Source organism: Chionomys nivalis, chromosome 4 (genome assembly GCF_950005125.1).
Source record: "Chionomys nivalis chromosome 4, mChiNiv1.1, whole genome shotgun sequence".
Classification (NCBI taxonomy): domain Eukaryota; kingdom Metazoa; phylum Chordata; class Mammalia; order Rodentia; family Cricetidae; genus Chionomys; species Chionomys nivalis.
Window position 1 is genome coordinate 7,957,174 of NC_080089.1, and position 288,358 is coordinate 8,245,531.

General features: G+C 39.9%; 4 protein-coding genes across 17 annotated transcripts; 1 reads left to right on the forward strand and 3 right to left on the reverse strand.

Moving 5' to 3' along the window:
• Positions 1 to 3,194: 3,194 nt before the first annotated feature.
• Dync2h1 (dynein cytoplasmic 2 heavy chain 1) lies at positions 3,195 to 221,772 on the reverse strand. 13 transcript variants are annotated; one of them, XM_057766374.1, is made up of 90 exons: positions 221,520 to 221,772; positions 220,866 to 221,036; positions 220,382 to 220,517; positions 218,247 to 218,365; positions 216,552 to 216,696; positions 214,878 to 215,110; positions 212,327 to 212,461; positions 212,111 to 212,224; positions 211,899 to 212,010; positions 210,797 to 210,921; positions 206,885 to 207,060; positions 201,252 to 201,447; positions 197,106 to 197,201; positions 196,247 to 196,399; positions 195,737 to 195,835; positions 194,702 to 194,841; positions 194,356 to 194,584; positions 193,405 to 193,532; positions 190,092 to 190,207; positions 189,185 to 189,312; positions 187,431 to 187,580; positions 186,355 to 186,560; positions 185,191 to 185,346; positions 184,986 to 185,100; positions 184,076 to 184,246; positions 181,813 to 182,195; positions 180,527 to 180,659; positions 180,312 to 180,429; positions 175,035 to 175,147; positions 173,265 to 173,384; positions 171,606 to 171,756; positions 169,120 to 169,325; positions 167,968 to 168,150; positions 165,029 to 165,211; positions 164,238 to 164,461; positions 163,289 to 163,404; positions 160,191 to 160,390; positions 158,909 to 159,173; positions 157,158 to 157,365; positions 155,268 to 155,397; positions 153,273 to 153,428; positions 151,801 to 152,060; positions 149,960 to 150,206; positions 145,740 to 145,891; positions 144,153 to 144,297; positions 143,177 to 143,279; positions 142,534 to 142,680; positions 134,258 to 134,388; positions 133,004 to 133,252; positions 132,170 to 132,278; positions 131,028 to 131,141; positions 129,559 to 129,701; positions 127,854 to 127,935; positions 122,418 to 122,572; positions 114,932 to 115,069; positions 113,859 to 113,972; positions 113,251 to 113,411; positions 110,175 to 110,298; positions 109,489 to 109,610; positions 106,452 to 106,538; positions 105,247 to 105,373; positions 104,550 to 104,691; positions 103,854 to 103,963; positions 100,543 to 100,563; positions 99,286 to 99,384; positions 97,365 to 97,488; positions 96,181 to 96,344; positions 94,372 to 94,491; positions 92,640 to 92,774; positions 89,618 to 89,761; positions 85,475 to 85,564; positions 79,556 to 79,621; positions 77,726 to 77,776; positions 76,308 to 76,385; positions 72,883 to 73,014; positions 71,882 to 71,954; positions 66,980 to 67,140; positions 65,763 to 65,888; positions 61,465 to 61,575; positions 60,278 to 60,433; positions 58,740 to 58,815; positions 55,444 to 55,652; positions 53,012 to 53,116; positions 42,285 to 42,401; positions 32,176 to 32,385; positions 25,745 to 25,834; positions 23,005 to 23,114; positions 22,006 to 22,087; positions 19,055 to 19,171; positions 3,195 to 6,574 (listed from the first exon to the last, which is right to left on the reverse strand). In XM_057766374.1, the coding sequence occupies exons 1-90, from the start codon at positions 221,712 to 221,714 to the stop codon at positions 6,416 to 6,418; spliced, it is 12,921 nt and encodes a 4,306-aa protein (XP_057622357.1). In that variant the 5' UTR covers positions 221,715 to 221,772; the 3' UTR covers positions 3,195 to 6,415. The 13 variants fall into 13 exon arrangements, 8 of the variants coding, with proteins under 8 accessions (XP_057622357.1, XP_057622355.1, XP_057622358.1 ...); XM_057766372.1 differs by having other exon boundaries at positions 142,534 to 142,701; XM_057766375.1 differs by lacking the exon at positions 212,327 to 212,461 and having other exon boundaries at positions 142,534 to 142,701.
• A 7,910-nt stretch (positions 221,773 to 229,682) lies between these two features.
• Positions 229,683 to 259,313, forward strand: Dcun1d5 (defective in cullin neddylation 1 domain containing 5). Of its 2 annotated transcripts, XM_057766613.1 has the most exons (8): positions 229,683 to 230,045; positions 231,695 to 231,786; positions 236,700 to 236,770; positions 237,111 to 237,202; positions 255,648 to 255,756; positions 255,863 to 255,967; positions 257,526 to 257,628; positions 258,997 to 259,313. In XM_057766613.1, exons 1-8 carry the CDS (start codon positions 229,960 to 229,962, stop codon positions 259,050 to 259,052), a joined length of 714 nt encoding a protein of 237 aa, XP_057622596.1. In that variant the 5' UTR covers positions 229,683 to 229,959; the 3' UTR covers positions 259,053 to 259,313. The 2 variants fall into 2 exon arrangements, with proteins under 2 accessions (XP_057622596.1, XP_057622597.1); XM_057766614.1 differs by lacking the exons at positions 229,683 to 230,045; positions 231,695 to 231,786; positions 237,111 to 237,202 and having other exon boundaries at positions 236,707 to 236,770.
• Positions 259,314 to 273,737: 14,424 nt separating this feature from the next.
• LOC130872629 (26S proteasome regulatory subunit 4-like) lies at positions 273,738 to 276,926 on the reverse strand. The gene is made up of 2 exons (XM_057766794.1): positions 276,922 to 276,926; positions 273,738 to 274,687 (listed from the first exon to the last, which is right to left on the reverse strand). Exons 1-2 carry the CDS (start codon positions 276,924 to 276,926, stop codon positions 273,946 to 273,948), a joined length of 747 nt encoding a protein of 248 aa, XP_057622777.1. The 3' UTR covers positions 273,738 to 273,945.
• A 6,211-nt stretch (positions 276,927 to 283,137) lies between these two features.
• LOC130873644 (60S ribosomal protein L27-like) lies at positions 283,138 to 283,548 on the reverse strand. Its single transcript, XM_057768506.1, has one exon. It carries the CDS (start codon positions 283,546 to 283,548, stop codon positions 283,138 to 283,140), a length of 411 nt encoding a protein of 136 aa, XP_057624489.1.
• Between the last annotated feature and the right edge of the window lie 4,810 nt (positions 283,549 to 288,358).

A 288,358-nucleotide genomic window follows, 5' to 3' on the forward strand; every position in this document is an offset into this window, starting at 1 on the left:
TAAAATCTGAGGCAAGTAATGACTTACAACCCAAAGACTTGTGCTTCTTAAATGCACGCCTCCAACCTTGAGAACTGTAAGACAATCTTGTAAGAATTCTACTGGGAGCAGAATTATCTATGGTTAAATAATAAGCTAACTTCTAAAATATGTGTCAATGACTTTAAAATAAAAATTTGCGCCAGGCGGTGGTGGCACACGCCTTTAATCCCAGCACTTGGGAGGCAGAGGCAGGCGGATCTCTGTGAGTTCGAGACCAGCCTGGTCTACAAGAGCTAGTTCCAGGACAGGCTCCAAAACCACAGAGAAACCCTGTCTCGAAAAACCAAAAAAAAAAAAAAAAAAATTTGCATTAGGCGATAATTGGATTCCATTATTATTTCCAGATGGTTTATGCTGATATTTTCATTGCCTTCTGATCTTTTATTAGAACTCCCAAATTTTCCTGTGTCTGTGAACATGTATATGTGGATATGTATGTGCAGGTATGGCACATGTATGTGTATATGCAGGTCTGTGAACAAGTGTATGTGGACATGTATGTGCAGGTATGGCACATGTATGTGTATGTGCGGGTCTGTGAACATGTGTATGTGGACATGTATGTGCAGGTATGGGACATGTATATGTGCGGGTCTGTGAACATGTATATGTGGATATGTATGTGCAGGTATGGCACATGTATGTGTATGTGCAGGTCTGTGAACATGTGTATGTGGATATGTATGTGCAGGTATGGCACATGTATGTGTATGTGCAGGTCTGTGAACATGTGTATGTGGATATGTATGTGCAGGTATGGCACATGTATGTGTATATGCAGGTCTGTGAACATGTGTATGTGGACATGTATGTGCAGGTATGGCACATGTATGTGTATGTGCGGGTCTGTGAACATGTCTATGTGGATATGTATGTGCAGGTATGGCACATGTATGTGTATATGCAGGTCTGTGAACATGTGTATGTGGACATGTATGTGCAGGTATGGCACATGTATGTGTATGTGCGGGTCTGTGAACATGTCTATGTGGATATGTATGTGCAGGTATGGCACATGTATGTGTATTGCAGGTCTGTGAACATGTATGTGGATATGTATGTGCAGGTATGGCACATGTATGTGTATGTACAGGCCAGGGTTGATCTCTAAGTCTTCTGTAATCTCTCTCTACCTTAACTTTAATAAACATTTCTTTTTATTTTTCCCAACACAGTACTTTTATTAATTTGGGAATTTTGTATAATGCACCCCATCACACTCCCTTTACTTCCTCAGGTTCACCCCCCACCATTGCTCCCCACCCAAACCAAAAAAAAAAAAAAATCACCAAGTTCCATTGTGTTTCCCATATACTCACTGGAACATGGTCAAACTCCCAAAGGACATTCCCTTAAAGAAAACTGAGTCCTACCCCCAACCCCACCAGAAGCCATCAACTGTGAAGAGCTACTCTTCAGCATCTTTATCTCAGTTTTTAAGGACTCTCTCAATGATCTCTTGTGTGGACTTTGTCTTTAGGGGAGGGGGTTGTGACAGAAGCCTCCCATGTCTCTCCCTCTCAGGATGAGCCTGACATCATCACGGCAAAGCAGGGTCCCTGCCCACAGCAGTTGAAGCAGCAGAGATCATAGACTTCAACACAGTTTTGCAACAGGGTCTCAGACTTTTGTAGGCCCTGAGACCGTAATACAACTGACTCCATGAAGGAAGTGCCATTCAGGCTGCAAAATTCAGCACATAGGCAGCACCATCTGCAAAAAATAAACAAAGGCCTCATCCATCAAAATCCATAGAGTTCTAGGAAAGTCTCTAAATGTCTTACCCTTGCTTTGTGGCTTCTGTAGTTCCACTGCTGGGTAACTGTTCTTGTTCATTGATGTATGTCAACCCAGGCATGGTTTTTGTGCTTAAAAGCTTACCCTGAGAAAGTCTCAGGGCTACTCTGGGATCCCGGATACCCCATGTAATTGCTGAGCAGCTAATAAAAATTTCTATTGGCTTAAACTGTCCAGCAGTCTTCTCTGGTGAATAGCCCACAACAGTTTCTAGTGCTATCTTAGATCACAGAAATCATCCTGGTCCCCGGCAGCATCATGGGACCTTAAACATAGACACGGTTGCCAGTGGCAGCAGCAGTGGCTATGGTCATCAAAATGGGAGCAGCACAGATCGTGGACACCAACATGGCCTCCAGCAATAACAAGGAAGTCTTTTGGGGGAGACAATCCAGAAAATAAACCATTCCTCATCTCAGATCTCTTGTTCAGCCATGGCAATCCTGTGCTTGGGCAGCGTGTGTGTGTGTGTGTGTGTGTGTGTGTGTGTGTGTGTGCCTACATGAGCTCCAGGCCACTGTGTATCACTCAGCCCTTGGCACTGGTCCTTCTTGCAGCCTGCCAACTGCACTGCAGCCTTGCACTCTCCTCTCCCTGGCAGGGCAAACAGTGCAATAGCAGCAGCAGCAGGAGCAGCAGCAGCAGCAGCAGCGGCGGCAGCAGGAGGAGGAGCAGCAGGAGTAGTCACGGCTGCTGCAGCAGGTGGAGTGCTAACACGGGCCTAGCAGGCAGAGACAGGGCCAGTGTGCGAGTACATGCACCATGTCTGTTAGCTGCGGCTGCACTCCCACACGGTCACCGCGTCACTAGCTTTGCTCACTGCTCCATTCCATCGTCTTTTTTCCCCAATTCTCTGAAACTACTTTTTAAAGCATCTTCCCACAAAACTCGGATTTTTCTGTTGTTTCACAGATATTGTGTGCTCTGCAGGCTCATCGCCTGCTGCCGATCACCCCTTGAAGCCTCCATGGATCTCTCAGACTCCTTGGGCTCCCAAGAATTCTCTCTCCACTTTATTGAGATGAAGGACTGTCATTGAACCGGAGCTCCCTGATTGAGATAGACTGGGCGGCCAGTACGCCCCAGGGGTCCTCCTGCCTCTGAAGTCCCAGGCTGGAATTACAGGCAAACCTGGCTGTTCCTGAATTTTACACGGGTGCTGCGGATTGGATTTATTTCCTACTACTTGTGAGGCGCTGTTCTGACAAGGCCATCTCCCCAGTTCCCAGCTTGTATTCTTTTTTCTAACCATTAAGAGATCCACTTCTAAGAAAAGAGACACATTAAAGATTAGTCTGAAACTTATCACCCTTTTATTTAATTTACTTTTGGTAAAGTTGCACTGTGGAGCCCATGTTAGTCTTGAATCTGGAATCTTATTCTTAACCTCTAAATGCTGTGACTGTGTGTGCCACCACCTGGCTCACAGTGCTGGACTTTGACATATTTAGTACATTTAGACATCACATAACCAGAACTAATAAATGATCGGAGAATAACATTTGGGCCAGTGGTTGGTTTTCTGTTAAATATATAGCCTGACAATTATATCTGTGTGCAAAGAAGTACCAGTGTAGGTCCAGATAGTTCTCAATAGGCTTCCTTGGCTTCCCGCCCCCCTACTTGGGTTTACTTTTTGTCCTTCTACCAAATAATTATTGGAATACATTTAGCTCTCAGTAAGAAAATTTCAGTTTCAACGTCTGTATGAACTTTAGATGTCCCTGAGCGTTTGAAGCCTAATTGGGCTCCTTCTATTTAATGCCATAGAGGTCCCAACTGCTTGTAAGGAAATTCACCTCTTCACAATGCTTTTTTTTAAAGCTGACATGTTAGAGAACCCAGCTTCATAATACACAACAGAGCAGTTAGAAAGCAGCAAAAGGTTTTAACTCCAGAAGTACACACAACTGTTCCCTTCTTGAAAATGTGCCCCAGGATGCTCTCTGCCTTTGCTGTGGCCCCAGGATGCTCTCCAGGGACTCTCTCTGCCTTTGCTGGAGTATTTTTGGAGTTCTTTGTCTGACTAGTCATCTCAACTACCTTACTCAATAAACTCAACATTTTGAGGCTGAGGTTGATTTAGGAGAGCTGTCTAAAATTATTTTGAAACAAATTTGGTGATTGAGTTGTCTAAAAACAGTAGCCATTGAGTCCACAAATGCATAAACTCCAAGATAGGACAGTGATACAAACACATATGTAATTAAAACTAAGGTGAGGCAGACAACCTGTTGATACGGGTTCTCCCCTTGTAGCCTAGGCTAGCCTTGAAACTGATCCTCCCAACTCAGCCTTAATGATTAATGGCATGTTGTACTACACCCAGTGATCTTCTTAAAAAACACAAACCACATGTTGCAAAGTGCTGCTGCAGTCTTGTCTCTCTTGTGCTCTCTTTCCCGAAGGGACTCCATGTGTTCATGCCTTCTCAAATGCGCAGCAAATAATCTACTCACGTTTCACCTTTGTGAAATGGAAATGACTGCGTGGACACAAAACGGAAGTGCCTGGTGCAGGTAAGCGCAATGAGCTCTGTGTTTCTCGGATGAGTCTCCATCTCTCTTGGGAGTTAGAAAAGAAAGTCTCAAAATGAAATCCAAGCAATTCTTAACATTTAACTTACAGTCAAACTTCAATTTCTGCCCACAACTCCTACGTGTGTGTGCATGTGTAAGCATTCCAAACAAAATGTATTTTGAATCTTTATTCTTCAAAACTCAGATCTAACATCGCAGTGGAGGCGCTGGAGGTGGCTACAACAGGATTGTGGCGTGAGGTGCTTCTCAGACTCTTAAGAGAGATGTGGGGACACAAAGTGATCCCCACAGAATGGAAGCAAATTACAGGAGCATTACTTGTTGTGCCATAGCAGCAAGTCTCCTCCATTATCCTGCAAAGGAGCAAGGGCTGAACCGAGGAAACCTAGCAAAGGCGCAGTGCAGATTCAGGGCTAACAGGAGCCCAATTGACCAGAGCTTCACTTTGAGGCAACTGGGAGAAAATATGAAGAATTTGGACAAGATTTACATGTTTGTTACATTTACTTCAAGAAGGCATTTGATAGCATCTGGCAGAAAGGAATTTGGGAAACAATGAGGTTCTGCAGGCACCCATAGAAACTCCTAAGAATACTAGATAATGTCTATCAAGACACCTTTGCATCAGTCAAAACTGAACTAAGTGATGAGTTTAAGACAGTCATAGGAGAGTTGCAGGGATGTGTCCTCTCACCGCTGCTCTTTAATATATTTCTGGAATTAACAAGAGCAACAGCCCTGGAGGATAAGCAGATAGGCGTGCAGGTAGGTGTGCGTGAATCAATAACTTGTGCTTCACCGACAATACAGTACTACTTGCTGAAAGTCCAAATGAGCTGCAGGCCATGGTAAAAAGAGTGGTGGAAGACAGTGAGAACCTTCTATGAAAGCAAACATCAAGCAGACTGAGATACAACACATGGGAAGGGCGCACAAGGATTCTAACATTGTAATAAAGAATCAGAACCTCAAGCAAGCAGTCAGCTTTGTCTATCTGGGAGGAAACCTCAGTTCAAAGGAGGGAACTATTTCAGATGTCAAGAGTGGATAGGGATAATGAGGGCTGTGTTCCAGGCACTAGGAAAGGTTTGGTCAGCAAGAGACATAACAACAACAAAATTACAGTATATAAGACGCTTGTCTTGAGCTGCCTTCTTTACAACTCTGAAACCTGGACAATGAAATGCTCCTCAGAACAGAGGCTGATTGTGTTTGAGGTGGCATGTCTCAGGAGGATTCTAGGTGTCACAAGAAGAGACAGGCAACGATGACATTAAGAAACATCTCCATCTACAGAAGGAAGTAAACTACAGGATATGGCAATAAGCACTTGAGATACTTTGGTCATGTTATGAGAATGAATGACAGCAGACACCCAAAGATAGCACTGCGTGGAGGAGTGCATGGGATAAGGTGAAGAGGAAGGCACGAAGAACACTGGACAGACAGACAGCATAGAGGAAGACTGGAACCTCGGGTCTGACAGTAATACAAGCATCGGAACAACTGGAGAACTGCCATAAACAGGCTGTCCATGCCTGCTTAGCATTGCCAGGGAATAAATGATGATGATATCATGTAATATATACAATGAAGTGACATGTTTAATTGTTAAGATAATTCATTCATTATGCCTTTGCACAGTGTTAAATGCTTAAAAGGAAAGTGGCACACATATTTAAAACCACAGAAAACTAAAATAAGCAGATGCAATTATACAAAATACCCAAAATATTATTGATTTCTTAAATATAGTACTTTAAACCTTAAATAATTGAATTCCTGAAAAAGCAAATTTTTCATAAAAACAGCTAAAGCCACCAAATTCCCTGCTCTTAAGGTACACAGTGCTGGTATTACACATTTATTAAAATAAGAACCCAAGGAGATCAACAACAAGAAAAACTAACTACAGATATTCTGAACTAACATTTCCAACTGACTACATGTTCCCTGTAAAACTTTGTCATAAATGTCACTTTGCTAAATTGTCCTGTGTTGCCTCAGATTTACTTAATTTTTTTTTTTTTAAAGATTTACTGATTTTTAAGAAACAGCGCTGCCCCACACTGGATCCACTGGTCCTGGTTGCCTCCACAGGGAACATCGATGTTGGTCACCACACGATCCCTCTCGGCACTTGTATAAACAGGTAAAGAGATGCATTCGTCAGGGGAGTATGGACCATATGCACCCTGTTCAAAAGAAAAAAAATGGTCTAAAAATGTATCTTCGAGTATAGCCCTTCCAATCACTATGTGTGTTAGCTATTAGGTTCTTTGAGTACAGATCACTAGAATACACTGGATCTCACAGCAGTCACTAGAATACATTGTATCTCACAGCAATTCACTCACAGCCAGTCACGGATCCTTTAAAAACTTGCCCAAGGCCAGGCAGTATGGCCCACGCCTTTGATCCCAGCACTCAGGAGGAAGAGGCAGGTGGATCTCTGTGAGTTCAAGGTCAGCCTGGTCTACAAGGGCTAGTGCCAGGACAGCCAAGGTTGTTACACAGAGAAACCCTGTCTGGGGAAAAAAAAAACACCAAAAAAAAAAAAAAGAACCATAACAAACAAACAAAACTTTGTCTAGGAACTGGGACTTCAGAAGCCATCAAAAGAATCCAAGTTCAAGTCCTTAACAGTCACATAGGAGCTAGACACTAGTACAAGTCACTATAATCCTAGTGCTCCTAGGGAGGCAGGCAGCTGAGACAGGAGGATCCCAGGAAGCCCACTGGCCCCCTGGCCTGTGTGCAGTGGTGTACAACAAAGACCATCTCAATGGTGAAGGACATTTGAGGTTGTCTTCTGACCTCTACAATGCACCTAACGACATTTGTGTTCTTTTTCTTTCTCACGGGTGTGTCCGCATATACATGTGCATAAACACACACACACACTAAAACTTTAGCCTTAAATACTGGAATAGGTTGAAAATTCAACTTATACAATTTTATCTATAAATCTCTATAACATTTTATAATGCATAACATTATACATCTTAAAATGTATAAGGTATAAAGTATAACATTTCTCAGCAATTTATGTCTACCAAGAACTTCCACTTCTTATCTAGTATAACCACAAAGTTCAATTTAAAATAGGTTGAATAAGTAGATCTAATTTCCCTTTATGTTTAACACAATATACTTCACTAGCACTCTCCTGGGGCATCAGTGAGTGCTGCTGCTTTACTAAGTTAGCTGGCAGACATAGGCATTTTTCTGTGGTTCAGTGCAGTTATCTTACTGGTGCTCAAGATGTCCTTCCTTACCCAGTTTAAGTTGGCTACGGAGTTTGGGGCCTGTGCTGCCATAGCTTTACTCTGTCTCCAGTATGTCAGTATGTTGCAAGTTTGCATGCAACTTTCCCCATAGAAGTTAATGATTACCGTGATGATCCCTGGTCTCTTTCAAGAGAAGTGATACCAGTGCCAGGAGTGGCTACTCACTCAGTCTAGAACTTTCCAGTGACAGGATCTCAGAAATAGGCATATTTTTCAAAGAAGGATTTTCAAACAAGTTCATAGAGGTGCTTCCAATTCAAAGCTAACACTAGTGTGTGGACTGAACTTCTGATCTCATTAACCAGTGAATTACTAGTGTTTTAGGGTTGGCATAGAATTCAAGTGCTAAAATGGACTGTTCTAGAATGAGGGAGTGGATTATCAGAGAGAGAGAGAGAGAGAGAGAGATTACCCATGTTAAGCATGCCCATGAATATCAGCACATAATTATCTTTCAAAACAAACATCATCATTTACATATGCACAGCTTTAGGATATGGGATACTTGTCTAGACGCTAAGCATTTTGTTCCCTGGGTCAGGGAGCATGTAACCCTTGTATATGTCATAGGAAGTTTAACTTTATTCATGTACACAACTTATTCTTTAAACTGTTTTTTCTACCAATTCTGAAATCATCTGGACAAATTCATCCTTTCAGCACCTACTGCCTATAGTGGAAGATGCTATGACGGAGATAAATAAAATAATGGAAATATTTTAAATCCCATTTTTAACTCTAAAGTAGGCATTATATAAACTTTAAAAAAAACTTTTTTCTAATACAAGGATTTTGCTGAGATTCTACAGTCTTTGATGTGAGCTGCTTCAGGCTCTTTGACATTTCTGAATTTTAACATATAAAATAAAACTTGTGCTTTATGCAGGTCATTCCCACAAAGAATGCAAGTGACCTGCCCTGAGTCTCCCTGATCATCTCCAGTGTGTGACTGCAGTCAGCCACTCAGCCTTCCATGGGGCGGTGCTTCGTGCGCTCGGTGCACCTATGTCATGAAGGCTGAGTGTGCACATGCAGAAAACTGCCCTTCGGTGTTTAGGAAGGATGCACATCAAATTCCAAGGACATAACTTTTAGGTAAGAGTCTTCTGGGATGTCAACCTAACAAAGGCTTATGAGAGAGTGAATTCTTAATTGGATTGCTTGAATATGTAGAGACTGGAGTAGGAGAATTTCAGATGCCTGTTGCTGACTCACTTCTCCAATTCTGCTTAAATGCAGAATTAAAAGCGCCAGGATTCAGAACATCAATTACTTCTTGCAAGCTTTTTTCTGCTATTTCCTCTCAGTCTTTACATGGACAGACATGACATAGCCGATGGACCGAGGTGATCTGAAGCTAACTGCTGGGGAAGGTCAGTTCTTTCTTAAGCACCTGCTTTTGGCAGCACAGTGAGACTTCCAGCACTGTTTTTGTTGCCTAGAGACAACAGCAACAGGATGCAGGGGGTGCTGTGTCCTCATTTATGGTTCACTGTCTCTAAGTCCCTACACGCCTGCTCCTGGCTGTGGGCTCCCATGCTGTGCGGGGAGGTCACACAGTTTTCTCCCCAGTCCCCTACAACCTTGTAAAACAAAGTACCACTGTGGCTTCCGGACATTCTGCTTAGCATTTATCAGTCTCCTGACTTTTTGAAAGCTCAGTGGACTTGCTTTAAGGCCCTAATCATAAATGATCCATGTGGAAGGAGAGTTAGAGATCTAGCCAACCTAAAAATGACTCTGGTTCCCTGGCCATGCCATGTAACTTAATTAAATTCTGATGATCCACTTCCTTCTTTAATATCTATTTTACTAAAGAATCAGACTAGCTAGTTTAAGATGCTTGGATAAAATTAAAATTTTATTATATCTATTAACAATTACACTGTTCAATTAACGTAAATGAGATGTGAAGTCTGAAAACAGCTCATGACAGTACATAGAAAGTATTATGCAACTAAAGTTCAATAATTAAAAAAATCTATATATTGTAATTAATTGCATTACTTACAGTAAACAGAAACTCGTCAGTTGGTTGAGCTCAATACTGAAGCTGATGTCTGAGATCGATACTAATTTGGCGCAGTTATCTTTCATACACGCCATCTTATGTGCACAGCACACTGCAGGGTTGTCCTACTATGCGCACAGCACACTGCAGAGTTGTCCTACTATGCGCACAGCACACTGCAGGGTTGTCCTACTATGCGCACAGCACACTGCAGGGTTGTCCTACTATGCGCACAGCACACTGCAGGGTTGTCCTACTATGCGCACAGCACACTGCAGGGTTGTCCTACTATGCGCACAGCACACTGTAGAGTTGTCCTACTATGCGCACAGTACACGCAGAGTTGTCCTACTTCTCCAGTGTATCTGGTAATGGAATGCAGCTCTGGCGCTTTCAGTCCTGGCTACAGTGAGCAATATGCTAACGACAGGACATCTCAGGAAGGAGACTGGCTCCCGCTGCTTTTCTCTCCTCTTAGTTTTCACTACAGAGCTAGTTGTTGGGATTTGGGATTTTTCAGGAGCCCATTGAAGGCTTTTGAACAGAGAAATAAAGTAATTGTCGACATTTGAAAGAGATGCTTTGAACACTGATGGTGGCAGGGACTAAAGAACAGAGGCAGGGGCATTGATCAAGAGGTCTTTTCAAAACCCACTAGCATATGTTAATCTATTCCATTTCACATTGATGATTATAATCAAGACCTTTGTCCTCTGTGTATTTTAATACCATTTTTTGCACATTTTATAGTGCTTAAGCACTCTGTAGTAGCCTGCGCATGTTTCTTCTTGTCTCTACTAAGTTGATATAAATTTCACATCTTAAAAGAAATGAGTTAGAGGTAGAGTCCTGGCACAGGTGCTGTCAGACCCTGCTCCTGGTGGCTTCCTGAGAGGATGTCTGTCTTGCTCCCCAGCTTGTAAAAACCTTCCTCATTCTGCCTTCCAAGCTCCCCTCTCTGCCCTCCCAACTTCTGCAGCAGTCTTCAGGGTTCTCTTGTCCTCCACAAGAGCCCCCATGAGGATGTTGGCCCGACCTGGGGAATCCAGGATGGATCTCTTCATGAGAAGAACTAGACCTTACCCACCTGCAGAGTGCCATGTGCTAGATAAGGACACACTCACAGGTGCATGCTGGGGATTAGGTTGTCTGTATCTCTGAAAAGAATATTCAATAACAGAACAAAGAAGGCAAGACCATAAAACAAAAGGAAAAGTAACACCACCCTCTGCAAAAAATAAGACTCATCAAAAGTTGGGTGGTGGTGGTACACGCCTTTAATCCCAGCACTCAGGAGGCAGAGGCAGGCAGATCTCTGTGAGTTCCGTCACTGCTACACAGAGAAATCACGTCTCAAAAAAACAAACAAATAAACAAAAACCCCATTGGATTACATTCCTAAAGCTAGTCATCAAGATCTATTCCCTTATCAAGCCACTTCCTCCTCCTGAGGCTGACTACCAAGGTCCAGCTATCAAAATATTAAAGTCAAGCAATCAAAAGTGCCCTTTGGTTCACCTAATTAACAGTCCCAAACAAAATACACCACTACATTGTAGCCCATTCTAACACAGACCTCCCTTTTTCCTCCTCTTAAAAATTATACCTGCAAGGTCATTTGCTGCTGTTTCCTGCCTGAGTCAGAAAGCAGCCACTTTGACTCTTCTTCCCCACTTAATAAAATATGTCTCTGTGAAAACAGGGATTTTGGGGGTGCTATGTGCCAATCTGGAGTCTGGGAGGAAGTCCCCATTTGGTGTGGGGTCTCCTTCAGTATATATGAATTCAAACCAAAATATTTTCATCAGTGCATGCTTATCCAAGTTATCTGCACCATGCATGTTTCCTGGATCAAATGTACCAACAGTGCTGCTTTCTTATTTTATAAAGAACATCAGAAAGCAGGAGTTTTACCATGTGTGTCTAAATGGCACAGTTCAGTGTGAATCTAGGGAAAGAACTCGACACTGAGTGCTCAGAAACATTGTTCTGTGAGAAGTTACAGCAGATTTGAAAGAGAGCAGGGGAGATCCTTAACTTGTGTTTTCAACAATGTGACCAGGACTGTTTACAGACTTGAAGAAAAATGTAAGTCAGAAAAGAAACTGAGTTTTGTTACTTTACACTGGTGTATACAAGACAAAGAACCCAGCGATAGCCTCTAATAAGTATATTTGAATCTATACAAGTAATATAAAATGACTACTTTGAGAATGGCTCTTGAATTTGTTTTATAGATGTATTGTTCAGTAGTCAAATTTGGTACCTCCTAGAGTTTGAGGCCCTTGGCTGGAGTCCAGGCTACTAAGTTACATTTGCTGGTAAGCTGTATGCGGCACTGTTCCTAGAGAAACACAAGGATGGACAGCAAGCTGACTTCCTGTGCAGGGCCAGAAGGGGAGTCGTCTGACGCTGAGACACAGCAGGTGGCTACGTCCACATGTATTCTACGGAATATGAGATCCCGACAAAGTGCTGCGTATAGGTTCGGGAAAACTTTGTGCAGCAACCTCTTGGGCTTTTGTACCTCCTTTTCTGTGCGGGTGAGAGGTTGAAAGTGTCAGTTGCTCTCCATCTTATTCTCGAATAATCTCTCACTAAGCCTGAAGCTCAGACACTGGGCTCCATCAGCTGGCCAGCAAGCCCCAGTCACTCTGCCTCCTCAGTGCTGGGATTACAGGTGTGCACTGCTGTGCGTGCCTTTTTATGTGGGGCAGGGGATCCATACCTAGGTCCTCACGCTTGCAGAGAAAGCACTTCACTTATTGAGCCATCTTCTACCCCCTGCCAGTACTTTTAATGCAAAAAATTTCCAGAGGGGAAAGAACATTGTGTTTATTAAATGTGCCTATGGAACAGTTTGCTGCTGTAGAATATTATTTTAAGGTGTGTTACATTTGTTTATACTCTGGAACATTTGTTTAATGATTAATAATGCATTGTTTTTATTTATGCTGCATTTCTTTAACTCTGTGAAGCTGTGATTCTTTGCCTGTCTAAAACACCAAATAGTTTAATAAAGAGCTGAACAGCCATAGCCAGGCAGAAGAAAGGATAAGCGTGGCTAGCAGGCAGAGAGAATAAATAAGAGGAGAACTCTGAGGAGGCGGGAGCAAGAAGGAACAAGGAGGATGCTAGGAGCCAGCGAGCCAGCCACCCAGCCACCCAGCCAGTGGTCTATAGAAACAACATTCACATTCCAAAGAGTTGGGTTATTTGGTGGGTCATGGATGCTTGTTATATTTAGGGGAATATAGAAATACATGAATGATAAAAGGGTAGATTATTGAATATATTTTAAACTAAAAAACAGCTATTAATCTCAAATATTTTGTATTGGTATGGACTTTTGTAAACTGAGTAAATTTAAGGCCATTTTTGCACACTGCATATATGCTTCTACTCTTGTTTAAAGGAATTTTGTATACTGATACGAGTTTAAAGTTATTTTTGTTACAACATATTATATATTTATATATTGTATATATGCTTATGCTGTTGTTTCGGGTATTGTACCTATGCAGTTCATTTTAAAATGCTTTCTTAACCTAAGGCTTTTAGTGACAGTGAGACACATCTGCTCCAATTTGCTTCAGAGATGATGGGTGTTGAAGAAACTCTTTATGAAGTTTGCTTTCATTGTGGTAAGGTTAGCCACTGGGCAAAGAAACTGCTCTTCCCTTTGACTGCTGACAATGTGCTGTGTAGGCTGGACATGCAGGACACATAGGAAAAAGACTGGTGAACTTTGCCAAAACAAGGTAGGACAATCCTTCAAAAGTCTTACTTCATTGAAAAATCTGCCAGACATTCTGCAGGACATAGAGGATAGAATGGTGTGCCAATGTGGGGCTGGCCAAATCTACTTAAAAGCCTGAGAGAGCTTAGGAAGTTATTCTAGACAGAAAAGATTAGAGTTAAGCATGGCTTATTGATAGCAGCATTTTCTCGGGTGGGCTCTGCTTGCTAGAGACAAGCACTCTCATTTAAGAGAGGCTTCCTGACTCAGCTTTAGCGATAAAAGCTTGCAGCTCTTTTAAGAGATCCCGCCAAGAAACAAATAATGTTGATGAAAAGCTGACTGGATGTTTTTTGGTTATCAGCTGTAGGAGGAAAAAAGCTGCGCCATTTTAAAATGCCAGTTTTCTAGGCCGCCCTGCCAGGGCAAACCCTGAACATTTGAGTGGGGTTTGTAAGCAAACTGCTGCAGCTTGCTTGCTGGCAGGGACCTTGAAATGCCACAGAGTTGTGGCAATAAACATGGCTACAGCTGGTACCTCCACCATGAGGCTGGAATCTCAGAAAGCTAAGAAATGGGCTGGATCCAGCTGTCAAAGACATGGCTTTAATCCCCTCCATATTACTTAGCAAATTAAAGACTCACATGGTTAGAAAAAGAGAGACATACAGTAAAGAGAAATTCAAAGATAAAGAAAATCTCTAAATGTTTTACAGTGTGATAAAAAAATATGTGCAGGCTTGCGAGAGAAAAAAAGGTTAGTCCTTAAAAAGAGAGAGAGAGAGAGTAGTTGGGTGTGGTGATACACACCTTTAATCCCAACACTAGGAAGACAGAAGCAGGCAGACCTCTGTGAGTTCAAGGACAGGCTGGTCTACAGAGGGAGTCCCAGGATGGCCAATGACACACAGAGAACCTGTCTCAAAAAGCCAAAAATTAAATTAAAAATAAAAGAGGTGGAGGTTAAAATAAAGCCACATAAAGATGAAAAATACACAGAGTCTGGATACTGTATGTTATTATGCTCTCTTTGAATTGTTTGAATGCTGAGGAAGGAGCAACAGCTGCTAAAAAATATTTGCTTATAAATGCTGCTGATTTAATCCAAGATAGGTATTTTGAGAATACCTTGACTTTAAAATTGAAGTCAAAAGGTATGTTACTTTGGAGAACAGGTTTTTGTTTCCACAGAAAATGAGAGGCTATGGATTTAGTCTGAGTTAAGAAAAATCAGGTTTGATCAAGGAAGACCACCTGAGAAATCTCCGGCAGGAATAGATGGCCCAGATGTCTGAGTTCTACATCCAGAACAAATTCAAGACTACTGCCTGAGATGATCAAGCCTCACCGGATACTCCAGTCATGACTTGATCATAATTCTAAATTTTCTATAGGTCCCCATAAGATTATCAGTGCCCCCAACCATCAGGAAGTAGCCTGAAAAACTATGCCCACATTCCCAAAAAATGGACTATGTATATCTTCCTTTAAAATGTTGGTTACAAGTTGTTATGGCCAATAGTCAAGAAAAAGCTAAACAAAGGATATTAGATTCAGAGTTCTTGGGTTTTTTTGTTTTGTTTTGTTTTGTTTTGTTTTTTAAAGAGGGTGAAGTGCTGTGGACAGTGGTCTGTATTCTGTCAATTATATTTTAAATAAATGCTGACTGGCCAGTAGCCAGGCAGGAAGTATAGGCAGGACGACCAGGCAGGAAGTAGAGGTGGGGCAATGAGAACAGGAGAATTCTGGGAAGAGGATTCAGATTTCAGCAGTCCTGGCCCAGCCACAGAAGCAGCAAGATGTGACTTCCCCGCCTAATAAAGTGCCGAGCCATGTGGCTAACACAGATAAGAATAATGGGCTAATATAAGTTGTAACAGTTAATAAGAAGCCCAGTATCTACTGGGCCAATCAGTTTATAACTAATATAGACTTCTGTGTGATTTCTTTTTTTTTTTGTTTTTTTTTTGTTTTTTTTTTGTTTTTCGAGACAGGGTTTCTCTGTGGCTTTGGAGCCTGTCCTGGAACTAGCTCTGTAGACCAGGCTGGTCTCGAACTCACAGAGATCCGCCTGCCTCTGCCTCCCGAGGGCTGGGATTAAAGGCGTGCGCCACCATCGCCCGGCTGTGTGATTTCTTTGGGACTTAATGACTGTGGGGACCAGGCAGGACAGAAACCTTAGTCAACAGGACAGAGATGGACAAACTTTGCCAATAGAAGGCAGAACAGCCTTTCAGCTTTACTGCTTCATTAAAGTCTTCCTGACACTCTAGGACTGTAGGCTGAAGATGGATGTCTCAACATCAAGGAGGAACTTTGGGTGACTGTTCAGGCAGTCAGATGTCTCTGTCATTTCTAGACTTTTGGAATTTGCTTACAATTTACTTCCTGTTTACTCAGGTAATATTATATCCTTCTTGGTTTCTTGGAGTTAAGACTAGATAATTATAGTTGAAGTTTTCCTTAGTTATGATAGAAAGTCAATGCATTTACTTTTCCCCTGTCCTTCAGAACTGTAATTCCATGACATGCTTGGGCAGCAGTGATCACACAGCAAGCCTGACGCTGATTGGCTGTTCCTCCATCACACACAACTGGCAGACTTGCCTTTAACAGTGAACTGCTGGGGACCCGAGATGCTACACAGTGACTAGATTAGCAGCCATGATACATCCATTAGAATGAAGTCTCAGGGTGTTTGGTTGTCAGACACTGTGGGATTCATGACAAACAAACAAACAAAAACTCTCCTATCTAGTTTAAAATGTTTGTCTCCAATGTTGAGCTTGTTTAAAGAATTCTGAATGTTCTGCAACAAAGTAGCTGTAGAGCAGACACAGTGGTTTTTCTCCAAGATTTCTACTGGCTGTGTTCCTCAAACTAAAATGCAGGAAAATATTGATGTTCTTTTCCACATGGTGTAGAAACAGGCACAGAAAATGTAGAAAGAACTTTATTGAACAAAATTATACCTAAATGAAGAAGTTGATGAGCACCCTAGACTGTCCCATTCTTCTATACCATGCCTGAGGTGGGTAAGTGCCCCTATCTCTGTAACATCACCTACTTTTCCTTCTTGTCCATTCATGGTAGAGCTGAAGTTGTTGTCTTTGTAGACCTAGTGGTCTGCATCTCTGGAATCTCTAAATACAGTGAGCAGTTAAAGACTATATACATTAGCAATTATGTGGAGTAAGAAATTATTATTCAATCTGACTAACCATATGTGAAGCATACTGTGGGCATTTGATTTCAGATACACAGGAGTGTGTCTAAGCCTCACTGACTAAACAATGTGAGGCACTGTTAGATACAGTCGCATAAGCATGGGACTGTATCTAAGCTTCCACACCGCCTCACAGTATACCACCTTCCATTAATAAACAGGCAATTGGTTCAATGAGGTTACTGTGTCTAAATTCTAATTTTTGGAGCTGGAACTTGAATTGTGTTGGTCTCTAAAATTTTTTGTGCAGAAACTGTTAACAGTACATTTGATATTCATCACGGAATGAAGATCTATGGAAAAACAGGGGAAAGTGAGCAGACCCAGGAAGTCCTTCCAGCACATGTCATGGAGCACACAGAAGCCTGGGGGCAACTTACACTACTCAAGAAACTGCCACTACCTTGAGCTCTATGCAGGATGGATACCAGGTCCATTGACCTTTCCTGACATGTGCAAGTTCTCAAAATGATTTCCGGCTCTTATCTCAAAGGCGATTGTTACAGTATAACAATACATGGAATAGTACGTGAACTAGGGTATTTGAGAAGTTTCAGTTCTTGGTTGGATGCAGTCTGCAGGCTGTTTTTTTCCCTGCCACTGGAGTGGCAGTCCTGACTGGGACTGGCAGTGCTGAGGTCAGGTGACTGCCCTCCCTTCCTTCGAGCCTTTACTCTCCATGTTTTGATCTGGCTGCAGGCGTTGCTCCTTCAGTGAGCCTTCATGATCATTACATGGATTTCTGATTTGCTTCCCAGAAAAGGAGAACTCGACATGACTTAGACTCATAGAATTCATCAGGCTCATACACAACTTTAAACGGTACAGCTAAAACCCTCGGCAAAGTGCATGCAACTTTGAACATTCACAAACAAAGATAAAAAAAAAACCATGGAACACACAATTACCACCTTTTGATACAAATTTCTGAAAACAGACAAGTATTCTCTGATCTCGATTCTTTCTCTGAAAGTCATCCTGACACTGGGGAAAGAAATATCCATGGGTGGGAAGCTTCACAGATAGCTTGCTCTTTTGGCTCTCTGAACAGTGGTGGCTAATTACTGTTACAGTTTCAAATTTTATGTTCAAACACCCAGATGCTTTTGAACTCTGTAAAAAGTAGAATTGAAACTTCATTGTGGAATTTCCTAATGAGAAAACACATCTTTCCTGTAGTGAACAAAGTTTGGCAGTTCACTGGATGGAGAATTACAGTCTATTTATGCATACATTTTCAGTTTTAGGCTTCAGACATGCCTCATCCAGAACCACATCCTACTGCAACTATCTAGGTTTCACCACTGAAGAATAAAATGCCCAATCACAAAAAAAATAAATAAATAAAAAAAAATTATCTGGCTACCAGGAGCATGATGTCATGGTGTGAGGCCAGGCCTCTGAGACGCATTATCACCTGACCCAGGGCAGTGTAGGAGTTACTTTCCGGTTGCTGGGACAAAACACCCAGGAAATTTATAGAAGGAAGGGTATATTTGGGCTGATGGTTCCACAACAAAAGCCCATGGTGGAAGAATGGAGACATGGTGACGTAAGACATGGAAGCCGAGAAGTTAACATTTGGAACTATCATAGGAAGAGGGAATGCAAACTGAGACTGACATATCACGTTTAAACCTCCAATCCACCCCAGTGACTGCTTCCTCCACCAAGGCCACATCTCCTGAGCCTCCCCTAGCACCACCACCAACTGGCAGCCTATTGTTTTTATCTAAGTTGTTCTATTTACCAATAAATACTTGAGAGTCAGATATTGGGGTGAAAACCTGCTAGATCAGAGAAGCCAAGAAGCAACCAGCTGACCTTTCTTTTTGGCTGACCCAGCAAGAGAAGCGTCTTTCCACTCGTCCCAAGCCAAAAGAACCATGAATCTCCAAGTCCCTCCTACTCCTTCCTGTGCACCTCTCTATCGGTATTCCTGACTCCTCTGCCCTCTCTATGGCGCCATCCCGTGATCCAAGTTTCACAGTGTGTTCAAATATCCACAACAGCAGCAGCCACCATCCATATTCTAACCGCACACCTGGCTACTTACAGTGCTGGACAGCAGGAAGGCCTTGACCTGTGTGGCTCACATTACTTACCTGGAACCATGTAACCTTGAAACCATGCCCTGGTCTAAGGGGCCTGCAGAGGGGACTCATGCCACACTGTGACCCTATTCTTAAGCTCAAGAGTTTGCTCTAATTACATACACTTTTTAGAAAACTGTTTCCAAAACAAAATGGTTTAAAAATCTTTACCTCTTCAAAATGTATTAACTACAAATTTTTTAAGTACAGGTAAAATGGGAAAGCAAATCAAAACCACAAGCTATGACTATCTTATGGAAAGGTAAAATCCAAGAGTGAACGGATGGTATTAGAAGCTGTCTATCCAGACGCTCACCTGTGGAGTCCAGCCCATAAAGCAAGGGAGAACTGTTGACACACTGGGAGAATCGTGCTGGTTTTCTGAAAGGTGATTGCCATCAAAGCTGCATCCTTCCAGTAACAAACCACTGATCTGCCACAGACAAGTAAAAAGTGTTACAGAATATTAAATTCTGAAGTGCCAGGCATACACAGTTGGATTGTAAGATCAAAGGCCCAGTATTCCAAATGCTGTGAAAATAGATTGGGACCTTTTATTTGGAGAACACAGGAAATCTGAATCAGTGTTCACTGTGAACTCTCTTTGAGACAAAGTTCTTACTTTTTAGCTAATATTCTAGAAAACACAAATGTCATACACTAAATAACTGCAGGTGTCCTGGCATTAGGTTAATAGAAATATAAAGACATAGGTCAAATCAAGTCTCTTCCAGGAAGTAGGGGAGAGAAGCCTAACGAGAAAATGAACAGGTGGTCCCTACATGCCTTTTTATTTGCCCTGCTGTGTGGAGTTGAGAGAGTAAAGGAGAAAGTTTTATACCGTGTAAGGTAGCTTTAGTGTAAACTGAGGACATCTGAAGTACAAACATGGCTCTTGGAGTAACGTTAGCTACAGTTGCTTGGAGGCCATCTTCTCCCTTCTGCAGTGCTAACTGCTAAGCTGACGGCAGCAGGCTGAGCAGTAGCTAACGTCCACAGCTGTCAACAGTTTGCTTTCTCACGACATATTCATGATGCCACCACAACTTACACAATGGTTTCAAGTTTTAACAACTGACCAGTAGCTTCACTTGAGAGGACTGAACTTCAAATTCCTTTACAATAGTGCAAAAGTGATACACACTCAGTAGAAGACACAGGCTAGCACATGTGGTAGGGCACACTCCTGCATGGTGGACACTGGTGGCAGGAGTGAGCACCTGGTCACACTGAGAGTCACTAACTGCTAGGCCATCCTGACGGTATGAGGTGGCGTGTCTTGTGCTTGAGGTCTTCTCCTCCTCCATAACTGAAGATGGAGGTCACCCCTTAAATTGATGGCTACTTGTACAATTTTTTTTTGAAAATGTTTATTTAGGTGTTTTTGCCCGTGTTTTATTTTCTCTTTAAAATGTACGAAGAATAGCGACCTGAAATGACTGCTGTGAAAGCTCCTGCACACCAAGGAGTAGAGGGTTGGCAATAAAATCTCCCCTTGGACACCAAGGAGTAGAGGGTTACCAATAAAATCTCCCCTTGGATACCAAGGAGTAGAGGGTTACCAATAAAATCTTCCCTTGGATACCAAGGAGTAGAGGGTTGCCAATAAAATCTCCCCTTGAGCCAGCTGCATCCAGAGTTCAACACTTAGACCCAAACATTACCCTATGGCTGAGGAACTGCTATGGGTCACATGACAGTTCTCCAGACAAATGGCCCAACTTCCAGTCACACCTTACTGGGACAATGAGCCAGACTCCATAGGACAGAGACTCAGTCCTGAAGTATCAAAGCAAAATTTCTACAAGCCAGGGAAAAACACAAGAAGAGGCAGTATCAAATCTGGGTTGTTTTTGCCTGAAAAATGGCTACACAAATGTGCTACCAAAGGAAGGTAGGAATGATGACAGACCCTTGGGTGCCAACCTGGCATTAATGTGTGAAACTGTCTGATACTCAGGAAATGTTCAGCAAGTTTTAGCCAATGTCACTCATCTGGGAATGTAAATTATAACACGCCACTGATGTGAGACAAAGTAAGCAGAACTTCTATGGATAATTTTGATCAGAGGACTTTACAATGCTTTCTAGATAACTGAATCCATTCTATTATCTCATTTATGTATGCGGGAAACAAGAGAAGTTAAAACCTTTTATTGAGCACATTGGGCAGCCCCCATGTGACTTACATGTCTGTACACACTTAGGGAATAGTTTTACTGTTTATGGATGCAATCAGCAATTGTGTAATTTATTGATTTTGTTTCCCACCTGCATACAGAAAGGGAATGTGCTGTACGTACTGCTGCACAAACTATTTAAGCATTGATTTCAAGGGGTTTCTAGTCTGCTCTTTTGTCTACTTCTGCTGATGAGTTTCAAGTCCTAACTGTTCCTTTAAAGCTTTTATTATTTTTCTTTGGAAATCCTAAATATATTTTCCTGTAATTTTATTTCTAGACATCACCTTTTATGCTTCCAGAATCAACTTATTAATTTTATCATCATATCCAATCTGTGGCCAAGGATGCAGTCTAACGCCAAATCATAAAGTTACTTTTAAAATATATTTTTAATATTCTCCGACTTGATTAAGCAGTTCTTGGGATGAAGTTTGAAGGTGACAATGTTGTGTACTGTGTTTCTCTTCAGGAACAGGTCTGTTTCAGGTATGAGATATTATTTCACTATATTCCATCCGTCTGCCTTTCCTTACAGCAACAGCCTACTGTCTCAGCTGCCACAGTTTAATAAACAGCGGTCCTAAAGCTGTTTCCATTATGAATAGATTTCTTCTCTAACACATGACCTTAGGCTCAGCTTGTTACCTGCTTTCGTCTGTCATTGGTTCTCTCTCTAGGAATGCTATACAGAGACCACGTGGTAAAGAAAGTCTCAGCTACAGGAGCATGAGATGCTGCACAGAGGACTGCAGTGCTTTAGGGCACAGCCAACGGGAGCTGCTTCACATGGAGCTCACCTAGCTGGCGCTATCTGCTCACTCAATGAGTATTCTCATTACCTCTGTGTGGTTATGACTGAGAAGTACACTTTTAAACAAAAACTGGAGTTTGCTTTTTAAAAATATAGCATAATTAAAGTTTTATATTACATCACATACATCTTATTGTAAGGTCTTTCATGTTAAAGCTTACATAATTAGACTGTAATCTATGGCTGAACTCTGCTGATCTTATTATATCATAAGCATAGATGCTCATTTCAGCTCAGTGATGCATTTTAAAGTTAAACATCCCAAATCAGTACCTTAATCTGAAGCTTTGCTTCTTGAAGTCGGCCTTTCCAGGATGCTACAAATTTAAGGCTATCTACAGAGCAGCCCATCACCCTGTAAAAGTAGAGCAGATTCAAATGTCATGAGCCCTGACTCACACATACAGTGTGAATAGCAAGCATAAGGCTGAAGGGTGGGGCCGGAGGAGGGTGTTCGATCCCTAGCACCAAACCCCAAACACACAGCAGTGTTCTTAGGAAATGAAGTAACAATATAGCTATTTTCAAAGACTTTTTTTTATAACCAAATACAAAAAAAGAGCCACAAAATTAAGTATAATACCTACAATTTTAACATTAATTGCTTAAATGGAGGACCTTTGACTTTTTTTTTACATTCTCCATTTTGATCATGGTCCTCAACTCTTAACACATAAAAGATATTAAGTTTTTATTGAGTGAACAAAATATCCTGAGTAAAAATAAATACCAGTCCCCAGAACTAAACTTCTACGTCTTCCTCAGAATATTCTAGCAATCTTCTTTCGTTACACTCTATCTTATTACTAACAAGGTCTAGATACACAGACAAACTTGACCTTAACCATCAGCTCTGTTCACCATGAAAGCTAGCCAGAGCAGCCTCCTGAGGGATCCTGCAAAACCATGTTTTCATGTAGTCAAAGGAGGTAACCACCAGCCACTTGTGGTTAGCGAACACTGTGAGTCTGGCTACTATGCCCAAGAAAGTAAATAGCTTATGTTTAAATAGACCATTGGCTACTACTGTGGACAGTGCAAGTCTGGATTAAAAAAATGACCAAAGTTAGGAATTTTAAAAATTTCCGATTCTAATAAAGCAATGATAATGAAATTAAAAACTGACTGTTTTTAAAGACAAGCTATTAGGAGAAATAATAAAAAAGTTACAGAGAATTTAAGAATAAATTTATTCTTGACAATCAGGACACTAGAGGTGAATAGGTAAAACATAACTACCCCCAGGGAAAATAAGGTATTCACTCTGACTACCTCGCGGTTTCTTGGCGAAGTGCGTTAAGGAATGTGTCTGGATGGAAAAGTTCAGACAGGTCGAGGGTGTCAGAGAGAAGAACTTGCTTTTCAGCTTTATCGACCCAATTCTAGAGGAAGAAGGGGAAATAAATACATAAACATATAGTTACACATAAGCCATTTTCAACGAGAACGTTACATGGTCATTTTCCAATTGCTCTGAAATAATGTCTAGAAAAAATTTGAGACTCTCACTCTGCCTTGCAAAAGCCTGATGGAGTAACTGCTGTCTCTAACCAGCATAAGTAAGCCTCCAGGTGCAAGCTCTTTATTGTAAAACACCTGTTCACAATGAAACTGAAAATGGGATATTTTTGGTTATGTATAGCAGGTGGGGCTGGGCCCTCACCAGCAAGCAGTGAAGCATGCTCAGAGTACACGGATACAGAGTTGCAAATCCTGAGTCCTGAGCACCCTCCCTTCTCAGCAACACAGAGGCCAATGGCTGAGAAGAAATGAGTCTGTCAACAAGTTGTAATGGAGTCTCGTCATACCTGCTACATCAGGTTGGTTCCACCTGGAGTCACACATGTCAACATAATATGCTGGATAAGAATTTAAAAGCTGCCATTTAGAACAAATACAACAGCAGTTCTGAGCAACAGCAAGGATGAGATAACGATGATGATGATTATTATTATAACAATCAGACACTTGGGTCTCCATGTATGCATAGTTGTCCCAATGTACTTGACCAGTACTAAGTCAGTCCTGTGACAAAGATATCTCTATATCCTTGTATTGGACATGTGTTGATTTTTTAACAAAAGATTTAAAGAGATTCTTATAAACAATTGCAAATCTCCCTCTAGATATTATGCTTTATAATAATGCTGTGTTTAATTTATCTAATTTGTCTTTTATTATTAGCTAAATATCCAAAAAGTTACTCTTTTAAATGAGTCATTTAATATAAATTTACAATTATACTATTAATTCTTTAAAATCAATTTTGAATCCTAACACCCTAAAAGGTTGTTGCCAGAAGTGAATTTATATATGCTCAAACTAATTAAGAATTAGAGAATAGCTGATAATCAGATTTTTACTTCATTAAAGTTTAGATGAAGATAATTAGTCAAGGAAGGAAAGTTTCTTTGGTAAAAATGTTATTAGTCCATAGTAAAAAAATAAAAACGTGTTAAAGCTAGATTAATTAAGATGCTGTTTGAAAGCTAGGACATCTAATGAGCCTCTTTTAATTGTAATAACTGGTTAGAGAACCTCACAGGAACGGAAGAATTGTTTTCTCTTGATATCTAAACTATACTCATACTGATTTATGAGCATGCAGCTAAAGAATTAGGCACCAGTGCTTTTAATATGAAATGTATATAGACAAACTGGGGTCAAAACAAAACTGTAGAGACCAGAATCACACGGAACAACTTCTTGGTCAATGACTCTCCTTCACTCATGTCATGGTGACAGCCACTGACGGGTGAGCTTCAGATAAGACCTGGTACCTCTAGTTTCATCTACAATTATTAACCTTCATGTCTGCAATTCCTTAAATGATATGCAATAAATATAGTTACAGAGATAGGTGAAGTGCGCAGCCAACAGGATAGCCTGACAAATGGGCCAGGCAATTTCTTAAACATCACACAAGCACCTAACCTCAGAATAGTAGGCAGGGCAACTCCTGGCTTAGGCCACAATGAATCCTGGAGACAGGCAAGCATAGTTTCTTACTATACCATAAAAGAAATGGCTTTCCCAGTGAGTATGGGAACTTTTTAAATACTGCAGTGTCAGAACATTGTCCAAGAATGGAGACCTGTGAAGAGAATTCTGAGTGCCTGCCTCCAAGAAGACAAGAGTCTAGTGACATTTATTTAGACAAAAAACACACTTGTTCTTGGGATGTGCTGCCCTGCCCCTTCCAGGTGTAGCAGACAGGAGTGACTTCACTTCAGATTATTTATTACAACTGGCTATTATTTGTTTTTAATTCCTCTATGAAAAAGGTTTTGTTTTTGCTTTGTTTTTGCAATACGTGGCTTGCCCTGGTGATTGTACATTTTACTCATGTGACTCCTCTTATCCCTCGAATAAAGTTGGTGATTGCAGGAGACTTTAGTCTGCCACATTTTTAGGCTCCATTCTCCCAGATCCAACCGTCAACTGCAGTGCAGTACTGAGCGCTCGCTGGTCATAAGATAGTTTAGAAGCATTTACTCTACGACAAAAGCTCACAAGATAGGAGATGAGATGCCACAAACAACGGACAAAAGGTAGAAAGGAGAAAATGGTGTTAAAACGTAGTATTTTATCAAAGTTCTACTTCTTTATGAATTCTATATATAGAACTGAATAATAAAGCTGTTTCCTCATTAACATTAGTTAGGTCAGCTATAACACAACCAAATATCATTTTTATACAGGCTGGACATACTACATCTGTGTAACTTTGTCAAATTCTGTAGATATTGTCTGCAACTCTTTTACATATTAAAATGAGACTGTATGCTGTTGTAGGAGGCTGCTTGTTCGTTTCGCAGTCACCCAAACTACTGAAATAACCACACAGAAACTGTATTAATTAAATCACTGCTTTAAAATTTAAAACTGACATAAAAATGAGTGGATGTTTTATATAAAATGCTGCCTCTGTCACTACTAAGGTTATTTCATCGGCAAGTGTACACATGGTAGTCAGAGCCACACGTTCAGCTACTCGAGAATCCATTCTCACCTGAATTGCAAGGGCACGGGCTACGAGGCCTCGCAGGTACTGGAGGGGGTCCTCGGGGCCTTCCCACTTGCTCTGCCATGGGAGAGGACACTGCAGCGTAAAAGAGGGAAAATCAGCTTACAGGGACGACAATGTGCGTAGACTTCCACGACAGTTAGGAATGTCTGAAGCTAAGATGGGATTCGGTAGGTGTAAAACCTCTAAAGGAATGCTCACATCCACTACTCACTGGGAAACTAGTCAACAGCATTTTTTTGGAGTAGTATTTATTTGGTAGAGTACAAATCAAAGTAAAATTTAAAACTGCTAAAGATAAAAAGGGTCTTGGTCCACCCACAGAGGTGCTGGGTAGACAACAAGGAGACGCTAACTCAAGTGTGCACCCCAGATTAAAACCAACAAGAAGAATAACAGAGCAGCTCTTTTTAAAAACTGCCTTTCTAATAGCTGACCATGTCAGTCTCCACTAATACACACTCTGTACTTGAGAAGTACTCGGTAAGGACACATGTACTAATAATACACATTCTGTACTTGAGAAGTACTCGGTAAGGACACACGTACTATAACACACTCTGTACTAGAGAAGTACTCGGTAAGGACACACGTACTATAACACACTCTGTACTTGAGAAGTACTCAGTAAGGACACACGTACTATAACACACTCTGTACTTGAGAAGTACTCGGTAAGGACACACGTACTATAACACACTCTGTACTAGAGAAGTACTCGGTAAGGACACACGTACTATAACACACTTCTGTGCTAAATTTCTGGAGTTTCAATATATTTAAAAAATATCAACAAATTTTATATTATTTTAAGTATAGTAGCAGCACAATAATTTTATGCCCACTCACCCTCTGACCATGTAAGTGAGAAAACACTACAGTCTAGCCTGCATCCATCATCAATAATGTAGAGAAAACCAGAAAGATGTAATAGCAAATCTAAGAGTAGAAAGGGAACTTAGAAGACAACACATACTTTAGGTGCATCTAACCATTCTTAGAGATCAGTGCCGGAGTCAGGACTGAAACTGATGTGGGTTCAAAACATAAGTTTAAATAAACAACCTGAAGATGTAACTCAAGGATTGAGAAGACAAACCAAGTCCAAAATGAGGAAAAATTAAATAACAATTGCCACAGTAGAAATTAGTAAAACAGAAAATAAAATATTAATGATCAACAAACAGCCGATATTTTGAAAAGCAAACTAATAAATGTCTTATTAGTTTAAGCAACAAAAGACACAAAGTCAAAGGTGATAAAGGAGTCTGCTGATATCACAAAAAATTGAAAATCATTCAGAACTGTTCATGTGAACAATTATGTAACAACAAACAAAAAAATCCTAGAAAAAAATGGCTCCATTCTTGGCTTCTGAACCTGGGACTAGTGAGATGTTTCTGTGGGTGAAACTGCTAGAAGCCCAAGGACCCGAGTCTCACATTCTGGAAGCAAAGAGTCTACTTCTGCAGGTGACCTCTGACCTCCATAAAGACACGCGATCACACACACAAGTTAATGTAATAAAGCCTCGCAAAGTTAAATGATGACAGAAAACATTAACAAACCAGGAACAAGGATGAATTGGTAGCAGTAGTAGTAGTAGTAGTAATAATACAACTCTCAGTAAAGGACAGGTCAGCTGCACTGCTGAGTTATACAGAACTTCAAAGGAGGATTAATACTGTGGGGGACATAGCCCCAATAGGACAGACAAAGCTTGTTAGCATGGAGAAGGCTTTGTGTTCAATCCCAAGCCCTAAAAATAGAAAAGAGAAAAAAAGAAAGAACCCACAAAAGTCTGCTGGGCTGCATACTAGGCACACACACTCCCGATACTGGAGAGTCAAGGCTGGAGGACAAAGCCAGCTACACAGTGTGCTGGAGGCCAGCCTGAGCTACCTGGGCTGTCAGACATGAACAAGCCACACATATAACAACTTCCTTTAAACTACAGAAAAATTTTCAAAGGAAGGGGAGCCATCAAACTCATTTCACAAGGCCAAGCCAAAAACACAAATAAAATAAAGCATGCTATCTCTGATAAACCAAAGCCCTCCGAGTCCTATATCCATTACTAGAATATTAGGTCGTGCTCCTTGGATATAAAGCTGTGTAACAGTCCCCGTAATCTAACTCCCAGTGCCCCCTTTAATTACCACTCTGCTCTATCCTTGCATGTAGGTTATAAAGACTTGTATAAAGAACCTATTGAAAGTTCCCATCATAAAGATATGTCATGTACGGAGACAGATACTAGCTACACTGATTTAGCCACTAAACATTGTACCTCTGTGTTCAACGATTACACTGTACCCCCACAATATGTACAAACGATTTATCAATAAAGCTCACTGGGGAAATGTGAGCAGGAAAGGCGAGCCCCCTTCTGTAAGATTCTATGCTGCTAGCACTGTGCTGCCCAACTCTGCTGTCCCAACTGACTTCTCACCCCCGACCTGAGAAAGTCCCAGATCACAGACGTTTCTGCATGTTTGCTCGTCCCAGTTTTAAACAATTCAAAAAGGCATTTAGTGGTTTCAACAAGTATGTTAGGATAATCTGAAAAACTGATTCTATAAAGGGCTCAATTAAAATGATTTTTTAAAAAAGCAATGCAATCTATTAATTCTTGACTTTATTATGTCTTTAAAGTTATGATTCAAAATATGTTCTAACATGTTAGAGAGAACTGCAGTATTAGTGATGTGTCCATCATTGTGGTTTTTACAGAATAAAAGCAGTAAAGCCTTAGGTATTACTGTCAAGTGAACTTACAAATCCTAATCCTAGGCAGGAAAATTCCTGCTGCAATCATCTCACATACACTGCTGAAAATATCAACTGATATTCTAAATAATATTAAGCAATATCAAATATCATACAGAATGCAACATTTAAATGTAATAAAAATTAACTTTTACTTTGAAATGCATGAGATAGTAAATTTTTTAATTTTATTAAAACTCAATGGTTTTGTCTTGGTCAAAATTGGCCTACTCTCACTTGAATTTCAAACACTCCAAAGCTGTCTCCAAAAATCTGCAACATATAATTTAAGTGTGCTTAGTAAAACAAAGTTTTGATTCTCCAAAAGGATTTTATCAAATCCATTCTCACATAAATAATGAAAATAAAGGTAGTGGTGCATACTGAGGCTCTAGTCGAGTGTGTGGCGTGTGTGTGTGCAAATCTGTCAGCGGTTGACTCTGGGTGTCCCCTCAGTTGGTCTCTACTGAACACAAAGCTTATCCCCTGGCTGAAGTGGCCGCTGGCGAGCTGCAGTCCACCTGTCTCTGCCTGCACTTAGTCCTGGAGTTATAGATGTGTGCGCTGCTTCTGCCTTTTCCATAGAGAAAACTTGAGTTTTCATGCTTCTATGTGAACCACTTTATCAAAAGACCTTTCAAATTCTAATACAGAATACTCAACATTATATATGACACCTATGTCCCAGTTAAGAATTTAGCCATCTGGTTCATTTGCTGTGACTGTTGCTATGTCCATGAAGAAACACTCAGCAGACATTAAGAGCTGAGGGAAAATGAAATATAAAAATTAAACATTTAAGTCCCATTTATATAATAGTTATTAAGAGAAGGATTTCATATAATTAAGTTTTTAGCAGCCTTTGGTCCTTTATCTTCAAAGTTATCCAAAAGAAGAGTGAGAGATTTCTATCGCAGAAAATGACTTAGTTACTGATTTTATTTCAATTGATTATCTCATATGTCTCCAAAATGAGTAATAGAAGCAAAAGCAGTCAGGTTGTGCACATGTGAATGTGGCACATGTCTGGATGTGCATGTGCAGGTTATCAGCATCCAGAACTCTCGTGCATCTCCAGGAATCTGAAAGCAGATATCAGAAGTGTGGCTACAGGGAGAGATGATATACCAAGATCCTGTAGTGGAAAAGCAGAGAATACACAGATCATGTGAAATCTAGATAGTGAAAGACAGTGCAGTCTAACATGGTACTAGAAAAAAATCATCTGGAGAGGTTCCAGAAAAGACTTAGAATGAAAGAGAAGTGACAGTCCCAGCAACCTGCACAGGCACAACATCTGCCTCACTTCAAAAGTAGTTTCAGAAGAAATTCCGGAAGCTGCAGAGCATGTCCTAGGCAGAGCATGCAGAGAACCACATTTATAGTCAGACCATTTAGCTGGGCAGAAGAGAAAGAATTGTTTCTTCTCAATGTCCCAAAGGCCCCTGTATCAGCTGGTTAAACTAGTGACTACTTCGAAAATCAGTGTAGGCTCGGGAAATTGGTGGGACTTAGATTTGTGGATATTATAAGTCTACTTGGTGGGAAGGGAAGAACCCGAGCTGAGGGAAGCAAAGGGCGTTTCCAGATGAGAACGGCAGCCCCGCCTCTGAGGACTGAGAAGTTATGCAGGAGAGGGGTGAGCTGGCCAGAGTCCAACCTGACCAGGACATGCAGCACTCCCAGAGGGACTTGTTAGAAGTCCTCTTTCCTAGGCTCTGAGTACTGCCAGAGTAGTCTCCAGACAAGCAGCAGCCTCAGGTGGAACATTTCCAGGGAGGCCCTTTCCTTACTGCCAACCCTGGTTCCAGAAAACACGCAGTGATCAGCCCTGCAGCACACAGCATGCATTCTAGTACGGAAAGCAGGCCAGGGATGAGCCTGCAATCAGCTCTTCCTGCTCTAACGGGATGGGGTTCAGAGAGAAAATGAAGGAAACCCTCCTTCCTCACCCCAAAGCAGCACAGATCAGTGAAGCGTTTCTACCCCTTTCCTCCGTGATGTGCACTCCTCCGCCCTTTGCTTTTCCTGACTGTCCTTCCTCCATCTATTTTACTGGATTATCTTTCTCTGCTAACTCTTAAGACTTTGTATTCCCACGCTTGTTTTCTTCTTCTGTCCACCCCTTTCTCTGTGATGCCTACTCTTCCTTATCCTCTAAGCATCCTGCTCTCCTCTACCCTCACTAAGGTTAGAATTGATAGTGGCTTTCCTCAGTGTGCTTAAATATATGGTCTGTTTTTGAATTCTTACTATTTCTGCAGTGTGTTTTCTCTCCTCCAAGTGCCAGAGAAGGCTGCCTACTGATAAGATCCTCACATAAGACAGAAAGACAAACCAAACACAACAGAGAGGCAAACTGCAACACAGAAACAAGGTCCATATACATACACATATGTGTAAGCCAAGATGGAGCTTCCCAAGCCTCACACAGCTCCTCAATACCTGGATCCAAAGAAAGTGAAAGGATTCAAATGGCACCAGACTAGGAATGTAAAGGCTTAATTTTAAAAATATGTGGTGACCTCAAAGAGGGTTTACACAGAGAAAGGGGGAAGGAAGTCCATTTGAGATTTGGTCTAGAAAGCTAGAAACTTAAATGAGATATTTGGAAAAAAAAGATTGAAATTCTGAAGGAAAATAAAAAGAATAGCAATCTTGGAAGTGAAAAGCTCAATAAAGCAAATAAACTGTGGAAAGAATTACTGAGACAAGATCTAGCCAGCTTCCCGGAAAGAATGTCAGGAACAGAAGACAAGGTTGAGACACTATTACATTGAAACATAAATAAAGATCAATTATTTCAACAATTCTTGGGAACTCTAGGAGTACAAGAGATAAAAACCAAATGAACAGAAAAACCTATCTAACGATCTCATAGCAGGAAAATCCCCAAGTGTAGGGAAAGACATGGACATCCATATATGAGAAGCACTTCAGACCTTCCATAGACATGGCAGCCCACTGAAGACACCTCTCCCTCCTCTCTGTATATCCTGTATAAAGTATATATATAGTTTCTGTACAACTTATGTCAACTACCTGGATTTTCTTATTTTCTAAAATGGTCCAGTTATTTAGGAAGAGGAGCAACGATTTCTCTTCTTCTGGTGAACATATCCTGATGTTCACTAGAGTCGTCCTTCATTTGACTTATCACTTGTTCATCTTCAGCTCCTTCACAGGCATTTGGCTGAAGTTTTAGCCTCTGTGAGCAGCACTATCTGCCTGCAAAGGACTTGGACACAGGCACGCTCACAACCCAACTGATTTGGAACAAAGCAGATTCTAGGATTTTGCTTAAGTTGCTAGGAAACAGTTTAGAACTTACAAGGTTTAAGATTTAAGGTTACCAACACATAAACTTGTCCCAAAGTGAAATAGAAATGGATTCCATTACATATACAATGAAAAGATGGCCACAGAAGGGATCATAGGCTGATGTACACTTGCATGAAAGAGATTTAATGTTTCCACTAGCCTCACTGCTAGCTTTCCAACCAATGCATTCTATCTACATAGCTTCTTCCATGTCAGCTTTCAGTTTTCTGCTACTATTAACTATAGGATTCCTGGTAGATTTAGTTCATGAAAGGAAAGTCACACAGGTAGCAGAATAACAATTGAGAGACTTTGGATCGTCTTACCTTTTGGTTTAATAAGGCACTTGCCAGTTTTTGTACTTCTGAACTCAGTAAAGTAGTTCCTCTGATGACTTTGCTGAGGGCAGCAAGAGACTGATGGACACTCTGTACTAAGCGGATGGCATTGAACTGCTCAAGAATGATGAACGATAATATTGGAGATCCTTGTCGGTCATTGGGAGGAGATACTTTCTGGTGGATTAGGTTTGAATTCTAAAAGAACAAGGTCATGTCACAATTAGAGTAACGTCAATGACACACCAAAGTATGTACAAGGTCAAAAACTGCTCGTGAGTTCCTACTTCTGAACAGTCCATTTTACGGATGAGTGAAATGAGCCTGCAAATAGGGATTTCTGGACTGTTGCTGATGTTTAGGGGTATGTGGGGTGGAAACACCAGCAAAACAAGTCACTGAAGAACAAGGTCAGTGCATGAGGAAGGCACAGTAGAAGGGGATCCTCTAACTCAAGGCTGCCTGCTGTCCCATTCCACTGTGTCCAGACTTGGGGACAAACACACTTACAAAGCTAGCCCTTTACACCTGCAGCAACTATTCCTTTCACGCCAGTGTATCGGCTTTTACCAAATTACTGAAGACATAATTATTCAAAACCCAAAGCATTTCATGCTCGCTCCCTCTAATTTAGTTGAAAAATCAAGCTATATTACTTGAGTAAGGAGTACTTGGACAATATAAGTATGTGGTAATTAATAATTTAAGTTGTAACTGCTGAAGAATGCAAACAGAAGGCAAACCTGTGGGCTGGAATGGGGGTTTCCTGAGAGCCCAGCAGCTGAGCTGGAAATTGATACACATCATGTTTGTTAGGAGATTCCTCTCTCACACATTTTTAAATATATAAGGTATGCACAAATAATGCATAAAAGAGTCTCCCTTATACTGGCATCACACAGCATGGTATTTCTCACCAAGGGAACCTACTCTTCTGAGTGTTTGCTGGCTCCTGCTGCTGAACATCTGAGCTTACCTAGGACCTTGAGCATCTGCTAAGACAACCATCACCTTAGACTACAGCCTCTCCTGAGGGGGCAGGGTCTGAACAACTCTATAGTTTTCCTCCAAGTCTATGTTCCAATTCCCCCAGACGCTCCCTCTTCCACTAGCTCAGGTAGGGAGTGGGGTGGGGGTGGTATTTCCTGCAGGGTTTGAACTCCTACTGTTACTTTTTTGGCTGTTTCAGCTCTCCACCACTCACATGACAAATTGCTTATATTCAATGTCTTAGTTATGTCTCTATTGCTGTGATAAGAGATACCAGTACCTAGACAACTTAAGAGAAGAAAGATGTTATTTGGGGATTACAGTTTCAGAGGTTTAGAGTCTATGACCATCATGGTGGGGAACAAGGCAGCAGGCAGGCAAGCATGGTGCTGGGGCAGTATCTGAGAGCTTGTATCCTGAGACACACACACACACACACAGAGAGAGAGAGAGAGAGAGAGAGAGAGAGAGAGAGAGAGAGAGAGAGAGAGAGAGAGAGAGAGAGAGAGAGAGAGAGAGAGAGAGAGAGAGAGAATGGCCCAAGTCTTTTTGAAACCTCAAATCTATGGAAGTTGTGTTCTTTCAAACCACCACATTTAACCATGTGGTTAAAATGCCTGCTCCATTTTCTGCTTTGCTGAATGGAATCCTACAAACAGAAAGCAAGTCACTGGAATCATTTAGTTCCCTGCGGTAGGCAGTGGATAGACCCCCACTGAGATCTACTCCTGAAGGACTTGCTGGAACCACAGCAATGCTGACTGAGCTCGAGAAGTTGTGCCACGCACACTGGACACTACTAGGACAATAGCAGAGGCTTCTGTCCAGCCGAGGACAGATCCTAGTATGTTCTCAGTCATCATAGGCTATGGTTTACTATAATCTAAAAGAAACTAGACAAGCCTCAGAAATAAAGAAATGATCAATTTAAAAGAAAATTTAAAATCCAAGAATTTAAGAAAGCACTGTTTCTTTTAATTATTTTAGCACTGCAGATTGTTAGTCTATTTAACACAATTCATTCTTCTGAAATTAAGCTACTGAGTCAAAATTTTAATTGGATACACAAATCCATTTGTCAGAATAGACAAAATATCATTTCTGGATTAACTCATGTTCAGAAAAAAGCTCATCATGTGTTTCTTACAATAGACTCTAAGAGTCAACAGAAGATGTTTCATGTATACCTTGTGTCGCTTAAGTAATTTAAATGAGAATTAGTGAAAGCGCTGGAACTATAGAAATAGATGTAAACTGGCCAGGAAGTCAGGAAGTCTCAATAATTGTTGCCAAGTACTAAACTGTCAGCCAGGTACTAAAGTTACTAGGGCAAAGCTCTCTATAATAAACATTGAAAACAATATCCGACCTTCTGATGCACACACACGGAGTGCCAGATGAGAACACAGTCTCATGTGCTGTGCTTGTCAGCATTTTTTTTTAAAATCACTGTTTTACAAGTTTACTATTAGCAATTTTCTTTAAGGAAATATTAGAGAAGATTTTAAAAGTAAGGTAAGCTGTGCATCTGACAATGCAAAAGCTGGTAGAATAATATATAAGTAACAGTTAATAAAATGTAGTGTTAAAATATATAACTATATATTTGTATGTTATATATTTTCCTTTTAAAAAGCTATAGTCACAAACAGGCATGCATGCCAACCTAAAATTTCACAAAGTTGTAAATATACATATATATATATATATAATGTTCAAAATAAGTTTGAGCTTACAATCCAATTGTTATTAGATGCCAGTAGCCTGTGAAGATAATTCTACTGAGTATCTATCATACGAGCACGACACCTGCACAGCCAAGCACTGACAAAGGCCCAGTGTTTGTTCCCACAGCATAACTTAATTCAGTTCCATGCCCTAACTGAGCTTCTTAATTGAATCTATTCTTTACAATGTATCGATTTTGCCTCTATAAAACATAAACCACTTTCTATTAGCTCTCCATCTCCTTAATTTGATGAATTCCTCTTGCACAAGAATAACATGGAACTACTGCAGTATATTAGACCCCTTTAAGGCTGGCCTTAGCAAGAAAAGATGGCAGACTGGCCCTTCTCCCACAGATGCCATCTGCTGACACCTACACAGCAACACAGAATCTCCAGAGAGCACCTTACCTTGGCTTTCCTCTGGACAGTCACTTAGTCACTTAACTGTGAATAAAGAGCATGAAAGTGGCTTGGCTGTGTGTCCAAGCTGATTGTCTTGTCTGTCATAGTCACTAGCCCTCAATACCACTTTTACCATACAACAGACCTCAATCCATTCTGATGAGTTCCTCGGTCGCTAGGTAAAATATCACTAAAGCATTCTGAAGTGAATGATGAGGCACGATGAACACTGGGGTAGCCCCTACTACACAAATGCACTGATTCTCACTGTTTAACAAGTGAATTCCTGCGGATGCAAGAGGCAGAGTAAACCTGTCTAGTTTAAAACATGGTTTCATATTTTGCAGGAAGGACACCATTATGAATCAAAGGGTTTATGGCTGGGTTAGTGTATACATTTCTCCTTTGGGAGCAAACAGAATTTCTTCCAGTACCAAAGATGCTGGTACATAAGGGTTTAGACTCTATGTAGGCACCAGTCTGACTTCTTCATGTTCAATAAGTTATGTAGGTGCTGTCTTAAACAATGGGATCTTGTCATAAGTTTTTGGGGAGTAACCCAATCCTATAGTCTTGGCAATAGCCTGGTTGCTTGGGGGTTCTCCTGGGACCTTTTTGGCCAACAACTTAGATAGATGTAACCTGATATAGGTACTGGATGTTCATGTGGTGACAAGAAACATCCCTCATTATTTGGCAATTTCATTTTAATCACCTACCTTCATATATGTATATATTTAGGAAGCGTCTACTGTATTAGGTTTCCATACTACCCTTCAAATGGTTCCTTAGTTTTAGCTGTCTCTCCCCATATTCCCTGCCTTGTCCCCCATTCCAGCCCCCTAACCATCCATAACTATTCTATTTGCCTTTCGTAGGGAGATCTATCTATCCCTTTATTCCCTCACTTTAAACCTAAGATCTGCGGTTCTACAAATCGTAGCTTGGTTATCATTCAAAGTTTGTGGGAATAACTTGACTTAACTTGGGTAATCAAGACCCTGACTAGATAGCCAGGGTACCTAGGGTAAAACCAAATGTTCTAAAAAAAAAAAAAAAAAAAAAAAAAAAAGTAGCAATAATATAACTCCTATTGACATTTACTACACTCATAAATCAATTTCTTGCTTAGTCATCATCAGAGAAGCTTCCTCTTGCAGAAGATGGGAACAAATACAGAGACACACAGCCAGACATTGTGCAGAGACCTTGGAACAATCAGCCCTAAATGAACTATCTCCATCAAAACCCTCCCTTAGGACTCAGAGAATCCCGTGGAAGAGGAGGGAGAAAAAGTATAAGAACCAGGGGTAATGGAAAACACCAAGAAACAAGGCCTCTAATTCAACACGATTCAAGCACATGAACTCTCAGGCAGCATGCACAGTCGTCAGCAAGTCCTCTGTGTATACATAATAGCTTCCAGTTTATTGTTTTTCTGTTGTTTGTTTTGCCCAATTCTAATGTGTTAATTTTTTCTTTATAATATTGCATTATATTACTATTCTTAGAAATTGGTTTGTGTTCTAATGAGACACAGAAAGGGAGTGGGAAAAAACTGAGTAGGAACTGATTGAAGCAGATGGAGGGGAAACCATAATCAAGATATATTATGTGATGAGAAAAAAATTTCAATTTTCAATAAATGGAAAAGTATTAACTAAAAATATAACTTAAATGAAAAAATATGAAGTTATAAAACTCAAAGGACTGGGGCTTCCAGGGCTTTACTGAGCATTTACAGGGTCTGCGCAGGTAGGGACTGGGAAGACATAATGTCTGCAAAGTTCCGGAGACAGACTCTACCATGAAGGGCTCATCTGTGTTGGGCTTGCTTTACTCAGGTAGAGGATATAAAGCCACTCAGAGGGTTTCTTACAGAAAATTAATTTACAAAGGATGAACTGAAAACAGGTGCGTAGTACAAACAAATTTGGAACTTCCTGCAGTAATTCATAATAAAAAGAATAAAACTTAAATCATGGTAATGGTTTTCAGAAGGAAATGGGGGAGAAAAACAAATATGAAAGATGAACAGATGTGACAGATTTGAGGTCTGGCTACAAGGAAGTTACCATGAAAGCGATGGGCACGTTGGCACATGCCTGCAACCCAAGTGCTCAGGAAGTGGAGGCAGGGAATTCAGGAATCCAGGGCCACTCTCGAATACATAGTAAATTCAAGGCCAACCTACACTACATGGGATCCTGTCCCAGTTAAAATTTAAATAATAAATAATGAACATTTATTTTGTTTTACAAATAACAAAACTAAATTTTAAAAAAGGCACATTGGTTTCTAGACAAAATGTCAAATTAACTGCTAAACTTCTGAATCCTCAGTTTGACACGACAAAAAAACATGGAGCCCAGAAGATGGTCTAAGAATGGAAGTCTCGGGGCTGGAGAGATGGCTCAGAGGTTAAGAGCACTGCCTGCTCTTCCAAAGGTCCTGAGTTCAATTCCCAGCAACCACATGGTGGCTCACAACCATCTGTAATGGGGTCTGGTGCCCTCTTCTGGCCTGCAGGCATACACACAGACAGAATATTGTATACATAAAAAAAAAAAAAAAAAAAAAAAAAAAAAAAAAAAAAAAAAAAAAGGAAGTCTGAAGGAAACAGGTGGTATCTGAGCATCCTTCTGTGGGAAAGGAGGACAATATAACTGCATGGCTGGAGCTAGAAAGAAAAGGAAAAGTACCAGCTCCAGACCCCCAGACCAAGTTCTCAGCACAAAGGAGATTTATTTGCCCCAAAGGGATAGAAGGCAGAGATAAGGACAAAGACAGGAGATAGAGGAAGAGGGAGAAGGGAAGAGAACCTGGGAAAGAGAGCAGGGGTACTGTCCCTGAAGGACAAAGGGCTGCCTCTTGATAGAGAGGAGACAGGCGTGCACAAAGAAACATGGTGGTCTAAAAAGATACAAGGGAAACCTACGTTAGCATTCGTGTTTAATTTTAATTGGGCATGTTAATTAGGTGAACCGAAGGGGCTTCTGATTGCTGGGCTTTAATAGTTTAAAAGCTAGACCTTGGCAGTCAGTCTCAGGAGGAGGGATTGGCCAAATAAAGGAACAGACCTTGGTGGCTAGCTTTTGAAACGTAATCTAATGGTTTTTAACAAAGCAGAGGGAATGGGATAGAAGGGCAAGGCCTGCCTGCCAGAGCCAAGTAGGCTAGTGTACATTTCAGGATATACCAGAGAAAGAAAGGTTTGTGATTTTTTTAAAAAATTATTCATCTATTTTTATTTTATGTGTACGAGTGTTTTGCCCATGTGTGTCTGTGCACCATGTATGTGCACTGTCCATAAAGGCCAAAGGGACATCAAAGGTCCTGGACCTAAAGTTAAGAACAGTTAACTCTAAGCCACCATGTCAGTGTTGAGAACCAAGTCCAGGTTCTCTGTATGAGCAGCCAGCACTTTAACAGTTGAGCCATCTCTCCAGTGCTCAGGGGGAAGTTTTAGCACTACAACTTTATTTTTATAAGACTTTAAATGGATTGTGGAGCTTTAAAAAAGCAATTATTAAGCAGCTAGTTAGCAGGGTGCCTGGTGTCTCACAGTGTTTGGTTAATTGGATGTGAGATCAGGCACACATGGAAACAAAGCTTTTGAGTACCAGATAGATTAAAATAAAATAAATCGCAATACACATGCCAGTGGAGATGAGGAGCAGAGGTAGAGCATAAGAGGAGAAAGTCCAATCACCCACAAACGGTTGACAATCCGACTAGCAAGCTCCAATACAAAAGAATGATAACAATGCTACAAATGGCGGTGCAGATAGACCTTTTGTCATTCGTCGTATGTGATGAGGAAATGAAGATCTTCTTGGAAGCAAAGATCTATGGGAAGTGCTTTAACATGAGAGGTTGCTCCCTCTCAGCCAAACGCCACCACATCCGTTCTTTTCATTTCGATGCTGAAGCTTTCAAAAGGTGGTGAAAATAGTAAGAGACCCACATGGTTCATTTCTGCATTGTAGCCGTGCCTGGAATGTATTTATTTGGCTTTTATTCCTCTGTTTAGAACCGCCACACGAGCACTCACAGCAGTCGGGAAAATAGGCTCAAGTCAGAGGGCACTGAGGTGCAAGGGAAGCAGGGCAGGGGGCACGGACAAGAAGCCCCGCCCGAGCTCGGGAGCAGACATCCCAGCATGACCTGAGGGGGCATAAACAGGAAGTCCTGCCCTAGCTCAGGGGCTACTACTGTCAAGCCACTCAGCATAGAGGGCAGGGGACATGGACACAAAGTCCCTGTCTAAGCTCAGGAGCTATTGTTAGCTAATGGCCCCTGAAGGCAGACCATTCTCTAGTGACAGCCACACACCACAGCATATATGTGCAAACAAACCAGACTATAGGATTTTAAAAAATGACACAAAGCTGGGTGGGTATGGAAGAGGGGTTACATCTGGGAGGAAATGTGAGGTGGTCAATATGCTCAAAATTCAGTGAATAAAGTTCTCAAAAAATTAATAAAAATCTTTTAAAGAGTTCAACCTGAGGTAGTTAAGAGTCCTAGCCATACTAATGGCCTAAGTACTACTATTAACTCTGCTAAACTCATTTCTTGACGGTAGTCAGACCTCACTATTAGCTATTCATTGAAAAGTCATGGTCATCATTACTCCCAGAAGAAGCTCTCCTAAAATAATTTTATTCATATGGACTGAAAACTTCCTTAATATGCAATGTAATGTGCATTTTGAAATGACTGGCCATGCCAAACTAGATGCATTTCTCTATAGACCCATGTCCATTTCGTTTTTAAGATAAGCTCCTTTGTTAATTACATCTACAAAATAAATACTAAAAAATGCTAATTTTCTACATTATTTAATTAGCAAGGAATGACCAGTGGGTCCAGAACACAGACACCAATGTCATCCTAATGTTGTTAAGGTCTGAACTAGTGACAGGGTATTTACCAAGTACTTCTCAAGCTGTAGGCTTCATAATCATTAATTAGTCTAGGTGTGAGAGCGGTTTATGACTGCCTCCATTTCACCAAGCAGGCAAATAGGCAAAAGGAAATGAGGTAAGATGGGCAGAACCAATCTAGAACTACACAAAGTCAACAATGTCCTTCTATGTTCCATGCTCCAATACCATATTACATTGAAAGTCGGTGAGAAAATGCCTGCTTTTTGTCCTCTTAGCTACTTGGTTAGTATGGCTTTGTAATACACAATGGTAATCTATGTTAAACTAAAAGTACATGAAAAACATTGTTACAGCAGAAAAGGTAGAAAAGCATTCTTTTCCACCCCTGGGGCCATCCATATTCCCACATTAGAGTTTTCATTTGTAAACAGACTTCGTCAGGGTCCTCCTCCTCCCTATTGCTGGTGTTCACCTTTGACCCACACCATCATGCCTAACCTGCCTCTCTGATTCTGGTTCTGCTCTCTCAGACAGTCTAGACCCAGGAATGTGCACCCCAGCTGGTAAGGTATTGATTTGATTCTGCCCTAATAATGAAAAATAATTCCTTTGTTCATTAAAAACAAAAACGAGTGAGACCAAAAGTCCCAAAAGTGAGATCAAAACTATGGCACGTCACCAGAGTCCACCTCCGTGTGGCCCTGAGGTGACAGCTACCTTGTCCTGTCGTTAGATTTCATACAGACTAAACATGTTTGTTGGTTTGGAGGAACCTGGACAGAGCCCAGGGCCTTGCCATGCTGGACAGTCACTGTCCACTGAGCTCCAGCCCCCGTGTTAGCCAACAAGGACGCATTGCTTTCACTTACTTGTTCAAGAGAGAGCTGGTTATTAAAGCTATGACCCACACATAAGTATCAGCCTAAAGCTTATAACCCTGTTTCTTTTTAAATTCCCTTTCACCCAATCTGAAAATAGTTTAAATAAAGACGTTCAAATATTAAATGTTATTTTAAAAATTATATAATTTATTTTTGAAGGGAAAGGTAATAAACATTGCTCACAGTGAAGGGAAGGTTGTGGTATAAATCTACTCAGCTTTGCTAATTCAGTTCCCTGGACAAGGACATTTTCCTCCTTGAATTTAATCAGTGAATGTAGTTTTGTCTTTTCCTGACTATACATAGTTACTCTGGTTTTATGGTTGCCTTCATAAGACAAACAGGTATGAGAATTGTGGTTTCTTGGATTGATATAGGATAGTTTTAGGAAACTCTTCATTGTCCTGTTTCTAATTTCACTTAACTGCAAATGTTGATACATGTTTTAAAATTACCAACCTAGCCGGGCGGTGGTGGCGCACGCCTTTAATCCCAGCACTTGGGAGGCAGAGGCAGGCGGATCTCTGTGAGTTCGAGACCAGCCTGGTCTACAAGAGCTAGTTCCAGGACAGGCTCCAAAACCACAGAGAAACCCTGTCTGGAAAAAGAAAAAAACAAACAAACAAACAAAAACAAACAAACAAACAAAAAAACTGTACATAAAATTACCAACCTAAAGAACTGATGAAGCAGCTCAGTCATCATCATTAGAAGTCACCTCTGGGCTGCAGGGGGTTCACACCAGTGCTGAGCAGCACAGAGCTCTCTGCCCGACAACGGCACTGCTGCTGTCTGCACTCATAGTGATTGCCATGCTGGCTTCTGGTTCCTTCCCTAGCTGGCTTTGCGGTGATATAGTGTGATCTCGACATGAAAAACCTACCAAGTAAGGTAGGCCACAAGAATACAGTGGGGACTTTACAGACTAAAGTGATGCCAGAACCACAGTCCACAAAAGGGAACATAAATGAACTTTGAACATAAACAGGTTAATCTACTAATGAAAAGATCTAATAGCCAGAAGCTAATAAACACTTTAAATGTACAGGCAACAGGCCAGTGTGATTCACTGTCCTAACACCAGTAAACTTTGGATAAGATGGCTGCAGTGGACACGAGTCAGGCAGCACAGCACAGCTCCAGGGGCTGGAGAAAGGGCACAGGGAAAAGAGGTAAAAAATTTCAATCCTTCCGTGACTAACCTGGTTGAGTTTCTTCCAGAGATTGAGGATGGGGGAAAGTTCATTAGACCAGATTTCTCTGTCAAATTTGCAGCCAGCTGTGACAGATCTTCCCAGGATCCTGAGCTGGGAGATAACCTGAGTGAAGAGAGCACATCCCGTGAGTCACTCAGGCAGGGAGAGCATGGCAGCGTGACAGCTGCAGAGTGCACACACGCGTGCCATCCTTGGGTCGCTATCGTTTTATTTGAACAAGACTTACGGTTGAGGATAAGCATTCTAAAATTAAACATTGCAACAGTTGTTAGAAAAGCGGCTTTTTATGCAGGAAGTACACACTGTGCCACTACGGATGCCCCCAGCCTCTCTTCTTGTTCATTTCAAACTCTACAATGCTTTTCATTTCCATTGATCTAAATCTTACCGTTTCAAAATACTATCAATGTATTTAAAAATGCAGCACAGAGCAGATACAAAGCAAGTGGCTCCTAATGGCTCAAGAGTTGTTTAGATTTTTAATGCTTAATTTTCAGTTTCCATTTCAATATTCCCTCTAGACACAAAGCCCCAAAGAAATACATACAGATCAATTAATTAAAGTGAAGCTAAGTAAACATTACTCCCCGTTGGGACCTTTACTGCTTTAGCTTCATTATTGTTAGAGTCTTCGTTGTGCTCATCAAAATCATTCACTTGCATTTTCTGTTCTAAATGAAATCATGCCCACAAAGGCCTTATGTTAGAAGTGTTTGCTAAAGATGATCTAGAACTGACCAGCACTGGACCTTGGACATGATGGTGGCTGTAAATACTAAGCTAGTCAGGGACTGTTCCTACTAATATTCCAACTAACCAGTAAAACCCTGTTACCACGTGGCTTATCTAATATAGACAAAATGAGCCAAGAAACCCAGGCCATGTCTCCCAGGGCAGCATTTCCATTTGAACCCTCACAGCACATTTTGAGAGATATAAGCTGTCTATCTTTGCAGCACATTTAGATTTCATACTTAGTTTCACTCTTACATTAACAGGCCTTGTAATAAACTAAGGACTATAAATCTTTTAGAATGAATGTGCTAAATATACACCATCACACTGTTGGATTCAATTCCTGGAGCTTTTGATTAATTTCCCAGTCTAAAAACATTGTGGAGATTCAGTGTCTGACTTCCTTTGTTTCCTGACAAATCGTCTTCATTTGCTGTAGCTGAACTCTACATAGCACCTAATATATCAGCATCCCTTCGCTACACAATGTCCCCGGTTGACAGTCAGGAGGTGTGCCATTCTAACTGTGCTAAGACTTGCTATCACTTACTGTGTTTTAAATTTATTAAACATAACAGAAAACAAGAACATAAAGAAAAAACAAAAGGAATTAAGTACAAATATATTTTTAACTATTTAAAAGAAATGCTGACTAGATGACAGAAAGCAAGAATGCAAAGAAGAAACAGAAGGAATAAGTACAAATGCATATCTTTTTAATTATTTCAAAGAAATATTGACTATCCTGCCAAACGGCCATGCTTCTGTTCTAGAAAGATGGCGCGACACACACACATAATGCAATGATGATTCTGTTACAAAAGAGGGTGCTCCAACACTCAAAGACACTCCTGTTAGAGAGCGAGCGCGGCTGACTATGCCGCATCTGCTAGTTCTACAAATCCTAATGCACTTATTGCTTATAAAGTTGGGGGAAATATCTGATAACACATTTCAATCCAGTTAGAGTATTTTCTTCAATGGTTTCCTCAAGGTGATGGCAAAGCACGTTCATCTTACTATATATACAGAAGTTAACGCATATGCCAACATGTCATACACAAAAATACCTAGAGGTTTATAGTTTGAATGTTAGGAAGCACAGAACCAAGGGTAAATTTTACTTTGCCCATGTCTATAAAAGTGTCAGTCACATGCAAGCCCAAAACACAATGGGCAATGATGGGTATTGGATATTTTTGAGATGATGTTTCAGCCAAGACCCAAAGTGAAACAAGCTGCTACACTAAGAACTCACAGGATCATGTTTCAAGTCAATGTGCTATCAAAGGCCAGAAACTATGCCAAGAGAGATACAGCCAACGTGATTTTAACACAAGCAAATGTAAAGACGGAACCTCTTTTCAAAAGGTGTCTAATAAGCCCTGAACTGCATTACCTAAGTAATAGGGACTACTCGTTATACATCATGTGTGCAAATATTTTGGACTTCATTCTGGCTAATGCTAAGTAACTAAAACCAGATGTAGGTCACTTAACTATACAAATACTTCCTGGGCCACAAGGAGATGTCATCATGATGTTCTGTTCCCTTTGGACAACTGGTGGGCTTCCCAGTCATCCTGCTCAGATCATACCTCTGTAACTAATGACTGTACTGAGATGAGTTCTCTAGATTAGTCTTTTGGGTGTACAGCCCATGTGATGGCTAATCTTGGTTGTTAACTTGACTACATCAGGAATCAACTAAAACACTTGTGAAGGATTTTCTTAATTAGATCATTTGAGGTACAAAGGTATCCCCCCTTAAATCTGGGCTACACCTTCTAGTGGCATCCCACATAAAAAGATAAGGAGGAAGGGAGCTTTAGTTCTTTGCTTGCTTGTTCTCACTCTTGCTGGTAAGTTCACCTGTCCTGCCACTGTGGCAATCCTTTGCTGGTGGCAGAACCAACTTAGCCAGGATTCCAGTGTAGAATAAAGACTAACTGGGGCAGCAAGCCTCATGGACTGAACAAGCACCAGATTCTCAGCCTTTCCATATGAAGACAGCCATAGTTGAAGCTGCATCCCACAGCCTATAAGCTAATAATTTGCTCTGTATTTACCCTACTAGTTCTGTCCATTTACACAATTCCGACCAAGACACTTCTAGAATACCTCATCTTTCCTAATACTTTGCCAATTTTTTTAAAAGAATCATATTCAAAAACACTTTAGCAGCGAATTAGGAAATATGTTTGTTATTTTATTTAGCCATTTCTCAATTAGGTATATGTTGAAAGGAAATGGGGTATATGTGTATACCAAAGTCTACTTAAAATTGTGTGGCAGATAATTTTAGGGGCCCCAGAATAGAAACACTCTAAACTCCCTTCACTGATCTATTGGGAGCTCTCCAAGGCCAGCTGGACTGGGACTGAATAAGCATGGGTTGAAACTGGACTCTCTGAACAAGGCGGACAATGAAGGCTGATGAGAAGCCAAGGACAATGACACTAGGTTTCGATCCTAATACATGAACTGGCTTTGTGGGAGCGTAGCCTGTTTGGATGCTCACCTTCCTGGACCTAGATAGAAGTGGGAGGACCTTGGTCTTCATGTAGAGCAGGGAATTTGGACTGCTCTTCAGTATCGAGAGGGAGGGGGAGTGGACTAGGGGGAGGGGAGCGGGGGGAGGGGGCAATATGTGGGAGGAGGGGGAGGGAAATGGGAAACGGGGAGCAGTTGGAAATTTTAAGTAAAAAAGAATAAAAAAAAATCAAAAAAAAGTATACCATTATATTTTATAATATGTCATATATTATATGTATTAAATAAGCAAGAAATTAAATAAATAATAAATTAAATTACTGACCATAAAAAAAAAATAAAAAAAATAAAAAAATAAAAAAAATAAATAAAAAAAAAAGAAACACTCTAAACTCCCTTCGTGACTGAGGACTAAACAAATTGTAGTGTGATCAACCAAAGGAGTGATATTCAGCACTTAGCAGGAAGCGACTTCAGATATGCATAAGAACACTGATGAATTTCACAGCTATTCTTAGAAAAACTAGTAAGAAGCTATACAGAGTTGTAACTGTATTATATTTTTTATAAAAAAATTCTAGAAAATATAAACTAACTTAGAATGATCAAAACGAAACCAAGTGTTAATCGGGGAGAGGGAATATAACTTGACAAAGGAAATTGGGGGCAACGGAAACGTGTCCACTCTCTAGACACGGTGATGGTCTGACACGTGTAAACCAGGGGCAATGGAAATATGTCCACTCTCTAGACATGGTGATGGTCTCACACGTGTAAACCAGGGGCAATGGAAACGTGTCCACTCTCTAGACACTGTGATGGTCTCACACATGTAAACAGGCCAAAGCTTGTAAGCTATACAGATTAAAACATCTGTCTTTAGTACATGTCAAAAAAAAATGAGAAAAGTGGTTACTTGGGTAAGGTAGCTTTTAGAACATCTGTCTGGAAAAGCTAAAACATGGAGGTGGTGCCAGTTTAAAGTATTTGTTACTTTGGTGGAAAAAATGAGAAAGTTACTACTGTATCCTCAGAAAGGCCAATGTACTAAAAGCTTGGTGCGAGCTCATGAACAATCACTGAGCTGCAAGAGAGGAGCAGGAGGGCCCTAGCTTCATCAGTGGATGAACTCACAATGAATGGACTATTGGGCAGGGTTGGAGGTGCATCGTGAGAGACAGGACACAATGTCCTTGGTCTTCCATCTCAATTTCCTGGTGCATGTTCTCACCACAGCAAGGGGGTTAGCCAAACTCACACTGGACCTCTGAGGTCAATCTGTCCCCAATGTACTGTGACACGCAGATATGGTGGCTTTGTCACCATGGGCTTTGGGTCTGGACCTTATGAAGGGAATACAAAGTTCTAACTCGCACTAAACTTTCTAATTATTTCCGAGTTCCTCAAATGTAATCCCTGCCTCTTTATTGCCCTCATCCCATTTATCAGGGTACATTTATTGGCAAATGCCTTCCAAAGAGGCATAGAAGCTGCTTCTGTCTCACTCTGGGGCTGGGGCTGGCGCTGTCATATACAACCTCCAATTGTGAAGATGCATGCCATCGCTCATGGAGTAAGACAGGCACTCAACTCTAGGTGTGTATCACTGGGAGACACAGATATTCGTTACATGTTTTTAAATTTAAAAATTAGATTCACCATCAAAATTTTCAAAGACATAGGGAGCCATCACTGACATCTAACAGCTGTCAATGTCTTGTACTTGCCTCGCCATCTGCTAGATCCCAGCCCTCAGAGCATGAGCACAACGTGACTATTCCTCTTAACAAACATAAAAATTAATTATTTTGATATAACACCCGCTACATAGTAAATATCTTTACTGGTGGTTGCTTCAAAACTTTTCAGCCAGATTGTTGAAACATTAATTTCTAGAAAAGTTATGTGGATATGTGGTTTCTTAGTATGTCTTTTAAATGTCATCGGTATGGGTCATCAATCACATGTTAATTGAATCACTCAACAATCTGGCAAGATGCCCTGCAATTTGTACCCTGCGTTGTCATTTAATTTGTTCATTTACCCCATATTTCCAGTCACTGGTTAATAAGTTGTAATGTGTGATAAAATTCAGGTCCATCTGTATTTTTGAACAAATCCTTTGGGAAAGTATACTTAGTGCTGACTCCAGAAGTCACAGTGTCTGAATGGCTGCAAAGACTCACAGTGCACACTTCTCTTGTGGAAGTCTCTGCTGGCTCCCACCCGATGGGGGGACCTTCAGTATCAGCTGTCTTCACTGATACTGCCATTCCCTCTGTTTTTAATTATGCTCTTTGATGGGAAAGTTTTCTTCTTTCCACCTTCTTTTTATTACCATCAAGTCAAATTCATAAAAGAGATTAAGCAGCACTTCCCTTAGTTCCTACTTGATAAAATGATTTTATTCCTTATCATGTGATAACCTATAAAAAAGGTTAAAAATCTGGTTTACAAGTGAATTATCTCTACATAGCTTTTAAATGTAGTAAGTATCAAATTAAATACACTGAAAATGTCTACTCACTTTTCTTAGTCTTAGAACTCACAACAGATAAAGTACTCAAAATCAGAGCAGCTACAAAAGGATCAGGAATGCACATTATGAGGCATGAGCTGTCCACTCACGGTTCTGTGCGGCCTGTGCAGTGCTCCTGAAGTGGAGTTCATATACTCCAACAGTGTGTACCCAAAGCTGACATACTTCAGGAATATGTTTATTAGACTTTTCTAGTATCTGACGGAACCCGGATGAGTCATGCTCACCGCAGTCACTGAATGCAAGTGATTTACTGCAAAAAGTACGCAATCTTATAAGAAAGCCATGTAAAACCTTTGACTACAATTTCTCATAGATTAGACAGATGAGAATTACGTCTCAAAACCTGCTGCCAATTTAAGCAACAGTCTCCTGCAAATAAACACTTGTTAACGTGCTTAAAACTTACTCTGTACCCCATTCTCTGAACACCACCACAGTGATCTAGTCACATCCTCTGACTTCATACTGTGTTCTACCCCTCCCTCGCTACAAAAGCAGAACTGTCCTGTCACTCAAGGGAAGAAATGCACTCTCACAGTATTCAAGAGTGCTCATCAAGGAAAGGATGTCATTAATATGCCAGATGGCAAGAAACAGACATCTAAAAATGACAGGGTGATGCAATACAGAGGGTGACGACTTTCCTGCCTGTGAGTCTAATAATACTGCCTCCCTAAAAACATACATATTAATTCAGGTCCCTGGTAAAAACTTTACTACATGTGTGTACGTGTATACATCAGGAGATGTACTCACAAATGTTCTCAGAAACCCTGTTCTAATACTAAAAAAATCTAGAGTAGTCCACATGCTCATCAATAAGGAAAACAATCAATTGTTTAACATTTGTGTGAGGCAATATTGTACAGTAATAGTAAACAATAAAACTCCACATAACAACAATGCAGATGAATCTTAGGGGAAAGGCCAAAAGAAAAAATTTCTATCATATGTGTTGTGTGTGTGCATGAGTATGTGTGTATATATACATGCATATATGTGTGTATATGTGTGCATGTGTGTGTATAACCAAGAGATAAAACATTGCATGCATAAAATGCAACACTTTTAGAAAAGTATAAAATTATAGAAATGTTTTAAATAGAGATAGCTTGACGAGTCCTATAGCACAGAGGCAGAGGGACAGAAGAGACTCACGTGAATTCTACAATGTCACTACAATGTCTTTTTCTTGGACATTGATTCATTGGGTTTCATTATGTTGTAATGCTTTTCATGTTTAATTATATGTAGTTAAATATTCAAGAAAGTGCAGGGTCCCATTTAAGGGTATTCTCATTACATTAGCAGATTACCTGGCAGAAACCCTACTCCATAAAATGGCAAATGCTAAAGGAAAATAGCTGCTAAGCAAGATTGTAACAGTGATCAGGCTGCCTTTTGGACAAAAAGGAATGGGATGGTCTAGCAGGTATACAGTTTGCCATGTAAGTCTAGCGACTTGGGCTTGATGTCCAGTAACTATGTAAAGGTGGAAGGAGAGAACCAATCCCACAAAGTCTTCCTCTGTCTTCCTTAAACATGCTATGGCATGTACAATTCCCTTAACACCTCCACATATACGCATACACATATGCATGCATGAACGCATGAATGTATGAAAGCAAACACATGTACACACTTCAATTTTTTTTAAAAAAAATGAAAGATACACAAGAATGACTTTCAAAGGCAATCAAAACCTGAAATGATTCAAGACCATCTGAGAAAACTGAGAAGACATGCTTAAGCTCAGTGCCACAAACAAAGACCACAACAACAAAAAGAAGAGGAAAAGGATGCTGCTAAGGGATCCCATGGGAAGAGCGGAAGAGCACTAGGCTATCATGACAGCATGAGGCAGGACAAGTCCCACCAGAAGAACACAAACACAAATGACAGATAAAGAACCACACATCAATATAGTAAGTCGTTAAGCTAACAGGTGAACAAGAGCAGAGGAAAAGGGCACACAATACACCAAACTAGAAAAAGAAACTTTCTAATTATCTAATTTTATAGCATTATATAAAAATAAACTTCTTCAATTAAGATCAGAATGGATTTTTAAAAATATTAACAAACAAGCAAACATACAAACAAAGCTCAAGAATATAGGGCTTCCCACAAGAAACTCCCTTTCCGATGGACGCACAGAAACTCGGGGTGAAACTGTGAAATAAGATACGCCAAGGAAAAGAAGAGAACTATTCTTACGGCTGACAAAATGGACTTTGACACAAAATCTGTAACGAAGCTAGGAAGGTCAATATACAGTGATCAACTGATCAACAAAATGATATAATGGCAATAAATATATGCATCTAATTTCAAAGCAGTCAGTTTTATAGAACACAGAGTACAACACTTAAAGAAGGAGATCCCAACATAAAACTGGTAAATATACATAAAACATACCAAGATACAAGGTCCTACAAGTTACTTTATGTGATGCTAAAGATAAGTAGGTCAGCTAAAAATCATGGCTGGAAACAAGGAGGGCATAGACATATATGATGGAGACCTGAGGAAGAGGCACATTCTCGAACTCAAGGGACACTTTAAATGAGAAAACAAAAAGAAACTGGAGATTGTCTTCATTGGCAGAGATGGAAAGCTCATTTGTTCTAAGGAACAATATTTTTATAAATATATGTTCAAATTGTTTTGCAATGATTGGAGAATGAGCACTGAAATTTCAAAACAGTTAATATACTTAATGACAAAGCAAGAGGAAACAACAACTTAAGAAGTGTTGGATAAGCAACAGTATAACCACGTAGACTTAGCTAAGGAAACACCTCCTAATCAGAATGCCTGCAAAGAATGAACGTGACTGTTTAAAGGCTGCTGAAGCCTCCATCTACAAACTATGCAAAGAACCTCTGAAATGGCTCATTCCACAGCATTTGCACCTGCAAAGGTACATGTTACTAAGCACATGCATGCGTGAGGGCCAGTTGCTATAGGAAATGGTAAAGAAGAATAACTCAAGATAAATTCAAAAGACTTTATATTACATGGCTAGTGAGATAGCTCAGCAGCTAGGAGTATACTACTCTTGCAGAGGATCCAAGTTTGGTTACCAGTACTCAAGTCAGGCAGCTCACAAGCACCTGCATGTAACTGCAGCCCCACGGCATCTGATACCCTCCTCTGGCCTCCACAAGCACTGCGCTACGCTCCTCTACAAGCCCGCACTCACAGATGCGCATACACACGAGGGGCTATGCTCCTATCGAAGAGAGACGGAGGAGGAGCAACAACAAGGAGGAGTAGATGGCAGGGGCAAAAGGAACTGGGAGGAGAGGAGGGAGTGGAACCTTTGCAGAAAGAAAGAAAGAAAGAAAGAAAGAAAGAAAGAAAGAGAGAGAGAGAGAGAGAGAGAGAGAGAGAGAGAGAGAGAGAGAGAGAGAGAGAGAGAGAGAGGTGGGGAATGAGAGGCTGGAGAGACAGTTCATCAGCTAAGAGTCCTTGTTCTTCCAGAGGACCTAGCTGAGCCCTCAGTCCCCAAATCATGTATCACAACCATCTGCAACTCCAGTCTAAGGAATCCAATGTCTCTGTGGGCACAAGACATTCACATGGTGGACAGACAGACATGCACGCAGGTAAAACACATATTTAAAACAAATAATCTTAAAAGCAAAAACAAAACACTGGTGTGCAAAGTACTTCTGTAGATGTGTTGCTTTTATTGGTTAATGAATAAAGCTATTTCAGTCAGTGGCTTAGAAGAATAGAGCAAGGTGGGAATTCCAAGCAGAGACAGAGGAGAAAAGAAGGCAGAGTCAGAGAAACACCATGTAGCCACCAAAGGAGAAAGACACCTGTTGGAGCTTGTTGGCACCCTGCCGGTAGGCCACAACCTCATGGTGATGCACAGATTAATAGAGATGGGCTGATTTAAGATATAAAAGTTAGCTAGACATATGCATAAACTAATAGGCCAAGCAGTGTTGTAATTATATAGTTTCTGTGTGATTATTTCAGGTCTGGGTGGCCAGGAAATGAACGAGCAGTTTCCACCTACAAAACACTAAAAAAAAATTTCTAAAGAAGAATAAATCAGAAAGCCCGAGTTAAAAGTCCAGCCCTGCCCTAGATCTTGGGCATCTTAAAATAAACAATCTCTGCGTCTCTTTCCTCAATCGTTAAAAGGTAAAGGTAGCGGCTCCTATTTGAAAGAGTCAGTGAACAGTGAATAAGCCCCTGAACACAGCACTGGGAAGGGCTTTAGACTTGGTGAGGTCGGTAAACAGGAGCTGTTCAAGTCACCAAGCGGCAACAACACAGGCCCTATAGACAAGTTGTTCCTGTGTACTGTGCTTCAGAGTAAGTGCTTGTCTCAACGCTAACGGCTTATTGAGAAGTCAGTGGACCATGAGGAGTCACATCACATGGGAGTTTTGTCATACACTTCTCTGTTCCCCTTTCTTTCTGCCTGCTTCCTCTGGCTCCCGTGATGTCAGCAGTCTTCTCCACCAGACTTTGTCAGAGGCCTAAAAGCAATGCTCTGAAGCCTGGGAAGACATTTGCTCTTTAGGCTGTCCTCAGGCATTTGGTCACAGTGATGGAATGCTAACTATGTGATTTCAGAAACCAAAGTTATGTAATATCCAGTAATGAATTCATATCAAACAATATCTTCTATAAGACAATGCAGAAAGAAAGAATAGGTATTTAATTCTGCATGCTAGAACAGTATTAAATTTGATGGCAAGTTCACTCATACAAGTTACATTTAAAGTAATCATATTAAAATCTTTCACAGGAATAAATCAAATGTTTAAATGAAATTGAGGTATTCAGTGTTATTTAGGAAATATACCAGGGTAAAATCACTTGACACCTTTAAAACTGAAAGTAAAAATGGAGTGTCCTCTGTTAAATGAAATAAAGTTGTAAGGAGTGATTGTGCTCAGCAGCAGCGTGTTCTCACCTGAGAACTGGTCATGCGCTGAGATGAGCGAGCGATGTTGGCGGGCAGACCAAAGAAGCTGGGTTTATCATCTTCAGGAAGCTTCTCAATGACAGCACGATAGTCCTACAGGTAACGAAGGAAAAGCTAGTCACTAAAGACGGACTTACAACCACAAAAATCACACGGTGGACAATGGACAAACTTACTAAATAAGTGCTCACATCTCATATTTGCTGGATAAATACTTCTACAGTGTTCTGATCCTCTATAGCAAGTGCTGTCACTGACACTCTGTGCATTAACTGCTCGATGCCGTACTTTCTTGTTTCAGTTCCTTACATGCAGAATCTCCGAGTGGATTCAAACCAACATACATAAGTGGATCTGCTGACCATGTGTAAGATGCTGGGCTAGATGTATTTAAGGAGTCTTAATTTCTTACAGCACACGAAAGCCCACCTGCAGAGTTCAGCTCCTACACATCTGAACAATCACTGGTTGTCTTATTCTAAAACAACCTGTAATCACAGCCTGGTGCTCCACTGCTGTCACCAGGCAGTCCCACCTGCACACCTGTTTTCTGTCACTGGGGAAGTGGGTGTTGACACACAATAATAACCCATTGATAATCTCATGCTAAGGATCACTCTGAGGACTGCGTACACTTCCTTCGCACCAGCCTACCACTTACTTATTCCTAATTTTAGATGAAAACTCAAGGGGAGACCAAGAAAATACTCATTCACTTTGGTCCAAAGCAGAGAGTTATTCTCATAGGGGTAAACTATGCTAAGGTATTATATGCACACACACATGCAACTACACAGCATCTGCTGAGCAAGGGCGATTTCTTTTCCTTCTGTCTCATCCTTGGCAGCTGCCCTTGAAGAAAACAGTAAAATTCCAGGAAGCCCAGGACTAGGATGTCCTCTGACAGTCTGCCCTTCAGCTCCGTGATTGTCCACTTCCTCCCAGCACCAGTGCCATACACAGAGCATGTGAGCATCTGCAGTCTCAAGGGCGCATTCCCGGCCTCGGGGACGTGGCAGTTAATGGAATGGGGCAGAAAGCTGAACAGAGACTGTCATGAATCTGATGAAATTAAAACTATTGCCTGTGAAAAGTCAGACACTTGATTCATTCCAAACTGTGCTCTAGACTGGTTGGAGGTGTTTGTCTTCTGAGACTGACTTGCTAACTAGCAGCATGGTAGTGACAAATCCCAAGAATAGATCCTCACAGAGACACAAGAAGATGTCTACCGTACGCCATCATTTACACAAAGATTAGGCGATTGGAAATCAGTGCAAAGCCTCCTCTGTGAAACGAGCAGCAGCTAGAAGAAGCAGGACCAGGGCGTGTGGCTGGCTGAGGATATTGCAAGCTGCTTACACTCATATGTCTAAGATATAAAAGTAATTACTGTGTACACCTACTGTGTGCACATTTCTGCATGAACTTTATTATTGGAAATAAGTTTCAAGTGATGCAAACCTACAACCTGCTGGGAGAGATCACCTGAAAACACAGACATTCGTTCATCTGCTCTGCTGCTCTGGCACCTGAAACTAGCATCACGCCGTGCCCTTCCACAGTGCTCGGAACGGTACTGGCTCTGAGCAGTACACTGTTGAGTGCTTAGGTAAATAAAAGACACACAACTCAAGCAGAATTGTTATTAACAACAGAAATTATATTCAATAAGTACCAATTTTAACAGTGCTTCTTAGGCTTTTGGGTTTTTTTTCAAATCAAGAATATTTTTGAAAAATTATTTGAGTAAAGAAAAAAAATCACAAAATAAGAATAATATATAAATCAAGCACATATGCTTTTCTTTGCAATTCATGAAAAATGTCACAGTACCTTCTTTAGTAAAAAGTCATGTAGCATATATACAAACACAGGCTTATGGGAAAGTAGACACAGTTGGATTCTATGGGCTATATTTAGCACATGCCACAGAGAAGGTGAGTGGCATCCAGAGCTTGCATATCAGGACTTGAGGCAAGAACTCCTGCTTGCTAAAATAAACACACATGTAAGCCACAGCGGCTGGCCACAGATAAATGAACAGCCTTATATATTTTTTTTTAACTGTTTAGGTCTGTTCCACGTATCTATGCCATTCGCAGACTGAAGCTAGGCAGGCTTTACAGTAAGATATGTTTTGTATTCCTTGCCATTCCGGAAGTGTTACGGCTCCCATTATAGCTCTTCACAGAAGCCGAGCATCAAGTGAGTTTCCTTGGCGCCATACTCCCAGTTTGTGTGCATACTATCTTACAATCACAATGAGCAATCATTTAAACCAAGTTTTTATTGATGCAAGTTCTAAAAATCAGACTTGTATTGCCAAAACAAACAATCTGTACTGCAAACATATTCATCATACAATTCATGAATGTGCATGTCCAGAAAATGCATGGGAAATTATTATTTCTACCTACCAAAATGCTGCAGGAGTTTGGGAGAGATATGGAATATGGAAAAATGCTTTTCTTGTTCCTTTGGTTTGGTACATCAATTACAGAAGAATTAAAAAACTGCTTCAAGTATGACTGAAGAACCCTGAGGTCAAAACAGTTATCTACGCGTCCTCCATAGATAGCATTTTCAAGTAAGCCATGTACAAATTCCCACTGGACATCTTTGGTACCTATGAAAAAAAAGACACGTTTATTAATTTTACTTTTAAAAAGATTCTCTTTTTTCTTCAGAATTTCATCCAGGCATACAATGCCTCCTTCCCAACGTAATTCCTTTCTTTCGCTTTGGAAGCCCGCTAAGTCCAGTCTGTGCTGCCTGTACATGCATGGACACGGGGCGTTCACTGGCATGGCGCTCCTACAAGTGGCCGGTCCTCCAAGAAAGAATGAGTCTTTTCCTTCCCAAGCAAGTGCCAGTGGCTCCCCAGGAAGGCATGAGGCCTGCACATCATCCACTCTGTAGATGCTAAGATTCCTTCTGCTTTCTTGTGGAGAAAGCAAAAGCTCTGTGAGCTCACAGGAACCAGGCCAGCTCCTGCCTTCCTTTTATTCACTATTTATTTATTTATCTATCTATTTATTTACTATGCATACATATTCTGTCTACATGTATCTCTGCAGGCCAGAAGAGGGCACCAGACCTCATTACAGATGGTTGTGAGCCACAATGTGGTTGCTGGGAATTGAACTCAGGACCTTTGGAAGAGTAGACAATGCTCTTAACCACTGAGCCATCTCTCCAGCCCCCCTTTTATTCACTTTTAAAATGTAAAAAAAAAAAAAAATCAAAAAACAAAAAATAAAAAAAACATTTAAATCACTAGGATATGGCAATATTCTTAATATAACTTAATGATTTCTTTAAATGGCCATTAAATATTAGTAAAGATTTTCTTTCCAATGATTTTACACCTATCAACTTGATCAAGCTATGAAGATGACAGCTGAGATCTAGGAGGCTGAGTTACACTGTGAGGAAATCACAGGATTCTACAGCTCTAAAACATAAACCGCACATTCTGAATACAAGGCCATCCTGCTTTCTAACCACATAGTAATGGTGAATTAATTTGGAGACACCTTGGAAAAACCTGTTCCAAATATAACACTATCTGGAATGGCTGTCCCATGCAAATTAGTCAGCAAATATGTAGACGCACCTACACAATCACTCGTGCTTGGTGAAACAAGCAGCTCCCAAGACAGCCTGACTGAACAAGGAGCTGCAGCAGGTCCTCACACAGGGTCTGCGCCATGCTACAGTCTACAGTCAGCTCTGCTATTCTAGGAAGATAAACGGAGCATGGGCGGGAGTGCAGATGACGGGCAGAGCCCTTGGGCATCGTGTCTATTCCTCAGAGCACAAAAAAAGACACATACCCGGGGAAGCTGCCTGTTCCAGTACTGAGTACTCAGTACTCAGAACAGTACTGAGTTCTGCATTAGAGACGTATGCAATCCAGTAAGTAGAATAAACATGTCGTCATATTCAGATAGCCAGTTAGCTTCACTGGCATTACTGGTTTGCTACTGCTGCTCATTTAATATACTTATATTTTCCTATTTACTATTGCTATTTCACTGCTATAAAATTCAGAGACAGGCAAAGCAAAGGAACAAAAGCAATGCTACTCTAAGCCTTGAGACACAAGTGATTTATGTTGCATTCTGCGGAATTAGCAGAGGAATGAGAAATTGTCCCCAACTGAAACCTTACTATCAATAGCAAATATCAATATCAATAATGCAGGGTTCCCATTCTACCTTCATATTCACTAACTGAGACAGTCATAATGGCAGGCAATGCTAAATAGTTCACCAAGGAATGCAGAAACAAGTTTATAAAGTAAAAATGCCAGCATATGAAACAGACTTGAGGAAATTTTATATTTAAAAAAATCTTGTTTTTTTTTTTTTTTTAGACATGCTCTCCAAACAACATTTGTTGCTTAAAAGAACTTAAATCATGAAAAGACAGCCAACAATTTTAACCCAGTAGGTTAAAGGGTAGCTGCTCCATGTGGTTTTCTCAACCCAGGCATTCATCCTTAACCCTTTGATAAAAACAGACTACAGAATTATGTCTAATGCCTGTGACGGACGCCATGGTAGAGTTAACATGCAGGTGAGAAATGATGGACAGATGTTCCCTCACGCCGCCAGCCTCACACGTCAGAGTGCAGTAGACAGAAACAAGGCAGCACACAAACACGCAGTGTTCTGTTCACTTCACAGTCTGAACATGTTTTCACCCTCACAAATGTGTAAATAAGCAGATGGGTATTAGGCAGTTCTGAGTTATTATAACAATAAACCAAGAAGGAGGGTAACAAAAAGATCCTCTGAACATACTATCAAGAAAATGCTTTGATGGAGAAGAAACTTCTAAGCTGAGATGCAAATGACAGAAGTAAGACTTAATAACTTCAGAGAGGAGCCTTTCGGGAAAGAGACCCCCATGAAAACCTGTCTCAAATGGGAAGCCCAAGTGGCTGCATGGTTAAGGAAGGAAGCCAAGTCTTACCTTTCCAGATGGATGGCTTCACAGTGTGGAGCATGTTCAAATGGGGCAGGAGCATGGGAGACCAGGAAAGAAGCTGCACACATACATACTGCTAAGGCTTTAGTGCAGGCAAACAGAACCATAATGTGACATGGAAGAAGGAAGGAAGGAATGAAGGGAGGGAGGGAGGGAGGGAGGGAGGGAGGGAGGGAGGGAGGGAGGGAGGGAGGGAGGGAGGGAGGGAGGGAGGGATACTGTCACAGCATAGGGCTGCTAGAACACAGGAGAGCAGAGAGAGTTACAGGCTTGAAACAGAGAAGGAAAGGTGATGCCATTACTAAAAGGGGTGGGGCTTGATGAAGAGCAGCTGGACAGGACAGCAAGGCTGACAGGGAATGTGGGGACAGGATTTCTGGATGTGGTGGTAGTACTTAAATTCGGATTTCTGTCAGTCTAATCTGTTCTATGATCCACTGTGTGTCTCAGCTTTAACGGCTCTTGTCTCAACAATGGACAACTGGATCTATGGATTCGAGTGCTACTGGCTTCAAGGAATTCTAAGTCGGAATTCTAATGCATTATATCAAAATCAATGACCCAACCCAAGAACCTTCAGATAATATAGGCATAGAAATCAGGGCATTAAAATACCAAACACAACGCAAAACCCCAGGTGTGTGATGGGAATTAGCCACTTAGATAGAACATGTGCAGCAGTACAAGTCTAGGCTTGGCTTTGTTTCTTAAAGCTTACCATCGAAGAGCCTGTCAATGATGTTGTACCCAGCCCGAAGATCTGATAACGAAAACTCATAAAACTTGGTCCAACCCTATTAAAGAAAATTTAAGACACAGTAAAATCAAAGACATGCATCATACATCACCATCCTCAAAAATTTAAGAAAAAACATTCACTATACACTAAAAAATAAAATCTTTAAAGATCAATGCAGCATATGTTTAAAATCATATTTTTAAAAATCTACTGACTTCAGAAGCACGAAAATGAGTTTGTAATTCCACTCCAGTTTTTGTCACTATGCACACAGCATAGAGTCAGAGCACAAACTGATGTAGTACCTTTCTTAATCTATATACGACATGCACAGTAATGTGTTTCCTATACCTTCATGCTCCAGAACTAAACATTTTGTCTACAAACACAAAACAACTGCCAAAATAAGTCCTAAAAGTACACGTTGTTTCTGTACATTAATTTATACAAACAACTACCTAACAGCTATGATGTTTATGTAAAAACACACCTAAAACATGATACTACAGAACAATAATGTGAGATACAAAAGTAATTTCTATGGGATTTCCATTAACTACACTAATTATATAATTGATTAAGTTCAAACTAAAATTTTTAAAACTTGCATAGTGTTAGTATTTAGGAATGTATCGGTATTGACTAACCATTCAAAATACCTCTTAAATGTTCATTAAAGATGAGATTCCAAGTATGTAAGAATAAACCCAAACATGAATTTATTTCCTTGTAGCTTTTCCAGGCAAGTGCAGAGACAACTTAAATACATGTAAAACATAGCTATATAAGGTTTGATGGTAAGAAACATATGTGCTACCTATATGAGAAAGATCTGACCCAATCTAGGAGATAAGAGGAAAGAACATAATGTATAGAAAAGTGATATTTTGAAAACAGGAAGAGATTAACAGTTTTGAACTGGAACCAATGGAAGTTGAAAGAGACTGGCTTTGATCTGCAGGATATGTAGATCCCTGAAAGAACTCAGGCTGGGAAAAGGTTACCATGTAACTAAGAAGCAAAAATCGTAACACTTAAATCATGCTCCCTACTAGCTTATGGCTACACACACTAGAGTTATGTTTTGAGATAGACTAGTACCTGATAATGGACTGAGGAGAAAAGTGAACAGATGATGCACCAAGAACAATTCCTGGGATGCTAACTTGAGAAAGCAATGAGGTGCGAAGGCATTTAACTAAGGCTATCCTGGAGGAAACAGGTATGGGAGGTTTAGTTTTTGAAATCTGAGATATCTGCTAAGATATCCACCACAGGAGTAGTACTTGATGCTCACTGGCTACCTCCACTGGGTCACAGGCTGGCTTTTGGTCATCAAATCAATGGTACATTAAGCATATAACCAGACATTTTACAGTGTAGTGAGCTAACAGAAAAACACTAAACTAGAAAACCAGACTATGACTATACATATACTATAAACCCCATCTTTACACACTAAGTTATAAAAATCCTAATAAATGTATTAAGTTCCATCAAAACATACTTCTAATTACCTGTGGAATATAATTTCTTCTTTCTTGACAGGCAGCGTGAAACCATGCTAAACTAAAAAGAGCATGAGCCCGGTGCAGGTTATCTTTTTTGCTAATTTGCTCAGGAGTCCAAGACTCATAAGTACGCATCAAATTCTTCTTCAAACCTGGAGGTGACTAAAAGAATAAGATATGAACATACATCCTACCGCTTAAAACATTACACACACAGGAGACCTGTTTCAATACACAAAAGCCAAATTTAATTTTCTGTTACTGCAGAGTATACAAATATAAAAGTAGCCTTAAACCTTGCACCAAATAGTTCATATTATTTGCTGATTCAAAGTATTTTCAAAATAAAATAAATCTTGATCACCAAAGGTATTCAAAATAACAAAGTAAATTTCATGTGATCATTAAGAATTTCTGTTTACCAAACCAAAATTGCCATTTCTAATACAAGTGTGATGCTGAATGCTAACAGGAGAAAGGAGGGGCACAGTTTTTAAACCTTTGAGTCAACCTATTATGATGACTGAGAAGTTACAGACTATATCTTGAAAATACAATAATTCACATAACAAGTAAGATGGATCTGCCTGTAACTCAAGTTTGGGGATATATAGATAGGCAGATGTGTCTACAACAAAATAAAATAATAAAGTTAAAAAGGGGGAAAGGAAATGCAATATACATTTCTTCAGAGAAGATGCACATTCAACAAGCATGAAAAGACTAAATACCACTAGTCGTCATGGAAACACGTCAAAATCTCAAGGATTTATCACCTAGCATCCATCAGGATGACCACCAGGGGGGTTATTAAAAACAGATGTTGGCAAATATGCAGAGAACGTGAGCGTTCTTAGTGGGAACATAACCACTATGGAAGCACTGTGGGGAAAGTACAAAGGGACTTCAGAAAGTTAAAAGTCAAATTGTCAGGTGATCCAGGAAATTAAAATGATAAATTTTGCATTGTGGAGTCTGTTTTTTTTCTATAAACAGCAATAACAAAATGACAAATAAAATTTGGAAATAACTTTAAAGCCTTTTTCTACCATCTTATGCTATTTATGTAATTTATACCTCATGAAATATTTTAAAAATATAGTTTTGAATAATAGATGTTTGCATAACTTTAAAGGCAATGTATAGATTATTGCTCTTCTATACTTCAGGATAGGACTTGGGAATCATTTTACCTCATATGTTATCTTCAAGCTTGACTGGAGTAAAATGGGGGTGAAGTTAGGGTGAACCTCCGCAGTGAGCCACAGACGAAAGGTATCTTTAGGTTGAAGAGTATTCAATTCCTTTTTAAAAACCAATAAATATTTGTCATACTTTGATGTTTCTTAATATTTGGATTTACTTAACAACAGATAAACAATAAATAATAAATAGGAACATGAGTCTGGTCAGTTATTCTGAGCTGACATCCGATCTTTGCCGTTTACTTGCTGTGTGACCTTGGGATCTACAACGTATACCACCTCTAAGCACGTAGCTACTCCTCGGATTATGGCAACCTGGTCATAAAGTGCCTGGAGTACAAAGTCAACCTCAGCTATAGGTACAAAGTCGCAGCTGCCAGCTAGACACTATCCTCATTGTTCCATTCCCATTTTCAGTTATGCAGTGTTAGCAATGCCCTACAAAGTCAGTTTTAAAGGGTAACACACAGTTCACCTGTCCTCACCCCTCATATATGTAAGTCATTTACTCAAAGCATTCTTCTTTCTGGGTATACCCCTTTTGATAACTTGATAACTTCTTTTTTTAAATGTTTGTAGAACTGTTTTATTACGATAAATCCAGGAAAACTTTGTGCATACACATATAATCAAAACTGCCCTCCTGAAACAAACATTCAAATTTCTCCAAAAACAAAATTAAGATGTTATATTCTTTCCAAGCTACTAATACAGTTATATTTGGTAATGGCAATTCTAACTCTTAACATTACCTGAAAAGAGTTGACCTTCTTTATAAAAGCAACCTAGAGAGCTACAGTAAAGTTGTACAAACATTTTCTTTTGGAATTCTCCTAGTCTGCAAAATTATCACGTATAAGAATGAAATTGAAATGCTAAGATTTAGTATATAACTTACACACAGTGAAATGCACAAAGTCGCAAGTGTACATTTTATATTTTGCACTACTCTAACCACAAAATGTATAAAGGTGTCATGTTAGGTATTTCACAACTAATAACCTGTATGATGATGTTCCAAGATTGAATGATGCTAAAAGAAAAGCACTGCTTATAAAATATCTGATAAAAGTTTTATCTCTATTAACATTACAACAGGAAGGTAAATGTTACCAAATTATGATATCACATAGGGCAGTTTTAGACAATACTCAGAGACGCCTCTTTTTCTCCATCTTGTTTCAAGTCTTTGTTTTCAGCTTCTTGTTCAGCCTCCACCTTGCTTTCATCATTTCCTTCACCTGCAGCCTCTTTATCTTTGCCTTCTTCCTCCTGTCTCTCCCATCATGTCTCTCCTTTCCGTCTTCCCCTCTCTGGCCTTCCTGTTCATCCTCCTTATTTTCCTTTTTGCATTTTCCTCTCTCTCTTCTTTAACTTCTTCCTTGGCTTCAGCTTCCTCTTCTTTGTCATCTTCCTCTTCTTCCGTCTTCCCATCTCCTTTGCCTCCATCATCTTGGTCCTCTTTTGCATCCTCACTTCCTGCTGCCTCTGGTTTCTCTCCCAGGACTCCTTCTCACCATCTTTTCCTTCTGCCGCCACTGCTTCTTTCTTTTCTCCTCCATCTTCTTCAGCATCTTCATTCATCTCTTTGACTTCCCCTGCTTCCATCTTTAGAATGGGTGCCTCCACAACTTTGGCTTCTCCGTTTTCAGCCTTGTCCATGTTGCACGCCTCCTGAACATCTTCAGGCTTGCTTTCAGGAACTGTTACAGCACCTGCATCCTTGTTTTCTTCCGCTACAACATTCGTGTTCTTCATTTTCCTTTGAGTTGATGTTCTTTTAGGTTTCAACTCTGGTGTAAAGGGCACAGGCACAGCAGATAGTCGGGCTGATCTCTTTGGCTCCTGACTCGCATCACTTGCAGCCTTTCTTTTGGGCATTGTTGCAGCTCTCCAGGAGATCCTTAGGTGGGAAAAATGCCTAGACCAGTTTCCATAAAGGCATGCGGCACTACCTGGCTATAAGAATATGCCTCAATGGCCCCGTATGCAGTTGAAAATCTGATTGTACAGCTCCCAGCAACTAAAGTTGCAGCTCAGTGGGACAGAGCAGATAGTTAGCATGTGCAGAGCCCTGCACAGTCTGCAGTCAGTTTGGAGGTTTAGTCCGTCATCATGGTGGGATATGGAGACTTGCAGGCAGATGTGGTGCTGGAGGAGAATTGAGAGCTCTAAGTCACTTGATAACTTCTTTTTGTTGCCATATAACCTAAGCACCATGTTTCGGTGGAACATCCTTTCCAGTCTTCACTACCACAGCTTTAAGTTTGGTGCTAATGAAGGTACACACTCATCAGCAGCAGTTATGTGTTGTTAGTGTGGTCTGTCTCCAGGGGGCTTCCCTTCATATACTCAACAAGTATCTACTGCTCGAGTGAATGAGTTACAGCGCAGTCTGGGTTAGAGTAAGACCCTGTCAAAAATAAAGCAAACTACAACACCCTGATTGCTCTAAAAGACAATGAAAACTACAAAAAATATATATATATAATCTTCATTAAACTCTAATATTCATTATCAGTGTCATGTAAAGTGTAGCTAGGAGCAAAAATAATAGCAAAATCATGGCCATTGTGCTGGCTAAGAATTAAAAATGATAAAATGTATTCACATCTCATACTTTTAAAATATAAAGTTTATATAGAATTTTGTACATCTACAAAAATTAAAGAAAAATGGTACATTTGTTGTTTGGCTATATTTCCAGTATGCTTGTATATTTTGAGCTGAACCTCTTAAGAGAAAAAAAGAAATAAAAACATTGTTTTTCAAGATTTGGAATATCATCTACTCTCTATGTTTCAGAGAGTTCTAGCTAAGATTTGATTATTATGTTGACTCAGTGTCTCTCAACCGTTTCGAAGAGAAAGCAGGATTACTGGTCTTTAGGCCCTAAAATCCATGTGAGTTGTTCTATACATATTATATAGTAGTGGTTTCCATGGAAAGCATTACGTGAATATTCAGATAACTTTGGTTTCAAATCTACTTCTATTGATTACAAGTAGCTCATCAGCTTAGTTGTTGTCTCAATTATAGATGTATCAATTACCTATTCTTCACAAAGTGCTGTAATTGCCAATTTATTAGACTGTATACTTCTTTTTTCTAAGACTGTATACTTCTAAACATTTCACAAGGATATGAGGCCAGGCCTCATCTATTGTTCTGTTTGATTCTATTTAAGATACTACCCAGCTGGTTTAATTCAATATTAATTACTAACCCCTCTGGTAAGAACTTTTCTCTGGCTCCTTAAATCCTAAGCCTTTCTAAGTCATTGAACTCTACCTCCCTATACTCCCTACATAGCCCTCTTTGTACTGTCAAAGGCACTCCACACCCTCTAGCCATGCATACCTCCACAACCGCGTCTACTGTGCTGCTAAATTACCCAGGATGCCTTTCCTCTGCTCAGGCTTCAGGAGCATCTCTTTTTTAAAGTTATGTCTCCCAAGATCAGTAAGACCTTTCTTAACTGGGTAACAGACTTAATACAGGTCTCCCTTTCCAATATATCAACCACCTTGTTCTGTCTTAAGATGATTTTCCTCCTGGTCAATTGAGTTAAATGAGATCATTGCTTCAGTTTACACTAGCTCTCATAAGTGCCTAAGAACCTCTGTGATTTCAGAGACAGACAACAAAACAGGAGCATATGCGATGGTATAAAGAGATCTTCGGCAATCCATCAAAGCATCTCCTACTTTCTTTCTGTAAAAATTTGCCATGCTTCTGTCAATCTTAATCAGTAATTTCTTGGATTCCCTTATCCATTCTTTAAAAGGACAGGACTTTGCAACTTACTACTAAAAGATCAATTTTGTTTGGCACACATATAGTTTTCAAAAATGAATAGGCCTACAATTATCAAGTACTACCTTCCTTAAATGCGACACACATCACTCAATACTGATGTGGCTTGGAGACTATGCACTGAGATGCTTCGTGCTCCTGTGCCACATCCATCTCAAGCTACCTGTGGTGGTTTGAATAAAAATGGCCCCCATAGGCCCATAGGGAGTAGCACTATTAGGTGGTGTGGCCTTGTGTCATGAGGGAGGAAAGCTTTGAGGTCTCAAATGTTCAAGCCAGGTCCAATGTCTTCCTGCCTTCCTGCTGCCTGTGGGACCAGATGTAGAAATCTCGGTTCCTTCTTCAGCACCATGTCTGACTGTGCACTGCCATACTTCCTGCCGTGATAAGTCAGCCCCCAATTAAATGTTTTCCTTTATAAGAGTTGGTCTTGGTGTCTCTTAACAGCAATAGAAACCCTAAGACACTACCTTCTCCAGAACTGGAAGCCAAGACACCACGAGATGTAAGTTCTTCAAACAGAGCCAGTCTCCATTCCGGGCACATTCTTTTAGCATTTGTATTGCTAAATCAGCTTGACCTTGACCCATTGCAACCTACACAAACAAAAACCCCAGTGGAAAGTATCAGCTAAAACATTCTAAAATAACATTTTCAGAGAAGAATAATAAATTCTAAACCTCCACAACTGGCTTTAAGAAAATTCAAAAGCAAATACCAAGAATTAATCATCTTTTCTAAGAGCAAGAAACAACTCATAGTTTAGAGAATAGTTTTTATCTTCCCGTCAAAGTCACTGATGACAAGTAGAGTCTGTGGCGCACTCCTGGCTCCATAGCACACACACATGCATACTGTACTAACAAATATGCCATCCCTTCACCAGTGACTGCATGGAGAGCCCAGGGCTTGTCAGTGCTACCCTACAACCAACCAGAGCTGCCCTCATAGATTTATTCTTTTTAAATTTTAATGGGTATGAAGTATTTGAATTTTCAAATCATAGTGTTTTAAATCATAAATCTTAATGAAAGAGATAAAGTAACTTTCCAAAAACTGACAATAAACTAATAAATTCCTCTTCAAACCTGCATGCACATTGACTTGAAAGATGATAGGAATGAACAAAGCTCACTCTTTAAGAAAAACAGTATGGTACTCAGTAGATTTTGTTCAAAATATTTATGCATTTCTTTGCTTTTAAGTCACGGAACTTCCAAGTAAACACTACTGCATTTGCTATGAAAGCAATCTAACAATTCTAAAGTCATTTTCAAACTTCCATCAGATGTATCCATTCCCTACTGTGCTCTGACAAGCAAACACAATGTTTAGTGTCTTACCTCAAGTGTCTTGGAGCTTTTGGAAGCCTGAAGTTGTGCTGATCTACCATCAAGGTAATGAATCTTTTCTCCCCTCCTGCCTTTCCCCTCCCCTTCACAGTCTGTACCTTCACACCCAATCACCTGCTTCCCTTTAAAAACATACTGGTGATGTCACTGGGCTAATCTGGATGAATCAGAAGGATTTTCCCATCTCAGGGTCCTTAAGGACATTCACTTCACAAGTCTCTTCTTGCTGGTCTTGAGTTCTGGATATGGACACCTTTCAACACTGTTCTTTAACTGCCCATTCACTGCTAAAACCTAGGGTCTGGGGTGGGCAGAACAGGGAAGTCCCTACCCACCTGGTGGTAACACTCGCTGCTTCTTTCAGCATTAGCAAGTTCTTGAAGTTCCTGAGAAGGGTCGGCTCCTGGGGAAATGATTATCAAGATGGGCTCGATGTTCAGCGTCTCTTTGTATAAACGTTTGAGATTCAGGGGAAGAGGGGATAACTCCTTCAGTCCTAAAACAGGCATTACAGAAGTTAAAGAAAGAAAGCAACATTCATTCTAAAATATATTGAAAATAATTACACGTGGTACATGAGCCACCTCTCTGTAAAGCAAAAGGAGACCATCCCAGAACACCACAACTGCACACAATGTAGGATGATGGATTGTTAGGGAATGTACTGGGGGGGGTTGTGTCAACTTTACACAAGCTATCAAGTCATGAGAGGAAGGAGCCTCAGCTGAGGAAATACCTCCTTGAGATACAACTGTAGGGTATTTTCTCATTTAGTCATTAATGGGGGAGGAGGGTCCACCCGATGGTGGGTGATACCATTCCTGGGATGCTGGTCCTGGGATATATAAGAACATGAGCTGAGCAAGCCAAGGGAAGCAAGTCAGTAAGCAGCTCCCCTCCATGGCCTCTGCATCAGCTTCTGCTTCCAGGATCCTGCCCTGTTTTGAGGCCCTGCCCCGATTTCCATCAGTGGTGAACAGCAATGCTGAAGCGTAAGCCACATCAACCCTTTTCTCTCCAACCTGCTCTTTGGTCATGGTGTTCCATCGCCGTAATATAAGCCCTAATTGAGACGAGGGGCCTGTCCCAACAGTTATATTACATGACAGAGCCTGTGTCAGTGGTTCAGCAGAGAGATGATAAAAGCTGCTATCAGACTCTCCTAGCTGAATAAAAAGACCAGAAAATGGCACTTTTAATGGCCATGCTAATGTGGAAGGGAGGGAATCCCAATGTGCCCGACTCCTACTCAAAGAACTACAATGCAACTAACAAATGCTGGAAGAAGAAAATTAGCTTCTACCAGGGATGAGCCCTGTTATTGGTTGTCCAATAACAGTAGTCAACCCTGAAACCAAATATGTACAAACAACAAATAGAAACTCAGCAGGTCATGTGTATGTATGTGTGTGTGTTTGTGTGTGTGTGTGCGTGCGCGGCACGCGCACACTCGCAAGTACATGTACAACCTGCTGAGTTTATATGTATACACATACACATATCTGTGAAAACACACACGATAATAATAAAAGAGAAAGAGGCTGTGAACTTGAGAGTGGAGGGGAAACAGGTAGGGTTTGAGAAAGAATATCTGGGAGTGGCTGGAGATAAGAAAATGAGTAGGGAAAGTGGTATAATTCTATTTCAATTAAAAAACTCTAAAAATAAGTATATGACATAGAGACTATGGCTAATTTTTAATCTCATATTACATTTTTTCTCTAAAACTCACTCAACTATTAATACTACTACTTATGAATGCTTCCAGGAATGTGTTTTTGTAACACTTTTCCTATGAGGTACCCTCTGCTTGCCACACGGCTGTCAGTGGATCCTGACTACCTCACTGACCCCCTGAAGAAATGAGGAGGTAGAATTAGCATCTCCAGACTGTAATCATCCAAGCAAACACTTCTGTCCTGAGACAGGATGAAGAATGTCTCCTGGTACCATGAGAGGGAGTCCAGTGGAGACACAGAGCACCCCTCCCACCCTCACCGACAGGCACTGCGCTCTGCTTTCCTCCTTTGGAGCCCAACAATCTAATGTCACTATAGATTCCATTTGTTCACCACCTGCTGCGCTAAACATTACACCAGTCTACTTATCCGCTGTCTAAATCACATAAGCACTTTGAATAACAAGCAATTTTCTGTGAAGGAAAATACTCAGAAGAAGCTAAACGTCTTGCCCCAGCATGACCTGCCACCAAGAGCCAAGTGCACTCAAACAGCTCCCCTGCACTTCCTCCTCTCCACAGGCTCTCACAACTCTGAAGTCTATTCAGATAGGCAATAACAAACTTCCGATTATATGTAGATTTCTTTTGTCAACATGATTATCTAATAAAAAGTTGAAAATGCCCACTTCAATTAAGAGCTTAAAATATACTTGTTTAAGCTAATGTGTAAAAGAAAATGACAAAGAAACATAAACATGAGAGAGGTTGGGAAGCCGTAATGTCCATGGAATGACCATACAAACAAGCGGGGCTTCCACAAGTCTCCAAAGGAGAAATGACTACAAACAGCCAGTAAGACTTTTGTGGTAAACACTTGAAAAGATGAATTCAGTGCCATCAATAAGGCCAAGAGGCACTTGTAGGTATGCAAAGATGCATGCTGCACCCTGATTCCCCTCCTACTCCTCACAGCAGCTACCCATAACGATGAAAGCAGTTTCAGAGGCAGCTACTCCAGCTACAGGGAAATTTGCCCTAACAGCCACTTAAGAGTAATGAACTGAATCTAGAGGCATATTTTACAAACTTTATGTTTAACCAGGTTTTTTTTTGCTTTTTGTTTTTGCTTATTTATTTTTTAGTTTTTACATCCCAACTAAAGTTTCCCCTCCCTCCTCTCCTCTTTTCTACCCCAACCATCTCCCATCTACTCCTCTACCTCTGTTTCCAGGCCTCCCAGGGATATCATCAGCCATAGTATATCAAGTAGCAGTGAAACTAAGCACCTCCTCTTCTATTAAGGCTGGATGAGGCAATCCAGCAGGAGCGACAGGTCCGAGAAGCAGAGACAGCCCTGCTCACACCGCTAGGAGTCTTACAAGAAGACCAAGTTACAGGCTCCCTGGTTGTCAGTTCAGTCTCTGTGAGCCCCTGTGACCCCAGGTTCTGTGGGTTTTCTTGACCTCACTGTCTCCTACAATCCTTTCTCCCCTCTTCCACAGGATTCACTGAGCTCCATCTAGCATTTGGCTGTGGGTCTCTGTATCTGTTCCTATCAGTTGCTGGGTGAGGCCTCTCTAATGACAGCTGGGCTGGGCAGTAATCTATGAGTATAACAGAATATTATTAGGAATAATTTCATTGATTGCACTCATCTGCACCCCAGCACATCTTGTAAGCAGGACATATTGTAGACTGAAGGGTCTGTGGCTGTGCTGGTGCCGATGCTATGGAATACTTGCCTAGTTACAGAAGAAAGTCAGTTCAGGCTCTGTCCTCATTGCTAGGAGTCTTAGCTAGGGTCCCGCTCACAAATTCCTAGGTGTTTCCACTGCTCAAGGTTTAGCTCATCCCAGAAATGCTCCCAGATTCCAGCTATCTCTCGCAGTACTCTCTCCCTCCCTCCATCCATTTATCTTCCTCCAACCTGAGCCCTCCTGTTCCCATCTCCCCTTCCACAGCCGCCCCCCCACCATCCACCGGCATTGTCTATTCTATTCCCCCTTCAGACTGAGATTCAGGAACACCACCCCCATTCCACCCCCAGGCCTCCTTGCTACTTAGCTTTTCTGGGTCTGTGGGCTGTAGTGTATAAGATGGAATTTCAGTGTCATTTTGATTTGTATTTCCCTGATGGTTAAGGATGTTGAACATTTTTTTTAAGTGATTCTCAGACATTTGAGATTCTTGTGTTGAAAATTCTCTGTTTAACTCTGTCACCCATTTTTAAATTGGATTTTTTAATATCTGTTTTCTTGAGTTCTTTATATATTTTGAAGCACAACTATCTTAGTTGGTAGAGCATGAGAATCTTAATCTCAGGGTCATGGGTTTGAGCCCCATATTGGGTGCCAAAATGAAGAATGATTAATAAAACCAAGAGACAGATATTTGGGTTTAACCTGAACACCTGAAAAGCAAAGAACCGCTGGCTTTTACCTCAACCTCAATCTAAAATGACAATCCTGCCTCCAGGAATCTCAGAATAAAACTGTGTCTGAAAGCTGTCTCTTCCCACTTTATAATCTTCTCTAGTTCCGGAGTTAAAGATGTGCATCTCATGGACTGCCCAGTTTCTATGGCAGTGTGGCTAGTGTGGCTATTGGAATTAAAGGTGTGTGTTACCATTACCTGCTCGGTAAGACTGACCAAGGGGTCTGTTTTACTCTCTGATCCTCAGGCAAGCTTTATTTATTAAAATAAAAATTAAATGCCACTACATTACTACAATCTACTTAAATTGTACTAGTAAACCAAACAAACTCAGAATAAATTTTGGAGTTAAAACCTAAAATATTGCAAGTAGACTGTAAGGGAGATAGGGTGACAGAAGTGATTCTGGAAATTTTTATCTGAGCAGTTAATTAGATGCTATGAAAGAAAATAAAAATGTCTATGCCAGTTGCATTAGCCTTGTGCATCTATTACACATGCAGAGACAACAACAAACAAGCATGTGGTAACAGGAGCCCAGAATTCCAGCTCTAAGCTCAGGGATTTCAGGTGTACATCATGACACCAAGCTGTTTTCATACATTCCTTAAGTTTTTTATTAAATTTTTCTTATAGAAATGGAATTATTTCTTTGGAAAATACTCTTTGAAAGGCTAAAAACCAACTATAGTCTGAAAGATAAATAAATTGTCAATATTTTGTTTTAGATATGCTAAAATTACTAATTTTGAAAATTATATTTCTGAGGGCTACAGAGTATTTTATTGTAACTGTAATTTTTTTCATTTTTGCCACTAACATTTGAATGTCTTCTTTGTAACCCTTTTAACAATAAAAATAAAAAATATTTCCATAAGAAAATAATTTTTAAAAATTCAGTATTTTTACCTTGTTAAATATAGGATGTCAATTGTGTAATCTAATTAAACACTGAGTACAATTATGTACAACAGGGAGATGTGTATTTCTAGCTAAGTGAGATTAAAAGTTGTATGAAAATAAAAACAAATAATAAAAGACCTTAAAACATTTTTACTAGAGTTAGCACAAAATGAACTCTAAGTTCCAAAGGAGTCACCCCGGGTCAGAGGTGCAGTCTTACCCAGGGTCTTACAGGCAAACAGAGCCATGGCGCTCTGCAGTCTGTCCGGTCGTAGAGCCTGAACAACAAGAACCTAAAACAAATGGAGAATTTTGTACATAGATGTTTCTCAGCAGGATTAACTAAACAACAGTCAATTATTACTAATTAATGTTTACAGAAATACAAGGGTAACCAATCTTGCACACTATTTACTATATTTGGAACTGTCACAACAGTTATGAACCAAGACTTCCCTTCTATGTCAAAAACTCCTTAAAGTTGTTATGTGAAGTAAGCATAGGATGAGTGAGATATGTCTTCAAGATCCTATAAAGGGCCAGTGGCCAGTTAGATGGCAGGGTAAACGTTCCGCATCTGGCAGCTGCCTGCCTGGCATCTGAATTACAAGTCCTGTGTATGTATAGCACTCCTTTGATGTGTAAATTCTCATTTTCAGATGGTTTGCTGTTTGTTTTAAGCACATCCGCTGAGATAGCATTCACTGCACAAGAAAATGGAATGAATTGGCTTTCATAATAGACAACTCAGACACAAGGCAAGTGGATGACCATTTCCTAGATGCGGATTTCCAGAGCCACTTGCCAAGTTGAAATTAAAGACACCCAGTGAGAGATCTCAGAGTTCCCCTTTGAAATGGAGTTTTAGAAGCTCCCTTTCCTTCACATTAAATCCTTTTCTTAGCTACGACTTTAAAATAAGTGAATGGAGAATCTATATGATTTATGCTTAGCTGCTTTTTTAAAGAGCTTTTTTCCTATCACAGGGTCCTGGGACCAGAGGCAGAGGGACTAACAAGAGGTACAGGGAGACACCTACCCAGAAATGTTGCCAGGGCTCTGTCTGGGTAAGGTGGCCAAAGCAGAAGGCCCTTCCTCCTGCATGTATATGAAGTTACATAATACATTAAAGGCAAAGCTTTTACTAAAATGGCACCTCAAGGACAAGAGAAACATCACACATTTGATTTTGTTCTACACTTGGATGACATTAAATTTTACCTGCTGAAATAAGGAAACTTTCTTTGCAAGAATTGATGGAAACTCCTGTTCACACATTGAGTGATGATAGTAAGTCCGCCAAAGTGCCATGTCTTCAAAGCAGAGGGTCTGGTAGAGACTGGGGAGCGCGATCTAAAATGGAAACTAGCACATGTAAGAAGCTGCAGCCATGTGCACTTGAGCATACCTTATAAAAACTACAAAAGTCAAAGGAAACTAATTATTATAGATGTTTATTACTTGTCTTCTATGTGGCAATAGTTTGTCTCACATTTCATGGTTAGAAACACACACATTAAAGCCAACAAATTACTTCCAAGATAGTATTCTATCAGTCAACAATCATAAGAGATGCTTTCTGTTCAGGAAGACATTGGTACCTAGCTGTTTCCACTATCATCAAAACCAAGTGCAAGTCCTAGGGACAGCACAGCTGAGCTCATGTCCAAGTAAAAGTGCAGCTCTAGCAACAAGCATGCTCTTTCTGACCCAACTTTGCTATGGTGCTATGGGGCATCTCACCTGGGTTTCAGATTCAGCCTTTCTCTGTGCAAGACTTTGTCTGTGGAAGTCTTACCAAGACACTTCTACATGAGCTCAGTAATAATCCCCACCCTCAGTCTCTCATCTAGTCCCTCCCTCCTACTTTGGATCACCTTCAGCAAGAATCATGCATAGTGAGTTGAGCCAGTTTTTTACTGCGTTAGATGCGGTTGGCTCTTGGGAACACTAACAGCCAACAACTCCTCCTTGTTCACTGCCTGCATTCTTACCTGTTCATGTCTTCCGAACTGAAATCAGTACTATACTGAACTCCTAGCGCACAGTATGTGTGTGTGCGTGTGTATGCGTGAGAATGTGTGCGCGTGTGTGTGTGTGTGTGTGAGAGAGAGAGAGACAGACAGACAGAGACAGAGACACAGAGACAGAGACACACAGAGAGAGAGACAGAGAGGGAAAGAGAGAGGGAGAGAGAGAGAGAATGTAAATTTTGAAATAATTCCCCTTTACAGGTTTACCTTCTGTCTACCTCTGGTCTTTTGTAACACCAGCAAATCCTTCAGAAAGCATGACTTCTGTAAGCCATATTTGTTTATGTCTCTATATGTGACCACATTATTTCTTTTGCCTCTAAATGTTCAAACCCACATTGCTAGTTCCTAGGTGTCTGTTCAACACGAGTTTTTGCTTTAAACAAAGATTTACCCAAATATCCACTACTTCTATCTCAACGTTCCCCTTTCTCCAACTTTTTCCAAGAATGGACAATATGAACAGCAGTACACATCTGTACAGATGGGTGTTTTCTTTTAAAACAATGGAAGACCTGTATCTGTAGTATGGAACTTCATGCATAGACACATACATCAAGACTGTTAGGATACTATACCTATCATCTGTACCCATATCTAAATAATTCTTTGCACTGGTACCATATATCTATATCTATAGATATAGATATAATTATATAAACCAACTAAACTTTAAACAACAAAACTTAACTCACATTTAACTTAATCAGTTTTAATGATTCTAAGACTCTGGATAATATCTATTAGTTGTCTGTTAGCTTTATAAGAACTGGCATTTAAGTCTGACCACGAATAACACCAGTGAACTATGCATTACATAATCGTCCCATTATCAGTCAGTGCTCTGAGATGGGTGATTCAGCAGTTAGTGTGTCCTCTGCCATGTATTAGGCATCCAATCAGCATTCAGGACTGCGGATCTTGTGTAGAACCAGCCTTATCAAATGGCAATTTTGGGGGTACTTGGCAATGAGTTTTTTAGTGGAAGAGTTTCGTAGTATATAAAATAAACATTTGCCATCCCACCGCTGCATAACAGTTAAGAGGTAAGAGCAGACCTGACTCAAGGTTATTACAATGGGAAGATATCAATACACAACAGGTTTAATTCTTAACACAACTCAGAAAATACATATGTATATAACCAAGAAGTAGAACTGAAGTCAGTTACTGAGAAAACTTCAGGGTAAGAGAAATTCTGGCTAAATGAACTAAATAGAATTCTCTCTCAAGCAGGCCAAGGTGAGATGGCAAAAGATTTCATGGCTCATTCTATGTAGAAGACGGAAGAATTCTGAGCAAACAGACTACTGAGTTCTTGGCAAAATGCCATTTCACAGCGAAAGGAAAGGTCAGCAGGTTGATTTAAGCTAGGTGAACTAAAGAAAACTCTGGTCATTGACACTAAAATGGCTAATAATAAGCATGAAGTGAATAATCAATGAAGAGAATAAAATAGGATATGAGGAGAAGCCCGCTCACTTTATCAACAAAAATTATGGGGAAAAGGGCATACAGTGTAGGGATAAAAGACTCCAGACTGAAGCACAGACTTCAGCTTTGCCTCGTCCCCCTTCACTGTTAAAGCAATGCAATCAAAGCAGCTGCCTTAGATGCTATTGGAACTATGAAACAAGAGAGCCATTTTCAACCTTGCAGAACAGCTCAGAGGGAGTCACCAATAATTGCTGGACATATTTATTGTTTTCTCTGTGGGCTACTGTAGTACTATACAGTTGTAAGGAAAACAGGCCAGGGACAGGAAGGGGGAACAAAGTTAGTAGGATGCATTTGTCTTTCATCTCTACAAACACAACGCTTTGGGCTGAGCAATTAAAAATAAGTGGGAGGAGAGAGATACCATACTAATTCTTTGGCATTTTAAACGAAGAAATTTTATGTTTTTACTATAGAATTATCAACACTGATATAAATAAGTTGCACGTACAAAATGTCAACGCAAGTAAAACACACAAAAAAAATAAAATATCCCTCAAAAAAAAAGTTTCAATAGAAATTGGGCTAGGGCTCACCACTATGCAAACATGAGTTCAGAACCCCAGAACATGCATGGAGAGCCAAGCATGGTTGCCTGAGTCTGTAATTCTAGATCTGAGTATCACAAACACCAGGACCCCCATGTATTTGCTGGTCATTCCACCTAACTCAGTCTACCCAATTGGTAGGCTCTGGGCTCAGTAAGTACCCTGTCTCAGCAGGAAAAAAAAAGGAATGCAATAAAGTATGTAGTTGTATCAAAGAGTTCCTAGCCCAGAATGGAGTATAACAAAGGCTCATTTATTTGGGGATAAACTCCCAGTAAGGGTAGCGATCCGAAGTCTCTACAAGCCCTGGGAACTGGAACTGAGTCTAGCAGAAAAAAGGAGCTGTGCACACACACTTTCCGTCTGCACTTATACTACATGAGAGCACGTCCAAAATGGGCTGGCTTCTTAAAGCTATCAGCTGAAGGAGCTCCCACAGCAAAAGTAAGATCCTCAGCCCTGACTTCTGACCTCCATATGCACCAGCACAATTGTGCGCAGACAGACCATACATAAACACATACACATAATCTTTTAACAAAAGTATTAGTTAAAAAAAAGAAAATACCTTCAGTGTTGCCACTGCCCAGCTTCTTTCCTGATCTATCCAAGATGGAAGTTGATCACGAATTCTCTGTTGAGAGTCCTTCAGTAAAAGCAACTTTCCTTAATGCATTTGGTAAAACTCAATTTTTTTTTAAAAAAAAAAAGCATTTGAATAGCTATTTTTGTCAACACAAGTTTGAAAACAAAACTTTTTTTTTTTTTTTTTTTTTTTTTTTTTGGTTTTTCGAGACAGGGTTTCTCTGTGGTTTTGGAGCCTGTCCTGGAACTAGCTCTTGTAGACCAGGCTGGTCTCGAACTCACAGAGATCCGCCTGCCTCTGCCTCCCAAGTGCTGGGATTAAAGGCGTGCGCCACCACCGCCCGGCAGTGAAAACAAAACATTCTATATACTATATTTATTAAGTCACAATGGTAAAATTCCATGTAACACTGTTAGAGAGAAGAAGCCCACTGATATATAAACATGGCATTCATTGTGTGTGTGTGTGCTTAACCATCTAGGGGGGCCTGGAAAGTAGGTGCACAGAGCTGCCCCTTCACAGGAAGGAGTGCATAGCTGTTGTCTGCCTGGAAAGCTGCATTCCTGCCTTGTGCCATCTGTGCCGCCAGACCCTCCCTCAAACCCTTAACATACGCTTATTTTTATCAGTCAGTCTATAAAAGCCATCTTTATGGAAGCTGCCACGTGTACTCTACAGAGATTCAATATAGTCATGTCCGGTCTTCATATTGTTACTTTGTTCCTCAAGGAGATTTATTCATGCTTTATTATGCACATGGGATTGAGTTCATTATCACTGGAAAAGTTTTCACCAAATTGTGTTGTGCTTAAATATGCCTAAAATAAACTCAGGGTCAGACTCCCAGAGTTTGAAGCAACACCGGCTACTTAGCTGTGCTGAACTGAACTGCTTTCTTACCTCCCGTGGATGCTACCCGGCTGCTTGTGGTGATTATGGAGAGCTCCCCCCCCCCGCGTGCCCTGTACAGCCCAGAATGATGTAGATTATGTTGGACTTTCAGTGTATCAATTTCACAATAATTATCTATTATTTATTTAAATTCTGTATGTTCCAAACAGACTTATTAAAGTAATAAAAAGTAATTTTAAAGCTTCAGTTAAAAGAGAAAGCATTAATTTTGCTAAAGATTATGACATTTTTCTTAACACAACATACAAGTTCTGTGAAAAATAAGCAGTGTTCAAATCTTAGTATTTAATATTTTTCTCTAAAAATGTAACTTTTCAAGGCCTAAAAATATATTAAGCCCATTTTACAGTAAGTGAGCACAGGCCAGGACACACTCTTCTAATAAAAGTATAACTCAACAACAGTTTTAAACTCCTATGATGCAATTGTATTTCATAAACCCCAAGGCAAGAATGTTTTTCCCAGAGGGAAATGACATTTTTACTTACAGCTTTCCGCAGCATGTCTCCAACAACCACACCTGTAAACGTGTCCCATTCCTAGTGAATAAAACATGAGGGACACAAAGAATATCAGAACACAACCAGCCAACATTAGCTTAAATTTCTTATAGGACATCTTTCAATACAGCTTCCTCAGAACAAGAAGAAAGCACCTCCCACTTCTGCAAGCAGGTCAGCATTAGGGAGTCATGTGTACTATACATGAAAGCCACCAGAGGGAACAGTACTAAGACACAAACACGTGTGTACCTTGTGTGGAACACTCACCATCCAGACCAGAGGGAACTGTACTAAGACACAAATGCGTGTGTACCTCGTGTGGAACACTCACCATCCAGACATTTAACTGTTGTTTTTCCATGCACCACTGCTCACTCATACACACACAGTGAAGTCTACCAAGGTTAAAACTTGTTTGTGCTGCGGAAATTAAGAAAAGTATTCCAGGAAGGCACAATAGGACATAGAAGGCCTGAAAACATACTAATTATAGTTTTCAAAATTATATGAAGGCTAGCTAAGTTGATAAAATTATTAGAGCCCAGTTAATCAATTCAGGAAAAAGTGAGCAAACGAGCAACAACATGTGGAATTAGAAATGACAAGAGAAGACAGGTAGAGCTGTGAACATGAAAATTCAGAAGACAGTTACAATCTGACCAGGTAGAGCTGGGAATGACCTGTGCTCTTTAACTATCTGATATGAAAATCCAGAAGACAATTACAATCTACCAGGTAGAGCTGGGAGGCAACAGATTGGACTCTCTTAGCTCCCCTTCTACTCAATTCTCCATCTATGGTATTCATACAGCAATAAAAAGAACATTAACACAATTCTCTTTGGCGGTGGTGGCACACGCCTTTAATCCCAGCACTCGGGAGGCAGAGGCAGGCGGATCTCTGTGAGTTTGAGACCAGCCTGGTCTACAAGAGCTAGTTCCAGGACAGGCTCCAAAGCCACAGAGAAACCCTGTCTTGAAAAAAAAATAAATAAAAAACTTAGTTCTAGCTCCAGTGAGTATCATATTAGATGTGGTTATATGGCAGACCAGAAAAAAGATGCTGGACAAAGAACACGACATGACCCTATGGGCTCATGTGATAACTGTGTACCCCACCCCCATTTATCTGCTGACTCCTGATAGGTGAGCGGTGGTGACAAATGACACAACTGTGCGCCCATATTACCACTTCCCCTTTCTCAGTTGCTCTACTTCTGGTACCCAGCCCGAGTAAGTGCACCGGGTTCACAGTAACCCAAGCACCCTGGGAAATTACTTAGACTCCTTCCTTTCTGTAACCTGCAATCCTAAGTGTAGATCAAAGAAAAGACCTTCAAACAGCACTGTTGAGGGAGCTGCGGGGCTGCGTTCCTGCCACCCAGCTCCCAGCCACCTGGCTAGCTTATGCCACAAAATAACGACACACAAACTGTATTCATATAAACACTACTTGGCCCATTTCTATTAATGGGTGTAGCACCACAAGGTGCGTCCATCCTGGGTCAGAGCTTCATCGCGTCTGCCCTGGAGAGCAGCGGCCTGGCATCTATCTGAGGCGTCTTACCTCACTTCCTCTTCCTCACAACATTTTGTTCTGTTTACTCCACCCACCTATGTTCTAACCTATCGGGGCCAAGCAGTTTCTTTATTAATTAACCAATGACCTTCCTCCATCACAGCACCTCACACCCATCACTCAGAAAAGACCAGCTAATGTGCAGACAACTCCAGTCTAAGTCATCTCTAGCTTAAGAAAACCCTGTTAGCGGATTTCTCTGTAGTTCCAAGATTTCCTTCATTCAATAATACTTACATTTTCTTGAAAAAGTTCAGGATGCATACCTCTAACAAAATGCAAAGCAAACATCAACTGGTCAGCCTGCAAAAAAGAACAGGGTTACACTTTGCTATTTCTTAAGTGTCTTTAAATTTTGGATGATATTGTTCTATAATTGGGTTTTTTTTTCACCAGTAATAACAAGTGACTTCAGGTTCTACACACAGAAAAAACAAATATTCAAACTGTCTCTTTATTAAGAGAATAAACATAAACAGAATATTAACAAGATGATTAAACACATGACTTTGGTGTCTCTGTCACTGGGTTACCCCTTACGACACACATGCACACACACACAACTCACAGCATTTATTGTATTTGTCCACTCAGAACACTACAGTGACATCACGATACAGAAAGCAGGAAACCTTCTGCCACTCTACAAGCCTCCAATCACTCCCTGGGATCTGAAAGCTAAAGCTAATAACCACAGAGCAAACGTCACCAAACACTGGTGAAAATGTGTGGTCAGCAACAGTAAGGTGCTTAGTCTCCTCCTTGCTTTCTGGTTACAGGTGCTATTTTCACTTTAGGGGACAACATGGAATTATAGTGTCATATATCCTAATGCAAGGTTGATACATGTTCTACAACCAGACCAGCCACAATCTTCTTCCATCATTTTTAAAGGTGGAAATGGCAGAATAAATCATTGTTTGATGTCCTTCTGGTTGTCTAGTTTTAATGATGAATCCCTTAGTCACAACAGTTAACAAGGATGTCATAAGGAAGAATCAAGAGTCAAAAATGAAACAAAAGCCACAACATAAAGAGGGGGAGAGAAAGCCGGGCGGTGGTGGTGCACGCCTTTAATCCCAGCACTCGGGAGGCAGAGGCAGGTGGATCTCTGTGAGTTACAGGCCAGCCTGGTCTACAAGAGCTAGTTCCAGGACCGTAACCAAAAAAAGCTACGGAGAAACCCTGTCTCGAAAATAAAAAAGAGGGGGAGAGAAGTGTAAGTGGAGCACATTATTTCCAATCAAGTTAAGTAAGATTACAGATGGATGAATCAAACTAAGAAGTTTTCAGTCGTTTTTTAAAAAGAAATTTTGTCGTCATCCACAATTGAGCAAATATTTTAGATTCATAAAATCCCTCATTGCCTTTGCTCAATCTTAGTTCAGTGTCAATTTATCTCAATATGTTTATGTTCTGTTAGAATCTATTCCAAAAAGCCCAATGAACCCTACTGACTGAAGGAAGGAAGATAAACAAAAGATGACCAGGACACTGGGTGTCCACCACATTCCATTCAATTACATACAACACTCCAGGAAATAACTAAAGGAATCCACTGGATGAGGGTTAGCATAGTGTGAGTCTTCATAGAATGTAATAGAACAAGTTCATGTTTGTACTCAGTGTTTCACTGGTCATCCATCCGCTATCAAGAAATCTCAAGCATCAGCATTAAGTAGAATGCTTTTTAATCGCAACTTCAGCACCCTCTACATCCAAGTAAAGAGAAGTTAATTCAAAATCTCTTAGAACTATATAGTCCTATTGCAGGAATTAAATACACATATGGTTCTTACTTACCACATCAATCTGGTAATAACACTCAGACAATGTCAGACTTATGGCAAACTGCATAATATTGAAAAGGAAACACACATCAAAACTATTCTTCTAATCCTATAATTCTCAAGAACAGTAAAAACTGGAAGCTACCAAATCTAAGGCTATTCTACAGTAGTCAACCCTTTCAAATCTATTCACTGAGAAGTGCCAAACTCCTGGCACCCAAGGGAGAAAGCCCTAAGCCACGGCAAAGGAGATGAGACAGCACAGAACTCAAGCCTTTGCTCGGGACTGCCCCTAACTTGGACATTTTAATGGGTGACTCTATGCACATTTATGATACAATGAGGAAGAGAGGGCAGACATGAAAAGACCAGAGTTATCTAAGTTGAAGAAAACTGCCTAAATTATTAAGACCCACTTCAATAGATTATAAAGTTTTTAAGAGTATAAGTTATTAGTTAATAATCATGAGGTATTAGTAATTGTTTAAAAACAATATCCACCTGAATGATACTCAAATGAGCAAATTCATTTAGAAAGGAAGGCAAGGTAATCTACACAGAAAATACAAAAGGAAGAATGATTTGGGAAGGTCATTGGTTAATTAATAAAGAAACTGCTTGGCCTGATAGGTTAGAACATAAGTGGATGGAGTAAACAGAACAGAATGCTGGGAGGAAGAGGAAGTGAGGCAGATGCCATGCCTTCCCTCTCCGGGGCAGATGCGATGAAGCAAGCCGCCAGGTCAGACATGCCAAATCTTTCCCGGTAAGACTGGTGCTACACAGATTACTAAATATGGGTTAGGCAAGATAAGTCACCACCTCATGGTGCTACACACATTAATAGAAATGGGCCAAGCAGTGCTTATATGAATACAGTTTGTGTGTTGTTATTTTGAGGCATAAGCTAGCCAGGCAGCTGGGAGCTGGGCAGAGGGACACAGCCCACAGCTCCTACTACAGAAGAAAAATTTTTCTTTCTCACCCACAGTTCTCTCTACATGTGAGATTTTTGAAAGCAGTATTGTACAAGGAAGAGGTAACTTAGGGACATCTCTCCCAGAGCTCCCCTCAGCGCTTCCCTCAGAGCACTCTTGAGTGCTCCATCCACAGCTCCTCCCAGTGCCTCTCTCTAGTACTCCCTCCTGCTCCTCCCAGAGCTCCCTCTAATGCTCCCCAGTGCTCCTGCCAGTTTCCCCTAAATCTCCTCCCAAAGTTACTTCTCAATGCTCACCCTATAACTCCCCCTAAAGCCCCATACTCCCTAATGCTCCTCCCTACTGCTCCACAACAACACTCTCCAAGTGTTCCTGCCAGCACCGTCCCTCAGCCTTCCTGCCCCAAAGTGCTCTGAAATGCTGTTCCCCTGCCCTCTTTCCCATATCCTCTCATCACAGAGGAAACCTATACACACAGTTTCCTTTATCCCAAAAGATTAACTGGGGGTGGGGGGGATACTAAAAGCATGAGTTACTTCCATGTAGTTTTATTAATATGACAAGTTTGGGGAAAACAAATATATAATTTACACATTTCATTAAGTAAGTACTGAAATAAGTGTCCTGACCTGAAGAAAGTGAAATGGCACAGCCAGTCACCTAAGTAGAAATAGCCAGGCAGCTTTCTCTATTTGGCTCAGTTTAGTAAAAGTCCACATTACCTGCTACAAAACAGATCAGTCATTTTCTGTTCCCAGTCAACTTGCACTCAGTTTGATGGACCTGAACACTTGTCCACTGGAGCCCACTGCTGTCACCAACATGAGGGCAGAGCTGCGTGAGTGACGCTGTGGCAGGCAGGGTAGCATCAGGCAGGCTGACTGCTACAAACCAGAAGGCTTTCACAAGGACATGAAACCACTTCTGCCCTTATTAATGCTACAGTATAAATTCTGAGGAGTATATCTCATTGTTTATGACTGATGCAGCTTCTCAACTTTCACTATTATTACTCAGACACTATGGAATCCTGAAATCATACTCCATAGTAACAAAAAGGAATTTTACAAAACAGACATTTTATTTATTAAAAAGTATCTTACAAATTGTATTTTTAGGACTTGCCAATTGTTCCCGACAGATTAAGAAAGCTCAGAGTAGACAAGAAGAGACTCTGAGTGTACACTGAAGGACTGAGCCAGCTTCCTAGCCTCTCTCCTACTGTGACCTTCTAGAAGCTGCTTAGCGTGACCTCAAGGTATTTTTAAAGGATAAAGTGACTTCAAAGAAGCCTCCATAGAGTGCACTGAAACATTAAATTATATTGGTGCTAAAACTATCCCTTTGCCAATTACATTATACAATATATGGCATGGGCTTAACAGCAAAGAGCCTTAATTATCACAAATAAGAATAATAATAAGTGAAATACAAAAATACAAGCCGAACAGAATGATAAAAGTGGAGTTAAAAAGGAGAATGTTTATGGTATTTTTAGTTTTACAACGTTTTTCCTTGAAAATTTCAAAACATCTACCTTGATTCTATTTACCCCCAACTCCCTCCCACCAATTCCTCTCAGCCGCTCTGCAACATATCTATCCCAAATTCATGTCCTCTGCTGTGTGTGTGTCCCCCAGTTTGTTAAGCATCCAAAGAAAGAGGTGCTTTCAGCTTCCTGTGGGTAAGAGTACCAACTAGTTCAGATGTAAACACACAATAACAAGAAGCAAGTATATCCCTTAGACAAACAAATAAACTTTTATCCAGAAATCTACTGAATCAAAATACTTAAATCTGCACACAAGACAAAGGTACTATGCACAGTGCAGCCATTCGTAATGGTGAAAAATGCAAGGGAATCTTACTGTCCTGTACCAGAGATGTCTACAAGGACAGAGTCCGCTCACAATTCAATCTTCCACAATGTAAAATCGAGGTCTAAGGGGGCAAGTTTCAGAACCTTAGTGAGCCATAAGGCCTTTGGAAAAAAGGTACACTTCCCACTGAAAGAGGACTTCTGTACACATGTGCAGAAGTTCTGCACTGAGGGTCGGCTCTGCCTCAACTAACACAACACAGCATTCAGGACTTCCTGAGTCTGCAGCACTGAACTATGCTAACAGCTCCTTAAACTCGGGTGCCGGACTTTGTGGGATCTCTTTATGTTGTGAGCTGATCCCAAGGACTGGCTCTAAAGGCCTAAACTTGGTTCTTAAGTCTCCGGAGTCTCACACTGAACACTGTTCTAGATCCTTCCTCAGAGGAAGACATCTTCAGAAAGTCGCTCTTCATAACTCAGAAGCCAGCAACTCTCTGCCCTGTGACTCTAGCAGCAAGGTAACAAATGCACCACACAATGCAGGCTGGAGGTTTAAAGGAGAATGCCCTACAGGCTGATAAGTTTGAATACTTGGTTCCGCAGTTGGTAGAACTGTTTGAGAAGGTGAGGCCTTATTGGCGGTGTGTCCCTAGGAATGGTGGGCTTTGAGGTTTTAGCTCTCTCTGCCCCCTGCTGGTGGATTGCTGTAGCACAGTGCCTGTCTGTCTGCTGTCACACTCCCCATCCATGATGGTCATGGACTCTCACCCACTGGAAATGCTTCCTTTTATAAATTGTCTTGGTCATGGTTTTTCTTTACTGAAAAGTCACTAAGACACCAGAGGACACTAGGCAATGCCTAGAAACACTAGGTGTTCACAAATGAGAGAAAGAGGAGGGCATGTTATTAGCAACTGACAGCCGCTGGAATGGTGAATATCTCACGGTCACAGAACATGCCACTTCACACAGACATGTCCCCAGATGATACTAGACCTGAGGATGAGGAACCTGGGCTGGGAAATGACACGTTACCCATGGTTAGCCTCCTTTTTAGTAAGCACAAGACCACCGAGGACATGTGGTGTAGGAGTTCCTTCTGTTTGTGTGTTGCTTTCATTGGTTAATGAAAAAGAAACTGCTTTGGGCCTGACAGGGCAGAACTTAGGTAGGCGGAGAAGACAGAAGTAAATTCTGGGAGGAAGAAAGCAGAGTCAGAGGAGAAGCCATGGATCCTGTGCCTGAGATGGATGCCGGTTAGAATCTCTGGTAAGCCACTGCCATGTGGCAATACACAGATTAATAGAGATGGGTTAAACTAATATGTAAGAGTTAGCCAATAGAAGTTAGAGCTAATGGACAAGCAGTGTTTTAATTAATACAGTTTCTGTGTGGTTATTTCGGGTGTAAGCTAGCTGAGCAGATGGGACGAACAAGCAGGCCCTTCCACCTTACAACAGACATGCAACTAGCCTAGTGTCCTCACCTTGTCTTTTTTCCTTCTGGCTACATTTTGGTATGTAGTGAGAAGTTAGAGTCTGTCAACACAACTGCCCATTTCAATGACAGAGGAGTGAGGAGCAGTTTATATTTGATGAATCGTTACCTTAAACAGGCACCGGCATATATATTCATACACCATATGCTTCAGTGAGCTGACAAGAGACTGGATTCTCTGTTCTGTATTTTCAGAGTCCTGTAAATTAGAATTTGAAAATCCATTAAGAAATTTAGAAACATTTACATATATTTTATAGCTGAATAACTTTTAAAAATTATTCTTCAGACTCAAAGTTGGTTCTGAAATAAACATCCTTGTGCACAAACCCAAGAAATTAACTAAATAAATAAGTACATTATATTGTACACTAATGCAGTATTTTATACTATGTAATTTCTTTAAATTTATAAAATCAAAGGTTTAATAAATGAAGATTATAATCAATTTCAAAATAGAATAAAAATAATAATAAAAAAACTCCCAATAGTACTAGTTCAACTACCACACATCACTCTGATAACAATAGCATTAAAAACACAACCTATTTCAACATGAGGTGAGGATAATTAAAAGACTTGAATCTGATTTACCAATTCAGCTCCGGTGGGATAAGCTTTAATATGAACTCAGAAAGTTGTACAAAGAAACCCACACCTCCAGTGCTCAGACTGACTCTGGAATTGTGTTCTAGATAGCTGTCACAACGTTATTGTACTTATTATTATCTCCACTGATTTAGAAAAATTAGGACCATCGAGATGAGTGGGTGAAGGAGCCTGCTGCTGAGGCTTCCACACTGGATAAGGAGAAAACAACTCCTTAGTGTAACCTACAAACGTACGCGCACACACACATGTATACATACATGCACACACACACAAATGCACACATACACTCAAAATAAACAGATGTGAACTAGACAAAGAAGACAGGGTTGACCAGCTGGAAATGGGGATAGAGCACAAGAGTTCTACAGACCACAACACTTCAGAAGTCATTTACAGAATACATGGATTGTAAACTTCAACTCTGGCATTAAATTAGACTAAGCAGCTTATATTTTTGTGTTTATAACTACAGAAAAAAAAGACTGGTAAAATAATTGTAATGGTTGAGAGAAATGGAGCTAGGTTTCCAGTGAAAGGTGTGGAACTGGCACACATTAACTGTTTACCACGCAACCTCACATGGGAAATGAAGAATTAAACTGTTAACGACTGTTTACTACATAACATCACACGGGAAATGAAGAATTAAAATGGACTTTATTCTAAAACACTTATAAGCTAGAGCTTTTTACTCTATATTTATAAAATTATATAAAAATAAATTTAAATGTGCATATAACTATACACATGTACACATACATGGGTCAGTACTATCCAATCAAATATTATCTAACACAGAACAACTGTTACTGAGAAGTATACATATTTACTTCTTTACCAAAATGTTTCAACCAACACAGTATTATAACACCCTGTTTGATTACATACTGAATAGCTTTCAATTTTTAAATACCTGTCAAAACTAAAGACCATGCTAATAACATTTCAGAGTTCCTTATCTTCTTGAAATCTACTATTTGTCTTATGGGAACTATATACTCTCGTGCAGTAGGGCTCTAAAACAAGGAAAAGAGAATTTTCAGAATCCAAAAGGCTGAATGAAGAGCATGTGTGGGGCTGGAGAGATGGCTCAGTGGTTAAGAGCACTGCCTGCTCTTCCAAAGGTCCTGAGTTCAATTCCCAGCAACCACATGATGGCTCACAACCATCTGTAGTGAGGTCTGGTGCCCTCTTCTGGCCTGCAGGAATACACGCAGACAGAATATGGTATACATAATAAAAAGATAAATAAAAAAAATGTCAATATCTGCCAATTTAAAAAAAAATAAAAATAAAACATTTTAAAAAAAGAGCATGTGTGAAGAATCATGTGACATGCTTTATTGGCTAGCACACAGATCACTATGGCGACACTGGCAGATGCACACACACTAAGACACATACCAGAGAAAGGCAAAAACTACACAAAGACACTCACGGCTGACCTCAAGGGTGTGTCTACACAAAATCGGCACAAAAATGGCATACTGCAGGAAATGGCCACATAACCCACCACAGCACTGCTTACTCCCAGTCTCCTGGACACCCAATGTCTACCAGTTTCCTGGGTCACTTTGGAGATCCTCATCAGAGTCATGGTGTGTAAACCTTAAATGTCCTTATGACCTTCAGTTGTGCAAATACATTCTTTTCACAATGACAGAGCAGGCTAATTTTTGCTGGCAAAATCTTACCCCAAAGCATAAGCTCTTTATTACATAAAACTTTACTTCAAATTTGAGTATATAAACAATATCAAAATAATATATATCAGTGGGATAGGTATTGGGAAAAATAAGATCATCGTTTACAATCAAAGGACTATATAGCATCCTTGGTGAAAATACTAAGCAGTCAACGCCAATGAAGATTCTCTTCCAAAACAATAAAGAAAGGACAGCATTCTATCAAATGCAAAAAACATGAGTCACAAATTTGATGGTCTTGGTTTTGCAAAATTATTTTTTTAATTAAGTAAAAAGGCAGAAAATAAAGTAAAAATAGGTACAACACATTACAAAAGTGTAAGGTTCTTAACATGTAAGGAAGTCTGAAAATGTGTGTGTTTGTTTGCTTGCTTTTGTTTTTCAAGACAGGGTTTTTCTGTAACTTTGGGACCTGTCCTGGAACTAGCTCTTGTAGACCAGGTTGGTCTCGAACTCACAGAGATCCGCCTGCCTCTGCCTCCCAAGTGTTGGGATTAAAGGCGTGTGCCACCACTGCCCAGAGAAAGTCTGAAAATACTAATAACCTAAAAAAAAAAAAAAAGATGTAGAAACTGTGTTCAGCAAGAGAAAAGTACAAATATCAAACACAACTACATTTATTTTCTCACAAGTGATTTGTGACAGCAATTCAGAGTCCATACATGCCCAGGAGCACGAGCATGGGCAGGAAAGCAGCTGTGCTGGCTCCTGTACAGACTGGAAAGGCTTCATAAGCACAGCCATCTACCAATGGGACACATTTCTGAAGAGTATGTAGTCAGTAGTCATCAAAGAGCTTAGTAACATGCATTTTCCCCTCAGCTACCCAACTCTAAGAATTTAAGGAAAAATTAAAGATACAAATTAGGGTGGGTTACTTACACGTGTCCACAGCTGTTTTTAAGTGTGACACTCCAATTCCTGAACAATCCCATCACTAAGAGGTGGTGTCTACTTACTTGTTTTGAATATAAACAGACTTTTAGTTGTTTGGCACAATACAAGTCTGCAAAAATGTTACAAAATGTGATTCCACTTCTGTCTTATTCACCGGAATATATTATTTGGTTCCCGAAGTATCATATAAGAAGTCCATCTACTCTGTGCTGAAATATCAACCCTGCCATAGTGGTTCTGTGGTGAAGAAACTATTCATCAAGTCTTCTCCCTTGGTACCCAACAGAGAACTGAAGAATCTACACCTGAGCCACACCCTCAAGTCTCAGCTGAACTCCCAGACCCACAGAACACATCCCTGCTGTGTCATAGCCAAATCCCTACTTAGTGAGACAGTTTGTCAAGCTTCCCCAAGGAGAGCAAGCCTGCTAAAGCAGTGTATATTTTGCCTCTGTTGTGGAAAACAATGCTTTGTGTATATTAGAGTCTCAAATGGCAAGGAGACAGCTCAGATGACATGACTAAGTAGACAATTTATTTCCTTTACAAACACTTGTGAATTATTGGTGTTTGAGGGGTCACTTACTATTAACTTTTTTTAGACCATAAACTGTACTTTTGTTTCCAAACACTATAATAGTTTGTCAAGAATATAAAACAGAGGGGCTGGAGAGATGGCTCAGTGGTTAAGAGCACTGGCTGCTCTTCCAGAGGTCCTGAGTTCAATTCCCAGCAACCACATGGTGGCTCACAACCATCTGTAATGAGATCTGGCGCCCTCTTCTGGCGTGTGGGCATACATGGAGGCAGAATGTTGTATACATAATAAGTAAAAAAAAAATAAAAATAAAATAAAATAAATTAAAAAAAAGAATATAAAACAGAATTAAAGAAATGGCCTCTTTTAAAGGAAGTTTAAAACTGTTACATGTGGTCCTCTGAAATATATAATAAAACCTTTCTGAAAAATGTACTAGTATAAGTTCAACATTTAAGTGGCCTCCAGCACATCTCTAGCTGCTGGGTCAACAACTTACCTGCTTGTTCTGCAGAGCTCGTTGGAAAAGTCGGAGAAAGGAAGCCAAACTGAAGCGGTACATGTTATTAATCTTAGACAAATCAGAGATGATAAAGTACATCTTGCTGGCACTCTCAGCCAAAGGCAGATAGGCATCCCGCTCCTGTGGATGGTTAGTGGAGACAGAAGAGGGATCATCTCATCCAGTGCTTTACTGCCACCTGCAGGCCACTGTACATACCTAGCCCTAGACTCTGTTCTTACCCAACAAATCAAGATGAAGAATTTCTGTAACTTAAGGTAATAGCATCTTTATTTATACAAATCTGAGGACAAAATGTCTTCACTCACTCAGAGTGCTTTGAGAAAGCACACAGAATGGATTCTGGAGGCAGGAAGTCCAAGGCTAAGGCACCAGCAGATCTGATGTCTACTGAAGGCTCATTTCCTGATCCCTGGGGTCCGGCGATTCTTTTTGTGCCTTCCAGAGTGGAAAGCAAGCACGTCTCCTTTGCCCTCTTTTATGAGGCATGGTAACTCTTCTCCCCCCTCTTAATCCTACCTCAGCAGAGAAGAAGTGCCTACATACGAATTTAAGAGTGAGGCTCAAACATTCACATTATAGCAAGACGTCTGAAATATTTTTCTAGCCCTAACATGGTAGAATCACAAATGGTTCATGGATTGGTCCTAGTCAAAACCAAGAGTATTGGAGACGAAGAAAGAATGAACAGTGGGTGGGGGCAGGTCGTTTAAGTGATGAAAGACCATGGCATGCCATCCTGCAAGAACACTTAAAGCAAGAACAGGTTGTTGGGGCAGAGGCAGGGAATGTGACTGTTAGGGGTGGTCATGACATCTGTACTTATTAAACGGGGGCCGCCTTTCTGACAAACAGCATGGGAGAGTAGGATAAATGGCTGCAAGGCTCTGAATGCAGGTGGGGTCTCATGTTCTTGTTACCGTGCTGCAAATACAAATATGACTTTGGTGGGTCCCATCTACAGACCATCAATGCTTACTGCATAAGAGAAAGCACAGTGCTCACAACGCTGTGGGAATGACTGCAGTCAATGCCGGTCAAGGTTAGCTTTGCAATGGCAGGTGGGATTGACTGGACTCGAGTCGGGCTTTGGTTTTTGGTCTTATTCTGGTTTCAACAGAGCTCTATTCGAAGCATACAATGTAGCAATAGACGAGAGTAAAATGTGAACAAGAGTACGGAAGTATTGGAAAGGAAGTATTGGAAAGGAGAAACAGAAAAGTCATCAAGGGGAACAGAAACAACTCAAGAACGTCAGCACGGCCAATAACTCTAGAATGTCAGTGTGCTAAAGGTCAGGTTGCTGCTTGAAAATCCACAGCGATATGAGTTTCCAGCAAAGCTCAATCACACTGTGCAGGAGAGAAAGAGATGAAGGCTGGAGCTTCACTAATGGAATCATCAAAGCGTAAGAAGGATTCCAAGGCAGCTGTAAGAGAGTGGTTCAGATGCTCACATTGACTGTCTACTCTGACCAGGGAAGAAAATGTTTGAAAAGAAATAGTATATGACCCAATTAGTACACTTAATCTGTCTTAAGATAAAAATCTGCTGAGCACAGTGACCCACCCTTGTCATCCTAGCACTCAGAAGGCTGAAGGGGGAGATCACTGCATGTCTTAAGCCAGCTGGGAGCAAAGCCAGTTAGGACTTGTGACAGCCATGGTGTCAACTTGACTATATCTGGAATGAGCTACAACCTAGAAATAGGGGGCACACCTGTAACAGATTTTCTGCTTGGTTTGAAGTGGGTGAATTCACTTCTAGTTTGGACCTTTGAGGTGAGAAAAAACATCTTTGAAGACACACATCTTTACTTCAAATCTTGAGGTGGAAAAAAATACCTTTATCATGGGCCATAGCTTCTGCTTGAATTCTATATAAGGACACAGAAGAAAGAAGCTTTTGCTCTTTGCCTACTTGGTCTTGTGTTGCTAGAAAGTCCATTTCTTCACTCTTTGGGATTCGGCATGTACAGAAGACCAGCTGAGGCACCCACTTTGTAGGACTGAGCAACTACTAGATTCTTAACTTTCTGTTCACAGCTAGCCACCATTGGATTCAATCTGACTACACACATTCTACCAAATTAACACAAATATTTAAGATTTATTGTAATGACTTATAGGTTAAAGTCCTGTAAATCATTCCAATAAATCCCATTTATATACAGAGATAGATTCATTCCATAATTTCGTGACTCTAGAGAACCCTGACTAATACAGACTATATAGCCTAAGACCCTGCCAAAAATACAAAAGAAAGGGAGGGAGGGAGGAACCAAGACAGAAAAATGTCTAAGAATGTTGCCACAGTTCAGATGTCTAGATTTAAACTCTTCCCTGAGAGTCTGTATGTTAACAGCTTACCTGAAGCCTATGGTGTTGTCAGAGAGGGAAGGACATTTTAAGAGGTAGCACGGGGGAGCTCTCAGTATAGTAAGCGCAGTGCCTTCAAAGAGGACCCACTGTGGGACCCTAGTTTCCCACACTCACTCCCCATATTCTCCCAGGCTCTCTCTCACACATACAAGAGATAGAGTTTCACCAAATCTTCCTACTAAGATATGCTGCCTGTCTTGCACAGCCCCGAAGAAACAAGTAAATGACCAATGAACCCTTTATTACAAGTTGATTTCCAAGGCATTCACTAAAGTAATGGAAGCCAACTGACACAGACGGCAAAGACGTTCTCTCACACCCTTTTCAAAACACTCGCTGTTAACTTCATCTTAAGGAACATCTCTATCATAAGTAACAAGGTGGCAGATGATGTCGAAGCAACCAGGGTGGACAGGAGCTGACCATACATACTCAGTGTGAGAGGCATCTTACCTGCCTCCCTAAAACAGGAATCACACCCCAGGCTCTGGTATTTTTGAATGGCTTTCATTTTTTACAAAATCATTCCCCTGAAGATCTGGCTGTACATGTTCTATCAAGTTAACACACATATTTAAGAAAAGCTGACATAAAAACACAGCAAAAGAAATAGTTACTTGGTCAAGGAAAATCTGGAGTTTATAAGATTCTTTAAGTGAGTCTTGTATAAGCGCACTGCTTGCTTTTGTCTGATTCAAAGATTCAATCAAATCCTTATTTTCCAAAATATTGCCTTGAGATGTAGCAAGTGTCTGCAGAATAAATTAATAATAAAAGAAATTAATAATAAATAATAAATTATATTAAGAAAATCAATTCAATGAAGCATGTAAACATGTTAACTATTAATGTGATAAAAATATTTTTTAAATTTCAACATTACTTAGCCTTCCTACATCAAATTAACTGCATATTTTATATTTACAAATATAACATTAGATACATTAGTATCTAATATTATATATTATACTAACATATAATAACCAAAAGTAAACACAGTTACATATTTAGTCATAATTTCATGCTAATTTTAATGTCATTTGAAATCCCAAGCATATAATGAATAATGAAACAACACGATAAAAAGGAATTATTAATTTAGAACAGTTTATTTTAATTATAACTTACTGTCAGGTAATGCTATTGTACACTGTAAAGATTTGTCACTCGTATTGATTTAATAAAACACTGAAATAGCCAGGCAGGAAGTATAGATGGGGCAACCAAACTAGGAGAATTCTGGGAAGAGAAAAGGCAGAGACGCAGTAACAAGCCAGACGCAGAGGAAGCAAGATAAGAATGCCTTACTGATGTCCAGGGAGATGTCCCCAGCTGGTACCTTGGGCAACTGAGGAGAGGGAACCTGAAATGATCCTATCCTATACTGATGAATATCTTACATATCACCTTAGAACCTGCATCTGGCGATGGATCGAGAGAGAGACAGAGACTCAATTTGGAGCAACGGTCTGAGCTCTTAAGGTCCAAATGAGGAGCAGAAGGAGGGAGAACACGAGCAAGGAAATCAGGACCACGAGGGATGCACCCACCCACTGTGACATTGGAACTGATTTATTGGGAGCCCACCAAGGCCAGCTGGACTGGGACTGAATAAGCATGGGTTGAAACTGGACTCTCTGAACATGGCGGACAATGAAGGCTGATGAGAAGCCAAGGACAATGGCACTAGGTTTCGATCCTAATACATGAACTGGCTTTGTGGGAGCTTAGCCCGTTTGGACGATCACCTTCCTGGACCTAGATAGAAGTGGGAGGACCTTGGTCTTCCCGCAGGGCAGGGAATTTGTACTGCTCTTCAGTATCGAGAGGGAGGGGGAATGGAGTGGGGGGAGTAGAAGAGGAGTGGGGATAGGGAAAGGGGAGTGGGGGGAGGGGCAATATTTGGGAGGAGGGGGGGGAATGGGGAATGGGGACAGGTGGAAATTTTAATTAAAAAAGAATAAAAATAATTTAAAAAAAAAAAGAATGCCTTACTGAAAAACGGTACAAGCCACGTGGCAAAACAAGAATTATGGGTTAATTTAAGTTGTAAGAGCTAGTTAATAATAAGCCTGAGCTAATTGGCCAAACAGTTTATAATTAATGTAGGCCTCTATGTGTTTCTTTGGGACTGAACGGCCGTGGAACTAGGCAGGACAGAAGCTTCCATCCACAATAACTCCTTCTGATATTCATTCTGAGAGAGAGATCCTTGTTTTCTGTTAGAATTGTGACTTTAAGATAACTTGTACTACTCTGGAAACATCATACACCTTATGGGTCACAGACACTTGTGGCTTGTATTTGATAAAGAAGCAGCAATAGGAAACTAGGCTGAAAGCTCATCACCTCCAACAGAGACTCCTCGAGTCTGGCTAGCTGTATCTTCTTATCTTCCTCCTGCTGCAACAGTTTCGTTTTCTGTTCTTCTAGATCAGGCTTTTCATGCTGAATAGTTAAGGCTAAAAGCTTAAAAAAGAAAAACAAAAGAAGAAATTCCAACAATGATCTTTAAAAGAGAATAAAGCTTTTGACCAGGCCTTAGAAATGAGCAAATACAACAAATACTGTGATAAATGTGACATTATTTGATTCTTTCTAATTAAGTACAAGATACTTCCACATTTGTACCTGACAAGAAACAGAAAATAGATGTCAAAAGCAATCACTGCAATGACAAATATGTAAAAATCACAGTATTTGTTAAGTATGAAAAATTTCATTCTAAAGTTAGATTAAAATATGAAAACTATGTAACTCGTATTAGCTACTAACAAACATTTACTTATGATATAAGACATATTAAAACATTACATTATCAGGGCCAGTGAGATGGCTTAGTGGGTGAAGGCACCTGCCACAGTTTAATTACCTGAGTCTGATCCTCAGAATGTATGTGGGGAAATGACTTCAAGTTGTCCTCCGACCCTAACATACACATCATAGACCACGGATACCCATAGATATATACATGTAGACACACAGATAAATAATTCAAAAATTAAATATCGCATCATCAAAACAACATTGAAATAACATTTTGTACCAACAAATATTATTACAATTAAAAAGACAAACAAAAAAACACATTTTCCTCAAAAATGCCATAATAAGGGCTGGAGAGATGGCTCAGTGGTTAAGAGCATTGCCTGCTCTTCCAAAGGTTCTGAGTTCAATTCCCAGCAACCACATGGTGGCTCACAACCATCTGTAATGATGTCTGATGCCCTCTTCTGGCCTGCAGACATACACACAGACAGAATATTGTATACATAATAAAGAAATAAATGTTTTTTTAAAATGCCATAGTAATATCTACTATTTTGTATGCTAATTTGAAAATAAAGCAATTTCAAAAACAACTCAATGAAAATAAAAATAGTATCAATTTTTTTAAAAGAGAACTTTCCTATACTTCCTATACTGTTCTTAGGGAAATCCAACATTCCAGTCATGTTGGAAAAAAATTTATTTTTTGTGATAAAAGTATTTTTTAATTGTCTCTATGAAGCTGTATGTTTTTCCGGCTCCCTTCCCCTGAAACTGTCTGTACCTTGTGCTCTTGCCATAGGAAGACCTGCAGTGCTCCTCACACCCGTTACTAAGGGAAGCTTGCAGAGCAAAGAAGCAATTTTTCAATAAGCTCTGAGTGACTGTTCAAATATTGATATGTGCCAGGTGGTGGTGGCGCATGCCTTTAATCCCAGCACTTGGGAGGCAGAGGCAGGCGGATCTCTGGGAGTTCGAGGCCAGCCTGGTCTACAAGAGCTAGTTCCAGGACAGGAACCAAAAAGCTACGAAAATCAAAAAAAAAAAAAATTGATATGTAAGAATTATAACTCAAAGTATAAATACTTGGAGAGCCGTATGGCATAAGAAAAGAATATTTTGAAGTAGCAGCTTTGAACTTCAATAGTGAAAATTACACAGATGTACATGTTATTATAGAGAGTGAAAGAAGAAGATAATACTGTTAAATGAATGAAAAAAGTGAAGGTACTAAAAATCAACACACATTTCTTTGCAGAGGAAAAGCAAAGAATGTACAAATAAAAGTATGTACACTTAAAAAAACCATCTTTAATCTCAAACATTAATTCTATCCTAACAAATCCATTCCTAGCAAACACGGCTCTGTAAGTGTCCATGCCCACACACCTGCCCTCGAAGTCCACTTCTGGTCGTGGTGAAGTTCACCTCAGTCACAATGGACGCGGCATCAGGTGGGATGAAGGGATTTGGATTTCTTGTTGACAAGAAAAGGCGGAAATCTTCATTGTAGTCAATGATTTTGTCACCTATTTGTACCACATACCGTGGACCTATCAAAAACACACATACAAACACAATTAGTTGTCCTGAAACTTCTGTATAGTCAATGAACCTCCCGTGAAAGTTTTTAAAAACTGCAAGAATTTCTGCATATAGACTAAAAAAAAAAAACTATATGGCAGTGAGTTTCCCTGACATTCAAAGACAACTATGACAAATTCATTAACATTCAGAAACTACATTTTACTGAAAAACAGGCCACAGACAACACATGCTCTTTCCTTGCGGATTTCACTCTTCCTTGAGTTCCTGCTAACTGTCCAACTTTAGTATTTACATAGGTCGAATAAGATCAAGATAATCCTGGGGTAAGGAAGTAACAATAGGATACCACCTATAATGGGTATTGTCTTAATACTGACCTATGTTCATATTCCAATTTTTTCTAAAAGAGTTGTTTATATATGTCTAAAGTCATCACATATTGCTTGCAGGGGCTGGAGAGATGGTTCAGTGGTTAAGAGTACTGACTGCTCTTCCAGATGGAACTAGGTGATTCCCAGCACCCACATGGCAGCTCACAACTGTCTGAAGATCCAGTTGCAGGGGATCTGACACCTTCACACCAATGCACATAAAATAAAGTTAAACAAACCATAAAAAAATATTTTTTTAAAAAAAAATTTGCTTGCAAAAATAGTCTATAAGCAGCATCTGGGACAAGGGCTTCAGAAAAATTCTCACAGTTCTCAGAACTGGTAAGAGTGGCTAGCTGTGCTCAAACTGTTTGCACATGTCACAGGTGTGCTAAGCACGTGCTTTCTTTTTAGGAAGTGCATGCTTAAACAGCTACCCTGAGTGAAAAGTCCTGAGTCTCTAATGAGCATCCCCAAGGACAACAATTACATACACTGTCACAACTTGCAATGACAACGGATAATCAGTGTGAACTTTGCCCCACACTGCGTTGTGGGACAATTAAGCATTTCTTATGTGGCTGCACCAGAAGAGACTCTTGTAAGCTTGTTTCTGGTTTTAAAAATTGGTACTCAAGAAACTCAAACATTTACCTTGAGCAACCAGATCTCGTCTCAACAGTGGATAAAGAACAGGCTCCACCCCATCCATCTCTTGTATAATGAGGGTTTTCCCAAAACGCACTGCCAACTCGAGAGCTGTGATAAAGTTACTGTCCTGTGGTAATAAAGGAAAGCACATACTAATTCCTTCTCTTAATGCTTACAAAGGATCTTATAAACAATGGATGAAGATACCAACAGAAGTACACATAAGAAAAATAAAGCTTTAAAATTATTGTGACAAAATAAATCCAACTAACACAAGCTCTTCCTTCCCTATTAAATTCTAAGTGTCTGCTATATTACTGCTAATCATAAAAATGATTTGGGGAGCAGATCTTTAGAGCATTCTCACCCTGCATACCTGTAAGCAAGTGTGTGCCAACTGAATGGCAAACGTTCATGTCCGCCACAATACAAAAGCTCCCATCAAGTTTACACTATACTTACAAGTTGTTACAAAAATAAAATTCCAATCTCTACCTGCAATAAATGGCCATGTATTAAAAGAAACTACTTCACTGTGTTCCAAGTTTAAAAAAACAAGATGAAAAATTCCTATAAATTTGTCTTTATAAGCAAGGATTAATATTGTGAAAGGAATATTAGGTAAGATTTTATAATTGATCAGGAATTTTTAGGCTTTCTGTCTATCAAAAGCCAAGTTTTAAATATTATTCCAAGCCTCCACGTGGAAGGAAAACAAATGCAAAATCTCCTAAGTGAAAGCAGAGGAGGATACACTGCCCACGACTCAGTCAACAGCAGACCCCACAAGATGACCAGACTCACACTTCCCCTTGACCGGTGATATCATGGGTGTTCAGAACACAAGTTGTGGTAACTCTGGAGTGTATCCGTATCGTATGATTGCTAGCTGCCTGTAAGTACACCACACTGATGGTGTACAGTCCTGATGCTTGAAGATGCACCTGTGCACCTGGCTGTATTTTATCAATATTTAGCCAATGTTTTCTTTCTACTTATTTTTTTTTTAAAAAAAAGCTAGCTGCAAGTTGGGCATGCCTGGAAGTTCCTGGACTGTTACAACATCCAGGCATGTACTACCTCCCCCATGATGCCCTCCAGTGCTACTGGTTTCTGCCTCCACACAACCTGCCCTTATATATATATTTTATAATTTATGTTTTTCTGTACCCAGTCTTTGTTTAGATGAGTTAAATAACATCATGCACTGCTACTATCCCTGGTATAGTGGTTGATACAATAACCTGTTGCACAGGCCTGTGGCCTGAAAGCCAGAGGTTATAATAAGCAGCCAGGCGTATGGCAGGCTACAATGTCAGATATGGGGATGTATTCAATGTTCATACTGGAGAATTTCCCAAGAATGCATTTCTCAAGAATTATCCCAACTGGTACATAACAAATGTCTATATATTATACATCACTTAATTTCTAGCTATTATTAGCACATACAAATGAGATAGAAACTTTTATAGGGAATGTGAAATTTGGAAATAATTTTTCAAATACCTTAAGAGTATCTATAAAAACTAATCAAATGTTGATCCTTACAAACTCGATTAAGACCACAATAATTTCCTTAGTAAGGCAAATTAGGCAGGGAGGGTCACTGCCAAAGCACTACACTACAGTTCATTTGACACTAACTGGGGCACAGTGTAAACGTTTGTCTCCTTAACTCCTCTTATGAGGAGGAGGAGCTGTGCCTCCGCCACTCACTGTTGGAAATCCCAGGGCTCAGATGAGTCACTAGCACCAAAAACAATGTGCTTTGGGCTTTGCTGGAAGTGCCAGACCTACAGCCCAGATTCCCAGAGGAACACTGCGAGCAGCTCATTCTGCACGTGTCTTCTTGTTACAGCCCTGAGCTGGATTCACTGTTGGTTCACCTGCAGTCAGGACCTAGGTTATAAGTGGTGCATACCTGTTGGTTAATAACTTCCAAGCGTGAGTCTTGCAGATGTGTCTTTAACCACTCTGTCGCCTGAGAAGACGGATCTATCAGGAATGGGCACACACGACTCTGGGGGGGAAAACCTTTTTAAATAATGGTGAAGTTTTATTTAAATAAAAACAAATTCCTAAAACTTGTCAATCCATTGCAAAATTAGCTTTTCTGTGTCTTTGTAGAACACAACTCTATCAAGCACAAAGTGGAAGAGACGGTGTGGCTTGTAGCTGCACCGAAAAGCACTTAGATAAATTACTAGGATCGAGTGATAAACAATTAAATCTAACTACTATAAAGTGAGCGTACTCTGCAGACTTCCTTAGAGGGACACTGAATAGGCAATCCATCCATCAGGGTCGAGAGAAGTAGGAACTCCTTTCCGCAGGCTGTCTCATACTGCTAGAGCTCTACGCACTGACGCTGCCCTCCATCAGCGCTGAGCAGATTGGAGGGACGCAACATACAAACAGAAAATGCACATCACCTAGGTGATATTTTTATTTGTTTATTTTATGTTATGTACATTAATGTTTTGCCTCATGTATGCCTGGGTGAGGGTGCCAGGTCCCCTGGAACTGAAGTTAGAGAGAGCTGTGAGCTACCTTGTAGGTGCTGGGAATTGAACCAGGTTCTCTGGAAAAGCAGTCAGTGCTATAACCACTGAGTCATCTCTTCAGCCCTATCTATATGATAGTTTTAAATAAACATTATCTAGTAAATGGTTTTAAACAACAAATCAATTTTTCTGAAATTTTCTCACTTAAAGAACAACACACTTGCTATACTGATAAGAGAACACACATGACAGTAGGTGTAATGCAGAGACTTCGGCTGTGCCCCCCAGAACACTTCGGGAACTTCCGTGGTACGTCAGAGGAAGGCGGTAGCAGGAACGGACAACTCGCCCAAACAGTTTCCATCAGCAACAGTGTTTGGACTTTCCAACAGCTGTTCTGAGTCTTGGTTCTCCAGACAAGAAGCTCCTCCCACTGCGCCTCCTCACACAAGCCCACCCACTGCGTGCTCCTCACCAGGAATACAGTGGCCTCTATGCTCCACTGTATGAAGGCATGACCCCTGGCAAAAGGACTTGGCTAGCAAATGGCCTCTTCAGTGTTACTGTGTGTTTGAATCTGGCTTTCTGCTAACATTCAGTAATAAACATTTCAGTTCTAGAAGATTTTGTCACACCCTCAACATCATTACTTTTAAAATTAAAAGATTTCTTACCCATGATTTTAAACCAATGATCTGATGCAGTCAGAAAAAAAAAAAGAGGTTTATTTTTAAGTGTCTCATTTTAGCAAAGTATGTGTAACAAATCTATACCAACTTACAAGTCGGTTTTCATCTTATATATACTTCTTCACAGAACTTTAGACAAACTCTCTAAGGTACATTTTATCTCTGTGTTCCATGATAAAAATTCAGTTAAAATTACACTGAGCACATTGTTACAAATAAAAAATCATGAGCTTCCATTCCTTCATTTTCTCACCTATAGTGCTAGGTGACAACCAATACAGACAAAGATTCCAGAAATGAGGAAAACGAATTTCCTTACCTTCAATGACTTCACGTCCAGTTAAGAAGCAAAAATGAAAACTGCATGATGAGGAAGTACACAAGATACACAGGACACATGGACTTGGAGTAGGAAAAGCCAGGTCAAACTAAGCCAAGAAAGTTTATCCAGGTAAAGGAGCTAATCCCACGATTAGCTACAGAGGCTACAGAGGTTGGAGCCCTGGGACATTTCCAGCACACTCGTTACATGACGAGTAAAGGAAAGTCCCTGGCATACACTGAGGGACACTGTGATGAGCAGACTAACACTTCAGGAACATCACTCCAAGGAAAGGAAATAAGCAACACAGGGGGGAATGTGCTGATGGCACAGCCATTTTTCTCTTGGTACAAAATGAAGCCACAGAAGTGAATGTCAGTAAACATGATGGTTCTGGAGAAATCTGAGAAATGCATTTAGCAACAACAAGTCACAGGTCTGGGCCTAAATTACTGAGCTAAGATCATGCTACCTCCCAGAGAAAAGTAAGAGAAACAGGCCATGAGCATGCAGAGGGCAAGAGAGGGCTTATAATGGAGAGTAGCCTGTTCTACCCTGCACGGCGCACTTAGGGTATCTGATGCATCACATTCAGAGAGTGGCCACCTGCCACTGCACAGAAATGCGAAACAAGAGGCTCATCTGAATCCTTTTAGAAGAGTAACAGGCTGGTGAGTGGGCAGAGGAGAGAGGAATACATTTTTAACATGGAAACAAACTGAAATTGGTCAACATGAAATTAGTAAAAGCCAATGTTCCTGAAAGATAGAGGCAAGCTGTCTGTGATCAAATCTATCCACTCCTTAAGACAGAGGGAGCTGGTGTGCTGACATGAGCCTATACATACTGGGCTTTGTGAAGTGGACTCAGAAACATCAGGAGTTCAAGGTCAGCCTCAGCTGCGTAGCAAGTTTACTCCTTAGCAAATTCATTTTACAAATGTTACCTAGTATGTTCATACATGTTATTAAGCATGTGCTTCCCAATCACACATTTAACTACAACATATTTCAGGCCTAATATATCTTAGATTTGGGATACAACGTAGACCATAATTGCAAATTAATCTATTTTCCAAGTAATTTTTTGGGGTGGACAGTGAGGATGCATTAGGAGTGTGCATAAGTATTCAAAAAACTTGTCAATATTAAATGAAATTTAATATAAGGTTATTATTAAAGTTAAATTCGCAGGCAAGTTCCCATATTGATTATGAAACCCAATTCTGAAGACAAAGTTGTCTTTTTGTTATTATCAATATATACATATATTTTCTCATAAACATATTTTCGAAAGGCTTACCTTCCCCATCATTCATTCTTAGGAAATAATTCTTAAAACATCATAGCTCTTGGGGGAATTACTTGTGGTTCGTTTTGCTCTGAGGTTTTGTGATATCATCTCACTATGTATATACAACCTATGATGACCTTGAACTCCTCAAAATCCTCCTGCATTAGCCTCTCAGGCTAGGATAGCATGAGTGTGCCACTATGTCAGACTTATCAACACTTGCAAATTATGACTTTCTTTGATAACTGAAGTGAGCAGAAGGAATATGAGTCCAAAACATTGAAGGAAGAATCAATAAGTATGACAAGCATGATAGAAATACACAGAGTGTAAATACACAGAACACAGGTAACACCCTCACACAGCATGTTATCTGCAAAAGCATGATAGAAATGCACAGAGTGTAAATACACAGAACACAGGTAACACCCCCCACAGCATGTTATCTGCAAAAGCAATTGAGACTCCAGATGTCTATGTCAGTGCAGAAGAAGATAAAAAACTGTTCAGAAAACAAATCAAAAAACAGTAAAATCAATTTAAACTAATAAACCATTCAATTTGTAGTCAATTTGTGACTTCTTCCAGGCAAAGTATGGACAGTTAATTAATAGATATAATAAGACAAAACAAACTAGAGAAATAAATAGGACACAAGCCAAGAATCATATAAAATATTTTCATGCTACCTAAGGAGGAACATTTAATGTACACAGGCACACACACACAAACTTGAGGGTGGTAAGATAATAAAGAAAAAAATGTTCAGAAAAAAAAGGTTAGAGAGAGGAAAGAGAGAGAGAATAATGGTGTGTAAAGTGTTATCTGTTGAGACAGGACAGTAATCCTATCACTTAAGAAGAAAATTAGCACACACTTCACAGAGGCCACAAGGACAGTTCAGATGATGGCACTGGCCCCAAGCCTGACCACACAGAAGACCTACACGTCTTCAAGCTTCATGCATGAATGCGCACACATGCAATAAACAAATGTAGAAAATGTGAAAGGTTCACCAACTTAATGATAAAACCAAACTTCATTTAAAGTTTGTGATTGAGTCATGAAGCAAAACAAAAGGGCATAACTGTGAGAAGGAGACAGTGAGGCCATGACGGTGATGGCGGTGAGAGAAAGACACTGAGGGGAGGAGAAAGCAGAACAGAGTGAGTGCAGAGCGTGGAAGCCACCACTGAACAATGTACTAAGTTGCTAGTCTATGATGTTTGTAACCATGGCTCTCAGTGGGTTATCATATTCACTGCTAAGAAAGTATTTTCAACTGTAGGAAAACACACGACATGAAGAATTTTTCAAAATGTACAGAAAACCCAAAACTGTTTTCCTCATTGAAGAATTTTGTTTGGTAAATTAAATTAAATTGAAATACAAAATTTATGAAAGAAAATAGAGTATGAGATAATTCAGGGTACTCTACAATATAACTATGATTACTGCAAAGTTCAATTTTAAGTATTTTATCATCATAAAATGCCATCTTAGCTTACACTTTTGTATTTAATTGAAAATAAATTTCATTGAACACTAGATAATCAACTTTAATTGTCAATTTTTTGTCATTTTATTGAACTAAAGAAAGAATAGCTTCAGAGTTACAGCGTGTTTACACTACAGGGTAGACAGTTTTCAACATAATACCTGAGACTATCTTATCAGTTACCTGTAGAATCACAATGGCATTCTCTACAGAGAGGTCATCAGATGGAAGGCCTTCACTTTTCCAGATCAACTGCTCACTTTCAGTACAAAGAAATCTCCTTAGATCAAATTCTGAAAATCAAAAGCATCAAGCAGTCACTACAGCAACCAGTGCCTGACAGACAGACTGACACCATAACGACCAACACCAGACAGACAGACTGGCACCATAGCAACCAGCACCTGACAGACAGACCAGTACAGGAGGCTGTAGCATGCACTGGCTTCATGCCCATTCCTGTGCATTAAAACATAAACCCAGGAAAAAGCCTTGCAGAAAGTGAAAATGAACAGCGTTCATGAATGAACAAATGAATGTTTCAGTCACAATAAGCTGTAAAAACTACAAAATTCACAAGAAAAGTTAGAGCCTCCCATTTTACCTTGGCATGTGATATTAATGCTAATAAATAACACACTTGACTATCTTTGTGCAAAATTAAAGATAATTCAGAGGAAGGCCTGTGTCTCATATGGATGTGGGAGTAGAAAACTTATAGTAATTTAAATAATTTACAAATACAAATCTGAATTAGTCATATCATCCCTGGTGACATACAGGTTAAAAAAAAAAAAAAAGAGAGAAGTAAAGGGAACAGAAGTGGAGGGCCATTTTGGTCACACTGAAATTTAAAGCTCATAAAAATTCAATACAAACTCTCTAAACCAGCTGCCTTAGTCCATTCTTCCAGACAGTTCTTCCTGAGGCCTTCCGGAGCAGCAGAGAGGTAGGTTATGAACGCTGCTGCCAGCTGAGCTCTTTTGGGAAGGGTAGCTAACTCCTCCGATATCTCAGAAACCTGGAAGACAGTACATGTGGGGCACTCCCTCAGAAGACAGCTCCAGTTAGGAAATAACCCAGCACTCATTTAAATAGTAACACCTTAACAACTCCAAAATTTCAAAGGATCAGTAAGAACTCAAAGTTTTTAAAAGTTTGAGACGCAAGATATTTTTATAAACATGTTTTCTTAGATACATGTACTCCACCACACACAATTAAATTAAAAATAATTTTAAACAGAAAGTTGCCAAAGTTGAAATCATGGAACATATCAATAAAAACAACTGGTGATCAGTGCTGAATATTAACCTTATTGTCGTGGCAAAGTTCCCTCAGATCATTGCCCTCCCTGCCCTTCTCATCAACAAGGTGGGCAAGCCAAAGCCAACAGTGATTTTCCTAAAGTATGTTCACAGAAAGACACTTTGACTCATCATTCACTTCAGGGTTATTTGTCAAAGACCAGCTATAAACTAATGGATATTTGTCCTAGTCTCCTTATTTAGAAAAAAAGAAAATACATTCATTACACCCAGGTTTCCTGTGTTTGTGGCTCTTCTCCTAGACAAACCTGTGCGTTCCATCTCCTGTGTTCTCTGTCCAGCTGACTAATCAGGACTTCCGCAGCTCTGATGGTCTCCTGTGCCTTGCTGACTTCAGCTTCAAGTTTGGCAGCTTCTGAAGTCCTGCTCTGAAATCTAAGAAAACATTAACATACAATTAGGAACAAAAAAAGTTATCCTTTGAACATACTGATTATATGTGTGTCTGAAATACCATTAATAAGACAAGTATACAAACATACACACTTGAAGTCTTTCATTCTTGCTAGAGTAGCACTCAGTAGCAGAATATACCCAAAGAAAGCCCTAGGGACACTTCTTTGCACCGATCAGTACATCAGTCTGTACTCAAGGACTGGGACACAGGCCCTGCAGGCAACATTCCGTACACATTTCTCCCAGTGTTGACTCAAGGTCTTGATCCTAAGCTTTTCTTCCTATTCTAGCTGCACAAACCCATCAGCTACCATGTGAACTTTTTACACGATGATAAAATATTCTATCTTTAAATTTTCCTTGAGCACATTCTACCTACTCTCTTCCTCTCATCTTACTTCCTGGCCTAATCCTCTCAAATATCTAACTACTGAAACAAAATATCTGGTCCATTGTATATCATCTCTCACGCAGTGTCTACCTGCCAGATTTTGACAGTGTTTTGTGTATTCTGTATATGCAAGTGTGTGTGATATGTGCATGTGTGCACTGTGCAGGTATATTCATCTGTGCAGGAACATGTGGAGGCCAGAGGTCCATGCTGGGATGTCTTCTACAACCGCATCCCCACATTCCCCACATTCCCTCGACAAAAAGGAAATTTCTAAGACAAATTTTTATGATTTTTCTAAACTTAGCAGTTTTCCTTAGCATGCACAAGGCCCTGATTTTGACCCCAAGTACCACAAGGAGAAACACATAACCTGTAGAAAAGTATTACTAGTATTTATTTGGGCTGCTCATTTTTTTTCAGAGTCTTGTGTAGTCCAGGTTGCCCTATAACTAGCCATGTAGCCAAGAATGCTCTTTGTTCATGCCCCAAGTACTGGGACCACAGACATGAGCAATCACGTAGTTAAGTAAGAACACTTTGTCAACTATTCTCTCCCTGTTGCAACTGGAGAGTGACTCAAGAGGAGGAAAAAACAGTGGGTACAACCAGATGTGAAACCTTCCAAATGAGCTGAGACATGCTACATTTCCAAACTGCACTTACTTTTCTTTGAGTTCTGACACTTTTTGACCAACAGAGTTAAGAAGATCTTCTAGCTTTCTTTTTCTGTCTTCAGTTTTCTTCAAATTCCTAAAGTAGGATTCAACGTTAGACATCATTCTGTTTTAGATTTCAGTGTAGTAGTTTAAGGAGTGATATCCTAGCAAATGCGACAGAACTGTCACAGTTCTGTGTTATGACACTTATGCATAGATAAATAAAACAATGCTAAAATTAAAAGTGAATCCTTTGATGTAACTCGTATTGCTTCTTGAAACAGAAGAAGAAGAAGAAGAAGAAGAAGAAGAAGAAGAAGAAGAAGAAGAAGAAGAAGAAGAAGAAGAAGAAGAAGAAGAAGAAGAAGAAGAAGAAAAACAGTAAACATGTTCATCTACCATCTTTTAGAACTATATATAATGATACCAATGAAAAACATCCACACACCCTGATCTATAATAAAGAGAATTCAAATGTGTGGCACAGCCAAACTTTCAATAAAATTTGGAAAATAAAACTGATAGGTCAGAATAAAAAGCAAGATTGAGATGCCTGCAAGAAGTAACGATAAAATAAGCAGAACTCCAAACTGCTCAGAGAAGGTAAGCAGCAACTGTCTCAAAGGGAACCGAAAAGCTGGAGACACAAATGTGTCCAAAAGCTGTAAGATGCACGGGAGGCTGGATCTCAATTGCATCCCTCCACGAAAAGCAGACTTTTAAGCCAACCCAAAAGTCAACACATCTAGCTGACAATCCACCCAACTCTACCTAGCCCCACTGACACCATATATTTATAAGACAAGACACTTGTTTACAGGAAAAGTGAATATTACTCTCACTCTAAAAGGCACCCCATGCTGAAGAGTGGTCATTGCCCAGCCAAGCTACACCTGAACACTTAATCCTCACACCAGGAGTGGGGGAACACAAACTACACACTCTAGTGTCTATGACTGTACATTCATTACTCAAAGTCAAGGACTGGGCATGCCAAGAATGCTTCCTAACCAGAACCAAACAAAGCAAATGAACACATGATTACAGGAGGAAGGACTGAAGGCTAGGGAGAAAAGAAAAAGAAAAAGAACATCCTTAAGTGGATAGAGAGAATGTTAGAGGAAAAAATGGAAAGTTGGAAGAGACTAACTGGGCACTGGAGGTACAAACAGAACAGTGGAGCGTGGGAAGCACTGCGAGAAACTAGAACCCAGGAGCACAGGTGTGCACCGACTGCCCAATCCCTGGACCAAGGCTCCCACAGAAGACGTTTCTCTATTTTGTACAAAGTGTCATAATTATTACCAGAACCCAAAATTATCAAGACCAGATATAAGAAAATACTAAATTAGTTCCAGCATCTTAACAACAGACTAGGAGAGTTTCCTGATCACAAAAATGAAGGAGGCTGGCAGAGCCTCGGGTCTGCCCTGGTGTGTACCACATGCCATGGGTGGGGAGATCATCCATTCACCTAAACATGTCAGGAAAAGGAAAGCAGAGGGGGACAGCATATCTAAGGGTCCTCATAAAAGGATCTCCTTGTCCTTAAAATAAGCACAACTTAAAAATTTATAATTCCAAAAACATCATCCTGTCATGAACTGAAGCAAGAATTGAAATCTGTACCTGTGAAATGGGCAGTTCATTTGCAAATATGAACAGAAGCAAGAACTTCCTGAAAAAAACATAACAACCCCCAGAACCAAGGGGACTTGGGACTTGCTGATAGTAAGTGTACTGCAGTTTCCTGACTGATGGTTTCACAGACCTGCAGCCCCGTATGCCCCACTGTGCGGTGACAGGGACAGAAGGAACTATTGAAGGAATGACAAACACCTCAGGACTAACAGGTGCACTAGCTATATATCTACCAGAAACAGGGCCCTAAAAACTTTCAAAGAGGGAAAATACAGGGTAACATACAAAGGATGGGGAACATCCTTTTTCAAGAGCAAAGCTGCACCCTGGAAGCCAGCAGAAATGGGGTTCCACTCAGGAAATCGGGTTCTGCACCATCAGAAGTGCGGTTGCACTGAGATCAGTTCAAACAGACTACCAGGTTTTGTTCGCCATAAGCATAACTCACTTTTCACGTTTAACAGAAACCAAGGCAATGCTGAAGCTCTGCCACAAGTCACATGAAGAAACGAGCCCATCAAAATCACTATATACAAACACTCTGATGCAGTACATATATGATAAAAGAATAAACGTGAAGAGCTCTAAATACTTCTGTCTCGTGTACATTTTCATAGGAAATGAAAGATATATTCTAGGAAAACAAGAAACTAAAAAAATTTTATAGTAATAAACATAAATTTATTTATAATAAAATATAAACAAAAGATACAAAGGAATTGCCCAGAACAATGATGACAAGAAGTTCCAAGATACAAGCTTTAAGCGGGAGTCTAGAGGACTAATCCAAGAAGAAGAAGAACACTAAGGGAAACGAAAACCAGATCACCGACTATGCTTTCAGGTTTGTGCTGACAGGTGGCAGATAAACCCACAGCAAGGGAACGGAAAGGATGGGGACAATCGCACAACGAGGATGAGAGCAGCTCAGAGAGGGATGAAGCACATCTTGGTCTGCATTTAGAATTAATAATATAATAGCATTCCAGTCTCTAAAGTTAAGTAGTTAAATATTCTTCCTACCTGCTCAGATGCAGTTTGGGGAAATATATTTTAAATATTTCCCAGAACTTCAATGTCAAAGTGACATTACACAAGTTCTACATGTTCAGCCATTCCTTTCCTACTTTGATTCTTTGGAAGAAACTCCCACCTCTTCACAGACACAGCAACATGGACAGAGGAGAAGCTAGGGGCTTCTGCTGCCCATCCTCAAGTTGGCTGCTCTTTGGATCTGCTCAATTCTGTCTTACCTTGGGATTTCACCCACTCATCTGAAAGCTTACTCTGTCAGCTATCATTTCAAAGTAAAGGCAAAACAAACACCAAAACCAAAATAAATACAAACAATATAATACATGCATCAAACTGATGGCAAAGCAGGCCAGACCATCCATACTTACGATTCTAATCCTGACTGCTCTGTCTCCAGGGGCTGGATCCGTTCCAAGACATGGGAGTACTGTACATTGGCCTTAACCCAGGCAGCCAGAGGTGCAGCTGCAGTGCTGGCTCGCTTAGCGTTCTGAAAGAGTCATCGCAAGTTACCCCACACCCAACTCAACATCAGACAAATGTGAAGCTAATGCCAGCATTTTGTCTACAAAATCATTGAGAGCTCAGTCAGTCTCCTTAAACACACCTGATCTTTTAGCACACACATGCACCAACATGACTGCTGTCTCCTTTCGAAAGAGTGCACATGGCCTTTTCCTTTGTGTGTGATAAGTTTTTATTAAATTAGAGAAATTTTGAAAGCATTATTACTGGTGTCAAAGAAGAGTTAACATTTAAATAAAGAATTTAAAAAGTATCAGAATCATTGAAGTTAGTTAAACTTCGTAGAAATTTGATACACGTATGAGGAAACAGATGCTCATTACTGCAGATGCATCCAGCAGAGGAAAAAAGTGACTCTGGGAATGATGTGGGAAAAAGAGAGAGAAAGGGGTGAGCTAAGAGCAAACTCTAGATTCAAAGCCCATATAGAACAGCAAAGCTGAAGCTTTGTTTCTCCTTGATTTTAGCTCTTGGGCTATCTAGACAATGGTAATAGCAGTAAAAGGCCACAGCATAAAAATTAAGCTACCTTTGGATCAAAAGATGCTTTGTTTCTGAAGAGAAGCTCCTCCACACTCTCTCGTATCTCCTTCGGGATGTTCCGTGCATCAAAAGTTGCAATGTCTTCTCTCACACCCCTTTTTGCAAGGAAGCTAGGAAGAAGGTACAATAATTCAACTATGGACAACTAAAAATTGTTCTTTCTAAATAAATGTGTTGTGGATGGTACTTAAAACCAATGAGCTGACAGGAATAGGATAAGAAGATTTAACAGAGCTGATAACTATCATGCTTTAATAAACAAGAAACCCAAGTTTTCAGTGTGAAATGGTCTATCCACCATCCAGTGAATAAACCAGAGCCAGACATGGAGTGTGAGAACCACAATGTACAGCAGGAGACTCCCCCCGCATGTCAACCTCTATAGACCCCTCAGGAGTCTTCAAGGACGTTCCTAGAGTATCCCCACCCTGACCTCGAGGTCCTCATCAACAGTGTAGATCTCAACAGCACAAACCCCAGCACCAATATGCTGGGAAAACGTGAAGTCATGTGGCTCTGTGCCTCATTAACTCTCAGCCCTCTCTAGTTTCTGTCTGTATTACTCTAACTTCTCGCTCCTCCTGAGTCTCTCCCTTACCTTCCTCTCTCCTCACCATCCTCTCCTCTGTTTTCTCTCTTCCCTCTCTCATTCTAAACCATCCCCAAAGTATTAAACTCTCAGAACAGTGATTACATCATCTTCATCAGTAACTATAGTGAGTCACAATGCTTTTCTATGTAAGGGTTAAATAAATTATTAAAAGCAATGGCCATTCTTCAAGATTCTTGGGCATTCCTCTCTTCCATTGAATAATCACTTGCGGAAGATTTTTAGATTTTGAGATAATCACACCTATCCTGGTATTTATTAATAAGTGGTTTCATGTCCTTCTTTTTGAAGAACAGTGTTCACATGTCCATCCTGTTCTTGACACACTCATGCTAGGTTTCTGTCTTAGTTATTCTCCAGGAGCTGGGATAAAATACTCTGTCAAAAGCCAATTAAGAGAGAAAGGACTTATGTGGTGCCAGGATACCACCCATCACAGGGCGGTGCCAGGCTTCAGGAGAGACAGAGTGAGACCTGGGAAAATGATGGGACCACGTAACACTGTCGGAATCTGTCTCTTTTTTAAAAGATGAAGTCTTGGGAAAGAGATGTCCTGACTCAGGGAATAAAGATCCAAAAGATCATACCAAGTTTGGATTTTAGATAAAGCAAGTCAATTCTAACAGGGATCAGTAGCTTTAAGATCATGAAATATGGAGCCAGACAGACCTGAGCTTAAAATTTTACAGCAGTGAATAGACACAAGCTACTAAATTTGTTCAGAGTAAATTCCTTAAAAATAGTGGGATCAGAACATTCACTTCACACAGTCATTATAGTTTGTCAAAAATGGAAAAATGAGCACAAAAATTGACAGTGAGGGTGGAAGTGTTGCTGGAAACACTCCTTATGATGTGGTGCGGAGCCTCTAAGACAGTGCTCTGAGGAAATTTAGACAAGTGTGCTGAGATGGGCTCGTGAAGCCTGAGGTTGATGGAGGAGCTTAGGAGAAAGGAAGACAGCTGGTAAGAAAGATGGCTCGGGACACTGCAAACAGTAACAATGGCCAGGAGGTGCTGTGTGAGGGAACATTTAAGTCAGAGTTTAGTCAAAATGGCACACACAATTTCAAGATAACCCAGCATTCAGATAATCATGGACTGTTTTGTTTTGGGCTTAAGGAGAAAATTGTAAGTAAAAAGTAGAACAAGAAGATTTTAAAATCCTGCAGTTTCTCCAAAAAAAAACCAGAATAAGGCTGGAGCCAATAAATGCATAAATAATAATGATATAATTAGTAATCTAATAAATTAATAATCAATAGTCAGCTGAAGGGATTTGGGCTATTAGAAAACAACAACAAACAAAACATCACAATACCATGGGACAAGGCATAAAAAAGTTTGGTAGGATCTCAAGCATCAGCAGACCCAAGACTGTAGAGGCTTGATCTCATCTCAAAGACTCTGCTGTGGGCACCCACTCTCACACAGCTCCCTGTGACAAGTGATTCCCTGGGATCAGTAATTGAGGCGTTCAGAGGCAGCAGCCGACATCATCTGAGCAGGTCCAGCTAATGCTTAAGCTAGTAGAAACCTGGCATTATTCATGTGACTGCAGGGTTTGATGGCATCCAGCATGCAAGAATTATGGGGCAGTAAAAAGATTTCAAAGGAAAGTGTTGGAAGCCATGGAATGTATAGTAGGCCTTAAGAGGGTGATGAGTGCAGCTAAAGATAAAGTGGATTACTAAGGAAGTTAGAGGTAGCAGAAACATGGGAAATTGAAAGCAAGAAGTTATCCCAAGAAAGGCCATGTGGGCTGAATGAGGACTCGGAGATTTAAATGACTAAGCTATGAGTTCCAGATATGGACATGAAGCCAGAGAATTTAATGCTTGCCAAACTGGCTTGCAGATCTGCTTTGGCCCCAATTCCTTCCTTGTAGAATGGTTATAGTGTGTCACTATTTGTTTAAAGTATACAGCCTGCTCCTTAATTCTACAGGAGCTATTAGAGGCTAAGAGGGGATAAGAGGTTGCCTAGAGTCTCAGAAGAAACTTTGGACTTCTGAGCAATGCTAGAACCATGAAGACTCGGAGCTCACGAAGATGGACAGAATGTACTTAGTGATGGATGCCTTTCAGGGACAAGGGGGTAGAATGCTATGGTTTAAGGAGATGTGTTTGGGGTGTTTGGGTACCAAGCTGACAGCAGGTGCTGAAACTTGAGGTAGTTAATCTTGACTGTCAGTTTGAGAGGAAATTAGTAAGGCCCTGACACCTCTCCAGAGGGTTCATGTGCAGCAGTTCTACAGGCTGGAGCATCAGATAGAATAAAAAAACACATAAGCTACAGCAAATGTTTAGTTTGCTTACTGGCTCTGGTGACGTGAGCTGGTCCACCCCTCTCGGCCATGATAAATACCTCTATAACTGTGATCCATGCATGCAGGTGAGTAAAGTTCACTGGTGGAAAAAAATTTCATATAAATTAAAAAAAAAACAACTTACCTTTTCATGCTTACCCACGATGTGTCAAAGATACCCATTAGCCTCAAAACTCCTTCAAGAATGTCTCGAATTACATCTGGTGGCATGCGTAGGGAGCGGATTTCTGAAAGAGATTCTGGTCTAATGTTTCCAACGGCTAGCTTAGCTTCATTGACTAGAGGCTAAGAGACAAACATCAGGAAGTGTCAATGGATGTGCTGTTAAAAACCGGAACAATTTAGACATCATGTAGACGACAACTGGCATTTCAGTCCAATGACTATAAATACTAACTGCCTTCCTTTATTAAACACACCAAGAAAAGAAGGTTCACAATAATCAAGTAAAATATCTTGCCACCATGAGTGCACCATTTTAATTTAGCGAGTCTAATTTGTTTTGAGGTACTTTTCCTTTTTCCGGACGAATTTGTACTGTAGGAAAAGCTGTGGTGTTTCACCCCTGGCAGGCTCTCCGGCCACTTCTATGTCTAATACTCGGGGCACAGACCACACTGACAACAATGTTGGGAAAGAAATGAGCCACAGTGATATTTAAGCTCAAATACACTGTTAGGCAAGTATGTGAAAGGAAAATATTCACATTTAATTGGAACCATTAGAACTTACTTGTACTTCTTTTAATTCATCATCAATTTTACTTTTTCTTTCTTCAATTTTAACAACTTCTTCTGCTATTTTCTGTTTTAGTCTTTCAAGTTCTGTCTTTTGCTCACTCGCATCCTGCAGGAATAGTTAAATGATATTACAATCACTTATAACACACTCAGTGTTTAAAAGCATGACAACAAAAACATTAATCTTTTTAAAGAAGAATTTTTAGTCAGTAGCATGATGAAGGAATTTTCTCAGTTGAAGGCCCTCTCCCCAGATAACTCTAGCTTGTGTCAAGCTGACGAAACAAAGAACAACCAGGACAATTAAACACTATATCTGAGGAACAGATGAGACAGAATGATAGCAAAGATCTAGTGTGATTCATAAGTTGTCCACAAATATTAGCTCTATTTTACTACCATCAACAAAACAGAAACACGGAATAGGAAAATCATGAGTCTGTTCTCAAGTCTGCCTTATTCTACAAAAGCAAAACCAGGCTGAAAGGGTAACTTGATAGTTACACGCAAAGGAGATTCTGCTGCAGAACACAGAGGGGACAGACAGCTTCACAGCCCTCTGATGCCGGAGCTAAAGTGATAATAATGGACAAAGCATACAGGGCACAAACTCACAAAAGTTTCCTTGGAATAAGTTCAACAGAAGAAAGGTGATGCTTAGGAAATATAATTAAAATTGAACAAACCATCAAAGTATAAATATGACTTTTAAAAGGTATTTTATTAATCTTGAAAGTTTTAAAAGGGGGAAATGTCAAAGTTTGAAGGAGAGAGTAAGCTAAAGGACATACCTGTTTGGCAAGGAGAATGCAAACAACGCTGGCTGCACACAGGTCTACACTGATTGGCTAATATACATGAGCATTAGGTACTTAAAGGCTTGGCACCATCAGGATAAACAATGTGGAAAATGACATGCATGTTCTCTAAAGCTCAATGTCAGCCAGTATGGACGAACAATCCCTTTTAATTCAAGTTAAAAGTCTTATTTTTCATACTGATTGACAAGCAGCCCCAGATGTCCTCTACCTGCTTATCTACTGGCACCTGACCCTCCCCAAGCACCTGCATGGACACGGTGATCTCTTGAAGGGCAGCATCAGCTTCATCCTGCTTCATCCGAAGCAATACACTCTGCTCGCCGGCCTTTCTGTTCAGCTCATCCACAAGAGCTTTGGCTTCATTTAGTTTAGACACACCAGCCTAAATCAATACAACATTGATTGGAGCTAGAAAAAAAGAAATTCTATATACACATAGGAAAGCCCTTCATAAAACAATCAAACAAATGGAGAAGGGGACCATTTTTTCCCTTATTGCTAATTAGAATGTTTTGTAAGTGTCATATCCATTAAGATGCAATAAAATACTTATCAGAGATTTAAGGAAAAACACTTTAATTTGGTGGTTCTCAACCTGTGGGTTGTAATCCCTTTAAAGGTCACATATTATATATTTACATTATGATTCATAACAGTAGCAAAATTACAGTTATGAAGTAACAATAAAATTTTATGGTTGGGAGTCATAACATGAGGAACTGTATGTAGGGATCAAAGCATTAGAAAAGCTGAGAACTATTGTTTTAAAGCACGACAGTGATGTTGAACAGAACATAATATTCAATAACCTAACTAGTGGGCTGACTCTTCTTTACTCATTGTATGGGACAGAAGGCAAAGGAAGATTCGGTGAATCTTTCAGTCTGTAACAGATGAGTCTTGCTTACAGCAGACTTGGCTTGGTTTACTCACACACAGAGCTGGTGGAATGCCCTGCTCTCTGAGTAGGCATTTGACCTGACATGACCATTATGGTTCCTTACCCTACTTCCCAATCACTAATCTAAGAAATGGTCATAGAAATAAATTCCTACTCTTCTATTAACTAAGGTTTCTGTCCCCTATGAGGACCTATACAGTATATAGGTAACACACAGAATTTAATCACACACACGCACACACACACACACGCACACACACACACACACTTGTATATATATCACAATGAAGGGACAATTCTGTAAGTTTATATAATTTACCCAAAGCACCATTAAGAACTAACCTTAAAATCAACCCTCACCAAAACCAAAATCATACTTAGTTACTGGTTTCACATCCTCTTAGTTCCCCACCATAACTAAGACACTATTGTACCAACACCATACACTTTGGTTACAGGATAGTGACACACCAATCTTAAACCAACTATGTCCGACTAGCTGCCTTTGATGTTACAAGAAGGTGCTATGCAGTCTGTTTGGGGAGACGTCAATGGTCTTATTCAGTATTGGACCCTAGATGCAACACTATTGACCTGCCAGGTAAGATGAGCTCCCTGGTGCAATAGTGCAAGACTGGACTTGAGGCCTACTCCAAAGGATCAAATTCACACCAAGTACTGTGACATAGTCAAGCTCATGGCTATGGAAGTCATGGAGTCCTGGTTAAGAGCCTAATGATGTTGTTTTCCTACCAAAGGTCATGTTGTCAAATTCCCTTCTTGTGTTTGTAAGGGTAAAAAGGGCCAAGGAAAAACACCTAACCCTGGCTGTAGAAGGAGCAGCGGCTGCTTCCCGCCCCCCAGGAGGGCTCCCGACCACCAACTAGCTTTACCCAAAATAATTACATGGAAACTGTATTCTTTTTTTTTTTTTTTTTTTTTTTTTTTTTTGGTTTTTTGAGACAGGGTTTCTCTGTGGTTTTGGAGTCTGTCCTGGAACTAGCTCTTGTAGACCAGGCTGGTCTCGAACTCACAGAGATCCGCCTGTCTCTGCCTCCCGAGTGCTGGGATTAAAGGCATGCGCCACCACCGCCCGGCTGGAAACTGTATTCTTTTAAACACTGCCTAGCCCATTAGCTCTAGCCTCTTACGGGCTAACTCTCACCTCTTGATTAACCCATTTCTATTAATGTGTGTAGCACAAGGTGGTGTCTTATTAGGAAGGATCTTAACCTGCGTCCATCTTGGAGAGGAGAGCTATAGTGTCTCTGCCTCACTTCCCTTCTTCCCAGCATTCTTTTTTTTTTTTTTTTTTTTGGTTTTTTGAGACAGGGTTTCTCTGTGGTTTTGGAGCCTGTCCTGGAACTAGCTTGTAGACCAGGCTGGTCTCGAACTCACAGAGATCCACCTGCCTCTTCCCAGCATTCTGTTCAGTCTACTCCACCTATCTAAGCTGCTGTCCTATCAAAGGGCCAAGGCAGTTTCTTTATTAACCAATGAAAGTAACACATTGACAGATGACCCACCTACATCACCTGGCTTGACCATAAGACCAGTGTTTAAAATCCCACCAATCCATGATCTTGCCCCAGAGTCAGGCTGCAGAATCCCACTAATGCCTGGGCACAAAATCCCACCAATCCCTGAGGACCTTGTGCATAAAATCCCACCAATCCCTAAGCACAAAATTCCACCAATCTCTAAGCACAAAATTCCACCAATCCCCGAACTTGCCCCAGAATCAGACTACAAAAAAAAAACAAACAAACAACAACAACAACAACAAAAAAAAAAAACACCAATACCAAGCTACCCTGGAAAGCTCCGCCCCCACAGTAAGAAGCCCTATGTATGTTCTGTACCCTATTCAGTTGCTGTAGCCTCACTTTCCTGGATTTTCCTCCTCAATAAATCTGAAGTGAGGTTAGTTGTGAGGGGAGACACTTTCACAGCAGTGGAGTGAGCTGTAGCAGAATCACAACACTTTGCTGGGGAAACCTTCCCCTGCCAGGACAGAGCTGTTACCCTTCCCTGGGGAAACATTTCCCTGGAGCAGAGCTTTAACACTTCTGCTGGAGCAGAGCTGCAATGCTGACAATGATTTTGTGGTATTCTTTGGCTCCCAACTGCCAGGATACCTTTCCATCCAAGCTCCAATGCTTACAGTGTTAGTGCCCATCTTGTGGTACTAGGTAATGGTTAATGCAGATAGTCATGCATTTCAAAAAGCAGAATGTAAGAGCCTGTCAGTGTTCAGTCATAGCTGGATGATTATATCAAGCCCTGCGCTAAGACTCAGAACACAAAAAAGAGGAAGAGGAAAGAAAGTAAGGACCAGAGGCTGTGGAGGAGTACCATGAAGTGCTTTCCTCCAGACATGACACAGCTATTTCACATATGAAATCAGAATAGTTCTGGTTACCTGACAAAGATTTCTACAAGATAAACCCAGTTAAAAATTCTAGCATGGTAGGGGAGGGGACCCTAAAAAGTTCTATTCCTTATTGAAGAGCTATTGGTAATTGATGGCTGCAGACAGCCACTCTCTTAGGTTCCCCATGACCCCACAGCCATGTATACACAGGCAGCACCAAATGGACTCAATGGGTTAAAAAACAAAGAAAAGAAATTTTAAAAGAAGATTTAGACAATTGAGTCTTAAATTAAGTTGGCAAGAAATAACTTTGGAAAAAAATAGTCTCTGACAAGTTTAAAAGCTGGCATTCTAATGTGTGGATGAGAGGGGTGCATATAGTGTCGTGGACTGAACCCAACACCTTGTATGTGACAGGCAAATGTTCTACCCCAGAAGCCAGCATTTTAAAACCACGTGTAAGCTGAATCTCTACACTTAGAATAATACACAAAGAAATCTGTTCATAATATGAAGTTGCAGTGGAATAGTCGTTTAAACTATCTGAAGATACATCACTCAGATTGGTTTAATAAAAAGCTGGATGATTTTCAGAGCGGACAGGAGAGTGGAAAGAAGGAGTGAAGAGAAACCAGGAGAGGTAGAGAAAGCAGGCCATGTAGGAGCTGACATAACAAGCCAAATGGCAGTGTGTAAATTAATAGAAATAGGTTAATTTAAGTTACAGGAGCTAGCTAGAAACAAGCGTAAGCTATCAGTAGAGCTTTCATGATTACTAAGAAGGCTCTGTGTGATTATTTGCGAGCTGGCTGATGGAACAGAGAAAGACTCACTACAAATGGTGTCCAATGTGGGAGCACATATTTCCACATAAGACCTGAAAGCATTAAAAAAAAAAAAAAAAAAAAAAAAAGGTTCCAAACACACAAAAAGAAGAGCCAAACAAACATGGCTTCCTAGTCCCCCGTCTCTCATGCAGGTCACAATAAAGAGACGCAACTTCTGACCACTGCATGCAGGCTTGAGCCACAGCGTACCATGAGCTAAGCTATGCTGTGATTTAAATTTCTGTTCATGCAGACAGAAAAGGTTACAGATATGCAGTAAAGCAGGATCAGACAGAAAAAAAACCTTAACAATGTATGGAGGCTCAAGAGGAAACAAAAGAATATACACAGTTATAAAAATAGTTTTAAAAGGGCTGGAGAGATGGCTCAGAGGTTAAGAGCATTGCCTGCTCTTCCAAAGGTCCTGAGTTCAATTCCCAGCAACCACATGGTGGCTCACAACCATCTGTAATGGTGTCTGGTGCCCTCTTCTGGCCTGCAGGCATACACACAGACAGAATATTGTATACATAATAAATAAATAAATATTAAAAAAAATAGTTTTAAAATAAAGTCTTAAAAATAGTAACTAAAAATAAGAATAAGTCATGTAGATGGGTAATACACAGGGAGTCTGGACACAGTATGGTATTGTACTGACTTTAAATGTTTTGATTGCTAATGAGAAAACAACAGCTGCTGAGAGACACTGAAATAGAAAAACTACTAAATTAAGCCATTCTATATATTTTTTAAATGTCTTAACATCAAAATGGAAGTCAAAAATGTTATGCTGGGAAAGAAGTTTTGCTTTTATTTCCACAAAAATAGAAAGGCTGTGGATTCAAGGTTGACAGAGACCAGATTTGATTGATAAAGACCCCCTGAAAATTCACAGGCATAAAGAAATAAAATAAATAAATAAATAAATAAAAATTTAAAAAATTAAAAAAAAACTCAAGATAGGTGACATACATTTTACTTGCTGAAACATAAAACAAAATATCATCTTTGGCTGGCTCATATACAATACACAATCCATACTTGTGTTATGTATGTTACCTTTGAAAGTTTATGCATTTTCAGAGCAAGGGGACAAGATACCAATGAAAACTGATGGCTTAGGTGAACCAACCAGAAAGAATGTCTCCATTACAGTTTCCTTAGAATTCTACAGCCACAACAGCTTCAAGGATACTGGCTAAGATGCTCTAGCCTGATAGATTATTTTAGCCAGGACTTGACCATTAACCTAATTTTCTACGGGTTTCCTCCAAATATTTTAGCACCCCCAAACAACAAGCAGTCTAGAGAATGCAATTCCCACATTCCCAAGAAGTGGGATGGGTGGGGGTTTTTTGTTGTTGTTTGGTTGGTTTTCTTTTTTTTTTTTTTTCGGTCATTCAATGTGTTATGGATGTTAGTCAATATTTAGGGGGTTAGTTACAAATTCTTACTGATCATGGTCAGGAAGAAAGCTAAACAAAGGACATTAGATTCAGGATCTTTTCTGGAGGGAAGACAGGGATATAATACGGAAATGATGACATAAAAGGGTGGATTTTTTAGTCTACTTTTGAATACTCACTAGTCTCAAATAGTTTACATTGGTATGGATTTTGGTATGTTGATACAAATTTAAGGTTACTTTTGCTATACTGTATTATATGTTTCCATTTCTTGCTTAAGGTATAGCACCTATGCAGCTCATTTATGAATGTAATGTAAAGCTCAAGTCCATGAAAGATATTTAGGATAATAAAGAAATATGGATTGGTAGTTTTATCTATAATAATTAAACTTGGGTATATTTTCAAGGTCAATCAGAGACATTTTAAATAGATGGTTTTTAAACATTTCAGAGACCTACAGAATATAGCATTTTAATGTTTTAATAACAAGGTTTTTCATGACAGTAAGACATGTTTGCTCCTGGCAGTACCAATCTACTTCATAAAAGAATGATGGGCATCAAAGAATCTCCATATGGAGCTTGCTTTCTTTGTGGCAAAAGCTAGCCATTTGGGCAAGAAACTACCCTTGCCTTTACTGTTGACAGTATGTTATACAAACTGGACAGGCAGGAGACAAAAGAAAGTGATTGCCAAACTTTGCCAAGACATTAGGACAGTCCTTCAAAAATTCCTGCTTCACAGAAAAGTCTGTCAGATATTCTAGGCCTATAAGCCCAATGTTACAGAGGAACTGTGATGTGACTGTCCAGACACCCAGATACCTCTGTTGTTTTGGAAGTGGTTTGCACCACACTTCCTGTTTACTCAGGGAATATTATATCCTTCTGGGATCCTTGATGGAGTTGAAGACTAGACAGTTACAGTTTTCCTTAAGTTATGATAGAAGGTAAATTAAAATACAGAGCTTTGAACTTATCAAGTTAGAATAAATAAGGGGCTATTTTCTCCAAATGTGCCAAATACAAATGGACTGGACATTGTAAATGTAATTCTTGCCTGATAATTGTTCTAATTACTTATAGTTTTATTATGTTAGAATTAAAACCTTTCCTTTTTGTTTAGACAAAAGGAGGAAATGTGGAATACTTTTTTATACTGTGTGAATATATGTCACTTGAACTGGTTTAACAAAAAGCTGAACAGTCAATAGCCAGACAGGATTTTCAGAGCAGAGAGGAGGCTGGGAAGGACTGCATTGCCAGGAAAAGCAGAGGAAGCAGGTCATGTAGCATATTAGGTAATAAGCCATGAGCCATGCAGCAGTATGTAGATTAATAGAAATGGGTTAATTTAAGTTATAAAAGCTAGTTAGAGACAAGCATCATCTATCAGCTGACCTTTCATAATTAATAACCATATGGTTATAAGGGAGCTGGCTGGTGGGACAGGGAAAGACTCACTACAGAAGTGGCATGGGTAAGAACATTATTTTACTTTAACTGAAAAGATCAGATTTTTTTTTTTAAAGATTTATTTATTAAGCATACAATGTACTGTTGGCAAGGAAGGCACCAGGTCTTATTACAGATGATTGTGAGCCACCATGTGGTTGCCGGGAATTGAACTCAGGACCTTTGGAAGAGCAGGCAATGCTCTTAACCACTGAGCCATCTCTCCAGCCCCCCAGATTTTTTTTTTAAACTATTTAAAATTTCAGTTTCACGATGTCAAATATTAACCTTTCCAATAATATCTACAAAAGCACTTCTTACATTTCCATTATTTTCTTTCTTTCTTCTAGTCTCTTGATTAGTCCAAGCTAGCTCAAACTTCTGATCCTCCTGCCTCAGATTAACAAATACTTACATTACAAACATGGATCATACCCAGTTAAATAATGATTTCTCAATTTCTAAATTGTTCGCATATAAAAAAGGCCCTTAAGGGCAGCATTACACTGTCAAAACAGCAAATATTATCCCTCAAAAGTGAAATAACTACTAATGAAAAATACCTTATTACAACTAGTGGGAGACACTATATGGAAGTATAATGGTTTCTTGGGGATTTATTATACATTAATTACCCACACTAAATATATTTCACATGCACCATAGCATTGTGATCTGCAAAATCATTCCCTATAAGCAGTAACTCAAAACATATTAACTGAAAACTAAAAATGAAATCTTTCAACACTACCAATACTATACCTGTAAATGACTTTGTCTTTTCAGTAACTCCTTTTTCTTGCTGCTGCTGATGGCAGAATACACATGAAGAAAGGTCATGTACCTGCTTGGGGTGGCCCCATATGCTTTACAAGACTCATGGATTAATAAGAATGATTTTAGAAAGTCAGGATCAACTAGAAAAAGACAGGAAGTAAAAGTTATTTAAATGCCTAAGATATTAAAAATTATATTAAATAATCTTACTTATATCGCAGATGCCCTACTCTATGTAGTTATTAAACACAACACCTTTCTTCTTTAGGGGAGGGAGTGGATTGAGACAGGGTTTTCCTGTAGGTTTGGAGTCTATCTTGGAACTCACTCTGTAGACCAGACTGGCCTCAAACTTAGAGATCCGCCTGTCTGTTCCCCGAGTGCTAGGATTAAAGGCATGCACCATCACCACCCTGCCTACAAGACCTTTCTTAAAAGCATAAAAGCATCCACGGCTTTTATGCTCTTTAGGAAATCTAAACTCTATGGTTATAGTGATCTCTATCTTTCCACTGTTATTGAATTCCCCCTAGGTAGTGTTATTGCTGTAAAATCAATCATTCTATGGGTTATTATAACACTATAAATTAATTAGAACTAGATTATACATATAATCAAAGTCAACACAGTAAGATCTACTTGAAGTAGAAAAGATTATAAACCAAATAAAATATACTCATTTAATAGAGAAGGGGAGAATATTTCAAAGGTTATATTTTTCAGAAAGTTAGGAGTAAGTTCAAATGGAATTCAATGTATCTGTGATCAAAAACACACTTCTGTCTCACTGGCCATCTGCATCCCCTCCTGAAGTGAATAAAGCAAACTTTTAATTACTTCTTAAGCCAGAAGCCAGTAAAGCACCCTTGATCCATCCTTTCTTATATGTCACAACCATCATACATTCAACCCTCATGAAAACTAATTACCAATACCCTCCAAGTCCATTCTTTTCTGTTCCCTTAACTTTTCCTTGGCTTAGTTCTTATCTTTCCCAAGTCATAGAAGTGCACATCTAAAGTGGTCTAGCTCCCTGCCATTTCCCCCAAGTAACCACTGATGTGGGATTCCCCTCTGCATGCTTTGAATACTACCATGAATAATAAAGATGGCCTATAGCAGGGCAGAATATAGCCAGGCTAGAAGAGTTATAGAGACAGAGTAGGCAGACTCAAGGAGATACCATGTTTCTGCTGAAGGAGACAGTCGCCAGAACCTTACCAGTAGGCCACAACCTAGTAGTGATACATAGATTAATAGAAATGGGTTAATTCAAGATGTAAGAGCTAGTTAGGAATATGCTTAAGCTATTGGCCAAAGAGTCTTGTAATTAATATAGTTTCTGTATGATGATTTGGGTCTGGGTGCTGGGAAACAAATGAGCAATCTCTGACTACATATGGTGCCCAGTGTGGGGCAACTACATACACATAAAACCGGCAAGAACTTGGGAAGGAATTCTAGACTCAAAAGAACAGAGTTAAGCACAGCCTCTTGACAGCAGTATTTTCTCAGGTGGGCTCTGTTTGTTAGAGGGAAGCAGAGGCAAAGGCTTCCTGACTCAGTGATAACAGCAAAAACTGTGCAACTCCTATAAGAGTGTGATTCCAAGTTCATGCTAGCATCATGAAATCTGGCTTTTTCAGGAGGTCCTGCACTTAAATGGGGTTTGTGAGCAGAATGCTAAAAGTTGATTAATGAAGACATAGACCCATTGCATCTCTGGAGCTGGGGTGGTGAGCATGGCTAGCAAAGGCAGTAAAAATACCTCTGCCATGATGGATGGGGCAGAGCCAACAGGCAGGGCCATGGAATTGGTCCTAGCCACAACCAATTAGCATTTAAAAGAATAAAAGGTGCTTCTGGTCAAAAAATGATTACAGATAAGTAATACAGACAGACTCAGACAAAAATAAACCTCTGGACAGGTCACAGTATGGGTAAAAAAATGTACACAGGCTTGGAAGAGAGAGAGAAAAAGGTATAGACAAGAATACAGACAATTATAGATTAAAGGAGCAAACATAATAAATATTTAAAATAATAGAGTAAAAAAATAAGTTACATAAAGATGAAATATATACAGAGAATCTGGATTACGTATATTATTGTGTTTTCTTTGCATTTTTGGACTGCAGAGAGCCCTTTGTTTCTGGGAGCTACTAAGCTAAACCAACCTAAAGATATCTTAACTTCAAATTTTGAATCTAAAGCTTTGTTAATTTGGAAAACAGTTTCTGCTTTTGGTTCTACAGATGAGAACCTGTGCATTCCTTCCAGGCTACTGTGATTTGATGAAACAAGACCCACTGGAAGGTCTCCGTGAACCCTAAAAACACTTTACCCAACAAACAGCAGGAAGAAGTTTAGAGAAAACTAGTCCAAATTCCCAAAATGATTGTTTATAAATGTTTGTTTTCATTTAAAGGGGGTTGATTATAAATGGTTAAATGGTCACAGTCAACCTCTTTCTTAAAAAAACAGGGGGATATGATATAAAGATGAATATTTTACATTGGTATGGATCTTGGTCTAACTGATACAAATTTAAGGTCAATTTTACTATATGTATATTTCTACTCTTGTTTAAGATATTATGTATATATAGCTCACTTAAAATATAATATAATTAAAATTATGAATTAATAGATAATCAATGATAATAGTTAAATTTGTAGTCATGTTACTTAGGTTTTCTAGATATACAGAGGTATATTTCAGTTAGATAGACAACATTCAAAGACTTCAAAGACCTACAGAATATGGCATTTAAAATGTTTTAATAACTTAGACTTTTCTCAACAGTGAGACATGTCTGCTTCTGGCAGCAACAATTACTACAAAGAGGTTGATGGACATTGAAGAAACTCATTATGGAATTTGCCTTCAATGTGACAAGGCTAGCCATTTTGGCACAAAACTGTCCTTGCCTGGACTGCTTGATGGTATGCTGTATGAACTGGACATGCAGGACCCATAGAAAAGTGACTATAGAACTTTCCAAAAGATGGAATGATCCTTCAGGGTTCCTGCTTCACAGAGGAAACTACCACACATTCTGCAAGACACACAAGAAATTGACTAACAAACTGCCAATATAGGCAAAATAGCTTTTCAAATTTCCTACCTCATGAAAAAAAAATTGCCAGATACTACGGGCCTGTATACTGAAGACAGATGCCCCAATGTTACAGAAGAACTCAGGGTGACTGTCCAGGCAGAAAGCTGTCTCTGTCAATTCTAGAGTTTTGGAAGTTGCTTACAATACACTTGCTGTTTACTTAGGTAATATTATATCCTTCTGAAGTCTTTGATGGAGTTGAAAACTAGATAGTTACAGTTTTCCTTAGTTATGATAAAAGATATATTAGATATGAAATTTTAGACTCACAAAGAAATATTGTAACTATAATTCTTGCTTGATACCTGTTTTGTTATATGCAATTTTAATATGTTAAAGTTAAAACCTTCCTTTTTATTTAGACAGAAAAGGGGAGATGATGTGGGATTCCCCTCTGTATGCTGTGAATATGTTTTATTCCCATTGGTTAATAAATAAGCTGCTTTGGCCTATAGCAGGGCAGAATACAGTCAGGCTGGAAGAAATATGTAGAAAGAGAGTAGGTAGAGACAAGGAGACACCATGTAGCTGCTGAAGGAAATAGATGTCGTAACCTTACCAGTAGGCCATAGCCTAGTGGTGATACACAGATTAATAAAAATGGGTTAATTTAAAGTGTAAGAGCAAGCTAAGAATACACTATTGGCCAAACAGCGTTGTGATTAATATAGTGTCTGTATGATTATTTGGGTCTGGGTGACCAGAAAACAAACGAGCAGTCTCCGACTATCATAACCACTTCACAATAAATGAAGGAAAAAATGAGGTAGGTTGGAGGTGGGGAAAGAGACCTAGAGATTCTAGTGTAAAAGGAAATCCTAATCACATTGCTACCAAAATCTCCCAAGATCCCCAGGACACCCACAAAGTGATTGCAAACTCAGTACAATATGCTAAGCTGCTGATTAGTGACTCCGCCCACCCTTTTCTCTTCACTGAAATCGACCCCATCGCTGTTTCAGACCTTTCTACCACTTCTTCATAGTTCTACAGCAATATACAAAAAAGGATGCTATTTCAGACTGGTTGTTTAAGCGCTTCTACCTGGCTTCTACCTGCTACGATACTTGCTATACTAAAACCCACTTTTCTACACATGTTAGATGAACTTCTATCACCACTTTTCTTGCTACATCAGAACTGAATGTCTATAGCACGGCATAAGTCTTGTTTTCACTAGGCTATTAGCTCTTTCAGTAAACAGCCCTGCATCTAGCACAAAGTAAACTTAATAAAACATTTCATGATTAGATGCTTGTGTTAAAGAATATATATGACTATGGTGTAAAAATTACTTATTCAAAATTAATGTGGAATAATACTAAAATTGAGAAACTATACTACCTGTACTCATAAAATACCACTTTTCTGGACGTAAATGAAGTTACATGGTGCATCTACTGATTAGAGTCAAAACAACATAATCAGGACTTCAACTCACTAGGCCAGAAAAATAATTCTGTTTGTGAAAGAGTTGGAAATGGAGATACAGGAGTGTATGTAGAAGGTCATGTGGGGTATACATGTGTATCAAAATGCACATGGAGGTCAAAGACCAACCTCTAGCGTTGTGTCAGCCATTAGGCCTGAGTGGTGAGTGCAGGGCTCCTCCTGCCTCTGCCCTCCTAGCAGGGGTTACAACAAGTGCTACACTATCACTTATGTGGGACTCATGCATGCGAGCAAACAGTTTACTGCAGTATCTCCCCTGCCCCTAGGAAAAATAATTTCTTTAATATCTCACATATACATACTCTATTGGTTCCTATATAACCCAAATTGAATTTAAAAATGAAGAGAGCTTCAAATTTTAACATACACAAAGAAACCTGACTGCTAACAGTTCACTGCTGTGGGATATTCCTTTACACTAGGAGAAGATCTATCACTGTGATTGGCTTAATGAAACGCTGAATGGTCAATAGTTAGGCTGGAAAGGGTTACGGGGGACTTCTGAGGTCAAAGAGGAAGAAAGGCAGGGCTGTCAGCCAGGTGCCGAGAAAGCAACATGAGCAGTATGGAGAGATGAGGTGAAGAGTCCCATGAAGGTACATGGATTAAAGCCATGGGTTGATTTAAGTTGTAAGAGCTACTAGGACAAGCCGAAGGTAAGGCAGAGCTTTCATAGTTAATAATAAGTCTCCATGTCACTATTTAGAAGCTGGCGGAACAGAAAAAGGTGTGCTATAGTTCACATTATTTAAATTTATAATCATCGCCCATGAATCTCTAACATGAGAAAAAGTAGTATCTCATAAATACAAAAGTAAATAAATAAATATATTACACCAAAATACTACCTGAATTTTTCTTCTTTTCTTCCTTTCTTTTTTTGTCAAGTTTTTCTTCACCATCTGTTTCACTGAACAACATCTCTGGTATCTAAAATACAGAGCATTCTTTACCACTGGATGAAATGTAACCCACTACACATCCTTTAACTAATGCTCACCTTCCTTTCACTGATTCACGACAAAGCAGAAAAGCCTCTAAGAGGCCTTACGTGAACATTTGTCAGGTACAGGGTTTTTGAGAGAGCACTTGTGAGGGATGGAAGTATGTATAGAGACTAGATGGCAGCCCCAAGTGTCTCCCCTCATCCTTCATCTCAGGTAATCAAATCACTTCTGAATTCAAGGAGAAAACAGAGAAGCATATCCAGAACTTCACAGTTGCTCACTTTCTATTCACACAGGCTAAAAAGCCTTGCCTGCCCTCCATCTGTTTAAAGCTTTGTCTGAGATGCAACATCACACTAGTCTGAAACATACCAGACACGGTGTGTTCCTCTAGTATACAAAAATAAGTAAGCGATTGGGAGCATGAATATTGGTCAAAGCCTAATGTCGAAGGTTATTACTGATTCAGATAAAGTAATAAGTGGATTGCAGTTAGAACGGCGCTATGAACGCACACAGTAAGCTCAATTTCAGTCTCCCATCCTCCTCCTCTGCCAGCCCCCATCCACCCCTCCTCTGTATTTGCTCAGAAAAGGACAGGCCTCCCATGGCTATCAGCAGAGCATGCCTTGACAAGCTGCCTTAAGATCACAAACCTCCCCCTCTCTAAAGGTTGGGCAAGGCAACCCAGCATAAGGAATCAATTCCCAAGAACCTGTCAAAGCACGGGGACAGCCCTGCTCCTACCTCCTGGGGTACCCCAAATAGACCCAGCTACACAACCCTGACACAGATGCAAAGGGCCCAGGTCAGTCCCATGCAGGCTCCCTGGTTGTTGCTTCAGACTCTCTGAGTTCCCAGGAGCCAGGCTAGCCATTTCTGAGTTTTTCTGCAAATCCCTGATCCTCCAGGCTCCCCCAATCCCTTCTCCTTCTCTTCAGCAGGACTCCCCAAGCTCTGCCCAATGTTTGGCCACGGGTCTCTGAATCTACCTCCATCTGCCACCGGATGAAGGCTCTCCGATGACAACTGCAGTAGTCACCAATCTGATCACAGGGATGGCCGTGATCACTGTGCATCCACTACTGCCAAGAGTCTTAGCTGGGGCCATCCTTGTAGATTCGGAGGGAATTTCCCTTGCATCAGGCTTCTACCTGACCCATAAAGCCCCCATTCCAGTCATCCCTTTCAACACACCCGCCTCTGCCCACCCCCTCCTATCTAACCCCTCAAGTTCCCATGCTTATGTGCCCCCAGTCCACCCAGGAGATCTCCTCTATCCAACCCCTCAATGTGCTTTTTAAAATAACTTAAATTTTTAAATTTTCACTTTTTAAATTTCTTACTATGCATTTAAAAAAAAAATCTAGGCTAGTGCCTGTTAAGATAATAAATCCAAGTCATACAATTTTTATTTTTATACTTGAAGTTGCCACCTAAAATTCTATTTTCAATTAAACTATCCTAAGAACAGAAAGAAAACAGACATGCTGTCAGACATAGTAGAAATGCCCAGGGCCTTAGTTAAGCTAAGGTTCAACCTGCAGCAGGCACAACCTGGGAGAGGGCACGAGCAGAGTGAGCTCAGCGTCAGAGCAGAGCATACCTTCTTCATGCTGCTGTCTGACCAGCCCTCCATCCACAGCACCTGGCACTTCTTATGCAGAGCTGGATTACTCTCACAGTTTATTATGAAATTCATATTTGCAGAATCCATAATCAAGACAATATGCAAGTTTTGTTGAATTCCTTAAAAAAATGTGAGAAACTGTAATCATGGAAAAATTATGAGAACAACCATAAATCAAGGAACTTATATATGGACTGGTTTTATGGTAAACATATTTTTAATGAAACAATAGGAGCTGCTTATGGAAAAAAAAAGCAAACTACAACATAATATTAAGGCAAGATTTTTATACTGGTTAAAAAATGACTCTCTTCTTCAAGGAAGTAGCCCCTGGTAGATGGTCCAAGATCCAGTATCCGGCCCCACACCCACTGAAACACAGACAGCATAACTCAGCTCAGTGGGCTACAGAAAGAAGGCAGCAAGTTGGGAGTTAGGTGAGGTAGGAGAGCCTAGGAGTTAGACGGGAAGCAAAGGGTTGATATCAAGATCCATAGTATATGTGTATGAATTCTCAAAGAATGAATAAAAATATTTCTTCGCGTGTTTTGTGAGTCACACATACTCAGAAAAAGATTCATAAAGATATCTATACAGGAATGGATGGGTGCTGGGATCTATGCTTTTAAAAAATTCTATTTTATTTCCATAGTGCACAAGAAAATGCTTCTGTATAAATAATTAGCTACTTAGCATTTAAAAACACTATAAAGCCTGTCTTATTTAAGATAAGATCTACTAATATAGTAAATTAATACAATCAAATGAAAATGCAAACAGCAAGGTATTCCAAAACCATCACTGCAATTCCAACACTGCCCTCTGATAAAATTTCCTAAGATATTGTTATCATAGGCTTCTTCTGTGTTACTTTCTAAAATCGCAAGAAAAAATAACAAAAAAGTCATTAATTATCAAAGAACCCTAAATTTAAGATACCTTCACAATCTAATGAAAAATTATGGCAAATGAAATTGTGGAGAGCCAAGGAAGTCCTGAGTGAGCGTTACTGCTTAACAAGTACACAGCCATGTCAAGGACCAAGGCCTCAGGCCCATGAGAAGTTTGCAAAACCTTACCCCTAACTGGGTCAAGCTTAGGAAGATGGCAAAATCCTTCTGAAGTCTAAGTGCAAATGTTGGCAGTGTGCAAAAGTACGACTGTTTATGAACGACTGAGCAGTGTGTGTGTACTAAACTAGTAACTGCACACCTAGCTAGGCGAGGTCCGCCTCCTCTGCTCTACATAATCATCGCACTGAGGTTCTGGGAGCCCCAACTTCTCCGTGCAGCTATTTGTCATTTATTAAGTTTACTATGTTTTCTTCATTCCCTCTCCACCCCTAATCAGGCCAAGGTGCCAAGCTGTGCAGAGCTCCACATTAAATCCTATTTATTTCACACCAAGCAGAATATAAACTTAGCAGTGAACTCTCTGCCTCTTACTATATGTGAAGTAATTGAAGACTGGTCCAAAGAAACCATCCTGGGAAGCTTGATCTTTCAGAGGCGACAGCAAAGGCTCTAGCTCTTCCAGAGTGTACAGGCCAGGGACCTCGCCTGTGGAAGAACAGTAAACATCTTTTCTACTCTGACTAGCATACACCAATTCAAGACAAATTTTACATACGAAATGCTTTTCATGAATGAGCATGCAATCAAACTGGACTCTCTGTGTCTGAAAATGGGGGTTAGCTGAGAAGCCATTGATAAAGGCACTGAGACTTGTTTCTACTCCATGTACTGGCTTTTTGGGACCCTAGTCTATTTGGATGCACACCTTCCTAGGCCTGATGTAGGGGGGGAGGGCCTTGGACTTCCCACAGGGCAGGGTTCCCTGCCCTCTCTTAAGAAGGGAGGGGGAGGGAGGAGAATGAGTGGGGGAGCAGGAGGGGAGTGGGAGGAGGGGAGGAAGTGTAAATTTTTTAATAAAAAATAAAACAAAAAAAGAAATGTTTTTCAATTTTTACTTTAAATTTTTTTGTTTAGTCACTACCAGAGGTATTAACAATAACTTTTACATAATTCTTGGCTTTATAAAGTTTGAAATCTCAATCCTTTTTTTTTTTTTTGATTTTCGAGACAGGGTTTCTCTGTGGTTTTGGAGCCTGTCCTGGAACTAGCTCTTGTAGACCAAGGCTGGCCTCGAACTCACAGAGATCCGCCTGCCTCTGCCTCCTGAGTGGTGGGATTAAAGGCGTGCGCCACCACCACCCGGCTTGAAATCTCAATTCTTTTATTTATTTATTTATTTATTTATTTATTTATTTATTTATTTACTTCTTTGGTTTTTCGAGACAGGGTTTCTCTGTGGTTTTGGAGCCTGTCCTGGAACTAGCTCTTGTAGACCAGGCTGGTCTCGAACTCACAGAGATCCGCCTGCCTCTGCCTCCCGAGTGCTGGGATTAAAGGCGTGGCCACCACCGCCCAGCTCTCAATTCTTTAGTTATAACCATGTGTGCACTGTCATGACCTCAGTAACAACTATGTTCAAGGTCCAGTAACACAGGTAAGCTTTATGCAGTGACTTCAATGGAATAATCTTTACAGTAATACTTATATTTGCTTCACAGAAACCATTCACTTGCCTGAAGACAAAAGGCTATTGATCATCTCCAAAAATGTAGGATGTACAAACTGGTAATCCTCCAGAAGTAAGACTACCTGCTGAGCCTCTATCCCTGCGAGATGCAGCACCTGTGGAACAGAGGGAAGACCAGACCTCTCAGGGACTTTGGGAGAAGTTAAAGACGACAACCCATGGCTGGCAGGACAACATGACAGCATACCCTTCAATAGTCTGAAGAGTGAAAAGGACAGTGTGTATGTGGAGCTGGCCACAGCACACCACAGGCTCCAGAGCAGAGCGCTCTCCACACAAGGAAGGGCCTATAAGTCACTTGTCCACTTGCTGCTTGGTGTGCTCTTACAGCTAGCATTGTTTATGAGACACAGCATCTTGCTATGTGACTAAGGCTGGCTTGAACTTGCCAGAATCCTGCTGCCTTTTCCTCCCAAGTGTCCATACCTAGCTTACTCAGTGCCTACTTACCAACTTATTTAGAACTGAGAAACAGAAAGGAAATCATATTTTACCTGTACCATTTGGAAAGTAAATTAGAGTCATCAATAACTATTACTTGAAGGAAAACTGATTTTAGAAGTAAGTCACTGAAGCAAAACTGGATATTTTTAAAGTATATTCTTCCTACACAAATATGTAGTCCTGTTTATCACACAATGTGACATCCCATAATCTCAGATTCCTAACAGGAACCTCCTGTGTACAGATGAAACTTTGGTAATCATGGAGAAAATAAAACTAAAACAAAATTAAAAGGAAAACTGTGTTACATGTAGAAATCTTACAAGTTCTAATAATAACTAACAAACAAAGGAAGCCGCCGTCCACGCTGACTCACATGCTTGAGGTCACTGCAGAAGTGCTTGGGCTCGTAGCCTCTGGAGATCCTGGGCGAGAAGAGCACCGCGCCGTGCATGTGGCTCACTACAGACGTGACAGTTCGCCGCCCTACACCACTGCGTCCTGCCAAGAGAAGTGAGCCTCCAGGGAAACTTAGCACTCTGTCTATCCTAGACATATATTCCAGAACTTCTTGGAAAAGTAAAATATCTAAATTCTGGTTATCCCGTCCATAATGAATAAGACCCTTTGAAAAACAAAAACAGATTTTATAATTAATGAAATTTCTAGTTAATACAACGAAAATATTATTTTTCTGGGACTGGACAGATGGCTCAGAAGTCTTGCTGGATTTTGTTCCCAGCATCCTCATGGCCTACTCTGACCTTCTCAGCTCCTGCATGCACATGGTGCATGTACTCTCTTGTAGTACACACACACACACACAATAAATAAATGTATCTTTTCAAAATTTACTTATTTAGACTAGAATGTTATATTTTTGACACTTTCAAGAAAAGGGTGAAGTGACTATATTTTATTTCGCATCTAAAACTTTACTTTGTAATAACCTAACTTTGTAGGCATATGAAAAACTCACATCAATCAAGTTCAAGGGTGTACAAAACTCAACTAGCTGTGAACAGCACTACAGCATACATGTAGGATGGCACACAAGATCCACTCCAGCTCTGGTGGATCTGACCTTTCCTGTGGCCTCCACGGGTACCCACAAGCATATGTTACACACAATAAAAAAGAATACACATGCCACACTGTTCCCTCTTCTCACAACTAAGCTGAAGGCAAATGGAGGGGGAGAAGAAAGGAAAGTGGAGAAAAGGCAAGGAGGGGAAAGGGCAAAAGAGAGGTCACGAAGAAGAAACTGCACAGGAGATGGAGATTCAGAATCCAGTCCTCACCTGGTAACCTGACTCTGATGATGCCAACTTGGACCCCACCTATTTTCTTTTTCACCAGGTGACGCTGATAGTGGGGTATGACACTCACCTCTCCAGAAATACTTCCCAATCACTATTCTCATTGCTATCCCAATGGCAATACCATCTTTAAAAAGTTATCTTAGTAATTCTACATGCATCTGTGCATCTGGTAATGTCTGCCAGAGTGAACTAAGAGCAGGTCAGGTTCTGTCTATTGTGTGATATTTCATTTCACGTACTCAAATGTTTCTAACCAGACTTTAACATACTACCATAGCCATACCTGACTCCCAGGCATGATTCCATACCTTCTTAATGACATCCTTCAGGTCTGCAGAGGTCAGTTTGCCAAGTGGTTTCCCATGTGGAGGTAATGGCTGTCCTGGAACTGTATTTGCTCCTGAGCTATGCCGGGCTCCCCATGTGACATAGTAGCTATCTGCAGAAAAGATGTGTTGATTCATATCACCAGTGATGAGAGAACCAGCTGCCTCATTTACTAAATTATTTTTTTAGTCCAAATAAAATTGTCTCCAGAAATACAAAGGTAGATTACACTAAATGAATTGACATTAACTACTTAGAAGATCCATAAAATCAGTAGATACTAAAATCACAAATTAAAATAGCAAAACCAGTCTGAGGACTAGCTGGATTAAATATTTTCATTATATTTCTTAACCACTTTTTAAACATTTTTAATATATTCATGATTTGAAAATTTTATCAATTTACTAATGTGTTTTGTTGATACTGATCCCCACACTTTCCCCCAACCCCCAACTTTACATCCTCTTTCTGTTGTTCTGTTACTAATAACTCGGACACCAAGCAGTGCTGCCCAGTGTGCATGGGGACGGAGTTATCCACTGGAGCACGGGCAACCATGGCACATCCGCACATCCTCAATGGGAGAGACTTTCCTTCAGTCTCCAAAACTCCACAAGGGTCCCTCTCCAACTCATGGTGGAACTCTGCCAGTAAACCAGATCACCACTTTTCTCTCTTCATACAGAGTGGCTGCCTTCCAACTTCTCTGCTACTCCCCAATCTACTATTCGTTTCTCTCACTTGCTTCCCTAGGATTGTGATAATTAATACTGTCAACTTGAAATGATCTGGAATCACCTTGGAGACTATCCTTTATGAATGTTTATGTGGAATTTGCCAGACTGGATTATCAGAGGTGGGAAGAACCGCCCTAACTTTTAAGGTCTTTGATAATGTTAAAAAGGGAGTGAGCCATAGCTCTCTGCACCCTGACTACGGCTGCACTGTGACCAGCTGCCACCGACTTCCTTGCCTTGATGGTACCTAAAATGCTGAGCCAGAACAAACCCTTGCATACATTGCTATTACCAGGCATTTTGTCACAGCAAAAAGAAAAGTAATAAAGAAAATCGCCACATAATATTTGTAAAATGAAAATGGCTTACATAAAATTGATAAAACAAATACAAAACACTCCCTACGAAAGAATAGGGATTTACTGATATCACCAAGGGCCTTAATTTCTAAAATAAAAAAAAATCAATAAGGAAAGTTTAATTAGAAATCAAAAATCCCCCAAATTTATCTTAGAATTACAGTATTAATTTACAATACTTTAAAAGGAAATTGTATTCCGCATTTGACTGAACTTGTCCTTTTCTTCCTCTTCACAAGCTTAGTTCTCCTGGGCCCAACACCATAGTCACTTTCCTGCTGAGACCTAAGCAACCAAGTTCCTCTGACCTTCATCAACTCTTTTCTGTGTGCAGTGTGCACAAACAAGGAAGCTCTATCTGCAGATGCACACCATGTTGGTTTGAATAAAAATGGCCTCATGGGTGATGTGAGAAGGTCATTTGTCTATCTGTTGCTTTCATTGGTTAATTAATAAAGAAACTGCTTGGCCTGATAGGTCAGAACATAGGTGGGTAGAGTAGACAGAACAGAATGCTGGGAAGAAGGGAAGTGAGGACAGACGCGATGGAGCCAGTCGCCAGGTCAGACATGCTGAATCTTTCCCGGTAAGACACCACCTCGTGGTGCTACACAGATTATTAGAAATAGGTTAATCAAGATGTGAGAACTAGCCAATAAGAGGCTAGAACTAATGGGACAAGCAGTGTTTAAATGAATACAATTTGTGTGTTGTTATTTCGGGGGCAAAGCTAGCCGTGCGGGAGCCAGGCTGGACGAAAAGCAGGCCTGCTCACCTCCTCACTACACATGGGTTCATAAGGAGTAGCACTTTTAGGAGGTGTGGCCTAAAGGAGTAGGTGTAGCATTGCTGGAAGAAGTATGTCACTGAGGTATAGCATTGTTGGAGGAAGTGTGTCCCTGGAGGCAGTCTTTGCAGCTGCAGATGCCCAAGCCAGGCCCAAAGTGGCAGTCTATTCCTGCTGCCTGCAGATCAAAAACTCTAAGCTCCTTCTCCAGCACCATGTTTGCCCCAGCACCATCATGCTTCCCACCATGGTGATAATGGACTGAATCTCTGAAGCTGTAAGCCAGACCCAATTAAATGTTATCCTTTATTAGAGTTGCCACGGTCATAGTGTGTCTTCATAGCAATAGAACCGTAAGACAGAAGTTAGCACCAGGAACCAGGGTACTGCTGTGATAGGCCTGCCTATGCTTTTGTTTGGAGGAGTGTAGACTTTGGAACTCTGGATGAGAAAAGCTGTTAAGTGCTTTGAGTGGGGTTTAATGGCCATCTTAGTAGATGCATGGGAGACAGTAGCACTGAGGGCGATTTGAACAGTGGGGCCCAGTTCAAGAGGTTTCAGAGGAGAAGAACATTTGCATGTGGCCTAGAAACGGTTCTTAAAATATTTTAGTGAGGAATGTGGGTGTCTTTTGCCCTTGTTCAAAAAGTCTGTCTGGAGTTAAGTTGAAAAGGGTTTTGTTGTTGTTGTTATATTTTTGAGAGTTTTTTGTTTTGTTTTGTTTTGTTTTTCTTTTTGATTTTCGAGACAGGATTTCTCTGTAGCTTTAGAACCTGTCCTAGAACTAGCTCTTGTAGACCAGGCTGGCCTCGAACTCACAGAGATTCACCTGTCTCTGCCTCCCAAGTGCTGGGATTAAAGGTATGTGCCACCACCACCTGGCCATAAACTGAAGAGTTCTTATTGAGTTAGCAGAGAAAAATCTCAAAACAGGCTAGTCACTCTGTCACGTGGTTAACAGAATTCACTTGCATGAAGATTTGTCATGCAAAGGAGCATGCCTGAGCAAGAAAAAAGTAAAAAATGTACAGCTCACGGAGAAAAGGCACACCAAAAAGGATGCTGCTAAACCCTGTGTTCAAGGAGATAAACAATTAAAGAAAAGCCTGATGTTAATAGGAACAAAGGGAGTGGAGACCTTAGGACAAGATTCCACCCAGCTAAGTTTTCAACTTGTTTAAAAGAATTAAAGAAAAGCTTAGAACTGAGTGTAGTGGCACATGCCTTTAACCTCAACACTCCAGAGGCAGAGGCATGCAGATCTCTGAGTTCTAAGACAGCCTGGTCTACAGAGCAAATTTCAGAACTGCCAAACTTAGGCAGTGAAGGAAACCATCAAAAACAGAAAGCTGGTGAAGATATAACTGAACAAGGGGCTATGTTCTAGCACCAGCAATTAGCAGAACTTGGCTCCAGCCATGTGTTTCTGGTTTAAAGTCAAGGATAAAAGACAGGGGTTATAAAATCTCTGCAACTAAGAAAAGCTGCTGAAGCCAGGCCAGGTCAAGAGCGAGTGGAGGCCCAGAGAGGCCATTGTGTGAACCTATGAAGGTGAAGCCTGGATTGCCTTGGAGACCCCAAGATGCTGGAGATCCCAGAGTCGTGGGATACCTGCCAAGGAGAGCTGCCAACAGAGAGTGGAACCAGCACAAGAGAAAGAAGTGTGCTGCAGTCAGCAAGGCTGAAAAGGCTGGAGATATAAAGAGCAAAATGCAATTAGACTTGGAGATGTAGATTGTGGACTTCACCCCGCTGGTTTCAGTCTCGCTTTGGTCCACTATTTCCTCACTATGCTCCCTTTCCTCCAATTTGCATTGGTAATGTATATCCTGTGCCATTGTATGCTGGCGGTATGTGATCTGAGTTTGCGTTTTGATTTTATAGGGGATTATAGTTAAGAGATTGCATGAATCTCAGAAGAAGAGACTTTGAACTTTGGACTTTTAAACAATATTGAGATTATAGAGTGTGAGAGAGAACTTTTGAAGTTTTACTAAATACATTTTGCATTATGATATAGCTATGAGCCCACGGGGGCCAAGTAGTAGAATGTGGCAGATTGAACAGAAATAGCCCCATAGGCTCAGAGTGAGTGACACTATTGGAAAGTGTGGCCTTGTTGGAGGAAGTGTGTCTCTCGTGGTGGACTTTGAGGAATCAGGTGCTCAAGTCAGGCCAGTGTGACAGTCTCTTCCTAACAGAATAAGCCAAGCATGATTCCTACTAATAACAAACTCTATGCAGCTTTCAAAAGGCTCCCAGAAAAAACTCTCAAATAGCCGGGCGATGGTGGCACACGCCTTTAATCCCAGCACTCGGGAGGCAGAGGCAGGTGGATCTCTGTGAGTTCGAGACCAGCCTGGTCTACAAGAGCTAGTTCCAGGACAGGCTCCAAAGCCACAGAGAAACCCTGTCTCGAAAAACCAAAAAAAAGAAAAAAGAAAAAACTCTCAAATATTCAACACACTATAATCAACATTTTAAAGTAATTTTAAACAATTAAAATTATTAAAAACCACTGTGATATAATTACACATTGTGATTATTGTGGTATGGTTATTACAATGACTAATAATTTTATATGGACTATTGCAGTGCATACCCTCACTGTTACTAAAAGAATACATATAAAACTATCATCTAATTGCACAACATCAATCCTTTATCATAGTTTCACATGCCCTGAAATGAAGTGCCAAAGTCTAAGCACCCTCTACAGTCTAGTACACCCATCACTCTGCATTATAAACTTAATTTCTCAGCTTTCAACTTCTTCCATCCTCACTGCTCTTGTCTGGAAAATCCTGCAGCTCTTCTTCACTCAACATATTCATCTTTGAAAACCTGCTTTGGCAGTACAGGCACTTAGTCCCAGGTACTTGTAAGGTAAAAGTAGAATTTCGAATTCAAGGATAGCCTGAGCTACATAGCAACTTTAGGGCCAACATGGAAACTAAATGTGACCCTATCTCATAAAGTAACAACCAAAACCAACTTGGACACATAACTGCCAACGAAAAACTTGAAACTTACATATAAATCTAAAATCATATACCAAAGACCCAAATGCTCTCATGACATACTGTGTGTCTGAGTCAGAGGACACCAAGTTCAGACACCAATTCATTCCAGGTCAAAACAAAGACTCAATGTAAGGTCTATCACAGTCTTGTCATACTGAGACATGATTACACAGACAGAGACATGATCATCCCATGAGAAATAAGGCTACCTAATTTCAACACGTATCATGCCGTGGCTATAGGAATCTAGACAGTGTGGTTTAGGAAAAGATGGGTCATCACTGGAACAGGTAAGATAAACAAAAGTAGACCAACAATACTAATTGGTTTTGTTTCTTGTAGCTTTTTTTCTCTTGACAAATGTGCCAATAATACACACTGAAGAAAGAACTGTCTCTTTAAGAGGCAGTGGTGAGAAAGCTTGGCATCCACATATAAACAAATGAAATCAGATGCTTTTCCCTCACAAAAGAAAACTCAAAATGGATTAAAGACTTTCAGACCTACAACTATGAAAACACTAGTAGAAACCCAACAGAAACTCTTAAAAGCCTAGGACTAGGCAAGGACTTTCTGAATAGGAATCTATGAGTCCAGCAAATAGCAAGCAAAAATCAATAGAGATTACAGTACAGTGTGAGGCAAAGAGCCTCTCCACAGCCAAGGGTCACAGCAGGGAGAAGAGATAACCTACAGACTGGGATAAAAATCTTTACGAGTTAAACATCTGACAAAGGATTACTATCTAACATAACATCTAAAAGAAATTCAACACCAAAAATATCCCGTCAATACATGGATAAAGTAATTGAACAGACAGTCCTCAAAATATATACAACTTAGCCACTAAGTGTATGCGATAAAATTCAACATCCTTAGTCAGCAGGGAAAGGCAGGGAAACTCTATTTTGCCTGAGTCAGGATGGCTCCAACTAAGAAAACAAACAATAAATTCTGTCGAAGACATAGGAAAACAACAACCCATGTATCCTGTTGATGGAATGTAAAATCTGCAAAGCACAGAAATCAGTGTGGAATGTCAAAGACAAAATTCAAAATAGAACTACCCCATGAGTCAGCTGTACCACACATTCTTTTTTTTTTTTTTTTTTGGTTTTTCGAGACAGGGTTTCTCTGTGGCTTTGGAGCCTGTCCTGGAACTAGCTCTTGTAGACCAGGCTGGTCTCGAACTCACAGAGATCCGCCTACCTCTGCCTCCCAAGTGCTGGGATTAAAGGCGTGCGCCACCACCGCCCGGCCACACATTCTTATATGTAGTTAAAGGACTTTAAGTCTACATACACATCACAAAGACACATGGACCTGTACACAACAGTCAAGACAGAGAATCAGCCTAGATGGTCATCAACAGATGAGTGAGTGTGTGTGTGTTTGTGTGTGTGTGTGTGTGTGAGAGAGAGAGAGAGAGAGAGAGAGAGAGAGAGAGAGAGAGAGAGAGAGAGAGATTGATTATATATTCATGGATGAATGGAGGGAGGCAGGGAGGGATGAAAGTAGAGAGGAGACTGTGTGGAGAAGAAGACTAAAATGGGGGAAAGAAAGAACAAGTTAGGCTGATGGAATATAAATATAAGCAAAGTACATGTTATAAATATGTGAAGATGTCATAATAAACCTATTATGTTATTATATACTAATTTTAAGAACCCTATAGTTATAAAATTTTTAATACATGTATTTTACACAACTTCCCTAAACAAGAATTATTCTCTACCTCTTCTACCACCCTAAAAACTAGTATTTATCAAATACACTTGGAAAAGTTACAACATTCTATGCTCCATTGTAATTACAAGTTGAACCACATGTCTTCATGTCATATAGGCATACCACTAATTGTCACCACTGAAAGCAGAGATTGTCACATTTCTGGCGTTCAACTGTAAGCCTCTTGAGAATAAAAGACTTTTATGGGCTCTGAAAACCACCAAATCCTAGAGAACTGGGACACGAAAAAAAAAAATGATAGCATCCAAAGCACAAAAGACCTTTACAGGAAGAGGCACTGCTGACTCAAGTTTGCAGGCTACAGTGTGGCCTGACTCCAAGAACAGAGCCTTGCCAGAGAGCCTGGCCAATGCTCGGGTGGATGAGGCAGACCTTATTAAAATGATGCTCAACTGTCAGCAGCCTCCTCACAACACTTTCCCTTGCGTTGCTGTCTTTAGATTGTTCTCCCAACTTCCAAATCTCTGGAAATATCTAGAGAGTCTTTCAGTCAACCCCAAGAGCCTTCCCACTTTCAGTATTTCCTTGGACTTGGGTGATGATACCCTGCTGTGGGAGCACACTCTGCTCCTTCAGCCAATAGCCTTTAAGACACCAGCCCACTTAGCATGGTCTCAGAGTTTAAAAAGCAGAGGGAATCATGTGCCCTGCTCTCTTGCTTCTGGCTCCCGTTCCAGCTGCCAGACTCTGTTCCTGTTTGTACTCAGAGGTGTCTGTTGTTTAGGATGGTGATAAGTTTTCCCCTTAAATAAATAACCCTTTTATTATCAGTAATTCTGACTGGTGTGGGATTGTTTTACAGAATCAATATACAGTACATAAGAGTACTCATGAATACTTGTTAGCACGGTGTGTAGCTGTATAATTGTTGCATTATGAAACATTTCCATGTCTTTATCATAGGCCCTCACTGGAGTGCTCTCTCTACCATATGCATGCTTCCACAGCAGTTTCTAATGCGCAAATTGGTTATGAAGTAGACACAGCCCTGAACGCAACATGTCCACTCACATGAAGCCAAGGAAACTAGGAGTAAGCACAAACTAGATGTCTGTTCTGGTGATTTTATGGGTAACATCAGGGAAAACAAAGCCTTTTTTGTTAAACAAGAGGCATTATAATCAAGTGAGGAATTTCACAATGACTTATGTTTCATATTTAATCAGATACTAAAATTTCATTTTATGTTTTTAATTTTTTAAATAGGGTCTTACTACATAGCCCTAACTGGACGGGACCTGCTCTGTGGACTGGGCTGGCCTCAAAACTTGTCATACAGCTGTGTCTGTCTCTCAAGTGCTGGGTTACAGGTGTGCCACCACAGCCAACTCCATCGTTAGTGAAAATTCTACTGGGAAAACAACTTTGTATTACAAATATACAACAACAAGTTTGAACATCCTTTTCAAGAAAGTACTTATTATATTTTGTTTGTATTATAATTATATAAGTCTAGCAAAAATGGCTGGGCATCTTCCCTTTTGGGAAAATTAAAATTGTAATCATCCAAAGTTTTATTTATTGAAACATGAAATCATGCATCAGGTTGGACACAACAATTTAAAACACCTATAACTTCTGTATATTGATCTTTATTACCTGCCATGTTGTCTAGTATATCTGAGCCCCAGTCTCCTTGGAACACTGCAGTTAGAATATTATCAAACAGATGAATCTCCTTCACCCCAACGATTTTGTCCCGAAACAAGCGTCGGGCCTCATAGGCTACAATCTCCAGAACATAATCTAATGGATGGTTGGAAGATCCTAAAAAGGCAAAGCTTTTCTTTAATCACAGTGAGTCTTAAATTATTTTCAAGATGTCTGTTTAACAAAATGTTTTGAAATAAATATACAGGGAGAATTTACATACCATAATTGTGGCAGCAGGTAAATAGAAGAAATTGGAAAAAGTTAAAATTCATTCCTTTAATAAAGTGGTATATTTTAAACACTACAGCTGTTCAATAAAGTTATCATTTCCAAATTGCATAATAAAATTGGTTTGGCTATGAAAGAAAATATTTTATCTTTTCTAAAATCAAATTTGTACAGTGATAAACAGGTTGGAAAACAAATATAATAAATTATTATCCTCTTAATAGTAATAAACATAATAGAGCTATTTAAATTTAATGCACTAATATTCATTTTTAAATATTATAATCAGACACAATATTTAATGTTCCTACTATGAGTACAACTTAGAGCATAGTTAGACACAGGGACAACCAAAACTCACCTCCTTCTAAATCATATCTGAACAAGCCAAGAACCCACTGAGTCAGGATGCAGGGGGTAAAGAAATAGTGACTGTGATCATCCACTGTGAACTTGGCCCGCACCTGAAAGAGGAAGCACCGAGAGCTATTTCACCATCCTACACGTTTTATGCCACCTAATCTTATTTCAGGAGAACTGATTTTTTTAAATTCTCCTCCTTAATCCGTCTTACACATTTTATTTATGTACTTATCTTTGTGGTAGGGCCTCCACTCTGAGCCACGCTGGCCTAGAACTCACTTTGTAACTCACGGCAATCTTCTTGCCTAAAGCAGACAAAGTGTGACTTCAGGTGCACCCCACTGTGCACAGCTACTTACACACTTGAAAGTGTTACTCCCAGCCAGGCTAGGAGGCTTCAGCAGACTGCCAGAGTCTGCTATGCAGCAAGGGTGCAGCCACAGACTGCACATAAGCTGACTGACATCACAGAATCACAGTTGAATTCTACAGACCCCACAAAACTGAAACAAAATGCTCCAAAGGTTTTCAGGTGTTGAGACCCAGACTGCTGCTGTAGCTTCAGGAAGACAGTGAAGAAATCGAAGAGCTTGAAGGCCGCCCTGCCCACAGCTAGAGCCGTTACTCTGTGTGACCTGGGCATTTTTCACACGCCTGTCTTAACATAACCCCTGCTCCAACCCAGCCTTTTAAGAGCCTCTTCCACAAGCACTACAAATACTATTGCTTTACCTAACAAAATTTTGTCTTCAAATACTTTGTGATTTTCTATTTTTTTTCTAATACAGATCAAATTTTACTACACCTCCTTAACTCCCATACACATGAAGTTACTCAGCCTGTGCCCCTGCAGGCTATAACTGGATACATTGTTACTGTGCCATCAATCACACTGCAGCAACTATCACAAATCATCAGCACAAAGACCAGGATGAGGCCAACAGAACTGGAAACTACAGTGCAAACATACTTACCTGTTCATACACCTGCACCATAGAGCCTGCTAAGAGGTAAATTTTTGATGAAGAACCCCAAATAGAATGATTCTTCAGATTTTTGTGCAAAACTGCTTCCAAATATGCTCCATAGATTGTCTGTAACTGCTCTCTCTCTGGGTAACTGAGGGGAAGACAGAAATAAGAAGGCTGAAATAAATCAATATCATAAATCAATATTTCCACATAAAGATACAACCCTGTAACCTTCCAAATGGCACTTCTCTAAGACCCAGACACCCAGGGTTGCCTGTGCGTCAGAACAGACTCAGTTCCTGAACTCTATGGAGAACCCAACCAGATCCCACAGTGTCTCTTCTCCAACAGAGCAAGGCTTTATCCAAGACTGTAATCAACTATTTAAATATAAAAATTGAAAAGCCACTCAACTTCAGAAAAAAACATATTTACTTAAGGAAAGTATTTGGAGTTAAGTAAAACCTACACACAGAGCAGTAATCCAGGTCAGAAGTCTAAGAAAAGAAATAACACAACAAAAATGAGCCTGTTTCTCCCAAGCCCAAATTTATTTCCATGTCAATTAACTGGCAATGATAACACCTTAGAAATAATAATGTGCATAGATAGAATGTAGTGAGTGGGAACTTGTAAACTGACCAGGGTGAGTGAGGTGAGAAGCCACAGAGGGACGGTGCGCGAACATAGAACTCAGAAGTCCCATTCACATCCATGAGCACAAGGAAGGACAGACGAATCCCAACCTAAGCCACATGACCCAACTCCCCTTTCATCAGATTCAACTCTTTTTCATTATCTCCATAAAATTAAATAATATTAGTTTTGTGATTTCTGTCACATGGTCTAAAAGCACTGCTCCCAGGCAAGTGTCGAGCAGGACAGTGGCTCCCAGAATCAGTAGGGAGGAAGGCAGGGAAGGGCTGGGGGTGGGACAGACGAAGCTGCATCTGAATAGCAGCAATAAGGTCTGGTGTGCCACTGGAGGTGGTAACTGTGTCTCCAGGACTGCAAGAAGAACCCTGAGTGTTTTCATCACAGTGATAAATATGCTTAAGTGAACTCAAGCACCATGCATTAAGTAACGTGTCAAAACATTCCACAGCACATCAATAAGCACTATATTAATGTCAGATCTTTTTTTTTGGCATGGGATTATATTGTTGAAACAGTGAAAAATTCTAATATTTGGGATGGAATTTTCAAACAACATAAGACATAGATTGGCTCAATCCTTTCTTTCAAAGTGATGCCTAGTCTTCTTATGTGAGGCTGTACTTTAGATTTTAGTACATCTATATCAACTTTAGGATTTTTTTTTTTACTGTTCCGTTAAGTTTCTTCATCTTTATTTTTTTTTTTTAGATCTTAAGTGAAATACACAGACCTAAAGCTGCTAGGCAGCTCTGACTCTTGACGTTTGGAGCCAACATACAGAGTTCTATAAAAGACCTTACATACTCTAAACCACTGCCAAAGGTTTGGAAATGAATCAGCTTAATCATTTTACTTTCCATATTTTGAAGTATTCTTAATGAGTATCTTGAATAAAATGTAAACAAACAAAAAAACTGTTACTAAGATACATACTCTACGGCACAAAGACGAACAATAGACGTAAACCTGGTGGTCAGCTTGTGTCTTCCCAGCCTTCCTCCAGCTGACATGGAAGCTACAATTTGAATATTCTCCAGACCAACCCATTCTAAATTTTCATCATAAAATCCTTGGTATGTCAACACCTAAATGAAAACACATGTGTACAAGTGGTTTATACTTTAGATTTCTCAAATTATATTACAAATGCATTGGTTACTTGTCTCCTTGTCCTGACAAATTGCCTGACAAAAGCCACATTGGGAAAGTCTGTCCTACAGTTTAAGGACACATCCTTAATCCACCCAGCATGTCAGGCAGAGAAGCAGGAATCAGGAAATACTGACAAACTCTGCTGCCCAGATCCCTGATCCATTTGACTTGGTCAGGTTCCAACAAAATGAAAGGCCCCACCTTCATTAACAACACTAGAAAATCCTCGCACACATACAAAGAAGTTTTAATTATGGGGATTACAAACCTTGTCTATTTGACCAGACAGCAACTGCAAGGATTGAACCAAGAGGCAAAGACACTGCCTGCACCAACTGAAGAAAAAGATGGATAGGCACCAATGCAAGAATACATTCAACAACCTAAAGAGGAATATGACAACACCAGAACCTAGTTGTCCTGCAAAAGGACGACCTGAACATCCTAACCCAGAAGAAGCAGAAGAAAACAACTTAAATGTAACTTTCTCAAGAACCTGAAGAGGAAATGAAAACTCCCTTAAAGAAATGAAAGGCAAACAAAAAATTGGAAGAAATCAATAAACCTCTTAAAGAAAATCAAGAAAAAACAATCAAACAGTTGAAGCAAACAGTTCAAACAACTCAAGATGTGAAGACTGAAAAAGACACAATAAAAAAAACCACAAACCATGGAAAATCTGGGTAAATGAACAAGAACTATAGATGCAAGCATAACCAACAGAATACAAGAGATGGAAGAGAGAATCTCAGGAGTTGAAGATACGACAGAAAAAATAAATTCATTGGTCAAAGAAAATGTTAAATCCAACAAATTCTTTACATAAAGCATCCAGGAAATCTGGGACACCATGAAAAAAAAAACTAAAAACAATAGGGAAAGAAAGTGAAGGCAAAATCCAACACCCCTTCATGATGAAAGTCTTGGAGATATCAGGGATACGAGAAACATATATAAACATAGTAAAAGCAATATACAATACAGCAAGTTGATAGCCAATATCAAATTAAATGGAGAGAAACTCAAAGAGATTCCACTAAAATCATGAAAAAGACAAGGCTGTCCACTCTCTTCATATCTATTCAACGTAGTACTCAATGCTCTAGTTAGAGCAATAAGACATCAAAATGACATTAAGGGAAACTGGAAAGGAAGAAGTCAAACTTTCGCTATTTGCAGATGATATGATAGTATAAATAAATGACCCCAAAAATTCTACCAGGGAATTCCTATAGCTGATAAACATCTTCAGTAATGTTCAGCAAGATACAAAATCAACTCAAAAAATCAGTAGCCTTTCTATATATAAATGATAAAGGGGTTGAGAAAGAAATCAAAGAAACATTACCATTTACAATAGCCACAAATACATAAAATATCTTGGGGTAACACTAACCAAAGAAGTGAAAGACTTGTGTGTGAGAACTTTAAGTCTTTGAAGAAAGAAATTGAAGAATATATCAAAAAATGGAAAGATCATTCATGCTCTTGGATAGGTAGGATCAACATAATAAAAATGACAATCCTACCAAAAGCAATCTGCAGATTCAATACAATCCCCATGAAAACCCCAACACAATTCTTCACAGACCTCAAAAGAACAACACTCCACTTCATATGGGAAAACAAAAAACCTAGGAAGCTCAAAACAATCCTATACAATAAAAGAATTTCCAAAGGCATCACCATCCCTGACATCAAACTCTAGTATAGAACTACAGCAATGACGCTGGGCGATGGTGGCGCACGCCTTTAATCCCAGCACTCGGGAGGCAGAGGCAGGCGGATCTCTGTGAGTTCGAGATCAGCCTGGTCTACAGAACTAGTTCCAGGACAGGCTCCAAAGCCACAGAGAAATTCAGTCTCGAAAAACCAAAAAAAAAAAAAAAAAAAAAAAAAAATGGAACTGAATCGAAGACTCTGATTTCATACACTATGAACACCTGATTTTTGACAAAGTAACTAAAATTATACAATGGAAAAAAGAAAGCATCTTCAAATGATGGTGACATAACTGGATGTCAACATGTAGAAAAATGCAAATAGATCCATATCTATCCCCATGCACAAAACTTAAATCCAAATGAATCAAAGACCTCAATATAAATCCAGCCACACTGAACTACATAGAAGAGAAAGTGGTAAGTAGCCTTCAATGCATGGGCACAGTAGACCACTTCCAAAATATAACACCGGTAGTACAGACACTGAGAGCAACAATAAATAAATGGTACCTTCTTAAACTGAGAAGCTTCTGTAAGGCAAAGGACACAGTCAATAAGATAAAAAAGGCAGCATACTGATTGGGAAAAGATCTTCACTAAGTCCATATCAGACAGAGGACAGATCTACAAAATATACAAAGAACTCAAGAAACTAGACATTAAAATACCAAATAAACCAATTTAAAAATATGATTCAGATCTAAACAGAGAATTCTCCACAGAAGAATCTCAAATGGCTGAAAGACACTTAACCATTCAACATCCTTAGTCATCAGGGAAATACAAATCAAAACAACTCTGAAATATCATCTTACACCTGTCAGAATGGCTAAGCTCAAAAACACCGATGACAGTTTATGCTGGAGAGGATGCAGAGTAGGGGGAACACTCATCTATCGCTGGTGGGAGTGTCAACTTGCACAGACACTTTGAAAATCAGTATGGCAGTTTCTCAGCAAATTGGGAATCAATCTACATCAAGACCCAGCAGTACCACTCTCGGGCACACAACCAATCATACTACATGCTCAACTATGTTCATAGCAACATTATTCATAATAGCCAGAACCTGGAAACAACCTAGATTCCCCTCAACCAAAGAATGGATAAAGAAAATGTGGTACATTTACACAATAGAGTATGACTCAGTAGTGAAAAGACAATGACATCTTGAAATTTGCATGCAAATGGATAGAAGTAAAATAAAATAAAATCCTGAGTGAGGTAACCCAGACCCAGAAAGACAAACATGGTATGTACTCACTCTTAAGTTAATATCAGATGTAAAGCAAAGGATAACTGGCCTATAGGCCATGATCCCAGAGAAGCTAGGTAACAAGAACCCTAAGAGAAACACACATGGAGCCTCCTGGGAAAGGGAAATAGACAACAAGAACTCCTGAGAAAAGTGGGAGCTTTGCGGGGAAGGGGTGTGGAAAAGAAGAGCAGAGGAGAACAGGAGGGAACAGATGGTCAGTATGGGAGAAGAACAAAGAGGGAGAGCAAGGAAAGAGATGCATTGATTGAGCGAGCCATTGTGGGGCTTGCGTGAAACTGGCACTAGGGAAATTCCCAGAAGTCCACAAGGATGACCCCAGCTAAGCAATAGTGGAGAGGGTGCCTGAACTGCCCTTCCCCTGTAATCAGGCTGATGACTACCATAATTGTCATCATAGAACCTTCATCCAGCAACTGATGAAAGCAGATGCAGAGATCCACAGTGAAGCACCGCACCGGTCTGAGCTCCCAAAGTCCAGTCAGAGAAAGGAGTGATAATATGAGCAACAGGTCAAGACCATGACGTGAGCTAATTGGAGCACACTAACAGTCCCCCGGACTGACAGCAGGGGAACAAGCATAGGACCAAACTAGACCCTCTGAATGTGGGAGACAGTTTAATGACTGGGCAAACTGTGGGGACACTGGCAGTCATACAAGGATTTATCTCTACTGCTTGAATTGGCTTTTTGGAACCCATTCTCTTTGGAGGGATACTTTGCTCAGCCTAGACATAGTGGGGAAGGCCTTGATCCTGCCTCAAAACAATGTACTAGACTTCGTTGACTCTCCATGGGAAGCCTTCCCCTCTCTGAGAAGTGGATGGAGGTGAGGTGGGAGGGAAGGCAGAAGGACAGAGAGGAGAGGAGGGAATGGGACCTGGGATTGGTATGTAAAATGAGAAAAGATTATTTTTTAAAAAATTAATCAATTTTAAAAAGGAAAAAAGAAGAGCCAACAGACAAATTACAGGCAAAAGCATCAGTTGCTGAGACTTACCTGCTGGAGGAAAGCCACCAAAGTGCTGGTCCCCCACTTGTCAAGCTTGGGCAGGTTGATATCCTTTAGGTACAAAACAAGTCTTTCACAATCTTTTGGTCTGTACACTCGGCCAGTGTTTGTACTGATTACCATGCAAGTCTGGCTCAGCTTCTGCAGAAGATGCCGGGAAGTAGTCTGAGCGCTGCAGTGGACCGTGGCAATTTCCGTGGAGCGAAGCTGAGAGAAGGCGTACCTGAGCAGCATCCTACGAGAGACAGGTGACATCTCAGGAGAGATGGGTGACACTGGGTGAAGTCTCAGGGGAAAATGTGTACAACAAAACACTCCTTACACTCAATATGGAATTGATATCTTTTTCTGAATTATTTCAGATTATGTTGAGAAGGAAAATAATGAATATGTGTACAATAAAACACTCCTTACACTTAATATGGAATTGATATCTTTTTCTAAATTACTTCAGATTATGTTGAGAAGGAAAATAATGAATATGATACGGTTTCCATCATCACTAAAAAACTTTCTAATTTTTAAAGTGGGGGGTGTATTTTAAAATATTACTAGAATTCTTGAAGACCTCATAAGTTCAGTTTTACAAGGTATGTAGAATATATTAGTTTTGTTCCCCCATAGTTCACGGAAGGACTTTAAGTTCCCCAAGAGTTTTGTTTCATTAACTACCCTGATTGTATATATGTAAAACTAATAATTCAGGTTTACTCCTAAAACATAAATGAAGCAGGCACTAAACACAAGTGAACTGCATTGAGCTAGACACTATTTTTAATAAGAGAGCAGACTCACCTGGTAAATTCATGGCTTACACACACAGTAAGGTGTAAATATGTATACAGAATTTAATTTTTGTGACTCTATGTACAAAATCTTTTAGAAAGTTTCTTTTTGAAAAACATATAGGCATCCTCCTGAATATTAACCTTCATCAGGCAATGAAAGGAGACAGAGACAGAGACCCACATTGGAGCACCGGACTGAAATCTCAAGGTCCAAATCAGGAGCAGAAGGAGAGAGAGCACGAGCAAGGAACTCAGGACCGCGAGGGGTGCACCCACACACTGAGACAATGGCGATGATCTATCGGGAACTCACCAAGGCCAGCTGGCCTGGGTCTGAAAAAGCATGGGATAAAACCGGACTCGCTGAACATAGCGGACAATGAAGACTACTGAGAACTCAAGAACAATGGCAATGGGTTTTTGATCCTACTGCACGTACTGGCTTTGAGGAGCCTAGGCAGTTTGGATGCTCACCTTACTAGACCTAAATGGAGGTGGGTGGTCCTTGGACTTCCCACAGGGCAGGGAACCCTGATTGCTCTTAGGGCTGACGAAGGAGGGGGTCTTGATTGGGGGAGGGGGAGGGAAATGGGAGGCGGTGGTGGGTAGGAGGCAGAAATCGTTAATAAATAAATTAATTTAAAAAAAAGTTTCTTTTTTTCTTTTTTTGTTCTTTTGTTTTGTTTTGTTTTTTGAGACTAGGTTTCTCTGTAGCTTTGGAGCCTGTCCTAGAACTAGCTCTTGGAGACCTGGCTGGCCTCGAACTCACAGAGATCCGCCTGCCTCTACCTCCCAAGTGCTGGACTTAAAGGCGTGAGCCACCACCACCCAGCTAGACAGTATTTTCTAAGCCCACACAAACTGGCAGAGAAAATGACACTTCTCTGTAGTGATTTTTCTTTTAAATAGGAGGTAACAGTAAGTACCCTCTATAAAAATGTAAGTGCTTTGTAACCAAAAGAAACATAATGTGCTTTTTTTTAATCCTTGAGGAGAAGGAGGCAAATTCACAATATGTATTTTTGAAGACATTTTTCTTACCCTTTGCCACATCCCTCTGGTCCTACGAGAATAAATGGCTGTTTAGTATCAGAACTCAGCCAAGGCTTGAAATAATCTAGACCTCGCTGCATGTCAGGGGTCTGGATGACAGGGAGGGAATGACCACTGCTGAAGTCATCAGCTGTCAGGCTCTCTGGCTTCTTAAGCACGTAGGATGCTAACTGTCCTCGATCCATGTCATAGTAGGTGTCCATTGGTCTGTGAGGGTCTGGAGGGGACTCCCGGGCCCAGTTAAAGACCTTAAGAGAGAAACATTGTAGCAAGGAGTTTTTACATTTTTCTAACAGTGGTTAACTGTTTGATACATCAAAGTGAATATCTCCACAGTAAATCACCTCATTAAGTAAGTTTATATACATGCCACTTCTAAGGAAATTTTAAAATTAAAATAGTATTTTTACCTCAATATGATTTGAAGTAAAATAAATATATATATAAAGATATCAATTTGATAGAAATTTATAGACCAAGTTATAAAACATATCCAAGTTTTAATAGCATTCTTACAAATTGCAGACTTTAGGAATGCTAACGCCCTTTATTTCCAATATTTCCCAGAACTGACTTCAGCTACACCCACAGCATTCAATGGGTTATTCTGCTCCATGATACTGAAAGCTGTTGTCTGTTCCTAAGAGTATTTCAGAGCAGCGGACAGGAGGGTGCTGGACAGTACGTGAGAGGGAAGGGGACACATGCAACTACAGAAAAGCTAAGGGGTCAGAGAGAGCAGCTAATGACGGTACTAAGCAACAGTGAACGGAACACTGTGTTGGTCTCATTTAATCATTCCAAGGGGGAAAAGTCCCTTGTGGGTCACAAGAGATGGGTAAGAGCACGAGCTGCTCTTCCAGAAGACCCAACTTTAATTCTCAGCACCCACAATCATCGTAACTCCACTTCCAGTTTCTGAGGATCCAACACTGTATTCTGGCCTCCACAGGCCCAGGTATGCACATGGTGCACAGACATACAGTCAGGAAAACATCCACACAAAAAAAGAAAACAAAAAAGAAAACAAAAGACCCTTATGATATAAAGAAAAATGCCTTTCTAACCAACTGGCTCAAATATAATCTAACATTATTAGAGAATTAGAAATATTCCAGCACTTCTAAGTGCTAACACTAAATAAAAATTTGAAAAGATTATTTAAAACTAAATGAAATACTGGAATATATTCATAATTCTAAGTAGATTCAAGCCTAACTTATACTTTTACAAAATACCATAAGATTTTAAGACTATCAGAAACCCTCAGTTTGATACACAGAACCATGTTTACATATACAAACATGCATGTAGACCCATATAGATACATATGTCCTGTTAGTCTACCAAATGCATAAATTCATAACTAGAAAGTTTTCGCATCTTTGAATTGTATCACTGTGTGTGGAGACTTAAGGGTCAAGAGGAGCTGAAGACTATGACTGGAAAATGCTCCTTACCTCCTTGGTGAATTCCAAACGCGATTTCATGTTTAGATTTCCACCCAGGCCTCGTATGAGATTAATAATAAACTGGTCATGATCTCTGCATCCATTGAGGTGGGACAAACCATTCATCACAGTACCAACCAAACTTGTTTCTACCACATAGTCATTCTGTAAGTTAAAATTCACAGAACCAAGGCAGGAAAAACAGATTATTAACCAGCAAACGCAAAACCATACAAATCGACACGGACCACTGCCAAACAACCTTTGAATTCATCTCTCTCATTTCTAAAAAAGTATGGATGTTATTCAGATTACATATATACTTTGAAAATACAAAAATAAATTTAAAGGTAATTATGTACTTTGAACTATAAACGCTAAAATTCTCAAATAATTATATAACATATATCCTCCGCCTGAAGAATATACATATACATTTTTAAAACTTCAGAGAACAGCTAAGGTGTGGTTCACCTCTGAGATGCCCACCAGTTTCATGTTTTGAGGCCTGTCTCTGAACTCTAACACTGCTGTATAGGTACAATCTTAACAGGCGACATCCAGTTGGTGGGAGTCGGTCCTAGGTGACCGTTTATTCACATTTACAGCCACCCTGGCTCTGGCCTGTTTTCTCTGCTTCCTTTTGCCACCAACATGAGAAGTGATGCAAGAAGTCCCAGGTCCAGCAGGCAGTCTGCCTCTGGCATCTTTTCCCCAGACAGTTTATGTCATTAAAGTGAGAACTGCAGAGCCTAGCAGTGCTGATGCCATGAGATCTGTTACCTGACTGAGTCAATGCTTGTGTGAACGCTTGAATTAGGGTGTGCTACTAGACAGAACAGACTTCAGGCATCTCAGCACCAGACCACTGCCTGCTCACTCTTCTCAACAAGCTTGTTCTGGGAACTCACTAAGGGGCATAACAGGTTTGGTCCCTGCCCTTGAGGAACTTGCAGGTGAGTGCAGACAGAGACTAAAATGGTGGGTGAGTGTTAGGATGAAAGCAAGGAAGGGAGACACCTTCCTCAGACTGCAGGAGCACGAAACCCTTCCTTCTCTAATGACTGGGGAAACTAAATAATATGCAATATTTTAATACTCATTTCAATTTCTCCCACTTTCATCTGTACAAAAGAAGAAAAACAAACATAAAACGATTAAAAACAATAGCAAATTTTCAATTTTTATGTATTTTGATCAATATGAAAAAACTAAAACTCTGGATCCAGCTAAGATTAATAGTCATGTGACTTTAAAGAAACTGCTGCTTTTTAATTTCTGTTTAATAAATATGTTTGTTTTCACAAAATTAATAATATTAAAGGAAAACAATATACTTTTTAAAATTCATGTATGTGTGGAAGCCCCCTGCAATCTTCTACTCACGCTTCATGGTAAAGCACTCCAACAGAGCAGTATCCCACCATGCTGCTGGATGGTGACAATGTGTTTATGTGGCATTTGTGGCCCAGAGACACCCTTCTCTAGGAAGGTATGATCTTACTAGCTTTCATCTCAATCCTCAAGTATTAGACTTCACAAATTTAGATGTCCATTTTTATTGTATAAATTTCAAATATTACTGTAAGTAACTCACTGTCTCTTCTGTGTTTTAGTATTAGCTTAATGACGCCTTTAACATATTAAACATATTTAACATATCATACATGTGATACAATGCGATTCTCACAGTTTCAGAGCCATTAGTTATCCACATCAGGGAAGCAAAGCAGAGCAATTATGAATATAAAATGAGACAAGATGGTTTCCCACCAAGAAAAAGACAGTCTAGTACTCAAGCTCTTTAGGTAAGTTAGACAAGATTCTATAGACACAGAAGACTAGCTAATATATGTAATGTAAGAGGACAGGAAAGGGACAGCAGTGATGGCGTCCATTTTACACTCCGGTCCCAGCAGAGCTCTACAGAAGGCAGGACACACAAGCACAATTCCCAACTATCCATCCCATCTCATTGCTCATCTAATACCTTGGCCAGCTCACCTGCTTTAAAACCCACTGCAAAGCTTTTGAAAAATAATCTCCAATCCAGTTCTCAAGGTTACTTCTGTATTCAGCAGGCTGATTCCTCAACCAAGATTTTATCAGAGAATTTAGATCTGTCTCTTCATCACTACAAGGGTTAACACAAACATGCTGGTTATTCAGGAAGAAATTGCCAACTGACTTCAAACTAACTCCTGTCTATCAAGCACCCATCTGTCAGCACAGAAAGCCAGCACTGGTGACTTTTGTGTGTGTGAGTGTGTGTGTGTGTGTGTGTGTGTGCGTGTGTGTACGCAGATCTGTGTGTGCTGGAGAATACTAGCAGTACTCTAGTCCCTACTTAAAAGCTCTATTGGCCTCTCCATGGATAAATGCTTAGCAACATCAGGAGACACAGCAACCTAAGAGTTAAAGTATATTTAATGAAATCACACATATTCATTGTGCCTCATACAACCAATATCCAGGCCACCAACAGCTCACAACCCTCTGCAGCAGTATGTGATCTCCTGCTAAATAGACACGGCACCCCTCACAAGGTCTGTACCTTTGATGCTCCATAAATGGCAGGCTCACTCTTGTACAGTCTTTCTACTATGTTTAAATCAATGTAAAATATACAATAAATATTCAATAAGAATTTTTAAATTTACCTGTAAACTTACCTTTTATTACAATATTGTTATAAGATTGCAACACTGAATAAATGATAAATTTACACATATATTACAATGAAACTATATACCTAAAGTAATATTATTTTAATAATTTACTCTAATATCAACTGAAGTTTATAATTAGTTAAATATAAATGTCTCTTAGAATACTTAGTGAAATAAGCAGTTAAATAATTTGAAGACATGCCGGGCGGTGGTGGCGCACGCCTTTAATCCCAGCACTCGGGAGGCAGAGGTAGGCGGATCTCTGTGAGTTCGAGACCAGCCTGGTCTACAGAGCTAGTTCCAGGACAGGCTCCAAAACCACAGAGAAACCCTGTCTCGAAAAACCAAAAAAAAAAAAAAAAAAAAAAAAAATTTGAAGACATAATCTCAACCCAAGTGATTACAGCAATGTGCCATTCACAACATATGAAATATAGGCATAATAAATAAGAAATTCTAAACATTTTCTTTTGAAGCCCAGTTCTTTCTTTTTTGATTTATTTACTTTTATTTTATATGTCTGCAGGTACGCCTATGTGAGAATGTATCTTGGAGTTACAGAGCTGAGTTGTAGGTGGGTGCTAAGAATTGAACCCTAGTCCTCTGGAAGTGCCCATAACCACTGAGTCATCTCTCCAGCCCGGAATTACAAATATTTTTGCCAAACTATTACTCATTTGGGAAAATGAAACTGGTCCAGATGTCCACGTTCTGGTCCTTGACCGACTGAATATGTGATACCTAGAACCATTTAGTACATCTGTGCTTCTCATGCCTCTTCTCAGTCCACTGGAAAAGTAAGAAATTACGCAGGAAAGAGGTTGTCATGCTGGAAAATACAAAGGCTTTGCTACAGGACCTATTATACCTGAATTAGTCCTAACCTCTTTTGAATTTATAACTCAGTAACTAAGATGTGCTATTGGGATTTAAATGCTATGTACTAATACTTATTTAGTATGCTTACATCAGTGAATTCAATCATAGTATTGAAAAATTTTTAAAGGAAATTAAGTACTTTCTATTCTCTTAAAGAAAATAATGCTTGACCGAATTACTAAAAGAATTCATATATAATAAAAAAAACTATAAATTAAAATCTAAGCAAAAACAATCATAGATGCAATCAACATGTATACATTATTCATTATATTCTTAACTTAGTTATGAAATCAAAATGGTAATTAAAAAATAATCTGGTATATAGAAATGATCTGTGACTTACCTAAGAAATATCATTCCCATTCTAGATATTGTGGCTGGTGAAGCACAGCTTAAATCATGAGTTTCAAATACAAAGTTAACATTTGGGCCAAACTGAATCCTTTCTCCACTTGGCATGGTGAGTAGCCGATTATCATCCAGAACAGAATTCAGAGATTCTATCCACTCAGGGTCAATGTCACCATCACAAATTATCCACGAGCTGACTTCTATTTCCAAGTCACAAGAATGAAGACTTTAAAAAAAATACACACACACACACACACACTGCCGTGCACTGCACGCACAGATATGCCAACAGCTACATAAGGAATAAAGTAACTGTCATTACTCACGACTAATTTCCATCTTAATATAAAAAGCAGAGTTGAGCAAGCTGCAGTGTCATGGAGACAACGCTACATGTGTGCTAGAAAAACTGTGGGTAATCTCATCTCCACTGCCCAAAACTCACCTACAACCCCTAAGATACTATTTTGGCCTCTAGCCATACAGATTGAATTCACAATATTCCTTAAAACATAGTGTGTAAGGTGGATATTCCTATTCCAAAAAGATACCTCTAAAATAATCTCCCAAACTATATGTTTGGTCATACCAGGAGAATACATGAATGTTTGCTACATAATGTCTCTTTGAGAAATACAGGAAACTTAACTTTCATGAGAAAAACCCTGACTACTGCCACGGTTTCAGTGTTTTCAAGGACGACCCAAGACAGGAAGAGCAGCACCCAGGCCGCACACACATAGTGCCTGCAGTCTTTCTAAGAGCAGACACATTTTACCCATCCTTTCTAAAATCAGAGTGCTTCATACTGTCTGTCCTTGGACCTTTGAAACAAAGAAGGAAACGTCATCAACAGTGTGAGAAAGGGTAGTATGTGTCTTAATTTAAAGTAGTATTACAAGAAAAATGAAGAAACTACATTGGAAAGCCCTCCACTGGCATCAAGTTCTGAATAATTTACCAACTGCCTTACTTGAAAAACTACTAATTAAGGCTTGGCAAAAGTAGTCTATGGAGATTCGGATCAAAAATTGTCTTTAAAGTCATGTCAAGTCAAGCCAAGAGGCACAAGCCAGTACTCTGGAGGCAAAGGCAAGCAGACTTCATGAATTCTAGGCCAGTCTGGATTACAGAGCGAGTTCCAGGCCAAGGCTACAATAGTGAGATTCTGTCGCAAAAACAAAAAATGAAAATGAAAAACAAAACAAACAACTAAGCTGAAAAAATTTAGACCAAGAAGTAACTAAACCTTTTCACCATTTCAAATTGCAAAATAACTCAGAATGATTCATTCACACTAACAACTTAATGATGTTCAAATACATTAATTACATTAACAAGGCATATGTCAACTAATTCATCAAAGATTTTATATGCATTTAGCAAATTAGTTATGAATTATATTCTAATCAAGTTACTCTGAATTTTGATAATATTAAAAGTTGCTATCAAGTAGTAAGTCAAAAGACAGCATGACCCAAGCATGGCTGGTGGCGGGCACCTGTAATCCTAGCACTTGTAAGGCTAAACTATCAGAAGGACCATGGGTTCCAGACCAGCCTGGGCTGCGGAGTGAGACTCTATCTCAACAAAACAACAATAAAAAAGAGTAAAGCTGCTAAAATATCAAAAGAACAACATTACAAAGTGTATTAAATCACACACATGTTTTAATAAGAACATTATAAACATATTACATTATTCTCTAGGTGTTATTAGGTAAAGAATTAGACAGTGACCAACCTTGAGGCTCACGAACTACTTGGCGAGCGCTATTTGTCAAAACACCATCTGACCACTCTCTTGTGTCCATGTCAATATGTCCTAGTAACTGGTGTCTGGGCATAGCTTTGGGATTCATAGTGTACTGTTTTACTACTTTGCCAGTTTTACAAAGTGCAGCCCTTAACATTCTCCACAGGGTAGACTTGCCAGCACCACTTGGGCCAACAATAACAACTCCTGTCCTCTGGCGCAGCTGTTCATACAACTCCAGAGCCTTCTTCATCTGAAAAGAGAAATGGGTTCACGTGTAATCCACGTTCAGTCACACTCAGCTCGACTGTTACTCCACAAACACCTTTCTACTGTAAATGTAAATTAAGTCTGACTTCTCCACTGGAAAAGAAAACCTCAAGTAGACCACTAGCTAAATAAATTGGAACACATTTCCAATGTGATCTTTAAGCTCAACATCTGTCTTTTAAAGAGGGTGGTTGGGATGAAGTTGAAAACATACACTTTTTATTTTGTTTAGTCATTTATTCATTCAAATACACGATTTCCCTCAGTTACAATTCATATTCTACTCAACAAAAATTGAAGGGAAATGTTCATTTTAATAACAATTTGTGCCACATAAAGAAGCTCTATTAGGAGCTGGAGAAATGGCTCAGTGTTTAAGAGCATTGGCTATTCTTCCAGAGGTCCTGAGTTCAATTTCCAGAAACTACATGGTGGCTCACAACCATCTGTAATGAGATCTGGTTCCCTCTTTTGGTGTGCGGTCATACATGGAGGCAGAATGTTGTATACACAATAAATAAATAAATAAATAAATAAATAAATAAATAAATAAATAAATAAATAAATAAATAAATCTTTACAAAAAGAAGCTATGTTAGAAGAATTCCTACTAATAAATTATCAAAGTGCAAATAAATCACATGTAATCAATAAGCAAAAGTTCATATGACCCTTCTACGACATCTATCACATACAACTCGCTGGGATGGGCAGGAACCTGGAATAAAACGTTGAGCAAAAACATACACAGATGCTGTCTTTCCTGAAGATTCCCATCTGGTGGAGAGTTAATACATACTTAACATTAAACATGCATTGAGGACAGAAGCAATGATAAACACAGCAAGGGTCCCTAATCAGAACTTGAAGACCTAAGAAGCATCCTGGAGTGAGATTAAAGTTGAAAGACAAAAAGTAACTGAAAGATGGCTGATAATGACTGTAAATCAGAATAAACTAGGAAAGGACAATAATCTATGACAAATATCCTTGATGTTACCTGATTGGGTATGACTTCATAATTGGCCTCCTCGAAGACTTGCTTTAACGCAGCACTCAGTTCGCTGTATTCCACTTCTTTAAAGTCAATTCCAGGGAAGACATCCTTGATCAGTGCATCAAACCGGGTGCAATCAGCAAATGTGAATTTTGACATTGTATTAAGCCTCAATGCTTGTACCACAATATGATTTTCATTAACTATAGAAAAAGTTTTATTTTAAAATTATTTTTATTATCAATTCAATGATGATAAAACATTTTAAATAAGATAGAGTCCTGATATCATTACTAATTATTAAACAGCATGTTAGACACATTTAAAAACAGTAAATCATAACTACTACACTTCCTTTTCTATGTTTTAACTGCCGAGAAATAAATTCTGATATACTGGGATTTGAATTATACCAGACATTCATACTAAAAACCGTAATTTTCATGTACATGATTTCCATTTGGATAATACTTTCCCTTTTATGTAATAGAATCCTCTTATGGTCAAGTAGTTTAAAAATAATTACTTTTATTTTTAGTTTTACATACAATAATATTAAGTATCTAAGACAATGACGTGAGAATAAATACTACAATTAGCATTCCACTTTAGCTAGCAGTTCTCAACGTATAGGTCACAACTCCTTTGTGGTAGTCAAACAACCCTTTAACAGGAGTTAGCTAAGACCATCAGAAAACACAGATATTTATATTACAATTTATAATAGTAGCAAAATTACAGTTATGAAGTGGTAACAAAAAATTTTTTTATGGTTGAGGCTCACCACAACGTGAGGAATTGCATTAAAGGTCACAGTATTAAGGAGGTTGAGAGCCACTGCTCTAAGCAGTAATCTTTAATTAACCTTTACTAACTGGCTCAAAAAATATTTTTTAGCTAAGTGCAAATGCTCACATTATTAGCAGATTCTTAGTTTTAAGGCTATTCTAGACTAAGCAATAAAATACTTGAAGGCAAAGATACTGCTGTGTTTCCTGGCATCTCCCCTACCCTGGCTGACTATCAGTAAGTAGACAGAAAGAAGAGTGGCAGTCCCTGAGTTTATTTCAAGTACTGAACTCATAGCCACTTATATTTATTACATATGAATTTTGAGTATTTCTTCAAAACCATCAAAAAAAGAAGCTATTTAAGATCTTCACAAAACAACTGTCTACCTTTAATAAGTCAATCTAGTGACAGAGCTCAAGTAACTGCTTTTTTGAAGACATGAACCTTCAGCACAAACAAGTAATTTTATGTCATCCTTTTTCTATGCTCGTACTGGAAGTCTTTCTTCAAGCTGAAGTTTTTCATCTAGCACTTTCTGTGGAGCTGGATTAGGACAGAAATTGCTTAAATTTGGTTTTATTGTAAATACTTTTCTTTCTCCTTCAACTATGATTGATAGTTTTGTAACTTAATTTTTTGTTGTTGTTGTTTTTTGTTTTGGTTTTTTTTTGTTTTTCGAGACAGGGTTTCTCTGTGGTTTTGGAGCCTGTCCTGGAACTAGCTCTTGTTGACCAGGCTGGTCTCGAACTCAGAGAGATTCGCCTGCCTCTGCCTCCCAAGTGCTGGGATTAAAGGCGTGCACCACCACCGCCCGGCTGTAACTTAATTTTTAATAGCAACCTGGAAAACATGAAAACTCAGCCTCTCTGGAAGGCAAATATCCATGGACACACAGTCATTCATCCTGCGCGGATGGAGAAGAGCAAGAGCTTTCCATGAGCCAAGTGTGGTCTGAGTTCATGCTGATGTGCAGAGCTCAGCTACCCAGGAACAGGAAAGGAAAAAACCTTTAAAGAAGCCGCAGTGGTGCAGCTACTGCCCAGGGTTGAGATACAGAAATCAATCTCCGCACCTCACTTTGAGGGTGACATAGACTTAGTGACAAGACTTACAGCCAAAAAGCAGAGAACAGGGGAAAATATCAATTTTACAGTATAGAAGGCTAGCCAGCATCACCTTCACCAAGGGAAGAAAGCCAGCATCCCACACCACGCACCTCATGACAATACACGACAAACAGCACTGCTTCTTCCTCCTTCGTCCCACTCAGAGCCTCATCCAATCGCATACACTCCTTTGTCTATTGGCCAGAAAAAGACCATGGTGTGTTTCCAACATCTCTGCTAAAAGAGGCTCATGCTCCACAAACACTGAACCCTCCTAGAAATTTTGACGGTGGTTTTTTACAGTCTGGGAATGAACAAGCCACTCGGAGATGCTCTCTTTGACGTTGGGGTTGGGTTTGCTTTATTTTGATGCAGGATCTCATCATGTTTCCCAGGCTGGCCTAGTACCGAGTCTTCCTGCCTAAGCTTCCTCAATTCTGAGACTATAGCATATGTCAGAGCCTCTGATTCTATGAACATCAATTTTTTTTTTTTTTGGTTTTTTTTTTTTTTTTTTTTGGTTTTTCGAGACAGGGTTTCTCTGTGGTTTTGGAGCCTGTCCTGGAACTAGCTCTTGTAGACCAGGCTGGTCTCGAACTCACAGAGATCCGCCTGCCTCTGCCTCCAGAGTGCTGGGATTAAAGGCGTGCGCCACCACCGCCCGGCACTGAACATCAATTTTGAAAGCAAGGGTATTTGATTATTCTTTTACACATTACTATTATTTTATATAAATCAACCCCTGAATTTTCTTGTAGGACATTAGGTTAAAATTAGAAAAAAAAAATCAGAATAATTTATAAACTTTAAGTTAAAAAGAATACAGCAAGCCGGGTGATGGTGGCGCACACCTTTAATCCCAGCACTCGGGAGGCAGAGGTAGGCGGATCTCTGTGAGTTCGAGACCAGCCTGGTCTACAGAGCTAGTTCCAGGACAGGCTCCAAAGCCACAGAGAAACCCTGTCTCGAAAAACAAAACAAAACAAACAAACAAACAAACAAAAAAAAAAAGAATACAGCAAAACTGCTCAATTAATTGATATAAGTACAACACACTACTGTAAGATGTTAGAAATAGAGAAATCTAGGCAAGGTTTAAAAAAATTTTCTAACATGGTATCTGCAACCTATCTGTAATACAAACTATTCTAAATCAAAGCATATTTTTAAAATTCAGTACTTTAACTAGATAATTAGTCATACCATCTTGATTTGTGCCATTTTTCTTCAGCTGTCTCAGAAGATTCCCACTTCCTCTGAGAACGGTCTTCAGAGCTCTCAAGCCCCAATCATAATGCTGCTGGGGTGTCAAAAGTTCCCTGAAGCAAAGATGGCCAAAAGGTTAACTCTGCAAGAAATTACTTTCAGCACCACTCCAAAGAAATGTAGACTGAGCTGTAGAAATTAATACTAGAATTTCATTAATTGACACAAGAAAATCAATCACACAATCACACAAAATAATCACTCCAGGAAGCAGATGAAGGAAGAATCACAAGGAACAAGGTAAACCTGTCATGAAGAGTCAAGGGCAAGCAGCTATTCCTGTCCTCACAAAAGCTTCCATTGCCCAGCCTACTCCCCCTCTTTAATACAATCCTGGTTCTCTATGATCCACTAAACGATGTGCACTAGAATTCTGGGTTGTCTAGGAAAATAAAAATTAACCTCTACAACTAGAAATAAAACATGGAAACATTTTTTAGAGAGCGGCAGCTTCTGAGTGGTCAGCTGGGAAACTAGGGAGATAAGAACTATCTAGGCAGAATCCACATAAACATCATGAAGAGAAACCTCAAGTTAGTGACAATTAGGAAAAAAAAATTGTCAGGTGTGGTGGCGCACACCTGCAATCCCAGCACTAGGGAGGCAGAAGCAGGCGGATCTCTGCGAGTTTGAGAGCAGTCTAGTCTACAGACTTCCAGGACAGCCAGTGCTACACTTAGAAACCCCGTCTCCGAAATAAATAAATATATAATGCAGAAAAGAACTGTTTTAATGAAGATGTCTTCTTATGACTTGGAATAAAATATATCATATCTATATTATTTACTATAGTGACCAACAAACTCACCATATAAGCTGGAAAAATATGAAAATACAAACCAATCACTGGAAATACAAAATGTGAATATTAAATGGGAAAACCCACCTAGATAGGTTGAAAATAGCAACCAATTTTCTGCCCAACTCTTTAGCATCTTTGAAGCCCTCTGAATAGAGAATCACTTCTGCAATAAGATCATTGTCTGGACGTGACATTGCCACTGGCCTGAAAAGCTGCTTAAGATTGTCTGGAAGCTTTTGTCTTCCTCCATAACCTTTTCCAGCAGGATTCATGGTGATAAAAATTCCAGAGTTAGAATTTATTTCTACCTGAAATATTAATTTAGAATATAGGCATTAAAGATTTTAAAGAGAGAAATTTTATCATAATATAATTTCTATGCATAAATTCAACATCTTAGCAAAAGTAACCTCCAATATACTAAGCACATCCTTATGTAATACATAATGAGCAGCTCATGAACCCACTGCATTATAGTGGATTTACTTCATAATACATTTTCAAAGAACATAAGTTTAAGAGTGGATAACTGATTTCAATGGCTATTTACTCACAGTATGTCTTTGGAACTCATGTCAAATAGTGATTAAAATATAGCTTTCAGAATTAGACAACCTTTGATTCAAATCAAAGATCGCTACACTTGTTATCAAATCTCGGTTTCTTCATCCATAAAGTAGAGTATTTGCATTCGAAGGCTGTACTACTGAGTATTAAATGAGATATTACATTAAAGCACTATATACACTATGATAGTTCAGAAACCTGAGAGCCATTTTAAAGATAAAAACTAGAAACACAGGTCACAGAGTAGAGGCAGCAATGCCCAGAGACCAGCACAGGAGGGAAGCCAAGTCACAGGAGGTGTCCCTTACCTCTTTGCCAAGCAGCTCACAGGCAGTTCTGTGGTTCTTCAGAGCATCCTGAATGGTCTGGATCTGCATGGAAACAGCTGACAGTACAGCTTCTTCCAGTCTGTTGAACTCATCAAAGCAACCCCAGGCCCCACACTTCACCAAACCAACAAATATTCGCCCCATTGACTTCACATCAATGCCCTGAAAAGATAAAAATAATTTTCATTTTAAAATGATGAAATTCTCTAGTGCTAGTAATAAGTTGATATTTTGTGCAGATAAACAGATTAACTAATAATTTTACCCATCAACATCTCCTTTCTTGAGAGGTTTCAAGAGAAACCCTGTCTTGAAAAACAAAAACAAAAAACAAAAAAGACTGAAATGAATTCTTTTGTTTAGCTGTATATTCTTTAGAGAACACTGTCCTTGAAACTGCTCTGAAGTTGAAGGAGTAGTTTCTTAATCTTCTTCCACTTCCAGACTTTCTTTGACATAGGGCCTCTCTATGTAGCCCAGGTTGGACTAGCACTCACTGTTACTCTGTCCCTTTCTCCAAGAGCTAGGGTTACAGGCATGCACCACTATTCTCGGCTCATTTCAATCATTTTTAAGTCAAAGTAAACCAACACACACACACAATGTTGTGAAAACACTAAGATGTATTTAGTGATTTTTTGTTTTGTTTTTCTAATTGAGAATTATCGCCGGGCGGTGGTGGCGCACACCTTTAATCCCAGGACTCGGGAGGCAGAGGCAGGCGGATCTCTGGGAGTTCGAGGCCAGCCTGGACTACAAGAGCTAGTTCCAGGATAGGCATCAAAGCTACAGAGAAACCCTGTCTCAAAAAAAAACAAAAAAAACAAAACAAAACAAAAAAGAAGTCTAATTGAGAATTATCCTTACTAAACAATATTTTTCTTCAGTGTAGTACAAACTTTGGAGGTTTATGTTGGGGTGCCAGTCTCCTTAAACCTCTCAGGATTCAGAAGAACCGCTATAGCAGGTGAAAACTGGCTAAAAAGAACTGAGAGCAAATGAAATAAATTAGCTCACATGAATCTTTTCATTATGTTCCATTTATTCTTCCTGCTCTCTCGATGTTCCTCACTGTTCTCTCATCCCACAAGGCTTTTAGTTTACACAGAGACATAATTAACAATTCTCTGGTAACTAAAAATGATACCAAGCATGCATGTCTTAGGGCTAACAAGATGGATAAAGTAGGCGCCAGTTGTCTTACTGCTGTCTGGGGTGTGAGGCGGGACTGTGACTCTCCTGGAGATACCAGGATTAGTGAAGGATGGGGCTAGAAATCAGTTTAGAATCTAAGAAGAGAAAAGGGGAATTTGTGCATTAACTACATTTGTGTGGTTAGTTAAGATAAACACTACAGTGTTGTGCACTCTCTCAGGCTTCCACAGCAGCTGGGAACACAGCCTTTGTGGTAACCATGGCAACCAGCATACCCTATGGAAGGAAAACAGACGGTACTTGTGCCACACCCAACCAGGGCCAACAGTGCTGTGAGAACGCTGTCCCCTCTGGCACCCAGGTGAGAAGGAATTCCTTTTTCTGGGGCTGGTTTAGCGACCCAAGCTTCTCTTCCTGTATTTCTATAAGTAAAGGCACAAACAACTAATTTTCTAAACTAAGATCTTGTTTCATGAAACCAAGGTGGAGGTAAATACAGAACAGTAATTAATAACTTGTTAGAGTAGAGCAAAGGTCAGTAGATTACGCTTTCCTGAGTCTGCTGCTGGAGAGTTCAGGGTTGCCCAGACCTGTTTATCAACAAGGGCAACCATGCAGTCTTTTCCACTCAGTGCCTGTCTTTTGAGGTTCTTATGTGGTAATTTGCAAAACTCTTTTTCTTGTCCAATGTCCTGTCATAAAGGACAATTGGGGGGAGGGACTAGTTTTATGTGGATCTGACTATAAGAAAAAAGGTTTCTTTGAGTGAATATTTTCACACCAGAGCCCCACAGTGTGGGGAGGGTCATCTAGCTTATTGCTCAATGATTTATGCACCACTGAGGTATTTTGGGATGAATCCCACTATGAAAAGGAGGAAGACTATGGCTTCACAAGATTTTTACAGAATTGACAGGACTATTCAAAAGACAGTGTTCCCAAAGCTCTGCAAATCAAGGCTCTCCACAAGAATATACTCCTGCGGGAATATATAGCTCATGTGGAATTCTCCTCTGTATGCTGTGATGACCATTAATGAATAAAGAAAACTGTCTTAGGTCTGTGATAGGGTAGAGCAGAGCTAGGTGAGGAAAGCTAAACTGAATGCTGAGAGGAAAAAGGTGGAATCAGAGAGAAGCCATGGAGCCACCGCCAGAGACAGACATAGTGAAATCTTGCTGGTAGGCCACAAGCCTCATGGTAAAATATACAACAATGGAGATGGGTTAAATTAATATGTAAGAGTTAGCCAATAAGAAACTAGAGCTAATGGGCCAAGCAGTGATTTAATTAATACAGTTTCTGTGTGGTTATTTCGGGTCTGAGCTAATGAGCAGTCAGAATGGCCAAGCGGTCTCCCTGCAACAGTCAGCTGTACTTTTACTGTATAATGCTTGTGGTCTCCAACAACAAACATTCATTATACATTTTAAAATGTTTCTTCACAGTAAAGTTTTCCTTAGTAAAGTTTGAGAAATGTACTATGTACAATCTTGCAACACTTTGTCAATTCAAACCAAATTTTTTGTTTAATTGATTTAAAACTAGGATGATTTTAAATTGAATGTGGTAATGTATGCTTATAAAGCTGACAACTGAGATAATGGAACTACACAGGCCCAGGAGTTCGTGGTCTTCATAGACAATAAAGCAAGACATCACCTTTAGTCAGTCAGTGATTTGAAAACAAAATCTTCCATATGAATCCACAAGAAAAATAATCCAAACATTTAGCAGTATGTTTTCACACTTATTATTTGTACCTCGTCACAATTAAAAACTAAAACTTGTCTCCCAAGAAGTCCGCCTAATGCCTTCACTGATTCAGTTTTCCCAGTTCCAGCAGGTCCATAGGGATTCCCTCCAAGTCCCATCTTCATGGCTTGAGTCAGAGTTAGGTAGCATTTGTCTGTCAATGGCGTATAAACAAGCTTGGGAGCGTTACCCTGCATAAGGAAAGCATGGTGTTAGCCCACTCATGTTCTGCTCCATCCAAGCTAAAAAGCCTCAGATGCAACAAACAGGTTTAACTGTTTAACACAGAAGACATTCAAAACTTTTCTTAGTTAAATAAATTCAGAAGGCAGAACCTGGAATAAAACAAGTATTACGTCTCATCGTGGCCTGAAAGACTTGACCACGGTCAAGTTTCCAAATAGTCTCTTTCATTCTTAATGAGGGCACAAAGACAATGCTAAGGACAAACATCCAAATATGTATTATGCAGCTAACATGCCACTTCATACTTGTTAACTCACATAACCTACTTTCTGGGGCCCCAAAGTAAAAATAATCTTTAAAATTATAATGATTAATTTAGAAAGTGATTCTCAAGTTTTCTATGCTATAGGAAGAAGACACTCAAGCGCCTCCAGTCACTTGTAGGATGTGTCACCATTTCCTTACAGAAGGCCAACTAGCTGCTGCCCAACACGATTACACCAATGACTGCGTCATTTTGATAGAAAACAGGAGAAATGATACAAATGGATTTTTTAGAACAAATTATATGCATTAGATCATTTATCTGAAAAAGTCTTTTCCTTGCAAACTGAAAAGTCAGGTAACACACCCTGTCCCATTCACAGTCCCAGCACTGACAAGACACACAAGCTCTGTTGCTTTGCTGGAGCTGGCTATACAACTCTCCCGAGTTCCCAGCTTCAACATGAGTGCTCCTCCTAGGAAAGAATCATTTTAGAGAATTTGATAACAAAGGCAATGTGAGAATTTTTGAAAGTAGAATAATGTTTTACTTTTTCTTTTACAGAACCTTGCAAATTCTGAAACAAAAGATAGTCAAAAAATACTGAAATAGAAGTAATTATGTTGTCCAATAGCAATCACCTTTAAATAGTTTCTGCTCCCTGCCCTCCCCGCCCCTGAAAATCAAATGCTTCTACCAAGAGTCCTACCTGGTACTCATATGTATACTGAAGTTCAGAATCCACCATTTGAACATAACATGTATGGTCACTTTTCATATAGAATCTAACTTGTTTCTTCCAAGCCCAGTCATCAGTTGTATGAACTTGAACTTGGTTTAATTGCTTCACAATATCAATATTATGAATAATATCAAGAATTAGAGCTTTAAGCTTAAGCTCCAGAATGCCTGATTCTACACATTAAAAAAAAAAAAAAGACACAATGTTAGTGAGAGTTGCATCCTGTGCACACATGTGCTATGTCAAAGACTCTAAGTGGTGATTTCAAGATTCACTGCAATACTGTGATAACATGAGTCATATAAAACCGACAGTCAACAAGAAATAGCAAAACTGCAAAAGGCATAAAATTCAGTAAGACGGGGGAACCCAAGAAAGGAAGCACACCCCGTCCTCTTCCCCTTTAAATAAAAGCAAAAACCCAGCATTCAGTGGCTCTCATGGCTCAAAACTAAAGAGCAGGTAAACTGGGGGTGAGAGCCAGAGTCACAACTGCTGGAATGCCCACAGGAAAGCTACAGTCTTTCTTTCGTTGTTGCTCCTTTGTTATCCTAAGTCCGAGGCCATACAGTCAGAAGCTGAGCCAAAACAGAGCTCTCACGGGCCTCTAGCTAAAGTCTGGAAGGCAGGAAATGTCTCAGGACACCCTAAAACACTTGACATGAAGGACTCAGAAAAACCTAAAGCTCCAGCAAGAAGGTATCAGCCCTCAAAATTTGAGGAGAAATCCTTGAGAAAAGGATGTATTTTCTCAAAAAGAAAACCAAGAGAAAAAGGCAAGCCCCACTAGTTCACTGTCTGCTGTTCTCCCATGAGTAGCACAGCCAACAGATGCATTCAGAACACACAAGAGCATAAACAAACAGAAATGCAACTTCCAGGCCACAGAACCCAAAGGAACGCAGAGAATGCCTAGTGTACAACAGAGGATGAGGAGGACTCAGATTTGCTCATAAGCTCCACGCTGCCAAGAGGCAACAGACACTTCAGGAACTGCCACTGGCTGTCACACACATACCACACATGGGCTGGAGTCAAACAGCAGAGTCTGGAGAGACACTGGCACTGCAGGAGCCACAGCCCAAGCATTGTGACTCATGTCACTCAATCAAAAATGTCCACTTGCACCTGAGTCAAGCAAGATGCAGACACTCATAACAGACGACCAGGACACACTTCACAACTATTTAACACTCACAGAAGCCAACCATTTGAGTCTACATAGAAACAGACAACTGCCTGGCACTGGTGCCACAACGCAGCAATCAGAAACAGCTATGTAAGACTTTAACCACAGTTTAAACAGTGCCCCACCAAGCTGGGGGTGAGGACGCACTGTATGATCCAGCACTCAGCGGGCTCATCTGCTTACATGAGACCTTGCCTCAAACAACAACACACTCCAAAAGATATCCGGCACTTCAGAAATGAATGGGAACGATGTCAACAAAGAAAACAACACATGAAGAAATAGAATTTTTATAGATGAAAACTATAAACCAGATTTTTTTTCTAACTGCAATTCAAATGTATATAATACTTTTATTAAATCTTTGAGAATTTACTATAATGTTTTGATTATATCTATCCCCGTTGCTCCTTCATCTCCTTCCAATTCACTCTCCATCTCTCCAACCCCATCTCCCAACACATTCCCCTTCTTTTAAAAATATTTGCGTTAACATATGTAATGTACATCACCCATCAGAAAACACGAAGTGAGACTACAGTGAAATGATGGTATTTCAGGATGCTGGAAGAAATGAAGTGCTAACCCATAACAACCAATGAGATACCCTCATAAACAAAGGTGGAAGACGGCATTCTGAGGAGGATGCACACTAACAGCCGGCAAACCTACTCTAAGTCAACAGTTAACAGTTACTGAGATGGGAGAAACAGCACCAGAAGGAAGCCTGGAGCAAGCACTGAGCTATATCTTTTGAGTCCATTAGTATTTTCCTCTCAACTCTTTAAACTACATCTTAGAGTTAAAATCAAAAACTATAATGTCATGGAGTGTCAGTGTATATAAAAGTAACCTGAGAGAAGGATAAAGAAACTTATGCGGGCAAAGCTTCGACTTTCCACCTCAAGTAGTACATACTGATTTTGAGTACAAGATAAAAAGTATAAGCCAGACTCTGTGGCACACCTTTAATCCCGGCACTTGAGAGGCCAAAGCAAGCAGATGTCTGAGTTTGAGGACAGACTGGTCTACAGAGCAATTCCTAGAAAAGCCAAGGCTGTATAGAGAAACCCTATCTCAAAAGAGCAAGAAAGGGAGAGAGAAAGACAGAGAAAAAGGAAAGGAAAGGAGAGGGGAGGGGGGAGGGGAGGAAGGGAGGGGAGGGGAGGGGAGGAAGGGAGGGGAGGGGAACCTTGGAGGACAGATTGGTGAGTGATAACAAAGCACTCAGGACAGACACCAAGAGAAAGTTCAGTCTCCATACCTGAGTTCCCTGGGTCCTCGGAACTTGTGTCAACACTGGTATAGCGCTCTAGTTTAGCTACCAGTTGTGTTTCAATCTGGTGGAGGCTGTGGTCTTTAATGGCATTTTCTACATCTTCAGTAAACTTGATCTGCTCTGCCAAGCACAGTATCTGTTGCAGAACAAGAAAAATTACTCTTCGTGTGTATAAAGTTCCGCCAATGCATCTTTGTCCTATATTACACATACCAATATTACTAAACAAAACACAAGATTATTAAAAGTCAACATGAGCTGGCTATCATCTTCCATCTTCATATTATAAAGAATGACAGAAATAGTATAATACATATATATACATACATACATACATATATATATACATACATACATACATACATACATACATACATATATATATATATATATATATATATATATATATATATATATATCCCAGCTAAAATTTACCAAAGGAAAAGGTTTTCCACATGAAATGGTATCCTAGTTTCACTGAAATTTTACGTAAGTTCAGGCAGTTCAGGACTTAAAAGCGAGCTAAGTCATTTTGTATTCTGGGCTTCCATGTGACTTCTAGTGCACACGTATTACCGGTATTGGCCCTTATAACACATACATCCTCGTTTTTCTTTAAACTATTACTAAAAACCTTAAAACTTCCTAGTTTTCAAACTCTACCTCAGCACCAGTTCCAGAATTCTGAAAAATGAAGACAAAGACTAGATTTGAACAATATTAAAAGATTTTAGGAAGAATGATTTCAGTTACACATGAAATGGTATCCCATTATCACTGTTTTCACCTTCTCAGGGGAAACCCGAGAGTTGTTTGGATTGGGAGGGGCTAGAATCAGATCCTCTACCACAACTTCCATTCCGTTTAATAATAAAAAAGTACTGCGCATACCCTTTCATACATGTGCATCACAGCACACACAGCACATGTGTGGAGTTCAGAAGACAGCTCCACAAGTTAGTGCTTTCCCTCCACCCTGAGGGCTGCAGGAATCAAATTCAAAACATCAAACTTGGTGGCAAAATGTTGAATACGTTGTTCTGTGAGAACTTACATATCAATGCTTAACTAAGAGCTAAACCACTAAGGGCCTACACCTGTTAACATTGATCTGGCCAAATCCTAAACAAAGCAGCACCCTGAACCCAATCATTATTAGTGTTCCATCACTCCACAGCCAAGAACAAGGAATATAAGAATTGTATCTAGAATCCAGTGTTACAGGCATGCACTGTTGTTAACGTTGATTTGCACCATGAGGCCTGGCTTTGAGGCTCCTAGCCAGTACTCTAGGTCACTATTACTGGATTTCATCTAAGTTCCTCCCAGCTCCAGCATCTGAGATGACCCCATGAGAAGGGCAGAGAGATGGGACAGCCATGGTACAAACCCTCCTCTTCAGTGACCAGGAGGCAGGACAACAGCTTCTGCCCAGTTCCCTCCCCCTAAACTTCCCCCAGGGAACTGATGGAGCCTGCAAATAGCCTGCTGTAGTACGCTTCATCCTCCCTTCAGGGCTGAGGGAAGACAGCATGGGTTTGTGAAGGAATATATATCGTTGGTAAGTACTAGACAAAGGATATAAATTCAAGTTATCTGAAGCAGCTGGCCCGTGCCTACCATACCCCAGCAGAGTCCCCTCACCTGGGAAGGGAACAGAGCCGGGTCGATGGCACCCTGTGAACTCCTCCCAGCAGTAACACATTCTTTCAACAACTGTTTCAAAGTTTGCTTCATTTCCAAAGCCAAATCATTCAACCATGCCTGATAATGAACAGAAAAAACAGTAAGTATGAGTCATGAAATAAATACAATCTCTGCCTAGCCACACTCCTTCAGCAAAGACAGGATGTGAATTCTTAGCGACCACACTTCGCAGATGCACTGTGTGCATCATTATTATTTAAATAGTTTGAGAAAAACAGTTTTGTTGTTGTTTCTTTTTACCTCTTGAGACAATGTTGAGTGTGAACACTCACACTGGGGTGTCAGTACTGAGTACCACTGACTGGTCTGATATAAAAACTTATGCCCAAAGGAACCCCGTCAATTCATTATTATGACAAACCTATAAAGTCCTGGGCAAACAGCTAGCTGAGTCTCCTGGTGTTCTAGAGATCAGGAAAGTTCAGCCACAGAACGGGCTCCTCATTAGAAAAATATACTAAAGGAGGGATTTATTTACTACAGGAGGGGGGATCAGACTGCCTTTTAAGCTGATTTTGCTTCAATGTCCCAATAGTACGTTTATCTGCTCACTTGATTATAGGTAACATGATGAACTGCAAGCTAGCAAGTGTGTAACTGGGTGACAGAAGCATGCCTGGCATGCACAAAGCCCTAGGTTTGTTTCTGAGCACTGCCCACTACATTCTCTCTCTCTCTCTCTCTCTCTCTCTCTCTCTCTCTCTCTCTCTCTCACACACACACACACAGCTAAATAACGATAGCTATGAAAAATAACAGTTTGCATATACAAAATATACGCACAAGAACTACAGCTGTAGCTCTTCATCCTTTCCTAAGTTTGCTCTAAGCTCCAGTTTTTACTCATCTGTAAGCATTTGCCAGTACTGAACACAGTTCAAAGCCACCAAAGCTAAAAGCTGAAAACCTGAAGCTTGGTGCTGTAGTTTGCTCAAGAGTGTGAGGCAGAGGGACGACATGAATCCAACCTGGTGCACATGAGGACCAGGCAAACTAAAGCTTCATAAGACCCTGTATGCAAAACGGGAATCTCTCACTGTAGGCCACAGAGAAGTTCTTCTGCTAATCACAAAAGTTCCCAGAACCTCGACTTCCACTGTTGCCTTACTGATCTAGTCCCTATCTTAGATCCTAAGCTCCTCCCTCCCTCCACTCCGCCAACTGAGGGAAAGAAAGACACAAAACTCATAACCAACAATGTCAGCTACTTGGCAAATGTCAGTGCTTTCAGTCACCTGACTGAAATGCTTGAAATCCAATAGGATGTTGAGGCCTAACCAGGAGTGAGTCTGACCTGAAGATTACAAATCAAAGTGATACAACCTACTGCTCCTGTTAACTTGTTTACCCAATCATCTCACAAAACTCACAAGAAATAAAAATAAAAAGCCCTAAGACTTAATAAATGTTTCACAAACTGACTAGTGCATTTAAAGCCATGTATTCCACTTAACTTTCAAAAGAATGTCTTTGCAACAAGAGTTAAGATTCCCATTTCCTTTGTGTCACAGAACTGACACAAAGGTTCAGATGCAAGTACTTTTAGAACTAAAGTTCTTTATAGAATTAAATGCTGTATTTCAAAAACTAAATATCCATTCTTTTTAATACCATAACGTTTGGGAGCTTATAAGGGGAAACATTTTGAAGACTCAATTAATAGATATAAATTTCATATGGCTCACTTCATGAACTAGGGCTGCTCACCTCCACATTATTTGACAGGAGAACTTTGTTTTTAAAAGGCACAACTTCTCCCTCTAGCGACTTCATTGCAGTTATATGTTTGGACTCCTCATCAAAGCACACACTGTTAATGCCTACAACACAAAAGCAACACTTGGGCTCAGGGCGCAGTTGGGCACACGGCGCTATCCCATCAAGCACAGGGCTCTGGATTACACCCCCAGCACTGCACACACAAGAACTTAATTGAAAGCAGCAATGTACAGACAAAGAATTAAAGGGTAATGATGCATTGCTATATACGCCCACACCCCACATATACTCTATACTCAGATACAAGAGGATTATAATGTACGTGACATAACATATATAGTAGTAGCCCTTGGATTAAATGTGTTAATGAAGAAGAGTAAGGAAAAATACTTTCATTGGGTATTCTCATTACTAATTTTAAATATTGTATTAACATCTAACCATAACAACATTTACTGATGGTATCTTGTATGTATGTTTAACCATTAAATTTCATCATTTTCCAGGAAGAACAGGCATTCTAATCAACAAGCACATAGTAATCCATCAGGACACTTAACTCTCATACATTCTTGGCAGTGGACTAGAACATCACAATCTCTTTGGACTATGACAAGAAAGTTTCACACAAAGCCTAAATAAACATTTACCTTAACTAAATGTTTAGATACCTTTTAAAATATATATCATATTAAAAAATATATGAAAGTTCGCAATAGTTTTATTTATCTTAACCCAAAACTGAAATAATCCAAAAGTGCAAACAGTAAATAGATAAATTCATTATCAGGAAATAGCTTTAGTTATGTCAATTAATGGGACATAACCAACAGGTCATGAGGTGACCAGACAAAATAGAAACAACTCCAAAGCCACTGAGAAAGTAGATAAAGACATCACCATGACAGAGGCTAACCTGTGGCATCAGCCCAAATATACTGTGTTCAGCAGCCCTAGGTATGGTATAATCATTATTCTAAACCAAAAATTCTACCTATTAATGAGCACCTAAGGTACACATCACCAACTGTGTAGCAAGGTTCCAGGACCTGAACCTTTTTCTGGCTTTTATCTAATGCGTCACACATATGAATATCATCCTAAAGGTTGGGGGGAAGACAGAGAGATGATTTTACTATACAAAGTCCTTGAAATGTCAGAAACTGGTCTGTACAAATGAGATAAGTAACTGTCTGGGCAGTGGAATGGGAAGAAGACTGATAACATGAGAGAATTCTCTGGGCTTACGGAAAGGTTGTGTATTTAAAGTGGTAGTTACACAAGTATAGTGAGTACACAGAGATATGCCTACAGTTTCAGGTTCACAAGCAATGGAAACTGTATCATAAAAAAGAATGTAGAGTATTTGAGTTTCCACGGGCCAGGTTCTCTATCAATGACAAGTCAAAATTCAGAACACAAAAGCAACTATAACCAATATGGAAAGCTAACAGGGATGACTATGTTTCAATAAAACCTTATTTTTTTTTTTGGTTTGGATTTTATTTATTGATTTTCATTGAGCTCTACATTTTTCTCTGCTCCCCTCTCTTCCTCTCCCCTCCCCCACTTCAACCCTCTCCTCCCATGGTCCCCATGCTCCCAATTTACTCAGGAGATCTTGTCTTTTTCTATTTCCCATGTAGATTATATTCATGTATATCTCTCTTACGGTCCTCATTGTTGTCTAGGTTCTCTGGGATTGTGATTTGTGGGCTGATCTTTCTGGGTCTGGGTTACCTCACTCAGTATGATGTTTTCTAGCTCCATCCATTTAATTTACCTGCAAATTTTAAGATGTGATTTTTTTTCTACTGTGTAGTACTCTATTGTGTAAATATACCACATTTTCCTTATTCATTTTTCAGTCAAGGGGCATTTAGGCTGTTTCCAGGTTCTGGCTATGACAAACAAAGCTGCTATGAACATAGTTGAGCACATGTTCTGGTGGAACAGTTGAGCATCCTTTGGATATATACCCAAAAGTGTATTGCTGGGTCTTGAGGAAGGTTGTTTCCTAATTTTCTGAGAAATTGCCATACTGATACCAGCTTGCACTCCCACCAGCAATGCAGGAATGTTCTCTTTACCCCACAACCTCTCCAACATAAGTTGTCATCAGTGTTTTTGATCTTGGTCATTCTTACAGGTGTAAGATGGAATCTCAGAGTTGTTTTGATTTGTATTTCTCTGATGACTAAGGATGTTGAACATTTCCTTAAGTGTCTTTCAGCCATTTTAGATTCCTCTGATAAGAGTTCTCCGTTTAGGTCTGTATTCCATTTTTATTGGATTATTTGTTCTTTAGATGACCAACTTCTTGTTTGTAAATTTTGGAGATCAGACCTCTGTCTGATGTGGGGTTGGTGAAGATCTTTTCCCATTCTGTGGGCTGTGGTTTTGTCTTGTTGACAGTGTCCTTTGCTTTACAGAAGCTTTTCAGTTTCAGGAGGTCCCATTTATTAATTGTTTCTCTCAGTGTCTGTGCTACTGGGGTTATATTTAGGAAGTGGTCTCCTATGACAAAGCGTTCAAGTGTACTTCCCACTTTCTCTTCTATGAGGTTCAGTGCGGCTGGCTTTATGTTGAGGTCTTTGATCCATTTAGACTTGCGTTTTGTGCATGGTGATAGATATGGATCTATTTTCATTCTTTTACACGTTGATATCCAGTTATGCCAGCACCATTTGTTAAATAAGCTTTCTTTTCTCCATTTGATATTTTTTGTTCCTTTGTCAAAAATCAGGTGTTCGAAGGTGTGTGGATTAATACCCGGGTCTTCGATTTGGTTCCATTGGTCTTCTTGTCTGTTTTTATGCCAATACTAGGTTGTTTTCAGTACTGTAGCTCTCTCTGTAGTAGAGTTTGAAGTCAGGGATTGTGATGCCTCCAGAAGTTATTTTATTGTACAGGATTGTTTTGGTTATTCTGGGGTTTTTACTTTTCCATATGAAGTTGAGTACTGTTCTTTCAAGGTCTGTGAAGAATTTTGTTGGGAATCTGTAGATTGCTTCTGGTAAGATTGCCATTTTTTATCCGGGCCAGCAGGATACAAACAGTGGTCCCTGATAAACCTAGGGCAGAGGAATGGAGGGGCAAGGGACACGAAGAATGACAGCAAGACAGTTTTTCTGATCAAGCTGCCTCAGAGGCTGTTATATAGCAATAGGACAAGGCGGGGAGGGAAGGGCTGTCAGGTCTGCTGGAATTCAGGCCTGGAGGCGTCCCTAGCTGATAAGAAAATACTGAGGGTCTGTGACTGTTGACTAACAAAGGAAATGCTAATGTTACCTAAAAGCCTGGGGCCTGCAGGTCTCAATAGGCTAAGGTCCTAGGTCTGGAAAAGCCCTGCAAAGGTGAATATCTTACTTGTGAACTTAATATGGCTGTAAACAAAATAAAGATCTCAAAATCCAGCAATTTTTACTATGTTAATTCTACCTACCCAAGAACATGGGAGATCTTTCCACTTTCTGATGTCTTCTTCAATTTCTTTCTTCAAAGATTTAAAGCTTTTGTCATACAAGCTTTCCACTTGTTTGGTTATAATTACTCCTAGATATTTTGTGCTATTTGTGGCTATTGTGAAGGGTGATGTTTCTCTGATTTCTTTCTCAGCCCTTTTATCGTCTGTGTAAAGGAGGGATACCAACTTTTTTTGAACTCAATAAAAAAGTCTCTTGTATCTTGCCCCATTACTGAAAGGTGTTTATGAATTGTAAAAGTTCCTTGGTAGAATTTTTGGGGTTGCTTATGTAAACTATCATATCTTCAGCAAATAGTGAGAGTTTGACTTCTTTTCTGATTTGTAGCCTGTTGATATCTTTTTGGTGTCTTGGCTAGGACCTCAAGAACTATATTGGATAGATATAGAGAGAGTCGACAACCTTGTATTGTTCCTGATTTCAGTGGAATCGCTGGGAGTTTCTCTCCATTTAGTTTGATGTTGGCTGTTGGCTTGCTGTATATTGTCTTTATTATGTTTACATGTGTTCCTTGTATCCCTGCTCTCTCCAAGACCTTTATCATGAAGGGATGCTGTATTCTGTTGAAAGTTTTTTTGGCATCTAATGAGATGATCATGTGGGGTTTTTTTTCCAGTTTGTTTATATGGTGGATTAAGTTGACAGATTTTCATATTTTGAACCATCCCTGCATCTCTGGGATGAAGTCAACTTGATCATGGTGGATGATGGTTCTGATACGTTCTTGGATTCGATTTGCCAGTATTTTACTTAGTAGTTTTGCATCAATGTTCATGAGTGAGATTGGTCTGTAATCCTCTTTCTTAGAAATGTCTTTATGTGGTTTGTTATCAGGATATTTGTACCCTCATAAAAAGAGTTTGGCAATGTTCCTTCTGTTTCAATTGTGTGGAACAATTTGAGGCATATTTGGTATAAATCTTCTTTGAAACTCTTGTAGAATTTTGAGCTGAAACCATCTGGTCCTGGGCTTTTTTGGTCGGGAGACTTTTGATGACTGTTTCTATTTCTTTAGCAGTTATAAGTCTGATAAAAAAAACTTTAAAAAAAAAATGATAGTAAGATAGCCTAGGCACATAGGCTGTAGTTTGCAGATCTGACTATAAATGAAAATGGTAAATCTGGTTTTTTTTAAAAAAAAAAAAGCAATTACTTTTTAAAGTTAATTTGAAAATACAGCTCTATTCCAAATAGTATACCTGAAAAAAGTCAGCTATTACTCCCTAAAGAAGCTTATTGATTTCCAAAGGTACCATTGGAGCCAAAGTGATTCAAATTCAGGAAAACAAAACGCATTAAGTTTTCATCATGTTCGTTCCAATTCCTATTATACAAAGATTGTATAACTGCCACTGTACAAATCACTCCCAGCTTTAAATGCCTTTCTAGTCTCTCTGTGGACAACAGCAGTTCACTGAGAATTTCAGCTCCATGGTCTTTCATCCCCAGCACCTCAGCCTCCACCTTCTCTACTTTCAGGCTTTGCACAGCCTCTGCCCTCTGCCTAGTGACCTTTCTTCTAATTAACACACGTAACTTTCAATTTCATCATTTTGTTCATGACATCCCCAAGTGAGGTGCATGCCCTCACAGACATGGTTATTGCACTGCACTTACGTTCATGACAGAACCATCACACAGCACATACTGTACTTACTAACTTACTAGCTTCACTGATTGCTGAAAGGTGGGGGTATGAACTGTGCTTAGTGAAGGGCATAATATTATGCCTGAAAAACAGTTACAACTCAGTATTTGTTGACAGAATGTTGGTCCCTACCAGCAAACAGCTTCTTCAGATGGGACTGAATCACTGACGGGTTAGTGGACTGGCCCAGGATTTCTAACAAGTCATCATCTCCAATAAAATAAAATCTTGGGAATGCTGACCGTTTTTCCTAATGAAAAAGAAAAGAAAAAAAGGTTTTTCTCTTTTCAATGATTAAGATATTGAATATGTCACGGTTTATTAAAGCTTAAAATAAGCAGACATGCCTCCAAAAATTCATTTAAGGATTTCTGACATCTTTGAAGCTGATCAAGTATTGTTAGCAGAGCATTTCGGATTCCTGCATGAGTAGTCAATGTGGTAACTCTATTGTCTTTTTTGATGTCCATCATTATTGATCTACAAGATAAAAATTATTTTCACATTTATGTTAAGATTTCTGCCTTAAATGAAAGAATTTTCATATTTCAAATTAAGAACAGCATTTATAATTAATAATAACTTATCATGCTTCTAATAAACCATGTGAAAATTAATGTCATTGCAATTTTTCATCAAATATTACAAATCTTCATTCATTCATTCAGTCATTCATTCAATAAATATTAGGTTCTATGTCCTAGAACTAATGGTCCAGTAACACAGAAGGGCATTAAGTAATGCCTTAAAATACTTAGATATAATAAACACCACAAAGAAAAGGTGCAAAGTGTTGGCACAGTGACTAGTAGGAAACCTTTGACTTAAGCCTTCTTTGGGGAAGTGACCCAAGCTGAGATATGCATGATGAAACAAAGGAAGAGTTTATGACTGAAGTCCTGGGAAACAACTACATGGACCTAAGACCCTGGAGTAGAGGCCAGAGAGATGGCAAGGGACACATATGCTTTCTCCTTAGTGCAATGTTACAGAAGTTTAATTACATTTAAAAAAATTTAAAACAAGGAAACTTCATTTTAAATGATTATTCTTGCTACCATATGAAAAACTTCAAGAACAAGTTGGAAGGCTAATGCAGCACCTATGTGAGAGACAGAGATGAGAGCACAGACTTAATAACTAACTTGGGATGAGGAAAATGAAGGACAACAATCTGCCTGTGTGTCTTGCAGGCAACAGCAGGTGGCAGAACTTGCTGAGGCAGGGTGAACACTGGTGAAGAGTGCCGGGGGTAAGGTGGAGGACCAGGGTCACCTGAGGCCTGAGGATGGTGACGAGTTTTAAAGCTCAGAAGAGAAGCATCAGCTGTCCCTATACACAAGATCTCAGCAAACAAAAGAAATGATTCTACCCCTTGAGAAGATGACAGAGGCCTTCCTCAGCCCTCAGGGAGGCTTCCTATCACGCAGGAAATAAGGGAGCACCACTGAGTACATAAATGAAGGATGGCAAAGTCACAGAGCAGGCCGAAGTGCTTCAGAAGAGGAAACAGCACTGCAGAAGGCTGACTGCAGGGCAGACGGAGTGCACACCCGGGACCCGTGGATGTGAGCACTTCACAGCGTGAGGAATGCCGCCACATGCCTACCTACGTCTACGTAGCTGTACTGACCTAAAATCTTCATCAACTTTGTTGAAGCGTGACTGTTCTTTAGGCAAAGCTCCACGGCCAAAAATGGGCTCCAAGTACACCCATTTCCTCTGAATATGATTTAAATTCTGCAGGTACTCATCTAACTGTGCAAGTTTTCGTTCCCAAATTGATACTTTATCTTCAAATCCTTTGTAATATGGAGAATCTTTTAAGGACTGAAGAAGGCATCTGTTATCTCCAACCTGGTTCACGATGTCTTTCCAGTCTTTAATCAGCTTGATAGTTCGATTCTGGCTGTCTTCATAATCAGTCAAGGAGAACACTGCTCCCACTCCCCACAGATCAAGTTCACGCAAAGCTTCTCTGATGGTAACTTCCCCTTGTGCCCGACTATTTAAATCCTATTAACAAGAAAGATAAATACTTGTTATTTTAAAATTAATTATCCCATAAATAAATCATGAGAAATATACTATAGTGGAGTATAGTGGTCCACGCCTGTAATCCTAGCCCTCGGGAGATGGAGGCAAGAGTATCAAGGAATTCCATGTCCTCTTCAGCAGCACAGTTTAAGGCCAGCTAAGATTGCATTATACGTCTCAGTCTGTGCTCCAACAAAAACAAGCATATACACATATATGTATACACACACATATACAGTCTTATAAAAAAATATTATATGGATTTTCACCATCAGGAAAAAGTTAGATACATTTTACATACAATCATAGAAAATAACTGAATACTGTATCACACATATTAGATGTTAAGCATTCATGCTCACATGATCAAATATATACAAACTCCTGCCTTTTGCTGTTCAAGTCTGAAGAGGGGGACTAGGGCTTAGCAGATAAAATGCCAAGTCTGGATGCCCAGCATCCACATAAAGGTCAGGCACAGCTGCACACATCTGTAACACCAGCACCAGTTTGTAGAGACAGGAGGATCCAGCCGACCCACTGGTAAGCTCCACATTCAACAAGTGACCCTGACTCACAGTATAAGGTGGAAAGACACCTGGCACCAGCTTCTTGCCTCCACATGCATGTGCATGGGCACACACACACAACACACACTTAGAACACAACAAGAAACATGCAACTAAAAAATAAAACAAGTAAAAAAATCATGCATCCACAACTGAAAGGTGACAGAAGAAATGGCCAAAATTTGGTAACCTAGAACAATCAGAATATTATGGAAAATTTCCTGTAAACTCTTTGCATCAGATATGGCTCCCCTGTGCACAGATTAACGGCATGATCTAGGATTAGTAACAAACATAAAGACTTAAATTTTTATAGGAGATAAAATAATAAAGCATCAAAAGCACCCTATTTTATCACTAGTGGACAAAACACAGCATGCAGCTCCTGACAATCTATGTGTCGTTTATCTTAGGCACAGGGCTGCACCCTAATCTACTGCTATCCCAGACAGCAATTGCAACTCCAGTTACCAGCCTGCTTCTTCTGCAGCAGCCTGGCTGCTCAGGCCACAAACTGGTGGAAATTCCGTACCTACAGGCATAGTTTTAACTAAATCTCTACCACTCTATTTATAAATAAGACTCAAGATTCAAAGGTTGGGGTGAAAACCTGTGAGCTCAGAGAGACTGAGTAGCAACTAACTAATCTTCTCTCCTTGCTGGCATTTCCCAAAACACACACACACACACACACACACACATGCCCTTCTGCTCCACCAAAACAAAAAAATCGTCACCATTCAAAACCCCTCCCTCCAGTGTGTCTCTCTATCTCTCCGGATGCCCTCTGAAGCTCTATGATTACTTTCTGTCCACTAGTTGCTAAGTCACCCTCCTGACCCAAGGTTAATTTTATTTAATTAATGCAAATGCAAACTCAGGGTTCACAGTGTGATAGAATATTTCCCAACAACTGCAGTCTAGTTTTCCTCGAGACATTTTCCTGCCAGGTTGGTAACCAGCAGGTTACTAGTTAACCTGCAGAGCCTCCTGTCCTCTAGCTTCTGCCCACAGTACGTCACGTGACGTGAGCACACTGAATGTCAAATGACTCTTCTCTGCTAGCATTTTTCATGCGGCTGACTTCCTTCGCTAACGAAATATTAATAGTGCGCATTTTCCCTTCTGTAAGCAGGGGCCACTACCAGGGTTTCTATAACCTCACCTAACAAGGTCCCAACAGTGCAATGCACTACCAACCATGAATAATGGAACAACACACAGTTACTGCTTTGTAGGAAGAACAGATGAGATGCTAAATAAAAAGGACTAGCAGAGTCCAAGCCTCACTTTAAGGTCTGAGGCTTTCTCCACAATTGTATCAGCAACTCGGAGCAGATCACCAAACAGTAATTTCTCCAGACTGGTCCCTCGAGGAAGGCCAAGCAGACGGAAAAGGTCAAGCCAGTGGTCTGGAGAAAGGTGCTCCCCTCTCACATATTTCAAGATAGGAATTATAATCTATCAGAAAAGAGAAAGAGAAGACTCACACATATGCTCATGTGCAAAATCCACAAAATTCAAGTTATTTACACATATTAATGCAATTTCATAAGTAATTTTAATAATTATTTAATAATCTTGCAATCAAAGTCTTAAATAGAATTATATAGAGTTTGTTATTAAATATTACTGTAAACAAATGCACATTACATTTGTAGTTTAATAAATTTTAAAACATGAGAGAATATACCCCTGCTTTCTGAGACACATAAATGCTCTGATAGCAAATACAAATCCTACAGGGATATAGCTCAGTTGGTACAGCATTTGTCTGACCCTAGTCTTAATCCCCACTACTGCAAAAAAGCCCTATGTATAATTCCTACTGATGCAAAAACAAAAAACAGCTGGGCGGTGGTGTCACACACCTTTAATTCCAGCACTTAGCACACAGAGGCAGGCTGATCTGCAAGTTTGAAGCCAGTCTGGTCTACAGAATAAGTTCCAGGACAGCTAGGACTACACAGAGAAACCCTACCTCTATATAAATAAGTAAATAAATATTACATAGTTACATTGCTTTCCAGCTATTAGCAGAGCTATATCTATAATTTTTATAATTTATGTATTTTTCCCTTTGTTCATATAATGGAAAAATTTAATTGAAAAATAAATTATGGTTCAAACAGTAAATAATAAAGATAAACAATGGCTCCAAATATCATTTTCAAGTATCAAGTAAAGAAAACAATCTTACTTTATATCTGTCAACTTCTGACTGCAATTTCACTGTCATGACTGAATGTTCTGCAACTTTCCTCAATCTGTCATGCCAGTTCATTAAAAATTCCTCAAACAGATAGGTCTTAGTCCTGTAAAAGAGCATGAATACATACTAAAATTCACACTACCTCCAAAAATGAGCAAATTATAAGAACATAAATATTGCTTAGGAATCAAACCGGTAAGAAATCCAATCTTCATTGGCCATTTCCTGGAGACCTTGCTGGAACTCCTCATAAAGAGCCCAGATTTGTGCACAGCTCTCAATATCCTTAGAGATGCTATACGCCAGAGAGAAGTTGGGCTCCTCTAGTCCAAAATGATGGCAGTCATCACTACAGAAATAAATATCAAAATACTGAATTTATACAAAAAAAAAACTGTCAGATAGTAATTTAGTTAGCCACATTCTGCGGTTGAAATACACAAGGACAAGTGCCTACTTCACGTGAGAATTTCACTTCACTCATGCTATGGGTCCTTTGTCAACGCTATCATGTAAAAAGAATACATGTGGAGATTTTTTATGTTTATAATTGTATGTAAATGTTTGCTTTATACATTTATAGACTCATCTTATAAAATATCTTCTCAGTTGAATATAAGACCCCCTTAATCTAGTAAGTATACTACCATGTGTGGTTAAAGTCTACTCACTCATCCCAGGGCTGCATTTACCAACATAGGCATATGGAAGACACTGCACAAATCAGCACTTGCTGTGACCATTAAGATAAGTCAGCAACATATTTCCTACTTGTCTTATGAATTGTTTGACTGGATCGTGTGTGTTTGCTGGCCAGTCGGTCAGCCCAAGCAGGTCGCTGTCTATGAATTGTTTGACCGGATCGTGTGTGTTTGCTGGCCAGTCAGTCAGCCCAAGCAGGTCGCTGTCTATGCTTCGAGCACTGGAGCTGCAGCTACACAGGCCACGCCCAGCTCCGCAGGAGGCTGAAGGTGCAATCCCCATGCTCGTAAAAGGGCTCCTCTCCCCAACACCCAGGTTCACTTTGGAAATTAGCAGTATTCCTAAAATTAAATATTCCATTTTTAAATAGAATGGTATCAAAACAATATTAGAGCCTCTGAATTTAATATGTAAGCTAATTTAATGTTCTAACCTCTCATGAGTCCTTTTTTGAATTTATCTTAATTCCTTATACAGTTCAATCACAGCTTCTAAGAATGCAACGGTTTAACAGGTTGTTTGTAGTCTTAAACTTTCTGAAGTTTATGAAGAAAGGTACTAAAGAGCTGTAATTACAGCTAGGAAGCCAAGTACAAAGGCATAAAATGTTTTTCAAAATAAGCATCGTGAACAAAACGAAATAAAAATAACTTACACTAGCTTCTTTCTTATGGCTTCGAGATCATCGAACTCCAGCTTTTTCTCCTTTATGGCTTTCGCACTCTGCCCCAGGGTGCTGGGCCGGCCAGCTTCAATGAGCTCATCCCCAGGTTTCAGCTGGTCCCAGCGCGCTCGGAACTTCTCCAGCTCTTGGTGATAGGTCTGCAGGCGGGACTTCACATTTCCTTTCATGACTTCAATCTGGAAGCAGATCCAAGGACTCAGCACAGAATACCTCAGTTTCCACATTTCACGTTCAGCATTTTTTTTTAAATGAGAGAAATGTCAACACTGAATGACTGTTTTTTTATCTTGTCAAGTCCATTATAATAAAATAATCTAGTAACAAAAATCAGAATATAAATTTACAATAATGATAAATAAGTGTCAACCATAAACACTAAACAATTCTAGGAGTTCACAGTATGCCTACAATTATCAAAAAAAAAGTGATCCCATATTAAAAACAGTTCGGGGTTGGCTGGAGGGATGGCTGCTCTTCCTGAGAACCTGGAATTCCCTACACTCACACGGTGGCTCACAATCATCTGTAACTTCAGTTCCGGTGGAGCAAGCATCCTCTTTGGCCCCCCAGGAGCACCAGGCACACAGACACACACAAGCTGCTGTTCTGCCTGTGTGCGCACTCTTAACTACGGAGGCTGTTTCTGGGTCGTTTGCAGCTATGAGCGAAGACTACTCAGCCAACAAGATACGGAGCAGACAGGTGTGTGCAGCCTTGGCTGTGCCTACAAGTCAGATGGCGCTGTCTCCTCCCTCTTCCCACTAAAGAGCAAGTGGACAGTAAAATACCCTAGACAACACGGGGAGATGGCCAAAATTTAATTCAGCTAGTGTGGGCCTCGGACAAAAGGCCAGACAAAGAGGCATCGTTTTAGCTTGTAGAGAAATGCTACCAAAAAGACACTCCTGTGAAATTGTCATTTAGAGAAATCTTGGAAACATTATAATAAGAACTGACGGAGCTCAGTCCCAGCAGCAACACTGAACTCCTGAAGCCAGACGACACTCAGTATATGCAGGCACACTCTGAGAACAGCCAGCTCTCACCTGATCTTTAATCATAAGTTGGTGGCTTTCCATCATCAGCTCGAATTTGTCCCACTTGGCTCTCAGACTGCTAACTGTTTCCACCCCACCGCCTGCCACAGTTCGCAAAAGCCTGTTTTTGTCTTCAGCTTCTTGAAACAAGGGCAAAATCTGAGAGTCAAGAGAAGCAATGGATCATTTTATCAGTCCCTCAAGATGTCATTACTTTGATTCTTATTTTACAATTTTTTATTTTAAAATGAAATAAAATTTTAAAAGGTTTGCTTTTAAATAATTTGTTAAAGTCCCAGCTATAAGGATTCTGATGCTTATTACTAAGTTAACAAACACACTATAATGCCAGAGGTCAAAAGGAATGAAAAATAATAATTGGGAGGCAAAGACAAAAGAACCAGAAATTCAAGGTCATATACTCCACTACATAGTGAACTCAAGTCTACTGTGGACAATAAGAAAATATCTACGCCTAATAAACAAACAAACAAATAAATAAGCAAACAAATAAATAACTAAAGGTTTGCCTGTGACCAAAACCAGATAAAGACATAAGAGAAAAAGAAACATACAGACTAATTTTATGAACATAAACATAAAAATTCTCAGGAAAATACTTGCCAACTGAATTCAAGAGCATTACTGTTAATTACACTCCATAATTAAGCTAGGTTTCATTCCAAAGTTGCAGACAGTTTAGCAAATGCGAACCTGTAAAGGTCATACAGTGTTGTCTTTGTTTGCTTTCCCTTGCGTGGCTAAACACGATGACCAAAACAACTTGGGGAGGAAAGAGTTTATTTCATCTAACATTTCCAATAGACAGTCCATCACCTAGGGAAGTCAAGCCAGGCACTTAAGGCAGAAATCTAAGCCAAGCCCACAGAGAAGGCTGCTTACTGATTCACTTGTCCAAAACTGCCCAGGCCACCTGCCTAGGGATGTACCTTCCACAGTGGGCTGGGCCTTCCTGCTCAATTAGCAATCAGGACAATGACCCATAAGTCCATGGGACAATCTTATGGAAGTGGTTCTTGAGGTTCCCTCCTCCCAAGTGTGGTACGCTGACAACCAAGATCAGCCAAGCAAGCACATAAATAGACTCAGGAACAGAAACAATATGATCATTTCCACAGAGGTAAAAGAAGCCGTTGGCCAAGTTCAATGTCCTTCACGATCAGAGCCCAGGACTAGACAGGACAAAGACCTGCGTACTAGTGGCTGCATGGACATGGGAAATAAGGTACAGGATACTGAAGAAAGACTGACAGCATTCACCAAGGTGACCTCTTCACCTTTTTTTTCTCAAGTTTCTAAACAATTTAGAGTCGTCTTCTTGTTCCGAACAAAACTTTAATCATTTAACTGCCCTGCAAATGCTGCCTTGCTCCTGCTGGATTCTGCTTTTACCAATCTCGCCTCCCATCTTTAACTGCGAGCTCTCTCTGTGTGTCTCTTCAATCTCTGTTCTAACATCACATTCTGCACAATAAGATTCCAATTCTGAAGACAAGATTGCTTACTCTACTATTATTCTAATCCATGAGATCACAAAAGGCTGTAAATACCTCTGAGATTAATGCAAAGGCTACCGATACCACGTCATTTCACCACTAGTCTAAACCTGAGCTGCCCAGTTAGATGACATCACACAGACCTCTTCACCATGCTCAGATTACACAGGTCTAACTACCACATAAAATACCTAATTTACACATCTCTATAAAGTAAGGATGACAATAATTGCTTTTTATTCTTACCTCTGGCCTCCGATCCTGCAGGTTATTATACTGTAAATTTGTATCCCCTATTTCTTCCACAGACTGAGGTATTATTGTTAAGATCTTCATAGCCTCAGTGATGAAAGTATCGATTTCATATATATGCGCTGAAAGGGATGACACATCATTGTTACCAAACAAAATGCTCAGTTCTGGTTACATGACTGCTAAATCAAGGGCCCCAAAGCAGCCACTACATATAGTATGCCACAGTCTCAGTTATCACGCACTTCCATGGCAACAGCTTGAAATGAAGACTGAGACAACTCCCCATGAGAGGCAAGTTGTTCACAGCACACCTCAACTATCTGAGAGGGGGCAAGAGAGGGACTCAGCAGTTACGAGCACTGGATGCTCTTGCAGAGAAGCAAGGTTCAGCTCCCAGCATCCACATGGAGGCTCACAACCATCCATACTCCAGTTCCTGGTCTCCATGGGCAACAGGCACGAATGGGACACACATACAGGTAAAGCACTCTATACATCTAAAAAGAAATTAATGAAAATTTTGACAAAAACAAACCTAAAATGTATTCCTTCCTAGTTATATTTACTAACAATCTGAAACAATTTCAGTCTTGTAAATAATGCTAAAATGCTTCAAGTTACCATTTAGAGAAATAAGAATAAATATTATGTTGGAAATATAATCATTCTCCACTACATACAAATTAGTACTATCTAGACTTCCACTAATAAAACTGTCTGAGATTTTTATACATTTAAAAGACAAATGAGAATTTTCCTACTTTCTTAAAATTATCATTTTGAGGAAATTTTATTTAAGAAGACATCCTAGCTCAGTTTTAACCAGTAATTGAGAGTCTTATGTTGTAACTATAGAAACTACGGTTCTAAACACACAAAGTGATGCACAGGGCTTTACTCTGGATGGACTTCTTCAGAGAAAGGACCAGCAGATCGAATAGCTTCTGAATGAGGTCATCGATCACAGTCTTCACGGGGCTGCAGTTGATGCTGAGACAGTCCACCTTGACAGCACTGGGGGCCGACAGACACGGGGTCCTCGGGTTATCAGGAGTTAGAGCACACTTCAGCAAAGCCATCAAAGCATGACATAATAGATTTAATCCAGAAAGTCCTTCTCCACACAACCTAGTTCCTAGTCAGTAAGTCCACTTAGCACCGATGTTCTTTGTTTACCAGTTTCATTCACTGAATTTTTTGCTTGTTTGCTTGACAAGGTCCCCTAGTCTGACCTCAAACTCACAAACCTCCTGCCTCACTCCTGAGTGCTGGGGATATATGCATATGTCACAGAACCAGGCTTAAAGTACTAATTTTCAATCATGAAATATATCCTTTTTTTTTTTGGTTTTTCGAGACAGGGTTTCTCTGTGGTTTTGGAGCCTGTCCTGGAACTAGCTCTTGTAGACCAGGCTGGTCTCGAACTCACAGAGATCCGCCTGCCTCTGCCTCCCAAGTGCTGGGATTAAAGGCGTGCGCCACCACTGCCCGGCAATATTTTTTTTTATTTATTTATTTATTTATTTATTTATTTATTTATTTATTATGTATACAATATTCTTTCTGCATGTATGCTTGAAGGCAAGAAGGGGGCACCAGATCTCATTACAGATGGTTGTGAGCCACCATGTGGTTGCTGGGAATTGAACTCAGGACCTTTGGAAGAGCAGGCAATGCTCTTAACCGCTGAGCCATCTCTCCAGCCCCGAAATATATCCATTTTTAAAAATTATAAATGGTTAAACACCAGCAATAGATATATTTAAATATTTACAAGTTCTAATTGTTTCAGTATATATTTGTTTTATATTTATTTTATAAAACAAATTTATATTTATTTTATAGCCAACATATAAATAAGGGTAAAAATAGAATATGGAATGAATACAGATTATTAAAAAAATAAAGTCAACAAAGCTGTTTTATAACTACAAAATTGACAAAAAGGGAAAAAACAGTTAATTTTAAATTAGTCTTCAATTTGTAGACAAAGAAAACTTTTAGGAAAGTTGGTGAGAGTATTATGATTCAAAGGCAGCTGGTACAGTGACACTCCCATACCAGCACTTAGGGAATGGAGGGAGAGGACTACAAGTCTGCCGTCACCCTTGCCACAAACAGAGTTCAAGGCCAGCCTGGGCTATGCCATCTCAAAAAAAAAAAAACAAAAATCTTACGAAGAGTATTTCAGTCATAATTTTAGGAAAGATATATTTGTCTCAATAACTCTCCATTCAGAATGTGAGTCTTTTTGTTTGCTTACTTGACTTGAGACAAGGCGTACTCCATCTCTCCCTCCAGTGCTGGGGTTAGGAGCATGTGTCACCATGGCCTACCTTTAGAATTTATCCTAACACGGATCTTGGAAGAGAACACTCAACTGCCACTTTATTAAATCAGCGTAATCCCTAGCTACATTCTAAACATTTGTCCTTACACCCACAGATAAATGTAATCCTCACATCTCATCAAGGAACTCTTCCCTTTGCAACAGGTGAAGACAACTACACACAACCAATCAAAACGCAGAGCTGTGGAAGCCAGTCCCAATAGATGCATCTACAACACAATCCCACACCTAAGCTCGGGGTTGTTGAGGAAGAGGGGGAATCAGGGAGACTGTAAGAGCCAGAGAGACAGGAGTTCTCCTGAGTCTGCATCTCCTAGCAATGTCAGAAGCCAAGTCTCACCAACATGGCTGCCCAAATTTGAGCTGAACAAGAACAATAGCAATAGACATGCCAAAGCAGACAGGGAAAGCACACAAGGTTTCAATCCTACACAAAGAACTACAGGCAACTAAGGAGCCCTGGGAGCAAGAGAAATAGTCTTCCCAGAAAAGAGCGCATTAGTTGTTATCTAATACCAAATGGTCAGCACTGAAAACACAAGTAATATTATATGACTGAGACAGCTGTACTCACATACTAGGAATATACACACAAACCAATCACAATTCAAGGAAAAGGAAGGCCATGAATTTCAAAGAGAGCAACAAGGGGTATATGGGAAAACTGGAGGGGGGGAATGATGTAATTATAACCTCAAAAATTAAAAAAAAATTAAAAAATAAAAATATTCTTTTCTTTTCGGCTTCACATAGCCAGGCTAGCTTTGAATTCCCTCAATAGGTAAAACAGCCTTGAAGTCTTTATCCTCCTTCACCTCCCCTTTCCAATTATAGATATATGACAACACCCAATCCAAAGGAAATGTTTAAGCCATATACCAATGCATTATCAAGGTATTAACTGTGAAAACTTAGAAACAAGCTAAGTATATTAAATAATGGTATTGGTGACACATGCTTATAGTCTCCGGTACTCAAGAGCACAAGGCAGGAAGACTGCTAACTTCCAAGATAGGTTGGACAATTTAATGAGAACCTGGGGTGTAGTGTAGGGATAGAGCAATTGTCTAGCATAGACAAGGTGCTGGGTTCAGTCCTCTGTATCATAAAGATAAATAGATAAGTAGGCAGGTAGACAGATGTGATAGGTAACTATTTCTATATCTCAAAATCTCAGGCTTGCTAATATCCTAACGAAACTTCCCTGACTTTGTACCAAATTGGCACAGGGGGTCAATACCTTCTGAATCCCTATAATCAGTTCAATGTCTAACACAGAATATATTCCATTCAGTATTAATAGTTAAAAACTATTAACGACGTTTGGAAATATAATCTGTGCCAGTAACATATATGCAAATTACTGTATATAATCCTTAAAAGTATTACTTTCCTTGCAAGTATTTTTAAAAGTAGAAGAAACTGAGATTCATATTTGAATTCATGTCAAAGTCATGCAACTGTTGAGCCACCTAACTCCAGAACAAATTCACTAAGCCCTCAATGGACATGACCTCTTCATCAAACATACGCTGTGCACTACCAAAGCAAGCACCGTGAGCTCAGGAATCTCTTCTTCTTGCCCGTATTTATGTAAAATTCTTTGTGGCATCAGTACTCACCAAACATTAAGTAAAAGGAAAAGTAAGTTAGTTAATAAGAATTCTGGATGCTATCTTTCCTAGGTGACATGGAATTCACTGTCCAAACAGCTTCAGCAGGTACGATTTCAGGTAGCAAAGGCATGCAATCTCACAAAGCTGGACTAATCCTGAGGAAATCCCCCTCAGAGATTGGCGCCCACATTCCCAGCAGGGCCATGTCACAACTAGTGCCGCAGAAGCGTCTCAGCTTCTCATACCTGGGGAGTCGCTCAGCTTCCTTCCCTTTTATCTTCAGTGCTTTAAAATTCCTCTCCCAATCATGGACAGTCAAAAGGTGCTTTTCCACCAGAGCTTCCATGTCAACTTGTCCAATTACAACCCATTCCTACTTAAAGAAGGAAACTGTATTAATCAAAGGGGACCCATACGCTCATACTGAAAGAGTAGGACCAACAAAGTGAGGAAAATAAATTGTTTTAGAATCTCTTCTCAGATTAATATATATATATAATATATATATTATATATAATCCAAGTCCAAAATCACTCCTACCAAGTACAACTTACAGATCTACAAGTGTGAGCCTAGAGATCTAGCATGCAGGCATTCACAGTGCGAGCACAGCCGAGGAACTGGCCAAGTCTCTGACCATGACTCTTGTCCAGCATAAATGAGCAGTGAGAGGAGAGTTCGTATTCCCGAGTTGCTGAGTATCACACACGTACTGAGAAACAGTCACATTAACCGTCACATCAGAGTGACACTTTACACGGGAACAGGGGACACACTGTAGCATCTAAACTATACAGGCCAGATGTATACCACCTAGGCTCGTGCAAGCACACCTACAAAACTGCCTAGTGACAGCTTTCTCAGAACGTACATCCGCAATCTCTGGAATTAAATTAGCATTTGAGCACTCTTGCTCAAAATATATTGTCTTCAGAATTAAAACTGATACAAATGTCAATCACACACTGAGCTGATTTAAAAGAAAACAAAGCTAGTTTCCCAAACTTTGTAAAATAAAAACAAAACTGGCCATCACTCCTTTCCCTTTGCAGCATAAACCTAGGTTGAGGGTCCATAAATCCACCTCCCCAGTTTACACATTTCAAGTTCATTTCACCATGGAGAAAATATTAATTTGTAGGCTTACTAAATCAGTAACATTTCTGACAAGGGGTAGAAATTCACATGCTCTGTACCTTATGTTGATGTAACACAGCTGACAGCCTTCTAAACAGATCTTCTGCTTTGCCATAAATAGTCAAAAATCCACTTGCATTTCTATCAATCATAACAGAAAATATTGACTCATCTCCAGTCTCGCCCACTCCCTTAAACTGATTGGGAATGCCGATGAACCTCTTCATTTCTCTGTAATATTTAGCCCGGATTTCTTCAAAAGGAGGCCTAAATTGTAACCTTCCTTGTCTGAAAAAAAAAAAGTACAAATGACATTCTAAATCCTTTAAAAATTATATAACTTAAAATATAAATTAATACAAAGATTTAACTTGCAAAATAAACCAGGACTGCAAAGCATCTCACTTGTAGGTTAAGTCTACATTTATCTCTGGCAGGTTCTCATTCAGCGCCTCCAGGCCCATCTGATACTGATGCTCCAGAGCCTTGTAGAGCTGGTGGTTCCAGTGTTGCCGCCATGCCTGCATGTCGCTGGCTTGGAACCCCTGAAATGTCATTCACCTTTTCAATTTGAAAACTGGTACAAAATTTTTTTTAACTTATGATTTTCAAGCTACATAAAGCACATTTGACAGATTAAAACTCAACTTTAAATATTTTAAAATATGCAACTCTAATTGCCACTTTTAGTAAGATGGCTTATGAAATATTCAACACAAAAACCTCACAGTATAAATATTATACAAGAGATTCATTAAAATTAAAAACTCAAGCCAACATTATGTTTTTATTTGAAGCTGGTTTTACAAGTAGTCTACTTTGTAAATTTTATATTTTTTCAAAATTTTCAAAAAAGTATTACACTTCATTTCCTAGTCCATAATAATTCACTGAATATTTTTAAATTAAGAAATTTAAAATAGACTGCTCAAATAGTTGGCTTTTGTTTGATATTGCTGTTTGCTTTCATAAAGTCTAAAGACATTTATTCTGGAACTTTGGGCTTTTTCTTCAAATTCTGAGAACTAGAAAATACCTAAAACAGCTGACTCCCTCATGTCCCGCTCAGCCTAGCTGCATGAAAACGTTCTCTAAGTAGAAAAAGAACCCTGACAGTTACATCACATAGACTGCACTTTGAACCTAATATATTCTGCAGATGTTAGTCTCTAGAAAAAGAACAGCAAACAGCAAATTTGTAAGCACCAACTCAGGAGAAAGGCATACTAGATTGGACTTAGCATTCATGAGGCACACAGAAGCTTCCCTTCACAGTGTTAGCACAAATTCACTGTGATTTAAAGCATATGTATGTGAGTCAGTTGTAGAATTCTGTATTTGCTAGAGGTACCAGGAGAGGTCTATAACTCTGTATGCAACTGACACCGAGCCATGCATCCAGACTCCCAAAGACAGAACTGCAAAGTACAACCCACGCACCTGTGCTGCCACACTTGCTAAGCCAGTCCTCAGTTCCTGCAGCCCATCCTTCCAACGCTGCTGCTGCCGAAGCAGATCAATATTCATAAGAATGACTACCTGTTAGGAACACAGAACTCTCAGTGACTCAGCCATCTTAATCAAGTGATGATGTACTACTCAGTGAGAAGGGCAAAACATCCCTTTGGGCCTGTTTCTGCCACCACTGCAGGCTCATGAGGAGAGCACCACGCACACTCAGTTACTAGGGGCAAAGTGGAAAGCAGGGATCTGTGCTCAGCCAGGACACAGAATGTGCTGGGAAATGTACAAGTCCCAAAAGCTGACTTCCTGGTACAGATATCTGTACTCTGCTTGGTTCGCAATTAACAGCAGAAGTCAGATAAAGGGAAACAAACTATTGGTACAGCTTTAGATCTCAAATTACTTCAAAAGAAAAATGTAGTTATATACAAATTATTTTTATTCAGTTCTATTCATAGTAAGATAAATTCTATAAATAAAACATACCTTCTCACAAAATGTAGTGTGCCACTTTCTCAGCTTTCTGTTTTCCGTGGCAAGTCTCTCAGCAGCATTTTGGAGTTTCTGGATATAGCCTTCTAATTCTTTAGGGTTGTCCCAAGTAATCTGTGATTTGCCTCCACTTCCTGCCTTTGAATTCTTCAACACAACAAGCAATAGTATTCAGATACATTTCTTTTTCCAAAACGGTTTAATTTTATGTTATAAGCCCAATTATTCTTAACACTGAACTCTATGAAGATTAAAAGTATAAATTTCAAAATGTTTGCTGTCACAGAATACCATGTAGTTTAAAATTTTTTCCAATTTCCTATATACGGATATTTAAATTAAAAAGAACGTAAACAAGTCTTAAGTTACAAAATCTGGAGATAATCAAAAAAAAAGAAGAAGCCGGGCGATGGTGGCGCACACCTTTAATCCCAGCACTCGGGAGGCAGAGGCAGGCGGATCTCTGTGAGTTCGAGACCAGCCTGGTCTACAGAGCTAGTTCCAGGACAGGCTCCAAAGCCACAGAGAAACCCTGTCTCGAAAAACCAAAAAAAAAAAAAAAAAGAAGAAGAAAGAAAGAAAAAGAAAGTCAAGAATTCTGTACACCAGAATCTCAAACTTAGTGGAAAAGAATACAATAGTGTGTAAGTTGTATATTATATATATTAATGTAGCTCATCAAAACCAATACCCAAGTATGTGAAGCATTGTGATTCCTTAAATCTACAATGGGGAATTCCTTACTAAGAAAATCCTTGGAGACAGAATGCGCTCAAGCTTGCCCAGTGACTGGTGGTGGACTGAGAACTGAGAAAGAACCTATCCAACCACATCATAAGGCAAGGGATCTTACCTTAATTATCTGTTCAAATGCTAATGCAGACTGCAGCATCATGGGCCTCTGACTTTGAATCATCTGTTGATCAATGGAATTGTAAAAATGAGCCACCTACAAAATACAAGAACAATTAGCAGCAAGAAATAACAAATTTTGTTTTTAGCACATTTCCTTTATTTTTGTTTGATAGTAATACTTTTCTCAACTGTAAAACTACACAGAAATAGTTTTTCATCTCCAGATCAGAATTTATGAATCAATATGCCTAATAAACACAAATACGTTGATTTCCTACAATTTATCAAGTCATGTCCAAACAGTGGTTAAACAGACAATAAATTTTAGTCTCTGAAATCAAGTTCACCACATTGGGAAGAAAGGAAAAACTCAGTGATGAAAGACTGAATTTCCATCCCCTGAATATTCTCAAAAGCACTCAAGAGACTGTAGAAGTCAACACAACTATCTGTATACTCATGTCTTGTAGAATATAACACAACTATCTGTACACTCAAGCCTTTGTGAAATATAACACAACTAACTGTGCACCATTCACACCAAAACTTGACTTGATATTTTCTCTTAAATTTCACACTGGCAAAAGCCTCCACTTTCAAAATACATCTTCAGTCCAACCACATTTCCCTAAGTCTATCCTCTCATCTCATTCATGCACTGATGCATTCTCTGGCCAGATGAGGGAAACAGTCTGCAAGCTAACTCGTCTCCCTGCTTCAAATCCAGCTTCTCAAGTTACTGGCGATGTGACAATGGGAAGGGCATCACACATGTGCTTCCCTTTACAGTGGGAAAATGGAGGATTCCTTGAAGCAGTTGTCCCTCCTTGATCCTCTGTGCAGATATTTGTACACCCACAGTGGACAAGAAGAGCCTGAACGTTGCAATACAATATCATCTACATCTGAAGTACATGCAGCATGTATAACCTGCAGGTTCCTGAGTGACAGCAAAACCAGGACACGCCTACAAAGAAGGCTCATCCTCACCACGCAGCTTACCAACCTCAGCACGCAATTCTCTCCTAGATACCTTTCATGCTTTTTCTTAAAGGAGGCATGTCACAGTATCAAAGTTCCTCAAAAAGCTGGAACAGAAGTCGCACATTCCCCAGATGCAGCACCTCCATGCATATACTCAAGACTCCACACCTTAGCACAGAAACACTGTCTGCTCATTGCTATTTTACTCACAGCAGCTAGAAACGGAATCCGCCTAGCCGTCCATCAACTGATGAATGGATAATGAAAATGTGGTCCGTATACACAGCTCTTATTAAATAAATAAATAAATAAATAAATAAATAAATAAATAAATAAATAGTGCAGGAAAACAGATGGGACTGAAAATATCACATTAGTCCAGAAAATATCACATCTCAGGTCTAGAAAAGCAAATACCACATGTTCTCTCTCATATGCTGATCCTGGCTTCCAAATTTAGATCTGTGTGTTTAACTTAGGAGTATGCAGAGGCCAGGAAGCCAGGAAGAGACAGAGATGAAGGTAGGAGGTTTATTGAGGGAAGGGGAGAGTAGCAAAGGAGAGAATATTGGGGGTTAAAGGTTTAACCAGAGATACAGGTGGAGGAATAGGAGAGAAGGAAGTGAGGAATGGAATAACCAAAACTAAGGATGTATGAAAAATTCTTATGGAAACCCCCTACTTTGTAAGCTATTAAAAATAATTTTTAAAGAAGAATTGGAACAATGGTACGCTGCATAGCTTGATGGTATAGAAGAAATGGTTAATGGTTAAGTGAAAACCTCAATACACCTACCTACAGGTTATTAATCAGGAAGGCCCCAAGGCTTCCAAGAAAAAGAGGCTTTTATCAACATTGTTGCCTGCCAACCCTAACTAGAGCACACCACACATTCTGAATAGGTTATATAGAGACAACAATCTGGAAATAGCCAAGAGTCCTCCTCCTTGATGGCTAGCATTCATAGTGCTGTAGATGATATACAGGTCGGATGGAGTGTGTCACTGGGGTGGGCTTTGAAGTTTCAAAAAGCCCCCACCAAGCCCAGTCTTTCTCTGCCTGCTGCCTGTGGGTGAATATGTAAAGCTTTCAGCTATTACTCCAGGGCTACGCTTGTCTGAGTCCTGCCATGATGATCGTGGACTAACACTCTGAAACTATAAGCAAACGCCCAATTAAATCCTTTCTCTTGAAAGAGTTGCCTTAGTCACGGTGTCTCATCACAGCTATAGAAGTGTAACTAAGACAAGGTGTTACTGACTACTGGGCCCTTCCTATGACAATACTGACCTGCCAGGCAGACACACCCATCGGCGCAATGGTGGCACGACTGTTACAGGGATAGCAAACTGCTTTCAGACTGGACTTAAGGCCTGCTCCATGGAAGAAAGGCCAGGAAGGCTCCAGTGCCGAGAGGAAATCTACAGTTGATGCTGTACTTAATGCTCACATTGCCAACTGATATTTATTTTGATAGCCACAGATTGGTGCAGCTCTCAACCTTTGGTCAGAGAAACGTCTATTTTCAGTGGGCAGCAGTTGATGTGAGAAGTCAAAAAGCTGAGAAAAGTGACTACTGAGTGCCCAAAGCTCACTGAAAGATCTTTATCAACCCTTTGCCCAAGGCTAAAGGGACCTGGGGGCTGGCGAGGAGGTGGGGAGGACTGTGAAATGCTGTCACCTGGATGTGGCATGGCCTTGCACATATGGAGTTACAACAGCATCAAGACAATATTCTAACACTGACCTCACAAGACCTCACCCTAGCTGGCAAGCTATCAGCAGTTGGGGCTGCTGGGAAATAAGAGGCATTCTTGAGGGCTGTGGTCCTGGTGGATCATCTGTAATAAGTGGAAGGCCCCACAACCATGCACATGTGGGCAGCACAATAGGAACTCAGGAATGAAGGTAGAAGGGTCTGTGTGGGGATCCGGGTGGAAAGGGAAAGACACTGGGAGTCAGTATGATCAGGAGAGACACATTGTACACATTATGAAACTGACAAGGAATAAATAAAAACTATTTTTTTTTTAAAGAAGTGGGCCTGGAAGTGGTGGCACACACCTTTAAGCCTAACTTGAAAGGCAGAGGCAGAGGCAGGCTAACATGAAGTCAGCCTGGTCTACGTAGCTAGTCCTAAGCAAGCCAGGGCTATACAGTGAGACCCTGCCTCAAGTAATTAATGAAAAATAATAAAAAGAGGTGAGGTTTAGTAGGTCTTTAGAGCAATGGCAATATATGCTCTTAGGAGGAACTGTGGGGTCTCTCCCACCCCTTCTCTCCATTCTGTTTCCAGGCCATGACAAGAGGCTCTAAGCCCCGCCATGCTCCTACCATGTGCTGTCTTGACGCAGGCCCAAATGCAAGAGAAGGACTGATCATGGGTTGAAACTTTCAAACCTGTGAACCAATATACTTTCTCTTCTACATTGATTCTCTCAAGTATTTGTTATAGTTCAGAACACTTCAAAGAATGTAGGCAGAAAAAGCCAAAGCCATAAATTGACCTTGACCTTATTCAAGAGGTTGACAACCAGGTAGTAAGTTTTGTTTTAAACAGAAAAACGGCAGCATGGTACAGATAAGTGAACCGAGACCAATTAATCTGGGAATGGAATCCTCCATGAATATCTGGAAGATAGGTAAAGGACTCTCAGAAGTTCCTTTAAGACCTTTGCAAGTAATGAGAAAAAGAAAAGAAAGAAAAGAGTGGAGAGGTTAGAATGGAGGGAAAGAAGGAATAATATATCATTTTTCTAAACAGTTTTAAATAAAAATTAACGGCAATACTGCCTTTAAGTTTAAAAACTCCTAGAGAGATTAACAGCAGATTTTTTTTTTTTTTTTTTTTTTTTTGGTTTTTCGAGACAGGGTTTCTCTGTGGTTTTGGAGCCTGTCCTGGAACTAGCTCTTGTAGACCAGGCTAGTCTCGAACTCACAGAGATCCGCCTGCCTCTGCCTCCCGAGTGCTGGGATTAAAGGCGTGTGCCACCACCGCCCGGCCTTAACAGCAGATTTTAACTTAGCCATTTAGCAAACCCTGAATTTACAAGTTAATAATTTACTACAGGGCATAAAAAATTAAAAACAGAAAAAAAAATGGTGTAATTTAGCATAATCAACAAAGAACAAAAACATTATCAAAAGTGTCACTCATACCTGCTTAAGAATGATGGCTTGCTTGCAGAATTTCTGGGCAACGTTGGCAACCTGTTGTATTTTGGCAGGAATGACAAAGCCCAGGGCAGAAAGCTGACGCACTTCTCGCAGAAGAACCACCAAACGATCGGAATAATGCACTTTTAATGACCCATCATTAGGATCCAACTCCATAATACGGCTGTTAGCCTCAATACTACAAAAAAGGGGGGGGGGGGGGCAAAAAGGATGAATAGGAATCTTTGAAGCTCGTTGTTCTTACTCTTTCGTCTAATGAAACTAATTTTAAAAAATCACTCATCTTTTCTGCAAATCAATTTTTTAAAATATTTATTTATTATGTATACAATATTCTGTCTGTATGTATGTCTGCAGGCCAGAAGAGGGCACCAGACCTCATTACAGATGGTTGTGAGCCACCATGTGGTTGCCAGGAACTGAACTCAGGACCTCTGGAAGAGCAGGCAATGCTCTTAACCACTGAGCCATCTCTCCAGCCCTCTGCAAATCAATTTTAAATTTCAAAAAAAGAAAAAAAAAACTTTCTAATCAAGGCTTTACAATTCTGTTTTTCCTGCTTATTCTTCAAAAGAAAATTGTATGCTGGTTTTGTTATCAATCATCTCTTGTGAATCAAAATTAAAGCTATTTGGTTTGAAAGAACACACAAATCCTATGAACAACTCTTAAGATTTATTTAACTTTGTGAATAGCATTTTTGTACATACAAGTAAGGGCTGCTTTGACAGTCTGGAGATTTGGAGTCCTAGTCAATGCTGTCTGTGAGAAGGTGTAGAGACAGTGTGCTAACTACCTCAAGAACTTAAAGACAAGTTAAGAAGTGGTGGTGCACACCTTTAATCCCAGCAGAACTCTGTGAGTTCAAGGCCAGCCTGGTCTGCAAAGTGAGTTCCAGGACAGAATCCAAAGCTACAAAGAAATCCTATCTCAAGAGAGAGAGAGAGAGAGAGAGAGAGAGAGAGAGAGAGAGAGAGAGAGAGAGAGAGAAGTTAACACTACTGTGCAACTGTCTTTAAACACAGAACGGTGAGAGTGTGTAATGTGTTAACACTACTGTGCAACTGTCTTTAAACACAGAACGGTGAGAGTGTGTAATGTGTTAACACTACTGTGCAACTGTCTTTAAACACAGCTGGAACGGTGTGAGTGTGTAATGTATTAACACTATTGTGCAACTGTCTTTAAACACAGCTGGAACAATGTGAGTATATAATAACACTATTGTGCAACTGTCTTTTCAATACAGCTGGAACAGTGTGAGTGTGTAATGTATTAACACTATTGTGCAACTGTCTTTTCATTACAGCTGGAACGGTGTGAGTGTGTAATGTGTTAACACTACTGTGCAACTATCTTTTAAATACAGCTGGAATGGTATGAAAAATAAAGTTCTTCCCAAGATATTTTATGTTGTTTGTGGCTATTATAAATGGTGATACTTCTCTGATTTCTTGCTAAGCCTTTTCATCATTTGTATATAGGAGGGCTACTGATTCTATTTGAGTTGACCTTGTATCCTGCCATATTATTGAAGTTACCAAATGTAGGAGTTCCCTGGCAGAATTTTTGGGGTTACTTATGTATACTATCATATCATCCGTAAATAGTGAAAGTTTGACTTCTCCCTTTCCAATTTGTATCCCCTTGATCTCCTTTTGTTGTTTTATTGTTCTAGCTAGAACTTCGAGTACTATACTGAATAAATATGAGAGAGGGACAGCCTTGTCCTGTTCCTGATTTTAGTGGAATCACTTTGAGTTTCTCTCCATTTAATTTGATATTGGCTGTCAGTTTGCTGTATATTACCTTTATTATGTTTAGTTATGTTTCTTGTATCCCTGATCTCTCCAAGACCTTTATCATGAAGGGGTGCTGGATATTTACGAAGGTTTCTTCAGCGGCTAATGAAATGATCATGTGTTTTATTTTCTTTCAGTTTGTTTATATGGTGGATTAACATCTTACACCTGTCAGAATGGCTAAGACCAAAAACACTAATGACAGCTTATGCTGGAGGATGGGGAGTAAGAGAACACTCCTCCACTGCTTGAGTACAAACTTGGACAGTCACCTTGGAAATCAGTATGGCAGTCTCTCAAAAAATTGGGAATCAATCTACCTAAGACCCAGCAATACCACTCTTGAACATAGAACCAAAGGATGCACAGTCATACCACAAGGACATGTGCTCAGCTATGTTCATAGCAGCATTATTTGTAACAGCCAGAACCTGGAAACAACCTAGATGCCTCTCAACCAAAGAATGGATAAAGAAAATGTGGTACATTTACACAATGGAGTACTATTCTGCAGTAAAAAATGACATCTTGAAATTTGCAGACAAATGGATGGACCAAAAAAAAAATCCAGAGTGAGGTAGCCCAGACCCAGAAAGACAAACACAGTATGTACTCACTCATAAGTGGATATTAGACATAAAACAAAGGATAACCACCTATAATCCAAGACCCCAGAGAAACTAGGTAACAAGGAAGACCCTAAGAAAGGCATATGTGGATCCCCCTAGAAAGGGGAAATAGACAAGAACTCTTGAGAAAACTGGGAGTGTGGGGTGGAAAGGGGGTGGAAGAAGAGAGAGAGGCAGAGAAGAAGGGAAGAGGGGAGGAGAACATGAGGGAATGGGGTGGCAGAGATGAGGGAAGGCCAGAAAGGGAGAGCAAGGAAAGAGATTTTTTTGATTGAGGGAGCCATTATGGGGCTATCAAGAAACCTGACACTATGGAAATTCCCAGGAATCCACAACGAGGACCCCAGCTAAGACCCTAAGCAATAGTGGAGAGGGTACCTGACCTGGCTTTCCCCTGTTATCAGATTGATGACTACCTTAAATGTCATCATACAAACTTTATCCAGATACTGATGGAAGAAGATGCAGAGATTCACAGCTAAGCCCTGGGTTGAGCCCCCACAGTCTAGTCAAAGAGTTGGAGGAGCAATAATATGAGCAAAGGGATCAAGACCATGATAGAGATACCCACAGAAACATCTGACCTGAGCTAGTGGGAACTCACTAACTCCAGAGACAAGGCCCAAACTAGGCCCTTTGAATGTGGGTAACAGTTGTAGGCTTGGACAGTCTGTGGGGCCACTGGCAGTGGGATCGGGATTTATCCCTAGTGCTTGAATTAACTTTTTGGAGCCTATTTTTCTTGGAGGGATACTATGCCCAAATACAGGGGGGTAGGGACTTGGTCCTGCCTCAAAGCGATGTGTCAGACTTTGTTGACTCCCCATGGGAAGCTTTACCCTGAGGTGTAGAATGGTGGGACAGCAGGAGGAGAAGAGGGAGAGGGAACTGGGATTGGTATATAAAATGAGAAAAGATTATTTTAAAAAATAAATTAAAAGCCGGACAGTGGTGGCGCACGCCTTTAATCCCAGAACTCGGGAGGCAGAGGCAGGTGGATCTCTGTGAGTTCGAGGCCAGCCTGGTCTACAAGAGCTAGTTCCAGGACAGGCACCAAAGCTACAGAGAAACCCTGTCTCGAAAAACCAAAAATAAAATAAAATAATTAAAAAAAGAATACAATAGAACAACAACCTAATTCAATAAATACTTACCAAAGGCTTACTATTTGGGATGTCATGAGAAAATACTTCTTTCTTAAAGGGTTTAATATCGTAGCTCAAGAGACCAGCTCTCAAGGCTACACCCAAGGTTTAGGGAGAAAGCCCACAACACAGCAAACCTGAACTTAAAGATTTTCTATCTGAGGGTACTGAGTTGTGCTCTTTATTACTCTGACCAGTCTTCTGACACAGTTCTACCTCTGCAGCTACAAGTTTATACTTCCAATTAATTTCTAATTTCTTCTAAGTTTTAATTCTTTCTTCTTCTTATCTGTTCTATGTGTGTATGTATCTTATAGAAAGTTTTTGCAATAATAAAAAAGTTACAAAGCTATCTCTGAAGGTCATTACACATTCCTTGAATAAACAAGGGCAGAGCAATTTACCGTGGCAATGCAAGGTTTTAAGGTTCCTGGTGTAAGACTATGATCAAAGACCGGGGGTACAGTGTCCGGTGAGACAGGCTGCAGAGATATCTGCACAGAGAGTCAGGTCTTATCAGCCAGAATTTAGCAAGCGAAGAACTAACCACAGTCTTTTAGGTTGCTTTGTGTCAATAACCTTAGTTAGGCATCTGTGACTTATCCTTGTGCATATCTATAAAGTTTTTAACTTTTGATATGTTTACAGAAACATTCAGTCTAGTTTGAACTTGCTCTGAGGTAAAAATGAACTAATTGTGTATGCTTTGTCTTAGACTGGGGAGAAATTGTTGTTTTGTGTATTAGTTTGAGTTAAAGAAACAAAGCAGGCTTTTACAGTCCCCACGAAACAATAGACCTAGTTATGAAGCACATCCTAGTATATTTTCTGTATATCAAAATTATACAGCTTAATGAGAAGTCATCTTCCTCACCACCCATGGATATAAGTGACCATAAATTGAGATGTAATCATGAGATTATACATATATATCATATGAAATTACACACTACAATGAAGGTATTGGGGAGACACCACAGCTACTTTTGCACATGTGAAATTACAGACAGGAACAACAGTTTCCAGAGTCAGAGGTCCTACAGGTCTCTCCTGGATGGAATTCTCCTCTATTAGAAAATCATTCTTCTGGTGTGTTGACATCTGAACATTAGCTGGCACCTGCTGTATACTCCCACTGCCTCCAACAGTTTAAAAACATACAATTTACAATTAAAACTGTTTATGCATACAATTGTAATGTAAAAATGTAGAAAAATGGGGGCTGGAGAGATGGCTCAGTGGTTAAGAGCACTTGGCAGCTCTTCTAAAGGTTCTGAGTTCAATTCTCAGCACCCACATGGTGGCTTACAAGCATTTATAATGAAATCTAATACCCTCTTCTAACATGCAGTTATGTATGCAGAGCACTCATACATAAAATATAAATGAATAAAAAGTAGAAAAACCATATGAATACTCAGTAATAAAGTATTGTGATGGAAAGAATGCCCAACTCTCAAAGATTAGTCTGCAGTTTCAGCGAACAGAGGTCACCTACTGCTGACCAACAACAAAGTGTACTCAGGGCCGTGGAGGCGCTCCTGCTCTCCTAGAGGACCACATTGGGTTCCCAACACCCAAACCGGGGCCCACACACTTCTCTAACTCTAGTCGTCTGGTGCCCTTTCTTGCCTCTTAGGGCAATGGAGCACATACATAACATTCACACATGCACACACAAAAATAATAAAAATAAATCTTTAGAAAGATTAAAAAAGTAAGAATGCTTTAAATGCAAGTAGGGCAGTGGTGGCACATACTTTTAATCCCAGCATTCAGAAGGCAGGGGCAGGAGGATCTCTGTGAATTCAAGGCCAGCCTGAGTTAGTTCCAGGACAGGAGCCAAAGCCACAGAAAAATCATGTCTCAAAAAAACAAAAATAAAAAATAAAAAAACAAAACAAACAAAAAACCTCCAATGTTTTAAAGGCAATAACTCATAGAGCAGCAGCAGCTCTAGAAAGAAGAGCCCCTTCCACCTTGCTACATGGATCACTAACACATGGGCTTGTGTTGACAGCTCAGGGGAGAGCACTTACCACAAACCTGATCTACAATCAGACAACCCTGATTGAACTTCCCTGGACCAGTCATCAAACTGTTCTTGTTCGTACAGCTTAAACTGGTCCAAGAGATCTTCAGCACTCCGATGGAAAGAACGAAACCCTGACAGGTCAGACAAGAGCGCTTCTGCAATCTTGATAGTGTCATCTACCTTAAAAAACAAATGACAAAGATGTATTAATGACAACAGAGTTTTACAAGAAAATAAAAAAAAGAAAGAAAAAAGAAAATAAGGAGGCCCTTTCTCTGATCTGAGACTCAAAAATTATTTTCCTATTGCTAGATCCCACAGAAGTGGATTGGTTCCACCTTGACTAAAGGTCAGAGTTCAGGGGTAGTCTTGCTCCTTTCAAGGTTATTGACTGAAGATTTGCCTTAAGGTGTGGTACCAACCTAGGGTGTGGTAACTTAGAGTTTTGTGTATTAAGATGATAATCACTTTGTTTGTTCTTTGTATCACGATTAAAAAAAAAAAATCTTTGCTTTCTTCCCCTCTTTTGGATTGGGTATTTAAAGACCCTAAGAAACAAGCACGGGTGGATTCAGTAGTCACTGGGTTGCCCTCCAGACTATCCTATGTCTATACATTACTTTTGTATCTCTGTTTATTCTGCCTAACATTTCTAACCCATACACCCATCCCTACTCTGGAACATAGGAACGAATCAAAGCTGGGCCCCAACAGATGTCACCTCAATGTGGGGCCCTGACAAATCTTATAAAGACAGAAAAAAGCTTTTTCCATAAGGAATAAAGATATCATTCTCTGACTTCTGGATTATACAACCTCAGAATAAATAAACCGAAAAGGACAGCCAAAACACAGCATATTCCAGAGTAAAGTGAAGGAAGGGCAAGCCACACAAAAGCTGTGCTCTGCTGATTTTCAGGAACTCCAAGAAGCATCTCATTACTCCCAAAACAAGCTCACAATAATATCAGTTAGCTAAGAACTTTGTTATGAGTTCAAAAAATAATAGGGCAGGTTTGAATGTCAGCTAAGAAAAGAATCTTCCTCCATAACTGCCCATTTTGGTACATTCATAAAGGACTGATGGAGAAAAATGCAGAATGATTCAGAATACAGTTTAAAGGCATGAGTCTGACAAAGAACTTGGTTTTACTTATATTCCTTGACTGTTTGCCCTTGAATACAGACCACATTTAATTAATTATCAGACAATTAATGTTTAATCACACAAATCAAAACTATAAACAGAAACTATATATAGTAATAGTAGGTCCAAAAGCATCTTAGGTCAATTTTAGTAACATCATAAACAATTATATACAGTGACCTTCCATTTCTCCTTTAACTCAAGCCACCTAGCTCTGACCCTTAAGAGATAAGCCCCGCCCACTCTCTCTCCTGTTTGCCAAGGCAAGCAGATCTTCCTTCCACTTCCAGCCTGAGCTCCTTCCTTTCCATCTCTTTCCCAAAGAGTTAACTTCTGCTCTCTCTGTCTCTCTCTCTTCTCCCCCTCTCTCCTCTGCCCCTTCCCTTCCATAACCCACTAAATAAATATCCAACCTCACTCTACATGGTGTGCCTATCCATCTCTGTCTCTTACCTGCCACGGCTCCTTGTGAGACTGGCTGACCCACTGAGGTCTCTTACCCACCATGTGGCTCCCTGCCTGGGATCCACTGCCCCCTGTGGCCACTGCCTGCTGCCACCAATCGGGGAACCACAGGGTTTTACCTAAACCATTACATTTGGAGCTCGTGACTTAGCCAGGCTCTCTCCATGTTCCCTCTGGCCCATGGGTGGGCCGGCTGAGAACATGTGGAACCCTGGGCTAGAAAACCAGGTTTTCTTTACAACAGCCCTGCGTTCTATCGGCCTGAATACTGACCTCTACGCACACCAGCAGCTTTGGTGGTGAGTTTTCCCCTTCCAGTCAGCCAACCACAGCCGTGACGGCTAAGGATAAGCCCTTCACTGACATTCATCTCTGGTTGCTTCCCATAGCTAAAGACGTGACCAGACTGACCAGGGCCCTCCGACACTAGCACTGCACACTCTGTGCAGCACATTCGATTTGGGGCCCGGAGTCCCTTGGATTTTTCTTTCTCCTTTTTCCTTTCTTTTGGACCACTCATAAGTGGTCCCCACCATGATAGACTGCTCAGAGCAGCCTTTAGCCTCTCTGGCTTCTGAGTCACCCAAGACCAGAGCTAGTCAGACTTCATCAATACCCCGCCTGCAGAGAACAGACATTTTCCTATAGGCTTTGTGGTGTCGCTGTTCTCTAGCCTCTGGCTTCCCAGTCACCTGGACTAGGGTCAGTTGGTTCCATCAACATCCCGCCTGTAGAGAGAAGATGTTCTCCTGTAGGCCCTGTGGTGTCGCTGTTTTCACGAGTTTTCACATCTTCAGCTATGTAATATAAACCCTCAGACTATCAGCAATCCGCCTGTGAATGCTTTCACACCAGGGCCCCACAGTGTGGAAATGGGTATCTGTTGAGCGAAAATTATCTCAGGGTCTGTACCTCGAAGCCTATAGGACAGAGAAAACCTTGGCTCACATTTGAAGGATAGTCTCAAAGCTACAAGACAGCAAAATCTAGGTAGATACCCCTCCAACCAGAGGGAGGGCTTGGCTGTCTCTCACTGGCTGGAGATACCCCCACATCACAGGATGTTACTTAATCTATATAAGCTGATGCTCACAGTAATAAACTGAGTTCCTGCTTTAACTTGACTCCCTATCACATCTGATTGTCCTGTGTCATGGGGCTGCAGATCTGACTGTCCTGCATCGTGGGGCTGCGAACTTTTCCCTGGGGAATAAGGCTAAGGAGGCCTGGCAGTCCCCCTTCTCCCTCCCTTTCCCTCTCCCCTTCTCCTCCATAGCCCACTAAATAAATATCCAACCTCACTCTGCATGGAGTGCTTATCCATCGCTGTCTCTAAGTGCCGCGGCTCTTTGTGGGACCGGCTGACCCACCACGTGGCTCCCTGCCTGGGACCCACTGGCCTTCGTGGCCTGCCACTGCACCCCTTGGGGAACCACAGCATTTCATCTAAACTGTAACAATAGCAACATAAAAATACTTGCAGACAGACTTTAAAACCATCAGGATTTCCCAAGTATCTCCTTTTAATCTAGTGTCAAGGATATAGTAGTCCTCACAGATGCTTTCAAAGACACTGAGTGACACAACTTGACAATTAACTCTATATAAAAAATGAACCACATCAGAATCTTCTACACACATTTGTTCTCAGACTTCTATACATTTCAATGAAAATTAGATGCTGTTATGGCATGAAAGTAAACTGCATCCTACTGAATTAGGCATTTGAGCACGTGGTCCCCAGCCAATGGGGAAAATGAAGTGTCCCTTGGACATGGAGCCTTCCTGACATGTATAAAGGTTATAGCTTAGCAAGGTTCTGTACCAGCTCTCTGCTTCCTGACCTGCCAAGATGCCATGGTATAAGCTCCGGCCACCACACATGGAGCACAGCCACCAGACCTCCCCATCGTAAAACTCAGTCTAAACTACAGGAACTCCCTCTTCTCTTTAACTACTCAGTTAAAACTCAGTCTAAACTACAGGAACCCCTCTTCTCTTTAACTACTCAGTTAAAACTCAGTCTAAACTACAGGAACCCCTCTTCTCTTTAACTACTCAGTTAAAACTCAGTCTAAACTACAGGAACCTCTCTTCTCTTTAACTACTCAGTTAAACCTCAGTCTAAACTACAGAAACCCCTCTTCTCTTTAACTACTCCCTGGTATTTTGTCACGACAATGAGAAAAGTAGCTGATGCAGAGACAACAGTGCTTTCACAACAGCCTTGGAGTCCCTATCATACGCCTTACTTTAGTATATTTTGAGTGTTCACTGTTCAACTAACTATATTAAAACAAGTACCTTCAATTCCAACTGACGAACCCAAACAATATTATTGACAACTTCTGAAAGATTTTTGCCAGAAAGTGGCCCAGATGGATCTCCAGGAATCCCTCGGCACCGATTCTCAAAGTCCAGTCGGAAATCTGTGTCATTCAAAACAAATAAATTACACAGAAGTAGTATATTTCGAGTCTTACTGAAAATGCTGAGGATGTTGGTCCTGACTGCACCACATTATATACCTTAGCATGTACGTAGATAATGATTAGTGCTGTCTACTTGACATAACACACAAACACCTGAAATGCAGGCCCTAGGGAGATCATTGCATGTTAACTGGTGTGGGAAGGAACACCTTCTGGTGGGAGGGGACATTGAACTGCATGATGGAGGCATCACTGTTCTCTTCTGACTATGAGTGTAATAGGACCGGCTACTTCAAGCACCTGCCTCCCTGACTTCCCGTTGTGATAAACAATGGCTTGAGCTGTCAATTAAAATAAATCCTCCATCCCTTAATTTGCTTCAGTGAGGGCATTTTATCACAGCAAAAGAAAAGAAACTAGGACAATATATTAAATAAGATATAGAAAAAAATCTGTTGATTAAAAAAAATATAGGGGTTAGAGGGATGGCTTAGCAGTTTAAAAAGTTTTCGCTTTCTGGCACCCACAGTTCACAACTGTTACAATTCTAGGGGATCTGACACCCTTTTCTGACCTCTGTAGTAACCAAGAAAATAAATAGTGCACAAACATACATGCAGGTAAGACATACGCAAAAAATAATTAAAATAATTTTTTTTTTTTTTTTTTTTTTGGTTTTTCAAGACAGGGTTTCTCTGTGGTTTTGGAGCCTGTCCTGGAACTAGCTCTTGTAGACCAGGCTGGTCTCGAACTCACAGAGATCCACCTGCCTCTGCCTCCCAAGTGCTGGGATTAAAGGCGTGTGCCACCACCACCCGGCTTTAAAATAATTTTTAAAAATAAAGTAAAAACAAATTTATCACTTATATCATAAATAAATCAATTACTGTCTAATGTCTAAATGTAGTTTTTAACCCTAAATAAGAAGCATGAGATTAAAATACAGCTATAAAGACATTTCTCGGGAACATTACCTTTAGCTGAGTCCCCAAGTCTTGCCAATAATGTCTCTCTTTCTAGCACCAGCTCTTGGCTTATAGTCGGACGCTTCACCAATTCCTTGTATTTTAGAAATGCTTGAAGAAGCTAACATAAACAAAGCAAGTCCATGTTATCTCAGCTCAGCCATACTCACATGAAAATAGCTTACAGAAAAATTGTAAAGTCAAATCTTTCAATATTTTACCTGCTGTGGACTATCTTGAATTTCTGAAATATAATTCTTTAATTTCCCTGCTATTTTCTGCTCAGCGGGTGCAATGATTTTTTCATACTGAGACACTGCAGCCTTCCATAATGGCTAAACAAATTAATTATACTGTTAGACTGTAAAATGTTAAAATATAAACCTTTAAAACTCAAGATGACAAAAGAAAATTAAAGACAAACACATAGACTCGACCTCAGTATACGGATTGTACTGCACAGGGTTCACACCAGTAAAAGGCTCAAATACTCGAGACAAGCATATAATTCTCTCCTCACTGGCCGGTAAGAAATACAAGAGCTTTTCATGAATTGTTCGAATAGCCAAGACCTAAAATGTAAGATATTAAGACATAAAATGTATTAAATGAAAACAACTGTAATTGGGTCAAAAATCTAAAGGGTTTATAAAACTTCCTTACAGGGCTTCTGTACCATGAATGAAACCAGAAGTATTTCACTCTTTTATGTGGGTTTGCATTTTTTAAATTGTGTTTCTCCTAAGCAGGGGGGTGGAACTATCTCTGCAGTTTCATTTTGCCTTTCCTTTGAAGCTAAATCTATAACTTTTTACGAAAGCTCACAGCTGAAGTAAATGAGAAACTGTTTCGAATATTTCCACTGAGTACATCCTACAAAGAGGGCCAAAGCAATATCAGTAGCCAAGAAAAAGATTGAGGGATCAGGCTGATCGCTCGCTCACACTAACATGTTGACCACTCGCTCACACTAACATGTTGACCACTCGCTCACAGCTAACGTGTTGACCACTCGCTCACACTAACGTGTTGACCACTCGCTCACACTAACATGTTGACCACTTGCTCACAGCTAACGTGTTGACCACTCGCTCACACTAACATGTTGACCACTGGCTCACAGCTAATACACTGACCACTCACTCACACTAACATGTTAACCTGTAATGAGCACAGAAACAGATTCCTCTGAATGAATAAATAAAGAGGGAAATCTGGAGAGTAGATAGAGCAGGAAATTTATAGAATGAGTGCAACTTGATATAGTGTAAAAGCATTTTTTCTTGTGTGTAGTGTGAAAAATTACTAAGGTGAAATATTAAAAGAACATTTTGCCCACTTGAAGGCTGCCACACCCATCTAGCCTTGCTGGATGGGCAGGTTGCACCCAGCAACCTTGGTAATGAGGTAATCTTGCCACACGAGAAGGACCCCCACCCTTCTGTGGCCAGTCAATACTGATAACCTAGGACATCTGGTTATCAAAAGGATCAAATGAGAGGCAGTTTCAAACTGGCATAAAGAGAGAGGGCAGCAGGACAGTTATCTCACATCTTATGATAGCCAGGGCACGTGGAACCTTATAGAAGGAGAGCCTCCAAGCCTGCTTCCCGAAAGCAGAAACAAGTAATGCCTTACCTAAGCATTTAATGCTTTGCCATCTCCAAGAGCAGAGAACTAAAAGCCTTGTCTCCCGAGACTCTGTCACCCAAAATCACAGTCCAAAGGCCCTGCATTCCAAGATAGACTAGTACCAGGCCACAGACTACACGGTCAAGAATTCATCCGGCACCCGATACCAGCCTGAGAGAAGGACACTGAACGCAGACTACGGGGTCAAGAGTCGAGCCTCGCTGTCAAACCCCCAGTGCAGTCAGGCATCCAGCCTGAAGAAATCCAAAAAGTCCTTTTTAAGCTGAACAATACCAGGTCATATGATGCTATTTAATGTGTGTATGAAATGTTAAGAGCATAGATGTGTTAATACATATGTTTAGTATGTGAAATGTTAAGAGATATCTTATGTATAATTGATAAGATTAGGAAATGTTAATTGATAATTTATATTAAGGTTAAGAAGTGTTTTATAGATAAGTGATAAGTTGTATTAAGGTTAAGAAGTATTTTATAGATAAGTGATAAGTTGTATTAAGGTTAAGAAGTATTTTATAGATAAGTGATAAGTTGTATTAAGGTTAAGAAGTGTCAAATTAAGGTTATGAATTGGTTTTATGTATTAGGATTAGTAGGATTAATAATTGTGATATTGAATCACCTGTGTGTTGCCCATCATCAATCCCCCACGCCTATTAAGACTATAAACCCCATTGATGCATTGGATATTGAAGTTGCTAGTAAAGTATCATTATAAATTCTCTTGGTCTGGTTACTCATCACTCTCTGGAAGAAGGGCACTGAGTCCTCATAGTTCTACTCGCAAAGAACCTGAAGCTGAAACCCAATAGCTCATAACATAACCACTCACTCACACTAACAGGTTAACCACTCGTTCACAGCTAATATGCTGACCGCTCGCTCACAATAACATGTTAACCATTCACTCACAGCTAATACGTTGACCGCTCGCTCACACTAACATGTTAATCACTCGCTCACAGCTAATACGTTGACCACTGGTTCACACTAACATGTTGACTGCTTGCTCATACTAACATGTTGGCGCTAACACTAACACGTTGACCACTCGCTCACACTAACACATTGATGGCTCGTTCACACTACCATGTTGACCACTCACACTAACAGTGACCACACACTCACACTGAAGGAAAAGAAGGTAGGACTTAGTACTCACTATGTACCTCAACCTGCAGCAAAGCAGACCATACTTATTATGACATCCGTTCCTATGCTCACCCAAGCCATAAATCCTTTCTTTTACACGTGTTCATCAATCATAAAATGAATTCACAGACCAGTGAAAACCACTCCCACTTAAAGACAACAGGCAGCCAATCAAGCGGGTACCTCTTCCAGGCGCTTGCCCAGCCTGTCAAGGGTTTCTGGAAAATACTTCTCATTCTTCCACGGATGAGGGACATAGCGCTGCCACACCTGACCTGTGAGGTGACTGCAGACTATCACCCACTGCTCACAAATTGAAATGCCAGCTTTCAGGTTTTCTTTCACAAGATAATAAGGATCTTCCCACAGTTTCAAACTTCCCAGCTTTTTCTGAACAAACCTTCCAAATGAACCACCTAATAAGACATAAAGCAAGATTATATGCAATACAATATTTTATATGGAATTATAAAATATATACTTAGGAAAAATTAACATATGAATTAGACTAAGAATCTACAAAACACTGCCTATCCACCCTTAGACTACCACTATTTATAAATACATGCGTGCACACAAACATCAGCTCGCATTCTTGATGATTCAACATACTGTCCCAAAAACAAATAGCACCTACTGTATAGGAGGAGCAAACATAAGCAAATTCCAAATTGCTATCTGACTTCACTCATGACAGAAAGTACTGCAACCCGCACCTTCATGAGCTTATCTCATGTTCTAAGGGGAATACTGAAAAGCATATTTTTTTCTGAGTCAAATTTGTAATATTGGAATATAAACCAGTTTGTTTTAATCATTTTTAGTTCATATGAAATTACAGTAAAATGAACATATGTGGCAGACTGGAGAAATATCTAAGCAGTTAAGATTGCTTACTGCTTGTAGTCGTGTGAATGTAATTGACTCCATAAGCTCATGGGGAGAAACATGATTGGGAGGTGTGACTTTACTGGAGCACGTGTGGCCTTGTAGGAGGAGGTGTGTCTTGAGGTCTCATGTACGCTCAAGTGTCTCGGTTCACTTTCAGTTGTTTGTGGATGTCTGTTTGCACACCACCATATCCCACCGTGATGATAATGGCGTAAACTCCTGAAACTTTAAGTCAGCCAATTAAATGATTTCCTCTATAAGAGATGCTGTGGTCATGGTGTCTCTTCAAAGCAACAGAAACCCTAATAAGGCACTAGTCTACCAGAAGATCTATGTTCAGATCCCAGCACCCACTCCAGTGACTCACAAATGCTATAACTCCAAGTCCAAGGAATCAGAAACCCTCTTCTGGTCTCTGTGGATACTATATAAATAAATCTTCAAATAGATTTAATTTATTTTTAATTAATTAACATATGCATAAATACTAAAAATATAAATTTAGTTATATTAATGATCAAAGTGTTTCACATATATGAACTCAATCAGCTAAAAACAAAAACACAGCCGGGTGGTGGTGGCACACGCCTTTAATCCCAGAACTCGGGAGGCAGAGGCAGGCAGATCTCTGTGAGTTCGAGGCCAGCCTGGTCTACAAGAGCTAGTTCCAGGACAGGAACCAGAAAGCTACAGAGAAACCCTGTCTCGAAAAAAAAAAAAATGTAGATTAAATTTATATGGTTTATTAAGATTTACTTTAAATAGCAAGTTTGATATTAATGAGCATTTTAACTAAGAACGTCAGAAAAAGAAAAAAAGAAAACAGAAAGAAAGGAAGGAAGCAAGGAAGGAAAGCGGAGAAGGAGGGAGGGGAGGAGGGAGATAAGGAGGGAGGAAGGGAGGGAGGGGAGGAGGGAGATGGGGGGAGGGGGAGGGAGGGAGACAGGGAGCCGCTTACTTCTATACCTATAATATCTAGGAGATGCAGCATGCGTGACTCGGAGTAATGATCATGCTCTGTTTGTCTCCACACATCGTCTACAACATCCCGAGTCGTCTCCACCAAGTCAACAACTTCTAGCATGGACAGACTGTCCAAGTTATAAAATTCCTGAAACCAAAACACATTCACATTGAAACACAGTTACATCTGTTCATTGCGTACCACAGAATGACCCAGACTTGCTCAGCTGCTGAAAATCTAACTTCCTCTTCTTTTTTCTGACTTTTTTTTTTTTTTTTTGGTTTTTCGAGACAGGGTTTCTCTGTGGTTTTGGAGCCTATCCTGGAACTAGCTCTTGTAGACCAGGCTGGTCTCGAACTCACAGAGATCCGCCTGCCTCTGCCTCCCAAGTGCTGGGATTAAAGGCGTGCGCCACCACCGCCCGGCTTTTCTGACTTTTTCATGTAAATATTCTCCATAAACAAAAATTTCACATGAAGCTGAAAAAAATGACAGCAAAAAGACTATTGATTTCTTTACCCCGTTAGCCAAGTCTTCTTTAAATCGAGTCTATTCTTTTACCAGCAGAGGGAACTGCAGCACCACATACATGCTACCCACTGTAATTCACGTGTCCTGCTCTGTAATGTGGTGACTAACAGTAAGAGCAGCACAAATTCATTATTCTATATTTCATCACTGTCAAAACAAACTTTAAATATACATCAAATATACCATCATAATGGCACTGCTGAGATTGGCAAGAGGGTTCAGTGGTACAGGAAGCTGCCACACAAGTCTAGTGACCTGAATTTGATCCCTGGGACCAATGGAAAGGTAGAAGGAAAGAACTGATTCCACTGACCTGTACATGTGTACCGAGGCACATTTGCCCACACACATACACACATCCTGCACACACATACCACAAAAGTAAACTCTGAAATAATAACATTTAAAGAAATAAAAACAATATTGTTGATGAAATAACAGTGGGAACAAATAAATCACTGTTGCTGAAATCATACTTAAAATAATCACTTACTAAAACCCTAAGAATATACAGCAAGGGAAAATAAAATAGGCATAAAGTAAGACTTCGTAGTTTAAATTACTGTGAAATACTAGTCTGTATCATTCCATCTACAGAATGTATTACCGCTATAAATAAATCTGTTAGTCTACTGGTTTTATGTGTTTGTGTGATAAATGCACATATGGTGTGCGTGTGTGTGTGTTGTGTGTATGTGTAAGTGAGCACTCGTCAGTGGGTGCACATGTGGAGACCAGATTTCATCTCAAAGAACCTAGAGCTCTCCTTGTAGACTTGGCTGGCCTGTTAGCAACTACCTACAGGTCCCCTAGCCCCTAGCACAGGGGTCTGGACACAAATGGGGATCTGAACTCAGGGCCTTCTGCTTGCACAACAAGTACTTCGCCCACTGAGACCTCTGCCAGCTCCTGGAATTTCATTTTCTCCCAGTACTTTTAGAAAACTTATTTGTTTTTGAGGAAAATTATTTCCTAGAGATTAGAATTTAATGTTTTCATTTCTATGTTTTACATATTCAAACATATAATTTAGGTCAATTCTAGGGTTTATACACTATTTATCTTACAACTGTCAAGTAGAGTTTAAAAGAGAAAAATACACTGAAAACTGTATCCTAAAGTTTATTCACAAGAAGCCTACTTTTAACCATGTGCTAATCACATACCCTTGCAATCGTTTCAAATAATTCCTTAAAATAGCTGGCTCTTTCTTTACTAATCTGTTTATTTCCACGGTGAGCTTGCTCTGTCCAAAACTGGAACTCATCACTTGGTGTGAGGATACCTAAAAAACGAAGAGAGAAGCATTCAGCTACTAATGAAAAGAAAAAGGCATAACCAGTTTGGCTCAGCTGTTGGTTTAGATCTGGTCCAGAAGATGAACAGAAGATGACCTCTCAACCTCTAACAACAGTGAATTCTTACTTAATCAATGAGTGTTTTCAACTCAATTTGAAAGTATAAGCAAAATATATTTATTTGTAAATTCTCTTTCAAAGAGCCCAGTGAACTAAATAATCACAGTGTGTTTAATCATATGCTGACAGTAAGTATACTATTCTTTGGAGGTATGTTATAAAAAGCATCTACTTGACTATCTGAACAAAATACAATCCATTCATTGTATGTTACATATTTCATTTTGATCATACTATGAATTTATCTATACCCATAGAAAAATTATTACTAGTATCAGATAAAATACATTATACCATAAAAGCTGGTGGTCTGTTGCCGTCACAAGGTATACAGTGGCCATTCCTCACTACTCCTATATTCTGTATTAAGACAGTAAAATATTTGAGCCGACAGATACACTTGGGAAAGTCAGCGCTACAATTTACCCGCTAGCTTCCTTTCTCATTGCAATCAATGGCCTTTCTGTGGTCTGCTTGGTGCCAGCGTTTTCCATTTTTAAGCTTTAAATTGGTCTTTTTTTTATTATTATTATTAAATTGGTCTTAAAGCACAGGTGCCAAAAATGCAACCACAAGACAGCTCTGATGCTCCTTACAGAGAAACCACGAGACAGCTCTGATGCTCCTTACAGAGAAAGCACAAGATGCTCTGGTGCTCCTTACTGAGAAAGCACAAGATGCTCTGAGGCTCCTTACAGAGAGAGCACAAGATGCTCTGGTGCTCTGATGCTCCTTACAGAGAAAGCACAAGATGCTCTGATGCTCCTTACAGAGAAAGCATGGTCAGGCAAGTCATATTCAAGGCACATGTTACAGAATATAACCACTGTACATAACCGCCCTATATTTTCAATTTATATAAACTATCTAGTCTTAAGAAAAAAAATTCTTCTCCAAACCCATACAATCTATTCATTTTTTAAAAGTTTATATTCATAGAAGAGCCAAAAACACAGAAAGAAATCTGGAAAGAAACAGTTATTTGCTAATTGTATTAATTAAATGATCACTTTTAGGGGGGTTGTTTTGGTTTCGGGTTTTTTGTTTGTTTGTTTGGTTGGTTGGTTTTTTGTGTTTTTTGAGACAGGGTCTCTCTGTATAGATTTTGTAGTTCTGTAGAGCAGTCTGGCCTCAAACTCACAGAGACCTGCCTGCCTTGCCTCCCAAGTACTGGGACTAAAGGCGTGCGCCACCACCACCTGGTCTGAGTTTGTTACAGGTGGTGCCCTAGTCAATGTTCTTCTTGCTGCAATGAAACACCATGGCCAAAGCAACTTGGAAACCACAGGGCTTCTGTGCCTTCATCCATGTCACTCCTCATCATCCGAGGAAGTCAGGACAGGAACTGAAACAAGATAGGAACCCAGAGGCAGGAGCCGATGCAGAGGTCATGGAGGGGTACTGTTTGCTGGCTTGCTCCCCAAGGTTTGTTCAATCTGCTTTCTTCTAAAACCCGTTACTAGTACCCCAGGGTGGTATCACCTGCAGTCGGCTGTGCGCTCCCATCAGTCACTGATTAAAATGCCCTACAAGCTCGCCTACAGCCTGATCTTATGGAGGCATTTTTACAATTGAAGTCCCCTCTTCTCAAACAACTATAGCTTGTGTAAAATTGGCATAAAACTAGCCAGCACTGATGGTTATTTTGAGGACCAGAAAGACAGCACAGTGGTTAAAAGTGCTTGTCCCAGGATTGCAAAAGGTAGAATGCAAGATCTGACTCCCACAAGCTGTCCTCTGACCTCGACAAGTGTGCTGTGGCACTCACACACATTCAAGCACACAAGTATCATCTGCTCTCACACCCTCCAAGTAAAATATAAAAATAATAATATAATAAAACACTGAGTTGTGGAAGCCAAGCATAACACGTTGTTATATACCTCTTGTATCATCTTCCTTAAGTTTCAGTTTGGGTAAGTTAGTATCTGATCTCCGTAGAACTACACCCAGTCCAGCTTCTAGTTCACTCAAAAGATTCTGAAGTTTAGGATCAAAATTTCTGCTCCATTCCTGGTCCTAAATAAAAGCAGACAAGAGTAAACACTGATCAAAGCATTGCCAGTCAACCCTGCTTCAAAAACACACTGTCTAAAAACTAAGCCCACAAATCCATACTTCACTGAACGCCTGCTTCAACTTCCATTTGAACAGTTAAATTTTTCTACAAATCATATGTCATGGCTATGTAAGAAGGGATGGGAGCTGCATTCATAGCTTTACGCAGCTTTCCTCTACAGAGCTGAAAGTAACATTAGAAGCCTGACACAAACCCCAAAACCATAAAATAGTTCAATAAACTAAAACACATTAAACAGTAAATCAAATAATATGTAAGTCTGTTTCCATGCTGACCAAAATCCTCACCTTTAGCAGCATGGGTGCAAACACCTGCCGTACTGCTTGGTAAAGGGAACTGACAGGTGACTCCAACATAGAAGAAACGAGAATGTTGTTATGCAGATTCTCATCTGTAATTACTTCGGGTCGGAGCTTGAAAAACACCAGCACTTTATCCTTTGTGTCGTCGAAATCAATCTACGTGATAAACAAATGATCTTATGTCTTGTTCATAAAACTTAGTGTTTGAAAGAAATGCTTCACTACCAAGCTGCATCACTAGAATTATGCCTGGTGGAAATACTAGTTAAAGACAACTTATTCAAAACAGTAATTGGCTGTGTTCGCACTACACTAACCAAGCTGTAACAGAGGAAGGGAAGAATAAAGATGTCGTAAAGTGAACAGAATTATTCAGTCAAATCGCTTAAGGCTCAGAGTTGAGGGCCCGCCAGGAAGAGCCAGACTGTCTCAAAAGAAAGAGACAAGTTGCTTATCCTTCCAATTCAGATGCGTGGACAGGGAAGCTCCTATTACCCTGCGGGCACTCCACCGCCAAGGCAGAAGCGGCTTGGAAGCCAGGGCTCCTGGGCAAGACTGAGGCTGTCTTTAGGCCTGGCGTAAGGACCTGGGACCTGAGGGAGGGGAGGCCCGGCCTGGGTAGCCGGGCAGCCGCCCTACCGTGTTGGAAAAGGCCAGCCCCGCTTCGGAGCGCTGCACGCGGAGCAGCATCTGGTTGCCGTCGTCCAAGAAGTTGTTCACCTCCGGGAAGCTGCTCGGCGGGGGCTGGTCCCAGAGCTCCGGCCTCAGCCCGAAGTAATTCTGGGTGGTCGTGAAAAGGAAGAGTTTGCGGACGTCCGCGGGGCCTCCCGCCATGGCCGCGGAGGAGAGGGACCCGCAGCGGCCCAGCAGCCTCACCACCACTGTTCTTCGTTGCCACGGTCGTCGCTATGGCGACCGCTCCACGCCGGCGGCGCGCGCAGCGGAAGTAGGACGCCTGGGGCGCGCGCGAGCAAGGCTGAGGATCCCGGCTCACATCGATTGGATAAACTGAGAGCATCTTTTCTTTATCCATCCTCTTTCCTTCTAACGCGGCGCTCTAGTGTTTCCACTGTCCATGCAAACCACTCTGGAGTGTCAGGGCCTACGTCTGTGAAATGGGGACGTAGCAGTTCACAACTAAATTGCAGTATAAAAGAGATTACTATTTAAAATTCACCTTGTTTCCAGGCCTGATGGTTCATGACTGTAAACAGAGCATCTAGGATACCAAAAGGACAGCCTTGGCTACATTAGGACACCCAGTCTCAAAAAAAATCCGCGATTAAGAGCGCTTTGTTGCTCTTTGCAGAGGATCGGGATTTAGTTCCCAACACTCACAGGATGTCAAACAAGGGTTTCTAACCCCCACCCCCAGTTCGAGGTGCGGGGTGGATAAAATGGGGGGACCCATCAGGTTCTTCTGAATTCTTCACATACATACAAGCAGGCAAGACACTCATACACATAAAATAAATACATCTACAATCAGTCAATCACAACAAACACCTTTCTAGCATCTCGTTAGAAAGGCTTGTATTCTATAACTCTCTCAAAGTCTGTCTGCTCCTAGCTGAGTGAGCTAGTTTCCCATTGTTAGTTTTGTCTTGGTTTTGGGGTTGTTGATGTTGTTGTTTTACCTTTGTCATTATAGGAAAACCTTAACAATCATTATGTTACCAATTGCCAGGTGTTTCTAGATTCTTGATCTTTTCTCCAAAGAAGGTAAAATAAGAATTCTTAAAGATCTACAAAACAAGTAAAATAAGAGATTGATAATACTGTCAAAACCAACACTGGGCCACAAGACTGAGGACACTAATAGGTTATTATTTAGGGTTTTTTATGAAATTCAATAGAAAGAGTTTGTCTATTAAGGTATATAGTTTGGCTTTAATATATTTGATTATACAGTTATTTTTTAAGGCCTGATTTTAATCATATGCATGCCCAATTGCATAGGCATAGGCATGTAAATAGGGCATTCTTCCTAAACATTAACTGGAGGACATAGTTTCACATTACTGCACATGTACACAAAACCAGTTCAGCTAGATAGCCCCTCTACACTTTGTACCAGGATATATTGGGAGTTTATTTAATTGAAACTGCCTACGTTTGACTTTAGAAGAGGAGAAACTGACATTTATACAGAAAGGAGTGTATGTACAGCCGATACAGGTGCAAGACTGAGGTTGGTAGATGCATTGCTTCGATCAGGTTGTGTGCATGCAGGTAAAGGAGCTGGGCTGCCAAATTCATTGTTGGGGGAAAGAAGATGAAAGTATGTACTTATTGTTATTGATGGAAAAGTGACCATGTGGAAAAACAAACACTGAACTGAACTGGGTGTGGGGGCTCATACCGCTAATCTCACTTAGGAGGCTTAAGTAGGGGATCGCTGAACTGTTTGAAACCAGTCTAGGCTATACATTAAGTTCTAGGGCAACCTGGATACAGACTGAGTGAGACCTTGTCTCAAAAACCAAAATCAGGCCGGGTGGTGGTGGAGCACGCCTTTAATCCCAGCACTTGGAAGGCATAGAGACCAGTGGATCTCTGTGAGTTCAAGGCCAGTCTGGATCTACAAAGTGAGTTCCAGGATAGGTTCCAAAGCTACAGAGAAACCCTGTCTCAAGAAGCCAAAAAAAAAAGAACCAAAAAACCCAATAAACAAATAATAAAAAAATTAAAACCCCACCAAAATCAGAAACAAGATAACAAAAAGAAGCTACTGATCCTGACACCTGGGGATCTATCTATATGCCTCCTACCCATGTTTTATTGATTAGGCATATCAAGTGGTCATGTCTATCTACAAGTGGGCAGGCAACCACACTTTGTGTATAAATGAGGGGCAGCTATAGCATATGTGAGACATCCTAATACTGCTACACCTTCTGATGTCTTTCTGATTGTAGAGAAAAGGTCTTTGTGGAGGAAACGAAAGAAACCCTCTGCTTTTTAACCATAGAAACAGCTAATGTTCCAGATGGTAGCTCTGAAGACCAAGAGCCTGGCTCCCAAAAGACTCTGATAGTCGCTTGGGGTGAGAAAAACTTCTTTTCTTAAACTGTGCAACGTTTAGCTGCTTGCTTCTTGGGTATCCAAACGGCTGCCAGGGAAACTCAGTGGCCAGCCAGCACTGTGCCTTGTGCCCAAAGTCACTTCACTAACTCATGTGAGTTAACAGTTCTAGTGACTTCCTATAGAGTTCCACAATGCTGGCTTAAGGAATTCTGTTGTACATACACCAACTTACTGCATAACGCCTTTCTGGATAAAGATTTGCTTTTAATTGTGCTTTTCAGGATAAAGAAATATGCTTGCAAAAATACTCTGTTGGGCTAGTAAGATGACTGGGTGCATCAGGGTATTTCTGGCTTGCTATACAGTGCTGAGCAAATTGATGATCCAAGTTTGGTACCTGGAATGCACGGCGGAAGTAGACAATTGACCCCTAAAAGTTGTTCTCTGGTTTCTATGCCTTCACTTACATAAATAACAACATGTACTGGGTTAAGGCAGAAAATTTCAAAACATACTAATACAGAATTTTCCCTCTACACTACTGCTAAATATACTTTGAGAGGCCTCAAGATTGCTTACTTTTAACTGTGTGCAAGTTCTAGCTGTTCATTTGAAGAAAACAGTCTTGCTTTAAGTTTTAATGCCACTTTTAAAATACCTACTCATTTATATAAAATGCTAAAGTGTCATTACACCATAGCAAATATTAACAAAAATGTTCACAAAGTGGTCATTTTGAAGTCTTTATTTCTAGTTCCATTTTGATTTATGCATAATTATCATCAAATAACATGAAATTAAATTAGAATGTTCTGCTTCATAGCCTAGCATCTTTTGGGGGAAAATTCTGTGATAAAATAACTTTCTGACATCATATCATATTGCTATGAAAATAGAACATCAAAATATTGTCCATGTCAACTTACTCATTCAGTAGCTAAGAATAAATTTAAAGAAAAAGAGGCTGTATTTCAATGCTCACTTCTCAGGAATCGACTTGGCATCTTTCATTACTGAAATACCTAATCAAATTGGAAATCTGAGATTTTATAACACTCGGAAATATGTTCACTGAATCCACTGCCATGTATTTAATGTTCTTGTCAGCAATCTGGCTCTGCTTGTCTTGTTTCAGGTTGAATTGCTGAGTCCCTGGTTAACTGATGTGTGAAACCTGACTTTCTAACCAGGGTCTCAAATCTGAGGAGCTACAATCTGAGTAGTTGAAAAAATATACAAATCTTTTTTAAGTTTTCTTTTTTAAAATTAATTAACTGATTGATTGATTGATGAATGCTTTGATTGCATGCATGCATACCAGAAAAGGGCATCAGATCCCATTATACATGACTGTGATCCACCATGTGGTTACTGGGAATTGAACTAAAACCTCTGGAAAAGCAGCCAAGTATACAATTCTTAACATTCTTTATTCTTGTATTTAGTTGTTTTCTGAGTTTCATTTTTCCGATGTTTACAGGAACTTTAAAAATGACATTATATTATTCCTGGGACCATGAGATAGCAGATAAAGGTGCTTGCCACCAAGACTAAAAACCTGAGTTCCATCCCCAGAACCCACATGATAGGAAAGTTGGAGAGAAACAACTCCCTCAAGCTTCCCTCTGACCTCCACACATGTACCATGGTACACAAATAAATGAATGGAAAAGTTTTCAAATGAAATAAAAATTTATGTTTTTGCTGGGCAATGGTGGTGCATGCCTTTAATCCCAGCACTCAGGAGGCAGAGGCAGATGGAACTTTGTAAGTTTAAGGCCAGCCTGGTCTACAGAGCATGTTCCAGGACAGTCAGGGCTACACAAAAGTAACATGTCTCGAAAAAATAAAGAAGAAAAAAAAGTGAGGGTCGGGGCCTTTTAGTCACCCATATTTTCTGTGGCTCCGATAAACCCTTTGACTCATTAGGCTTGACCTGGGTGGAATTGAGTCTTTGATCTCTCGCTCGTTTGTTTCCTGGCTGCCCAGACCCAAATAATCACACAGAAAATATATTAATTACAACACTGTTTGGTCAATGGCTCAAGCATATGTCTAGCTAGTATATCTTAAATTAACCCATTTCTATTAATCTGTGTATCGTCAAGAGGCTGTGGCTTACCAGGTAAGTGTCTGGGCATCTTTCTCCTTTGGCAGCTACATGGTATCTCCCTGACTCTACCTACTCTCTATATATATATGTTTGGGTTTTCCACCTAGCTTTACTCTGCTAAAACACTGGTCAAAACAACTTTCTTATTAACCAATGGTAATAAAACATATTCACAGCATACAGAGGGAAATCCCACATTAATTGGTGCCCTAGTGCCCTGTCTGGGGCGAAGAGGTAGGTGTGTGTGTGTGTAACTCCCTAGGAAGTCACATACCACTCATGTGCTTTTCCTTACTGCCCCTTTAGAACTGCTCAATGAACCCATTTTTCTTAGCGCCTGGAATAAAATTGAGTAGAATATCATTGCAATAGGGCTGCATTTGGCACCTATCTCTGCCTGGGTATATATAATACATTTCTTCACTAGTGACCTCAGGTGTAGCTTTATGACTTGACCAGACACGATGTGTCGATTCAGGAAAGAACCTTTACCTTCAGCATTCATAAGAGTCACTGCGATGATGACCAAAGTATCAGTCCCAAGGTCTCTACAGCCGATGTGGTCCACCACACTGCTACAGGATGGGCAGAGCAAGTTTGCATCTCTGCATTGCTCTTCAACATTAGTTCTTGTGTGCTTCTCAAAATGCCAGAGCACACAATCCTGGGTTGACATCTCATTCTCTATTAGCTTGTGGTAAATTTTCTCTGGGTTTATGTAAATAGAAAAATGTCATAAAATTTTGACTGTTTGGAAAACAACGGTAACTTCTGGAATATAGAGTATTTGTATGGATCAACTATCACAATCAAAAGTGGCCTCCCCTAAGTCCCTGAAGCTTGCAGTGCTTGCTTTCTTGATGTGAGCATAAGTCCTATTTTTAAGGGTGTCAGAAAAAAAAAATACCAAATATATAAGTGAGCACATCTCTGGCACTATTTCTGGTTTTCTTAATTAGATATGACTGTTTTAAAAGTTCTTTTTTCGTTTATTATACAATGCCCTAAATCTTAGAAATATGCAAATCACCAAAATGTTATATGACCGACAGAGTTGTCTCAGACTTTGTGTGCTTTCCTGATTAGAATACATATTATGCCACTGTCCTAAAAGATAGCTATCATATATTTTGAGGATTTTTTAAAATATTCTGTTGTACAATAGAAAAGATAAAGGAAAGCATTGTGACTTTCCTAAAGCTGCTACGTGTCTTTGGATCTAGACCAGAACACATTCCTGTTTTAATACTACTTCCTTTCCTTTCCTCCTTGTTACTTACAAGTAAACAAAAATTAGACCACACAAAAAAACACTGCAGTACTGTCATAGATTCACACTACACTTTCGGTGAAAATCATCAACTATCACATTACTAGAGGTTTCTGTATTGTTCATGAGCAGACACAATGCTCCCCCATGAGTGACTGAGATGAGAGCTGACCTTGACAACGGAGGTAAAGTGGTGGCAGTGGGCACGTCCAGTGAAGGCAATGATGAAGTGGATGGGTACAAAAGCTTCATACATTTCTCCTTCCAGACTGTCAGCTCCATGAATGCAGAAACTTTACCTTTTTTGTTTAGTCTGGGCAAGTCTCACTATGTGTGTGCTACTGCATATGCCTTTTGTCTACTGTCTATATTCTCAAATTTGGCCTAAATAGTCATCAAATGTTAGTTAATAACAGATTGGTTCAATGAATACCACACATAAAATCCAACATCTTCATCTCTTTTTTCCCCCAGAGAATCTGGTGGATGCAAGCAGGTCTCTATGGATGATCACTGCACTCAGCTCAATGTTTAGAATGTCCAGGTGCATCTTATGTCATTCCATATAGTCCAAGGACTATTATCACCTGCTCTGTATGGACTAATTTCCTGCTCTGCATTCTGACCCAGTGCACAACGATGGACAAACAATAGGAAACAATTATTAATCCTATTTAGAAAAGAATGGGAGATGCTGGTCCTGGTAGCGTTGCTGGCATATTGCAAAACAGGCTTGTGGAGCTCTTCATCTTCTGATATACTTTCTAGAAGGATATTCTTTGAACTCTGCCTCTTAGTTATCTGTCTTTAAGCTTTATTCGCTTCTGTTTTCTGAGGAAAGACTGTCGCAGCCTTTGAAGCAAACTTATTGAAGAAATAAACTTGGCTCTTTCTAATAGTTTTTATGTGCCACTGATTGTTATATTTGGTTCTGTTTTATAATATTCAAATAAACCTGCTGAGAGATAAATAGGATATTTATAAATATACACATCAATACATTTTAACAAGTACACACACCAACCATCACCTCAACCAAAACATGTCTATTAATCAAAACTTGTTTTCTGAACACTTCTGCTACAGAATCTGCATCATTCAACTTGTAGGTTTTATGATAGCTAGACTTTGTTTTCAGCAGTACGAACTGAAACTAGGGTGCCACAGATGCGAAGAAGTGACCTGTCCTAGAGCCACAGTCCCCACCTTTTGACTTTTTATTTTCAGAGTCTCACTGGGCTCCTCAGATTGACTTTGAACTGGCAATCCTCATACCTCAGTTACCAGACTCTGGCACCAGCCTAGCTTAACTCTTCAGATTCTGTGTATTTAAAATATCCTTTTTGGGCCAGAGAAATGGCTCAGAAAATAAAAGTAATTGTGGCCAATGCTGAAAACCTGAGTTCGACCCTCAAGAGCCACACCATGGAGGGAGAGAATGAACCCCTGAAAATTGTTCTCTGCCCTCCACACACCTCAACTTTGGCACACAAGTGCCCCCCCCGACATAATAAATAACACTTTTAAAAACTATCTTTCAGTTCTCTACTTTCTGTAGATAGTTGTTTGTAGAGCTTAGCTTTTGTAGTTTTCATATAGAAACAGCGCTTTATACATTGTTTGTAACAGAGTTAAAGTTTACAGGCTTGAACATTATTTTCATTGTTAAAAAATTTAAACACCGAAATGTCCTGGCTCACAAAACTGTGAATTCCAGGGCATATTATGTATTTGGGACTCATTACAAGTTCCGTTTTTTAGTGTTTCTCCTTGATTCTGACCTGATTTGGGTACTACGTGTCACAGAACCACGGAGATATAAAAAAACTTAGTCTTCTGTCACAGTCGAGTTACAGACATGAATTTATTTCACTAAGAATCTTCTAGAAGTTAATCTTTACATAGCCTAACCCTTCTTATAAACAGTATTTTCATTTAGAAGTTACGTGATTGCAGTATCTTGGGGGCAACCCATTAAGACCATTCCCTGAAACGGTTTTAGTAAGTCAGTTTTCCAAAACTCTTGTCCAAGAGGCGAATTCTCAAAAGTAAAAATGGAGGCGTTGCTTCGCCTCTGGAGGACGAAAAGTGTGAGTCCGGGGCGTGGGAAGCGGATGTCAGGCCCACCGTGAACACCGAGGGGCTGGAGACGCTGAGAGTCAGGAGCGGGCTCGCTCGCGCGTGCTTCCTCACCAGATTCCTTCGCCCGCCCGCTCACGACTTTATAGATGATTTCCCGCTGGGCAGCCTCCCGAGAAACTCAGAACAACCGGCTCCACCTGCAGAGAATCCTGCAAACCCGGAGGAAAGCGCAGTCCCACACCACAGGAACCCGCCCCGCGCCGCGTCGCCCCGCGAGGCTCCTTGCTGCGTCACTTCCGGTCCGCGGCCATCCGCTTCCGGGTCAGACTGAGCCGCCTGCTCTTCTAGACTGCTGGAGGTGCCGCGCTGTCGGCGTTCCCTGCCCCTGGAGCGCCCGAGCCGCGGTACCGCCGGGCGAAGCGCTGCGCTGTGCCGGGCCGGCCCCAAGGAGGAGACCCAGGCCCGGGCCGCCGCGGGGTCGCGCCTCGGGCCTCCGCTGCGGTCCCTGGCAGGCGGGAGCCGGAGCTGCGGCGGAGCGCGACCCCCCTCCCCGGCCGCCCTGTCCACCTTGCCGGGGAAGGCGGAAGATGCCAGTGAAGAAGAAAAGAAAAGCCCCCGGAGTGGCAGCGGCTGTCGCGGAAGACGCGGGCCTCAAAAAGTGTAAAATCTCCAGGTACCGCGTGCCCCACCCCGCAGGACCTCCTTCCTCCGGTGCGGGACGGGCCGCCGGGCGCCTGCTGTGGCGAGGGGCGAGCCCTCTCCTCGGTGGGACGGTGGGTGCGGAGCCCCGAGTCTCCGCTCCGCGCTGGACCAAAGCTCGTGTTGGCCTGTGCGTGTGCTCTGGCGTACTTGGATGCCCCACATTGTTGTCTGCGTGCCCAGAGGGTAGGAAACAGACAACCACACGTCAACCGTGCTCTTTTTCCCCCCTGCCTTCTACCTTCGTCCTGTCCACTAAACGCGGAGTGTAGATCTGCTGAGATTCACAGCGTCCCTGGGGTTCACTGTATTAAGAAGAATTGGCTTGGCCCACACATTGTTAATATTAGTCAGAGTGTGAAGAAAAGAGCAGAGCATGAAGAATTTTGACAGCTGCCTTGGGAATGGTAGAAAGGAAGCCTGTGCTATAATTGGTCTGCTGAGTTAGCATTTCAATTGGCCTAACCTGGACCACCTCAGCAGGAGGAGGCCTTTGAAATCCCTAGAGCCTCAGCTTCTGAAGGCAGCATGCCTCCACCCCACCCATACACCCCTTACACAGGGTTGGAAAGGCTTGGCGTGCTTTTTCTTCTTTAGCCTTCAGATGCTGTTAGCTTGTCAGTCGGTTTTAGTCATTTGTAAGCTACTGTGCTCTGTGTTCTCTTAGGGAAAAAGAAAACAAAGCAGAACAGTAGTCAGAGCCTTTGCTCCCCTTGTGGCATACACATTATTCAGTCATGGCAGAAGCATTCCTGCTGCGGAAAGCCGTTGCAGTTCAGCTCCCAACTTATTCTTTGGACTGTCTTTGTGTTAATGGTTGTCACTTAAAATGACAACTTAAAATGACAACATTAAAATGAGAGCCAGCACTAAATAAAACAAATACCTCTTTAAGGAGAGATGCAGTGAGAAACACACTGCTTAAAATAGGAGAAAGGTGGCTTGTTAATCCGCATGTTTTTGTAGTCATTTTTTTCTTTTTTGTTTTTTTCTTGGTGTGTTTTAGCGAAAGAACCTAAGTAATAGTTCTTGGGTGATTAATGCGATACAGTTTTCTTTGATAGTTATCATTCTGCTTGACCTTTATTAGCTGCCTTTGAGAATCAAACCTAAGATATTTAAGCCAGTTAAAACAGCTGAAGGGTGATGTCATTAGATTTGAGGTGTTTCAGCCTAAACTATAATGTAGGGTTTCCATACAAATCAGTAGCAGAATCCCAGTAAGAATTTTTGGCATTCAATCAGGTATATAGCTTAGTGGTGGAGAGCAAACCCAGCAGTGTGAGTAAAGCCCTCAGTACAGGGACAGAAAGAGAGATATTTATACTTTCTTTCTAGTCTTGGGCTGAGACTTAGCTGCACTTCTTTATAATCTTGAAATAGGGAAATAATTTTAATTACTGCTCTTGGAATTTGGTAGCAAGCAAAGTAGCATTGGGGTTTTCATTGATCAGCGACTCTTATGCATAGAATACAGGTCCATATTGCTAATGCCTAACTTCTTCCCCCTTGATGTTAACTTAAAAACTACTTTGTTTTATTTGCATGGAAGCAATTGTTGAACTTAGGTTTTCACTAACATTTGAGTCTTAGTAGGTTCTAGACATCTTTGTATTTTCTAAGCTATTGCAGATCCCAGCCTCCTGCTAGAATAATCAGTGGAGAGGAAGATTTTTCAAGAAAGAAGTGCCTGGCTTGGTTTTATGAGTACGCAGGTAATGAAATCCATGGATCAAGATACCAGTCATATGCATTTAAAATCTGTGTTTTATTCTTTAAACATTATTTAGTATAGGCCTGTTAGATTTTAGTACTGTGTGCTGGGATTAGGGTCAAGGCTAAAGGGTTATAAATTGAAGAATTTGATGCCATTCCAAGACTAGTATTTCTTTACATCTGTATTCTGTAAGAACTTATTTGCTGTTTGTGTATAAATAGAAACAATCACATTGAATGCATTCATAAAATATTCAGGGAAAGAAGTAGGCAAAACGTTTTAATTTGTTTGAATTTTGAGACAGAGTTTCCTGTAGTTCTGACTATCTGGAACTGACTCAGTTGTCCAGGCTGCCTTCAAACTCAGAGACCCACTTGCTGTGTTGGGATGAAAGGCATGCACCACCACACTCAGCTTCCAAAAGCATTTCTATTCACTTTCTAGGAAACAATTTGCAAAATATTTCTCTGTTCACCATTCTCTATTTTTCCTGAACTAGAAACATTTTTCTGAAACTTTTGGGGTGGTGTGACAAATAATTTAAACTTCTGAGATAATGTATAACACATTCACTCTTTAATTTTAATTTTACAATAAATACAATAATAAGAAAACAGAATGATAGTACTACAGTATGTTAAGTAGTAGATCGTGAAGATATGTGATAATTGACAATATACAAAACCCAACCTTGAGAGCATCAGGAGAACCTATTTGGAGGAGCAGACTAACCTGACCTGGGTTTGACAAGTGGTTGATGGGAAGATCAAGGTCCACAGTGAGGCAAACCCATGAACAAGAATACTTGCTTCCCTTGCTGGGTGTGGTAGCACAAGCCTTTTATCTCAGCACTCAAAGGCAGGTGGATCTCTGTGAGTTGGAGGCCAACCTGGTCTACAAAGAGAGTTCCAGAACAGCCAAGGCTATTACACAGAAAAACCCTATTTTGAAAACAAAGAAACAAACAAAAAACTTGTTTCCTACTTGTTGATTTCTTCAGAGCATATATGACAGTTTTTCCCTGATATTAAAGTTATTTTTTCTCGTTCCTGTCAGCTACTTTTCTGCTTTTATTTCTTTTTCTGTCATTATTCTCAAAAGTATTTGCTTAAAGTCAAGATGCTTAGTAGTTATTGCCTTCTATTTGTACTAGCCATGTTAAAGTATAGCTGCTTGATTTACAGAGTTACCATATGGAAAGCTAGACTAGTCTGAAAAGGGGGCAGCATCTTTGCTATTGAGATCAGCAAAGTGATCCTAATTGTATAATTTAAAATTGTTTAATAGCAGGATAGAATCTTTCTAGATCAGGGGAAATAAATGCTATTACTGGTATCCCAAGACAACCACTAACCCAATTTAAATGTAGAGAATTCATTTTTTTTAACTGACCTCTATTTAAAATGTTGACCCATTATTTAAAATGCCAGTTTCACATATACATTATATAGAATTAAAAGGTTCTCTTCGTCTTACTTCACTTACAAGGTTACTAGATACCATAAAGATTAATTAGTGCGTATGTATCTTTTTTTTCTTTTTGAATGTCAGTTTTTAGCTCTTATTGAAACTTAACCTCGGTATTCTAAGATTTTAATCAAGTATTTGTTTCCTACTCTGACATATTTATTAGCCAACATATAATTGCTATCATTGTTCTAGGGATTGTGATAAATATATTGTTTTCCTTATAACCATCTGTCAAGTAAGAGATTTTATCCTTATTTTATAAATGAAAACTGAGGCTTAGATTGACTTACTTGCCAGTGATGATACAGTCCAAGAACCAGGATTCAAACTATAGTTGACTGACCCTCAAGACAAAGATACAAATGGAAACTAATTTTTACTTCTAGTGAAAAAAAGTTAATAAAGTATACTTGAGGTATCTTCTGTCATTCCACAAGTCATCCGATGAATATTTATTCAACATTTTCTGTGAGTTCAACACTGTGATAGTACTTGTGTACTTGTGATATAATAATGAAAAAATCAGGACGTGATCTCTGCCATCAAATGTAGCTTCTCATAAGGAAGACCATAGTAAACAGTAAGTTTATAGGCAAGGAAATTACAATTTGTGAAGACTCATACAAGTATTATGTGGAAGTACTAGAATTTCAGATAGTGTCCACAGAAACTATTTTGGCAGATGCTTCCTTGATAAGAGATCACTCATTTGCTGGTGAACAGTGCCTGTTCTTTCTTACCAAATGAGGATATCCTTCATGGTAGAGACAAAAGCTAGGCCCACTCAAGAGTGGATGACATGCAGAGTCTTAGCACAGTACCTGATACATGTCAGAATCAGTATGTTAGGTAGTATTACTGCTAACAGCTTTAGAGCATCTTCAGATTCATGTGTTAACGAATCTCTTGTATAGTTCATTGTGGAAGGCACTGTCATTAAGCATGTTGTTTGTTTTGGTTTTTGTTTCCTGAGTATTTATTATGGCATTGTATTAAACCCTGAACATGTAGCTGAGAACATTTATATTTTTACATAAAATGAGACGGTGTTTTCATGTACCCTCTTCTTAGAGACGTGATCATGTGTAGGTTACTTACATTCTCTGTAGATGCTATGTAGAATTTGAGTAGTGAGTAGAGGAGAAAAGCCCTGTGTGTGTTCAGTACAGGGGGATTCTTTATCTTCTTACCTTTTAGACAGGGCTCACTGGCCTGGAACCTGCTATGTAGACCACACTGCCTTTTTGTTGCTGGTGGTTTTGCAAGACAGTGATTCTCTGTGCATCCCTGGCTGTACTGAAACTCACTCTGTAGACCAGGCTGGCTTCAGGCCCGCAGAGATGTTGGGTCTAATGCCTGACTATCTCGAGGTCTTTTTACTGAGCAATTTGTTGAGTTCATGGATATGCCATTTAGTACATAGAAGACCGATTGTGGGGAAAGCAGAGCATTTTTAATCTGTCACAAAGAATTAAAAAATAAGATAGAATTATATAGTTTAAATGCAATATACGGTGAGCTAAATCATTTGCATGACTGCTTGAATTGAGTGGAAATCAAAGACCCTGAAAGAATTAATTGAATTCTCTTACACACATCTTACCCAGTTGTAGTTTTATTAGAAGGCTATAATTTAAAAGTATTATTGACATTCAGTCAGGCGGTGAACTTTGGTATAGGCTTTGCTTTACACTTAGGTCTGTTATTTCCATTGCTTTGGGAAGTCACATAATACTTAACACATACAGATCTTGTCTACCTAAGATCATATGTATGTTTCATATAGAAACTACTTTGATTTCTAGTTGTGTGTTAACATAACCTTTTTTTTTTAAGATTTATTTATTTATTATGTATACTGTGTTCTGCCTCCATGTTATGCCTACAAGCCAGAAGAGGGCACCATATCTCTTTATGGATGGTTGTGGGCCACCATGTGGTTGCTGGGAATTGAACTTAGGACCTCTGGAAGAGCAGCCAGTGCTCTTACTTGCTGAGCCATCCATCTCTCTAACCCACCATAACCTTATTGATCACATAGTAGAAGGCTATATTTTTTTATTAGGAAAATCATAAGGCATTGGCTTTTGTGTTGTATCTGTAACCTAATTATAGTACTCTGAAACGTACCTTCTAAAATTCATTTAGTCTTTGGCTTACGTTTGTAGGGTTTTGTTTTGATCCGAAGTCCTATGTAGCCCAGACTAGTCTTGAACACTTAATCTTCATGCTTCAACTTCCTAAATGCTGGGATTATAAACTCATGTCACCTTGACTAGCTAAAGCTGGAGTATTTTCTGGTTGTTGAAGAAAGGAAAGTTAAAATGTACAAGGAGGACACAGTCTCAAGAAGAAACTTGCATGAGCTCTCTCATTTTCAGAATCTAGAAAATAAGTATATTTGTAAACAAATGTACACGTAGAGATAGAGACATGTAGAAAAGAGTGAGAAAGGCTGAACTTAGGGGACGAGGAAGAATGAGTTACTGGTAGGGGATATAAACAAAACGAATTGTTTTTCTAGTTCTAACTCATGTCATGGATTTTCATTTTATCCATGCATAAAAATCCATCCACCCAATATTGAAAGTATAAAATCCAGTGTGCATCTTTCAGTGGCTTTCCAACCAAGTTCATTCAGGCGTGTAGACATCAGCGGGGCTCATGCTAGTGTCTGGTGTTTTTTATTTACAAGGGTCTTTTTTATGTATATAATAAGGAAAATAAAAGCTTTTGGATAATATAACATTGATTCAAGACATTTTTGTAGTGAAAATTTATGTCATATTTCAAATCATAACATTTGTTTTAGGTCATTTCTAGGCGCAGAAGAATTAGCAGTGATACAGTTCCTCTATTTTGGGAATCTTAGAATAAAAAAACTCAAGAATTGCATTGAATTTTTTTTTTAGTGCTCTAGTTTAAAATGAGAAACAAAAAAGATAATTCAAACTCCATATGCTTTATAGCCTTACATTGTCAAAAATTTTATTCAGAATAAATTCTTAGTAGATTTTTTTTTTTTAATGAGTGAGATCATGTTGGCTTGGTTTGTTCTTTTTGTGAACTACTGATTTATACTAGTGGAGTATTTCTTTACTACTCCTTTAAATAATGTCCTTAACTCACTGGGCCTGATAGCTCACACCTTTAATCCCATCATTCAGAGGGAGAAGCAGGTGAATTTCTGTGAATGTCAGACAAGCCTGGGCTACTCAGTGAGACCTAAAATAAGAGAAGGAAAAAAGTCCCTAATTCATATTGTACTATATTTAAGGAATAAAATTTCTAAGTATGCTTTTCAGAGGTACGGTAAAATTTAAATTCACTTATTTATATAAAAAGTATTAAGATATTTTCACAGATGTCTTTAGTGTAATAGTTTAAGTCATGTACATAATAAAGTGTAATAAAGTGTATGAATTATTTTTGTCTTTGAAGGTCCTGATGAAGTTGTAGGGCCAGAAGGAATGGAAAAATTTTGTGAAGACATTGGTGTTGAACCTGAAAATGTATGTTTTATTTCTAAGTAAAATGAAATATAAATGATTATAATGTTTTCATAAATTTCTAAAAATTGAAGCTTTAATATATGGAAGATATTTTTTCTTCATGATTACTATTGTAAATTCACACTAGGGGTTTTTAAATCATGCTAAATTGAGTGAGAGTGAGCATTCCTGAACACTGCCTCAATACTGGCACTTTTTAGCTGCTTGGTAATTGACAATCAGAAGCTGTAGTGTCTTGTAGTGGACAACTAGAAATGTTTGTTTAAGAATGTTCTCCATGAGGAGTGTGGCCGTGGTCATCTCTGACTTCTCCCTGTCCTTTATGTTCTCTTCTTTACAGATTATTATGTTAGTTTTAGCATGGAAGTTGGAGGCTGAAAGCATGGGATTTTTTACCAAGGAAGAATGGTTAAAGGGAATGACCTCATTACAGTAAGAATATTTTCTGAAAAGCAAATTTGGTGGCCTATTTAAAGATCTCTTTGATATTTTGTGCTTCATCTTTTTCAGGAATAAGATTTTGCTTTAAAGTAGTCAAATTGGTTTGATTTGTAAAAATCAGGTTGGGGACTAGCAAAATTATATTGTTCTAACCCATGAGTAATTTTCATACACTTTAAGAAAACGCTCAGGCTAATTGAGACATGTTGAGTTTATTAGAAACAGTCAGTGAGTTGGGTGTCCATAGGGTTATTTGAGTAACAAAAGTTTTCCCCACTCTATACACACTCCACTCTAAGAATTTCATCACTGGACAATCCTAAAACCTAGGGCCTCCTCACTCCCTTTTGTGATGCGTCTAGAAAGTCACAGGGCGCTCTGGTGCGCTGCTTCCTCCTATTACCTCTCGCAGGGTCAAAGTAGAAATGGTTTGGGCTCCTCTGTAGTCTTGAGACATTTGTACTTATGTATGTTCGGATGGAGATGTCATGTGAAATAGTTTCATAAATTTCAGAATTACTTCATTATTCAGATAACTCACTCTGCCTTTCCAGAGTAGACTGTTTAATTTCAATTCAATTAGGGATTTTGTGGTAATTTTCTATTATATCTTAATCATAATGTTCCATCAGAATGTTATTCAACATTCTAAAATATTTTCATATTTTAAAGTGTTACTTTATTGTTTATTTGTTTTCCATCACTTGGGATTGAACCTAGGACTTTATACATGCTAACCCAGTGCTCTACCACAGAGCCGCATCCCTAACCACACTTAAAATTTCCAGGCAGACGCTGCGTTATTAGGCCTAGAGTTTTCTTTGTTGTCTGTGATTTTCTTAGTCTATGTAAACTATTCTTAATTCTTATTTATCTGTCCATCAGTTCTTTTTTTTTCTCCCCTCAAGACAGGGTTTCTCTGTAGCTCTGGAGCCTCTCCTGGAACTAGCTCTTTATAGACCAGGTTGCAGGTTGGCCTTGAACTCCTAAAGATCTGCCTGCTTCTGCCTCCCTAGTGCTGGGATTAAAGGCGTGCACCACCACCACCTGGCTTGTCCCTCAGTTCTTAAGAAAGGATGTCTCTTTGCTTACAAGGCAGTCACAATTATGGATTTGAATTTTCAGTATCTTGTTATCTTCTCTTTTTAACCATTTTTTAAAATGTCTTTTTCATGTGTGTTTTAAACATAACGTTAACCTGTGTGTGTCTGTGTGTGCCCATGGACATGTGTACTCAGGAATATGTTCTATCTTTGTGTAACTGTAATAGATTTGTTGGAAAGAGGAGGGTAGGTGGGAGTGTGACTGTTCAGTATGTACTATGTAGGTAGATAGATACATAGAACATAGATGTGTATACACACACATATTCATTCCTTGGGTAAAAACCTCTTTTCAGTTGCTGGATGAAAATTCTATGGTGATATTTAAGATATTTATCAGTCTGACTACAGGGCAAGTCAAGATCGAGCTCCCTCTTGTCTGTTGCTTAGGGTCTTAGCTGGGGTCATCCTTGTGGATTCCTGAAAATTTATCTAGAACCAGGTTCCTTACTAGCCCCATTATGGCTCCCTCAATCAAGATACCTTTCCTTGCTCTCATCTCTGTCCTTCCTCCATCTTGACTATCCCATTCCCTCAAGTTCTCCTCCCTCCTCCCCTTCTCCCCCTTTTTCCTCTTCTATCCTCCCTTCTCCCTGCACCACCATACTCCCAATTTTGTCAGGTGATCTTGTCTATTTTGACTTCCAGGTGGATCTATATATGTTTTTCTTAGGGTTCACCTTATTACTTAGCTTTTCTAGGAACATGAACTATAGGCTCATTATTCTTTGTTAATAGCTAGTATCCACTTATGAGTGAGTACGTACCATATTCATCTTTTTGGATCTTAGGTTACCTTACTCAGGATGGTGTTTTCTAGTTCCATCCATTTGCATGCAAATTTCAAGATGTCACTGTTTTTTTACTGCTGAGTCTAATGTGTAAATGTACCACATTTTCCTTATCCATGCTTTGGTCAAGGGGCATTTAGGTTGTTTCCAGGTTCTGGCTATGACAAACAAAGCTGCTATGAACATAGTTAAGCACATGTCCTTGTGGCACAATTGAACATCCTTTGGATATATACCCCAAAGTGGTATTACTGGGTCTTGAGGAAGGTTGTTTCCTAATTTTCTGAGAAATCGCCACACTGACATCCAAAGGGGCTGTACCAGCTTGCACTCCCACCAGCAATGCAGAAATGTCCCCTTTTCCCCACAGCCTCTCCAGCATAAGTTGTCATCAGTGTTTTTGATTTTGGCCATTCTTACAAGTGTAAGATGGAATCTCAGAGTTGTTTTGATTTGCATTTCTCTGATGACTAATGATGTTGAACATTTTTTTAAGTGTCTTTCAGCCATTTTAGATTCCTCTGTTGAGAGTTCTCTGTTATGGTCTGTACTCATTTTTTTATTGGATTATGTGATCTTTTGGTGTCCAATTTCTTGAGTTCTTTGTATATTTTGGAGATCAGACCTCGGTCTGATGTGCCACACTTTCTTTATTCATTCTTTGGTTGAGGGGCATCTAGGTTGTTTCCAGGTTCTGGCTATTAACAAATAATGCTGCTATGAACATAGTTGAACAAATGTCTTTATAGTATGATTTAGCATCTTTTGGGTATATGCCCAAGAGTGGTATTGCTGGATCCTGAAGTGGTTTGATTCCCAATTTTCTGAGAAACCACCATACTGATTTCCAAAGTGGTTGTGTAAGTTTGCATTCTCCCCAGCAATGGATGAATGTTCACCTTACTCCATATCCTCTCCAGCATAAACTATCACTGTATTTTGATTTTAGCAATTCTGACAGGTGTAAGACGGTATCTCAGAGTTGATTTAATGTGCATTTCCCTGATGGCTAAGGGTGTTAACATTTTTTTAAGTGTCTTTTTGCCATTTGAGATTCTTCTGTTGAGAATTCTCTGTTTAGTTCTGTACCCCATTTTTTAAATTGGGTTATTTAGAATTTTGATGTCTAATTTTTTTGAGTTCTTTATATATTTTGGAGATCAGTCCTTTGTCTGATGTGGGGTTGGTGAAGATCTTTTCCCATTCAGTGGGCTGCCTTTTTGTCTTATTGCTTCTCAGTTTTAAGAGTTTCATTTATTTATTGTTTCTCTCAGTGTCTGTGTTACTGGGGTTATATTTAGGAACTGGTCTCCTGTGTCCATGCACTGAAGACTGCTTCCCACTTTCTCTTCTATCAGGTTCATTGTGGTCGGGTTTATAGTGGGATCTTTAATCCATCTGGACTTGAGTTTTGTGCATGGGGATAGAAATGGATCTCTTTTCATTCTTCTACATGTCATCCAGTTATGCCAGCACCATTTGTTGAAGATGCTTTCTTTTTTCCATTGTATAATTTTGGCTTCTTTGTCAAAATCAGGTGTTCATAGGTGTATGTGGATTAATATCAGGTTCTTTGATTCAATTCTATTGGTCAACCTGTCTTTTTATGCCAATACCAAGCTGTTTCCATTACTGTAGCTCTAATAGAGCTTGATGTCAGAGATGGTGTTGTCTCTGGAAGTTCCTTTATTGTGCAGGATTGTTTTGGCTATCCTGGGTTTTTTGTGTTTCTATATGAAGTTGATTATTGTGAAGAATTGTGTTGGGATTTTGATGGGGATTGCATTGAATCTATAGATTGCTTTTGGTAGGATTGCCATTTTTATTATGTTGATCCTACCTATCCAAGAACATGGGAGATCTTTCCATTTTCTGGTATCTTCTTCAATTTCTTTCTTCAAAGACTTATAAGGTGTGTGTATGTGTGTGTGTGTGTGTGTGTAATGGTTTATTTAATGTGCATTGGTATGAAGGTATCAGATCCCCTGCAACTGGATCTTCAGACAGTTGTGAGCTGCCATGTGGGTGCCTGGAATTGAACTCATGTCCTTTGGAAGAGCGTTCAGTGCTCTTAACCACTGAGCTATCTCTCCAGCCCCATGAATTCTTGTCTAATAGGTCTTTCACTTCTTTGGTTAGTGTTACCCCAAGATACTTTATGCTATTTGCTGCTATTGTGAAAGGTGATGTTTCTCTGATTTCTTTCTCAGCTTCTTTATCATTTGTGTAAAGGAGGGCTACTGATTTTTTTTTTAGTTGATCTTGTATCCTGCCACATTACTGAAAGTATTTGTCAACTGTAGGATTTCCCTAGTAGAGTTTTTGGGGTCACTTATATATACTATCATAGCATCTGCAAATAGCGAAAGTTTGACTTCTTCCTTTCCAATTTGAAGACCCTTGATCTCCTTTTATTGTCTTATTGCTCTAGTCAGTGCTTCTAGAACTATGTTGAATAGACATGGAGAGAGTGGACAGCCTTGTCTTGTTCCTGATTTTAGTGGAATCGATTTGAGTTTCTCTCCATTTAATTTTATGTTGGCTGTCAGGTTGTTGTATATTGCTTTTGTTATGTTTAGATATGTTCCTTGTATCCCTGATCTCTTCAAGACCTTTATCATGAAGGGGTGTTGTATTTTGTCGAATGCTTTTTCAGTATCTAATGAGATGATCATTTTTTTTTCTTTCAGTTTATTTATATGATGAATTACATTGATTTTCATATGTTGAACAATCCTTGCATCTCTGGGATGAAGCCAGCTTGATCATGGTGGATGATTTTTTTTCATGTGTTCTTGGATTCAGTTTGCCAGCATTTTATTGAGTATTGCATATATGTTCATGAGTGAGATTGGTCTGTAATTCTCTTTCTTGGTTGAGTCTTTGTGTCGTTTCAGTATCGGAGTAATGTAGCCTCATAAAAAGAAGTTGGCAATGTTCCTTCTGTTTCTATTATGTGGAACACTTTGAGAAGTATAGATATTAGTTCTTCTTGGAAGTTCTGGTAGAATTCTGCACTAAAGCCATCTGGCCCTGGCTTTATTTTTTTATTTATTTATTTATTTTTTTGTGGTTTAGAGGCTTTTGATGACAGCTTCTGTTTTCTTGCAGTTTATGTCTATTTAAATTTTTCACCTGGTCTTGATTTAATTTTGGTATCTGGCATCTATCCAGAAAATTGTCCATTTTTTTATGTTTTCCAATTTTGTGGAGTACAGGTTTTTGTAGTATGACCTAAAGATTCTCTGGATTTCCTCAGTGTCTTTGTTATGTCCCCCTTTTCATTTCTGATTTTGTTAATTTGGATGGTCTCTCTCTGCCCTTTGATTAGTTTGGATAAGGCTTTGTCTATCTTGTTGATTTTTCTCATAGAGCCAGCTCTTTGTCTCGTTGATTCTTTGTATTGCTTTCTTTATTTCTATTTTATTGATTTCAGCCCTCAATTTGATTATTTACTGTCTTCTACTCCTCCTGGGTGAGTCTGATTCTTTTTGTTCTAGAGCTTTCATGTGTGCTGTTAAGTCACTAGTGTGTGCTTTCTCCACTTTCTTTATGTAGGCACTTAGTGCTATGAATTTTTCTCTTAGCACTGCTTTCATAGTGTCCCATAGGTTTGGGTATGTTGTGCCTTCATTTTCGTTGAATTCTAGGAAGTCTTTAATTTCTATCTTTCCACCTTGACCCAGGGATGATTAATAGTTCACTCTTTAATTTCCATGAGTTTGCAGGCTTTCTAGGAGTAGTGTTGTTGTTATATTCTAACTTTAAACCATGGTGATCTGATAAGATATAGGGGCTTATCCCAAGTATTTTGTTATCTGTGGAGGTTTGCTTTGTTGCTGAGTATGTGGTCAATTTTAGAGTAGCTCCCATGAGGTGTTGAGAAGAAGGTATATTCTTTTGTGTTTGGGTGGAATGTTCTGTAGATGTCTGTTAAATCATTTGAGTCATAACATCTGTTACTTTTCTTATTTCTCTGTTAAGTTTCTGTCTGGTTGACCTGTCCATTGGCGAGAGTGGAATGTTGAAGTCTACTATTAGTATGTGGGGTTTGAAGTGAGCTTTAGTCATGTTTCTTTTACATATGTGGGTGCTCTCGTATTAGGGGCATAGATGTTCAGGATTGAGACTTCATCTTGATTGATTGTTCCTGTTATGAGTTTTATAAAGTGTCCTTCTCCATCTCTTCTGACTTATTTTAAGTTTGAAATTTATTTTGTTAGATATTAGGATAGCTACACCCACTTGTTTCTTAGGTCTGTTTAACTGGAAAACCTTTTCCCAACTCTTTACTCTGAGGTAGTGTCTGTCTTTGAGGTTGAGGTATGTTTCTTGTATACAGCAGAAGGCTAGATCCTGTTTTGTATCCATTCTTTTAACCTGTGCCTTTTAATTGAGTCCCTTGATATTAAGTGATATTAATGACCAGTGGTTGTTAACTCCGGTTATTTTCCTGTGGTAGTGGTTTCGTGTTTCCCATCTTTGGATTTTGTTGGACTGGGTTTATGGATATGTATTATTTAAATCTGGTCTTGTCACGGAATATCTTGTTTTCTCCATCAATGGTGATTGAAAGCTTTGCTGGGTATAGTAGTCTCGGCTTGCCTCCATGGTCTCTTAGTGTATGCAGCATATCTGTCCAGGACTTTCTGGCTTTCATGGTTTCCATTGAGAAGTCGGATGTAATTCTGATAGGTCTACCTTTATATATTACTTATATTACTTGACCTTTTTCCTTTGCATCTTCCATCTCTTGTATTCTGTTGGTTATCCTTGTCTCTGTAGTTCCTGTTTGTTTACCCAGATTTTCTATATCCAGAACTCCCTTAGTTTGTGTTTTCTTTATCACCTCTATTTCATTCTTCAAGTCCTGAATTGTTTGCTTCACCTGTTTGTTTTTTCTTGGTTTTCTTTGGTTTCTTTGAAGGAATTATTAATTTCTTCCAATTTTTTGTCTTTTCCTCCATTTTTTAAGGGAATATTTCATTTCCTCTTTAAAGGTCTCCATAATCTTCATGAAGTTATGTTTAAAATAGTTTTCTTCAGGGTTAGATGATCAAGTCTTCCTGTTGCAAGACCTCTGGGTTCTGGTGTTACTGTGTTGCTTTTTACTTTGTTGGATGAATTCTTACATCGAGGCCTACCCATCTCTTCCTTCAATTGAAGCCAATAGTGTCTTTGCAGTGGCTGAGTCTTTGGGAATTGTTCTTGGTCTGCTCTGTACTGTCAGTGTCTGTATTTCAAGGAGCCACTGAGGTCTATCTTAGCCTGCTGTCTTGGTTAGCTCTCTTGGTCCACTCTGTAGTCACAGCTTGTGCGTTAGAGTTCCTCTGTTGGTCCTCTCTTTCAAAATCTCCCCTGCTGGCTGGCTAGATAAGCTGAGGCAGGTCGGGGAGAGACCCTGGGTTCTGCCCCACTGTGGAGGGCCTAGAGAGTGGATGTCCTGCCAGGTGGCAGGTCACTCACCTCTTGGTCCTTTCTGTATTGTAGCAAGCTGTGTTTCAAAGTTCCCTTGAGGTTGCAAGATAGTTGAGTTTGGGGGTGGGATGGGACTTGTTGCTTGCGGGGTCTGGTGAATCAGGATGGATATTGTAGCTTCTTTAATCTTATGATAAACTTGTAGTGAAGAGATAGTTTATGACTTGACATTTAAGATAGGAGATGAAAACTGACCTACCTTAGTATAAAAATGGATAGGTATTAATGTATTTGATTTAACCTAATAAATATAAAACTTTTTAGTCTCTATTTCTGTTGAAGGAGAGCAGCTTGTTCGTCCCTGCTTCCCAGAACCAAAATAACCACACAGAAACTATATTAATTAAAATACTGCTTGGCCCATTAGCTCTAGCTTCTTATTGGCTAACTCTTATATTAATTTAATCTATTTCTATTAATCTGTATATCACCACGTGGCAGTAGCTTACTGGCAAAGATTTGGCATATCTCACTCTGGTGGCTCCATGGTGTCTCTCTGACTCCGCCCTTCTTTCTCCCAGCATTCAGTCCAGTCCTCTCTGCCTACCTAAGTTCTGCCCTATCAACAGACCAAGGCAATTTCTTTATTCATTAATGGTAATCACAGCACACAGAGGGGACTCCCACATCATATTTCCTGTGAGGAGATGAATTGTCTTAGAATTTTACTTAAGATTTTCATGGTCTTCAGATCATGATAATTGTCAATTGAATTGTGTCAACTTACTTTTGAGTTCATAGGAATCTTGAGTAGAATGCCACTAAAGAACAATCCGGTAGTTACAAAATATACAGGTCAAAAATATTGACAATCAATTATCAATCAATTATCTGTATTGTGTAATGATTTTTGGATACTTTTTGTTCTAAACATTTGGCTTGATACTGTCCTTATAGATGTTCTGTAGATGACTTTCCATTTAAATGAAATAATTTATCAAGCACAGACTTACAAATAGTTGAATGTAGGCTTTAATATTTCGTGGAGTTTGAAAAAAGTAATCTGATTTTTAGAATCATAAGGGTGAGTTTAAAATTTCAGCTATGTGAAATAATAGTATTACATTATTTGCTACTTTATCTAACATGAGGGAATCTAAAGATATTGGAACACAATCAGATTTTGAGCTCAGGAATCACACAAGAGTTTTGCAGTTGTGTTTAAGTGAGTATTCATGGTGTTTTAGGGTCTTGAGAATTGATGGAAGCTGAACCTTGTTCTTTTTAAGATGTACTATACTTTACCCACACAGTTTCTCATATTGTTGGGATGTGAGTGGCCTTTTATTTTTTTCTCAATCTAAAGATCATAGTTCTAAGGATACTTTTAAGTTTTTCTTTTAACATGTTAAACTGGGTGGAGAACTTTTCCCACATCTGCTAGCTAAAAGTTTGATGTTGACATACAAGTTAGCTATCACGCTGGTGGAGAAAACTGATTACCAACTTTCAAAGGGATTGTACTTGATCATTATAATGAAGAGCAGTGGTGGTGACCATAAAGGTAATGATGGTGACAGTAACAACTGTAGCAGTATGCTAGTAAATTTCCTTCCAGAAAGGGCCACATTACACATTTTTCTGGGCTTCATTTTGAGACTTGGACTTTGAAGATTAAAAGGGAAAGGGCTTATTTGACTTATCTTTTGTTGTTGTTGTTTCTGTTTTTCAAGACAGGATTTCTCTGTATAAAAGCCCTGGCCATCCTGAAACTTGCTTGGTATACTAGGCTGGCCTTGAATTCACATAGATCTGCCTGCCTCTGCCTCTCAAATGCTGGGATTACTGGTGTGTGTGCCACTGTGCCCGGCTGATTTAAGCTTAAGAAAGGGAGGAATGGGGAACATTCTCTTGTTTTTTGTAGGCTGAGCATGGTGTAGATGCAGTGATGTGTTAAGTGTGGTGTGTGACTCCCATTCATTTGCAGTTAAGGCCAACTACTGGCTGCCATTAACATTCTTCTTTGCTCTTCCCAGTCAGACTGACAGTTTCCAAATGCCTTCCTCTGCATTCCAATACCTTGAGAAGCAGACAGTATTTATCTAGTTGGTAAATGTATTGTAAAGAAGGTCTGTTGTATGTTACGTGCCACAGCATACTCACTGGAATTTACACATTAGGAAGAGAGCCTCACTTAGATCTGCTGCATGAATGAACATTCCTCTTGTTTAAAAGACTTTCTTGCAGTCTATTTTGCCCAAATTCTTCTGTTGGATTGAAGCCCATTGTGTATTCATTCAAAACATTATGTTCTCTGGGAATCTTACATTGTGCCATGAACTCAAAACTTTATAAGATTTTACTTTGATGTTACTTGAAACATAATCTCTTGCTATTCATGATGGACTGTTAAACTGAATATAAAGTTCTGAGTTGACTGACATTCTGAACTACTGAGTTTATGTGGCAATTGTCATATTGATAATTGCTGGATATAGTTACTGCTTTTGCTAATTCTTTGCATACGCTTATAATATTGATAACAAATATGGAGCTTTTGGCTTCATCCTCATCTTAATAAAGATAAATAGGGTCTGGAAAAGAGGCTCAGCAGTTAAGAGCTGACTGTTCTTTCAGAAGACCTGGATTCAGCTGTCAATACCCACATGGTGGTTCACAACAGTCTATAACTCTGACCTCTACAAATACTTAGCACACATGTAACATGAAACACCCAAATACATAAAAATGAATAAGGGGAAACCCATTTGGTGACTTTAATTTCTTCCTCTGCTCGACATCTTCATTAGACCATTATGGATGCTAGGACTTGTTTGGACATAACTGTGTAGTGTGGGTGAGGTGAGTGAATTGACTTCTGTGCCTCAGAACTGTGCACAGTTCAAGAATTTAACATACTTATTCTCATGTGATAGTTACTATTCTCTGAAATTGTTCTTGTTTCAAAGTTAAGAAACTGGGGCTTGGGAGATGGTTGAGTATATAAAGGACTTGTAATGCAAGCATGACCAGAGCTTGTGTTCCAGTGCCCAGATCAAAAGCATGGGCAGGAATCATAATGTAATCCACAGAACTGGGGTAGCAGAGACAGGGCATCCCTGAAGTAAGCTGCTAGCTAGACTAGCCAAATCAGTGAGCTCTGGGTTAGTGAGAGACAGCCTTGCCTCAGTAAATAGGGTGGAGAGTGGTCAGAGAAGACATTGGACATTGCCTTCCACCTGTACTCACATGTGCACGTAACCTGTACCTAAGTGCGCTGCACAAACATGCGACATACACATGAAGAAGGAATAAGGAAACCAAGGTGAAAAGTTTATCTTGTGTCTGTCCTGTGAAGCTATTCCTGTGTTTTAGGAAGTTTTACTTTTAATTGTGTGTGTGAGAGTGCAAGTGGATGTGGAAACCAGAGGTAGTCACCCCAAGATGTTGTATAGTTATATAAAGTAGGCATACAAATCAAACATGCTGACAATAAATTAATGAATTTATTTTAAAACAAAAAGTTTTATCACTTATGCAAGACAGCAAAAAAATTTACATATTAATAAAAGCTATGTGCTTATTTATCTTGACATAAAAAATTAAGTCAGGAGCTGAAGAAATGACTCAGTGGGTAACATCAGTTGATGCCCTAGCAGAGGACCTGGGATTTCATTTCCAGCACTTACCTCCGCTCCCAACCCCACTCCCCATGGTGGCTAACAGCCCCCCTATATGACTCCAGCTCCAAAGAATCCAATACCCACCTCTGGCCCACAGGCACTACATGCATGTGGTGCACAGACATACATGCAAGCAGAATACCCATACACAATCTTTTTGAAAAAATACAGCTGAGTATTAGTTGCTCAGTGCCACTGTAGTCCATCTTTGTGACTTTTCAGAATCAGAATCAAGCAGTATTTATAGTTGTCAGTGTTGAGAGTAGAAAAGATGCATACCATGGTACAAAATGATTGTTTAGGGCTATTTTGGAAAATATTAGAAATTATGTCCTAATTCCAAACCAAAATTTAAGTCAATAATTCAAACAGCATTTTTTAAAACAAAACATTATGTAGCGCGATAAAATATAAAGATATCCTAATTTTTTTTTATGATGGCGCATATCTTTATTCCCAGCACTTGAGAGGCAGGCAGATCTCTAAGAATTTGAGTTCCAGGACAGCTGGGGCTACACAGAAAAATTCTGTTTCCAAAAAAACCAGACCAAATCAAATCAAACCAAACAACAACAAGAGAACAGGTTTTTGTTTTCTTTTTTAAAAATTTTTTATTACTTAATAAATAATACCAATCAAAATTTTCACTTCTTCCCCTTCTCCCACTTCCCTCCCACATGCTTCCCCCTTCCCCTCCACTCCTGAGAGAGGGCAAGGTACCCTGCCCCCTACTACATCCAGGCTTAGGAAGGTGAGCATCCAAATAGAATAGGATCCCAAAATGCCAGTACATGCAGTAGAGACAAATCCCAGTGCCATTATCATTGGCTTCTCAGTCTGCCCCAGTTGTCAGCCACATTCAGAGGGTCCAGTTTGATCCCATGCTCGTTCAGTCCCAGTCCAGCTAGCCTAGGTGAGCTCCCATTAGATCAGCCCCACCGTCTCAGTGGGTGGACCAACCCCTCGTGGTCCTGACTTCCTTGCTCATATTCTCCCTCCTTTTGCTCTTCAACTGGACCTTGGGAGCTCAGTCAGTGCTGTGATATGGGTCTCTATCTCTATCTCCATCTGTCGCCAGATGAAGGTTCTAAGATATCCTAATTTTATACATGCTGAAAAATGATGGCAGGAAAATATTAAATTGCTTCTCTATAATTTAATTATATAATTAATAATATAATTCTCTATAATATAATTCAGTTTTCTAGAAGGGAGAAAACTTTGCATGTACAATGAAGAAGCTGTTGTTTGTAACAGAGTATTTTTGGAACCTAAACCAAGGTATTTGAGGCAGCATTTGCTGGCTTTTGTATGACTAATTCATACAGTGCAATGTGTGTGGGTTGTGTATTCACAACCAAGGCTACAGTAAAGTCAACATGGGTTTCAACATGGGCAAACACCACCAGAAAAGCCTCATTACCTAATCTTTTAACTAATTTTTGATGATGGTGTGCTTAGAAAATTTTGACTGTTGCCAAATTTTTATGATTTGCCTCATACACACATTTTATTTATATGCTTGTCCTATATGGAGCTGGGACCCATATAGAATGTTTGAAGGCACTGTAAGTAATGTTGGTGTGTTCCTATGGATTCTTGCCTCCAAAGTGACTGTTGGTCATTGTGTGTTCTATGATTGTGTTTGATGTGTTCTTTTGTAGTAAATTCCCTTCAGACAGAAACTTTAATAAGTTTTTTTATAATTAAATATGTCACCTATCTTGTGATTTAGATTTAGTGGTCATTCTTTACATAACATACTTTTAGAGTCTCCTATGATACTATCCAGGAAAGTAGGACTCTCATCCTGTTGCAAGCCCTATGTTATGCTATTAAATTAAACTTTGTTAAGGAAATGAATAACTTTGAATATTGGGAATCCTTGTTTAATTTTAATTTTTTGCCTTATTGAATAACAAGTCTTACTTAAGAGTCTGCATTTTTGGGTGAGAATATAGGTTGTAATCTAAAGATGTGAAAAGCATTTTGAAGTTACAAGCCCGTAAAAGATGAGGCCCTGATTTAAGTCATGACAGAGAAGGGAGAAAATAGGAGTAACTGTGGAGCAGCTGGTGAAGACTTGAGCTGTCACTGTGGAGACCCTGAAGGCTCCCAAGTTCCCAAACACCATCATAGTAATATGTGACGTGAGGCATGTTTCTTCTACGTGTTACCGTGGAAGAGGTTGAATGTATTTTTAACTTCTACTACTGCTTACTGTTTCACGAGCTACTGAGAGATTAATTTCTAACGAGTAGTCAGAATAGGTTTTTCTTATTTTTATATGAAACATATTTTAAGGAAGTAGACTTGGCCAAGTTAGACTTAAAAAAAAAATTATCCCATTTGTGGTGGTATGACAAACTAGGTGTAAAGAAGTAATTTCCTCGGAAAATGATTAAGAACTCTATAAAATTTAAAGGTTTGTTTTGAAAAGGCATACTGTAATTCATTTATAAATTACAGAAAATAACCCAAGGCCAGAAATGATGAGAGGGATCACTGTGTCAGGATCTATACATCTGGCATCTATTTGGCTTCTGTTGTGAGGATACCTGTATCATATTCCTGGTCCCCTGAGAGCTGGCTAATAACCTATCATGCATGTTAACAACAAGACCTGCTTTAACACCTGGGTAGAGTAGGTAGCACATTAGATAGGAACTGATGACAGACTCAGTGATTGGTTACTTGATTGCCTGGACCTTTAGGTACTGTATGGCTAACACACAGTTCAAAGCCCTGTCATTTGTCTTCGTGTATTTTATAGCTTTGTTTGATGTATATCGGATGTCTTGATGGGTTGACCTTTTGCCATTATACAATTATCCTCTCTTTTCTGATCATTTTTTTTGCTTTGAAGTCCCATTAGTTGATACAAATACTAGTGCCTTCTTTTGACTGTTTCCTGTGATAGATTGATTTCAAATCTGTTGTCATTCTTAAAATCAAATGTTTAAATTAATCATAAAATAATGAGTCTCATTATATTTTATAATATATATTGTGCTTTGCTCGCATTCATCCCCCCCCCCAGTCTTTTGCTTTAAGCATACTTCTATTTAGAAGTTTCTTTGTTCAAAAACAGTGTATCTATTTGGATTATGGTTTTTGTTACTTTATGATCCCAGGCTTTGTTTATCTTCTAATTGGACTGTTTAGAACACATGTCATTGAAATGTGAGGACATAATTTGTAGTGCAAACATTTCCACTTTGTTCTTCATTGCACTTCTCTTTTGTAGATTTCTTCCCTTTTTTTTTCTGCAGTTTTCTGTTGCTTGTTTTAATAAGTTCATGATAATCTTTGAAGCATTTTTATGACAGCTGCTTTAAAATGCGAGATATGTCTAAACATTTTGTTTGAAATCTACCTTGTTGTGGTAATTAATCTTTCTGTTGAAACTTGGACAACCTGGATATTATGCCAGAGACCCTAGATCTTATTCAATCCTTCTGTTTTTTAATTAGTGTACTGTGCCACCATTCCAGCAGTAAGGGTCTGCTGTTTACTGGTAGGTGCAGGGAGAAATTAAAGCTACCATTCTACACTCAACGGGGGGATGTGTTGTATTGTTCTTGAGCGGAGCAAGAGGTTAGGCCCGGTCCCGTATCCTGACACTTGTTCAGGAACTGGTGGGCGTGCCTTGTTACTATCCCACACACTGTCACTGGCACCATGGGGTTGTGTCCTTGTCACTCCCGAGTGAGCACAAGTTGGCACTCTTGTGTAGCTTCCGTGACACTGTAGGATTTGAGGGATCTGTCTTTTTTTTTTTTTTTTTTTTTTTTTTGGTTTTTCGAGACAGGGTTTTTCTGTGGTTTTGGAGCCTGTCCTGGAACTAGCTCTTGTAGACCAGGCTGGTCTCGAACTCCCAGAGATTCGCCTGCCTCTGCCTCCCGAGTGCTGGGATTAAAGGTGTGCGCCACCACCGCCCGGCTTGAGGGATCTGTCTTAACTGTGTTCTGCTGAACATGGATACGGTAGAACACTAATTCAGTGTCTGCTGCTGTTGCCAGAGTTGGATCACTGTATTTGGTGATAGTTGATTGGAATAGTGTTCACAGTTAGAGCCTTCTGCCTTCTCAGGTTACTTCTTTCTAGTCTTCTTGAACCTGGGGCATTGCTGGGCAGGTACTGGATCAACTGAGCTATACCTCCAGCTTCCCCCCCCCCAAAGAAAATTGTTTTGCTGTTAACTAAAATAAGATAAAGCAAAAACCATCATACTGAAGTTGGACACGCTAACAGGAGAGGGCACGGGGTTAGATCCACCCACTCAGACCTTCAGGAGCCATGACAGTGCTGAACTGGAAGCTGTAGAGTACACGCAGAGGACCTGGTGCCGACCCGCAGACCCTGCTCGTGCTGCTGCGGTCTCTGAGTTCACGTGAGCTTTGTCGTTTTAGAGGGCCTGTTCTGTGTCCTCCATCCTTTCCTTGAGCTTGGAGGGGAGGGATCTGATGGAGACATCCCGTTTAGAGCTGTGTGTTCCAAGGTCTCTCTCTCTGTGGTACAAAATGTTTGGCTGTGGGTCTCTATTCCCGTCTGCTGCAGGAGGAAGCTTATCTGATAATGGTTGAATAAGGCGATCTATGAGTGTAGCAGAATGTCATTAGGAGTTGTTGTTGGATTTTTTTAGACCGGTAGTATTTGGTTTTCTTCTGCTTTTCTCCTGTCTCTCTGTGTGTGGTATGTATATTCATGTAAGCTCATGTGTGTAGTTGCACATACATGTATGTGCATGTCAGTGTGGAGTCCAATGTGTCATCCTCAGTTACTCTGTATTCTACAGGGTCCCTCAGTTGAAAACAGAGCTCAGGCCAGGTGGTGGTGGTGGCACACACTTTTAACCCCAGCACCCGGGAGGCAGAGGCAGGTGGATCTCAAGTTTGAGGACAGCCTGGTCTACAAGAGCTAGTTCCAGGACAGCTAAGGCACCGAGAAACCCTCAAAAAAAAGAAAAAAGAGAGAAAAAGAGAAAGAAAGAAAGAAAGAAAGAAAGAAAGAAAGAAAGAAAGAAAGAAAGAAAGAAAGAAAGAAAGGGGGAAGGAGGGAGGGAGGGAGGGAGAGAAAGAGAACGAGAACAGAGCTTGACGCCTGCCTGTCACTTTCTCCTCAAACTTCTATGACAAACACTTCATTCACTCTACTGTCATCTGTCTTCTCTAGCCCCAATAGTTCTGTTTTTGCCTCTGCCTTCCCAGAGCTGGAATTAATAGGCATTTGCCACCACATTCAACTTTCTGTCATCTGCGGCAAGGATATCTGAGGCAAAAAGAACCTGAGTGGGCTTACCACCGCATGTCAGTAAGTTTCGGGACTCACTGTTCTCTTACCTCGTTTTGGTTACTGCCCCTCCTGTAGCCACTGGAAGATTTTATTGGTGTTTGTTTTCTCCGGGTCTTTTCCTCATTCTCTCTTAAACCTATTTTAAGAAGTTTACCCTACTACTCCTGAAACACATCTTGCAAAAGTTATCACTCAGAATTGCACAATAGAAGCAGTAATTCCTTAACAAAATTTGTGGTCACATAGATGGAAATTGTACAAAAAAAGAAAAATCTGCGATCTCTCATGCTATATTAAATGACTGAAATTTTGGCTGTATTGGAAAAGAAAACAAGAATAAAAAGCTAAATGATACTAGTGTAGGCTAAAAATATCATACATAATATTAATCAGCATCGGATTGTTTTATTACTTAAAATTATTCTTTGACAATGTCATGCATGTATATAATGCATACTCTCGTCTTCCATCCTTATAATTAATGTCTTCTTAAGTAAGATTTTATGTTAAGTGATAGAATGATCAGAAAAATTTAAATAGTAAAAATAAGTTAAAAAGAAACAGAAAATTTGAATGTTATAGTTACAAGTCTATCTTTTATCTAGTTTGGACAGATGCTAATTGCAGTATTTAATAAGTTTTCACAAAGTAGTTTTTAAATAATCCTTAATTCATTTTCTGATGCTATAAGATTGCTATCAAAGCTAGCAAGGAATGTTTTTAAAAAGATCTTATCAGTGTGTCAAACAGGTAACAAGGCATCTTTTTGTAGATACTGAAGGTTATGCTGGGTAGTGGTGGCACACGTCTTTAATCCCAGCACTGGGGAGGCAGAGTCAGGCAGATCTCTGTGAGTTCCAGGCCAGCCTGGGCTACAGAACTAGTTCCAGGACAGCCTGTACTGTTACACAGAAAAACTTTGTCTCAAAAAACAAAAACAAAAAAAAGGTACTAAAGGTTTAATTAACAATAGTGATGTACCAGAATCTTTTCTGCTTAATAGAACTATGACCCATCCCACATAAACCCTCACATTGCTGACTTACGATACTGAAAGTCTTGGTTAAATCTTAGAATACCAAGTGTCTGTGTTGCATCATGAATTCTGAAATTCACTTTGAATGGAATACTGTAGTTGCAGTAGGTATACCCTGTTCCATCAAGGGGAATCTGGTGGTTTCATACAGGTGGCAAGTTTGAGTTAGGCCTTGAGTTGTACTTCTCATCCTTTCCAATAGAGAAAACAAGGTGTGCTAAAGCACAGCTGTGACCTTCGAGAATGGAGAATGAAAATGCCTAGATATGGGAGGTGGTCAGAGATCCTGGTAATCTTGTTTATCAGCATCAGAAAACCAGCAAGACTTTGGAGTATTTCATTGATTGAGGTGTTCTGCTTACTTCATCTTTAGAAATAATAAAGGGCAACTTGTTTGTAGCTTTGTATTTGCACCTTAAGTTGGGTGCTTTGATAATTGGTCTCAATTTTGTTGACCAAAACTCTGGGAATCCAGTTTTGTGATTAGGTCAGTTAATACATTAATTTTCTTTCTGGTATTCTGAACTTTTTGTTTGTTTGTTTGTTTTGTTTTTGGTTTAATTTTTGAGACAGGGTTTTTCTCTCTCTAACAACCCTAACTGTCCTGAAACTAGCTGTTGTAGACCAGGCTGGCTTTGAACTCACAAAGATCCCCCTGACTCTGCCTCCCGAGTGCTGGGATTAAAGGCATGTACCACCACTGCCCTGCTGGTGTCCTAAACTTTTAACACTATTCGTGGCTTATCTTTTTCACCAAGCTGATGCCTAAAAACCTTCTAAAGAAGTGTGGTAATGACTTGATTATCACTGGCTCATCCCTTGGAGAAGAGCCACTACTTGGATTTAAAATGGGATCTGGAGCTCACTAGGCAGGCATTCTGATCTTCACACCAAAGACATGTTTGTGATTTTATTTGGAATTTTTGATTGAGATGTTTATTTTTCTTGAAGTTATTACAGTATATTCTGATTGTCAAATTTCCTCTGCTTTACTATTGCATTGGTAATTTAAAATATGTCTGTTATTTTAAATTGTGAAAATGCTAGACTTAAAGAATGTTTCTATATGCACTTGGTCTTAGAGTACTTTTTCTGGCCTCTGTTTTTAAGGTGTGACTGCACAGAAAAGTTACAGAGCAGGTTTGATTTTCTGCGCTCACAGCTGAATGACATCTCATCATTTAAGAATATCTACCGATACGCCTTTGATTTTGCAAGGGTGGGTACAGCTTCCCCTTCAGATCCTAAGTGCTTTCATTTTATGGGCATACTTACGTTTTTTTTGTTTTGTTTCGTTTTGTTTTGTTTTTTCACTAATATTGTAGGATAAGGATCAGAGAAGTCTTGATATTGATACTGCTAAGTCTATGTTAGCGCTGCTGCTTGGGAGAACGTGGCCACTCTTTTCAGTATTTTACCAGTACCTGGAGGTATGTATGAATATTTTAAAATGTTTGAAAATTGTATTGAAAATACACTTTTAAGGAACAAATTTTGTACTTTAAAAGATTCTACATAAGTAATTAAAGAAGTCTGCTAAAATATTTATATACTTATTGTCTGTTTTAGGTATAAGTTTGTGTTATTTATATATTATAAATATATGAGGTGTGTGGGACCTCGAGTGTGACTTGGTGACAGAATATATGCTTTTCATTTGTTCTCTTGTACCACATTAAAACAATTTTAAGGGATTTTCATTCTACATAGGTGGAGTCACTGAAAAAACATTTTAGCATAGACATTTCTTATAAACTTAATTTCTTGAGGTTTTGGTGAGAAAAAATTGATGCTAGTACATAAATCTCAACCAATTCCTGTGTTATTTCCACTCTCCATCCCCTAGCCTTAGGCAGAAACATATACAGTAGAGCTTACTTTAGTAATAAAACTTTTATTCTCTAATCTGACTCTGCAGTGTTAATGTTTCCATCCTCCAATGCGCATGGCTACAGCAGTCATCCACTACCCTGCGGTAGCGAGCTGTGCTGCCCCTGTGCTCCAGCTCTCGGGCACTTGCTTTCCCACTGGCTGCTTTGCCTGTTTTGTTTTTTAAATCTTTAAACTTTAGTCTGGGGGCATATTTCTAACTATTCCTTTTCTGTTAGAAATAACATCTTACCATGCTGTTTACTTGTCACAGTAACTTTTCCAGAGCAATTCTATTTCAAGCCTGGGTAGGTGAGTTCTGTACACTAGTCAATTTTGGGGACTAGTAAAATTAATATTTTTGATTAATGATACATATCTTCCTCCTGTTGATCAAAAATACATTTAGCTAAATACAAAAAAATATTAACTTCTGTGGGGCTCTGAAAAGAACAAAATATGTTCAAGCAAGTTTTATAGTTTAGCAGCTGAGGAGATAGGGAGGGTTAGCTTAGTGTTAAGTTTTCATTTTTGTTGTTGTTGGTGGTGGTGGTTGGGTTTTATTTTACGAGGAGAGGGTCTGTGTTTTGAGGGGTGACATCGATAGAGTCTTGATCATCCTGCCTCTGCTTCCCAAGTGGGGATCACAGGTGTATGTCACTTTAACTAGTGTACTGCTGGAGAAAGAACCCAGAGCGCCTGCCCACCAAGTTCTCTGCCACAGACGTAACTTTCCAGAGAGCACTCAATTGAATGTCCACATTGCAGTATGGATCCAAGCTCATATTGTTCCCATTACTACTATAAATGCCCTCTTCAAAATGTAGCTTATGGACACAAGTTCTGTATAGTGGAAACCACGCAGTTAGGCCAACCACATATAGGATAGGTTCTAGCTGAGAGCCACATGGGTGTACACATATGTAAGTCTCAGTGTTAGTCATATTGCCTTTCAGAAAAGAAAATACATGATAATATAAATGAATCTAGAACAGCAAGTAATTAAGAAAGGAAGAAATATTTTAGGAAAGGCCAAATAAATGGATAGAGTCACTAAAATCAAGTCCCAATAAGAATGTTGGTTCTGTAGTCCAAATTTTTATATCATATTTTCCACAGCAATCAAAGTATCGTGTTATGAACAAAGATCAGTGGTACAATGTATTAGAATTCAGCAGGACAGTTCATGCCGATCTTAGTAACTACGATGAAGATGGTGCTTGTAAGTATATCATGCATTCCTGTGAAAATAAAATTCCTAAAGATGTTAAACATATTTATGCATTCTGAGGCATTGACAGACTATTTGGACAGTGTAACAATAACTCATTATTTAATCAGAATGTGGGGAGGGATTCTAGATTCAGCAATGTTATAAAATAAAATTATGCTAGTGAATAAAAATGTTGATTCTTCAGTGACTAGACATTACAACTAAATGATCATTTCTCAACCAAGAAACCAATATCCTACTTGTACCTGCCTTTTCAGCAGAAGAAAAGTTTCACTCATGAATTTAAAAGGCAAAGCAAAAGCACAACAAATAAGCCAAATTAACTCTGTAGAACTCTTAAACTTTAAGTCTCTACACTGTTCACAAGGAAAGGTGTCTTGCTTTATAACGAAAATGGAAATAACACACTGTGACACAAAGCAAGGTGCCAAAGGGACAGCCTGCCTCCCATATGTAATGTTCTTTCCCTACAGGATCGCAGAGTTTAATTCTTGTTTGAAGAAATAATCATTTTCTGCAGTAGGCTAATAGCCCAAGAGCTACATAGAGCCAGCAGATGTGGATATCTGTGTATGTTGAGCCAACATTTAAAACTGAGAGGTTTGACATAAAGAAAAATTGTAAATTTTTTGAGCTATCAGAAATCTGACACATTGCACCTGTATTCCTTTGTAGGTTTCAGAGGTTGGAAGCAAGTAGTGGCTGTGTTGAGCTTGCTCTCCAGTTTGGCAGTTCACACAGTGTTCCAACACTGCCATTTACTGCTTTGCCTGCCCGGCTGTTTCTGTATGGTCTGCTAAAAGCAAGAGAGAAAAGAACACCCAGAGGTTTTATGTTTTGAGAAAAACAAGACAGGCATATCTCTTCATGGTCATACTTTTCATACATTTTGAAATACCGAATTCCATACATCACAAATACTGAACTCGTTGAAATTGCCCACTTGGCTTTTGTTGGTAAACATTTGAAACCTCTACATTATAAAACTCATTTTTTAGAATAGTAGTCGGTCAGGTATTTGGCATTTGCTCTATGCTATCTTTTTACTGTGTCTTATCTTTAGAATAAAATCAGTCTTATGTGGCCACACCCCCTTAACAAGTGCTCTTGCTTCTTGATATAGCAGAAATATGTTTTCTGAGTTTTAAATGCTAGTGCTGTGGGGAAAAGGTTAGTTTTATCTCAATCATAGGGTGTTCATGAAACACTCCTTGAGAAAGAGGTAACCCTGGGGGGATGGACGAAACTGAAAGTGGTGAATGAAGGACAAGGAGAGTAGGTGGGCTCTCGCCACCTCAGAGCTTGTTACAAGGATAACTTTACTGAATTTTAACAAAACTTATTTCTTTTGTCTAGGGCCTGTTCTTCTTGATGAATTTGTGGAGTGGCAAAAAATCCGTCAAACATCATAGCAAGAACTGTTGTGAAGAACATACAGATCTCGTGAAGAAAATGCAGGAAGAGGGAGGATAATACAAGGGGCGTTTTCACTCACGAAAGACTCCTCATAGTACTTTTTCCTTTTTTAAAGGAAGTTTTCTTGTTACATGTGATGGGCATTGAGCCACACGTCTTCTGAGACTGAATATTGACGTTTTTGTTTCAAGTTATGTTTTTAACATTTATTTCAGAACAATAAAGATTCAGATTTGTGACAAAGGCCTTAAAGTGAAGATGTCCATTGAGTGTCAGTGGTATTTATTTTGGTAAATTTTTGTTTCTTTAACTTTTGAAGTTCTAAATCACCATGAGTTTGTAGAACTTTAAAGATTTTAAGCAGTATAAATATTTGGAAGTGTACCTGTCAATGGTGCGGCTACTGATAATCCTCTTTGCATAATTAGAAAGCATCATAACTTTAGTTTGTGGGATACTGTTTTCTGATCACAGCTACAAGTATGGGAAGGACTCCAATTTTAGGTTTCTATAAAAACTGTTTGTGTACAAATCTTGTCTAAAGAGTGTAGGGTTGGAAAGATTATGTTCAAGTTGTCTTATTTTCTAACCATAAGTGTTTTCAGTCATCATTTTTCATGTGAATTGTAACTTTTCTCTATTTCTATTAAGTTACAAAGCTCTTGTTTGCAAGAGCAAGGTCAGACATCCTTAAGAAAAGTTTTAGAACCATTATTGAAGTCGTGTTCTTTCTTGTGATTATTTAGTAATTAGCATGTTTTTAGCCATGAAGATAGATATATGGGGTTTTGCTGAGAGCACTTTGTCTGCTATAGAGTACTTGAGCTTGGTTATGATACACACTGGAGGGGAAGATAAGCAGTAGGGAAGTATGAGAGATTTGGTGTAACGGAGCAGCTCAGAAGGCAGTATACTTCTACAGGACCTTGTGAGGGCGTGTGAGCCTCTGCCCTGAGCTACACCCTGTCCCCAGTGAGGCCGTTTACAGTCACAGCCACGCATTTGCTATTGCTTATCATAGATGTAGACTACCAGCAGAAAAGTGGGCACCCTTGCATAGTTTATGTGGAAAAATTAGCACCAAGCCTAGCTGTCGATTGCTTTTTAAGATTGACCCGTGTTCTAGGTATGGGGAACTGTCTGAGTAGTACTTGAATAGTACTTCTGGTTCCTGTAGGAGTGGGAAGAAGTAGATACACCCCCATAAGACAGTTTCAATTGGGATTTACAGTAAAGGTTGATTTTTTTTTATGGTGATTATTTTTAATTAATGATATTTAGTACTGATTTCTTGAGGGAGACTATCATTCTGAAAACTTTGCCTTTTGGTTGACGAGTAAGGAGATCACAATCGCTAATGCTCTATTTGCCTTCTTAGTAAGATTAATTTGCCTGGCTGTATAGAACATTGACAGGGCAGTGAGAAATAACAGGTTTGTTCTAAAGTCTTTCAGATATAGGTCGTTTTCCTGGATTATTCGTTGTAGATCTGAGACTGATTGAGGTAGTAGAACTTAGCATGCCAACAGTGTTATTTAACATCACAAATGATGTTTTAAAACAAAATTTATTATAAGGAAACATTTACTGTTTTATACGTTTTGTGGGGGCGTGGTTACTTGACATTGAACATGGTCACCTGACATATATACTAGGCAAGTGCTCTACCACTGAACTACTATATATTTACCCAGTCTAGACCTTTTGATTTATAATATAAATTTAGATTAATTTATTTCATTTTATGTGCATGAGTGTTTTGCCTGCATGAATGTCTGCACCACATGCTCCTGGTGCCCGTGGAGTTCAGAAGAGGACATCAAAGCTCATGGAATTAGAGTTGAAAATGATTGTGAGCTGCTCTGTAGGTACTAGGAACAGAATCTGTCCTCTGCAAGAGCAGCCAATGCTTTTAACGCTGAGCCATCTCTCCAGCCTCTGAATTTGTAATTTTATTGTCTTTTCTCCAAGGTACAACTTCTAAACTTGGAGAATGTTGTCCTATTTTCTTTTTTAGCTTCCAAATCTATGTAAGTGAAATCTTACAAGTTTCCAGAGTATAACCTGGATGAATGCTCTCTACCATCGTTCAAGTGAAAAAAATACTCAAATCTTGTTGATGACCTTAGGAAGCAGCAAAGCATATGAGAGCATATGTGTTTCATTTGTTATAAAGAATCTGGAAATTAGCCAGGCAGTGGTGGCGCGCGCCTTTAATCCCAGCACTTGGGAGGCAGAGACAGGTGGATCTCTGTGAGTTCGAGGCCAGCCTGGTCTACAAAAGCTAGTTCCAGGACAGGAACCAAAAAAGCTACAGAGAAACCCTCTCTCGAAAAATCAAAAAAAAAAAAAAAAAAAATCTGAAAATTAAACTCACTGATTTTTTTTTTCCTTAAAATCATCACTCCGGTTATGTCGTCTTTACTCTTGCTCCATGTATTTCTCGTCCCTCAAATTTTTAACATTACCTACTTGAAAAGCAAATTTACTCTGCCCAGATTTATTTGTCGGGGTGGGGACAGTGTCCCTTGGCATTCTGTATTTGTGAACAGTATGTCATTGTGGTGGGGACAGCAGTAAGGAGCCTATGATTTAAATGTGCCTCCCCCTTTAAGCCTGAAGTGCCTTTCCGGGGTCCTGTCTCAAGTGTTCAGATTTATTGTGTTATGGAGAATGAAATACCTATGGTGCTTTCTATGTGGGGATGGCTTTCTCATAAAATGTGCACACAGAAGTAGTGCCAGCTGTGGCATTTTAGCAGAATGGCTAGAGAGTTAGTCTCCATAGCCTTTTGGGGCCAGTCATTTTTAATAAAGTGTTGCCGGAGATTTAAGTTCAATGTGTAACATACTTATCTAACCAGTGTGGATTTGCCTCTTACTGATTAGGTACGGCTTGTTTAAGTGTTGACGGTGAAATTCTTTATGTTTTTATGGGTTCTCAAGACATAGCGTCTCATTCTGTATCGCAGGCTGATTTTGAACTCATTGTGTATGTAGCTTAGGCCAGCCCTAACTCAGAATCCTCTGGCCTCAACCAGAGGAATGGCTCAATAGCAGGTATTAACCACAACACCTGGCCCGACTTAGTACTTTCTTGACATTTTTTTTTAATTTATAATGAAAGTATAGGTTTTATTGGTGTGTTTTTACTCTGAACTAGTCTAGATTAGTTTTTAATGGAATGGAAAAGTTCCATGAGGGTGTTAGTGCTAGATGACCCTTGGGAGTCTCTTACGTGTAAATGTCTCTCACTTAGCAAACCAAACCTGTTTAAACAGTACCGAGTACCTTCACTTTGGGTGAGTAGGCTGTGAGATGGGGTGAGATGACTGAATTTAAGGCATTTGACATTGCTCAGCTTCAGGACACACAAAATACTTGCTAGTGGTCATTTCACTTTTTTCTGTTTGTTCAATAGAACATAATCTTTCTCATGATTTAGAAAGTGTGAACCGATAATGAAACTTCAGGAGCAAGTGTTAAGAAAAAATAACGTGTTTATTTTCTAATTTTTTCTAATACTATCAGGATAGTAATTTATGACAAAGTAAAATGTTGTTCTGTCTTGTAAGGTCATATAGCCTAAAGTTTTGATGTATAGCTTCTACATTTTTCCAAGATATCTAAGTGGAGGCTCTTTAGTAACGTACTTTAAGTGTGTCTTAAAAAGCAATAATCCTATTGCTGAAGAAAAATGTGTTTCTACTGGAGAGGAATTCTCTCAAGGTCTGTCATTTCTTGCACAAACTGGAAAGCACCACAGGGAGCATCAGAGGCAAGATTCTTTTCAGTAAACCCAGAAGGAAAGGCTAGTCCAAATTCTCAAATACTCTGGATCGTAGAGCTCAATGAATACAGTTTTATTACTTAGTAACAACCACACAGATTATATAAGGTTCATTTTCTGCTCATGGATTTGAAGTGCCAAAAGTAACTTTTCCGCCCCCCAGACAGGGTTTCTCCGTGTTGTCCTGGCTGTACTGGAACTTACTCTGTAGACCAGGCTGGCCTCAAACTCAAGAGATCTTGCCTCTGCCTCCCAAGTTCTGGGATTAAAGGTGTGCGTCACCACCACCTTGCTGCAATGTAATTTTTATGGTTAGCTTTTATAAACTAGAAAAATGAGTTTCTGCCATAAACTTTGTCGACACTTTTGCCTCTTAAGGCTGCACATAGTTCTCCCAGCACCTGTCTTAACTGTCGCACATTTGCTGTACCTGCCTTCAGTTGTCTCTGCTCTGTTAGTACACAGCTCTCCCCATTGATTCTAACTGTAGATCTGGCTAAAAGCCCTTCAGGGCCCTGGGCCAGTCTGCTGCCAGTCACATTGAATCATACAAAGAGGGAAGAACAATACTTGTGATAACTTGTCATTTAAAACTTAGAATTACTAATTCACCAGTCTTAGAAATGAAGTGTTTGAGTATTATAAGCGGAGTACCTATACTGTTTTTCTAAGTTCCTAGAAGCAACAGCTAAGCACCTTGGAGTTTTTCCTTTTGTCAAATACCGTGCAACATTTAGACAAGTTACTTGACTTTGTCATCTTCAGTTTCTTTTGTAAAATACTATTGGTAGTATTTATCAGTACTGTAAAGAAGTTCAAATAGATACTACTTCACAGCATATGATGAATATTAAGTCAGTATATCTTAGTATACGAACAAAAAATGATTCAATAGTTCCTTTTCTTACTGAAGGAGGACATAGCTCAGTGGTAAAGTGCTTGAACAATGTGTGAAGTACTAGATTCAATCCCTGGTATTTGCTATATTTGCTCTTTAGTCTACCATGTGTTTGTTTATATTCTTAGACTAGATCATTAAGTCAATAATCTCAGGTCTCTGCCTTATATAAAGAATAGTCTCCTGAGTGTACAGCAAAGCGTAGAATGCATAGTCTGATCTGTATGGTGTTTTTCATCTTAATTGGTATGTGAAATACATGGATATGTATAATAACAAGACTTTTGGGAAATGAGCTGAGAAAGGGTTTGAAGAGTAAGTGTAGGGTTGCTGTTTTAATTGTGCGCACGCGTGTGTGTATGTGTTCTTGCGCTTGTGCACTCGTGCCTGTGAAACACATGGGAGTAAGAGCACAACTTGTGGGAGTTGGTTCTTTGCTTCCACTCTGGTTCTTAGGGCTCAAACTGGTCCTCAGGCTATCAGCAAGTATCTTTACTTGCTTGCTGAGCTATCCCTCTGGCCCAGGGTTGCTATTTTAAATAGACCATGTTTAGTGTTAAAACCAAATAGACCTGAGGAAGTGCATGAGGACAGTGTTTGGGAGTAGAGTATTCCAGGCAGAAAGAATATTGTGTTCTGAGGCCATGAGCTGGTAGTGTAGTTGTCTTCAAGATGGGGATGAATGCAACGGTATTCACAAACATTAAAAAGTGAGGGGAGAGATTGGGGTTAACAGTTGTGCCTGGTTGTAGCTTATCATTACAGTCTTGTCTAAAGATGACTTTCATTGAGTGAGATAGCAGTTAGGGTTATCATCAAAGATAATATATAAGTATAATAAAAAAATGTGCTTGAAAGCCAAAGTCAATGGAAGTGGTCAGATTTCAGCTACCTTGTGATGTTTAGCATATGTTGATAGACTGTGGAGTGTGAAGAAAAATTATTGAAGGTTTGGGACTTTAGGAGCCCATAAAGAAAGCAGCCATTTACCAAGGTGGAAAGACTTAGAAAAGCATGCATGAAAGGTAAAAGCTGTTTTGACATACACGTGTAAACAAGCCTGTTAGGTGTTCAGGTGAATGAGAGAGTAAGCAGTTGGACATTTTAGATTGGAATCCTAATGTTCATCGGAATTTGAATGCCCTAGCGTTTGTGCCTGCTTTAAGCAAGGACACAGATGGATTCCCATAGAAGCTGTGTGTAGCCAGGTAGTAGAGCTGAAATAAGATTTATGGAAATTTAGAGTAGTTTTGTGGAATTTTTTTTCAAGTAATGTAAACAGTTTCTGCCACAGCATAGACTTTCTCTAGTGTTATGAAGAACTGGGATTTCTAAAGCAAGATTGATAGGCAAGGCTGTGATGACACACACCTTAATCCCAGCCCTTGGGGGACAGAGGCAGGTGGATCTCTGTGAGTTCAAGGCCAGCCTGGTCTACAGAGTGAGTTCCAGGACAGTCAGGGATACACAAAGAAACCTTTTCTAGAAAAGCAAAACAAAACAAAAAGATTCATAATAATTACTAAATATATAATCAAATAGTGAACTAAAAAGATATGTGTCAATTTTTTCTTTGAATGAAGCTTTTTGTCTTGAATAATAATACAGTTTTATGTTTTAAGAATAGTCTGCTAATTTTCTTCTGGTAGTTGGAAATTGTCTTTTGATTCAATTTGATAGTTTTAGCACTAGAGGGCAGGCTTGCCCACTTCTGGATTGTGAAAGGCTGATTGTGAATTGAATTAAGCATTTTGTAAACATTCAACCTCAGTGAATGAATGTGTTTGTTTCTTTAGTGTCAAGTTTTCCATCTTGTTTTTCCTGTTCTTCTGAAAGCACAGAATAAGACTGATGTTGTATAAAGTCCAAGGAAATGCAAGTATCATTCACTATAGTTATATTCATATCTGATAAAAGATTAACCATAGATATATATGAATGAAACAGAATTGGGGGCTAATTAAACATTTATTCAGAAAACAGATCTAGTTCATAACTGTGCTTAGTGTGTAATAGGAGTAGAAGCTGCAGTAAGGCATCCAATGACTCCCTATGCAGATACGTTGTGCTGGCATTCACAGCCCTCTGAAGCTTGCACCAATGTACTGGGTATGTTTTCCCTTCAGCCGTAGACAGACATCTTAACCCATTTGTCTTTGGTGCTGGCAAGTAGCCACCATGGAGTCTGGGAATTAGATTAGTCCACACTGCTTGAGTAACTAAATACAAAGCATCACAATGGTACAAACCTGCTCTCCCACTTCTCTTCTAGGGACGCTCTCTGTCAGCAGGTCTGCAGATAGAGATAACCACATCTGTCTTTTTCTATCATTTCTTCTGATTTCTACTTATTATGACATTTAGTAGAAATAACCCACTGGCAACCGTGAAATGGACACCTAGTCTTTTTACGGGATAGGTGAGCTAGAACTGCAGTAGAAGTGCCCTCTCCTTTCTTACAGTTTGTACCAGAAAGTTTTCCCACACTGTGGGCTGATATTCTGGCCCTTTCAGGATCCTTCCATGTGCTAGTTCTCAAATTTGAGCACTAGGATTTCTGTAGCGTCCTTATTTATCGGGACTATTGAAAGGGAAAATAGCATACAGAGTAGCTATTCTGCTGTCTGAACCAAACATCAGTTATACTTGTTGGACATGTGTTCAATGAATTCTAGCAGTTTCATAGAATCATATGTGAAAAAGTTGATATACTAAGATATAGATGCAGTTGGTTATATAAAAGAAACTTAGTCTCTAATGCCAAAGATGTGAGCCAATTATTTGCTCTGTTAGTACAGGTGATTATGGTTCAGTGTTTAAGAGGTGGTTAAATGTGAGTACGTAAGACTTATCAGTCTAGAGCAGTGGCTCTCAACCTGTGGATTGAGACTCCTTGGGGTCAGACGGCTCTTTCACAGGAGTCACCTAAGACCATCAGAAAACACAGATATTTGTATTACAGTTGAGAATAGTAGCAAAATCACTGTTAAGAAATAGCAAGAAAAATAACTTTATGGTTGGGGGTCACTACAACATGAGGAACTATATTAAAGGCGCACATCTTTAGGAAGGCTGAGAACCACTGATCTAGGTTGTGCTTGGAATGAAGTGTACAAGCTTTAACTGCTGTAGTCATTAAAAATGGATCAATTTCCACTGCATAGGAAGGGTTTTATGAAACAAAGTACTATAATGTCTTATTGATTCTCTTTAAATAGATTGTGTTTAATAATAAAATCACCAGACTTTTTCAAGAAATTTTACCTAGGTACAGTTTTTTAAAATAGTTAAAAGTGTTCTGACTAGAGCAGGAAGCTCTGTGTCCCCCCTCCACCTGCACCAGGTCTGAACTTTCAAAGGACTGCTGGCTTTCTAACTGTGCCTTGAACACCTCTGTGTGCCCATTTGTACCTCGGGGTGTCACCTGTGAACAAAGTAACAGTAAGGGAATTCTAGATTTCTATTTAGAAATTTCTATTCCATTTCTTTTTTTTTTTTTAAAGTCAGCAAGTACCTGGTATTGCTTTGGTCTGACTATGATGAGAAATGCTTCAAATCTCACTGAGGATATTGCAGAATGATAAGAGTATGTTACCCCTGTTTTGTAAGAACCACCCAGCAGGTGTGGGACAGACAAAACAGTGAGTGCCCACAGTTCAGAGCTAAGACTTTGCTGCATCCCCCTATCTAGGACAAAAGTGAACACCTCCTAAGCTCTGCTTTTGTGTTTGTTTTAGACAGAGTCTCCTTCTAAAACTAAGATACCTGGAGCTCACTATGTAGTTCACACTGGCTTCAAACTGAAAACAGTCCTGCTTCTGCCTCTGCCTCTGCCTCTGCAGGGCTGGAATTAAGATGCGAGCCACCATGCCTTTTCTGAACTCTTGTATAGCTTAAGATCCTCAGGAGGACAAAGCTCAGAAAGCAGGAACTATGTTACTCACCTCATCGTGTAGTCATGGAGTGAATGAGAATGTACGTGACAGTCTTCCCCTCAATGCTGCAAATTCCTTGAAAGATCTGCCCATGCTCGTGGCTAGTAACTTAGAGGTTTGCTTAGTGACACGAGTGAACAAAGGAACACTCAAATGTTTACATGTTTCCTGCACATTCCTAAGAATGAGAAGCATGCCTTCAGTTCTTAACATACTGTCTTGTGTCAAGAGTTTGCCAGAAATGTTGGCAGAACCAAACAGATGCTAAGTATGCATATAACCAGAGCACAGGGCCTTCTTAATAGGCAATGAAATTATTCCATGACTGAAGGTAGCCCACTCAGTATGTTCTGAAATCTTGCCATTTCAGGGGTTGTGACTTCTGAGAGACTTAGGGAGGGGATGTTTGGAGTTTTAAGAATATATTTTAGACAACAGGAGAGAGAATAGTCTGGGAAGACCTGAAGGAAAGTATAACATGGTGAGAACCTTGGGCTTGAACTTCACAGGAGTTCCTGTTTTGCCTGTTCATGGTCATAACTGAGGTTATTGGGTTCTCCCGTGACGGGGAGGAGGGGTAAGACTGATGTACACATTGGTAACATATCTTGTTTGTAAAAGCCCCTCATGATGTTTCTTTTTAAAGGCAGTAGGTTTGGAAGATTGTTAAATAAAATGAGTGAATGACGCTGACCGATGAAAAGAATAGAGCCACTGTACTCCCAGATCCCGCCTCTTCCAGTAAAGCTCCAGTGAGTGGGAATAGTGACTCCGGAGCCATCGAGTCTCATGACTAGAAGGAAAACTAGGTCACTTGGTAACTCCTGGAACTCTAAAGTTATGTCAGAGCTGATAAGTCATAGTTTTTCATGGAGACATTTTTCTAATGATTCCACTTTGTTGAAAAAGACTAACCACAAAATAACCCAAGCAGAAATCTGCAGAGGAACTCTTCCTTGGGGTGAATGCTTCATCCTTAATGGTAGACCACTTGACTATTAATGAGTCATTTTCTCTGTTTACTGATCATTTGTCTTAAGAAGTTTGGTCATAAGATAGTTACATTGACTTGTCTATGTTAGGAAATAACTGGGAAAAAGCTAATTGCTACCAGTTGAATGAAGGGAAATCCGATTATTCTTAATCTAGAATGCATAATTTGGGCTCTAACTTAATGAAGAGTGGATTTATTAGCATTGTTCCAGAAGTCACAACACCATTCTGGGTCTCGTATCCTTGGTGTGTCTAATGCCTGTCATAACCATTGGGTCTCCATCCCTATTTTGCAGTCCAGTTGTTTTTGAAAAACAAAAGCATTCTTTTCTTTTGCCTACCTAGAGCACCATGAGCCCTTTGTAAAATGCTGGCAATGCTGGGCTGGAATAGCCTATCACACACCTGCCTACCTTACTGTAGAGTGAGCTCAAGAGCAGGGCTGTGTCTTCTTTTCACTTGCTCCTTGTGCTCAGAGCTGTCTTCATTGTGGAAAGTACCGATCAATGGGATGACTGAGGGGTGAGCATCAGATGATAACTGTTCGTGTTGGCTGTCAGCTCGTGTGTGGCTTCATCACTGCTAGACATTGCAGTCCCATTCTTCATGTTGAACTGCTGGTAAATACAAATAAATACAAGACATGCTTATTAACAGTTAAATTTTTATCCCTGGATGGCATAGATTTTATTGACTGTGTCCTTTGCCAGTGACACAGGGGTGGTTTTTATACTTTGCTGGGGGAACTTTGAGTTAGCATAGCATTTTCTATAAGGCGTGTAAGATCTATTCAAAAGCCTTAGCAGCTTTCATACCTAACCATCCTCTGTTGACAAATGTATGCTGAAGAAAAATATTTTAATTTGTGACAGATTTGTATCACCCACATAGTTTATGGATAGAAAAAAGGGGCAGTTATCTAAATGTTGAAATGTAATTTCTAGCATATTCCATGAAGTGCTACTGTATCATCTTCTAAAAATCCATGTTGTATTATTGAGTGAAAATAACATTTTAAATCAGCATAGACAATGTGATAATGTATTTTAAAGCACTGTATGTACAAGGAAAAGACTGGAAGGGCTGTGCACCAAGTGTAAGAAATGATAACTTCTAGATAACAGAATTACCGGAAGTTTTCCCCATTCTGTTTTTTTCTGTAATACAATCAGTCTGTAATACTTTTGTGATATAAAAATCAATAAAGGTCTTAAAAGAAATATGCACTTTTCTCTTTGCTTGATTTTATATATCCATCCTTTAAATTAAAGAAGTAACCCCAACCGTGAAACGGTAATTGTTATCCGAACCCAGTGCTGGGAGCCTTTCCTTGCTCTATTCTGTCACCACTGTCCGTAAGGAGCCTCAGGATACAGTAGATGCTGCTGCCGGCCTGGCATTGATCTGATTCAGGAAATGCTTGTTGAACCTATTATGGTCCAAGGACATGGGGTATAGGATACAGTAATAACCAAATTCTTTGGGTTCATTATAGTTTGAAGATTTAAAAAAATGTTTATTTAGTGTGTGTGTCAGAGAGTCTGCACCACACTGCCTGTGTGGGGGTCAAAGCCTCCCCTCCTGGTGCTACTGGCTCCTAGAGGTTGTCCCTCCTGTCCTCTCTGTCTGCACTAAAATCCGCTTCCTTAGGAGGGGGGAGGTCCTTGGACTCCCCACAGGGCAGGGAACCCTGACTGCTCTTAGGGCTGATGAGAGAGGGGGAGTAGATTGGGGGAGGGATATGGGAGGCGGTGGCGGGGAAGAGACAGAAATCTTTAATAAATTAATTAAAAAAAATAAAATAAAATCCGCTTCCTTTTTTTCCTTTCAGGGTCTAGTTGAAATGTTTTCCTTTTAATAAGTTTCACTTTCAGTAAGACTGGAGGAAAAGTAATCACACAAAAGCCCTGCTGTGGTGTTTTAAAGAAATATGTTTCCTTAAAGCTATGGTCTAATGCAGTGTCCTGTGTAGATTAAATGGAATTGTATAAATCCTGTAGACTTTGCCCAGTACCAGTGGGACTGTTGTTTCCTTCAAGCTGTTCCAATACCTTTCTGATCCTCTTCTATCTCCTGATGGGCAGAAGCACAGACAAGGGAAAGGACAGCAAGTGTCGCTGTGAGTGCCAGCAGTTATGTGGCCTGTGTCTTCGGGAAAAGTCATGAAGCTAGGGAGGGTAAGGGACTCCTCACGTCTGTGTGTGGAGCAGAAACACAGCAAAACAGGAAGTGCTTCCAAGTATAAGCAAATGCTGACTGTGTTAGCCTCCTGGGAAACTGCATCCTCCACAAGGGAGAGTCATTAAATGGAAAGAACTACAGCCAGAAAGAGGAAGCCGCCGTGGGCTGGGTTCTGGCCACGACACAGCCTTCCTCTGCTTAACGTGTGAATTTAAAGAACTATCCACTTATTAGAAAGTTCAATACTGGAACATAAAACGCTCCAGATAAATCCCAGTCAGATAAATCCCAGTCATACCATATAGTAAGTGAAACTTAGTAGAAGCAATATTTTAATTGGTCACTACTCTGTATATACATCAGTGCACATTCCAAGAGAATGTTATACCTAGATTGTTCTGCTCATAGTAAACCTAAGGAGGGGACTTTAGGTTTCTATTGAGGGTTGACATGGCTCTTCTGAACTCAACCTGGCTGTTTGTCACCTTGTGTTCCTCAGCAGTAGTAGACAGCTGGGTTAGCAACGCCAGTCTGACTCCATGATCCGTAGGTGGTTGTAGCTCCCAGTGAGGCAGGCACAGGAGAGCTCTGGAATCTAAAGGGCTCTCCAGTGTTTTCCAGTGCTGTTGGCAGCATCAACACTAAAATGATGTGTCAAATACAGGTAGCATAGGCATAGAGTTACATAATGGCCCAGTGAATATGTTACTTTAAAGTCTTCTACAGCTATGATTAACATATTATTGTTGGACATATAATATTTAAAGCCACACAAATTGACACATTTGATAAATGAAGATATAAGTTCTTGGTATAGATGGGGAAAACAACTTCCCCAAAAGCATCCATGCATAGATCTGAGAAAAACTTGTAATTACTAAGCAATTGACAGGCTGCAAGGCTCAGCAGTGTGTCACAATCTTGTCTGTTCTCATCTGATTTCCGGATCCTTCAGATTTCCCAGGAGTCTCCCTTCCTGCATCACTGTGGAGCCCACTGATGTTGGCTTTCTGCCCATATTATCCATTTATTACTTCCTGAGTATGATGGATTGTATTTATATGTTTTTTGCATTTCTTTCTTGGCTATTTCTGAGTTGAGATTTTTGTTTAGGCTTTTAATATGCTAGAAGGAGAGTACCTGCTTCATACTAGTTAAATTTTAATTATGTAATTCAAGCTCTTTATATATTTTAATTTTATTTTTTAGTTAAAAAATTGCTATGAATTGATCTGAAATGTTTCCAAAAGCTAGCATGTTGAAGTCTTTGCCCCACTGTAAAGTGTTCAGAGGCAGCACTTTTGGAAAGTGGCTGGATCCAGAGGGTTCTGGTCCACAATTTGATGGACATTTATGAGGTGGTGGCAACTTAGAGAAACTAGAGCTTGGTGGTAAGAGGTGGAACCTCTGGGGCTCTATCTCTTTTCCCTAGCCTCTTCCGCTCTTGCCTGTTCTCTGTCTCTGTCTCTCTGTCTCTCTGTCTCTCTGTCTCTCTGTCTCTCTCTCTCTCTCTCCCCTTCCTGATCACTATGGTGTGAATTGCTTTCCTCTTCCATAAGCCTCAGTGATGGCTTAAAAGAAATTAGATCAAGCCGCTTGGACTAACACCCCCTAAAACCAGGAGCCAAAATAAACCCTCCTTTTAGGTTGATTTTATGTTTTGTGATAGGAACATAAAGTCAACACATATATAATACATTTGTAATTATTTGTGGGATTCAGTATTGTAATTCAATTCATGAATACAGATGTGTCTTGCTTGAATCAATAAGACAATTTTCCTTTTAGAACTGGGACTTCTCCTGCCTTCTTCTATGTACAAAGGCACACAATCTTCTAGAAGTGTGTGGTTGGAGCTCTGAGAGTCCATCTTTGATTGTACGGTTGTAACATGGTTTCCTCTGTTTAACACACTTTAGCACTACAAACCTGCTTCTTAGGATGTGTGTACATGACAAACAGTGGTTAGGTACACAACACTGAATATATTGGACTAAGGTATGCACTGTGTATCCTTAGCAATGTAGAAAAATAAGCACAAATTGATCTTTTGTTTCTTTGCCATCTTTACTCTTCTAGGCACACTTCATCTAATGAATGAAGCTATTCATAGGTGATTGAATAAAATGATTCCATATTCAGTAGGAATTTATACTTTATTTGAAATGAAGTATGAGCAATTATTCTGTTTGAAAGGAAAATAGGAAATAGCAAGTCTTTATCAGCCTTATTTCTGCGGGGGAAAAAAGGCTGAAGCCAGGCGGTGGTGGCGCACGCCTTTAATCCCAACACTCAGGAGGCAGAGGCAGGCGGATCTCTGTGAGTTCGAGACCAGCCTGGTCTACAAGTGCACCAAAGCTCAAAAAACTGAACTTTTATCTCGAAAAACTAAAACAAACAAACAAAAAACAAAACAAAAGCTGAGTAGGATGTTGAGCAACTTTTGTTTACAGAAAGGTATTTTAGGCTTTACAGTTGGTGAGCTTACACACAAACATGCAGTCTTTCATAACCAGCTGAGCCATTGTTTCCTGGTGTTTTCTTGATTCTGATCAGATCACAGAGTTGGCAAATTATCCAAAACATCACATTCCAGATCATTCGGTTATAGCTGAGAAGCTCAACTTTCAAAACAGAAATGTCTGACTGAGTGGCAAGTCCTCCTTTTTGTTCCAGCAACTAGTATTTCCTCTAACAGCATGTGCAAGTGGCTGTTTCTGGGCCCTGTGCCTGGGTCCTGTAGCATCTTATTTCTAAAAGACAAATATTCCCTTTTTTCCTATTTTGAGACTAAAAACCTGTATAATTTAAGAATGCTATAGAAATTTCAATGAAAACCAAGTTTACATTGAAAAATACAAACTTTTTTTTTTTTTTTTTTTTTTTTGAAAGCAAACCAGACAACCCTTTATTGGGAGCAGAGAGCACAACACGATGACCGCACACGGAGACACCTAGTGGGCACCCTGCACAGCATCCTTCAAGACAGGCTGTCTACTAGCAAACTCACTGGGAAATGGATTCCTTGGGCAGCTTCCCATCCTCCTGGGGGTACGGGGAACTCACTAACTTCCCTGAAGGAACTGTGGGTCACTAGAGATACAGCCCCTCAGGGGTGCCTTCTTGTTTTTTATAAAGAACGTTCTCTTTAGATTTTTTGAAGTCTTCATTTGTAACTTTCATTCTGCGTTCCCGCAGGGCCATCAGGCCAGCTTCTGTACAGATTGCCTTAATGTCGGCCCCAGACAGGTCATCCTTTGCCATGATCAAGTCATCCAAGGTTACGTCATCAGCCAGGGTCATCCTGCTCGTGTGAATCTGAAAGATCCGCTTCTTGGTCTTCTCGTCAGGCAGGGGGAACTCGATCTTCCTGTCAATGCGGCCTGGTCTGATAAGTGCTGGATCCAAAGTTTCTATTCGGTTTGTGGCCATGATGACTTTTACATCTCCCCTCGAATCAAATCCATCCAGCTGGTTCAGCAGTTCCAACATTGTTCGCTGAATTTCTCTCTCACCTCCAGAGTTTGAATCATATCTTTTGGTCCCGATGGCATCGATTTCATCAATGAACACAATGGACGGTGCATGTTCTTCAGCAACTCGGAACAGCTCCCGAACGAGCTTGGGCCCGTCGCCTAGGTACTTCTGAATAAGCTCTGAGCCAACCACTCTCAAGAAAGTGGCTGAGGTTTGGTTAGCTACGGCTTTGGCCAGTAACGTTTTACCTGTTCCTGGAGGACCATAGAGAATGACCCCCTTTGGGGGCTTTATTCCCATCTCCTCATAATACTCAGGATGGGTAAGAGGAAGCTCCACAGATTCGGAAAAATACAAACTTAATAAATGTAGGCACTATGCTGTACACTATGTGTTTAAAGGCATTTTGTGCTCCAGTGAATTACCTCTCAAAACTCTGAAAACTCCCCAACAGTGGGGAGCTGGGAACAAGTGTGTGCCTGGAACTCCCCGACCAACCAACCTAGAATACTTGGCAAGTTCCAGGCCTGGGAGAGACCTTGCCGAAAATTAAAAAGGTGGGTGGCACCTGAGGAATGACATCCACATGGCTTTCTGTCTTTCTCGTGCACCTACACTCACACACTCAACTGTATAGACAAATAGGTGCACACAGAATACTCATAGACTTTACCAGATACAGCCTGACTCAAAGGAGGCATTCTCTCTACCAAGTCAATAATGTTAGAAAAGGAAAACAGATCCCCCCATGTGTCTATTGTTAGTGAACTTACCCATACTCAAACAGAACCTATAGTTTTCTCCGAGTACACATGACCTTTTGTTCAGTTAGCATCTCCAAGTGCGTTCTAATTTCCTTCCCTTGGACTTTTACCATGTGTCTTCCACAACGCAGGATCTCTCATTTCTGTCACCATCGTCTTTTCTTTGCTTGTTTTTTTCTGTTTGTTTTTGTTTTTGTTTATTTGTTTTTTGCCTCTGCTCAAACTTTCCAAGTTTGTAGTGTTTTAGATCCATTACTGAGAACAGACTCTTCTTTATCCTTAGTTTCTTCTTTTCTTTCCTACTGTCTGCTTCCCTTCTCTGGGTAAAATTGAATAGAAGTGTAACTATAAATGTGTCTAAAGGCATTTTGTGCTCCAGTGAGTTACCTCTCAAAACTCTGAAAGAGGTTGGGCGGTGGTGGCACACATCTTTATTCTGAGCACTTGGGAGGCAGAGTCAGGCAAATCTCAGTGAGTTCAAGACCAGCCTGGTCTACAAAGTGAGTTCCAGGAAGCCTGGTGAGCTGATTCAGGAACCCCTAGGGTGCAGAAAGAGAACTAACTCCCACAAATTATCCTCTGACCCCCCATACATGTACTTTGACATTCATAACCCTTACCTAACCCCTACATCACATGAGACAAATGTAAAAAGTATCTAAAGAAAGTCTAAAGAATGCAAAGCTTTCATCCACAAAGATAAACTCATGTATACATGGTCAATTTTGAGAAATGTGCCAAATGTGTTCAACAGAAAATACTGGCCTCTTCAGCAGATGATGCTGGGATAACTGAATTTCTTCTTTTTTTTCAATTTTTTTCTTATTGGAGTGGAAAGATGGCTCAACGGTTAAAAGCACTGAGTGCTCTTCTAGAGGATCTGGGTTCAATTCCCAGCACCCACATGGTAGCTTACAACTGTCTGTAATTTCAGCTCCAGGGAATCCAACACAAATGCACATAAAATAAAAAATAAATGAAGAAAAAAATTTATAAAATTATTTTGTTATTATCACTTTTTACATCCAGACCCCAAATTCACCTTTTCTCCTCCCTCCTTTCCTCTCACTCCCTTTGTACCCCACCCCACCCACTCCTTCCTTTCTATTCAGAAAGGTGCCATCCTCCCATGGGTATCAACTAAACATGGCATGGCAAGACTAGGCACCTCCCCTGTATTACGGGTGAGTAAGCCAACCCAGTATGAGGAATAGGGTCCCCAAAGCCGCCAAAAGTCAGGGAGTCCTGCAGAAAGACACATATATGCAGAGTCCCTAGGTCAGTTCTATTCAGGCTCCCTGCCTGTCAGTTCAGTCTCTGTGAGCCCCTGTGAGCCAGCCTAGGTGAGTCTGTGGGTTTTCTTGTGGTGCCCTTGACCCTCCTGGCCCTACAATTGTTCTTTCCCCTCTTCTGCAGGATTCCCTGAGCTCCGCCTAAGATTTGGCTGTGAGTTTCTGCATCTGTTCCTATCAGTAGCTGGAGGAAGAAGCCTCTCTGATTACTATTTGGTTAGGCACTAATCTACGAGTATAACAAAGTTCCCTTAGGCATCATTACATTGACAGTTGTTTATTTATTTAGTCAGTGGTATTTGGTTCTATTCTAGGTCTCTGGGCTATCCAGCCTCTGGGTTGTTTATGGCCTTCTGGACAGTGTCAACACTGGGCTCCCTCTCATGACTTGGTCCTCAGGCTGGAACAGTCATTGGTTGGCCACTCCCACAATTTCTGCCCCACTTTTGCCCCAGCACATCTTGTAGACAGGACAAATTTTAGAGCAAGGTTATGTGGCTGGGTTGGTGTTCCAATTCCTCCACTGGAAGTCTTGCCTCATTACGGAGAAGGCCTGTTCAGGCTATGCATCCCTTATTAGGAGTCTTAGCTAGGGTCACCCTTATAGATTCTTGGGAGTTAACATTGCACTCTTTCTACCTCACCCCCAAATGCCCCCCTTTTTCAGTCGTCTCATCCAGTACTCTCCCCCTCTGATACCTCCATCCCTCCTATTTCTATACCCACTCACCCCCAATCCATCTTCAAAATCTTTTTTTTTTTCGAAGGAATTCATTTTAATGTTGTAAATGGAAGCAATATTTTAGAGTTGGGAAGGCATTTTGTTAGCCATTGGACTTTTGTAACACCTTCAAACCACGTAATACAAACTAAACCTTATCCAAAGTAAAGTAAAGTAAAGCTACTTAACTACCACCATTATAAACTTTGCTTTAGATTGCTTTCATTAATATAGAAATTGCTCAGTTCTTTTTTTTTTTTCTATTTTCCTTTCCCAGAGAGATCCAAGGCTCTCTCATCAAGCCCTCCTTGTTACTCAGGTTCTCTGGGTCTGTGGATTGTAACATGGTTAACCTTTACAGCTAATATCCACTTATAAGTGAGTGCATGCTATCTTTGTCTTTCTGTGTCTGGGATACCTAAGGATGACATTTTTCTAGTTCTATCTGTTTGTCACCAAATTTCATGATACCATTATTTTTAACAGCTAAGTAATACTCCATTTTGTAAATGTACCATATTTTCTTTTCCCATTCTTGATTGAGGAACATCTAGGTTGTTTCCAGTTTCTGGTTATTACAAACAAAGCTGCTATGAATATATTTGAGCAAATGTCCTTGTGGTATTATGGAACAGCCTTTGTGTATATGCCCAAGAGTGATATAGCTGGGTCTAGAGGTAGATCAATTCTCAATTGTCTGAGAGACTGACATATTAATTTCCAAAGTGACGGTACAAGTTTGTACTCCTGCCAGCAATGGAGGAGTGTTCCACACTCCACATCCTCTCCAGCATGAACTGTCACTTGAGTTTTTGATCTTAGTCCTTCTGACAGGTATAAGATAGAATCTCAGAGTCATTTTGATTTGCATTTCTGTGATGGCTAATGTCTTAGGGTTTCTATTGCTATGAAGAGACAGTATAACTATGGCAACTCCTATAAAGGAAAGCATTTAAATGGGGTGGCTCACTTACAGTTCAGAGATTCAGTCTATCATCATAATGGTGGATCATGACAGCATGTAGGCAGACGTGGTGGTGGAGAAGTAGCAGAGTTCTACATCTTACAAGCAACAGGAAGTGGTCTGTCTCACTTGGCATGGCTTAAACGTATATGAGACCTCAAAGCCTGCTTCCACAGTGACACTCTTACTCCAACAAGGTCTCATCTCCTAATAATGCCACTCCCTTTGGAGGCCATTTTCTGTCAAACTACTACAGCTAAGGATGTTGAACATTTCTTTGTTTCTGTCATTTGAGATTCCTCTATAGAGAATTCTCTGTATAGATCTGTACCCCATTTTTGTACCCCATTTTTTAATTGAATTATTTTGTTTGTTGATGTTTAGTTTCTTGAGTTCTTTATATATTTTAGAAATCAACTCTCTGTCAGAAGTGGGGTTGGTGAAGATGTTTTCCCATTCTGTAGGCTGCTGTTTTGTCCTATTGATGGTGTCCTTTGTGCTGGGATTTTGGTGGGGATTGCATTGAATCTGTAGATTGTTTTTGGTAAGATTGTCATTTTTATTTTGCTAATTCTACAAATCTATGAGCATGGAAGATATTTTCATCTTCTGATATTTTCTTCAATTTTCTTTTCCAAAGACTTGAAGTTTTTATCATATAGGTCTTTCATTTGCTTTGTTAGACTTACCCCAAGATATTACATATTATTTGTGGCGATTGTGAAAGGTGTTGTTTCTCCGATTTCTTTCTCGGTCAGTTTATCATTTGTGTATAGGAGGGCTACTGATTCCTTTTGAGTTAACCTTGGATCCAGGCACTTCACTGAAGGTGTTTATTACCTGTAAGAGTTCTCTGGTAGAACTTTTGGGACTGGTTATATATGCTATCATATCATCTGCAAATAGTGATACTTTGACTTCTTCCTTTCTAATTTATAACCCCCTGATCTCCTTAAGTTGTTTAATTGGTCTAACTAGGACTTCAAATACTATATTGAATAGATATTGAGAGAGTGGACAACCTTGTCTTATTCCTGATTGTAGTGAAATTGCTTTGAGTTTCTCTCAATTTAATTTGATGTTGGCCAGAGGCTTTATTATGTTTAAGTATACCCCTTGTATTCCTGATCTCTACAAGACTTTTATCATGAATGGATGTTGGATTTTGTCGAAGACTTTTTCAGCATCTAAGAAGATGATCATTTTGGTTTTTTGCTTTTAGTTTGTTTATAGGAAAGGTTACACTGACAGATTTTCATATGTTGAACAAGTCCTGCATCTCTGGAATGAAGCCCACTTGATCATGGTGGATGATCTTTTTGATGCGCTCTTGGATTTAGTTTGTGAGTATTTGAGTATTTTTGCATCAATGTTCATGAGAGATAGTGGTCTGTAATTCCTTTTTGTTGTTTGGTCTTTGTATGTTTTGGGTATCAAAATAACTGTGGACTCATAGAATAAAGTTGGCAATTCTCCTTCTGTTTTTATTTTATGGAATAAGTTGGGGAGTGTTGGTATTAGGTCTTCTTTTAAAGTCTGGTAGAATTCTGCACTAAATCCATCTGGTCCTGGCCTTTTTTGGTTTGGAGGCTTTTAATGACTGCTTCTATTTCCATGAGGATTATAGGTCTTTTCAAATTGTTTTTCTGATCTGATTTCACTTTGGTAAGTGGTATTTATCAAGAAAATTTGTCTTTTTTTTTATATAAGTTTTCCAATTTTGTGGAGTACAGGTTTTTGAAGTCTCTCTCTGTCTCTTTCTCAGTCCATGGTTACCACAGCAACAGATGACAAGGCTAGGGCACCCTTCCAGCCATTGCCCCCATTTTCTTTTCTGTTCTCTGCCAAGATTCCTTGAAAAGACTGCATAGCTGTTGTCCCTATGTCGTGCCTGGGTTCTTTGATAAAGCCACTTGCCCAGGCTGTTGCTGAAGCCACTCCTAGTTTCTAAGTAACTTAGTAAGAAATATCCTTAGTTTGAGTGGCCAACAGCCTCACATTGGCAAATCCACATGTTCACTCTCTGTCCAGGATTTATTGGCCTATCAGTTACACTTAACATCATTAATTAGTTCCTATTGGTTTTAAAACTATGTATCCTTTAATAGTTTCAATGATATCTCCCCATGATCCTCCTGTCACCTCCCTCCCACCAAACCCCTCTTCCCAGCACCCTCCCTTCCTACTCCAGTGTCTTTTCCTTGGGTCGTGGCCTACGCCATTAATTTCTATTCCCTGCAGGAGTGTGGGTGGGGAGTTAGTCCTTGAGCAAGGACAACCTACCAGTGGTCTCAGCACTGAGGAATGTCACTTCCCTTCTCCTACGAACTATTTGTCTTTGAAAGACTTTTTTGGGAAGTAGAAAAAGACAAGATTTCCTGAATAAATTGGGAGCATGGGGATCTTGGGAGAGGACTGAATGGGAGAGGGGAGCAGAGAAAAATGTAGAGCCAAATAAGAAATTAAACTGAAAAAAAAAGTTTTCCTTTTTTTTCTTATTGATTCTTCTTTTATTATTATTTAAAATAAAGTTATTTTCCATAGAATATATTCTAATCACATTTCCCCCTCCTTCATCTCCTCATCTCCTTCCCACCTCCCCATCCTTCCAACTCCACACCTTCTTCCCCTCTCTCTTAAGAAAACAGACAGGCAAACAAAAAAGACAGATAAGCAAGAATAATAAAAATGAACAAAAACCGGGCGGTGGTGGTGCACGCCTTTAATCACAGCACTCGGGAGGCAGAGGCAGGCGGATCTCTGTGAGTTCGAGACCAGCCTGGTCTACAGGAACCAAAAAGCTACGGAGAAACCCTGTCTCAAAAAAACCAAAAAAAAAAAAAAAAGACAAACAAAGGAAGAAAGAAGCAAAGAGCACAAGAAATATAAACACAAAACCCATAAAAATACAAAGCCAGAAATAATACATAAGCAACAGACCAGTAAACTAAAAAGCAAAAATTCAGAAAGTCCAAATGTAACAACATGAGAAAAAAATTCCAAAAAAGTCTTTGAGTTTGTTTCCTGTTAGCTCTCCTGCCAGGCATGGGGCCTGCCCCTCAGTGTGGTTGGTATCCTCAGCAAGACTCTCTTGGGGGAACCAACTTTTCCTTACAAGTGGTTGTTAATTGGAGATAGATTCGTGATTAGGGATTAGATATCATGTGCACTCTGTCGTCGCAGTGCTGGGACCCTGTCTGTCTTCAAGCATGCAGGCCCTGAGCTTGCTGCCACAGTCTCTGTGACTTTGAACGTGCGTTAGCCCTGCTGTATCTGGAAGGCACTGTTTCTTTGGTGCCCTCCATTCCCAGTGGCTCTGAAATTCTTTCTGCCTCCTCTTCTCACATAGTTCCCCAGGAATGGTTCTTTATGTTGCTGAGTGCTAGTTCTAGCCCCAGGACTCTCTTTTCATCATAGTGATTGTTCCCAACTCCATGACTTTAAATTCCAGCTCCACACTGAAGACTCCCAAATGTTTGTTTCAAGTCCCAGCATCCCCTTTTCTGAGCGCCAGGATCTCCAGCTGCTTTTTACATGTTCCTATTTCTGTGTCTAATATCTCAGACTTGAACCCTTAATCTTCTCTTATATCTTTCTTCTTTCTTTCTCATTTTAATAAATACCAACGCTACCCTTCCAGTTGTTCTGCCAATGATCACTAGCCTCCTTCTTGGCTCCTCTTTTCATCATCAGGAGAGGATACCGGACAGAACCAGTTTTAAGAAGAAAGGATTTATTTTCTCCTGATATGAGGGTACAGTCCATCATGAAAGACAGAACTTGTGAGAGCCGGAGATACATCCGGAGCCCCTCATCTCTGATGAACCAGGAGATAAGAATCCTGAATTCTGGAACTCTTCTGGTTTCCTATGTCCAGCCCATCAGATGGTGTTACCCATATTCAGGCCTTCTTTCTCAGTCAAGCTTCTCTAGAAATACCTGGTCTGAAGATGGACGCTTAAAAGAAATCCCACACTAGCTCAGAATTGAGGCTAATAGAGGTTTATTTATGTAGGGATAGCCTCACATAGTCACAATCCTCTGCTGGAACGGAGAACAGCAACCGAATCCCACAGCCGGAAAAGAAAAGAGGCCCGATGTGCGCTTCACATCGGCATAAATAATATTAGAGGCCACGCCCACTTGGGCGGGTAACTTAACGGCTACTGGTGGTAGGAATTGAGTTTGAGCATCCTCCTATCCCAAACCAATGACCTCCATCTTGCTTTACTGCATAGCCTCTTAAGTGACCTGATTTGTTTTCTTTTCCCTGTGGTCGATCTCAATATTGCACTAGATTATGTTTTTGGAAAGCTATTTTTATATCTTTTTTACACTTAAAACTCTTCAGATGTATCTGTTGCCAGTGGTAAAGGGATGGAGACCTGGAAACGTCAGCAGACGTCTATATATAGTCTTTCCAGGCTCCTGATAACAGCAGGAAAAGAATTCAGGTTGAGGCAATGTAAGGAACTGGGAGGAAGTTTTCTTCCCGAAAGAATGTACACAGCCAAGGGGTAAATGTGGGTTTCTCAAGAGTCATACTTAAAGAGGCTTTCCTGAGGCTCTCTGGTGTGACTGGGGGTGTGGTCTATGTATGCTGTCTTGATTTGGGTGTCTGACAAGGAACTTTTCATTTCTTTGCGGTGTCAGTGTGCCCTTTAGAAGGGGAATCAAGTTGCTAGTTGTTTCTCTTGTGACACAAAGCCTAATTTGAAAGTTAATTAACTCATATCCAGATGCAATGCTATTTACAGGTTATGAATCTTTGCTGGTTAAATTTCGTTTTTGATTTTCTTTCACTTCCTTTTGACCCATTCATGCTAGTAAGTCCCTCTAGCTATTACTCTGAATAAATACAAACTCCTGCAAGGGTCTCACAATATGTCCCCTGTCAGACCCTCAATGGCCTTTATTATCTCTGTCTAACCCTGCACAGGCCAAGCCTTATTGGCATGGGATGTTCCCTTGGTTGGAAGGCTTTCCCTCTGACAGTCCTTTCCTTTGGGTTTTTTGTTTTGTTTTGTTTTGTTTTTTAAACTTTTAATGATGTAAACAAAAATATACCTAAAAGCAAAGCTTCTGGAAAAACCATTTGTTCTTCCCTGTCTTGTATCGTTCCTCAAATTTGACCTTGGCTTCCCGCCTTGCCTTGCGTTTCAGGGCTGGGTCCCTAAAGACATCCTTGTTAACAACAGTTTTGTCCAGGGGGATTTCCACAGAGTACCTTGTGGGCATCAGGTGGTTGTAGTTATAAACCTTCACAAAGGACTTGATCTTGGATCTTTTGGCGACTTTCTTCTTGCCCATGGCAGTCGTCACTTTTCGGGGATAGCGATCCATTCCAGCCACCAGGGCATGGCTGTAAGGGCTGTCTGAGGTGCCATCATCAACGTTCTTCACGATGACGGCTTTGCATCCCGAGTAGCGTCCAGCCAGGATGAGCACCACTTTCCCGGGTTTCATGAACTTGCCCATTTCGACAGCGAGCAGCCGGTTCCCAGCAGAAAGCTCCTTTGGGTTTTGCAAGCTCCTGCTCCACCTCCACAGCCATCTGGAGCACTCATCACCATGGGACAGGCTTTAGTTGTTCATTTGACACTTTAGGCTCCAAGAAAGCAAGGGTATATATTTGTTTTTCTTGTTTCTTTCTATTCCCATATCCTTAGCACATAGAATTGTGTCTAACACAGTAAATCTTGTTAAATAAGTTACACCCAGATGACATTATTCATAGTATGTGTCCACATTTCTCTCTCTCTCCCTCCCTCCCTCCCTCCCTCCCTCCCTCCCTCCCTCCCTCCCTCCCTCTCTCTCTCTCTCTCTCTCTCTCTCTCTCTCTCTCTCTCCCTCTCTCTCTCTTTCCCTGTGTGTGTGTTCACTGGGGGCATGTGCTATAGTGTGGCTGTGGAAGCCCAGGACAGCTTACAGGAGTCAGTACTTTCCTGCCATCTGTGCCCTGGGGATTGAATTCAACTCATAAGGATTGGCAGCAAGTAACTTTACCTGCTGAGCCACCTCTCTGGCCCTTTATAGTATTCTTTAAAAAAGCATTTCTGTCCCCTGCTTTCCATCTAATTTATAAACAGATTCATCCATTGCTCACCTCATTAGTTGTACAATTGAAAAAAAAACGAGGCCCTTGCAGGTTCTGGGACCCCTCCCCCCTAGGGTTATGTGCACATCCTGGAAAACCCTGAAGGATTGTTCACGCTCATCTTCCAGGGGATCTAGGGAAGCTGTCAGAAAAACCTGATGGAGGGCGGCGGTCTCAGACTGAAAGACCTCCGGAGCGCTGGGAGACTCTCACTCAAGTCTCGGGATAACACGACCCCCCAGACGTTTTTGTGTGCTATCATCTGAGCATGAAAGCACTTCAGGCTCTACTAGTTCCCAGGAACACTTAGGTATCGCCAGCAGGACTGTTTACTCCATGGTCACTTGAGATCACAGACTGTGAAACTGAAGGAAGCAGGGAACTCACCCACGCCAACCTAAAGTTGGAGCTGTGGGGGCCAGCCATGATAATCTAAGTCTGGGCAGGTCACCCAAGGGAAGTTCTTCACTTCCAACCATTATCACCTGGGACTCTGGCCATCGATAATTTAAATAAGAGGCCTGAGTCTTAGTAGTTTACCCTGAAGCAATACCTGGTAGCAGGAAAACACCACAAGCTGAGATTACCTGACCCTCACCCAAGAGCAGATGATGCCTGACATCCTCTGCTGCAGATAGAGGATCACCTATCAGCGCACCTCACCAGGACACCCCTAGACAAATGTCAGCCAATCAGGGGTCCTGAACCTCAGAGACCCCTCACTCCCACTTTTACTACTATAAAAACCCTATTCTAATTGAGCTTGGGGCTCTCCGGTTATTCCAATATGTTGGACATGTGGAGAGATTGAGTTTACAAACTTGATTAAGATAAAGGCTCTTTGCTTTTACATATTGGAACTCAGTCTCCTTTGTTTGCTTTTGTGGGGACCCCGCTGATTTGGTCATAACAGAGCCACGGATCTTGAAGTTGGTGGAAGGGCAGGGAGGCAAGGCATATAGGTTTCTAAACTGTATGGGCAGTTGCTGCTGCTGGCCTGACTTCCTGCCCAGGAGCATGTTTTATTCTTTTTTGTTCTTTTGTAATGGTTGTACTTCTTTTCAGACTGTAAACATAATTTTGTTACCCAGGACAATAGGTTTTGCTTATGATTAGGTCTTTTTTTTCCTTTTGGTGATAGGGTTTTTCTGTGTGACAGTCCCTGCTGTCCTACAGTCAGGCTTTAATCAACCAGAATGAAAGCTCAGGGCTAGGGAGCTTGCTATGCTATTCTCCTCAGGTTCTCATGCAGAAGGGTTGTCTGTTGTAGATGGAGGGGCGGGCTGCTTCCCGCTGCCCAGGAGGGCTCCCGGCCACCTCCTAGCTTTACCGAAAATAATTACATGGAAACTGTATTCTTTTAAACACTGCTTGCCCATTAGTTCCAGCCTCTTATTGGCTAATTCTCACATCTTGCTTTAACCCATATTTAGTAATCTGTGTAGCACCACGAGATGGTGGCTTACTGGGAAAGATCTTAACCTGCGTCCATCTCGGAGAGGAGAGCTATGGTGTCTGCCTCATTGCCTTCCTCCCAGCATTCTGTTCTATTTACTCCACCTACCTAATTTTCTGTCCTATCAAAGCCAAGGCAGTTTCTTTATTAACCAATGAAAGTAACACATAGACAGAAGACCCACCTACATCAGTCTGTGTTGTTTAAGAGAATGTAAATGAGCCCCCTGCCAAGAGAAGTCATTATAAGACCAATTAACAATTTCAGGACAACTCTGTGGCTCACTTGAGAATTTGCACAACCATCCACAGAAGGAATTATTTTACTGTCTTGGGAACTGTGAAATAGGCAGGGGTGATATTGTTAGTTTTATACAAATGGTGGTAAGAAAACTAAGATCTAGAATGTTACAAATCTTCCGAGGGCAACTTAAATGTTTACTGGAAGGATTTTATCTGCACAGACCATACTTTTCTTTCAAATTTTCATACTCTTTACAGGTGTTGGAAAAGACCATAGACCGTCGTTAACCCCACAGCACCTCAGTTTCCATTTGCCAGATTATAGCAATAACATTCTGCCAGGCCCTGGTTTATAGACTTTCTGTTTCACAGCCAAGGATGTGAAACTGTTGCTGAGAAACGGTAACCAAAAATAATTATTTCAAGACAATAATTTCCAAAGGAATTACTAAAGAAACTATCCAAGCCAACTCTAACTTGGTGAGCCAGCAAATTTACTGTGGCCAGTTACAGGAGCATTGTTGACTCAAACATGGCTTGCTCTTAACCACTGAGCTGACTCTCCAAACTCCTGAACTTTTAAACTTTGTTTCTTGCAATGCTACCATGTGGTACATAGTGCCCCTTGGCTTTGCAGTTCTGTACTTCCTATGTCTGTAAGTACTGATTCCCTGCAATTTTATTATTTGACAGATGAATCTGAACTCAGAGAACACTTAACTTCCAAACGCTCAGGATCACACTGGACATACAAGTCAATGTCTAGTTTGAATCATGAACACCTGGCGTCAGGTCTGATCTTCTGTCTCAGAGACAGATGAAGCAATTGGTGAACAGTTCACTTGAACCCAGTTCATATTTGTGGGGAGGAAATGACTTAGTCAAGAGAAAAACTACTCACCTCAAATGATTAACTCTCAATATAGCCTGAGGGGACTAGGGCTGTGGCTCAGTGGTAGAGCATGGGGTTTTTCCAGCACCACACCCACCCCCATACACCCCCTTCCCCTCCACACCCCACACATGCACACACGCATTGATATGATGAAGAGGAATGTATAGTATATTTATGCTCTGAATAATTTCATGGAAACATCATGGATTACTTTTGAAATCTTGAAACATATACTTTATTGACTTGCCAGATTTCCTTAGTTTCAAGTTTCTCTTCTGAGGGTCATGACAATAAGGTAATTGCTGGAACTGTAAGGTGAACCACTGAGCTCCCGACACCCAGAAAGTTATCCCAAAGGTAAAAAGAAAGGAGATTTATTTTTGGGTCTTCAGATACTGCTTTACATTTTTGTTCTTCTTTCTTTTTCTTTCTTTCTTTTCTTTTTTCCAAGATAGGTTTTCACTATGTAGCTGTGGCTGCCCTAGTACTCACTCTGTAGACCAGGCTGGCCCTAGAGATCCACCTGCCTCTGCCTCCCAAACTCTGGTATTAAAGGTGTGCATTGGAGCTGTCTGATTGCTTTAGATGTTCTTGAGGAAAATCTAGAAGATAGAGGGACTGGAGAGACGGCTGAGCGGGTAGCATGTACTGATACTACAAGGAAGTTTAGTTCCCAGAACCGGAATCAGGCAGCTCACGAAGGCTGCATCTCCAGCTCCAGGAGGTGCAATGCTCTCTTCCAGAATCCTCAAGTACTTTGACACAACATATACATAAACCCATACACAGGCAAATAATTAAAAAAAAAAGCCAGAAGAGAGATCGTAGAATGTTAACTAGTTTATGTGGAAATTTAGAGGAAATGGATAATAATTTAGGAATGTTCTAATGCTGCCAGAAGCCTCTGAGTTCGCTGGAGAGCTGGGCTATTTCGGGTTCACTAAGAGGAAAACATAAACAGGAACAAGCGCCCAGCTGCTCTTGTGTATGCTGCAATGACAGAATTCAGACATTACTAGAAAAACAAACTTTCTCCTGACTGAGCAAAAATGGAAGCCGAGGAAAGCTTCTGAAAGTAAACATATTAGGACTTTTCCCAGCTTTTCCAACCTTGGGACTTAAGGGAAATGCTCTTGTGGTCTCTGGTCTCTGTTTACAGAGTATGGCATGTCCACAATGGTCAGAGAGTAGGGCTTGGCCTTCCAACACTACAAAATACATAGGTCAGAAACAGTAAATAAACCACTCCTTAGTGTTTTCTTCCTGCTTATTACCTTAGAGGGGACTTTTAACTGTCAAGAATGCCATTCCTCCCGTTTACAAAGTTCACACAAAAGACCAAATAGGACTTAGTATTCAATCTGGGGGCAACTCAGTGTTGATGCTTGAATGGAGTATAAGAAGTGCTCCAAGTTAAGCTAGGGCTAAGGAAAGCTTCTAAGCCCAGGAAGAAATCTTCTGCAGAGTTAGAAAATTGTTACAGCAGGAGTCTGGAAATGCTGTGGATTTGACCTTAGGTGGCAGAGACAGGTGGAGTGGAGGTGAAAGTCTAGGTTTCTACCTAGAGAGGAGGGTTAGTGGACACAGAGTGAATGGTT

Coding starts and splice junctions, on each gene's coding strand:
- Dync2h1 (XM_057766372.1), bottom strand. CDS start 221,714: ATGGCGGGAGGCCCCGCGGACGTCCGCAAACTCTTCCTTTTCACGACC. Junction 215,111..216,551: donor GCATCTCCTAGATATTATAG/GTATAGAAGTAA, acceptor ATGTCTTATTAG/GTGGTTCATTTGGAAGGTTT. Junction 104,692..105,246: donor ACAGGAGATGGAACGCACAG/GTTTGTCTAGGA, acceptor ACTGTCTTCCAG/GTTTCTGAGATATCGGAGGA.
- LOC130873644 (XM_057768506.1), bottom strand. CDS start 283,548: ATGGGCAAGTTCATGAAACCCGGGAAAGTGGTGCTCATCCTGGCTGGA.
- Dcun1d5 (XM_057766613.1), top strand. CDS start 229,960: ATGCCAGTGAAGAAGAAAAGAAAAGCCCCCGGAGTGGCAGCGGCTGTC. Junction 230,046..231,694: donor AAAAAGTGTAAAATCTCCAG/GTACCGCGTGCC, acceptor GTATTTTCTAAG/CTATTGCAGATCCCAGCCTC. Junction 237,203..255,647: donor AAGGGAATGACCTCATTACA/GTAAGAATATTT, acceptor TCTGTTTTTAAG/GTGTGACTGCACAGAAAAGT.